The 288358-nt window shown below is 43.9% G+C and overlaps 1 protein-coding gene and 1 pseudogene across 6 annotated transcripts; one reads left to right on the top strand and one right to left on the bottom strand.

Moving 5' to 3' along the window:
- The first annotated feature begins 68336 nt into the window (after positions 1-68336).
- Positions 68337-181419, top strand: LOC311135556 (G protein-activated inward rectifier potassium channel 2-like; annotated as a pseudogene). The gene is made up of 3 exons: positions 68337-68364; positions 151142-152069; positions 181064-181419. The product of its transcript is annotated as a G protein-activated inward rectifier potassium channel 2-like (transcript).
- Positions 181420-198455: 17036 nt separating this feature from the next.
- Positions 198456-257771, bottom strand: LOC311136402 (dual specificity tyrosine-phosphorylation-regulated kinase 1A-like). 5 transcript variants are annotated; one of them, XM_084170511.1, is made up of 12 exons: positions 257187-257771; positions 231184-231253; positions 205951-206147; positions 205091-205210; positions 204551-204739; positions 203862-204009; positions 202107-202393; positions 201550-201696; positions 201069-201209; positions 200658-200961; positions 200220-200344; positions 198456-199993 (listed from the first exon to the last, which is right to left on the bottom strand). In XM_084170511.1, the coding sequence occupies exons 2-12, from the start codon at positions 231191-231193 to the stop codon at positions 199391-199393; spliced, it is 2271 nt and encodes a 756-aa protein (XP_084026637.1). In that variant the 5' UTR covers positions 231194-231253; positions 257187-257771; the 3' UTR covers positions 198456-199390. The 5 variants fall into 5 exon arrangements, with proteins under 5 accessions (XP_084026637.1, XP_084026638.1, XP_084026639.1 ...); XM_084170512.1 differs by having other exon boundaries at positions 257404-257440; XM_084170513.1 differs by lacking the exon at positions 231184-231253.
- Between the last annotated feature and the right edge of the window lie 30587 nt (positions 257772-288358).

Genomic DNA, 288358 nt, shown 5'->3' with positions numbered 1-288358 from the left:
GGAATGGGAGAAGGTAATGTGGTCTGATGAGACCAAAATAGTGCTTTTTGGTCTAAACTCCACTCGCCGTGTTTGGAGGAAGAAGAAGAATGAGTACAACCCCAAGAACACCATCCCAACCGTGAAGCATGGAGGTGGAAACATCATTCTTTGGGGATGCTTTTCTGCAAAGGGGACAGGACGACTGCACCGTATTGAGGGGAGGATGGATGGGGCCATGTATCGTGAGATCTTGGCCAACAACCTCCTTCCCTCAGTAAGAGCATTGAAGATGGGTCGTGGCTGGGTCTTCCAGCATGACAACGACCCGAAACACACAGCCAGGGCAACTAAGGAGTGGCTCCGTAAGAAACATCTCAAGGTCTTGGAGTGGCCTAGCCAGTCTCCAGACCTGAACCCAATAGAAAATCTTTGTTGGGAGCTGAAAGTCCGTATTGCCCAGCGACAGCCCCGAAACCTGAAGGATCTGGAGAAGGTCTGTATGGAGGAGTGGGCCAAAATCCCTGCTGCAGTGTGTGCAAACCTGGTCAAGACCTACAGGAAACGTATGATCTCTGTAATTGCAAACAAAGGTTTCTGTACCAAATATTAAGTTCTGCTTTTCTGATGTATCAAATACTTATGTCATGCAATAAAATGCAAATTAATTACTTAAAAATCATACAATGTGATTTTCTGGATTTTTGTTTTAGATTCAGTCTCTCACAGTTGAAGTGTACCTATGATAAAAATTACAGACCTCTACATGCTTTGTAAGTAGGAAAACCTGCAAAATCGGCAGTGTATCAAATACTTGTTCTCCCCACTGTATATATATATATACATATGAATATATATATATATATATATATATATATATATATATATATATATATATATATATATACATATTAATATATAAATATAAATATATAAACATGTTTTCACTTTGTCATTATGGGGTATTGTGTGTAAATGGGTGAGAGATAAAAAACAACAACGTTTTAAACCATTTTGAATTCAGGCTTTAACACAACAAAGTGTGGAATAAGTCAAGGGGTATAAATACTTTTTGAAGGCACTGTATCTACCTCAACTACTCCAGTATCCCTGCACACTATATAGTGTACACTCTCCTGTAATTATACTTTTTTCATCCTTTCTCGTGTTTTATTTTTTGTAGTTATACTATTTTGATATTGAATACTGCATTGTTGGGGAGGGCGCACAAGTTAAGCATTTCACTGTACTTGTGCATGTGACAAATAAAACTTGAAACAAAGTAGTAGCTCCGGGGTGCCAATAATTTTTGTCCATGCCATTTGTCTTTATTTTCTACGTCAAAACTGCAAATGTAAGTTTACAAAAAAAAAGTGTAGTTACCAAAAGTTACTTTTTAATGTCAACTTATTTAGAAGAAACAGGGAATTATGCAGCCGTTTTTATCTTAATATCAAATCATTTCTTGGTAACAATTAAATATCTTAATGTGATTGTTTTCAATTAAAAAGGTTAAAAAAATTAACAAAATAGCTTCTTAGCAAAGAGCAATTTCTCAAGCAAGAATTTTGCTAGGACTGTCTGGAAGTGGTCTGAGTGGGGAGGGGAAAACTGAAAACTAGCTGTTATTGGCAGAGATGTTTGGAACTCTCTTTCTTATTGGTCTATTAACTACACTGAACAAAAATATAAACACAACATCCAACAATTTCATCGATTTTACTGAGTTACAATTCAAGGAAATCAGTCATTTGAAATTAGTTCATTACATGCTGACCACACTGCTCGCATCGCGTGTGCGAGCGTTGCAAAAGAAATGTACACATACTGTACATGTTATTCAATTATTGCACCCACACTGCTTGCGCGCGTCAACGAGCGTCGGTGTCGCCAGGCGCTAAATTAGAACTTTGTGAAGCTTGACGCACTGCAAGTCCCATCTCCTCATTGGTTTTTAGGAGCATATACCCACGTGGGTGATTGAAAGATGAACTGAGGTCCACACTCCAGTCCAGTTGGTGGTGGTAATGCACCTTAAAGTTGGTTGCCAACCGCCATATAAAGTCCAAAGAAGAAGAAGAAGCATGAAGGAGGTGAGATTACTAGAAACGAACTCGGTTTACCCTTTTATCTGTGGATTAATTGTCGCTGTAGAGGACCTCGTGCATTTCAGATAAAAAAACAACCCAATGTTTATATCCCAGGACAAATGAGCTAGCAACAGCAAGCTAGCTAGCTAAATTGCCATAAATGTTTAATGCTTTTCGACCTGTCCCCAAATTAATATAGTTAATTTTGTTTTGATATTTCAACCTGCGTGTCCTGATCGCGTCTGGTGTGGGTGGACAAAATCAACATGCGTGCGATGGCGGAATGCGGACACACGCGCGAGAGGTCTGGTCAGCATGTTAGGCCCTATTCTATGGATTTCACATGACTGGACAGGTTTGAAGCCATGGGTGGGCCTGGGAGGGCATAGAACCACCTACTTGGGAGACTGGCACACCCACTGGTGAGCAAGGCCCAGCCAATCAGAATGAGTTTTCTCCCACAAAAGGTCTTTATTACAGACAGAAATACTCAGTTTCATCAGCTGTCCGAGTGGCTGGTCTCAGACAATCCCGCAGGTGAAGAAGCTGGCGTGGTTACACATGGTCTGCGGCTGTGAGACCGGTTGGACGTACTGCCAAATTCTCTAAAACGACGTTGGAAGCGGATTATGGTAGAGAAATGAACATTACATTAGCTCTGGTGGACATTTCTGCAGTCAGCATGCTAATTGCACGCTCCCTCAAAACTTGAGACATCTGTGGCATTATGTTGTGTGACAAAACGGCACATTTTAGAGTGGCTTTTTATTGTCCCCAGCACAAGGTGCACCTGTGTAATGATCATGCTGTTTAATCAGCTTCTTGAAATGCCACACCTGTCAGGTGGATTGATTTTATTGGCAAATTCAAAATGCTCACTAACAGGGATATAAAACACATAATCCAGTATAACTAATGTATAGAATTTATTACACAAGAGACAAAAACAAATTATACAGCACAACGGCAGAGTCATGTCTTAAGTGTAAAACTAACAATGACTCAATAATCCATGCTTTCTGGGAATGTTGTAAAGTCCAAAAGTTATGGGCGGGGTTAGAAAGTTAGCTGTCAGAAGTATTACAATGTAAATGTACTTTTAATCCATCTGTCTGCATATTTCAAGATATGGCATATGAGGGTGCAGTGAGATACCCGATGGATTGGACGATGGGTTGAACAATACTTTTCTCGTCAACCTTTAAAATTGCACTATGTAGAAATTGCTCTGCCATTTCCTGGTTGCTAAAACTGTATTAGTTCGCATAATTTCAGTTTCTGTGAAAAAATAAGATAGTATAGTGTAGAGAATCATTGTACCATCTAAACCGCTGTGAAATATATTTTCCATAAACAAAAATATTGTTGTTTCAGATGTTTGAAGCTGGTGTACAAAACCGACACAAAAACAAAACTTAAGAACTGGAAACATAGAAATAGCGCACATAGAACAGATCTACCGGTTCTTAGACTTGCTTTCAAGTAGAATGATAGATCTATAACTCACATTTCTATGCAAATTTGGTTGGGTCGCCCCCAAAAAAGTTTCATATTGCCACTTTAAGAAAAGTGTGAGCGTGCCAATATATTTGGCTGCAACTGTAAATATCCTTCTACTACAGCGTTAGCACCACATCAATCATGTAATTGAGACAGGATATGTGAGAGTGATACACAGTGATGTTACCACAGACAGACTGGGGGGACATCTGAAAGCCCCTCATATGAGTCTCTGTTTTAGCAATACACTGGGATCAATTTTTTCCTGGGCGGCAGTGGCGGCGGCAGGATCTGCTGGCTGGTTATTTGAGATGGGATGTTGTTGACTGTGTTGCTTGCCTTGCCAATGTCCCATGTTTTTCTCTCTCTCTTTCTCTACGTCTCTCAGTTTAGATGCTAGTGGTTTGAAGTCACTGTCATTTAATTTAATTTAGATTGAACAATGTCTGTATTGAATACTGTCTGCTTTCTGGTAAATAGGTTTAGAGGTGAGTCATATTAATGTCTTTCCCAGTTTATGGATTTGTACTGAACGTGAAGCCACCATCCACACGAATACTTACTAAAGGACCCTTACATAGAGCATGAACCCTGATGAAAGTTGTCAGAGCAGATATAATTGCCTTTACTGGCATTTGTTTTGTGTCACTGGTAAACAATAGTGAAACTCTTCCTGTAAAGTCTCAGCAGAGGGCACTACTGAGTAGGATAAAAAAATATATTTTCTTCTGTAGCAGCTCAATGGGCTGTACCAGTGCATTTACTGAAACCCTTCACCTGAATTCAGATTGTACAAACAGGAGGAGTGATTGAATATTTTCTGCAAACATTTGGGATCCAATGGTGGTGGTGGTGGTGTGTGTCTGTGTGTGTGCACTGTGCAGACGCTAGCGAGGAACATCGTAAGGTGCAGCTGAACAGCAGATGGTGAGGATGATCCTACCACGGCTGGCATGCAGGGTTCAGCCTCTTCCAGAGCCATACTCCTTTCTGTGCTTTTTCCATTACACTCTAAGTATTCTCCTGCTGCTGTGGAGATAGGCGAGGCACAGGCCAGGCTGGTGGTAGTAGTGTATTTGCTAAGTGTGTGTGTCCACGTGTGTGTGTGTGTGTGCATGTGCGCATGCCTGCCTGCCTGCGTGCATGTGTTTGTGTCTGCGTGTGTGCTGTAGTAGACGAGACAATAGCTGTCAGGAATGTCTGGGCTAAGCCATAATGGACTGAGCTGAACTGAACTGTGCCATGTAGCCCTCAGACCCAGCAGTTTAGTTCAGCCTGTATCTTTGATTGGTCCAATCAACCTTGATGCTTTTCCAGAGAGCCCATTACCGGAGCCTGGCAGAGCTCTCTCTCGCTCTCTATTGGCAGCTGCTCCACTGTATTGACATCCAGGCTTGGGAAGAAGAGCCTCTCTCTACTCTTTTCCCAGCTACAGTATGTATAGTCAGCCAAGGTCAGGAGCAGCCAGGAGGATATGATGGAGGGAATTCAACCAGCACTTACTGTAGATTAATCCTAATGAGTATTTTCTTGGTCCTACAATGTATGTCTGTTGATATTGTAACCTTCCTCTGAGTGCATATTGTGTCCACAATGCCACGTTGTTCGGCAGTACTGTACGTATTGTACATATTGGCCCTTCATGGTGCACTCCATTTGGCACTCAATTGGTGTTACCACTGTGATGTTGGAGAGAATAAGAACCAATGGGGGATGCCGACAGTGTGAAATCTGCCATGCCTAGATGACCGTGCCAGCTATCTATAGTGCCTAGAATCTATAGTAGATAACTCTGCCAGCCATCTATGGTGCCCTGCTGGCAGCTTCAGCATCACAGACTGCTCAATTGGTGTCATAATCAAAATGTGGTTCTGGAAACTGTTGATGCCTCCAGAGGAAGAGTGCCCCATTGAACTTCCTGCTTTCAGCAGTTGTGCGCGTCACCCTCTCAGACTCCCCGCTCCCTCCTCAGATGGCGTCACAGGGTTCCTCTGAGCCTCTATTTTTTCCCCTCTGCCACAGGTAACATGCTCCCATTTTTCCAGTGAGGAGGCTGTGGCTTCCTTCAATCTGCCTGGAGGAAAGGTGAGAGTCTCATTCAAGAGGCCTTACGTGTCTCTGGGTGCATCTCAATAGTCTGTGGTTTCCTCTCTGCGTTTCCTCTCCTTCATCTTGTCTAATTATGAAAAAAACCAGAAACTTTCTTTCGACTGTCCAATTTATTTCTCATCAGTGCAGAAGAAGGAAAGGAGAAGAGGAAGCCACTATAGTAAGGAGTTGGGGATTGGTCATCTCTTCATACATTTTATATTAACATTCTATTAGCCAATATTGTGCATTTTTTAATCACTGAACATTAATATTTCCCTGACCCCATGTATTGAGTAGACAAGGGATTGTTCTGGTCCCAACACAATATATTATGGAGGTACCTGCTCTTGAGGTGCACTATTGCACTTGCTGTTGAGGTGGAGGGAGGCCTGGAGGGACATGTCATAAAGCATTTAAATTGATCTCTTATGGGTACCTATGTAGTATATACACTATGAAAAACATACATCACATATAATGTATATCTAGTATCATAGGGGTTGTACAAAGAAGGGCCCTTGGCTCTATCTGTGATAGTATTATAGATAGACTATACTATCAAAAGAGCAATGGATGATGTGTTGTGTAATGCACGTGTGTCAAGATTAATTTATCCTACCAGGATACCAATGAGGACACAGGGGAATGACGCTACATGGAAAAATATGATCTGGGCAGGAGAAACCATTAACACTGGGTCTGTGCTGCTGTCACTGTTCCACAGCATCGCTGTGACAAAGCAAGTAAGGATTCGTAGGACGGGAAAGGGCGATGGAGGAAGGGTGTGAGGACTCAAATCCAGCAGGGAGCTTTAGAGCAGTGCATTATGGGTTTAAATACCTTACACTACCTCGGGGACTCCCCAAGGACTTTCCATCCCAATCCAAGAACCAGAGAGTGTTCTGGTGAATCTGTGAAAATGATGGCGTGTCTGAGCAAGAAGTAATGTAAGAGCTGTGCTGCTCATTCCTAACTTCAGACAAACTGAAAAACTGTCAGGACTACAGATAGAGTAGTCAGCTGAATGAGAAGGTGTGTGTGTGTGTGTGGTTTTGTCTTAGGGTCTTTAGTTCAATTCTCATGTGTTGTTTCACACATTTCAAGACAAAATGCAGTCTTTGCACGTACTTATTAATAATTCATGTTCATTAGCTTTTTCCCATACTGCACTCCATATGCTAACGAGTGCATGCATGACCCAACCTACATTTCACATATGAACACTATCTATGCTGGCTGTGTCTGTTTTTTCACCGTAAAGATCTGTAGATATCCTACAGAAGTATATGCAGATACTGTAAAGGATCCACACCAGTGACCTCTTGTCACCTGTTTATCTTCCCAAACATCCACCCACAAAGTAGAATTAAGTTACCACTACAAGTTGATCTAAGGTCACTATTGTGTTTTTCCCTTGAAATGGTTGAGGTTAGGTTTGGGGGTAAGCTGATCCTAGATCGGTGTCTACGGACAACCACTATATGGAAAATATAACTCATTCTGAAAATCTTTGCACTTTAAGACAGAGGGACAAGAGCATTAAGTCTAAGGTTGTGGTTATTTTCTGCCATGTCACAACATAAGACGTTTCACAAGTCAAAGGATCACTACAGGGACCAAATTCAGCCCTGACCCAAATCACATAGATACTAGAGCCAAAAGAAAAACTGAAAAACTCATAAAAAAGCCAATAGAAAATGGCTGTCTGAGGGATTAGACTTGGTCACTCAGTCTGGGTCCAGTTTATTTGTGTAAGGCACTCTGGGGCATTGGTAGGGCAGTAGGGCCGCTAATTTTAGAGGGAACATTGATCCGAGGAAGCTGAGTGTTCCAGGATCTGATCTCCGTGGTCGTCCCTGCTAGATGATCAGGGTCGGATGGACGGACGGACAGACAGACAGGGGTACGGACAGGCAGACAGACAGGCAGACAGACAGAAAGATACACGCAAACACATGCACACTTAATCACTGAGCACTTAGTTAAGCATCTCCACCCAGTGACATTGTCTGTCGACAGCTGAAGACAAAATGAGCCAACTGTTGAATGTGCGGACAAGTGTTGAAGAGTGATGGATTTGTGAACAGATAGGTATTGACATTTCTGCAGATCTCACGTTATCAGTTCCCACTCCTGGTGAGCCCTCCTGATCTATATAGACGGGATAGGAGAGTCTGTAATCTCACTCTGACAAACAAAAATGACTTCTTGCATTCTCCTGGATGGTAAGACTGTGTCAACTTAGAAATTACTACATCAGTATCACTTTCTCAATGCTTGTTTACAGTCCATCCAAATCATTACAATGCGTAGAGCGCACGTCAATTTACATCTACAGTAGTGATTCAATCATTTAAAAGCCTATGATATATTCGATATTAGATATTGAGCTTTTCAATATCAATATTATCAAAAAACTCACCTCTACTGCAAAACAGTGAAATACACTCTTTCCACTGAAAATGTAGAAAGTGAAAAGTTTGGCTTTCGCTGTTTGGCAGTAGATGTGAATTTCTGGATGCCTCGGCTCTTGACTTGTCAGAGGCTTGAGTTGAGAGTAATCCCAGACACAGCCAGGCTTTTGACTTGGCGCCGACGAGGATGGCGGCCTCGCGACTAGCTCTGTTTTTTTATGTATTATTTTTTACACTATTAGCTCAGAAAGTGTTTTGTATCATTACATACAGCCGGGAAAAACTATTGGATATCAGAGTGGTGGTAACTCACCAGCATTACGACCAGGAATACAACTTTCCCGAAGCAGATCCTTTGTTTGCTCTCCCCAGGGCAATTTAACTGATTCCAGCGGCTGACCCAAAACATCAACAGCGGAGGAGAGGCACTAGGAGCGGCCTACTGGTTCGTCTTAGGAGGCGTGCACACCACCCACCGCTTCCAAGTATACTACTCGCTAATGTTCAGTCTCTGGTTAACAAGGCCGACGAGCTTCGGAATGTCTTTCTTTCCAGAGAGACATCAAGGCCTGTAACATACTTTCTTTCACGGAAACATGGCTCTCTGGGGATATTCTGTAAAAATCGGTCCAGCCAGATGGGTTCTCAGTTCATCGCGCAGACAGGAATAAATATCTCTCCGGGAAGCAGAAGGGCGGAGGTGTATGTTTCATGATTAACGACTCATGGTGTAATTATAGTAACATACAGGAACTCAAGTCCTTCTGTTCACCCGATCTAGAATACCTCACAATCAAATGCCGACCGTATTATCTCCCAAGATAATTTTCTTCGGTTATAGTCACGGCCGTGTATATCCCCCCTCAAGCCGATACCACGACAGCCCTCAAAGAACTTCACTGGACTTGGAAACCACATATCCTGAGGCTGCATTTATTGTAGCCGGGGATTTTAACAAAGAACATTTGAGGACTAGGCTGCCGAAGTTCTATCAACATATATCGACTGTTGTACTTGCGCTGCTAAAATCCTCGACCATTGCTATTCGAACTTCCGGGATGGTTATAAGGCCCTCCCCTGCCCTCCTTTCGGCAAATATGACCACGACTCCATTTTGCTACTCCCTTCCTATAGGCAGAAACTCAAACAGCAAGTACCCGTGCTAAGGACTATTCAACGCTGGTCTGACCAATTGGAATCCACACTTCAAGGTTGTTTTGATCACGCGGACTGGGATATGTTCCGGGTAGCTTGCGAAGATAATTTAGATGAATACACTGAAACGGTGACTGAGTTTATCAGGAAGTGTATAGGTGATGTTGTGCCAACTGTGACTACTAAAACCTACCCTAACCAGAAACCATGGATAGATGGCAGCATTCGCGCAAAACTGAAAGCGCGAAACACCGCATTTAACCATTGCAAGGTGACTGGGAATATGGCAGAATACAAACAGTGTAGCTACTCACTCCTTAAGGCAATTAAACTGGCAAAACATCAGTATAGAGACAAAGTGGAGTCGTAATTCAATGGCTCAGTCACGAGACGTATGTGGCAGGGTCTACAGACAATCACAGACTACAAAAGGAAAACCAGCCACGTCGCTTCCAGACAAGCTAAACACCTTCTTCGTCCACTTTGAGGATAACACAGTGCCACCGACGAGGCCCACTACCAAGTACTGTGGCCTCTCCTTCTCCGTGGCCGACGTGAGTAAGAAATGTAAGCATGTTAACCCCTGCAAGGCTGCTGGCCCAGACGGCATCCCTAGCCGCGTCCTCAGAGCATGCACAGACCTGCTGGCTGGTGTGTTTACGGACATATTCAATCTCTCCCTTTCCCAGTCTGCTGTTCCCACATGCTTCAAGATGGCCACCATTGTTCCTGTACCCAAGAAAGCAAAGGTAACTGAACTAAATGACTATCGCCCCGAAGCACTCACCTCTGTCGTCATGAAGTGCTTTGAGAGACTAGTCAAGGATCATATCACTTCTACCTTACCTGTCACCCTAGACCCACTTCAATTTGCTTACTACCCCAATAGATCAACAGACGATGCAATCGCCATCACACTGCACACTGCCCTATCCCATCTGGACAAGAGGAATACCTATGTAAGAATGCTGTTCATTGACTATAGCTCAGCATTCAGGGGAGGGAATGGCCGGCAGGGATGTAGCTCAGTTGGTAGAGCATGGCGTTTGCAACACCAGGGTTGTGGGTTCGATTCCCACGGGGGGCCAGTATGAAAAAAAAAAAAAAAAAAAAATTATGCACTCACTAACTGTAAGTCACTCTGGATAAGAGCGTCTGCTAAATGACTAAAATGTAAAATGTATTAAATAGCTAGCACATCACAAGAAATGGAACACTAGTCACTTTAATAATGTTTACATATCTTGCACTACTCATCTCATATGTATATACTGTATTCTATAATATTCTACTGTATCTTAGTCCATGCCGCTCTGTCATTGCTTGTCCATATATGTATATATTCTTAAATTCCATTCCTTACTAGATTTGTGTTTATAGGGTATATGTTGTGAAATTGTTAGATATTACTGCACTGTCGGAGCTAGAAGCACAAGCATTTCGCTACTCCCGCAATAACATCTGCTAAACACGTGTATGTGACAAATATAATTTGATTTGATTTGATTTGAGTGCTTCTGAGGGAGGCCATTTTGGATTGACAGGCGTACCTGGGATGGAGATTGCTGTTGGTGAGCCTGAGACTCAGGCAAACGCTAGCTTTCATCTTCCCTCCACTTTGTTGTTTTCCCTCTCTTCAGTGACAATGACATAGTGCAACAAAGCCAGAAGCACTATGTTTAGATGAGTGGTGTATCTTCTCATAGGGGTACTATAGCTTTTCACTGTAATTGCACCTACAGTACTGTGCCCTCGTGGAAAAAGTACTACTGAATTACTACTCTACTACACAAGATCTACACAAAACCTACTGGTTTTATTACTTGATTGCTATTGAGGTGTGTAGTACACCAGTACTACACTATATAAAAAAAATGTATGCACAAACTGTAAAGTCGCTCTGGATAAGAGCGTCTGCTAAATGTAAAATGTAAATGTAAATGTAGTGATTTATGTAGTCATTTATGTAGTAATTAGTGATAAATTGGGTAGTTTCACTACTGGTGAACAACACATATTTCCTATTCAAATCAATACATAATTTTCCCTTAATGACTACTGTGTAACTACTGAGCTTTTGGGTATCTAATACTTAAAACTTACACATACCTACATGTTCACTATTGAATTACTACGTAATGCCTACACATTACTGCTGTATGCCTACTCAATCCCTATTGAATTACTAGGGGAGAACCGGGACAAAAGTAACACTTTTAGTTTTTTTCATAATTACTAATTAGATCGATAAAATGTAATGTTGAAATTAAATAGACTTAGAACAGAACTACCGCAACGTTACTTTTGTACCTGCCAGCGGGCGGGAGTAACACAGCCTTGGGACAAAATTAACAGCTGGCAAGAAGTGCACAGTATCTGTCTTATCTCCATGTTTCTGGTTTGTAATGCTCGTTACTTTGAACAAATGTACTATCAGAAATAATTTCATGTTTGTGTCGATTTGAATAATTAACGCGTCAACAACGCAGTGTTGCGCAACCACAATATTTTGCCAAGCAATATTAATCGGACTAAAATGGATTACATAATAGTTATTTATAGCATAATTTTCTCATCTCAATTTAATGGGAATGTAGTGGGAGATGTTTTTCACCATTTTCAATGACTATTCATGCTTAGATCTACCAATCAGGTGCGCTAAAGCTGTCCTTGTCATGCACTCTCCTAGTGTCTTGATAGAATAAACATTTTTTCTCTTCACAAACAGCAAACTCATCATGCTTATCTCATTTCCATGGCTTGACACAAGGTAATTGACTCCCAGAATCATAAAGATATTTCTAATCACTAACCTGTCGATAAAAGCTTATGTGAGAAGCTGATCCATCAAGTCAATTGATTAAGGCATAATTCTAATGATTTCATATATAATATTCAAACATTCAGTCACTTGTTGATATTTTTTGGGAAATTCGTGTCATCAGTGTCACGGTTTCGGCCGAGGCTGCTCCTCCTCCTGGTTCGGGCAGGCTTCGGCGTTCGCCGTCCCCGGAGTACTAGCTGCCACCGCTCTATGTTTCTGTGTTCCATTGCTTTTGTCTGTCTGTCACACCTGTGTTTGTTTTAGAGTTGATTACTTGTCTTATAAGTTCCATGCATTATTCTAGGGTAGTTGTGTGTGGTTGTCCGTTGCTCCGTGGTTTTGATACGTGTTTGTGTTTCCGTGTCATTTTTCCCTTTTGGAGTGTTTTACGCGTGTGCGTATTGTTCCTCACCTCTCCGTGTTTTCGAGGTCGGGGCTTGTACTCTTGTTTTGGGACATTATTAAAGTCTTGTTGGACTACCTCTGCTTCCTGCGCTTGACTCCTCCACCACATCCACGACAGATATGACAGAACCACACACCATCATGGAGTCAGCAGGATCAGCGGCATCTCCCGAATCGCTGCTGGAACGGCTAAATTTCCAGGACGCCATGATCCAGCAAATCGGGACCGCTATGGACAAGGTGTCCAACACCCTGCGCCGTTTGGTGAACACTGAGGACTTTTACAACATCACATCACCAACGGCCAGTCCTCCTCTCTCAGTACCGGAACCCAGTGGCATTCGGCTCTCACTCCCGAGGGCATATGACGGTTCTGCAGCCGGGTGTCAGGGATTTCTCCTGCAGGTAGAACTGTACCTTGCCACTATACACCCGGCGCCCTCGGGATACGAGAGCGTCTCCGCCCTCATCTCCTGTCTCTCCGGCAAAGCGTTGGAATGGGCCAACGCTGAATGGAGGGGAATAGACGCCGCTACCATCACCTACGCGGAGTTCTCTCGCCGCTTCCGGACTGTTTTCGATCATCCTCCTGAGGGGAAAGCGGCGGGAGAGCGTCTATTCCACCTCCGACAGGGGAAGAGGAGCGCACAGGAGTTCTCACTGGAGTTCCGGACACTAGCAGCGGATGCGGGGTGGAATGAGAGGGCCCTCATCGACCAGTACCGATGTAGTCTACGCGAGGACGTTCGTAGGGAGCTGGCCTGCAGGGACACCAACCTAAACTTCGACCAGTTGGTGGACGTTTCCATCCGTCTGGATACCCTGCTGGCTACCCGCGGACGTCCCGAGTGGGGGTCGTCCAGTCCACCCTCCAGCGCCCCCGAGCCGATTCCCATGGAGCTAGGGGGTGCTGGCGCTAGAGAGAGGAGGAGGGGGAACCCGAGGGGGGCCATCCACTGCACCACCTGCGGTCGTGGAGGACACACTGCGGCCAGGTGCTGGGGAGGGTCTCCTAGGGGAGGTGACAACAGGCAACGCACTGGGGAGTCATTTCAGGTGAGTAGACGCCCCACTCACCCAGAGCTCTCTGTTGGTCACATGAGTATTCCTGTGAGGTTTCCACAGGTGGCACCTCATTCCCAGCATAAGGCGCTAGTAGATTCAGGCGCAGCTGGGAATTTTATTGATCGGGCATTTTGTAATAGGTTAAGGATTCCCCTTCTGCCGGTTGACAATCCATTTCCTGTCCACGCACTAGACAGCCGGCCGTTGGGGTCGGGTCTGATCAGGGAGGTCACAGCACCACTGACTATGACGACGCAGGGGGGTCATGAGGAGAGCATTCAGTTTTATCTGATTGACTCTCCTGCGTATCCCGTGGTGTTGGGACTTCCCTGGTTAAGCACCCATGATCCTACTATAGCGTGGCAACAGAGGGCTCTTATGGAGTGGTCTGCTCAGTGTGTAGGGAGATGTCTAGGTGTTTCCGTAGGGGCGACCTCGGTAGAGAGTCCGAACCAAGTGCCCGCACTGCGCATTCCCCCCGAGTATGAGGATTTAGCACTCGTGTTTAGCAAATCGAGGGCAGCACGGCTACCTCCTCATAGACAGGGGGACTGTGCGATAAATCTCCAAACAGGAGCGGCTCTTCCTCGGAGTCATGTGTATCCCCTGTCTCAAGAGGAGACAGCGACTATGGAGACATACATAGCCGAGTCCTTGGCACAGGGATACATACGGCCCTCTACTTCCCCAGTCTCCTCGAGTTTCTTCTTTGTGAAGAAGAAGGACGGGGGATTGCGCCCGTGTATTGATTATCGTAGTCTCAATCAGATTACAGTTAAATACAGCTACCCACTGCCACTGATTGCGACGATGACGGAGTCATTACGCGGAGCGCGATTCTTCACAAAGTTGGATCTCAGGAGCGCGTACAATCTGGTGCGCATTAGGGAGGGGGATGAATGGAAGACAGCATTTAGCACCACCTCGGGTCATTACGAGTATCTCGTCATGCCATACGGGTTAATGAATGCTCCGTCAGTCTTCCAATCCTTTGTTGACGAGATTTTCCGGGACATGCATGGGCAGGGTGTAGTAGTGTACATCGACGACATCCTGGTGTACTCTTCTACACGAGCCGAGCATGTAGCCCAGGTGCGCCGAGTATTGAGACGACTGTTGGAGCATGACCTGTATGTCAAGGCAGAGAAATGCCTGTTCTTCCAGGAGTCCGTCTCCTTTTTGGGTTATCGGTTGTCTTCAGCTGGTGTGGAGATAGAGGTAGACCGGGTATCGGCCGTGCGTAATTGGCAAACTCCAACCACTGTAAAAGAGGTGCAGCAGTTCTTGGGTTTTGCTAATTACTACCGGAGGTTTATTCGGGGTTTTGGACAGGTTGCAGCTCCCATTACGTCCCTGCTAAAGGGGGGTCCGGTTCGCTTGCGGTGGTCGGCTGAGGCGGACAGGGCATTTATCAAGCTTAAGAACCTGTTCACCTCGGCTCCGGTGCTGGCGCATCCGGATCCCTCTTTACCATTCCAGGTTGAGGTAGACGCGTCCGAGACCGGTATTGGGGCAGTCCTCTCACAGCGGTCCGGCGCGCCACCTAAACTCCGCCCCTGTGCTTTCTACTCGAAGAAGCTCAGCTCGGCGGAGCGTAACTATGATGTCGGGGACAGGGAGTTGTTAGCCATAGTCCAAGCCCTAAAGGTGTGGAGGCATTGGCTTGAGGGGGCTCAACACCCTTTTCTCATTCTGACTGATCACCGTAACCTGGAATACATCCGGGCAGCTAGGAGATTGAACCCTCGTCAGGCTAGGTGGAATATGTTCCTAACCAGGTTTGTCTTTAAAATCACATACATCCCAGGGTCCCAGAATGTTAAGGCAGACGCACTGTCCCGGCGGTATGACACGGAGGAGAGGTCCAACGAGCCTACTTCCATATTGCCGGAATCTTGTTTGGTGGCTCCGGTAGTATGGGAGGTCGATACGGAAATCGAGCGGGCACTGCGTACCGACCCTACTCCCCCCGAGTGTCCTGTGGGGCGGACGTACGTTCCGCTCGAGGTCCGCGATCGTCTTATTTATTGGGCTCATACATCACCCTCCTCTGGACATCCAGGTATTGGCCGGACCGTGCACTGTCTTAGCATGAAATACTGGTGGCCAACGTTAGCTAGGGATGTGAGGGTTTATGTCTCCTCCTGCTCTGTGTGTGCCCAGTATAAGGCGCCTAGACATTTGCCCAGGGGTAAGCTACATCCCCTGCCCGTTCCACAACGACCATGGTCCCACCTCTCGGTAGATTTCGTAACTGACCTACCTCCCTCCCAGGGGAGTACCACCATATTGGTCGTTGTGGATCGGTTTTCTAAAGCCTGTCGTCTCCTTCCCATGCCGGGTCTCCCTACTGCCCTACAAACCGCTGAGGCTCTCTTTACCCATGTGTTCCGGCACTATGGGGTCCCCGAGGATATTGTGTCTGACCGAGGTCCCCAGTTCACCTCCAGAGTCTGGGGGGCTTTCATGGAACGCCTGGGGGTCTCGGTTAGCCTTACCTCGGGGTACCACCCAGAGAGCAATGGGCAGGTTGAACGTGTGAACCAGGATGTGGGTAGGTTTTTGAGGTCCTACTGCCGGGACCGGCCGGAGGAGTGGTCGAGGTATATCCCCTGGGCAGAGATGGCCCAGAACTCTCTCCGCCACTCCTCCACCGGATTAACACCTTTCCAGTGTATTTTAGGGTATCAGCCGGTCCTGGCACCGTGGCACGAGAGCCAGACCGAGGCCCCTGCGGTGGACGAGTGGATTCGGCGCTCGGAGGAGACGTGGGACGCTGCCCATGTCCATCTGCAGCGTGCCATCCGTCACCAAAAGGCGAGCGCCGACCGTCACCGCAGTGAGGCACCGGTGTACGCACCGGGAGATCGAGTCTGGCTCTCGACTCGAAACCTGCCCCTCCGCCTGCCCTGCCGGAAGCTGGGTCGGCGGTTTGTGGGGCCCTTCAAAGTCCTGAGAAGATTGAACGAGGTGTGTTACAGATTACAACTGCCTATAGAGTATAAAAATATTAACCCCTCGTTCCATGTGTCTCTTCTCAGGCCGGTGGTAGCTGGCCCACTCCAAGAGGAGGAGATAGGAGAGACCCCTCCGCCCCCTTTGGACATCGAGGGGGTCCCGGCGTACAGAGTCCGGACCATCTTGGACTCGAGACGCCGGAGGAGTGGTCTCCAGTATCTCGTGGAGTGGGAGGGGTACGGTCCGGAGGAACGGTGCTGGGTGCCCAGGAGGGACATACTAGATCCATCCCTCCTGACGGAGTTTCACCATGGGCATCCCACGCGCCCGGGTCCGTGTCCTCCTGGCCGTCCCCGAGGCCGGGGTCGGCGCGCGGCTGGAGCCGCGCGTCAAGGGGGGGGTACTGTCACGGTTTCGGCCGAGGCTGCTCCTCCTCCTGGTTCGGGCAGGCTTCGGCGTTCGCCGTCCCCGGAGTACTAGCTGCCACCGCTCTATGTTTCTGTGTTCCATTGCTTTTGTCTGTCTGTCACACCTGTGTTTGTTTTAGAGTTGATTACTTGTCTTATAAGTTCCATGCATTATTCTAGGGTAGTTGTGTGTGGTTGTCCGTTGCTCCGTGGTTTTGATACGTGTTTGTGTTTCCGTGTCATTTTTCCCTTTTGGAGTGTTTTACGCGTGTGCGTATTGTTCCTCACCTCTCCGTGTTTTCGAGGTCGGGGCTTGTACTCTTGTTTTGGGACATTATTAAAGTCTTGTTGGACTACCTCTGCTTCCTGCGCTTGACTCCTCCACCACATCCACGACAGATATGACAATCAGTTTAGGAAACAATGTAAAAGAAAAAATCCTTGAGTTAGTAAAGCAGCATACAAACTTGGTCTCTGTCTTTAAGGCAGCTCCAAAATGCAGCTGTTTCAGCCTAGTTTAGTGCTCTCTGTGGTGGAGGAGCAGCCAGCAAAAGCACAGAGAGTAGGCATTGTTAATCTTCTCTGGTTGCGCCGTGATTAGCTTAGGATTCTGTCACTCATGGGGACACTACGTCACCGCAGAGCTAGGCTGTTCAATCCCCCTTGGGTGCTGCCATAGATTTACAGTAGAAGTGCCCGTCCAAGAAGGCTCAAGGTCATTGGCCACAGATAAAATTACATCAAATCACGTTATATCTCCCGTAGCTTTGATTGGGCTGATCATGTCATAATTTCAAAATCTTAGCTAGCTAGCTAGATAAGCAGTCATCATCATGAATCACGTCGACAATCTACTGGCAAATCCTTTTCAATCCTTGTCATATGAAGAGAAATTAGAGCTAAAACGTATCGGTGCTCATCGACCATTGGACATAAACATTACACAACAAGTCAGAAATCGCAAATTCAACAATGAGTGGTTTGGAACTAAGCAGTGTCTAACTACGAGCGTCGCAAAGCAATCACTATTTTACTTCCCCTGCCTGCTATTCAGTGGAGAGGGTGTGTGGTCCAATTCTGGGTTTAAGGATTTAAAACATCTGTCTAAAAGGGTCTCAAAACATGAGAATTGTGCATCACATGTAGACAACGCTGTTAAACTGGGATTACTTGGGAAATCAAATCAAACATTGTGGCTCAGCTAGACACCGCATATAGACGAGCCATGACCTTCATAACCAATAAACGGAGGAGAAAAGGTATGTGCTTGCCAGAATTATAGCATGCATTAAATTGTGTGGCAATTGTGAGACAGCACTGAGGGGTCATGACAAGTCGGCCGACTCCTTGAACCCAGGCGTTTTCAGGTGTATTTTTGAGACCATGCATGAAGGAGATTACAGGCTACAAAGGCATTATGACGACCAACCCCTTTTTAAGGGTACATCAAGCACGATCCAAAACGAACTTTTGGATTGTATGTATGAAGTGTACAGAGAAGCTATAGCTAAGGAGGTGTCTGAGACTCCTTTTGCGTCTGTACAGGCAGACGAGACCACAGACGTCTCCTTTAAATCACAGATGGTAATAGTGCTGCGCGACATGTTACCAGACAACAGTGTGTGTGAGAGGTTTTTGGAGTGGTGTGAGCCTATCCAACACCATCAAACAAGTCCTAGCGCCACTGAACGTGAAGGAGAAGCTGGCTGTACAAACCTACGACGGGGCAGAGGTGATAAGTGGTAATGTACGTGGTGTCCAAGCACCTGGGCGGACTGTTGGATGGGCCGGGGTGCAGGCTCGTTGGGTCGACTTGTGGTAGAGAATCCTCCGCTTGTTGGAGGTGACGCCCCTCTGGGAATGTCGAGACGTTGAAGAACGCGGAGGACCTCATCCATAGCCATCCCCAGTTGTGCCAGCTGGTCGAGGTGTTGGCGAAGTAGGCGTCCCTGTTCGCTGACTATCTGGGAGATGTCCTGATTAACTGCTGCATCCATTTGGCGAGGCAGTATTCTCTAACGGGAGTCAGGAAGCAGGTGCAGTTAGTGAGTTTAATATAAACTAACATAGAACGATACAAAACAAGAGAAACGTCTGACAAGGAAACATAACCAATACTGCCTGATAACTGATAACAAAAGAGTGCTATATAAAGGGTAAGTAATCAGGGAGTAATGAAGTCCAGGTGTAACGGATGATGAGACGCAGGTGTGCGTAAAGATGGGTTGCCAGGACCGGAGGTCAGTAGACCGGCGACGTCAAGCGCCGAAGAGGGGGAGCGGGAGTAGACGTGACACTGTCCATTTCGAAAGTGCTGAACGAATAGGCCTACCTATTTGGGAGGCGCACGGCAATGTGGTACGGAGTTCAATTTGGCCTCTGCATGCCTCCGGAGGCTCCGCCATTGCGTCACACGCTCCATACGGAGCCTCCAACCACATTTTTGGATCAAGCTTACATTGGCTTTCAGAGCTGTTCTTAGGCACGATGCAACACCATATACCACAAACCCCCGGAACAATTCTATGTTGGTGGTTCGGGTTACGGAGTACAATCTGTCCTGATGTTGGGTATAGGGTGGGGCTCGGAATTGATGTGGCTGGCGTGGGGCGGGTGCGGCTCCAAAAAATGGACCCGAGCAGCACAATTTCCACTAGACTCTATTATAGCCACAAAGTCAAAATCCCTCCTTGGAATCGGCTCTACTTCCAAACCCCTATCCAAACAATTGTAATATCTTGAATTTGGTGTGTTTTTTTCCTGGTAGTTTGAATAGCTGTGCTAGGCTAATGTAAGCAGGCTGTATGCATATGTTATTAACAGCCATATGTCCAAGCTAGCCTTGCCTAGCACAGTTCTGCACACAGGGTCATGGTTCACTGAATATGTTCTCAGCATTCTCCACTTCAAACAGCTACAGAGAGCTATTTAAGGGCCACAGACAATGGGAGGTATTCTGTTTTGTCTCACTGCAATTGAAAGCATTTTTGGCTGAGCTTAGTCTACTGCACTGAGCTGTGTATGTGTGTTTGTACACATACAGACGTGTGTTTGTGTGTGCACATGTGTTTGTGTGTGTGTGTGTTTGTGTGCATGTGTTTGCGTGTGTGTGTGTGTTTGCATGTATTTTTCAGCAGCTGTATCTCTCTGTATCTGTGACAGTAACAGTAATTTCTTTCTGCATGTTGTGAAAAGCAGGTCACATACAGAACAGTGACATGGGCCAGATCAGGATGGCTTGTGCCCGCACTGTGGTGTGGGGTTCTGAGCTACAGTGCCTTCATAACGTATTCACACCCCTTGACTTTCTTTTCTTCACATCTTGTTGTGTTACAGCCTGAATTTAAAATTGATTAAATTGAGATGTCTTTGTCATTGGCCTACACACAATACCCCATAATGTCATAGTGGAATTTTTACAAATTCATAAAAAATGTAAAGCTGAAATGTCTTCAGTGAATAAGTATTCAACCCCTTTGTTTGAGTAAAAATGTGCTTAACAAGTCACATAATAAGTTGCATGGATTTACTCTGTGTGCAATAATAGTGTTTAACATGATTTTTGAATGACTATCTCATCTCTGTACCCCACACACACAATTATCTGAAATTAACTTTATGTCCAACACAACGCATCACTGAGTACCACTCTTCATATTTTCAAGCATAGTGCTGGCTGCATCATGTTATGTGTATGCTTGTCATCAGCAAGGTCTAGGGAGTTTTTTAGGATACAAATAAACAGAATAGGGGAAAACCTGCTTCAGTCTAGTTTACAACAGACACTGGGAGACGGATTCACCTTTCAGCAGGACAATAACCTAAAACACAAGGCCAAAGTATTCGGAAAGTATTCAGACTTCTTCCCTTTTTCACATTTTGTTATGTTACAGCCTTATTCTAGAACAGATTAAATACACTTTTTTCCTGATCAATCTACACACAATACCACCTAATGACAAAGCGAAAACAGGTTTTTAGACTAAATTTTCCGTAGAGCTCAGAGACAGGATTGTGTCGAGGCACAAATCTGGGGAAGGGTACCAAAACATTTCTGCAGCATTGAAGGTCGCCAAGAACACAGTGGCCTCCATCATTCTTAAATGGAATAAGTTTGGAATAACCAAGACTCTTCCTAGAGTTGGCCGATCGACCAAACTGAGCAATCGGGGGAGAAGGGCCTTGGTCAGGGAGGTGACCAAGAACCCAATGGTCACTCTGACAGAGCTCCAGAGTTTCTCTGTGGAGATGGGAGAATCTTCCAGAAAGACAACCATCTCTGCAGCACTCCGCCAATCAGGCCTTTATGGTAGAGTGGCCAGACGGAAGCCACTCCTCAGTAAAAGGCACATGACAACCCGCTTGGAGTTTGCCAAAAGACACCTAAAGGACTCTCAGACCATGAGAAACAAGATTCTCTGGTCTCTGGACTTAATACTTATGTAAATGTGATATTTACATTTTTAAAAAATTATACATTTGCAAAAATGTCTAAAAACCTGTTTTTTCTTTGTCATTATGAGGTATTGTGTGTACATTGATGAGGGAACAAAACAATTTAATCAATTTTAGAATAAGGCTGTAACGTAACAAAATGTAGAAAAGTCAAAGGGTCTGAATACTTTATGAATGCACTGGTGTTGCTTACCAAGACGACATTGAATGTTCCTGAGTGGCCAAGTTACAGTTTTGACTTAAATCGGCTTAAAAATCTATGGCAAGACTTGAAAATGGCTGTCTAGCAATGATCAACAATCAACTTGACAGAGCTTGATGAATTTAAAAAGAATAATGTGCAAATATTGTACAATCCAGGTGTGCAAAGCTGTTAGAGATTTACCCAGAACAACTCACAGCTGTAATTGCTACCAAAGGTGATTCTAACATGTATTGACTCAGGGGGTTGAATACTTATTTAATCAAGATATATTAGTATTTTTTTTTTCATATTTTTTTCAATGGTTAGAATTTTTCTTCCACTTTGACATTAGAGTATTTTGTGTAGATCGTTGACAAAAAAATGACAATTAATCCCACTTTGTAACACAACAAATGTGGGAAAATTAAAGGGGTGTGAATACCTTCTGAAGGCACTGTATCTGACTGACTAACAGTGTGTGTGTGGAGCAGGGTATAGTATTTCTGGGGATATGTGACTGGGGGAGAGAGATACAGTAGCAGTCCTCATTTTATTCAATGGCAACGCCCCTATCTGAAAATAGCTCTGTAACTAGAACATGAAATTGTCATTTACAGTATCTCACAAAAGTGAGTACACCCCTAAGTGAAAATGTCCAAATTGGGCCCAATTAGCCATTTTCCCTCCCCGGTGTCATGTGACTCCTTAGTGTTACAAGGTCTCAGGTGTGAATGGGGAGCAGGTGTGTTAAATGTGGTGTCATCGCTCTCACACTCCCTCATACTGGTCACTGGAAGTTCAACATGGCACCTCATGGCAAAGAACTCTCTGAGGATCTGAAAAAAGAATTGTTGCTCTACATAAAGATGGCCTGGGCTATAAGAAGATTGCCAAGACCCTGAAACTGAGCTGCAGCACGGTGGCCAAGACCATACAGCGGTTTAACAGGACAGGTTCCACTCAGAACAGGCCTTGCCATGGTCGACCAAAGAAGTTGAGTGCACGTGCTCAGCGTCATATCCAGAGGTTGTCTTTGGGAAATAGACGTATGAGTGCTGCCAGCATTGCTGCAGAGGTTGAAGGGGTGGGGGGTCAGCCTGTCAGTGCTCAGACCATACGCCACACACTGCATCAAATTGGTCTGCATGGCTGTCGTCCCAGAAGGAAGCCTCTTCTAAAGATGATGCACAAGAAAGCCCGCAAACAGTTTGCTGAAGACAAGCAGACTAAGGACATGGATTACTGGAACCATGTCCTGTGGTCTGATGAGACCAAGATAAACTTATTTGGTTCAGATGGTGTCAAGCGTGTGTGGCAGCAACCAGGTGAGGAGTACAAAGACAAGTGTGTCTTGCCTACAGTCAAGCATGGTGGTGGGAGTGTCATGGTCTGGGGCTGCATGAGTGCTGCCGGCACTGGGGAGCTACAGTTCATTGAGGGAACCATGAATGCCAACATGTACTGTGACATACTGAAGCAGAGCATGATCCCCTCCCTTCGGAGACTGGGCCGCAGGGCAGTATTCCAACATGATAATGACCCCAAACACACCTCCAAGACGACCACTGCCTTGCTAAAGAAGCTGAGGGTAAAGGTGATGGACTGGCCAAGCATGTCTCCAGACCTAAACCCTATTGAGCATCTGTGGGGCATCCTCAAACGGAAGGTGGAGGAGTGCAAGGACTCTAACATCCACCAGCTCCGTGATGTCGTCATGGAGGAGTGGAAGAGGACTCCAGTGGCAACCTGTGAAGCTCTGGTGAACTCCATGCCCAAGAGGGTTAAGGCAGTGCTGGAAAATGATGGTGGCCACCCAAAATATTGACACTTTTGGCCCAATTTGGACATTTTCACTTAGGGCTGTACTCACTTTTGTTGCCAGCGGTTTAGACATTAATAGCTGTGTGTTGTGTTATTTTGAGGGGACAGCAAATGTACACTGTTTTACAAGCTGTACACTCACTACTTTACATTGTAGCAAAGTGTCATTTCTTCAGTGTTGTCACATGAAAAGATATACTCAAATATTTACAAAAATGTGAGGGGTGTACTCACTTTTGTGAGATACTGTATCTGACTCACACACACAAATGCGGCTTATCGAGTTGTTTTGAATAATGCGCATGTGAATAAAGCCACAGTTTTGTAGAGTACAGTGTTGGCTCCAGCCCTATCGACCATCCTATTGTCCCTGTGGATAATAATACATATGGTAAACACTGTCTACCTGCCGATGGTAAACAGTGTCTACCTGTCTAGGGGGAAAACCCTCCACACAAGGCTGAGGCTGACAATGCAAGGTGAAGGTACCATAAGGTCAGATGGTCAAGAGATTAAAGCACTGGGTGGTTCGGGAACACCTGAGCTAATGCCTCTGAGTCAGAACCCTCTCTCCCAGGTCAATACTGAAGTGCGTTAAGATTTGTTAACATTCAGACTTGTTTGGCAGGTAAGGTGAGGTGAGAGCGAAAGAGCAGGTCCTTGGTGAATACTGAGATGTGCCATCAGGCAGAGAAAGCAGGCAAAACAGCCAGTTGTTTTTCCTCCTGCAACCCCTCGTATCGGCATTTCTTCACAAAAGTTTGGATTCGCTGAAACCCCCCTTGACGGTAGCAGAAATGCCACAGACCGAAGTTATTACATTTACTTAGACTCAACCACAAGTCTTGTAATTCTTGCAAGAATGTTCGCTGGACTTTTTCAAATGTTTCTAATTTTCCAGACACTTTCTTTCCTGTCAAGAACATCACTCTCTTTTGAGACAGGATATTGAGTGCACTGTATTATGCTGGTGTTCTTGGGCAGGGTGATTAAGTAACCTGGCCTTAGCAAGAAGTAGGTGTAATGCAAACTCTTCATCCGAACACAACCCTTGGACTCCAGCCAAGCCTCCGAGCTCCAGACAAGCCGTGAAGAAGGCACCCTAGGCTGGCTGTGGTTCTGCAGGCAACAGTGAATTGTCCTGCTCTAACTAACTCCACAGTAATAATCCTCCCAATCCCTCTGCATGAATAGTATCTGATTGACAGTCCCACTCCTTGACAATTAAACTCTCTCTGGGCCCAATGAGATCGGAATGATTAGCTTCTCCTGTAGCTGGAGTAGGAGATGGGAACTGGCAGCCCCACCATCGTTGGATAGGCAGGCCTGCGTGACTAAGGAGTTTGAGGAGATCTACATTTTATTTCTTTCCACAGGGAGAAAACCTAGTCTGTTCTCCTAATGCTTATGTGGAAATATGTGTGACTATTCTTTGCATTGTTAACTCAGAACAGGTATAATTAAACAATATGTTTTCAGATTTTAAAAGATTGCTCTGGAAGTGTTATGTGCGTGTGTGTCTGCGTTTGGAATTGCATTATACAGATGTAGGATCTTCATTTGAGCCAATTTGCTACAGCAGGAAAATAACCCTGCAGCAACAAACTTCAGAAGCCTTTTTAAACCTCAAATACACTACACATATTTCATTTCCTGCATTGAAGGAAAGTTTTCCTGCAACCGGGTGATCAAATTAAGATCCTACATCTGTATTTTCATGAGATCGTCGAACAATGGAGGGTCAAAGAGGAGGCCATATTATCTGTAAATTGCCAAAATAACATAACTAGCTTTTGCAAAGTCAAACATGATCAATGACCTTTACTAAAAGATTGTGCAACATATCACAGAGCTAACTCCCTAACCTTACCCACAAAATGTTTATTGATACACAAACTAATAGAATGTTTTCACACAACATGAAAAGCATACTTATCTCTATCCAGCCAAGCATCATAAAACGAATTGTTGATCTCTCCTCTATTATGGAAAATATCTCAATCCCCAAACAGATTAAGCCACGCATACTCACTGCCCAGGCCTCTCCCTGACTCCATAGCCTCAATCAAGCTGCTGCTAAATTCTGCCACCCCATGGGAAGGATATGGAAATGGTCTCCCACAACAAGCTGCAGCTTTCAAAGACTTTCTCTCCACGTTCCTGCTCCAGCTCCAAACAACTTCATAATATGGGAGACGGTTAGTGTTAGCCTCCCTCTCTCTCCATCTCTCTATCTCACCCAGTTTGTACCATTCGTCCTCTTATCTGATTTATAATTTTGTTGACATTGATTTCTCTATGAATTTAAAACATAGTGTTAGAGTCACAATACATTATATTTTACCCTTTTATATTGAGTTCTAACAACCACACTATGGGTAATGGCCTGTTCTGATCAAATTCTTTATCAAATGAGGGTTTGGATCATCTTTAAAAAAAAGGAGCCCTGCAAACACAGTGGAGGTGTCAGAGTGCTGTGTGTGGATGAGTGAAGGGAATCAAGCGCAGGAACAAGGATGACTTCAACAGACTTTAGTAATATCCAAACACAGGAATGAGTCGCCAACCCAACCGGGCGGCGCGAACAATTACGCACAACACACAGTGCGGAAAACAAGAAAAAGCGCACGCAGTGCGAACTCTCGAAAATACAACAAACGAGAGAGACAAACTCCTCGGAGGCAAGCTGACAAATACAATCACACATAACACCTGACCCAAACAAACGAAACTAAATAGGGAACACAATCAAACACAAACAAGGGACAGGTGTTACAAAGAGACAAAACCAAACGAACATGAAACATAGAACGGTGGCAGCTAGTACTCCGGAGACGACGACCGCCGAAGCCTGCCCGAACAAGGAGGAGGAGCAGCCTCGGCCGAAACCGTGACAGTACCCCCCCCTTGACGCGCGGCTCCAGCCGTGCGCCGACCCGGGGCTCGGGGACGACCCGGACGACGCGGAGCAGGGCGCGCAGGATGACCCTGATGGAACTCGGTCAGCAGGGACTGGTCCAATATGTCCCTCCTTGGCACCCAGCACCGCTCCTCCGGGCCGTACCCCTCCCACTCCACGAGATATTGAAGACCCCCCATCCGGCGTCTCGAATCAAGGATGGACCTCACAGTGTACGCCGGAGCCCCCTCGATGTCCAACGGGGGCGGAGGAGTCTCCTCTATCTCATACTCCTGGAGTGGACCAGCTACCACCGGCCTGAGGAGAGACACATGGAACGAGGGGTTAATATTCCTATAGTCAATAGGCAGTTCTAACCTGTAACACACCTCGTTCAACCTCCTCAGGACTTTGAATGGCCCCACAAACCGCCGACCCAGCTTCCGGCAGGGCAGGCGGAGGGGCAGGTTTCTGGTCGAGAGCCAGACTCGATCTCCAGGTGCGTACACAGGCCCCTCACTGCGGTGGAGATCGGCGCTCGTTTTCTGCCGACGGATGGCCCGCTGCAGATGTACGTGGGCAGCGTTCCATGTTTCCTCCGAGCGCCGTACCCATTCATCCACCGCAGGGGCCTCGATCTGGCTCTCGTGCCAAGGTGCCAGAACCGGCTGGTACCCTAACACACACTGGAAAGGGGTTAGTTGGGTGGAGGAGTGGCGGAGAGAGTTCTGTGCCATTTCGGCCCACGGAACGTATCTCGCCCACTCCTCCGGCCGGCCCTGGCAATAAGACCTCAGAAACCTACCCACCTCCTGGTTAACACGTTCAACCTGCCCATTACTCTCCGGGTGGTAACCCGAGGTAAGGCTTACCAAAACCCCCAACCGTTCCATAAACGCTCTCCACACTCTGGAGGTGAACTGGGGGCCTCGGTCAGACACTATATCCTCGGGTACCCCGTAATGCCGGAAGACATGGGTAAACAGAGCCTCAGCGGTCTGTAGGGCAGTGGGTAGACCCGGCATGGGAAGGAGACGACAGGCCTTCGAGAACCGATCCACAACGACCAGGATGGTAGTATTCCCCTGTGAGGGGGGAAGGTCGGTAACAAAATCCACCGAGAGGTGGGACCAGGGTCGTTGTGGAATAGGCAGGGGTTGTAGCTTACCCCTGGGCAAATGTCTGGGCGCCTTACACTGGGCACACACCGAACAGGAGGAGACATAAATCCTCACATCCCTAGCTAACGTTGGCCACCAGTACTTCGTGCTAAGGCAGTGCACTGTCCGGCCGATACCCGGATGGCCAGAGGAGGGGGACGTATGAGCCCAACAAATGAGGCGATCGCGTACCTCGAGCGGAACGTACGTCCGACCCACTGGAGGACTTGGGTCGGTGCGTAACGCCCGCTCGATCTCGGCATCAACCTCCCACACCACCGGTGCAACCAGACAAGACTCTGGTAGTATGGGCGTGGGCTCAACGGACCTCTCCTCCGCGTCATACCGCCGAGACAGAGCATCTGCCTTCCCGTTCTGGGACCCAGGGATGTAAGTGATTTTAAACACAAACCGGGCTAAAAACATAGTCCAGCGGGCCTGGCGAGGATTCAGTCTCCTAGCTGCCCGGATGTATTCCAGGTTACGATGGTCAGTTAGAATGAGGAAAGGGTGTTGAGCCCCCTCGAGCCAATGCCGCCACACCTTTAGGGCCTGTACCACGGCTAACAGCTCCCTGTCTCCTACGTCATAATTCCGCTCCGCCGGACTGAGCTTTTTAGAATAAAACGCACAGGGACGGAGTTTAGGTGGTGTGCCAGAACGTTGGGAAAGAACGGCCCCTATACCGGCCTCTGACGCGTCCACCTCTACCTGGAAAGGTAAAGAGGGATCCGGATGCGCCAACACCGGCGCCGAGGTAAACAGGTCCTTCAGTTTCCCAAAAGCCCTGTCCGCCTCAGCTGACCACCGCAAGCGCACCGGACCCCCCTTCAACAGAGACGTTATGGGAGCTGCCACCTGTCCAAAACCCCGGATAAACCTCCGGTAATAATTTGCAAAACCCAAGAACTGTTGCACCTCCTTCACAGTGGTTGGGGTCTGCCAATTACGCACAGCTGACACCCGGTCTACCTCCATCTTCACCCCTGACGCAGACAACTGATAACCCAGAAAGGAGACCGACTTCTGAAAAAACAGACATTTCTCTGCCTTGACATATAGGTCATGCTCCAACAGCCTCCTCAATACTCGGCGCACCAGGGCTACATGCTCTGCTCGGGTAGGACTGTACACCAGAATATCGTCGATGTACACGACTACTCCCTGTCCCTGCATGTCCCGGAAAATCTCATCGACGAAGGATTGGAAGACTGAGGGAGCATTCATTAACCCATATGGCATTAGATACTCGTAGTGTCCGGAAGTCGTGCTAAACGCTGTCTTCCATTCATCGCCCTCTCTAATGCGCTCCAAGTTATATGCGCTCCTGAGATCCAATTTTGTAAAGAACTGCGCACCGTGCAGTGACTCCGTCATAGTCGCAATCAGAGGAAGTGGATAGCTGTACTTCACCGTAATCTGATTGAGACCGCGGTAATCAATACACGGGCGCAGACCTCCATCCTTTTTCTTCACAAAAAAGAAACTTGAGGAAGCGGGTGAAGTGGAGGCCCGTATGTATCCCTGTCTCAGAGACTCAGCGATGTACGTCTCCATTGCCTTCCTCTCCTCTTGAGACAAGGGATACACATGGCTCCGCGGGAGAGCTGCTCCTGACTGGAGATCTATCGCACAATCCCCCCGTCTATGAGGCGGCAGCTGCGCCGCCCTAGTTTTACTAAACACCAGTTTCAAATCCTCATACTCGGGGGGAATATGCAGTGCTGTCATTAGATTCGGACTTTCCACCGAGGTCGCCCCTATGGAAACACCCAGACACCGCCCCTCACACTGGGCAGACCACCCTTTAAGAGCTTTCTCTCGCCACATAATAGTAGGGTCATGGGTCATCAACCAGGGAAGGCCCAGCACTACCGGATACGCAGGAGAGTCAATCAGATAGAGCTGAATCGTCTCCTCATGACCCTCCTGCGCCATCATTTGAAGGGGTGCTGTGACCTCCCTAATCAACCCAGACCCTAACGGACGGCTATCTAGGGCATGAACAGGGAAAGGCTTATCGACTGGAAGGAGGGGAATCCCTAACTCTATACAAAACTGGCGATCTACAAAATTCCCAGCTGCGCCTGAATCTACCAGCGCCTTATGCTGGGAACGAGGTGCAACCTGTGGAAAACAAACAGGCAAGGTTAGGTGAACGACAGAAAGCTCTGGGTAAGTAGGGCGCCTACTCACCTGGGGGGACCCCCCAATGCGTGACCTGCCTTCTCCTCCACCGGGGGACCCTCCCCAACACCTAGCCGCGGTGTGCCCTCCACGGCCACAGTTAGTGCAGGGAACGGCCCCCCTCGGGTTCCTACTCCTCCGTTCTCTAGCGCCAGCACCCCCGAGCTCCATAGGGCTCGGCTCGGAGGTGCTGGAGAGTGGAATGGGCGAACCCCACCCGGGACGTCCATGGGTGGCGAGCAGGGTATCCAGCCGAATGGCCATGTCGACAAGTTGGTCAAAGGTCAACGAGGTGTCCCTGCACGCCAACTCTCGCTGGACGTCCTCCCGGAGGCTGCAACGGAAGTGGTCTATAAGGGCCCGCTCATTCCACCCTGCATCGGCCGCTAGAGTCCGGAATTCCAAGGCAAAGTCCTGGGCGCTCCTCATCCCCTGTCGGAGGTAGAACAGACGCTCCCCCGCCGCCTTCCCCTCTGGTGGATGGTCAAACACAGCACGGAAGCGGCGGGAGAACTCCGCATAGGTAGTAAGCGGCGTCCATTCTCCTCCATTCGGCGTTGGCCCACTCCAACGCCTTGCCGGTGAGACAGGAGATGAGGGCTGAGACGCTCTCGTGTCCCGAGGGCGCCGGGTGTACGGTGGCGAGGCAGAGCTCCACTTGCAGCAGGAACCCTTGACACCCGGCAGCGGAGCCGTCGTACGCCCTCGGGAGCGAGAGCCGAATCCCACTGGGTTCCGGAGATGGGACAGGAGGACTGACCGATGGGGATGGTTCGGTAGGTGGGGTCGTGGGTACCCCGCTGGTTTCCCATCGGTGGAGAGTGTTCATCACCCCCTCCAGGGCATGACAGACCTGGTTAATCCGGTCCTCCTGCCCACGAAGACGTTCCTCCATACTTGCTGTTGGCGCGGTCGCTCCTGCTGATTCCATGGTCGATGTGTGATTCTGTCAGAGTGCTGTGTGTGGATGAGTGAAGGGAATCAAGCGCAGGAACAAGGATGACTTCAACAGACTTTAGTAATATCCAAACACAGGAATGAGTCGCCAACCCAACCGGGCGGCGCGAACAATTACGCACAACACACAGTGCGGAAAACAAGAAAAAGCGCACGCAGTGCGAACTCTCGAAAATACAACAAACGAGAGAGACAAACTCCTCGGAGGCAAGCTGACAAATACAATCACACATAACACCTGACCCAAACAAACAAAACTAAATAGGGAACACAATCAAACACAAACAAGGGACAGGTGTTACAAAGAGACAAAACCAAACGAACATGAAACATAGAACGGTGGCAGCTAGTACTCCGGAGACGACGACCGCCGAAGCCTGCCCGAACAAGGAGGAGGAGCAGCCTCGGCCGAAACCGTGACAGGAGGGAGGTGATGACAGTACATTTCATTCAGTGGTGTAAAGTCTACTGAACAAAAATATAAACGCAACATGCAACTATTTCAAAGATTTTACTGAGTTACAGTTCATATAAGCCCCCCGTGTACCTCAGTTGGTAGAGCATGGCGCTTGTAACGCCAGGGTTGTGGGTTCGATTCCCACGGGGCCAGTATGAAAATGTATGCACTCACTAACTGTAAGTCGCTCTGGATAAGAGCGTCTGCTAAATGACTAAAATGTAAAAAATATAATGAAATCAGTCAATTGAAATCAATTCATTAGGCCCTAATCTACGGATTTCATGACCTGTTGGTCACAGATACCTTAAAAAAAGTAGGGTCATAGATCAGAAAACCAGTCAGTATCTGTTGTGACCACCATTTGCCTCATGCAGCACGACACATCTCCTTCGCATAGTGTTGATCAGGCTGTTGATTGTGGTATGTGGAATGTTGTCCCACTCCTCTTCAACGGCTGCGTGAAGTTGCTGGATATTGGCGGAAACTGGAACACGCTGTAGTACACGTCTATCTAGAGCATCCCAAAAATGCTCAATGGGTGACATGTATGGTAAGTATGCAGGCCATGGAAGAACTGGGACATTTTCAGCTTCCAGGAATTGAGTACAGATCCTTGCAACATCGTGCATTGTCATGCTGAAACATGAGGTGATGGCGGCGGATGAATGGCACGACAATGGGCCTCAGGATCTCGTCACGGTATCTCTGTGCTTTCAAATTGACATTGGTAAAATGCAATTATGTCCGTTGTCATTAAAAATGAGTATAGCCTTATTTCTATTACAGCCTATTGGATGACTGTCATTCATATTCCATTCTTTTTTTTTTTTTTTTTTTTTTTTTTTAGTCATTTAGCAGACGCTCTTATCCAGAGCGACTTACAATTCATGTTACTACATGATACTAAAATGTTCCCTATACCTATCATGAGGTTGCTACAACCTAGCCTATGAATTAAAGTTTATAACATTTACATTTACGTCATTTAGCAGACGCTCTTATCCAGAGCGACTTACAGGAGCAATTAGGGTTAAGTGCCTTGCTTAAGGGCACATCGACAGATTTTTCACCTAGTCGGCTCGGGGATTAGAACCAGCGACCTTTCGGTTACTGGCACAACGCTCTTACCCACTAAGCTACCTGCCGCCCCATGTGATCACGTAGGTGCACAGGTCGAGAGAACAATTAAGAGTAATCAAGGTGACAGACAGTGACACATTCAATACCACCTTGCACACTCTTGCCTGCATCTAGCTGATCTACGGTGTAATCATTAGTCCAACAGTTGCAAACAAGAGTTTCTATTGGACAAATTCAGGTATGTTTATCCCTGTTTCGTTCAGTTTTCTTCATTTAAGAAAAGTTTTTCAACAGAATCGGCGGAATGAATACACCCCTGATCACATTCAAACACAGTTCACTTTCATAGCAGCCACATACAAACAGCATGATCATTTTGCTCATTGTAGAATTCCTTATCTCATCTACGCGCTCTCCTCCTCTCACCTTTTCCCTTCGCTTGTGCACAACATATCAGCTGTCTGTGACCAGGCAAAAAAACCTTTCCAAGCCAAACCTTCACATCATCACTGCTAACCACTACATACAGCCTACATCATTAACGTCACCACATTAGCTAACGTCATAACTAGTCAACATAGCTACTAGAACTAACGCGTTAGTAAACCCGCTACAATCATGAAGTACAGTTACACCGGTGAGCCCCTTTGGCAATACATTTATGAAACCAAAAGCTTACCTTGACTTGGAAGCGTTCCAGTGTTCGATAGCTATAGCCAGCTAGCAAACATAGCATCCCTCTCTGTTTAAGCCAGGTGTTTGAGTAGGCTAAATCATCTAGCTGCATTAGCTAGCTAAGTAAGTGAAAGTGATTTAAAAATATATTCATATATAGCTAGCTCTCTCTTTTTCTCTCTGCTGCTTCTCCTTACATTTTGAAGAAATTAATTTGTTAAAAACAGTTCAATTATTGTCTTTCTCTCTCTTAGAGTCAATTACTCACCACGTTTTATGCACTGCGGTGCTAGCTAGCTGTAGCTGATGCTTTCTGTACTATATTCATTCTCTGATCCTTTCATTGGGTGGACAACATGTCAGTTCATGCTGCAAGAGCTCTGATAGGTTGGAGGATGTCCTCCGGAAGTCGTCATAATGACTGTGTAAGTCTATGGAAGGGGTTGTGAACCATGAGCCTCCTAGGTTTTGTATAGAAGTCAATGTACCCAGAGGACGACGGGAAATAGCTGTCCTCCAGCTACACCATGGTGCTACCCCAGAGAGTGCTGTTGAGGCTACTGTAAACCTTCATTACAAAACAGTTATTTGGTCACGTGAATATATTTAGTATAGTTTAATTTAAAATGATTATTATTATTTTGTACTTTTACCCCTTTTCTTCTCCCCAATTGGTAGTTACAGTATTTTACCATCGCTGCAACTCCCCTACGGACTTGGGAGAGGAGAAGGTCAAGAGCCATGCGTCCTCCGAAACACGACCCTGCCAAGCCGCACTGCTTCTTGACACACTGCTCGCTTAACCCGGAAGCCAGCCGCACCAATGTGTCAGAGGAAACACCATCCAGCTGGCGACCGAAGTCAGCTTGCAGGCGCCTGGCCCGCCACATTGAGTCGCTAGAGAGCGATGGGACAAGGAAATCCCGGCCGGCCAAACCCTCCCCTAACCCGGACGATGCTGGGCCAATTGTGAGCTGCCTCATGGGTCTCCCGGTCACAGCCGGCTGTGACACAGCCTGGGATCGAACCCAGGGCCTGTAGTGAAGCCTCAAGCAGTGCGATGCAGTGCCTTAGACCGCTGCTCCACAAGGGAGAAAGGATAACTTTTTTAATGTTTCACTATTTTTTTTCTCTCCTGAAATTCACTGAGTAGGATGGTCCTCCTCTTCCTCCTCTGAGGAGCCTCCACTGCTCGACACACAGAAACGCATGCAAATCTCTCCCTCGCCTTCCATTTGGCAAATCTGACCATCACTCTATCCTCCTCATTCCTGCTTACAAGCAAAAACTTAGGAAGTACCAGTGAAGCACTCAATGCGGAAGTGGTCCGATGGAGCAGATGTTAAGCTACAGGACTGTTTTGTTAGCACAGACTGGAATATGTTCTGGGATTCATCCGATGGCATTGAGGAGTTTACCACATCAGTCACCGGCTTCATTAATAAGTGCATCGACGATGTCATCCCCACAGTGACCATTAGTACATATCCCATACAGAAGCCATGGTTTACAGGCAACATCCGCACTGAGCTAAAAGCTAGAGCTGCTGCTTTCAAGGAGTGGGACGCTAATCCGGACACTTATAAGAAATCCCACTATGACCTCAGACGAGCCATCAAACAGTCAAAGTGTCAATACAGGACTAAGATCGAATCCGCTCTGACGCTTGTCAGATGTGGCAGGGCTTGTAAACTATCACGGATTACAAAAGTAAACCCAGCCGCTAGCTGCCCAGTGACGCAAGCCTACTAGACAAGCTAAATGCCTTCTATGCTCGCTTCGAGGCAAGCAACACTGAACCATGCGGAATGCGTGTTCCGGACGACTGTGTGATCATGCTCTTCAACCTTTCTCTGACCCAGTCTCTAATACCTACATGTTTAAAGCAGACCACCATATTCCCTGTGCCCAAGAACGGCAAGGTAACCTGTCTAATTCATTATCACCCCGTAGCACTCACATCTGTAGCCATGAAATGTTTTGAAAGGCTGGTCATGGCTCACATCAACACCATCATTCCAGACACCCTGCACCCACACAATTCGCATACCACTGATAGATTAATTTGTATTTTAAGAATAATGACTAAAGGATTTCACCCCAAATACAGTATAAATGTGTGAGGTGTTAGAGTTATAATGTAGTGTGAACCCACTAACAGAGGGGGGGAGTTAGAAACTGTTGAAAGAATTCCAGGGTGAAGGGGACTAAGAAACGGTTTATAGGTGGGCGGAGCAAAGTGCCTTTGTGTGTCAAGGGATATAAAAGCTGTATGTATGTTTTTTGGCGCCAGAGCTCTCCATGATTAAAAATACAGACCATTCTTGCTGGTTGCGGACCTTTGTTTAATTCATGATTAAACCAGAGAATGTACACCCTCTGGGAATTATTCAGAGCATTAAGTTTGATTAATTAGAGATAGAAATTCTTGTGACAAATGGTCCTTCGGGCAGAGCTCAAAATACGTCTTTATCGTTCTGAGGACACCGAAAACCGTGCACGGGCGGATGATAGCATCCGTATAGAATAGACCTGGCCTTCGACGTTAAGGTTATAAACAGGACGGTGATGAATCTTATGAACGATAAAGATGTTAACGAGATTGAAAAAGCATTTAAATCCGAACTGCAAGGAGAAGGTCAATAATTTTTATTCATGGATTTTGGTGTGATTATTTGAACTTGTATGAGAATAATAATTATTGTGAAGGGCAGAGAATAGTTACCAAAATCTCATAAGAGAATTATAAAGGAAGGAAGAAGGGTCCGGAATTGACTCTGGGTAGATAGCTATTACCAAAATAAACTAGTTAATATTGAGATTATACGAGATACAGTCTTTACAATATAAACAGGAAGGGAGATAATTATCATCGTGTGAGATGGATACATTAAACAAGTCAAGAGTCATAAACAACTGGGGATTTGCTCGAACTCTGTCTATTTCATGAAACTGGAGCAGTTACGACCTCTAGGTTACGGATAGTGTTAGCAAAAAATCGTATAAGGTTGTATACGTGTGAGACCTAATAATCCATCGAAATACGTGATAATTGTTTCAAGGAAGGGACTAAAATAGGTCGCGTGAGAAAAAAATTATGGTTGTCCCATCCCTTTCATGAAACTGGGGTTTAAAAAAACTCTGGGTTACGGGTTAGATAATTTAAATGGTTAATTACAAAAGCAGATCATAAACATTGGCTCAAGAGTCGCACCAGATAATAAGTCCCAAGGAAAATAATTCTGGATTGAATTATTACTAAACGGGGGGATTTCTTATTTTTCTACCATGGGAAATAAATATGATTAGGTAGATGCATGTAAATTGCGGAACGGATTTGAAGAAACAGCGAGGGGAGGGGCTAGACACAGCGAGAGTATGGCTTTTGGAGAGTCAGGAAAGACTAAATTAGATAGCTACAATAAATCAGGGAGGCAGAATAGGGGAGGAGGTAAGAGGAAGTGCTTTAACTGTAACAAGGAGGGTCATTTGGCCAGGGAGTGTAAGGCCCTGTGTAAATACTGTAACAAAACAGGTCATAACCATCGCGACTGCAGAAATAAAGGAAAGGGCAGTGTCCGGGAAATGACAGTCTATTTTTTGGTTCCACGGGTAAAATGTTTGAAGAAGTGATTTGTGTCGATTAAGAATTGGCTAAAAACACCACGAAGCGATTATTTGAGAGGTACCTATACATTTCTAACAATATATACGTATGAACTTTCTCACCCAAACGTAGACGTACGTAATGGGTGAGAATGTAGAGAATATTTACATTTGCGGTCATTTAGCAGACGCTCTTGTCCAGAGCGACTTGCAGGAACAATTGGGGTTAGGTGCCTTGCTCGGGGGCACATCGGCAGATTTTTCGTCTGGTCGGCTCGGGGATTGGAACCGGCGACCTCTCGGTTGCTGACACGGTGCTCTTGGTTACTGGGCTACCTGCCGCCCCATATGAGTTTAAGGTTGTGCCGTTGTGTGATTATGTGATAAGGTTATGTGATAAGGTTTAATGGGTAATCGGACCATAACTAATGTGGTTATAGAAGGAAGGTATAAATAGTAGAGAGCCAATAGAGGGTTCCATTGAACTATTATGTTTTGTTGGGCATTTCAATGGCATAAGGTGAAATCTGTGTGTATGAGTGAATTCAACGGCTGGTATGAATGGTAACCGGATACTACTGAGTATTTGGTTTGTTGATGTTGAATGGAAGATTTGTAGCGTGGTTGGGGTTAAATAGAAATACTCACTTATTCAATAGGGAATGGGTGTAGGGAGAGATAGTTTTTACGTGTATTAAAAGTTGAATTAGATAGCTTTAGAAGTATTCTAGATAGGTCTATGAAAATATGTTACAAGTACGAATTACATTATTTCCTAAGAAGGAAGATGATTAGGGCAGGTCCCCGCGCCTCCCCCGTTGTGTAGGAAGGAGCAGGGGGGGAGGGGTGAGAGACAGTACATAGTTCAGATGATAGGAATATCATTAAATGTATGCTTATCAACGATATCAAGTATTTGTTTTATTAATTAGGGCCGAATCAGAGAGAACAGTTAAAGAAATTGAATAGCGAACTGAAATGGCGATAGAGCTGTGAAAATTGAGTTGAGGACAAAGGAGAATAATTTATGGCTCTGGTTAGCGGGAAAAAATAGAGGGTCCAGTGAGTTAGATTGAGCTGTAAGATTTCAAGTAGAGGTCTAAATACTTGACTGGAAGGAAGTGCTTTGATAAATTCAAATGGTTATTACTTTATTGTATAGGTTGGGTAACACCAATGGTGTATGAAAATAAGTGGTGAATTCTAAAACGATAATTTGGTTTCGTTACGTGAACAATGGGATATCGTTTTTACTATTAGGATGATGGATTGAATAAACATTGGTTATAAGTATGAAGTTATTAAACAATAGGTTTATATTTTAAAAACATCAATGCAACAGGTTGCAATGATTAAAGTAATAGTAAATTGGGAATATTAAGGTAAAAATAATGAATAACGAGTATGACTAAACTGAAACGTTTGAACTGATATAACTGAACTGTAACGTTTGATGTTTGACATAGCATAATACTGGTTAAATAATTAGACTGAAATAATTTGGTTTATCGTTGAAATATAAATATGCACCGACTTTAACTAATTAGGTGGGAATAATTTGATTTAAATAAATATACTAACGTACTTTAAATAACGGAAGAATATTACGTTAAAACAAAAAACAGACAAAACCTGTTCCGAGTGGATACAGGAGGAAGAACCGCGTAGGGGTAAATTTAGAGGAGGAAAGAAAGAAAAGAGAGAGAAGCCTAACAGACGTCTATTTACCAGCTTTGAGCGTGAGGAAGAGAAAGATAAGGCGTAACTAGTCCTTGAGGGAGAAAGAGTAGAACCCTTTGATCCAAATTGTGAGGTGTTTGAATTGGCTACTATTGACTTAGCACTTCAACAGGAACAATAGAAGGGGAGAAAGATTTTCCTAGGGGGTTGATCAAATAATTGATAGTGGATCATTTGAGATGAGATCACATGTAGCAGATTTAGGGTAATCAATTAAATAATCATTGTATACTTGAGGAATTTTGAGTGGTTTTATGGATTAGTTATGAGGAATTAGATTGATACAAACAATTATTAATGGGTTACGACTGGGGATATCTGTATCATGTTTTGTGTGTACTACCATCTTTCGATTACTGATGGTAATTGAAGGTTAACAAAATGTATAACCAGGAGAAAGAGATTAGCTTATCCCATTGGAATGTTGCCAAGGGCTAGGGGGAGCAGTAGTGAAGTTAGGCAGTATTTAGGTCATAAAAGTGAGCTACCAAATTAAGTGGGGCCTGGCTATTTTTGGTTGTTGTTTTTCAAATTGGGTTTTTCAAATAAAAAACAACACACCTAGTATGATGGTTATAAGGGGTTGTTATGTTGAATTTAGGGGATTTTCAACAGTTCATAGGTGGTGTTTACTATGCTGTGGGATAGAACGGTTTGTTGGGTGATTTCAATGGCCTCTGGGCTCTGTTTTGAATTTCTGGTGTTGATTGGTCATCCACACTGGTGGTTCTGGGGGCATGAGAGGAGGACTTTGGGATGGTTTATTTTATCAAATTGAGGGTAATTTATAGTGCTGTGAAAAGTGTGAAGAAGATTATAATTTGGTAATAATAGGATTTGAAACATTAAAATAACAGAAGAGGGAGAGAGCTTTCCCTGAATGAAAGATACCTGTTGCTAGTCAATTGTACTAATCTTGGATTACTTTTACGGGATAGAAGTAAGTTGAGATATTATCAAATGTTGTCATTTACATTTCATTTTTATTATGCTTTAATAAACAACAAGTTGGTATTTGAAACGAAATTAAATGCAATGAGCTGCAGTAATCAGAGGAAGGCACAATCTAATGCGAAACAGCTATTGCCTAGATCATTGATTTAGTAATAAGATCAGGAAGATAGTAGTAATAGGAAACTGGATAGGATCATTTAAGATAGGGACTAGCTGTCCAGAAATAGATGAAGAATGATGAGCTTTTGGGGAATGATAGACTGCTGTAAAGCTTGGGTACTCCATTATGTACTGCATACTGGTAAATTAAGTGATCTTATCTATGGGAAGGCAATGGCAGCCCATGGTAAAATCCTTTGGAACTCTGAGGAGGAAGAACAATTTATGAATAGGAAAAAGTTGCTCACTTCCCAAACAGTCTTAGCTTTTCCTACATATAACAGGGATTTTACCCAAATGGTAGAGAGTAAAGAGGGATATGACATTGGTCGTGATTTAAAGATGGTGATGAGGGAGTTTTTTTTTGGTGGGCTATTAGATATAACTGGGTTAATCATGAACATAGAGTTTTTTTATTCTTTGTTGCTAGGCAGAAGACTTAGGTGACCTAGGGTAGAAGTGCTTGCTCTTACTTCAATCAATGGCTGTCTTTTGTCTCTCTTCAAACATTGTGAAGGGAGCGGCACCAGGGTTGAGCAGAGTTCAGGCTAAAACCTGTCTCTCCTTTGCTATCTTCTTGATTGGTTACAGCATGAAGGGGGGTTTGTGTTAGGTTTGAAAGATTTAAGTATGGACCTGTCATGTCCAACCATCAGTCTTCAGGTCAAGCCCGGGAGAGCCGGGGTAGAACAGAGTTTGAACTAAACATGAGTGTTTTACAAGATAAGAGATTGATTGATTGGATTACTATTGATTCTGAACTGAATAAAAGTCGAATTTAGCCGCCATAAAAGACAAAGGAAGTGGGAGGAGCAATAAAGAAGCAAGGGTCAGTCTCAAAAATAAATAAGGGATGGCAATTGGATGATAAATTACCAATATTAACAATAAGTGATTGTTTAGGTAGGTGGTAATGTTGACACATGAGCAGAACCATGTGTCAAGAGGGGGGAAGAGGGTAGTGGTAGGATTAAATAATATATGAAGGAGAGGACAAAATACTTTTTTTTTTAAAAACATTTTTTTAGATACAGTCTAGAAAGAGAATATTGATGTGAGCGGTATGTCAGAGGCTTTGTGCCCCACAGGTGAACTAAAGGAGAAGGAGACCCACTCTATCTAACCAGGTGACTGGTGAGCATCCAGTCCCTAAAGAAGAAAGACTGGAAGCAGGCCTGTTGGGAAGGGCCCTATCAGGTTATATTGGTCACTGCCTTTGCCATTAGAATAGCAGAAAGAGCAACCTGGGTCCACGTTACCCACTGCAAAAAGGTAAGAACACATACAAGCACCACTGAACACACGCAGAGTTAGAGAGAAGAACTGACCCAATAGGGTCTGGGGATCACCTCTGTTAACGAAGATCTCCTACCCCGACCTATCATCACTGTAGTGTGTTCTCAGGGTGTATGGGGTGATACCAAGCAGAAAGACTGAGGACAGGAGAGGGTTGGCGGTTTTTGGGAATAGGGGTAACTTGAGCTGCATCATAGTCTCGGCAATGGTCTTGATATGTCAAGATCCACCACCAATTACGCTATGCCCTTACCATTGTTAAGAAGTAAAAGAGAAGAGAGGCGACCCGACATACTAACCGTCAAGGACGAGTGGCCTACAAAATGGGAGTCAGAGAAGGGCAGACTGTCGGATTCAAAATAAGGGTTAGGGACGTAGCCAATGGGTGGGGTACATGTCAATAAGCAAGCAACGTGGGATTATATAATCCCATTGTATTTATGTTCAGCTCCCTCGGCGGATTGTTCCTGGGCTCAGGTGTTTAGACATACTGGGGGATGGAGATATGAGATGGGGGGGGGGGGGGGCTGGACGTCCAGATGGAGGATAAGAAGGTATAACGACATCCCCACGGAGATGGTGGTAACAATAGTAAAGGTCACTAAAGAGGACATGAAAAGAACTTACTGGGCTTGCGCGGACGAATACGGACGCGATACCTGTCTACGACTACATTTAGTGGAGTCGAAAGAGATGGAGGATCCAGGTCCTGTCAATAATCCATTAATAGCGATTGACCGAGTAAATCAGTCAAGGGATGACAGAGTCAATTCAACTAACCCGTCCACTATGAAAGATTTCCTCCTCCAAGAATGGAACCAAGGGGAAGTAGAGGGAGTCCCGGATGAAAATCTCTGGTTAAAGTGGATGAAGTACACTGCTAGGGCCTTGGGGGAGACCAATTGTTATGCATGCTCCATTGGGCGACCGACAATGTTGACCGCCCCAATGCCAAAGGCAATGTTTCCCTGTGTATTAGACCTGGGGTCCAATCAGAAAGAGCACAATTGCACAGGAATTGGGCTAGCAAAGTTGACTTACTCGGCTAGCCCACCTAGGTTCACTTTAACTCCTGGCGAATACCAGTGTTACAGACATAGAAATGGCACCCGTAACTTGGGTGATTTTGATGGCTGTAAGGAGATAATTAATGTGACTGATTTAGATAGGGGAGGGGGAAAAAAATGATGAACCTTACCATCCCTCTGACTGATGTGTGGTGGGCATGTACTAACAAAGGGAGCATTCGACAGACATTACCAGAAGGATGGGTGGGTACTTGTGCCCCAGTATTGTTGGTCCAACCTGTAAGAATTAGTAATCAAAGACCAGTGACAGGAAGAATAATCAGGAGGAGAAGAAATATAGGTCAGGAAGGAAATAACCCAATTTGGATAGATGGTATAGGCATCCCCAGGGGTGTTCCAGACGAATACAAATCTATGAATCAAATATGGGAGGGTTTTACCACAAAACGTTTCTGGTGGGTGACAATAAACAAGAATGTGGATTGGATTAATTATATCTATTACAACCAACAACGATTTATTAACCAGACTAGAGATGCAGTAAAGGGGATCTCCGAACAATTATCCGCCATGCCACTCATGACTTAGTAAAAGAGGTTGGCTCTAGATCAGGCAGAAAGGGCCAATGTCTATAGAATGATAAGCCATTGTTGCACATTTATCCCTAACAACACCACACTGGATGGGACAGTCACCAGAGCTCTTGCAGAATTAACTGCACTAAGTGAAGAATGAACTGAGAACTCAGAAGTTAGTACATCGTGGATAGGGTGGTTTGATGAAATGTTTGGTAAATGGAAAACCATAGCAGCCACCATCTTAGGGGCGGTCAGTGTTTGTATGGGTATTCTTGTATTATGTGGTTGTTGTCTTGTTCCCTGTGTCCGAGGATTGGTGAGTAAGGCGTTGGTGAAATGCAGTATCTCAACAATGATGAGAGATGGACCGACTCCGGACTCTGACCAGGGGAATGTGAAAAACGATCCTCCAGGCTTGGTGGATGACGAGGATTTTGACCCTGAAAGACCGCCATTGGATGAAATGTTCATTAGTTCTGACGTAATCTCTGAGATTAATCATGCTTGTAAAATACATTTATCCTGAATGTGAAAACATTTAGTCAAAGGGGTGGATTGATAGATTAATTTGTATTTTAAGAATAATGACTAAAGGATTTCACCCCAAATACAGTATAAATGTGTGAGGTGTTAGAGTTATAATGTAGTGTGAACCCACTAACAGAGGGGGGGGGAGTTAGAAACTGTTGAAAGCATTCCAGGGTGAAGGGGACTAAGAAACGGTTTATAGGTGGGCGGAGCAAAGTGCCTTTGTGTGTCAAGGGATATAAAAGCTGTATGTATGTTTTTTGGCGCCAGAGCTCTCCATGATTAAAAATACAGACCATTCTTGCTGGTTGCGGACCTTTGTTTAATTCATGATTAAACCAGATAATTTACACCCTCTGGGAATTATTCAGAGCATTAAGTTTGATTAATTAGAGATAGAAATTCTCGTGACAACCACCCCAACAGATAGATAGATGACGCAATCTCTATTGCACTCCACACTGCCCTGTCCCACCTGGACAAGAGAAACACCTATGTGAGAATGCTGTTCATTGAGTACAGCTCAGAGTTCAACACCATAGTGCCCTCCAAGCTCATCACTAAGCTAAGGACCCTGGGACTGAACACCTCCCTCTGCAACTGGATCCTGGACTTCCTAACGGGCATCCCCCAGGTGGTGAGGGTAGGCAACAACACATCTGCCACGCTGACCCTCAACATGGGGGCCCCTCAGTGCGTTCTTAGTCCCCTCCTGTACTCCCTGTTCACCAAGTTATTGTTACTCATTGTGTATTTATTATTACTTTTATTATTACGTGCTATTACTTTTCTATTATTTCTCTATTTTCTTTCTCTCTGCATGGTGGGGAAGGGCCTGTAAGTAAGCATTTCACTGTTAGTCTACATCTGTTGTTTACGAAGCATGTGACAAATAAAATAATAAAAGTCTTATTTTTTTTTGCTGTGATATGGCTCTGAGGAGCTTCTCTCTAAGGGTCCATAACCTTCCAATGCTTTATCTATCTCTGCCTCTCTCTTCTCCTCTAAACCGGCAGCAGCTCTCTCCACAGTGGCCTTGGCCCTCATCCTCTGGAGCTGGTCTGGTGGAGCCTGGCCCTTCCCTGGTTCACCCCGCTGCCTTGGCCTGGACTAGTGGTGGATAAAGAGCAGATGCAAAGAGGAGCTCATGGATCGCATAACTGGGCCACGGCATGTTGACCCAGGGCTAAACTATGTCCAGTCTGTGTGCATGCCTGCGTGCGAGTGCTTGTGAGAGTTTCTCTGTGTATATGTATTAGCAAGTGTACGATAGGTAAACATGTATGTATGTGTGGGATTTTTTTTTTATCTGAGAAATAGCCCAAATAGCTCAACTTATTTCTGCATAAGGAGCGGCCATCCTGAGACTGTAGCAGCATGAGGAGGAGGGACCACAGTTTGATATCCTGTCTGAAGTTCCGCTCCCCAATAGACAGGAACACAGCAACGACGTTGGCTGACTGGCACCATATGGTCTCTTTGTTCTACCAGCTGGGCTCAGTTCTGTGTGGCTGCATTTCAACGCTTAGTCCTATGACAACCCAAACATGGAGCCACTCAACTGCAGCTAGGATGACAATGCATTATTGGGAGAGAGAACGTTTGTAGAGTATAATAGTACAATATACTCTTTCTGTTCGCATCAGATTTGCCTTACAGTATGTTTAATTGAGTGGTCTGGTTCTCAAATAAACGTTTCACCCATTTCTAATTGGTATGATAACTGCTACAGCACTGCTATAAATGAGCACATTGCTCTAGACATATTTTACAGTACAGTGCTCCTATCCATTCTGTCTTAGTGTGCTGTTTCTCAGCAGTAACACCTGTCCAGTTCTCCTCCTCCCATTATTTAATTTCCAATCACCCGGGCTTCTCCTGGCAGTGACAATCATTAGATCAGTAAATGTCAGTGTTAGATTCATATCCTGGCCCAGGCTGTCGCTCTGCTCTGCTCAGGAAGAACAGCCGGCTGGCCTTTGGCGACAGAACCAGTCATTTCCTCCACTCTGAGTGTCTGATTAAGGGATATATTTCAGCAGAGAGGTTCAGTGCTGCTCAGTTAGACCCATATGCAGGGAGTGGTACTTTGTGGCATAGATGTGTATGCATGCAACAGGAGGCTGCTGAGGGGAAGATAGCTCATAATATTGCTTGAACGGAGTGAATTGAATGGCATCAAAAACATGGAAACCATGTGTTTGATGTATTTGATGCCATTCCACTTATTCCGCTTCAGCCATTACCACGAGCCCGTCCTCCCCAATTAAGGTGCCACCAAACCTCCTGTGGTATGTGCGTGCTAACATACAGATGTAGGATCTTAATTTGATCACTCTTTTGTTGCTGAGAAATGCAAAGTATTTGAGTTTTTAAAAGGCTTCTAAGGTTTGTAATTTCCACATTGAATTTCATACTTGATTTGCCTTAACGAAAAATGTGTCAACCGCTACAAAAATGTCCATTAATTAAAATCCACATAATAATTAACATTTCCTGTTGCTATAGGATTTTTTTCCAGCTGCAGCAAACTGGCTCAAATTAAGATCCTACATCTGTAGTGTGAGTGTATGAGTGTATAAAGCTAAATGTGTGCAGGCCAACACTGCCTGGTGTGTTTATGTGTTTTGCGAACATGGATGCATGTACGCACATTATCATGTGTGTGTGTTTACCGACACAGATGGGTGTTAATCGTGTGTAGGGGACAGAAATAATGGCTCAGGTTAATGCTTCTGATTAAGTGCCAACTTGACAGATGATGCCTGGCTTTGTTGAGCAGTGTTGAGTCAAGGCCATTCTTACCAGGCGGATTTTGCCAGGGAAGGATGCACATTGACATATCTGTTACGAATATCAATATGTGACAGCAATTTTAGTTTGACAGTATTTAAGCCATTTTAAAATACTGATTTGCTTTCATTCAGTGGTTTCATACAATTAATCACCTATCAATGATGAGGACAGCAGTCCCATTGGAGAGCATGTGCCCCAGTTATGCCTGAGGGTGGCACAGATGGAGCACCACAGAAATGGAGCTAATAGGATGGGCGGGAGGATGAGGTAATACTCCAAGTATGGGTCATAAGGGCCAGTTAACGAAATACTGTCAAATGTGACAATACATGGTACTACTTATTAGTCATTATCAGCCGGGAGTGTTCAGGCGGAACAATTATGACATACAGCAGGTAACTGCCAAAATAAAGGAAACACCCATATAAAGTGTCTTAATAGGGTGTTGGGCCACCACGAGCCGCCAGAACAGCTTCAATGCGCCTTGGCATAGATTCTATAAGTGTCTGGAACTCTATTGGAGGGTTGTGACACCATTCTTCCATGAGAAATTTCCACACATCTCAGGAGGGATTTTGTCTCACTCCTCTTTGCAGATCTTCTCCAAGTCATTAAGGTTTTGAGGCTGACGTTTGGCAACTCGAACCTTCAGCTCCCTCCACAGATTTTCTATGGGATTAAGGTCTGGAGACTGGCTAGGCCATTCCAGGACCGTAATGTGCTTCTTCTTGAGCCACTCCTTTGTTGCCTTGGCCGTGTGTTTTGGGTCATTGTCATGCTGGAATACCTACCACGACCCATTTTCAATGCCCTGGCTGAGGGAAGGAGGTTCTCACCCAAGATTTGACGGTAGTTGTCAAATCTTGGGTGAGAACCTCCTTCCCTCAGCCAGGGCATTGAAAATGGGTTGTGGATGGGAAGTTGTCCTGTCCCCTTAGCAGAAAAACACCTCCAAAGCATAATGTTTCCACCTCCATGTTTGACGGTGGGGGTGGTGTTCTTGGGGTCATAGGCAGCATTCCTCCTCCTCCAAACACGGCGAGTTGAGTTGATGCCAAAGAGCTCGATTTTGGTCTCATCTGACCACAACACTTTCACCCAGTTCTCCTCTGAATCATTCAGATGTTCATTGGCAAACTTCAGACGGGCCTGTATATGTGCTTTCTTGAGCAGGGGGACCTTGCGGGCGCTGCATGATTTCAGTCCTTCACAGCGTAGTGTGTTACCAATTGTTTTCTTGGTGACTATGGTCCCAGCTGCCTTGAGATCATTGACAAGATCCTCCCGTGTAGTTCTGGGCTGATTCCTCACCGTTCTCATGATCATTGCAACTCCACGAGGTGATATCTTGCATGGAGCCCCAGGCCGAGGGAGATTGACAGTTATTTTGTGTTTCTTCCATTTGCGAATAATCGCACCAACTGTTGTCACCTTCTCACCAAGCTGCTTGGCAATGGTCTTGTAGCCCATTCCAGCCTTGTGTAGGTCTACAATCTTGTCCCTGACATCTTTGGAGAGCTCTTTGGTCTTGGCCATTGTGGAGAGTTTGGAATCTGATTGATTGATTGCTTCTGTGGACAGGTGTCTTTTATACAGGTAACAAGCTGAGATTAGGAGCACTCCCTTTAAGAGTGTGCTCCTAATCTCAGCTCGTTACCTGTATAAAAGACACCTGGGAGACAGAAATCTTTCCGATTGAGAGGGGGTCAAATACTTATTTCCCTCATTAAAATACAATTCAATTTATAACATTTTTGACATGCGTTTTTCTGGATTTCTTTGTTGTTATTCTGTCTCTCACTGTTCAAATAAACCTACCATTAAAATTATAGACTGATCATTTCTTTGTCAGTGGGCAAACGTACAAAATCAGCAGGGGTCTAGCTCCCCTTGAGGTTCTTGAGAGAGCAACCAAGGAAGTGAAAGAAGGGAAGAAGTATATTTGAGCAGCAGCAAGGGATGAAAAAATAAACTTTGAAGAGGTATATTGACAAAAAATGTACCTAATATAGCTCAGTATTTGAATTATTTATTTTACAGTTGTTTTTTCTTTATCAAGGGTAGCAATAATTTCGGACCACACTGTATATATACACTGAGTCTACAAAACATTAGGAACACCTTCCTAATATTGAGTTGCACCTCCCCCCCTCCCTTTGCCCTCAAAACAGGCTCAATTCCTCAAGGCATGGACTCTACAAGGTGTCAAACGCATTCCACAGGGATGCTGGCTCATGTTGACTCCAATGCTTCCCACAGTTGTGTCAAGATGGCTGGATGCCCTTTGGGTGGTGGACCATTCTTGATACACGCGGGAAACAGTTGAGCATGAAAAACCCAGCAGCGTTGCAGTTCTTTACACACTCAAACCGGTGCACCTGGCACCTACTATCATACCCCGTTCAAAGGTACTTAAATCTTTGTCTTGCCCATTCACCCTCTGAATGGCACACATACACTATCCATGTGTAAGTTGTCTCAAGGCTTAAAAATCAATATTTAACCTGTCTCCTCCCCTTCATCTACACTAATTGAAGTGGATTTAACAAGTGACATCAATAAGGGATCATAGCTTTCACCTGGATTCACCTGGTCAGTCTATGTCATGGAAAGAGCATGTTTTGTTTTTTAAATGTTTTGTACACTCAGTGTATAGGCACCGTGTAGCTCAGTTTGTAGAGCATGGCGTTTGCAACGCCAGTGTTGTGGGTTCGATTCCCACGGGGGGCCAGTATAAAAAATGCATGCACTCACTAACTGTAAGTCGCTCTGGATAAGAGCGTCTGCTAAATGACTAAAAACTTTTTTTTAAATGTATATTGCATCATAAAGTAGATCCAGGTTTGATTCCCTGACCGGGACTCGAACCCAGATCCAGCAACTGTCAAACCAACACCTTAACCGTTACGCCAAAAGGTTTGGCCAAAGTTTCTACAATACACGTCCATGGTTGGTTTCATTGACTCTCCCCTTTTACTGTCGCTAATTTACCAATTTTTTTACGACAACGCCCGAGTTCGTTGGAGAGGATAAGCTTGAGCAAAGTGAGGTGTAGAATCACCGATCTACAAATAGTATTCCCCGCCAAATAATAGGTTTTGTGCGATTAAGATTCACAGAGCTACGCCTCGCATGGCTCAGGCAAAACACACACGCACAACCAGACGTTGATTGATTAATTGCTTGGAGTGTGTGTGTGTCGCAGCAGAGATCACTCTGCGTGTCCTCTTGTCTCCTCTGTGGGTTCAAGAGCCGCTCTCTGATGTGGATCACACACCCCCGACACACCACCCAGAGGAGAAAGAGCGAGAGAGCGAGGGAGAGAGAGTGAGAGTAAGAGATTATTACATTAAATCAGTTGGATGTCCTTCATGTTTGAAACAAGTGCATCACAAGCTAGTGTAAATAACACAGACTGATGTCTCCCTGCTTACCAAGAGATATGCAGCCAGCACCTGAGGGAGATTGAGTGAGGCTAACTGTATAGCTTCATGAACTAGAATGATCTGTGTGCATGTACCCTAGTATACAGAGAGAGAGAGAGAGAGAGAGAGAGAGAGAGAGAGAGAGAGAAGAGAGAGAGAGAGAGAGAGAGAGAGAGAGAGAGAGAGCGAGAGAGAGGGGGGGGGGGGGGAGAGAGAGAGAGAAAGAGAAATAGAGAGCGAGAGACAAAGAGAAAGAGGGAGAGAGAGAAATAGAGAGAGAGAGTGAGAGAGAGAAAGAGAAAGAGAGAGAGAAAGAGAAATAGAGCGAGAGAGAGAAAGAGAGAGAGAGAGAGAGAGAGAGAGAGAGAGCGAGAGAGAGGGGGGGAGAGAGAGAGAGAGAGAGAAAGAGAAATAGAGAGCGAGAGACAAAGAGAAAGAGGGAGAGAGAGAAATAGAGAGAGAGAGCGAGAGAGAGAAAGAGAAAGAGAGAGAGAAAGAGAAATAGAGCGAGAGAGAGAAAGAGAGAGAGAGAGAGAGAGAGAGAGAGAGAGAGAGAGAGAGAGAGAGAGAGAGAGAGAAAGAGAGAAATAGAGAGAAAGAGAGAGAGAAAGAGAAAGAGAAATAGAAAGAAAGGGACAGAGAGAAAGAGAATAAAAAGAAAGAGACAGAGAGAAAGAGAAAGAGAAAGAGAAAGAGAAAGAGAAAGAGAAAAGAGAAATAGAGAAAGAGAAATAGAGAGAGAAAGAGAGAGAGAGAGAGAGAGAGAGAGAGAGAGAGAGAGAGAGAGAGAGAGAGAGAGAGAGAGAGAGAGTTTGAAATAATCTGTATTGGGTCTGGGAGCCCACCACACAAATACTCATACAAAACCGTATTTACACATCAATTAAAAACACAACTCCAATTCCTCCTCCACAGTAACTGAACACAACAGCCTCTGAATACCCCATATACTCATAAACAGATCAATATTGTTGACAAGTTTATAATAGGCAAACTCAACCCTTAGTCTTGCTGCCAACATTCCTCCAGCATTCCCACCACATCCACAGACCCCTGTCCCCGAATACTGTTCTTTCGGGTCTTCCATATGGCTAATTTTGCTGCCCCTAACACAAAATTAAGCAACACAACTACACCTTTCTGACTAAACCTGTACTTTGGCCCAAATATATACAGTTGGGAAGAGAAAACCTCTCCCAGAGCTGAGAACCAATTAGTGATCAGGTCAATCATCCCGACCAACCTGGGACACTGTAAAAACAGATGTGCCAGAGTTTCAGACTGAGCACAGAATGGACACCCTCCCCAACAGTAGGATCCAGGTGTACCAGATACATGTTGGTGGCTATGGCTCCATGTATTATCCTCCATTGGAGGTCAGCTGTCCTCTTATCAATAGGCAGTTTGTATAATGTTCGCCAACAGCCTTTTGGGGAGGCACCTGGACCAAGCACACCCGCCCACCTCGTCGATTTTACCCCTTCCAGGGAAGAGGCATGGGACACCTTTACACATATTCTGTACATGGCCTTCTTTCCCACCTCCTTGAACTCCCCCAGCTCCGGGGTATCGAAGGAAAGCAGCATCCCCACGTCCTCCTCGAATGCCCCCGCCGCAGCACTAACAATCAGTGCAGGGAACACATAATCCAGACCCTCCTTCCACCGATCAGAATTGGAAGTGTCAGTCACATACTGCAGATGAAGTACTGGCAAGGAATCACAGACCTCAGCGACGACCTTCCTCAGTAGGCGAGACGATCGGATCCCCGCTCTTTCTCCCAGCTCCTCCAACGACCTATTCCTGTTCCACATCAGATGACCCAGCTTAGTACACCCCACGCCTAACAGGCATGAACGTAGGCTAGCTGAACCCAGAACACGGGACTGGATGGCAGTGTTGTGAAAAAGAGGCTCTTCAAAAAGCCACATCCCTGGTGGCGTGCAGGCCTTACGGGACTTGACCAGAACTCTCCAAGCCTGCATAACAGACTCATAAAATGGAGTCAGGCCAGGCAACTCACCCCCCTCCAGCTTTAAGAGGAAAAGGTGCTTGTCTAAGCCCAAACAGCCCGCTCTCCTCATCAATGCGTAGGCTGTGTCAACCCAGCTAGAACCGTCACTGTACAACAGTCTCTGGGCTGCTTGAAGCCGGAAAGCCATGATCCTGGAAGAAATGTCCACCAGGCCTTGCCCACCGTCGTGCAGTGGCAGGTACAGGGCTGAAGCTTTAATCCAATGTTGTCCAGACCAGAAGAAGTTGACAAGGGTCCTCTGAAGCTCTTGTATCAGACCCTTTGGTGGCTGTAAAATCATTAGTCTGTGCCACAGGGTAGAGGCAGCTAGGTTATTGGCTACCAGTACCCTTCCCCTGTAAGACAGCTGGGGCAGCACCCATTTCCATCTTGACAGTCTGGCACACACTTTCTCCACTACACCCTCCCAGTTCTTTTTCTGAAAGACATCGGAGCCTAGAAAAACCCCCAAAGTCTTCATCCCATCTCTGCCCCACTGAAGCCCCCCTGGTAACCGTGGAGCGGACCCCATCTGAAGCTGGCCTGCCCACAGCGCTTCACTCTTTCCCCAATTGACTCTAGCTGAGGAGGCCCCCTCATACACCTTTAAGGCGTCTGAGAGAACCTTAACATCCTCACCCCCTGTAATAAAAACTGTCACGTCATCTGCATACGCAGACAGTGCTATCGTGGGACCCTTCATTACACCTGGCACAGAGAAACCAGTAAGCTTCGCTCTTAAAAAACAAAGCATTGGTTCAATCGCCAGACTGTATAACTGCCCTGAAATTGGGCATCCCTGCCTGATGCCCCTTTGGACAGGGATGGGGCAACTCAAACCACCCCCCACCTTCACCATACACGAGGCCCCAGCATACAGTAAATTCATCCAAGACAAAAAAACATCCCCAAACCCAAAGGCTTTCATTGTTTTAAACAAGTACTGGTGGTCCACACGATCAAAAGCCTTCTCCTGATCCAAAGAAAGTAAACCCACATTTACATCAGACAGTTTACAAATGTCCAAAACATCTCTTATTAGAAACAAGTTGTCAACAATAGAGCGATCAGGTACACAGTAGGACTGGTCCTTGTGGACCAACAATCCCAGATACTCTTTCAACCTGTTTGAGAGACATTTGGAAACAATTTTATATTCTGCACACAGCAAAGCAACAGGTCTCCAATTTTTTATGAGAGCCAAATCCCCCTTTTTTGGCAACAGTGAAAGTACCGCACGTTGACAAGATACAGGAAGAGAGCCCTCATGAAAAGATTCACACACCACTTCATAGAAATCCTCCCCAATAGACCCCCAAAAGTGCTTATAAAACTCAGATGGTAAACCATCAATGCCAGGGGCTCGGCCTGTTGAGAGCTGCATAACTGCTGTGGACAGCTCTTGCAGTGTAATGTCAGAGTCCAATGCGACTCTTTGCTCAGGTCCCAATTGAGGAAGACCGTGTAACAACTGTTCAGTACACAGAGAGTCACAATCCTCCGCCTTATAGAGGGCAGAATAGAAATCCACGGCATGTTGACGCATTTCACTGTCATCCGTGGTCACCTTCCCATCAGGGAGACGAAGGCAGACCATCTGTTTACGTTGCAATGTCGACTGTCCTAGGTTTAAAAAAAAAAGCACTAGGAGCATCCATATCCTTGAGGGAAGCGAAACGAGACCTAATCAAGGCACCCTTCACTCTTTCATGCAGAAACGACCTCAATTCATGTTTCTTGTCCTGTAAGTTCATGACTAGTCCGGGGTAATTCTGAGTGAGCAACTTCAATTCAATAGATTTAATGTTCTGTTCAAGGGCCCTGATAGTCTCTTTAACTTCAATTCGAGACAGAGCAGTATACTGTTGACAAAATAATCGTATTTGGGCCTTCCCAACCTCCCACCATTGTCTCAAGGACTCAAAATTCCCTTTTGTAACCCTCCATTTTTCCCAAAACAACAAAAACCTTTCACAAAACATGACATCATGTAACAATTTAACATTAAAATACCAATAAGATGATGACCTTCGTGGACAGGACAAGTGAATATCAACAGTGACAATATGGTGATCAGAGAAACCCACAGGAGTAATGTCACACCTTCCAACCCTACTACAGTATTGCTCAGATACATACAACCTGTCTAACCTTGCTGCACTGACATGACCTTCATTAACTTTTAGCCATGTGTACTGCCTAACTTTTGCATTCCTTACTCTCCACACATCAGAAAGCTCAAACTCAGTTAATAGACCAGACAGACAAATTGCTGACCTCAGGTGAGGTTCTTCAGCGGTGCGATCAACAGTAAAATCCACTGTACAGTTCCAGTCCCCCCCTAAAACCATACACCCCTCTTGGTCACACTGTCTTAAGGTTTCCTTTATTTTATCAAAACCAACAATACGCTCTGTACCCTCATTAGGAGCATAAACATTCAAAAAAACAAACAAAAACCCCATAACATCCACCTTGACCAATAAAACCCGACCCTTGACAATCTCTGTTGTAGATACCACAGTCACCCCTAAGCCTGAAGAAAACAAGATTGCCACCCCAGCACTGAAATTAGTACCATGACTGAGTACATGCTGCCCCTCCCACCACATACCCCAGTCAGCCTCATTTCCCTCATCACTATGTGTCTCCTGTAGGAAAACTACATTAAGCCTTTTCTGTTTTATTACTTCTAATACCCAAGCCCTCTTATTCCTGTCCCTTCCTCCATTAATATTAAGAGAACCTACCCTTAGTACCTCCATATAGAAAAGAAAAAGGAAAAGCAGAAGATACCACAGAGAAACCAGACAAAGAGAATAGAACACCCTATGAGGCATAATCATCATCATTATTTAAATTTTCTCTTAACCTGACCACGTTTCCCACCACCTTTTGCTGCTGCAACAGCAGTAACAAATTTCCTCAAGCGAAACCGCTTCTTCTCACTCAACTGGTCTAACCCCACCGTCTTCTGTAACATCACAGCTGACCTCACAAACTTATCAACATCAAAATAATCTGCCAATTTGACGGATTTCCCAAAAGTCTGATCCAGAAACCCATTTACCTCCTCTAGATCGTAAATTGAGTCCTCACCAGCTGATATCGTATCAAGAGAGATATCCATATCCTTCTCCTGATCCTCCTCAACTGAGGCCACAGACCACTGACTCCCCTCTACCACATCCCTTTCAACACTCCCCACTTGCACCCCATCACTCGTACCAGGCATCTCCTCCACTACCTGGGAGACTAGCCCCACCTGAACCCCATTACTCGTAGTGGGCATCTCCTCCACTACCTGGGAGACTAGCCCCACCTGAACCCCATTACTCGTAGTGGGCATCTCCTCCACTACCTGGGAGACTAGCCCCACCCGAACCCCATTACTCGTAGTGGGCATCTCCTCCACTACCTGGGAGACTAGCCCCCCCTGTACCCCAGCACTCATAGTGGGCATCTCCTCCACTACCTGGGAGACTAGCCCCCCCTGTACCCCAGCACTCATAGTGGGCATCTCCTCCACTACCTGGGAGACTAGCCCCCCCTGTACCCCAGCACTCATAGTGGGCATCTCCTCCACTACCTGGGAGATGAGCTCCACATGAACCCTCTCCTGTAACCCATTACTTGTAGTGGGCATCTCCTCCACCACCTGGGAGATTAGCTCCACATGTACCCCCTCCTGTACCACAGCACTCGTACTGGGCACCTCCTCACCAGTCTGAGGAAATGGCCCTTCAGATCCATCCTTACCTTCTACAACAATTTTTTCCTGCTGCATAACATTACCCTCTGGTACAAGTTGCACCTCTGTGCCCTCAACACGGACAACTTGTTCCTCAGCAACAGATGCGTGTGGCTGCTCTACCACTGTCAGCCCACCTCTTCCTACATCAGTGGGCCCAGGCGTTACGAGGACCACCTGCGCCCCTCCCTCTGCCTTCTCCCTTTTCGGGCAAGCATGTCGCTTATGACCAACATCCCCACACTCAAAACACCGTTGACTACCCATACTAGCATAAGCCATATACAGTCTATTGTCATACTTGACTTTAAACGATAACTCCAAAGTCTGCTCCGGTGAGTCCAAAAACATAAACACCTGTCGCCGAAACGACATAACCTGTTTCAACGCCGGGTGTTTGCAACCCAATGGGACAACCTTAATTGAACTTGCAAACTTCCCAAAGCGCAATAACTCGTGCTCCAATAGCTCATTTGGAATGAACGGCGGTACATTTGAAATCGTTACCCTTGTTGACGGAGAAAAAAGCGGCGTAACTTGAATAAACATTCCTTTAAGAAGTATGCCATGCTCAACCATACGATCAACAAGGCGCTCTTCTTTAAGAAATACCACCACCGCTTTATTCATCCGTGACGCATAAGCAACATTCTCATATCCTACCTTCTCTCCTACGGCGACCAGAACCTCTTCCACCGTGACAGTAGCTTCAGTAACACACCTAAAGCCGTGCCGAAGTGACAGGGACGGCGTCCCGATTCGGGCCGCCATCCCCACCAAAATCAGGGTAGTTTCGACACGAAAAACAATATACTTAATTCTACCACAACAAAAAAATAGAAATAATAACCTTAATTATGCATAGAAGAAAAAAGGATATCACCAAGAAAAGGAAAAACCAGGATATCTAACTCTACACAACACTCGCACTTAGCACTCACTCAAACAATTCCCAGCACGCACCAAACACTCCCAGCATGCAGAGAGAGAGAGAGAGAGAGAGAGAGAGAGAGGAGAGGCAGGAGAGGAGATGAGATAGAGAGCGGGAGAAAGAGAGTGCAGGAAAATTATACAGTGAGAAAGAGAAGGAGAGTGCAGGAGGAGAAGAGAGAGAAAGAGATTTGCGCTGGATTTGAGCTACTTTGCATATAGGATTTCTCTCATCACTGGAAGACTCCTACACAGCTGGAGTGAGAGAGTGATGAGAGGGCGTTCCTCGTGTGAACAACGAAACACAGACATCACTGGAGAGAAAATAAATGCATGCTACAGCACAGCAAGTGAAATGGAAGCATAAAACAACAATGATTTATAAAATTTTTATAACCCCCATATTTGACTGACACATCCTACAAAAATGCATCTCATAAAGGGGTGCCACCAAGTTGACTCACAATGCAAAGCATCATTGAACTCTCTCTGACTAGTTAGTAAAACCTTAATAATACATCAAAATACAGAATTACATATACCACAACCTATATACCTTTAACCCTAATCCTAGAAGGAACCTATAGCCACTTTACTCATACAGAGAAGTTAATCTGCCTGTAATCAGCAATTCATCATCAGAAGTGATAGGAAAGATAAACAAGAAGCCAAACAAGCCATCGCTCCTTTACTTAGATGTTAATCTGTCTGCAAGGAGCTAACCTCGTCCACAGGCTCGAATTACTGGTACATAGTCAGCTCGGACGAGATTAGCAAGGAGCAAACCTGCATATCCAAAGAAAAGTGCTAGGGAAGATACATTAACAAACACATAAAACACACATCTAGAGTAAAGTGAACAGGTCTTGGCTCCCAGAAAAGTTGTCCAAGGCAAAGACATCAAGCTATATTCCCATCTCCCTCTGTGTTTATAGTAGGACTCTTTTCTAGGCCCCAACACTGCAGGCAATGCCAAACCACCACGCTTGAACCAGCTCTCTCAATTCTCTCTCAAAGAACCACACATATAAAAACTGAAACAGATACTACACCAACTCTCTGATTGAGATTAAGTGTTCATTTCAGGGGCAACTTTCCAAAATTATGTTTTTCAGTTCTGTAAGATGACAGGGGTTGTTTATGTATACTGTGCATAAGAGGCCATTATGGTTACAAATCACTTGGGGAGTAGGACTCGTTCCCAGTGAGCAGAGAGCGTTGAATCAATGATCTGTCTTTGCTGTAATCAATTTCCATAATGGCCCTTAAAGGCCATCAAATCCAAATTCTAATTAAATATCCAATAAGATTTCAAGAGACAAAATTATTAGAGAAAAAGGGGGTGGGAGTAGGATTAAGTGGAATATAGTGTGTCTGTTTTTCTCAATGTACTCTTTCACAAAACAGATCTAAGTGAACACAGTAGTCTGTACCTTGGACAGCTCCCAAGAAAGCAATGAGAAGCCTTCCATTGAAAGCTTTTTGGACACCATTCAGCTTTTGTCCAATGGGAGCAAATAACCCAACAGGACTCATAAACAAATGTGCGGCTCCAGAAGGTGTGAATTAGCCCAGTAGTGTCCCCGTCCGCCCTCCCTCACACCCCTAAACCCACCACCACAACACATCTGCTCTGGAAAACTCTGCAACCGTAGAGCGTGCTAGATCAGCTGCCCTCAGTGAGAGAGAGACACTTAAAGGTAAGACAGGGGCCACAGTGCAGATTGGCTGTGTTAAAACGCTTCTTGCAGGACACCGTCTGGATGATTAGGCTTTAGCCCTGTTGCTGCTGAGTGACAGATGTTTATCTTTTCCAGCAGAAATCCTTTGGCTCCCTGAGGTGGGCCTCTTGGATATCACACTTCTGTTCAGTCTTGGTCCACCTTATACATACCCCTCCTGTCAGATGGGGGGATCATGGTGAGTGAATTGTGTGCTCTAGTTAAAGTGACAGTCATCCACTCCCTAATATGACCAAGAATAGACATTGATGAGGGAAAGACTTCACACAAAAAAGGCTTGCCACAGAGGATTGCAGTGAAGACTTGGTTTGTTATTGAGACGGGGCTCTATGATGGGTTGAGTGCCCACATTTAATGAAGAATGACAGTGAAGTAGATATGACTAGAATATAATGTCTGGGGAAATAGAAAACATTTAGTTAGGCATATAAGGATTACAGCTACAGATAATATTTTACTATGGCCGTAAGACAAACCATTATGTTGCAGTAACAGTAAAGTTTAAGATGAGGTAGTCTTGTGTAGCCTACCAGCTATGAAATATCTGTTTTTTAAATCTGATTTTACTGCTCGCTTGAGTTAATTGATGTGGAAGAAAGTTCCATGTAGTGATGGCTCTATGTAGTACTGTGCATTTCCTAGAGTCTGTTCTGGACTTGGGGACTGTGACGAGACCCCTGGTGGCATGTCTTGTGGGGTAATGTATGTATGGGTGTCTGAGTTGTGTGTTAGCTTTCAACACGTCAATACCTCTCACAAAGACAAGAAATCTCTCCTCTACTTTGAGCCAGGAGAGACTGACATACATGTTATTGATATTAGCCCTCTGTGTACATTTAAGGGCCAGCCGTGCTGCTCTTTTCTGTGCCAACTGTAATTTGCCTATGTCCTTCTTTGTTGCACTTGACCATATAACTGGGCAGTAGTCCAGGTAGGTGTGATAAAACTAGAGCCTGTAGGACTTGTTTTGTTGATTGTGATGTTAAGAAAGCAGAGCAGAGCGTTATCACGGACAGACCTCTCCCCATCTTAGCTACCGTTGCATCAATATGTTTTGACCATGTCAGTTTACAATCTAGGGTTACACCAATCAGTTTAGTCTCCTCAACTTGGTCAATTGCCACATTATTCATTACAATATTTAGATTAGTTTTAGGGTTTAGTGAATGATTTGTCCCAAATACAATGCTTTTAGTTTTTGATATATTTAGGACTAGCTTATTACTAGCCAGCCTTTCTAAAACTGACTGCAAACTGCAGCCCTTTGTTAAGTGATGCAGTGATTTAACTTCTGTGGTAGCTGATGTGTGTAATGTTGAGTCATCAGCGTACATAGACACACAGGCTTTACTGAAGGCTAGCGGTAGGTCATTAGTAAAGATTGAAAAAAAGTAAGGGGCCAAGGCAAGACCCTTGAAGTATGCCAAACTCTACCTGGTTTAGGTTAGAGAGGCTTCCATTAAAGAACACCCTCTGTGTTCTGTTAGATGCAGTTGAAGTCGGAAGTTTACATACACCTTAGCCAAATACATTTAAACTCTGTTTTTCACAATTCCTGACATTTAATCCTAGTAAAAATTCCCTGTTTTAGGTCAGTTAGGATCACCACTTTATTTTAAGAATGTGAAATGTCAGAATAATAGTCGAGAGAATGATTTATTTCAGCTTTTATTTCTTTCATCACATTCCCAGTGGGTCAGAAGTTTACATACACTCAATTAGTATTTGGTAGCATTGCCTTTAAATGGTTTAACATGGGTCAAACGTTTTGGATAGCCTTCCACAAGCTTCCCACAATAAGTTGGGTGGATTTTGGCCCATTCCTCGTGACAGAGCTGGTGTAACTGAGTCAGATTTGTAGGCCTCCGTGCTCGCACACGCTTTTTCAGTTCTGCCCACAAATGTTCTATAGGATTGAGGTCAAGGCTTTGTGGCTTTGCGGCGGCAGGTAGCTTAGTGGTTAAGAGCGTTGTGCCAGTAACCGAAAGGTCGCTGGTTCTAATCCCCGAGCCGACTAGGTGAAAAATCTGTCTGTGCCCTTGAGCAAGGCACTTAACCCTAATTGCTCCTGTAAGTCGCTCTGGATAAGAGCGTCTGCTAAATGACAAAAATGTAAATGTATATACCTCCAATACCTTGACTTTGTTGTCCTTAAGCCATTTTGCCACAACTTTGGAAGTACAGTGAGGGAAAAAAGTATTTGATCCCCTGCTGATTTTGTACATTTGCCCACTGACAAAGAAATGATCAGTCTATAATTTTAATGGTAGGTTTATTTGAACAGTGAGAGACAGAATAACAACAAAAAAATCCAGAAAAACGCATGTAAAAAATGTTATCAATTGATTTGCATTTTAATGAGGGAAATAAGTATTTGACCCTCTGCAAAACATGACTTAGTACTTGGTGGCAAAACCCTTGTTGGCAATCACAGAGGTCAGACGTTTCTTGTAGTTCGCCACCAGGTTTGCACACATCTCAGGAGGGATTTTGTCTTTGCAGATCTTCTCCAAGTCATTAAGGTTTCGAGGCTGACGTTTGGCAACTCGAACCTTCAGCTCCCTCCACAGATTTTCTATGGGATTAAGGTCTGGAGACTGGCTAGGCCACTCCAGGACCTTAATGTCCTTCTTCTTGAGCCACTCCTTTGTTGCCTTGGCCGTGTGTTTTGGGTCATTGTCATGCTGGAATACCCATCCACGACCCATTTTCAATGCCCTAGCTGAGGGAAGGAGGTTCTCACCCAAGATTTGACGGTACATGGCCCCGTCCATCGTCCCTTTGATGCGGTGAAGTTGTCCTGTCCCCTTAGCAGAAAAACACCCCAAAGCATAATGTTTCCACCTCCATGTTTGACGGTGGGGATGGTGTTCTTGGGGTCATAGGCAGCATTCCTCCTCCTCCAAACACGGCGAGTTGAGTTGATGCCAAAGAGCTCGATTTTGGTCTCATCTGACCACAACACTTTCACCCAGTTCTCCTCTGAATCATTCAGATGTTCATTGGCAAACTTCAGACGGGCCTGTATATGTTTTTTTCGTGAGCAGGGGGACCTTGCAGGCGCTGCAGGATTTCAGTCCTTCACGGCGTAGTGTGTTACCAATTGTTTTCTTGGTGACTATGGTCCCAGCTGCCTTGAGATCATTGACAAGATCCTCCCGTGTAGTTCTGGGCTGATTCCTCGCTGTTCTCATGATCATTGCAACTCCACGAGGTGAGATCTTGCATGGAGCTCCAGGCCGAGGGAGATTGACAGTTATTTTGTGTTTCTTCCATTTGTGAATAATCGCACCAACTGTTGTCACCTTCTCACCAAGCAGCTTGGCGATGGTCTTGTAGCCCATTCCAGCCTTGTGTAGGTCTACAATCTTGTCCCTGACATCCTTGGAGAGCTCTTTGGTCTTGACCATGGTGGAGAGTTTGGAATCTGATTGATTGATTGCTTCTGTGGACAGGTGTCTTTTATACAGGTAACAAACTGAGATTAGGAGCACTCCCTTTAAGAGTGTGCTCCTAATCTCAGCTCATTACCTGTCTAAAAGACACCTGGGAGCCAGAAATGTTCTGATTGAGAGGGGGTCAAATACTTATTTCCCTCATTAAAATGCAAATCAATTTATAACATTTTTGACATGCGTTTTTCTGGATTCTTTTGTTGTTATTCTGTCTCTCACTGTTCAAATAAACCTACTATTAAGATTATAGACTGATCATTTCTTTGTCAGTGGGCAAACGTACAAAATCAGCAGGGGATCAAATACTTTTTTCCCTCACTGTATGCTTGGGGTCATTGTCCATTTGGAAGTCCCATTTGCGACCAAGCTTTACATTTACATTTTACATTTTAGTCATTTTAGCAGACGCTCTTATCCAGAGCGACTTACAGTTAGTGAATACATTTATATATTTTTTTGTAATTTTCTTTTTTTTCAAACTGGTCCCCCGTGGGAATCGAAACCACAACCCTGGCGTTGCAAACGCCATGCTCTATCAACTGAGCTACATCCCTACCGGCCATTCCCTCCCCTACCCTGGACAACGCTAGGCCAATTGTGCGCCGCCCATGAGTCTCCCAGTCGCGGCCGGCTGCGACAGAGCCTGGATTCGAACCAGGATCTCTAGTGGCACAGCTAGCACTGCGATGTAGTGCCTTAGACCACTCTTCCTGACTGTCTTGAGATGTTGCTTCAATATATCCACATAATTTTCCTTCCTCATGATGACATCTATTTTGTGAAGTGCATCAGTCCCTCCTGCAGCAAAGCACCCCCATAGCATGATGCTGCCACCCTGATATTACGTCTTTTATATAGGATTAGTTCATGTTTGAAATATTGTGAGCTGCATAAGGATTCGGAGGATTCCATGTATTTATTTCTGTCACTGGTGGGTGCTAGAAGGTATGCGGGCCAAGATAGCTGGGGGGCCACTGGTGCTAATCTTAGGAGGAGTACGTGATGGAATATCCTGACTAGGGTGCAACACAATACCATATAGGGTGATCCTATTCTGGTGAGGAGTGACACTCAATAATGGTTGGCAACTGTTGGATAGAATTAGCTTGCAAACAAGTATATAAGCGAAGAGATTTCCTTTGTTCAGTGAGTTCAGATAACAATGGGCCACCCACGTGCCATTTGCTATGTGAACCCGGTACCGCAATATTAAATACTTTGAATCAACTCTCCATGTAAGTGTTTAAATATCTTCTTGCATACTGAATTACTTGATGCCAGAGAAACTCATCATAACACACCCCTGTGCTTCACGGTTGGGATGGTGTTCTTCGGCTTGCAAGGCACCACCTTTTTCCTCCAAACATAACGATGGTCATTATGGCCAAACAGTTCTATTTTTGTTTCATCAGACCAGAGGACATTTCTCCAGGAAGTACGATCTTTGTCCCCATGTGCAGTTGCAAACCGTAGTCTGGCTTTTTTATGGCGGTTTTGGAGCAGTGGCTTCTTCCTTGCTGAGCGGCCTTTCAGGTTATGTCGATATAGGACTCGTTTTACTGTGGATATATATACTTTTGTAGCTGTTGCCTCCAGCATCTTCACAAGGTCCTTTGCTGTTGTTCTGGGATTGATTTGCACTTTTCGCACCAAAGTACGTTCATCTCTAGGAGACAGAATGCGTCTCCTTCCTGAGCGGTATGACGGCTGCGTGGTCCCATGGTGTTTATACTTGCGTACTATTGTTTGTACAGATGAACGTGGTACCTTCAGGTGTTTGGAAATTGCTCCCAAGGATGAACCAGACTTGTGGAGGTCTACAATTTTGAAGGTAGGCCTTGAAATACATCCACAGGTACACCTCCAATAGACTCAAATGAAGCTTCTAAAGCCATTACATCATTTTCTGGAATTTTCCAAGCTGTTTAAAGGCACAATCAACTTAGTGTATGTAAACTTCTGACCCACTGGAATTGTGATACAGTGAATTATACGTGAAATAATCTGTCTGTAAACAATTGTTGGAAAGATTACTTGTGTCATGCACAAAGTAGATGTCCTAACTGACTTGCCAAAACTATAGTTTGTTAACAAGAAATGTGTGGAGTGGATGAAAAACGAGTTTTAATGACTCCAACCTGAGTGTATGTAAACTTCCGACTTCAACTGTAGGTAACTCTTTATCCACGATATGGCAGAGGATGTAAAGCCATCAATCAATCAATCAAATGTATATACTGTATAAAACCCTTTTTACATCAGCAGATGTCACAAAGTGCTAAACAGAAGCCCAGCCTAAAACCCCAAACAGCAAGCAATGCAGATGTAGAAGCACGGTGGCTAGGAAAAACTCCCTAGAAAGGCAGGAACCTAGGAAGAAACCTAGAGAGGAACCAGGCCCTGAGGGGTGGTCAGTCCTCCTCTGGCTGTGCCGGGTGGAGATTATAAGAATACATGGTCATTAAGGCCAGATTGTTCTTTAAGATGTTCAAACATTCATAGATGACCAGCAGGGTCAAATAATAATCACAGTGGTTGTAGAGGGTGCAACAGGTCCGTACCTCAGGAGTAAATGTCAGTTGGCTTTACATAGCCAAGCATTCAGAGGTCGAGACAGTAGGTGCGGTAGAGAGAGAGAGAGTTGAAAACAGCAGGTCTGGGACAAGGTAGCACGTCCGGTGAACAGGTCAGGGTTCCTTAGCGCAGGCAGAACAGTTGAAACTGGAGCAGCAGCATGACCAGGTGGACTGGGGACAGCCAGGAGTCATCAGGCCAGGTAGTCTTGAAGCATGATCCTAGGGCCCAGGTCCTCCAGGAGGGGAGGGAGAGAGGGCGGGAGAGATAATTAGAGGGAGCATACTTAAATTCACACAGGACACCAGATAAGACAGGAGAATTACACCATATATAACAGACTGACCGTAGCCCCCCGGCACATAGACTATTGCAGCATAGATACTGGAGGCTGAGACAGGGGTGGGTCGGGGGACACTGTGGCCCTGTCCGACGATACCCCCGGACTTGGCCAACCAGGCAGGATATAATCCCACCCACTTTGTCAAAGCACAGCCCCCACACCACTTGAGGGATATCAACAGACCACCAACCAAGGCTGAGTATAGCCCACGTAGATCTCCTCCACCGCACGAGCCCAAGGGGGCGCAAAACCGGACAGGAAGATCACGTCTGTGACTCAACCCACTCAAGTGACGCACCCCTCCTAGGGACGGCATGGAAGAGCACTAGTAAGCCAGTGACTCAGCCCCCGTAATAGGGTCAGAGGCAGAGAATACCAGTGGAGAGACTGGAGCCGGCCAGGTAGAGACAGCAAGGGCGGTTCGTCGCTCCAGTGCCTCGCCGTTCACCTTCGCACCCCTGGGCTAGACTACACTCAATCACAGGACCTACTGAAGAGATGAGTCTTCAGTAAAGACTTAAAGGTCGAGACGAGTCTGCGTCTCTCACATGGATAGGCAGATCATTCCATAAAACTTGAGCTCTATAGGAGAAAGCCCTGCCTCCAGCTATTTGCTTAGAAATTCTAGGGACAATAAGGAGGCATGCGTCTTGTGACCGTAGCGTACGTGTAGGTATGTACGGCAGGACCAAATCGGAGAGATAGGTAGGAGCAAGCCCATGTAATGCTTTGTAGGTTAGCAGTAAAATCTTGAAATCAGCCCTAGTCTTAACAGGAAGCCAGAGGCTAGCACTGGAGTTATATGAGCAAATTTTTTGGTTCTAGTCACATAATTTTTTCAGCAGCAGACTATGATTGATAATGTCAAAAGCTGTACTGAAGTCTATCAAAACAGCTCCCACTATCTTCTTATTATCAATTTATTTCAGCCAATCATCAGTCATTTGTGTCAGTGCTGTGCAGGTTGAGTGACCTTCCCTATAAGCATGCTGAGTGTCAGTTGTTAATTTGTTTACTGTGAATTAGCATTGTATCTGGTCAAACAGCAGGCTGATGGCTCGGCTGTTTGAACCAGTAAAGGGTGCTTTGCTATTCTTGGGTAACGAAATGACACACAGGGCACACACTTTGGATAGGGTACAGAAAAGGGCAAGCAAGATAACAACAAAAACCAGAGACACCCCACTGACCCTTCCACCACTACAGTCGCGGAGAGAGCAAGCAGCAGTAAGATTGATCTCCTACCACAGAGGGGAGACAGTACTTGCAGAGTCCTCCGAAACCAAAACCAACTGTCCAGCATCAACACAAGGACAAATAGGCTGAACAATTCTACCATAGCCACTGCCATCAGACTTTTTAATAACCAAATGTGACTTTTTAAACTGTAATTTCTTGTAAGATAGCACCTTTTTAATTTAATGTAATATCTTGCGTTTTTTAAACTATTTTTTAAATGTAACTGTGCATTCTGCAGTCTTCTCGACTGCAAGCATGAAGGAAATAAATCAAATCAAATTATCTGTGTCTTCTGCATTTGAATTACTTATTGATGAGTTCCCCTTGTCTGATCTTGTTTTTTGCCTTCTGGTTCAGTCTGGTCTCATAGTCTAGACATAACATAGTAAAAGTAAATCCGGGACATCCAAATTAGTATGATATGTTACGTTTGGTATGGTTACATAAGACAGATGGTTACTTAAGGCAAAAACAAAAGTAGGGTTGTTGGTCAGGGTGGATGGGTGGGCGTATAACCAACCTGGTCTAGTATTATTCTGAACTAAATCAGAGACACTCTATTTAGTATGATATGTTACTTTTCGTATGGTATTTATTAATTTGTGATGTCCATCACCAATTTTGTATGATATGTTACAAATTACAATTTGTATTATATGTTACAAATTTGCAAAGCGTACAATATGTTACGAATTTGCAAAACTGACAATGTTATGAATTTGCTAAACATATGATATGTTACGAATTCTAGCTAGGTGGCTAACATTAGCTAGCTTACTAACATTAGCTAGGCTAGGGGTTAGGGGTTAGGGTTAAGGTTAGGGTTAAGTTTAGGAGTTAGGTTAAAGGGTTAAGGTTAGGGTTAATGGAAGGGTTAGCTAAAAAGGTTAAGGTTAGGGGAAGGGTTAGCTAAAAGGGTTAAGGTTAGGGTTAGGGTTAGCTAACATGCTAAGTAATTGCTAAGTAGTTGCAAAGTCATTCAACTGAGACTGCTCTTCTCTGTGTCACGGAGGCTCTCCGCACTGCTAAAGCTAACTCTCTCTCCTCTGCTCTTGTCCTTCTAGACCTGTCTGCTGCCTTTGATACTGTGAACCATCAGATCCTCCTCTCCACACTCTCCGAGCTGGGCATCTCCGGCGCGGCTCACTCTTGGATTGCGTCCTACCTGACCGGTCGCTCCTACCAAGTGGCGTGGCGAGAAGCTGTCTCCGCACCACGTGCTCTCACCACTGGTGTCCCCCAGGGCTCAGTTCTAGGCCCTCTCCTATTCTCGCTATACACCAAGTCACTTGGCTCTGTCATATCCTCACATGGCCTCTCCTATCATTGCTACGCTGACGACACACAACTAATCTTCTCCTTTCCCCCTTCTGATAACCAGGTGGCGAATCGCATCTCTGCATGTCTGGGAGACATATCAGTATGGATGACGGATCACCACCTCAAGCTGAACCTTGGCAAGACGGAGCTGCTCTTCCTCCCGGGGAAGGACTGCCTGTTCCATGATCTCGCCATCACGGTTGACAACTCCGTTGTGTCCTCCTCCCAGAGTGTGAAGAGCCTTGGCGTGACCCTGGACAACACCCTGTCGTTCTCCGCTAACATCAAGGCGGTGACCCGATCCTGTAGGTTCATGCTCTACAACATTCGGAGAGTACGACCCTGCCTTCCACAGGAAGCGGCACAGGTCCTAATCCAGGCACTTGTCATCTCCCGTCTGGATTACTGCAACTCGCTGTTGGCTGGGCTCCCTGCCTGTGCCATTAAACCCCTACAACTCATCCAGAATGCCGCAGCCCGTCTGGTGTTCAACCTTCCCAAGTTCTCTCACGTCACCCTGCTCCTCCGCACACTCCACTGGCTTCCAGTTGAAGCTCGCATCTGCTACAAGACCATGGTGCTTGCCTACGGAGCTGTGAGGGGAACGGCACCTCCGTACCTTCAGGCTCTGATCAGTCCCTACACCCAAACGAGGGCATTGCGTTCATCCACCTCTGGCCTGCTGGCTCCCCTACCTCTGCGGAAGCATAGTTCCCGCTCAGCCCAGTCAAAACTGTTCGCTGCTCTGGCACCCCAATGGTGGAACAAGCTCCCTCACGACGCCAGGACAGTGGAGTCACTCACCACCTTCCGGAGACATTTGAAACCCCACCTCTTTAAGGAATACCTGGGATAGGATAAAGTAATCCTTCTACCCCCCACTTACCCCAACCCCCCCCCCCCCCACACACAATTTTTTTAAATAATAATAATAATTGTAAAGTGGTTATCCCACTGGCTATAAGGTGAATGCACCTATTTGTAAGTCGCTCTGGATAAGAGCGTCTGCTAAATGACGTAAATGTAAATGTAGCTAAAAAGTAGTAGAAAAGTAGCTAATTTGATAAAATGCTAAAGTTGTCTGGGATGAGATTCGGACTCGCAACCTTTGGGTTGCTAGACATTCGCATTATACGCCCACCCATCCACCCCGAGCAACCACTCTAGTTTTGTTTTTGCCTTAAGTAATCATCTGTCTTATATAACCATACCAAACGTAGCATATCATACTAATTTTAGTGTGCCCGGATTTACATTTACTATGTTACGTCTAGTCTATGAGATCAGGCTGGTATAACACTAACATCTAGCAACCCAAAGGTTGGAGTTCGAATCTCATCATGGACAACTTGAGCATTTTAGCTAATTAGAAACTTTTCAACTACTTACTACTTTTTAGCTACTTTGCACCTACTTAGAATGTTAACTAAACCTTGCCCTAACCCTGGCCTTAACCTTTTAAGCTAACTCTTCCCCTAACTCTAACCTTAACCCTTTTAGCTAACCCTTCCCCTAACATTAGCCATCTAGCTAGAATTCGTAACATATCATATGTTTGTAAATTCGTAACATATGTACTTTTTTGCAAATTCAGAACATATAATACGAATTGTAATTCATAACATATCATACAAAACGGGTGATGGACATGCACAAATTAATACATACCATACGAAACATGCCATATCATACTAAATGGAGTGTCTCGGATTTACTTAAAGAATAATACTAAATGCTCTGAGACCCGGTTGCCTGGTTGGGTTGCTTCCACAGACCCTCTGTGATTTCCTCAATACTCATACTCTTCCTCATGACAGCTCTGTCCATACACAACAACCTGGATCTCAGCTATTTGAAGTCCCCCCTCTCTCTCTTTACACACAAATAGCCTACTCTCTCCCTCACTCAGACTTTCACTCGCCCATTCTCTCTCTCTCTCTCTTCATACTTGGCGGAGCTCAAAAGAAGGGGACATAACAGAATGACAGGAGATGGATTTTTCAACGAGATGTGGGGGGAAAGGTGAAATTAGCAACTCTTAGCCAATGTTGCCCCTATGTGAAACGACAACCTTAATTGTTCAACAGAATGAATGAATAAGAGCGGCGTCTATCAACAAGGTAGGTTATGTATACTGTCTTCTTTTTCCTCTGGACGTTAGACTGGTTTTGTGGTGACTGAGAAATTACGGATAATATAAGTGGGTGATGTTACATAACACATTGCACCGTTCTCCCTTTTTATTTTTCGTACATATTCAAGTGAACGAGAGTATCCAGTTATCCATGCAATGAAAAAGCAACAAGCTTTGAGTGTGAAGTCGCGTTTATAACATGCACTAGCGGCACGTGAATAAGGAACACTGGAACCTTATACAGAGGGTTTCCACATGCTCTGTTATCTGTCCTTGCATTGTCATTTGTCAGACATTATTAACAGTAATTGAATAACGTGTGTGCTTCATCAGAAAAATCTGCCAAATAAGTATTTCCATAGATCTGTGTAGGCTACTTAGCCTATAGGCCTATGTTCCACAGAATATTAATTAAGCACTTTGTTTCCTTGAGGTCTCTGTGTTAATTGTGTTTTCAACATTTCTAATAATGTTAGTATACCATAAAACAAAAACATTTAACTGTCAGTTATTACATTTTCCATGAAATTGCGTCTTGTTCTTTCAAACACAGGCCTGGCATTTTTTTAAGGTTCTATAATATAATCTTATTCTAGAACCACCGTGACTAGAGAATCATTTGTCATTAAATTCGTGATCATGACAATAGAGCATTTTTGTGGTCAAATAAAATGCTGAAGGGGCTGGCTTGGTGAAGCATTGTTGCTAATGATGCGATACCTATTATTTTCTGGATAAGAGCTCCCTCCATCTCCATGGCGACGTGGAGATCTTACATTCAAAACCATGGAGTGTGCGCAGCTTTCTCGCTTGAAGGGGGATCGGTTCGATGGCAGGACAAAGCGAAAGGTAGAGCCCTCTCGCACCATGTTGAAGAAAAAAAAACTAACTATAGGATCTGTTTTGGGGACAGAAAGGGGAACAATTCTGAGACACAAGTCATCTTTGTAGAAAGAAGCCGGGTGAGTGAACTGAGTAACGTTAGGCTATTGATTGCTTGCTATAGGCTATCCTACCCTGAGAAAAGCCCGTTTTGTAGGCTATAGGCCTAGCCTCCAGACTGTTGCCTTTCTGCAACAGCGCAGCCAAGTGGGCATACAATGTGATAGACATATTTTACTGGTTGAAATATGGTCGGGAGGTTTTATAACCATATCACAACCAGATTAAGACATATTTTTCATGACATCTTTTTGACATCTTGAAAAATACATAATATTTTGGTTGATATCTGTTTTTTGGTTGAAATCTGATTGAACTACTGACCAGTTATCTAAATGCTACTCAATTAAAAGACACCAATCTATATAAACATGTGCGTAGTGTGTGTAAGCCATGCACACATTGCATATAAGACACTAGAACCATTACAATTATTACAATTGGAGTAATGTTCTTTTTCAGAAGTGTTTGCATGATTCATCTTAGCACACTTTGCAAACAACAGCTGGCAGAGCGCACCAAAGCAGGTTAGGGCTTCATTTATTACTCTGGGCTCCTGTTAATGGTACTCGGGCCGAGTCCACTTCAGTTTATCCGGCCCAATTAACTTTTTCAGGAGTAGGGCCATTTGTGGTTTTTATTCGGCAGGTGATGAAATACCAATTAAAAAAAACTAAGAATTGTGATATTTCACCTCCAAGTCATCGAATTTGATAGGTCATTAAAAGCTAAAATTAGTGACAGTCTCTGCGGTCTTATAGCTATCAGAGATGGTCCCTAATTTAGAGAACCTCCGATGCTATAAATGCTTTTGCTACAGGCTATGGCTGTGTTTTTTGTGGTTGCAGTCCACCCAATTGAAAAGTGCTATGGCAGTGTTTTTTGTGGTTGCAGTCCACCCAATTGAAAAGTGCACATTCACTTCCATAACATTTGTTCTAGGCTACCAGCATGTAAAAAAAACATGCACAGTAATACAGGATACCCTTACAAAAAATGCACTGCAGTTAAAATGCAGTAAAACTGCAGTACAATGAAATAATGGTGGTTTAATGAATGGTATCTGGTAGCTTGCTGTGTGTGTTGGCTTCTAATGATCATTTTTTGTTGATGTTAATTGCATTGTTTATTGTGTTGCACATGTTCTTCTGTTCCACTGAATGCAATTTTGATGTTCTATTATGACTAACTACATTTGTTTTCAGAATTTAACAAATAACACATAGGCTTATGTCTTTTATTTCAATATCCTACTACAATCCACCAGGATTTACAAAACCCTATTGTTATCCCATTTAGTTCCATCAATAATTTAAAAAAACATTATTGCGCCTGAATTGGACCCTGAGAATATGACAATTATATTTTCCCTTAAAGCTTTTAAGCAATTAACATAATGTGTGCAGTAATTTTATTTTAATTTCAGTAACTAAATAAGGAGGTAGGCAAATCAGTTCCAGCAATAGATCTGTGCACGCAGGCAGCCTGCTTGCACAGATTCCATACGGCACGCTGGGAAACAACGAAATGTGCACAAAAACTTCAAAAAGATTTGACTGCTAAGTGGTAGTCCCTGTTCTCCTGCATTCTTGTTTTATTTTAAAGCGGCGGTTTGTTGGGGAGAAGAACGTCAAGGAAAGTTTTGCTAGCTGGCTAATTTTAGCTAGCTAATGTTAGCTCTCTGGCTAATCCTCCATGGAAATGGTAAGTTTTAATTTTTACCTGTTGTAGCTAGCTAGCTAACATTTTGAGATCTGTTTAGTTAAAGTGAAACTGACAGCGTTCATAACAAACAGACAATCATAATATCAGCCAAAAATAGAAAATTCCCAGTTTATAAGACGTTTTAAAAATATGTTTATATTTGCCTTAACAAATGACTTACACTAAGGCATTGTTGGCAGAATAGATGGATGCAGTTCAATGTATGATTCATATAATTCACCAATACATTTCTTGGTACATTGTGCGCTGCCTCCATTTGGGATGCACTGTTTCAGTTTCAATGGCTCAATATTTTGAACAAAAACAGACGAATGTAACTAAGGCTGGTAATGTCAATACAATCAAACTAGCAAGGGCAATGATCACAAGTCAGTCATAACGTGGCTAATAGGCTAGCGTATCTATTTATGTAGCAAGCTAAAAACACGTAGCCTAACGTTAGCTAGATAGCTAGCTTGCTAGATGCTAGGAGGATGTCATGTCATGTCATTTACGAAGCGCAACACCCACTGAATATGACTGACCGGTGTCAGTAAACATAGGCAAAGAAAGTAATAGATAGTCATGAACACTCTAGGTACTTGTTTGGGACAAGCATGTATTGTTGGCGGGCAAGCTGCAGAAGGACGAGTAGGCTATAATTCCCCATCGTTTTTCAGTGCAATTTTGACGGCCAACTAACTGAAAAAGTTTGAGAGGGTTTATCTAATGTTCCTTCGTTAGATTTTAGCTAATCTTTCTCTGGCTAGCATTAGTTGTTGGTCTGTTTGTTGTTGATGTGCATAACTGAGGGAGAGAGAGCCTACCTTTTCATGGTTGTTTGATCAGTAGGACTGTAAAGTTCCCAAATGTAAGAGGACTCCCAAGTGGTATTGAAATATTTGCAGAAATCCATTCAGGTGTATTTTGTGATTTTTGGCGAATGCCTTCGAATGATCTAAAGTCGCGCTGTTGCAACTGCCTGTAAACAAACAGTCCAGTTCAAAGTCAATGATGGTAGGCCTGTGTGTCAAATAAAGGCCTACTGTAGCTCTGACTGGCTATGACGCACCGGTCTGCGTAGACTCTGGTCCTGGACGAGACACATGTTTTATTAGGTTTTATTTACTGCAGTTAATTGTCCAAACGCACGACCGCTTGCCCACTCTATATTGCTATAGAATTTTCACAAATGCCTTAGTATATGTAATTCACAAACATTCTAAGAATGCATGAAAACATGAAAATGACCATATCTAACTGCTCGCTTGTCAGAAAATTTATTCTTCCTGGGGGTCTAGAACAGATTCTAAAATGCTGTCAGTTCCACTTTAATCTGGAGGCGAAAGAAATCACACCTGTTTAGGCGAGGTGCTAACAAGGGCCTTGCTCCCTTAGGTCTCAACGTAGACTTTGATCTGAAGCCATTCTTGTGATTTTTGTGATTTAGCTATTAATTGTAAATGTTTGTAGGCCTATGTAGCCAAATTGTATCTATGATCATATGTTATCCATTCAGGCTTTTTATATGTTCTATTTATAACTGTAAATTAGCCAATGATATCATGCCACACCCGGCCATGGTTACAGACACCTGTGTGTCCTTTGAAACTATATAAACTAGTGACCCGCAGTGTTTGTCATTATACCCTGATGAAGACAGCTTGTCTGTCGAAACATTGGTTATAAAATTATTGCATCTGAGCTCCTAGAGTGTGCGGCTCTCCTTTTCTTTTTCAAGTTCCACTTTAATGACAGTACATTTGTGTATATGTGTGTGTTCTCTCTCTCTCTCTCTCTCTCTCTCTCTCTCTCTCTCTCTCTGTGAGAGCGGGAGAGAGAGAGATGATGATCGCAATAACTGTAGAAAACATTGTCATGTCAACGTTGTCATGCTAGCTGTGTGTGTGTGTTCTGTGCAGAGTTTCCGTTAGCCTGTATTACCCGGCTTTTGGCCGATAACAAATTTGAAAAGCAGATATATAAAATTGGCACCGGCCAATTGTCCGGGAGAAGAAGAAGAAATCCCATTGCGAAATAATGCTTTTTAGCCTATTCATTGATATAAATAGTAGTCGATGTAAATACATTTGACCAGTCATGCTTATCGGTCTATAGGTTAATAGCATACAGATACAGAGCCTTTGAGCAGAAAATCTGTCAGACAGCGCGAGAGCTGCTGCTACAGTATCTCAAACCACTTTGTAATGAGCTGGAGGCAGTATGCATTTTGTAAACATATACTTAATTGTTGGAAACCTGAACGTTTTATTACATATTATGAGGCATGTCTTACCTTGCTTCAAAGTAACCTAGCCAAAATCAGACAATATCCGTGGAGGCAAATCTTTTATATAAACTTTCTTTCATTGTCCAGTAGCCAAATGCACAATCCTAGCACCCCATTTTAGTTGTTGTATATTAGATCTCCCCTCTTTCTAAATTTAGAACAGATATTTTCATCTCAGTCACATGAAACCACTGGCTTTTGACGACTGTGTTTTCCCGCTAATTGCATTATGGAACGAACATTCATAATAATAATATGCCATTTAGCAGACGCTTTTATCCAAAGCGACTTACAGTCATGTGTGCATTTTTACGTATGGGTGGTCCTGGGGATCGAACCCACTACCCTGGCGTTACAAGCGCCATGCTCTACCAATTGAGCTACAGAGGACCACATGCATATCCTACTGCCTTGTGCACATTTTTGCGCTTATAATGTGAATAAATAATAGATGATCAACATTTTAAGCGAAACGTTCTGATATGTTGCATCAGACTCATTACTTATTTGTTAATTTTTGTGTGTATTTTTACCCCTTTTTCTCCCCAATTGGTAGTTAGTCTTGTCCCATCGCTGCAACTCCCATACGGACTCGGGAAAGGCGAAGGTCGAGAGCCATGCGTCCTCCGAAACACAACCCTGTCAAGCCACACAGCTTCTTGACACACTGCTCGCTTAACCCGGAAGCCAGCCTCACCAATGTGTTAGAGGAAACACTGTACAACTGGCGACCAAAGTCAGTGTGCATGCGCCCGGCCTGCCACAAGGAGTCGCTAGAGCACGATGGGACAAGGACATCCCGACCTGCCAAACACTCGGGAGGCCCTCATTACTTCTTAATGTTTTTTTTTTTTTTATGTAGCCTAGGCCTACTGGTTGTATGAATGTTGGACCTATCGTCCCACAACTGTCCCAGAGTCTGTTTGGAATAGGCTATTTCTTTCTCGACATGCTGACCAATAGAATAGGTAAACTTTTCAACTATGGCTAGTGATTGTGCTGTTCGTTACTCGTCTTGGTGGCATCGGAATTCGGTAAGAAGGACCACACATCATTGCATCCTCGACTTGCATGTTCTATTAAGATGAATTACGATAATCTAAATGTGATTTCTGTCATTCTGAGCACCGTGGGTGGACGCCCTAATCAGTTTACGCACCCAATACATATAGATATGGTACATTTCTAAAAAGTCTGGGAAATGAAAACGCTGCAGGTCAAATGTCCAGTGCCACATTTTCCTAACGGAAACCCTGGTTCTGTTTGAGAGAGACTATCTTCTCTCTCTCTCTCACACACACACACACACACACACTTCCTATATGTGTATTCATCAACCATCGCTCTCTCTCTCTCTCTCTCTCTCTCTCTCTCTCACACAAACACTACAGTGGGGGAAAAAAGTATTTAGTCAGCCACCAATTGTGCATGTTCTCCCACTTAAAAAGATGAGAGAGGCTTGTAATTTTCATCATAGGTACACGTCAACTATGACAGACAAATTGAGAGAAAAAATATCCAGAAAATCACATTGTAGGATTTTTAATGAATTTATTTGCAAATTATGGTGGAAAATAAGTATTTGGTCACCTACAAACAAGCAAGATTTCTGGCTCTCACAGACCTGTAACTACTTCTTTAAGAGGCTCCTCTGTTCTCCACTCGTTACCTGTATTAATGGCACCTGTTTGAACTTGTTATCAGTATAAAAGACACCTGTCCACAACCTCAAACAGTCATACTCCAAACTCCACTATGGCCAAGACCAAAGAGCTGTCAAAGGACACCAGAAACAAAATTGTAGACCTGCACCAGGCTGGGAAGACTGAATCTGCAATAGGTAAGCAGCTTGGTTTGAAGAAATCAACTGTGGGAGCAATTATTAGGAAATGGAAGACATACAAGACCACTGATAATCTCCCTCGATCTGGGGCTTCACGCAAGATCTCACCCCGTGGGGTCAAAATGATCACAAGAACGGTGAGCAAAAATCCCAGAACCACACGGGGGGACCTAGTGAATGACCTGCAGAGAGCTGGGACCAAAGTAACAAAGCCTACCATCAGTAACACACTACGCCGCCAGGGACTCAAATCCTGCAGTGCCAGACGTGTCCCCCTGCTTAAGCCAGTACATGTCCAGGCCCGTCTGAAGTTTGCTAGAGTGCATTTGGATGATCCAGAAGAGGATTGGGAGAATGTCATATGGTCAGATGAAACCAAAATATAACTTTTTGGTAAAAACTCAACTCGTTGTGTTTGGAGGACAAAGAATGCTGAGTTGCATCCAAAGAACACCATACCTACTGTGAATCATGGGGGTGGAAACATCATGCTTTGGGGCTGTTTTTCTGCAAAGGGACCAGGACGACTGATCCGTGTAAAGGAAAGAATGAATGGGGCCATGTATCGTGAGATTTTGAGTGAAAACCTCCTTCCATCAGCAAGGGCATTGAAGATGAAACGTGGCTGGGTCTTTCAGCATGACAATGATCCCAAACACACCGCCCGGGCAACGAAGGAGTGGCTTCGTAAGAAGCATTTCAAGGTCCTGGAGTGGCCTAGCCAGTCTCCAGATCTCAACCCCATAGAAAATCTTTGGAGGGAGTTGAAAGTCCGTGTTGCCCAGCGACAGCCCCAAAACATCACTGCTCTAGAGGAGATCTGCATGGAGGAATGGGCCAAAATACCAGCAACAGTGTGTGAAAACATTGTGAAGACTTACAGAAAACGTTTGACCTGTGTCATTGCCAACAAAGGGTATATAACAAAGTATTGAGAAACTTTTGTTATTGACCAAATACTTATTTTCCACCATAATTTGCAAATAAATTCATTAAAAGTCCTACAATGTGATTTTCAGGATTTTTTTTTCTCATTTTGTCTGTCATAGTTGACGTGCACCTATGATGAAAATTATTTTTAAGTGGGAGAACATGCACAATTGGTGGCTGACTAAATACTTTTTTCTCCCACTGTAGTGTTTGTGTGAGAGAGAGAGAGAGAGAGAGAGAGAGAGAGAGAGCGATGGTTGATGAATACACATATAGGAAGTGTGTGTGTGTGTGTGTGTGAGAGAGAGAACGAGAGAGATAGTGTTTGTGTGTGAGAGAGAGAGCGATGGTTGATGAATACACATATAGGAAGTGTGTGTGTGTGTGTGTGAGAGAGAGAGAGAGAGAGCGATGGTTGATGAATACACATAGGAATTGTGTTTGTGTTTGTGTGTGTGAGAGAGAGAGAAATACATTTTAAGCTAGCCTAATTCTTGAAACGTGTACCCCCGATATGGATGTAAAGTTTTTCTTGATTCATCAGGGATACTTATATTTTGTATTTGACAATACATTTAGCCTTCCCCTCAACAGTCATTCTAACGTTACAACTCTCAACTGCCTTTTTCAATTCTTGATTCTCTTTTTTGCAGGAATCTTCTAGATTGGATGGAAGGATGGAGGAGGGAACAAAAGGAAGGAGTACAGAAGTTATCCAGCCGGCTGACTAAGAAATGTAAATAGCCTGTGTTTTGCTCTCTATTGCTCTTTCTATCTCTCCGTATGTCTGCCTGACTGCCAGATGGCTGAGGGGCAACGTAGTCAATGTACTTTCAAGGCTAAGTCTAACTTAGTGAAGACCTTAGGTAATGGTTAATCATGATTCGTCTCTGTCTTTACAGTTCCTGAAACATGTCAATGACCTGATGAATGGCCTCTACAGCAGTGCTTGGCCACCCACTCAGTTACCGGTGACCTATTCTGCCACATCCCAGGGAAAGGAGAGAGCAGCACCACCACTCCTTAAATCCATAGTTAAGTTTTTTTTACCTTCTGTTTGATTCTATGATCTTCAATGTGTATTGATTCCTACTAGCCAGCTTTGTAAGAGCTAGGTTTTTACTAGCTATGCTGATGATAATTAACATTTTTTCTCTGCATCAGGAGAGAAACTGGATTCCCCAAGAGAAAAAAAGGTGCCATCTAGAACCTAAAAGGTTCATAGGCTGTCCCCATAGGAGAACCCTTTGAAGAACTGATTTTTGTTCCATGTAAAATCTGTTTGGTTCCAGGTAGAACTCTTTTGGGTTCCATGTAGAACCCTTTCCAAAGAGGGTTCTACATGGAACCAAAAAGGGTTCTCCTATGGGGACAGCCGAAGAAACCTTTTGGAACCCTTTTTTTAAAGAGTGTAGTGTAAGTAGATCCAATTGAAATAGCACTGCTTCTAATAACATAAGTTTGTAAAGCAAATAAAATCCTATTGTAACTCTCCTTTTTTTTCAGGTGCAAAACGTGATTCAACAGACATCTCCCTTGGTGAGTTATGTAAAGTTGATCCTATTTCTCTCTAGCTCTTTCTTCCTGTCGCTCACTCAAACTCACACATGTGCGCAGTTGCAGAGAAGAGGAAGAGATTTGCCAATTACACCCATTTCTAACAATGTTTGTTGCACCAATGATATGACAGACATCATTTTTGGAAAATGTAATATTTTATTGTATCTTTAATTTCTCTTTATACATATTTTTTGCATTTACCTTTCTTGGGGGAACCTCTGTCCGGGAAAATGTCTTCAGGATTATGGAGCGGTGTGTTTATAAAAAGTTGTTTGAATATTACAACATGTATTAGGATTAAGCAAAAGTTTACCATTTAGAGATTAGTTAAAACATTTCATTATCCAACTACTGTCTAATTTTGATATCCTTTTTAAATGTTTCAGATTGATGACCAATGAATGAATGTCCCACTTCAAGATGAATCGACAGAGGATCAAACATGCCTTTGCTACCACTAGTGTGTGCTCCATTGTAGTTAGTAAGTCAATTTGAGCAGTTGAGACATTTGAGATAGACAATGAGACATTTTTTGTAGATTCGCACAGTTAAAGATATTTTACTGTGCATTACTGTTCAGTCGTGTCCTGCATATCCAATTTATGCCAACCGTTCATTTATTTTCTTCTCTTTTTATGCTTACAGTAAGTGTCATAAAAAGCTCAAAAACTCAGGAGGTTGATGTGACCGCCATGGTGGAGGAGGACGCAAAGTATGTATATGAGCAAGTTGGTATTTTTTGAAGACATTTCTAAGCTATAACTGCCAAAAACGTATTCAACTAGTACCATGGAAATACTTTGAGCCAGCTGAGTCCACAAAGTTTCTTCAGGAATGTCATTTTCTTTTAAAATCTCAAATTCATAAAGTTGTAATGTGCAGACTGTCTTCACTGCAGATCTGACCCATCACACCACTCTTATTAATAATTTATAAAATAAAACATTAATACAATACAACAGTCTGCCTTTATATACTCTGTGTCTCAGTCTTTCTATGCATGTAATATCTGTGGGTGAATTATGTAACAATTACTGTATGTAGATGTGCAAAAAGTTATGATGTAGATTTGTTTTTGCCATTGCTTGATCTATTTTAAATGTAAGAATATGTTGCAGATATAAAATTGAATTGGTGACTATGGAAACAAATAGAAATGTAATGAACAATGTTTTCAATATCCAACTTTTTCCTCTGCAATACTTTTTACAGTGGTAATAAGCTGTAGTCAGGTGGCCATTACCAGGTTATAATGAGGTCTTAACTATATCTATCTGACTAGTAGGCTGCATAATATAGCACATAATATAGTGGTCACAATTATGACCAACTGGTCGTATGGTGGTCAGAAAAATACCTAATATTCTGGTCAGTAAAAATAAAAAATAAAAAAAATAAAAAATCAACTAGTCATACTCATGTCTTTTCAAACAGGTTTTACCCACTGGGAGTTTACCAAAACATTTCCAATAGCCCTCTCCCAGTGAGAAAAACCTAGTTGAAAAGATGTCAGTATGATACAGTGAGGGAAAAAAGTATTTGATCCCCTGCTGATTTTGTACGTTTGCCCACTGACAAAGAAATGATCAGTCTATAATTTTAATGGTAGGTTTATTTGAACAGTGAGAGACAGAATAACAACAACAAAATCCAGAACAGCGCATGTCAGAAATGTTATAAATTGATTTGCATTTTAATGGGGGAAATAACTATTTGACCCCCTCTCAATCAGAAAGATTTCTGGCTCCCAGGTGTCTTTTATTATAATAATAATAATAATAATAATAATAATAATATGCCATTTAGCAGACGCTTTTATCCAAAGCGACTTACAGTCATGCGTGCATACATTTTTGTGTATGGGTGGTCCCGGGGATCGAACCCACTACCCTGGTGTTTACAAGCGCCGTGCTCTACCAGCTGAGCTACAGATACAGGTAACGAGCTGAGATTAGGAGCACACTATTAAAGAGAGTGCTCCTAATCTCAGTTTACCTGTATAAAAGACACCTGTCCACAGAAGCAATCAATCAATCAGATTCCAAACTCTCTTTCCCTCAGCCAGGGCATTGAAAATGGGTCGTGGATGGGTATTCCAGCATGACAATGACCCAAAACACACGGCCAAGGCAACAAAGGAGTGGCTCAAGAAGAAGCACATAAAGGTCCTGGAGTGGCCTAGCCAGTCTCCAGACCTTAATCCCATAGAAAATCTGTGGAGGGAGTTGAAGGTTCGAGAGTTGCCAAACGTCAGCCTCGAAACCTTAATGACTTGGAGAAGATATGCAAAGAGGAGTGGAACAAAATCCTGCCTGAGATGTGTGCAAACCTGGTGGCCAACTACAAGAAACGTCTGACCTCTGTGATTGCCAACAAGGGTTTTGCCACCAAGTACTAAGTAATGTTTTGCAGAGGGGTCAAATACTTATTTCCCTCATTAAAATGCAAATCAATTTATAACATTTTTTACATTAAAATTATAGACTGATCATGTCTTTGTCAGTGGGCAAATGTACAAAATCAGCAGGGGATCAAATACTTTTTATCCCTCACTGTATAGCATCAGAGTTTCTCTAAATAAGGACCATCTCTGATAGCTATAGGACCGCAGACACTGTCAAAATGTTTTGCTTTTAATGACCTAGCAAATTCGATGACTTGAAGGTGAAATATATCCGAGTCCATGCAGAGTCCCCCGAGTCTTACACAGTACAGAATGCCATGAGACCCTAACCCGCTTTGGTGTGCTCTGCCAGCTGTTGTTTGCCAAGTGTGCTAAGCTGAATCATGCAAACCCTATCGAAAAACAACATTACTCCAATTGTAATAATTGTAATGGTTGAAGTGTCTTACATCCAATGGGTGCATGGCCCACAAACACTATGCACATGTTTATATAGATTGGTGTCTATTAATTAATTAACATTTGGTCAGTAGTTCAATCAGATTTCAACCAAAAAACAGATATCAACCAAAATAAGATGTCAAAAAGACGTCATGGAAAATATGTCTTAATCTGGTTGTGATCTGGTTATAAGACGTCACGACCAGACTTCAACCAAAAAAATATGTCTTTATCACGTTGTATGCCCACTGGGCTGTGATTTCCTAACTAACTCACTCGGGTGCATTCTTTACACGTGAAAACATTCTAAAGTGATTCGCATACACTCAACATCGATAGTGATTGACAACATATGCTACTTAAATAGGCTAAAGTTTCAGAGATGGCGTAACATTGAGCCAAGTTGCCTAACTAAACCACACAGGTAGCCTGCAGGTCGTCATACTTGCAACATGGCTTAACCCAGAAAACAGGCATAGAGGATGATTGAAGTAGGCTGGTAGGGCCTATAACATCTAGGCTAAATTGACACTTTACGGCTTTGCTTACAATAAGAAAGCTATTTTAGAAGCCTAAAGAAATTAAGGCCATTGCATATTTTGCACCTGGCTGCTTCAAATTAGGCCAACTCTCCGTACTGAATTGGTGTTAATATGCATTTTCTACTTCTCACTTAGTATTGCAATTGCCTGACAAATTTAGGAAATGGACAATACTGCACACGTTAATTTACAGTACTTCTATGAGGCTGTCTTATGTCTAGGGTTAAATTATTTGCTGTTAGTCGGACTATCTGTTATTCTCTCGGTCTAGATAGAATACAGCTTTTGTCAAATTTACGTCAAAAGCGTATTAATTTTTTGCATTTTAGCTAACCCTAACTATTTTCCTAACCTTAACCTAATTATCCTAACCTGCTACGTTAAGTCTCCTAACCTGCTACGTAAATTCTCCTAAACCTGCTACGAAAAGTCGATTTTGACAAAAGCTGTAGCCCTTCTAGACAAAACCCATTCTCTCTCTTCCTTACTTCCTTCCTATGTCAGCAATAAATTATTTAAATCATAAAATGTCTTGACTATCCCCAGTTTAAAGCTCTATGGATAAGCTTACAAGCAGGCCTGGTAATGTATCCTGTGAATGCTGCTTGGCTTGGATAGGCTCCGCTATTATTAGAATATCAGGGTTTGACTTCTCAGGCTGACATATTGCTTTGTCAGGCACTGTTTTCTAAGGAAACATGTAGCCTAATGAAAATGAAAGTTACAGATGCTTCCCCCAAGGCTATAGGCCTATATGCATTCACATGTAACAGGAGAGATAGAATAATCGATCAATAATATAATAATACTTTTAGCAAAGATGTTTATTTTCAATTCACAAACTGTAGAAACAATGAGAATAGAAAGGTTCAGAACTTTTGTAAAACATCACAGTACAGATTAAAAATATATGGCAAATAGAAATCCAATATGGATGGTGTTAAGATATAGATGGGAGGTGTTGAATGGAGCAGAAGGATGGGACTAATAACAACAACTAATAACAACAAGATAACTAGTGTAAGACATGCTGTGTCCATAATAAGTATATAGGTTATATATTGTGAGCTTTTGTGAAAGAGCACAGTTAGAAAGATATGGCATATAGAAGTATACCAGATGGACATCATGAAAATGATCGGAGGAAGTCCATAAAATGTATATAGTATGTATAAGCATGAAGTAGAGTTCTAAGCATTGTTGTTCACTAGTTTACTCCAATTAGGGAGGGGATGGTGGGGTTGGAAGGTAATAAAGGGAAATATATATATTTTTAAAGGATATGTATGTATGTATGTATGTATATATGTATGTATGTATGTGTATATATATACAGTGGGGAGAACAAGTATTTGATACACTGCCGATTTTGCAGGTTTTCCTACTTACAAAGCATATAGAGCTCTGTAATTTTTATCATAGGTACACTTCAACTGTGAGAGACGGAATCTAAAACAAAAATCCAGAAAATCACATTGTATGATTTTTAAGTAATTAATTTGCATTTTATTGCATGACATAAGTATTTGATACACCAGAAAAGCAGAACTTAATATTTGGTACAGAAACCTTTATTTGCAATTACAGAGATCATACGTTTCCTGTAGGTCTTGACCAGGTTTGCACACACTGCAGCAGGGATTTTGGCCCACTCCTCCATACAGACCTTCTCCAGATCCTTCAGGTTTCGGGGCTGTCGCTGGGCAATACGGACTTTCAGCTCCCTCCAAAGATGTTCTATTGGGTTCAGGTCTGGAGACTGGCTAGGCCACTCCAGGACCTTGAGATGCTTCTTACGAAGCCACTCCTTAGTTGCCCTGGCTGTGTGTTTCGGGTCGTTGTCATGCTGGAAGACCCAGCCACGACCCATCTTCAATGCTCTTACTGAGGGAAGGAGGTTGTTGGCCAAGATCTCGCGATACATGGCCCCATCCATCCTCCCCTCAATACGGTGCAGTCGTCCTGTCCCCTTTGCAGAAAAGCATCCCCAAAGAATGATGTTTCCACCTCCATGCTTCACGGTTGGGATGGTGTTCTTGGGGTTGTACTCATCATTCTTCTTCCTCCAAACACGGCGAGTGGAGTTTAGACCAAAAAGCTCTATTTTTGTCTCATCAGACCACATGACCTTCTCCCATTCCTCCTCTGGATCATCCAGATGGTCATTGGCAAACTTCAAAGGGCCTGGACATGCGCTGGCTTGAGCAGGGGGACCTTGCGTGCGCTGCAGGATTTTAATCCATGACGGCGTAGTGTGTTACTAATGGTTTTCTTTGAGACTGTGGTCCCAGCTCTCTTCAGGTCATTGACCAGGTCCTGCCGTGTAGTTCTGGGCTGATCCCTCACCTTCCTCATGATCATTGATGCCCCACGAGGTGAGATATTGCATGGAGCCCCAGACCGAGGGTGATTGACCGTCATCTTGAACTTCTTCCATTTTCTAATAATTGTTGTTGCCTTCTCACCAAGCTGCTTGCCTATTGTCCTGTAGCCCATCCCAGCCTTGTGCAGGTCTACAATTTTATCCCTGATGTCCTTACACAGCTCTCTGGTCTTGGCCATTGTGGAGAGGTTGGAGTCTGTTTGATTGAGTGTGTGGACAGGTGTCTTTTATACAGGTAACGAGTTCAAACAGGTGCAGTTAATACAGGTAATGAGTGGAGAACAGGAGGGCTTCTTAAAGAAAAACTAACAGGTCTGTGAGAGCCGGAATTCTTACTGGTTGGTAGGTGATCAAATACTTATGTCATGCAATAAAATGCAAATTAATTACTTAAAAATCATACAATGTGATTTTCTGGATTTTTGTTTTAGATTCCGTCTCTCACAGTTGAAGTGATAAAAATTACAGACCTCTACATGCTTTGTAAGTAGGAAAACCTGCAAAATCGGCAGTGTATCAAATACTTGTTCTCCCCACTGTATATATATATATATGCGAGAGAAAAAAGAAAAAATAAACATATGGGGGATTGGAAGTGATGCAGACAACTAAATTGATGGAAGTTACGATATATCTGCAATATTAAAGCTGATCTACCCCCTAAAAAAAAAAACAGGAGAGATAGAATGCATTTGAAATGGATTATATGATTTTGTGGAATGGAGTACTAGCATGTATGTTGACTTAACTGAAAACCGGAAGATGAGGATAAATCAATCAACGTTACGGGAGACCCCCATCTAATGCTGCCACTTCATTCCATAGGCCTATTTCTGTTATTTCTATTCTTTTTTATTATTACTAGCAATTTTTATTATTTGTATTTTATTTAACCTTTATTTAACCAGGTAAGCCAGTTGAGAACAAGTTCTCATTTACAACTGCGACCTGGCCAAGATAAAGCAAAGCAGTGCGATAAAAACAACAACAACACAGAGTTACATATGGAATAAACAAAACGTACAGTCAATAACACAATAGAAAGTCTATATACAGTGTGTGCAAATGTAGTAAGTTATGGAGGTAAGGCAATAAATAGGCCATAGTGCAAAATAATTACAATTTAGTATTAACACTGGAGTGATAGATGTGCAGAAGAAGATGGGCAAATAGAGATACTGGGGTGCAAATGAGAAAAATAAATAACAATATGGGGATGAGGTAGTTGGGTGGGCTAATTACAGATGGGCTGTGTACAGGTGCAGTGATCGGTAAGCTGCTCTGACAACTGATGCTTAGAGTTAGTGAGGGAGATAAGTGTCTCCAGCATCAGAGATTTTTGCAGTTCGTTCCAGTCATTTGCAGCTGAGAACTGGAAGGAATGGCGGCCAAAGGAGGTGTTGGCTTTGGGGATGACCAGTGAGATATACCTGCTGGAACGCATACTACGGGTGGGTGTTGCTATGGTGACCAATGATCTAAGATAAGGCGGGGATTTGCCTAGAAGTGATTTACAGATGACCTGGAGCCAGTGGGTTTGGCGACGAATATGTAGTGAGGGCCAGCCAACGAGAGCGTGCAGGTCACAATGGTGGGTAGTATATGGGGCTTTGGTGACAAAACGGATGGCACTGTGATAGACTACATCCAATTTGCTGAGTAGAGTGTTGGAAGCTATTTTGTAAATGACATCGCCGAAGTCAAGGATCGGTAGGATAGTCCGTTTTACGAGGGCATGTTTAGCAGCATGAGTGAAGGAGGCTTTGTTTGCGAAATAGGAAGGCGATTCTAGATTTAACTTTGGATTGGAGATGCTTAATGTGAGTCTGGAAGGAGAGTTTACGGTCTAACCAGACACCTAGGTATTTGTAGTTGTCCACATATTCTAAGTCAGACCCGCCGAGAGTAGTGATTCTATTCGGGCGGGCAGGTGCAAGCACCGTTCGATTGAAGAGCATGCATTTAGTTTTACTAGCATTTAAGAGCAGTTGGAGGCCACGGAAGGAGTGTTGTATGGCATTGAAGCTCGTTTGGAGGTTTGTTAACACAGTGTCCAATGAAGGGCCAGATGTATACAAAATGGTGTTGTCTGCATAGAGGTGGATCTGAGAGTCACCAGCAGCAAGAGCGACATCATTGATATACACAGAGAACAGAGTCGGCCCGAGAATTGAACTCTGTGGCACCCCCATAGAGACTGCCAGAGGTCCAGACAACAGGCCCTCCGATTTGACACATTGAACTCTATCTGAGAAGTAGTTGGTGAACCAGGCGAGGCAGTCATTTGAGAAACCAAGGCTGCCAATAAGAATGCGGTGATTGACAGAGTCAAAAGCCTTGGCCAGGTCGATGAAGACGGCTGCACAGTCTTTTATCGATCACGGTTATTATATAGTTTAGGACCTTGCACCCATAACCAGCTCGGAAACCAGATTGCATAGCGGAGAAGGTACGGTGGGATTCGAAATGGTCGGTGATCTGTTTGTTAACTTTCAAATACTTTCGAAAGGCAGGGCAGGATGGATATAGCTCTGTAACAGTTTGGATCTAGAGTGTCACCCCCTTTGAAGAGGGGGATGACCGCAGCAGCTTTCCAACAGGCTAGTAATATGGGTTGCGACAATTTCGGCGGCTAATTTTAGAAAGAAAGGGTCCAGATTGTCTAGCCCAGCTGATTTGTAGGGGTCCAGATTCAGCAGCTCTTTCAGGACATCAGCTATCTGAATTTGGGTGAAGGAGAAGCGGGGTTGGGGGGGGGCATGGGCAAGTTGCAGCGGAGGGTGCGGACCGGTTGGCCGGGGTAGGGGTAGCCAGGTGGAAAGCATGGCCAGCCGTAGCAAAATGCTTATTGAAATTCTCGATTATCGTAGATTTATCGGTGTTGACAGTGTTTCCTAGCCTCAGTGCAGTGGGTAGCTGGGAGGAGGTGCTCTTATTCTCCATGGACTTTACAGTGTCCCAAAACTTTTTGGAGTTAGTGCTACAGGATGCACATTTCTGTTTGAAAAAGCTAGCCTTTGCTTTCCTAACTGATTGTGTATATTGGTTCCTGATTTCCCTGAAAAGTTGCATATCGCGGGGGCTGTTGGATGCTAATGCAGTACGCCACAGGATGTTTTTGTGCTGGTCAAGGGCAGTCAAGTCAGGGGTGAACCAGGGGCTATATCTGTTCTTAGTTCTGAATTTTTGGAATGGGGCATGCTTATTTAAGATGGAAAGGAAAGCACTTTTGAAGAACATCCAGGCATCCTCTACTGACGGAATGAGGTCAATATCCATCCAGGATACACAGGCCAGGTCAATTAGAAAGGCCTGCTCGCTGAAGTGTTTTATGGAGTGTTTGACAGTGATGAGGGGTGGTCGTTTGACCGCGGACCCATTACGGACGCAGGCAATGAGGCAGTGATCGTTGAGTTCCTGGTTGAAGACAGCGGAGGTGTATTTAGAGGGTAAATTAGTCAGGATGATATCTATGAGGGTGCCCATGTTTACGGATTTAGGGTTGTACCTGGTAGGTTCCTTGATAATTTGTGTGAGATTGAGGGCATCTAGTTTAGATTGTAGGACGGCTGGGGTGTTAAGCATATCCCAGTTTAGGTCACGAAGCAGTACAAACTCTGAGGATAGATGAGGGGCATGCAATTCACATATGGTGTCCAGGGCACAACTGGGGGCTGAGGGGGGGTCTGTATTGTATTACAATGTAGGCTATATGACTCAATGCAGTTGTAACATTGATATTTACTAATTGTTTGTCATGCTAATAAAGCAATTTGAATTTGACATCGCTGCATAGCCTATGCCAATATTGTGAGCAATTGATGGATTGAGCTGTGCGTTGCCATGGAGACCACCGCAGATCGAACTCATAATATTCTCCAGTGAAAGTGCAGGATTTTTTTGTCTGGGCACCCATCCGGATACCAGTCTTTTTAGCTAACATTCCATTCCTTGCCACTCCTGTAATTTGCCAAAGAGACTGGCCTTTCGGCAATTCAGTGAAGTTGCTCATGTACAATGCCTTCGGAAAGTATTCAGACCCCTTGACTTTTTCCACATTTTGTTACGTTACAGCCTTATTCTAAAATTGATTAAATAAATACAAATCCTCAGCAATCTACACACAAAACGTATCACGGTAACTGGTTTGATACATTCACCTCTGAAGGTAAATAATGTACTTCAGTAATCTTGCTCTGATTTGTCATCCTGAGGGTCCCAGAGATAAAATGTAGCATAGTTTTGTTTAATAAAATCAATTTTTATATTCAAATGTAGGAACTGGGTTCTACAGTTTGAACCCCTGCTGTCTCTGGCTTCACACCCACCCGCCCGGCCATCTAGATGTGTGAAAGTGATTATATAGCTAATGATCCATCATGTATGACATTCCTGGGAGTGTGTAAACTTACATTTTGTATTACCAAATCATTTTTGTATGTTCTCTATAGTTATGTACTTGAAAATGTATAAATTGACCAATTCGGCATATTTGGGCAGACTTATTGCAATGCTTCACTGGATCAATCTGAAATTTTGCACACACGCTGCTCCCGTCTAGTGGCCAAAATCTAAATTGTGCCTAAACTGCAATATTATATTGTGGCCTTTCTCTTGCATTTCAAAGATGGAACAAAAAAATAAATAGAAAACGCATGTTTTTTTGTTTGCATTATCTTTTACCAGATCTAATGTGTTATATTCTCCTACATTAATTTTACATTTCCACAAACTTCAAAGTGTTTCCTTTCAAATGGTATCAAGAATATGCATATCCTTGCTTCAGGTCCTGAGCTACCGGCAGTTAGATTTGGGTATGTCATTTTAGGCGAAAATTGAAAAAAAGTGTCCGATCCTTAAGAGGTTAAACCAGTCAGTCCATCATATTGCATACACTAAAAACATAGAGGACATTGATACATTCACTCACAACTGACCGCTGTCCCAACTGCACTGGATAGATATACCGTACATACAGTGCTATGAAAAAATATTTGCCCCTTTCTAATTTTCTCTACTTTTGCATATTTGTGATACTGAATGTTATCAGATCTTCAACCAAAACCTAATATTAGATAAAGGGAACATAAGTGAACAAATAACACAACAATTACATATTTATTTCATTTATTTCATAAACAAAGTTATGCAACACCCAATTCCCCTGTGTGAAAAAGTAATTGCCCCCTTACACTCAATAACTGATTGTGCCAAAACCTTTAGCTGACATTGTTGGGATCAAGGGCTTTCACACCTCTCATGTCACACCTCAGTGTCATTTGAAGTTGCAGCCGGATCTGTTCTTTCCTAGCAAGTTTAGCATTCAGTCTTCAGAAAGTAAAATATCTAGAGATTATTGTAATGTTCTTTTCCTTCTAGGCTTTATAAGTAGCTTCAGACTGAACATTACTTACTCAGTTCCTGGTTGGATGATATTTTCGGGTTTCTGTTGTGCTTCTTTTGCTGGTTGTTGGTTTGTCAGCAAGTTTGCTGGATAGTCCTTGGCAGTAAGAATCAATGTAGGTCATTTTGTACAAAATCAGGTTTTAGGTTTGGAGTTTTGATTTGGAGTAAAGGCTATGTTGTGGAGGGTAGTATCCTGTATATGTCATTGTAAAAAAAAAAAAAAAAGGTTTATCCAATTTTAAATATAGATTTTTCTATAAAAATCTCTCTCTCTCTCTCTCTCTCTCTCTCTCTCTCTCTCTCTCTCTCTCTCTCTCTCTCTCTCTCTCTCTCTCTCTCTCTCTCTCTCTCTCTCTCTCTCTCTCTCTCTCTCTCTCTCTCTCTCTCTCTCTCTCTCTCTCTCTCTCTCTCTCTCTCTCTCTCTCTCTCTCTCTCCAAAGCAATTAGTGTATTGTTTTGCCATTGTTAGAGGCAAAGAAAGATTTACATATTTAGCAGACACTCTTATCCAGAGCAACTTACAGTTTTTTAGTGAGTGCATACATTTTCATACTGCCCCCCCCCCCCCGTGGGAAACAAACCCACAACCCTGGCATTGCAAACACCATGCTCTACCAACTGAGCTACACGCGACTAGAGGCTTCTAAACAGCTTCTACCCCCAAGCCATAAGACTACTACTCTCTGTTTATTATCTATGCATAGTCACTTTAATAACTCTGCCTACATGTACATATTACCTCATTTACCTAAACTAACCGGTGCCCCCGCACATTGACTCTGTACCGGTACCCCCTGTATATAGCCTCCCTACTGTTATTTTACTGCTGCTCTTTAATTATTTGTTATTTTTAAGTTATATATTTTTTACTTAACACTTATTTTTTCTTAAAACTGCATTGTTGGTTAAGGGCTTGTAAGTAAGCATTTCACTGTAAAGTCTACACCTGTTGTATTCGGCACATGTGGCAAATAAAATTGGATTTGAAGTACAGAGATGAAATGTATTTTTTCCCCTGCCATGGTTTCGAGACAGGTGCATGATAATGGTCCATTCTAAATCAAAACATTTTTTTCCCACAGATGACAGACATACTGGTGTAGTCAAATCAAATCAAAATCAAATTTTATTGGTCGCATACACATATTTAGCAGATGTTATTGCGGGTGTAGCGAAATGCTTGTGTTCCTAGCTCCAGCAGTGTGGTAATATTTAACAATTCACAACAATACACACAGATCTAAAAGTAAAATAATGAAATTAAGAATTATATAAATATTAGGACGAGCAATGTCGGAGTCCGGAGTATAAATATATATATATATATATATATATATGTGTGTGATGGGATGTATAGACATTATGGACCGTATGTGGATGGAATATTTAGTATATCTGTAGAACACGTAGGATAGAATAGTATATATACAGCAATAATTGAATAGGATGGCATTGACAAGAATGTAAACATTATTAAAGTGACCAGTGTTCCATTATTAAAGTGACCAGTGATTCCATGTCTATGTACATAGGGCAGCAGCTTCTAAGGTGCAGTGTTGAGTAACTGGGTGGTAGCCGGCTAGTGACAGTGACTAAGTTCAGGGCAGGGTACTGGGTGGAGGCCAGCTAGTGCTGACTATTTAACAGTCTGATGGCCTTGAGATAGTAGCTGTTTTTCAGTCTCTCAGTACCAGCTTTGATGCAACTGTACTGACCTCACCTTCTAGATGATAGCGGGGTGAACAGGCCATGGCTCGGGTAGTTGATGTCGATGATGTTTTTGGCCTTCCTGTAACATCGGGTGCTGTAGGTGTCCTGGAGGGCAGGCAGTGTGCCCCCGGTGATGCGGTGACCGCACCACCCTCTGGAGAACCCTGTGGTTGCGGGCGGTGCAGTTGCCGTACCAGGCGGTGATACAGCCCAACAGGATGCTCTCAATGTTGCATCTGTAAAAGTTTGTGAGGGTCTTAGGGGCCAAGCCGAATTTCTTCAGCTTCCTGATGTTGAAGAGGCGCTGTTGTGCCTTCTTCACCACACTGTCTGTGTGGGTGGACCATGTCAGATTGTCAGTGATGTGTTTGCTGAGGAACTTGAAGCTTTTTACTTTCTCCACTGTGGCTCTGTTGATGTGGATGGGGGCGTGCTCCCTCTGCGGTCTCCTGAAGTCCACGATCAGCTCCTTCATTTAGTTGATGTTGAGGTATTTTCCTGGCAACACTCCGCCAGGGCCCTCACCTCCTCCCTGTAGGCAGTCTCGTCATTTTTGGAGGGCATAACTGCACTGTTTGTATTCTACCATATTCCCAGTCACCTTGCCGTGGTTAAATGCGGTGGTTCGCGCTTTAAGTTTTGCGCGAATGCTGCCATCTATCCACTGTTTTTGGTTTGGGTAGGTTTTAATAGTCACAGTGGGAACAACATCCCCTATACACTTCCTGAAGAACTCAGTCACCGTGTCAGTGTATATGTCAATGTTACTCTCAGAGGCAACCCGTAACATATCCCAGTCTGCGTGATCAAAACAATCTTGAAACATGGATTCCAAATCAGACCAGCGTTGAATAGACCTTAACACGGTACTTCCTGTTTGAGTTTCTGCCTATAGTAAGGGAGGAGCAGAATAGAGTCCTGATCTGATTTGCCAAAAGGGAGGGCGGGGGAGGGCCTTGTAGCCATCCCGGAATGGAAAGTAACAATGGTCAAGAGTTTTTGAAGTGTGAGTACTACAGGTATGTGTTGATAGAATTTCGGTAGTGTGGGTTTTTGCTTTGTTAAAGTCCCCGGCTACAATAAATGCGGCCTCAGTATATGTGTTTTCCAGTTTGCACATGTGACGAGTACTGAGGATACGAAGAGGCATGACGCAGGAATTAACAAGGTCAAGGTTTACTCAAACAATGACAAAGAGAATTAACGAAGCAAAACAATCACACACAACATCCTACAGAACAGTCCAGGGCTAAATAGGGGTAGTGATGAGATGATGAGGTGCAGGTGCGCTGGAGGTGATTAGGGTGTGTTGGGTTTCCATTCCGGTGTTGCTGAGGTGGTGCGCTCAGACCGGTGGCTCAGTAGACCGGCGAATCAGAGCACCGGAGGGGAGCAACGGAAGGAGACGTGAAAGCACAAAGTCCAGTGTAGTTCCTTGAGGGCTGTTGTGGTATCGGCTTGAGGGGGAATATACACGGCTGTGTCTATAACCGAAGATAATTCACTTGGGAGGTAATACGGTCGGCATTTGATTGTGAGGTGTTCTAGGTCGGGTGAACAAAAGGACTTGAATTCCTGTACGTTATCACAATCACACCATTAGTAGTTAATCATGAAACATAGATATCAAAAGGAAGGCAAATGGTGTTTGAGGGTAACTAAACATGTTGTTTTAACACATTGTCCACCATGAGGTTGAAGGGCCAAAGCTCAAACTGTCGCCTGACATCCGGCTTCATGGACTAAAGTCATCACTTGAGTTCATCGGCTTTGATGTGATTTCCTCACACTGCATTATGAACTGGGGATCAATGAAAAACGTCTCTCCGTCACTGGGCCATTAAATTGTCTTTTGTCTTCATGTCAAGTGGCAATAATTGAATTCAAGAGTGCCTGGCCTCTCAAGCAGTGTACATTCATGTCTTCCTTGCTATAGCAATATTCGACTCTCGCCTGCGTAGTGTGTGTAGTCCACCTTTTGTGTCTTCTTTCCTGTGTGTATGTGCATTAGTGATGCGTGGGTTGACTCATAATTCATATCTATAGGCTACATTGAGGTTTTTCATTCATTATTTTTATCTGCCATTAGTGCGTAAGCCTAAGCTTTAGGACCTAACTGTGTGCGCGCCAAATGCACGCCAATCACCAAATGCTTTTGGGACTTGGGCAGAAAAAGTTTACGTCGATCCACTGAGGCAAAAAGGATGTCGGCAAATGACCAGGGGGAAAAAGTTAGTGTTAGACTGTGCAAATGTCTGCATACTTGATCTGGGGAAACACTGGGGAAGTGCTTGGGCTCTCATCAAAAAGAGAAGTTTGTCCAGTTCAGTAAAGCCTCAAATATAAATTGTCCGCAACAGTGAAATGGGGTACTTCTATGTGAATTAATGAGGAGGCGGAACACACTTCAATTCAAACTGTTAGAAAATAAAACTTGTTATAAAATATAATTTCAAATTGATAAGTTGAAATATAGGCTATAGATAATTAGCAGGCAGCGTGTGTCTTGGTTTGAGGGCAGCGCAGGTTAACTGTCTTGTTGCGTAACAATCACATTTTGGAACAGTAAGTGCATTCTGACATCACACGCATAAAAAAACTCACGCTGGGTCAACCGTTAGAGATTTGGAACTGAAAAGGTTACGATTTTTAATTGATCATGTATATGTTTTTGCTGTTTGTTCTTTGTTATAGGACCAAACAGATTGGAGAAGTGGTTTATCCATACATCTCCATTTTTGATAGAAAGCTCTTCATGTTGTTGTTTCTTTAGTGTGTTCCAATTTTCCCAGAAGTGGTTAGATTCTATGGATTCTTCAATTACATTGAGCAAGAAGGGGCATAGGCCTGATCTTGGGGGGCTAGGGTTTGTTTGGGGGGAAGGTCAACTGGTTGGGGTGGGGGTGGGGATGTGCCTGTAGGTGCTGTGGTCTGGGTGTAGGTCCTCTTGGTGTGGATCCTCTTGGTGCAGGTCCTCCAGGAGGGGTCTCACAGTTCTGGGAGAGTGTCTAACTGGTCTGGGCGGGTTTCCGTTGCTCTGTTGCTCCTGTGTGAGATAGAATAAAACAGAATAGAATAAAACATTATTGTCCATCCAGGATGGACAATTTTAAGCAGAAACATATCTAAATTAGGCTTAAAAAATGAAATCCCACCCCCTGTCAAAAAAATATTATGCCGTCTCTGGCTGTACAGTGCATTTTCTATCGGCCTAATTGCGGGATTTTCACTTTATCACATATAATCTGGCGGTTGCGGATGGGTTATTACCAATTGCGGGCGGGTGCGTTGAACAAACAACTGACCCGCGCATCACTAATGTGCGTGTGTCTTTCCGTTATGTGTGCGTACGCATGCGTGCGTGCGCAAGTGCATGAGTTTGTGCTTGTGTGTGTGAGTCCTACATTTGTGAGAGCATGTGTGTGTGCACCTGTGCATGTACTGGTATAGGCCTACTGTGCAGTATGTACATAATAATGTATCTCAGTCTGGGCTGTGAGGAAATCCATTGGGACTCTGGCGCTGCGTCACAAGTAGCACCATCAGGCCCTGGATTTACCTGGCCAGAGGAAGAGGCTGCTTCACCACAGCTATATGATTGGTTCTGGGGCTCCTCGCCTGGTGGCCGCAGCTGATTAATGGCTTTGTGGCACACTATAGATTTAGTGAGGGACTGTGAAAATGAACTTAATGAAAAAAGAGAGCGAGTGGAAAGGAACGGCTTGGGTCAGAGACGACGGTTCTTAATTGGACAGCTATAACTGCCATCATGATTTAAAGCCATCATTTTTTGGGTAATTTGTTTTGCTCCCTTGGGAGTGAATCATGCAGCCTATGGCCCCAGTGTCAGCAGGTTATCAAAAAAGATGTGCAGTCACTAAAAGACACGACTCACACCATCAGCTGGCTTCTCACAGGGTGTCAACCCCAGGAAACAAGGACATTTCATTATGAAAGCCCACGATTTAAGAAGTGTTGCGAAGGAAAGGGGGTTAGGCCTAGGTGTTTCAGACATTGTGTCTCATCTCGGAGGAAGTGAGAAGTACATGCACTGTCTACCAGATGGCCCCTTATATTAGACTGCAGCCTGCCATCTCTCTAGCTGTCTCTGACACATTATGACTGGCAGGCTCATTTCCTCTCCAATGTGATATTACACTACCATCTCAAATCCTGACCCTTGTCAGCCACATAACAAGATCAGCCAGATTTCATTAATTAATTACGAAGGGTTTCCTAGTCATTGTTATGAAGGGGTATGATCCGCCCCTCATGTCTCTCTTCTTAAACATTCCTGCCCATTTAAAGTCCTCTCCAACACTATGCATTGGTTGGACATGAGTCATTCTCTTTTCATATGGATATCAGTCACTCTTTATTTCTCTTCATGCACTGCAGCCACAAATAGTACAACGCTCCCATTCTGATGAGACTGATATCAATCAGCTTGAAATGCCTCCACATCTGCAATCGAATTGCTAGCTTTTCGGTGGTGTAGCAGGTGTTGTCAAGAGGGCAGTCATATCTGTTTGCAAGACAGATGACTCAAGGTCAAGGACCGGTGAGGACTTATGAGCGAGGATGATGTACTGTTAAGCAAGCACAGTAACGTCCGTCAGACATGCAACAAATATGATTTAGCGCTAGTCCTAACAGTGTACTGTTAAGAACGCAGCTCGCTGAAATTAGAATCTATTTTGTGTATTTCTATGTGAAAAGGCTGTGTGATTATGTTCCCTTGTTGTAATTTTACAGATCTGCCTTTCCTTGCTATTGTGCTATGGTTTCATTCTGTGAAAATGCTGCTCTGGTTTTGTCGACTGAGCCAGCGAAGGAAGAATATTGAATCATTGCATGTGAGCTTTCTTTTGGCACCAGGTTTGGGGGAAGTCTATGTACACTGTTTTGCCAACTCTGTGTTGATTCGACTTGAATACTCCACTGAATAGTCCACAGTCTGTGGTTTGATAAAAAAATACTTTAAATGTGCAACATGCTGTGCCTTAGCTTTGTGCATCTCCCTCAGAAATGTATGCAAGATAAACCGTCCACATTGTTCAGTCAGATGATCCTTCCAACACTATTACTGGATTTATTCTGAGAACCCCTCGCTTGTGCTCTATTGGATCGAAGCCTCTGTTCTGAATGCGTGTTAATTAATTTATGTTGAGAAGACAGCTCAGCGCTTGCTCCTGCCATGTCTTTCCCATATACAGTATATACTGTATTGTCACAGGGACTAGCCTAATAAGAGCAACCTGTTGAGTAAGCCTAGAATTCCAGCCTCTAGATGGCCAAATTATTTCAAGCGCATGTTCCCTGCCAAAGTATGCAAAATCTAGGAACTGTCATCAAGCTGATAATCCAGGAACTGTCACCAAGCTGATACGCAGCACAGTGTGTCCCTGTGCTCTGAGTAATACTGCTTTCAGGGAATCTTCAGCATGCTCCACAATATGTCACCACAATATTATATCACCCTGCTAATATGAAAGAGTCAGAATACCAAGCCTAAATGAATGGCTGAATCATTCATGAATCAAAGGGGGTGAATCACTAATCTAATTCCTATTCCCCTCGGTACTGTACATCTTCTGCCTCAGTGTCACAGCGCCACAAACATTGTGTTTTTCTGTTCTCTCTGCCCCCGCTTATTGCTTTGGCTCTGGGCTTTTTTTTCTTCAGGACAGTGGTCTAAAAACAGCTGTCTACTGGAAGAGGATGATTCACTCCAAGCAGTGTCAGTCGCAAACCTACTTACCTCTGTCTGTGGGTCTCTCTCTGTGTGTCTGTGATTGTAGACGCAGCCACAGAGTTCTTTGGAACATGAAAATTAAACATTATCTCCCATCAGTGGCGGTCAGTGGCGTTTAAGATGAGGGAGGATTTAAAAAATGTAATGAGCATGGCCTTATTTCTGTTACTGCATATTGGATGACTCTCATTCATATTCCATTCACCCAGTTCAATGTAACCGCGATAGGTTTAGGCTACTACATGATACTCAAATTTTCCCTACACCCATCATGAGGTTGCTACAACCTAGCCTAAGAATGAAGGTTTACAACGTACAGTTGAAGTCAGAAGTTTACATACACCTTAGCCAAATACATTTAAACTCAGTTTTTCACAATTCCTGACATTTAATCCTAATAAAGATTCCCTGTCTTAGGTCAGTTAGGATCACCACTTTCTTTTAAGAATGTGAAATGTCAGAATAATAGTAGAGAGAATTATTTATTTCAGCTTTTATTTCTTTCATCACATTCCAAGTGGGTCAGAAGTTTACATACACTCAATTAGTATTTGGTAGCAATGCCTTTAAATTGTTTAACTTGGGTCAAACGTTTCAGGTTCACAAGCTTCCCACAATAAGTTGGGTGAATTTTTGCCCATTCCTCCTGACAGAGCTGTTGTAACTGAGTCAGGTTTGTAGGCCTCCTTGCTCGCACACGCTCTTTCAGTTCTGCCCACAAATTGAGGTCAGGGCTTTGTGATGGCCACTCCAATACCTTGACTTTGTTGTCCTTAAGCCATTTTGCCACAACTTTGGAAGTATGCTTGGGGTCATTGTCCATTTGGAAGACCCATTTGCGACCAAGCTTTAACTTCCTGACTGATGTCTTGAGATGTTGCTTCAATATATCCACATAATGTTCCTTCCTCATGATGCCATCTATTTTGTGAAGTGCACCAGTCCCTCCTGCAGCAAAGCACCCCCACAGCATGATGCTGCCACCCCCGTGCTTCACGGTTGGGATGGTGTTCTTCGGCTTGCAAGCATCCCCCTTTTTCCTCCAAACATAATGATGGTCATTATGGCCAAACAGTTCTATTTTTGTTTCATCAGACCAGAGGACATTCCTCCAAAAAGTACGAGCTTTGTCCCCATGTGCAGTTGCAAACCGTAGTCTAGCTTTTTTATGGCGGTTTTGGAGCAGTGGCTTCTTCCTTGCTGAGCGGCCTTTCAGGTTATGTCGATACAGGACACGTTTTACTGTGGATATAGATACTTTTGTACCTGTTTCCTCCAGCATCTTCACAAGGTCCTTTGCTGTTGTTCTGGGATTTATTTGCACTTTTCGCACCAAAGTACGTTCATCTCTAGGAGACAGAACGCGTCTCCTTCCTGAGCGGTATGATGGCTGCTTGGTCCCATGGTGTTTATACTTGCGTACTATTGTTTGTACAGATGAACGTGGTACTTTCAGGCATTTGGAAATTGCTCCCAAGGATGAACCAGACTTGTGGAGGTCTACAAATTTTTTTCTGAGGTCTTGGCTGATTTCTTTTGATTTTCCCATGATATCAAACAAAGAGGCACTGAGTTTGAAGGTAGGCCTTGAAATACATCCACAGGTACACCTCCAATTGACTCAAATTATGTCAATTAGCCTATCAGAAGCTTCTAAAGCCATGACATCATTTTCTGGAATTTTCCAAGCTGTTTAAAGGCACAGTAAACTTCTGACCCACTGGAATTGTGGTACAGTGAATTATAAGTGAAATAATCTGTCTGTAAACAATTGTTGGAAAAATTACTTGTGTTATGCTCAAAGTAGATGTCCTAACCGACTTGCCAAAACTATAGTTTGTTTACAAGAAAGGTGTGGAGTGGTTGAAAAACGAGTTTGAATGACTCCAATTTAAGTGTAAGTAAACTTTCGACTTCAACTGTACTTGTTACATTTTCACAGATTGAAAAAAGTAAGGGGCCTAGACAGCTGCCCTGGGGAATTCCTGATTCTACCTGGATTTTGTTGGAGAGGCTTCCATTAAAGAACACCCTCTGTGTTCTGTTAGACAGGTAACCCTTTATCCACAATATAGCAGGGGGTGTAAAGCCATAGCACATACATTTTTCCAGTAACAGACTATGATCGATAATGTCAAAAGCCGCACTGAAGTCTAACAAAACAGACCCCACAATATTTTGTTCATCAATTTCTCTCAGCCAACCATCAGCCATTTGTGTACAGTGAGGGAAAAAAGTATTTGATCCCCTGCTGATTTTGTATGTTTGCCCACTGAAAAAGACATGATGAGTCTATAATTTTAATGGTAGGTTTATTTGAACAGTGAGAGACAGAATAACAACAACAAAATCCAGAAAAATGCATGTCAAAGAGGTCAGACGTTTCTTGTAGTTGGCCACCAGGTTTGCACACATCTCAGGAGGGATTTTGTCCCACTCCTCTTTGCAGATCTTCTCCAAGTCATTAACGTTTCGAGGCTGACGTTTGGCAACTCAAACCTTCAGCTCCCTCCACAGATTTTCTATGGGATTAAGGTCTGGAGACTGGCTAGGCCACTCCAGGACCTTTATGTGCTTCTTCTTCAGACACTCCTTTGTTGCCTTGGCCGTGTGTTTTGGGTCATTGTCATGCTGGAATACCCATCCACGACCCATTTTCAATGCCCTGGCTGAGGGAAGGAGGTTCTCACCCAAGATTTGACGGTACATGGCCCATTCCATCGTCCCTTTGATGCGGTGAAGTTGTCCTGTCCCCTTAGCAGAAAAACACCCCCAAAGCATAATGTTTCCACCTCCATGTTTGACGGTGGGGATGGTGTTCTTGGGATCATAGGCAGCATTCCTCCTCCTCCAAACACGGCGAGTTGAGTTGACGGCAAAGAGCTCGATTTTGGTCTCATCTGACCACAACACTTTCACCCAGTTCTCCTCTGAATCATTCAGATGTTCATTGGCAAACTTCAGACGGGCCTGTATATGTGCTTTCTTGAGCAGGGGGACCTTGCGGGTGCTGCAGGATTTCAGTCCTTCACGGCGTAGTTTGTTACCAATTGTTTTCTTGGTGACTATGGTCCCAGCTGCCTTGAGATCATTGACAAGATCCTCCCGTGTAGTTCTGGGCTGATTCCTCACCATTCTCATGATCATTGCAACTCCACGAGGTGAGATCTTGCATGGAGCCCCAGGCCGAGGGAGACTGACAGTTATTTTGTGTTTCTTCCATTTGCGAATAATCGCACCAACTGTTGTCACCTTCTCACCAAGCTGCTTGGCGATGGTCTTGTAGCCCATTCCAGCCTTGTGTAGGTCTACAATCTTGTCCCTGACATCCTTGGAGAGCTCTTTGGTCTTGGCCATGGTGGAGAGTTTGGAATCTGATTGATTGATTGCTTCTGTGGACAGGTGTCTTTTATACAGGTAACAAGCTGAGATTAGGAGCACTCCCTTTTAAGAGTGTGCTCCTAATCTCAGCTTGTTACCTGTATAAAAGACACCTGGGAGCCAAAAATCTATCTGATTGCGAGGGGGTCAAATACTTATTTCCCTCATTAAAATTCAAATCAATTTATAACATTTTTGACATGCGTCTTTCTGGATTTTTTTGTTGTTATTCTGTCTCTCACTGTTCAAATAAACCTACCATTAAAATTATAGACTGATCATGTCTTTGTCAGTGGGCAAACGTACAAAATCAGCAGTGGATCAAATACTTTTTTCCCTCACTGTAAGTGCTGTGCTTGTTGATTGAAAGCTTGAAAGTCTGTTGTCAATTTGTTTACTGTAAAATAGCATTGTATCTGGTCAAACATTTTTTCCAAAAGTTTACTAAGGGTTGGTAACAGGCTGATTGGTCGGCTATTTGAGCCAGTAAAGGGGGTTTTACTATTCTTAGGTAGGGGAATAACTGTTGCTTCCCTCCAGGCCTGAGGGCACACACTTTCTAGTAGGCTTAAATTGAAGATATGGCAAATATGAGTGGCAATGTCGTCCCCTATTATCCTCAGTAATTTTCCATCCAAGTTCTCAGACTCTGGTGGCTTGTCGTTGTTGATAGACAACAATAATTTTTAACTTTCTTTACGGAATTCAAAATTACAATGCCTGTCTTTCATAATTTGGTCAGATATACTTGGATGTGTAGTGTCAGCATTTGTTGCTGTCATGCCTAAGTTTGCTAATCTTTCCAATGAAAAAATAATTAAAGTAGTTGGCAATATCAGTGGGTTTTGTGATTAGTGAGTCCGCAAGATCAGATGCAGTAGGGATGACCAGGAATTTTCTCTTTAAGTGCATGAATTGGACAATTTCCCTGTCCTGCTAAACATTCAAAATGTAACGAGTACTTTTGGGTGTAACGAGTAGTTTTATGGGGTATCTGTACATTACTTTACTATTAACATTTTGGACATCTTTCACTTTTTACTCCATACACTTTCCCCAAGACCCAGAAGTACTTGTTACATTTTGAATGCTTAGCAGGACACGAAAATGGTCAAATTCACACATATATCAAGAGAACATCCCTGGTCATCCCTACTGCTTCTGATCTGGCGGTCTCACTAAACACAAATGCTGAGTTTGTAAATGATGGAGTCTGGTTTGCTTAATATAAGGACTTTGAAATTATTTATACTTTTACTTTTGATACTTAAGTATATTTTAGCAATTACATTTATTTTTCATACTTAGGTATATTTAAACCCAAATACTTTTAGACTTTTACTCAAGTAGTATTTTACTGGGTGACTTTCACTTTTACTTGAGTCATTTTCTATTAAGGTATTTTTTACTTTTTCTCAATTATGACAATTAGATACCTTTTCCACCACTGAGTAGTACTTTAAAGTATTTTTACTTAAGTACTTTACACCACTGGTTCTGCCTCACTGGCCAATTCCTAGACAAAGGCTCTCTTACCCCTTCGAGCACTCTTTTTACTTCTTTGTCCTTGGTCCTATAGTCTTGCTGTGCTTGCTCAATCATTTTGCGGCCAGCAGTTTATCTTTGGCCAGACTTCTATCATCTATTTTCTTCCATGTATCTTGTGTTAAACACCTCTTGCCCTTTTTGTTTCTAAAGCCAATAACCTTCTTTGCAGTTTCTGTATACGCATTCTTAATGTTACTCCACGTGGTTTCAACTGTGCCCTGGTCTTCTTCCTCTGCATTGGCTAATGGACTGAAGTGATTTCTTCGCTAGACGGTAAAATCTTTCTTTATTTCAGGAGATGTGAGCTTGTTGATGTCAAAGACTTCCATTTGGGCCAGTAGATTTCAGTTGGCACTGGCCCGGTGTGCCACTGGTAAATTTACCTGAATGTCGAGCTCTGGCTTTTACACTCTTCAAAAAAAAAAGGTGCTATCTAGAACCTAAAATGGTTCTTCGGTTGTTCCCATAGGAGAACCCTTTGAAGAACCCTTTTTTGTTCCAGGTAGAACCCTTTTGGGTTCCATGTAGAACCTTCTACATGGAACCCAAAAGGGTTCTACCTGGAACCAAAAAGGTTTCTGCCTGGAACCAAAAAGGGTTCTCCTATGTGGACAGCCGAAGAACCCTTTTGGAACCCTTTTTTCTAAGTGTATCTTTTTTTGAAAGGATTTATCAATATTAGTTATTTTTGTGTTGTATTTTTCTATTTCTGTCTGTCACGGGAAATTGACACCCAGCCACATAGCATAAAAGAGGTTCATCCCCATAGGATTTATTGAATATCTAAAAGTTTGTACAGTGGTTTTGATTGGTTGAGCTCACACAATCTAACACAAAACAGCCCCATCACATGAAGACCAAAGATAAGAGGATGTTTCTTCAGCTTCATCTCCGTCTCTTGCAGTGCTGCAAAGCAGACGAGAACACAGACTCAATATGGTGGATTATTGCTCGTAATCCTCAGATTGACGATTGGAAAAGTGTACACCTGTTACAGGCTATATTGGGTTAATGAATTCTTCATATCTGAAGTCTTTGCTTTATTGGATTTAGCCAAGAAAGTTTTCTTAGTTAGTTGGCCTGCAGAACAGTGGCAGTCGGTGCCGTTTAAGATTAGGGAGTCTTTTTTTATTTTACGAGCATGGCCTTATTTCTATTACAACATTTGGGATGGCTGTCATTCATATTCCATCCACCCAGCTCAATGTAACATCGATAGGTTTAGGCTACTACATGATTCTGAAATTTTCCCTATACCCATCATGAGGTTGCTACAACCTAGCCTAGATAGGAAAGTGTATAACGTAAGTGCACAGTTCAAGAGACAAATTGGAGGATTCAAGGTGACACATTAGGGATTTTGGGAAAACCAGTGAATATATTGAAAGTTCCCGGAATTTTGCAACCCTACTCTTGCCTGCATCTAGCTGATCTGGGATGTAATCATTAGCCCAAACAGTTGCAAAACGTTCCGTTCTGCAACTAAAACAAGAGCTTCTATTGGACAAATTCAGGTAGGTCCCTTTCTACAGAGGGTTCTACATGAAACCCAAAAGGGTTCTACCTGGAACCAAAAAGGGTTCTGCCTGGAACCAAAAAGGGTTCTCCTATGTGGACAGCCGAAGAACCCTTTTGGAACCCTTTTTTCTAAGAGTGTATCTTTTTTTGAAAGGCTTTATGAATATTAGTTATTTTTGTGTTGTATTTTTCCATTTCTGTCTGTCACGGGAAATTGACACCCAGCCACATAGCATAAAAGAGGTTCGTCATTTGAGCATTTTAATAAACATGAGTGGGATGTGAAATGCTCATAACAAACCTTAAAAGGACAATGTCTGTTTATAAGAAGAGGAAGAGGAAATGCAGCTACAGAACAAGTGTTAAGCAGCAGATATTATACACACACATTAAATAACTCCCAATGCATGGCATGATGACATCATCCCTCTTCAGCTCCTCTTCAACGGAAGCCAATCAAGTCAGCATGTCCAAACTTCAATGGCCTCCTATTGATAGGAACATAGTTACAAAAGCCTTTCCGTAAGCCCCTCTTTAGAGAGATAGAGAGAGACGAAGACAGGAGGCTAACAGCGGAGTGATAGGAGCTAACAGATCAGATCTGAGCTGAGGAAAGACAAGCTGGTAGCAGGGAAGAAAGAGTAGAGGGTTGTGTCTCAGCATTCATTTCAATCTTCACAGAGAAAGAGGGTGAGAGACGAGGAGAGAGGGAAGAAGGAGGGAGTGAGAGAGTGATGACATGAATGTGTTGGACTCAGGTGATGGCCCGCTAAACAGCGATCGAGGAGGGAGAGAGAGAGGGAGCTAATTAATCACATCAACAAATGTTTACACATCTGCTGCTGTGCTGTGACCATATGCCCTCTATTCAATTAGGAGACTGAGACTTACTCCATAGCTCCACTACAGAGAATATAGGCCTATTTTGCTGGTTCATAATGAAACTAATCTACAGTCAATGCGGATACAAAATCAATATGACGATGTAGGTACTTAAGGTGAGAGCTTACCAACACTGGCATAGCTGGTAAATAGATAGAAGTAAATGTTGCATGATGTTATGTAAGGCTACATTTTCCAGCACTATCTACAGAATAAATGTTTTTCCTTGCCACTTGGGCCCACGATGCTGACTCTAGCATGCGTTAACCTTTGACGGCGTTGCTATTTTTGGTTCGGTCTCTGATGCTAGCTTTAGTGATTTTAGCACAGCTTTGATTACTGTTTTTAAATCATCTACTCTTTTGGCTCGTTGGAACATCACGATGTCATCCATTGTGGAAGACTAGGGAAACAATCTACAAAATAAACCCCCATAGGATTTATTGAAAATCTAAAAGTTTGTACAGTGGTTTTGATTGGTTGACCTCACACGATCTAACACAAAACAGCCCAAACACATAAGGACCGAAGATAAGAAGATGTTTCTTCAGCTTCATCTCCGTCTCTTGCAGTGCTGCAAAGCAGCCGAGAACACAGACTCAATATGGTGGATTATTGCTCGTAATCCTCAGATTTACGATTGAAAAAGTGTACACCTGATACAGGCTATATTGGGTTAATGAATTCTTCATATCTGAAGTCTTTGCTTTATTGGATTTAGCCAAGAAAGTTTTCTTAGTTAGTTGGCCTGCAGAACAGTGGCAGTCGGGCCGTTTTAGATTAGGGAGTCTTTTTTATTTTATGAGCATGGCCTTATTTCTATTACAACATTTGGGATGGCTGTCATTCATATTCCATCCACCCAGCTCAATGTAACACTGATAGGTTTAGGCTACTACATGATACTCAAATGTTCCCTATACCCATCATGAGGTTTCTACAACCTAGCCTAGATAGGAAAGTTTCTAACGTAAGTGCACAGTTCGAGAGACAAATTGGAGGATTCAAGGTGACACATTAGGGATTTTGGGAAAACCAGTGAATTTATTGAAAGTTCCCGGAATTTTGCAACCCTACTCTTGCCTGCATCTAGCTGATCTGGGATGTAATCATTAGTCCAAACAGTTGCAAAACGTTCCGTTCTGCAACTAAAACAAGAGCTTCTATTGGACAAATTCAGGTAGGTCCCTCCCCTTTTCGTTCCGATTAAGAAATGTATTAAAATCGGTAATGCCATTTTAGTGGAGAAAAAAAACACCTGGAATTAAAGCCTGTTCAGGTGGGATAGAGTTTTTGGCCCACAGCATGACATCACAATCTGATCTGAATATTCTGACCAATGACCAGTCATGTTTTATTTGCATATGTATCCTCCTACTTTGAAGGGGTAAGCGGGATAGGCTGTAGAGTCTAGATGATCCTATCTGCCAATCAGGGCTGTGTATGTAAATATATTTCAATTTGTATCAACACGCCCACATGATCAGATTGAGCATTTCAATGGCAATAGGTGGCTCGTGGAAATAAATTATAAAAAATATATTTTGAGTTATGTTCATGAAATAAACACACACAGGGATTTATTAGACATACAGTGATGATTTAAAATTAAAAAGACTGCATGGGGGCTTTAAAGGTTACTTAAATGTTGATTTCTACTTGATTCTGTGTTTATATATTCCATACAGTTTACTTTGAGTCAGAGTGAGCACTGCAAAGGGAGACCTGACCTGACTCAAACAGGTTCACACGATTAGATCTATCGCCTCATTTGCCTGTGTGCGGCTTAGCATGAATGGCATGACACCGATAAGGACTTATCTCTTTCTTTGCATGTCCCACCAAGCTTTCCCCACTAATCACAATTCATTTAATATACTATTTCCGCGTCCTTCAAACAGGATTATCTCTTGGCCTCACTCTCACAAGGGCTATAGGGAGGTTGAGAGAGGTCTCATGTTTGAGAAACAATGTGTTTTGCATAGTTTAAATGTGGACCAGGAGCTATGCTCTGTCCCCACTGTGAAATTAATAGCAGAATTAAATAAGGGTACTATTTCACGGATAATAGCGAACGTCATTGACCGGCGGTCCTGTGACCAATTCTGGTTCCCCACCTGCAGACCAGCAGTGAGGCTAATTAGGTTCAGTGCAGGGGATGCCCACTGAGACTATGTGTGGTGGTATAGGCCAGGCGGTCAGACTAATATGTGATATCTATATTTGCACCCTGTGGAAAGGGCTCTAGATGGAACCCAAAAGGGTTCTACCTGGAACCAAAAAGGGTTATCCTATGGGGACAGCCAAATAACACTTTTAGGTTCTAGATAGCAGCTTTTTTCTAAGAGTGTGCAAACAGTAATGGTTTGTCATTTTTCAATCCACTTTGTCAATGCACAGAAGCTAATTGATCCTTAACACTATTTGAAAATCAAAGCATGTCAATCAGAAATGACAAGGTATACTGTATAAGCACAATGTGCTAACTGGTAATGTTGTTAAAGGACAAGTTCACTTAATTTAAACAAATCTCTTTTTTTGATGTAAATGGCATGTTATAGAAGTGTCCAGACACTTTTTTTGCAATTTCGCTTAGTTTTGAGAAACTTAGGCCACCAGCGATAAAAATATAGATTTGGTTAAACTTGACCTTTAAGCTTTAGAACATTTTACTGAGTTACAGTTCATTTAAGGAAATCAGTCAATTGAAATAAATTCATTAGGCCGTAATCTATGGATTTCACATGACTGGGAATACAGATATGCATCCGTTGGTCACAGATACCTTTAAAAAAAGGTAGGGGCGTGGATCAGAAAACCAGTCAGTGTCTGGTGTGACCTCCATTTGCCTCATGCAGTGCGACACATCTCCTTCGCATAGTGTTGATCAGGCTGTTGATTGTGGCCTGTGGAATGTTGTCCCACTCCTCTTCAATGGCTGTGAGAAGCTGCTGGATAATGGTGGGAACTGGAACACGCTGTCATACACGTTGATCAAGAGCATCCCAAACATGCTCAATGGGTGACATGTCTAGTGAGTATGCAGGCCATGGAAGAACTAGGACATTTTCAGCTTCCAGGAATTGTGTACAGATCCTTGCAACATGGGTCCTGCATCATCATGCTGAAACATGAGGTGATGGCGGCGGATGAATGGCACCTCAAGATCTCGTCACGGTATCTCTGTGCATTCAAATTACCATTGATAAAATGCAATTGTGCTCGTTGTCCGTAGCTTATGCCTTCCCATATCATAACCCCACCGCCAACATGGGGCACTCTGTTCACAACGTTGCCATCAGCAAACCGCTCACCCACACGACACCATACACGCTGTCTGCCATCTGCGCGGTACAGTTGAAACCGGAATTGATCCGTGAAGAGCACACTTCTCTAGCGTGCCAGTGGCCATCGAAGGTGAGAATTTGCCCACTGAAGTCGGTTACGACGCCGATCTGCAGTCAGGTCAAGACCCTGGTAAAGAAGACGAGCACGCAGATCAGCTTCCCTGAGACGTTTTCTGACAGTTTGTGCAGAAATTCTTCAGTTGTGCAAACCCACAGGTTCATCAGCTGTCCGGGTGGCTGGTCTCAGACGATCCCGCAGGTGAAGAAGCCGGATGTGGAGGCCCTGGGCTGACGTGGTTACAAGTGGTCTGCGGTTGTGAGGCCGGTTGGAAGTACTGACAAATTCTCTAAAATGACATTGGAGGCAGCTTATGGTAGAGAAATTAACATTCAATTCTCTGGCAACAGCTCTGGTGGACATTCCTGCAGTCAGCATGCCAATTGCACGCTCCCTAACATCTGTGGCATTGTGTTGTGTGACAAAATTGTGGCCTTTTATTGTCTCCAGCACAAGGTGCACCTTTGTAATGATCATGCTGTTTACCCCCTAAGTTCAATGTCTGCGCCCCTGCGGAAATCAAATTAGCATAATAAAAGAACTCCCATAAAAATCAGTTTTTTTGCATTGGATGCATCTCAATCCACTGCATCCGCCTATGTCGCACATCCACATCTGCGGTGAAAGGTGACAGAGCTAGAGCGGTGTTTATCAGACCATGAAACATCACGAAATCGGTCTTCTCACAAAATCATCTGTAGCGTCCGAACGGTTTAGCTTACTCTCACGAACACGATGGTGTTCTCTGTTTTGCTCTACGGCCCCCACAAGTGTCTTGGAACTCATCTGAAGTTGGTACAGCTGATCTGCCAACTTTTGTCTGTAGCGTCCAAACAGTTTGGGCTACACACTAATATGACCCCTCTGTGGAAAGGTGAGACTCTGACGAACACGTACATGTCAGTTGTTTTGCCCACACGGCCTCAGAAGACTTGTCTGAAGGTCCCCTGGTACCAGTTGAAAAAATGCATGGAGACTGTTAAGTGGCAAAAATAATGGGTTAAATACATGTAAAAAAATCTACAAATGTTTCCTGATCTTCCTTATACCTCTCAGATATTGGACAGACACTTCAGAACAAACTTTCTTTAGATTTGTTTTTTTGGGGACTCTGTTGTTCCATGTAGTGAATCTGTTGTTCAATGCGTTTGTATGGGCTAATAGCAGTAAGGCCAAATACAGTTTTCATCAAATATTTTCTTGTTTGTTTTGTTTTTGATACTTCAAGGGGTCTTAAAATTCTAAATCAAATAGCAAAATGATCCTTGGTATGACCTTCTTAAAACAATTCCATATAGCTTAGTAGAACTTAGTAGAATTTCTGGGATCTTTTATTTCAGCTCATGAAACATGGGACCAACACTTTACATGTTGCGTTTATATTTTTGTTCAGTATATATATCCTTCTTTACTTAAAGGGGCAATCTGTGATTGCTACATTAATTTTTTAAACTTTTAAATTCATTATACAGTGGGGAGAACAAGTATTTGATACACTGCCGATTTTGCAGGTTTTCCTACTTACAAAGCATGAAGAGGTCTGTAATTTTTATCATAGGTACACTTCAACTGTGAGAGACGGAATCTAAAACAAAAATCCAGAAAATCACATTGTATGATTTTTAAGTAATTAATTTGCATTTTATTGCATGACATAAGTATTTGATACATCAGAAAAGCAGAACTTAATATTTGGTACAGAAACCTTTGTTTGCAATTACAGAGATCATAAGTTTCCTGTAGGTCTTGACCAGGTTTGCACACACTGCAGCAGGGATTTTGGCCCACTCCTCCATACAGACCTTCTCCAGATCCTTCAGGTTTCGGGGCTGTCGCTGGGCAATACGGACTTTCAGCTCCCTCCAAAGATGTTCTATTGGGTTCAGGTCTGGAGACTGGCTAGGCCACTCCAGGACCCTGAGATGCTTCTTACGGAGCCACTCCTTAGTTGCCCTGGCTGTGTGTTTCAGGTTGTTGTCATGCTGGAAGACCCAGCCACGACCCATCTTCAATGCTCTTACTGAGGGAAGGAGGTTGTTGGCCAAGATCTCGCGATACATGGCCCCATCCATCCTCCCCTCAATACGGTGCAGTCGTCCTGTCCCCTTTGCAGAAAAGCATCCCCAAAGAATGGTGTTTCCACCTCCATGCTTCACGGTTGGGATGGTGTTCTTGGGGTTGTACTCATCCTTCTTCTTCCTCCAAACACGGCGAGTGGAGTTTAGACCAAAAAGCTCTATTTTTGTCTCATCAGACCACATTACCTTCTCCCATTCCTCCTCTGGATCATCCAGATGGTCATTGGCAAACTTCAGACGGGCCTGGACATGCGCTGGCTTGAGCAGGGGGACCTTGCGTGCGCTGCAGGATTTTAATCCATGACGGCGTAGTGTGTTACTAATGGTTTTCTTTGAGACTGTGGTCCCAGCTCTCTTCAGGTCATTGACCAGGTCCTGCCGTGTAGTTCTGGGATGATCCCTCACCTTCCTCATGATCATTGATGCCCCACGAGGTGAGATCTTGCATGGAGCCCCAGACCGAGGATGATTGACCGTCATCTTGAACTTCTTCCATTTTCGAATAATTGCGCCAACAGTTGTTGCCTTCTCACCAAGCTGCTTGCCTATTGTCCTGTAGCCCAACCCAGCCTTGTGCAGGTCTACAATTTTATCCCTGATGTCCTTACACAGCTCTCTGGTCTTGGCCATTGTGGAGAGGTTGGAGTCTGTTTGATTGAGTGTGTGGACAGGTGTCTTTTATACAGGTAACGAGTTCAAACAGGTGCAGTTAATACAGGTAATGAGTGGAGAACAGGAGGGCTTCTTAAAGAAAACTAACAGGTCTGTGAGAGCCGGAATTCTTACTGGTTGGTAGATGATCAAATACTTATGTCATGCAATAAAATGCAAATTAATTACTTAAAAATCATACAATGTGATTTTCTGGATTTTTGTTTTAGATTCCGTCTCTCACAGTTGAAGTGTACCTATGATAAAAATTACAGACCTCTTCATGCTTTGTAAGTAGGAAAACCTGCAAAATCGGCAGTGTATCAAATACTTGTTCTCCCCACTGTATAATGAATTTAAAAGTTTAAAAAATTAATGTAGCAATCACAGATTGCCCCTTTAAGTAAAGAAGGATATATATACTGAACAAAAATATAAACGCAACATGTAAAGTGTTGGTCCCATGTTTCATGAGCTGAAATAAAAGATCCCAGAAATTCTACTAAGTTCTACTAAGCTATATGGAATTGTTTTAAGAAGGTCATACCAAGGATCATTTTGCTATTTGATTTAAAATTTTAAGACCCCTTGAAGTATCAAAAACAAAACAAACAAGAAAATATTTGATGAAAACTGTATTTGGCCTTACTGGTATTAGCCCATACAAACGCATTGAACAACAGATTCACTACATGGAACAACAGAGTCCCCAAAAAAACAAATCTAAAGAAAGTTTGTTCTGAAATGTCTGTCCAATATCTGAGAGGTATAAGGAAGATCAGGAAACATTTGTAGATTTTTTTACATGTATTTAACCCATTATTTTTGCCACTGAACAGTCTCCATGCATTTTTTCAGCTGGTACCAGGGGACCTTCAGACAAGTCTTCTGAGGCCGTGTGGGCAAAACAACTGACATGTACGTGTTCGTCAGAGTCTCACCTTTCCACAGAGGGGTCATATTAGTGTGTAGCCCAAACTGTTTGGACGCTACAGACAAAAGTTGGCAGATCAGCTGTACCAACTTCAGATGAGTTCCAAGACACTTGTGGGGGCCGTAGAGCAAAACAGAGAACACCATCGTGTTCGTGAGAGTAAGCTAAACCGATCGGACGCTACAGATGATTTTGTGAGAAGACCGATTTCGTGATGTTTCATGGTCTGAGTTGAAGTGTACCTATGATAAAAATTACAGACCTCTACATGCTTTGTAAGTAGGAAAACCTGCAAAATCGGCAGTGTATCAAATACTTTTTCTTCCTATTTTGTTCTTCCAAATGGCGTTTTTCCTATTTTGTTGCATTACAACCTGTAATTTCAATGGATTTTTATTTGGATTTCATGTAATGGACATACACAAAATAGTCCAAATTGGAGAAGTGAAAAAAATAACTTGTTTCAAAGATTTCTAAAAAATAAATAACGGAAAAGTGGTGCGTGCATATGTATTCACCCCCTTTGCTATGAAGCCCCTAAATAAGATCTGGTGCAACCAATTACCTTCAGAAGTCACATAATTAGTTAAATAAAGTCCACCTGTGTGAAATCTAAGTGTCACATGATCTGTCACATGAGATATATATATACACCTGTTCTGAAAGGTCTGCAACACCACTAAGCAAGGGGCACCACCAAGCAAGCGGCACCATGAAGACCAAAGATCTCTCCAAACAGGTCAGGGACAAAGTTGTGGAGAAGTACAGATCAGGGTTGGGTTATAAAAAAATATCAGAAACTTTGAACATCCCACGGAGCACCATTAAATCCATTATTAAAAAATTGAAAGAATATGGCACCACAACAAACCTGCCAAGACAGGGCCGCCCACCAAAACTCACAGACCAGGCAAGGAGGGCATTAATCAGAGAGGCAACAAAGAGACCAAAGATAACCCTGAAGGAGCTGCAAAGCTCCACAGCGGAGATTGGAGTATCTGTCCATAGGATCACTTTAAGCCGTACACTCCACAGAGCTGGGCTTATGGAAGAGTGGCCAGAAAAAAGCCATTGCTTATCGAAAAAAATAAGCAAACACGTTTGGTGTTTGCCAAAAGGCATGTGGGAGACTCCCCAAACATATGGAAGAAGGTACTCTGGTCAGATGAGACTAAAATTTAGCTTTTTGGCCATCAAGGAAAACGCTATGTCTGGCACAAACCCAACACCTCTCATCACCCCGAGAACACCATCCCCACAGTGAAGCATGGTGGTGGCAGCATCATGTTGTGGGGATGTTTTTCATCGGCAGGGACTGGGAAACTGGTCAGAATTGAACGAATGATGGATGGTGCTAAATACAGGGAAATTCTTGAGGGAAACCTGTTTCAGTCTTCCAGAGATTTGAGACTGGGACGGAGGTTCACCTTCCAGCAGGACAATGACCCTAAGCATACTGCTAAAGCAACACTTGAGTGGTTTAAGGGGAAACATTTAAATGTCTTGGAATGGCCTAGTCAAAGCCCAGACCTCAATCCAATTGAGAATCTGTGGTATGACTTAAAGATTGCTGTACATCAGCGGAACCCATCCAACTTGAAGGAGCTGGAGCAGTTTTGCTTTGATGGATGGGCAAAAATCCCAGTAGCTAGATGTGCCAAGCTTATAGAGACATACCCCAAGAGACTTGCAGCTGTAATTGCTGCAAAAGGTGGCTCTATAAAGTATTGACTTTGGGGGGGTGAATAGTTATGCACTCTTAAGTTTTCTGTTTTTTTGTCTTATTTCTTGTTTGTTTCACAATAAAAAATATTGTGCATCTTCAAAGTGGTAGGCATGTTGTGTAAATCAAATGAAACAAACCCCCAAAATAGGAAAAATGCCAATGGGGGGTGAATACTTTCGCAAGCCACTTTAGGCATCCACAGATATCCAAGGAGCAGGATAACTGAACCAACTCAGGGTACCTCTGGCCCAGACTCCAGCAGAAGTGTGATGGAGGGCCTGTCTTGGGAGCCAATAAGTGGTGCTGATTGCTGTTAGAATCTTACTTTCCCTGGATCATTTTATCTGGCAAATCAACCCAAGGCAATCTGACGCAAGCTTTTCCAAATGGCCCCCTCTTTCATCCCCAGGCAGATTAGATTTGAGATGTGATTGGTTGTAATTTCATGTGCACAAGTACAGTGCAAGCTCCAAACCCAACAATGCTGTAATCAATATCAATGTAGCACTTAAAATAACATGAGGTAGAACAAAAACACACGAGAAATAAAGATAAGAAAAAACACGAGAAAGTAAGAAGCTATATACAGGGTCAGTTCCAATACCATATTTACATTGTGCAGGGATACCAGAGTGATAGAGGTAGATATGTATAGTGTCAAAGTTGCGTCAATTCAAATCTGGCATTAGGAACAAAAGAGGTCAACACGACTTCTAAGATATACTAGTTATTTTAATTAATGCAAAAACCTTCAATGGTAAATATGATGTTTCGTATATACGGGCTCCTTGAAATACCTCGCAGGGCACTTCAGAGAACTAATCCATTGTTCCAGGTTCTTCCTCAAATACTCTGACAGAGAGAGAGTTTCCCACCTCTCTGCTGGCCAATCAGAGTAGAGACTTGAGCGTGGTTTAGACTTACTCAGCCTATCCGTTGGCGCACCGGCTGTTCCCCGCCTCTTCTGTTACCAGGCATACGTTTATCATAACAACCTGTCATAGTGAGAAGAGCCAGCTCCCCTAGACACCATTCCTACGTCCAAGGAAGGTTCACAGATCACAAAGAACCAGTATTGTCTAGTATTTGGAGACATAAATTATTATCTTATCTTATCCCCTAAAACAGCTCTTCACATCAATCACAGCTTGCCAGGTGACACAACCTACATTAGCACAGTCCAGAATGCATTCTTTCTAAGTTAGTCATCCCATCAATTAGGAGAATAATAAATCCCCCATAATAGGGGTAAGGTGACTACGCATCAGGATATACAGTGCCTTCAGAAAGTATTCACACCCCTTGACTTTTTCCACATTTTGTTGTGTTACAGCCTGAATTTAAAATTGATTAAATTGAGAGTTTTGTCACTGGCCTACACACAATACCCCATGTGAAAGTGGATAATTATTATTATATATATATATTTTTTAAACAAATTAATAAAAAATGACAAGCTGAAATGGCTTGGTTCAATAAGTACTCAACCTCTTTGTTATGGCAAGCCTAAATACGTTCAGGAGTAAAAATATGCTTAACAAGTCACATAATAAGTTGCAATAATAGTGTTTAACATGATTTTTGAATGACAACCTCATCTCTGCACCCCACATATACAATTATCTGTAAGGTCCCTCAGTCGAGCAATGAATTTCAAACAGATTCAACCACAAAGACCAGGGAGGTTTTCCAATGCCTTGCAAAGGAGGGCACTTATTGATAGAATAAGAGAAGAAGAAAAAAGCCGACATTGAATATCCGTTTGAGCATGGTGAAGTTATTACACTTTGGATGGCGTATCAATACACCGAGTCACTACACAGGCGTCCTTTCTAACTCAGGTGCCAGAGAGGAAGGAAACCGCTCAGGGATTTCACAATGAGGCCAATGGTGACCATAAAACAGTTACAGAGTTTAATGGCTGTGATAGGAGAAAACTAAGGGTGGATCAACAATATTGTAGTTACTCCACAATACAAACATAATTGACAGAGTGAAAAGAAGGAAGCCTGTACAGAATACAAGTATTTCAAAACATGCATCCTGTTTGCAATAAGGCACTAAATTAAAACTGCAAAGAATGTGGCAATGAAATTAACTTTATATCCTGAATAAAAACATTTACGTTTGGGGCAAATCCAACAAAACACATCACTGAGTACCACTCTTCACATTTTCAAGCATGGTGGTGGCTGCATCATGTTATGGGTATGCTTGTCATCGGCAAGGACTAGGGAGTTATTTTTTAAATAAAAAGAAACAGAAGAGCCAAATTCACCTTTCAGAAATATTACATTTATATAAGTATTCAGACCCTTTACTCAGTACTTTGTTGAAGCACCATTGGCAAGGATTACAGCCTCGAGTCTTCTTCGGTATGACGCTACAAGCTTGGCACACCTGTATTTGGGGAGTTTCTCCCATTCTTCTCTGCAGATCCTCTCAAGCTCTGTCAGATTGGATGGGGAGCGTTGCTGCACAGCTATTTTCAGGTCTCTCCAGAGATGTTTGATCGGGTTCAAGTCCAGGCTCTAGCTGGGCCACTCAAGGACATTCAGAGACTTGTCCCGAAGCCACTCCTGCATTGTCTTGGCTGTGGCCTTAGGTTCGTTGTCCTGTTGGAAGGTGAACCTTCGCCCCCAGTCTGAGGTCCTGAGCGCTCTGGAGCAGGTTTTCATCAAGGATCTCTCTGTACTTTTCTCTGTTAATCTTTGCCTTGATCCTGACTAGTCTCCCAGTCCCTGCCACTGAAAAACATCCCCACAGCATGATTCTGCCACCACCATGCTTCACCGTAGGGATGGTGCTAGGTTTCCTCCACACGTGACGCTTGGCATTCAGTCCAAAGAGTTCAATCTTGGTTTCATCAGACCAGAGAATATTTTTTCTCCATGCGGGGCTGTCATGTGCCTTTTACTGATGAGTGGCTTCCGTCTGGCCACTCTATCATAAAGGCCTGATTGATGGAGTGCTGCAGAGATGGTTGTCCTTCTGGAAGGTTTTCCCATCTCCACAGAGGACTCTAGAGCTCTGTTAGAGTGACCATCGGGTTCTTGGTCACCTCCCTGATCAAGGCCCTTCTCCCCCGATTGCTCAGTTTGGCCGGGCTGCCAGCTCTAGGAAGAGTCTTGATGGTTCCAAACTTCTTCCATTTAAGAATGATGGAGGCCACTATGTTCTTGGGGACCTTCAGTGCTGCATAAATGTTTTGGTACCCTTCCCCAGATCTGTGTGTCGACGCAATCCTGTCTCGGAGCTCTACGGACAATTCCTTCGACCTCATGGCTTGGTTTTTTCTATGACATGCACTGTCAACTGTGGGACCTTATATAGACAGGTGTGTGCCTTTCCAAATCATGTCCAATCAATTGAATTTACAACAGGTGGACTCCAATCAAGTTGTAGAATCATCTCAAGGATGATCAATGGAAACAGGATGCACCTGAGCTCAATTTTGAGTCTCATAGCAAAGGGTTTGAATGCTTATGTAAATATGGTGTCTGTTTTTTTATTTTTATGAATTAGCAAACATTTCTAAAAACCTGTTTTCACTTTGGTCATTATGGGGTATTGTATTTAGATTGATTAGGGGGAAAAGGCTGTAATGTAAAAAATGTGGGAAAAGGGAAGGGGTCTGAATACTTTCCGAATGCACTGTAAGTCAAGGTCAGCATACGGCGTATCTGTACACTGGAGTTGCTTACCAAGACGACATTGAATGTTCCTGGGTGGCCTAGTTACAGTTTTGACTTAAATCGGCTTGAAAATCTATGGCAGGACTTGAAAATGGCTGTCTAGCAATGATCAACAACCAACTTGACAGAGCTTGAAGAATCTTTTAAAGAATAATGTGCAAATATTGTACAATCCAGGTGTGCAAAGCTCTTAGAGACTTACCCAGAAAGACACACCTGTAATCGCTGCCAAACTTGATTCTAACATGTATTGACTCAGGCTGTTGAGGACTTATCTAATCAAGATATATTAGTGTTTTACTTTTCATATTTTTAAAAACATTTTTTAAAATGTTTTATTCCACTTTGACATGACTTTGCAGCAGCGTAAATGATGATTGTATGTGAGTGTGTGTGTGTGTAGAGTCAGTATAATTTTGTGTGCATGTTATGTGTGTGTTGGAGTGTCAGTGTGCGTAAGTGTGTAGAGTCCTGTGAGTGTGCATAGAGACAATGCAAAAATAGATAGTCGGTGTAGCAATTATGTTAGCTATTTAGCAGTCTTATGGCTTGGGGATAGAAGCTGTTCAGGAGCCTGTTGGTGCTCCCGAGTGGCGCAGCGGTCTAAGGCACTGCATCTCAGTGCTTGAGGCGTCACTACAGACTCTCTGGTTCGATTCCAGGCTGTATCACAACCGGCTGTGATTGGGAGTCCCATAGGGCGGTGCACAATTGGCCCAGCGTCGTCCGGGTTTAGCCGGTGTAGGCCGTCATTGTAAATAAGAATTTGTTCTTAACTGACTTGCCTAGTTAAATAAAGGTTAAATAAATAAAAATAATAATAAAAGACTTGATGGACCAGTACCGCTTGCCGTGCGGAAGCAGAGAGAACAGTCAATGGCTTGGATGGCTAGAGAACCCTAATGAGAGCCGTTATGCGCTCATTTCCACACCATGCTCTCAGTGGTGATTTTAACATCTAAATCTTGGTGGGGCAAACTCAACCAATTTTTTTTAGATGCATGCCAGCGAAGCCACTACACAAAACAACACTAAACAATACATTAAATAGACTATAACGGTGACAAACGGTGCCCACAAACTGTTAGAGCCTATATAAAGCTGTCCCGACAGCAGAGCTTTCCTTTCATTACCATGGAGTGAATCCTTACCACTGCTACACCTGGCTTTCAACGGAGCCTCGTCTGGCAGCGAAACAGTTCATTCAGCCTCATTTACTGCCTTTTTAAAAACCATAGCTGATATGGCTGACTTGCTAAAATAAATATGGTTTCTACTGACTCCTTGTGGATTTGTGTAACTCGATAAGAACCGTATTCTCCTTCAATAATAACGAATGCCGACATGAGTTTAGACTTTTGAACCATACAAACATTATTACATTTATGTTACGTAAATTCATAATGTTTGTTCTTATATCATTAACACTTAGCTCTAAGTACACTGAGTATACCAAACATTAGGAACAGCCTCCTAATATTGAGTTGCATCCCCTCCACACTTTTGCCCTCAGAACAGCCTCAATTTGTCAGGGCATGGACTCTACAAGGTGTCGAAAGTGTTCCACAGGCATGCTGACCCATATTGACTCCAATGCTCCCACAGTTGTGTCAAGTTGGCTGGATGTCCTTTGGGTGGTGGACCATTATTGATACACACAGGAAACTGTTGAGGGTGAAAAACCCAACAACATTGCAGTTCTTGACACAAACATATTTATATATGTATGTATGGATGGATGTACACTACTGTTCAAAAGTTTGGGGTCACTTACTATGGCACCTACTACCATACCCCGTTCAAAGGCACTTACATTTTTTGTCTAGTCCATTCACCCTCTGAATGGCACACATACACAATCCATGTCTCAACTGTCTCAAGGCTTAAAAATCCTTCTTTAACCTGTCTCCTCCCCTTCATCTACACTGATTGAAGTAGATTTAACAATTCAAATCAAATCAAATTGTATTTGTCACATCCGCCGAATACAACAGGTTAAAATGAAATGCTTACTTAACCAACAATGCAGTTTTAAGAAGAATAAGAGTTAAGAAAAATATTTACTAAATAAACTAAAGTAAAAAATATAAGAGCAATAATAAAATAACAATAACGAGGTACCAGTACCGAGTGAATGTGCAGGGGTACAGGTTAGTCGAGGTAATTGAGGTAATATGTACATGTAGGTAGGGGTAAAGTGACTATGCATAGATAATAAACAGCGAGTAGCAGCAGCGTAAAAAAAAGGGGGTGGGGGGTCAATGTGTTTGGACCATGATAGTTTGTTGATGATGTGGACACCAAGGAACTTGAAACTCTCAACCCACTCCACTACAGCCCCGTCGATGTGAATTAGGGCGTGTTAGGCCCTCCCTTTCCTGTAGGCCACGATCATCTCCTTTGTCTTGCTCACGTTGAGGGAGAGGTTGTTGTCCTGGCACCACACTGCCAGGTCTCTGACCTCCTCCCTATAGGCTGTCTCATCATTGTCATGATCAGGCCTACCACTGTTGTGTCGTCAGCCAACTTAATGATGGTGTTGGAGTTGTGCTTGGCCACGCAGTCGTGGGTAAACAGGGAGTACAGGAGGGGACTAAGCACGCACCTCTAAGGGGTCCCCATGTTGAGGATCAGTGTGGCAGATGTGTTGTTGCCTACCCTTACCACCTGGGGGCGGCCCGTCAGGAAGTCCAGGATTCAGTTGCAGAGGGAGGTATTTAGTCCCAGGGTCCTTAGCTTAGTGATGAGCTTTGATGGCACTATGGTGTTGAACGCTGAGCTGTAGTCAATGAACAGCATTCTCACATAAGTGTTCCTTTTGTCCAGGTGGGAAAGGGCAGTGTGGACTGCGTAATCTGTGGATCTGTTGGGGCGGTATGCAAATTGGAGTGGGTCTTGGGTTTTCCAGATGATGGTGTTCATGTGAGCCATGACCAGCCTTTCAAAGCACTTCATGGCTACCGACGTGAGTGCTACGGGGCATAGTCATTTGGTCAGGTTACCTTCGCTTTCTTGGGCACAGGGACTATGGTGGTCTCCTTGAAACATGTAGGTATTACACAGACTCGGTCAGGGAGAGGTTGAAAATGTCAGTGAAGACACTTGCCAGTTGGTCTACGCATGCTCTGAGTACACTTCCTGGTAATCCGTCTGGCACCGTGGCCTTGTGAATGTTGACCTGTTTAAAGGTCTTGCTCACATTGGCTACGGAGAGTGTGATCACACAGTCGTCCGGAACAGCTGGTGCTCTCATGCATGCTTCAGTGTTGCTTGCCTCGAAGCAAGCATAAAAGGCATTTAGCTCGTCTGGTAGGCCCATGTCACTGGGCAGCTCGTGGCTGATTTTCCTGTTGTAGTCGTAATAGTTTGCCAGCCCTGCCACATCCGACGAGCATCAGAGCCGGTGTAGTAGGATTCAATCTTAGTCCTGTATTGACACTTTGCCTGTTTGATGGTTCGTCTGAGGGCATAGCGGGATTTCTTATAAGCGTCCGGATTAGTGTCCCGCTCCTTGAAAGCGGCAGCTCTAGCCTTTAGCTTGGTGCGGATGTTGTCTGTAATCCATGGCTTCTGGCTGGGATGACTTCCTGCTTTAGTTTTTGCTTGTAAGCAGGAATCAGGAGGATATAATTATGGTCAGATTTGCCAAATGGAGGGCGAGGGAGAGCTTTGTATGCGTCTCTGTGTGTGGAGTAAAGGTGGTCTAGAGTTTTTTTCCCTCTGGTTGCACATGTGACATGCTGGTAGAAATTAGGTAAAACGGATGTAAGTTTGCCTGCATTAAAGTCCCCGGCCACTAGGAGCACCGCTTCTGGATGAGCATTTTCTTGTTTGCTTATGGCCTTATACAGCTCGTTGAGTGCGGTCTTAGTGCCAGCATCGGTTTGTGGTGGTAAATAGATGGCTACGAAAAATATAGATGAAAACTCTCTTGCTAGATAGTGTGGTATACAGTTTATCATGAGGTACTCTACCTCAGGCGAGCAATGCCTCGAGACCTCTTTAATATTAGACATCCCGCACCAGCTGTTATTGACAAATAGACACACACCACCACCCCTCATTTTACCAGACGTAGCTGTTCTGTCCTGCCGATGCACAGAAAACCCAGCCAACTGTATATAATCTGTGTCGTCGTTTAGCCACGACTCTGTGAAACATAAGATATTACAGTTTTTAATGTCCCGTTGGTAGGATAGTCTCAAGCGGAGATCATCCAGTTTATTTTCCAGTGATTGCACGTTGGCCAATAGAACGGATGGTAGAGGCGGCTTACCCACTCGCCGAAGAATTCTCACATGGCACCCCGATCTCCGCCCCCTGTATTCCTGTCTTTTCTTCACGCTAGTGACAGGGATTTGGGCCTGGACTTGGAGAAGCAGTATATCCTTCGCGTCGGACTCATTAAAGAAAACATATTTGTCCAGTTCAAGGTGAGTAATCGCTGTTCTGATATCCAGAAGCTATTTTTGGTCATAAGAGACAATAGCAGCAACATTATGTACAAAATAAGTTACAAACAATGCGAAAAAACACACAAAATAGCACAGTTGGTTAGGAGCCCGTAAAACGGCAGCCATCCCCTCCGGCGCTATGTTGCCAGGGAAAGTGCTTACCGGTCTGGCTGCCATTTTCATACCGAACATGTCAACTCATACCCTTTCTCTCTCTGTGAAAACATGACAGAGCTCTCAACTTTTTGACATTTGACAAGACTCAAATATGCCTTGTTCAGGATTTGCCTTGTGATATTACAATGGTTGAGAAGAGTTTGATCTCTTGGCTTGTCCTTCACTTCCGTGAAATAATTAATGGAGACTTAGCAGTTCCTTTTCTCTTATTACAATTCTCTTATCAAGCCATGGTGAAGATGTTTTGAACTGACTTCAATAACACAAGGGGTTATATTTTTGGTTTGGTGTCTGTCTGGAAGCGAATATGGATAAGAAAGACAGCTCAAAAAACAGAAAGTAAAAAAACTACAGAAATGTCACTCTGGGCAACTCAGTGCAATGCCAGCCATGTCTTCTCCACCTCTCCCAGAGTAAAGGCTTCCTGCAGTCTGTGTACAAAGGGGACTGTAGCAATGTGTCAGCCATGGTGACATGTGACAAGCCTTTAATTCTCCTTACATGACTCAGTTGCAGCCAGAGTGTGAACGAATGATTAATGCGAGAGCAGTTAGGTGACACCAGCCATGTTTTATGTCCGACGCTCTGCCATTTCTGTCATCTTAAATAACACACAATAGACTTTAATAATGGATTGAGGATTAATTACTGTAACCTCTAGATCTATGCTATTTTTCACACAAAAGTCACTGAAAAGAGGTCATATAAAAGCACTGCTTGGGTTTTGAATCAGTGGTGGTAACATGAGTAAAGACAGCTACCCATTACATGAAATCCAAATAAAAATCCATTTAAATTACAGGTTGTAATGCAACAAAATAGGAAAAACGCCAAGGGGGATGAATACTTATGCAAGGCACCATATATTTTCATCTATCCTAGCATTCAAACCTCTTGAGATGCAAGCAATATAAGAAATGTAAACGCTTATAGTGTCGTGTTGGATAGGTCCATCTTAGGAGATTGGCTGACGGATGAAGAACGAGAGAGAAAGAAAGAAGAGAATTTGTATGGCAGAGTTCTGGAGGAGTTCTTCCACAAGGGAGGCATGGTAACCCATCTGTCTCAGTCAGTGTGCTGTTACTGTGAAGGTAGACACTCTGGGGCCTTGGCAATAGAGTGGTCATATCTCCTAACTCGTGACTGCATTGGCAAAGAAAATTAAAGGAAGATGATTAGGTGGATGAGTGAAGCGCAAGCAGATCCGCAGGCAGGTGGGGTGCCCCGAGGTCGGGTCTATTTGACAGCTCGGCGGGTGCTAACAAATATGACGCGTGCTGTGACCTAAACCTTTGGCCATGCAGCTTTACAGATGTAGCACAAAGGAGCCTTCATAATGTCCCGCAACAGGAAACCCCACGCCGCTAATATTATTTGATCGCCACGTGAAATGGGATGACCTTTTGGAAGAGCGATTGTTTTCGGAGCGTTTCCCCCTCCTCTGAAACCGAGCTTGAACAAAGCCAGCCTCCACACTTGCTCTTTACATTTTTTTGGGGGGGGAAATAACCTTCACATTTTTGTAGAGTTTATTATTACAAAACCCACACACATTCACATACGCTACGTACGCACACATACACATAACACACACACACTTTTACACTCATCATTTGCTGCTGCTGCTCTGTTCTTTATTTTATATAAAGCAATCTGTGCATTTGAACAACAGCATAAATGCACCTATTTCACTTTTGCATGTCAAAAAGTGAATGACCGCTGCTGCACCTGCTGCCACTGTTTTGAACACATTAGATTATACTATTTAGAACGAGCAGTCAGCTCACAAACGAATAAGTGCACCAGGGAGAACGCTTAATCCCCTCCTGTACTCCCTGTTCACCCACGACTGCGTATCCAAGCACGACTCCAACACCATCATTAAGTTTGCTGACGACACAATAGTGGTAGGCCTGATCACAGACAACGATGAGACAGCCTATAGGGAGGAGGTCAGAGACCTGGCAGTGTGGTGCCAGGACAACAACCTCTCCCTCAATGTGAGCAAGACAAAGGAGCTGATCGTGGACTACAGGAAAAGGAAGGCCGAACAGGCCCCCATTAATATTGACGGGGCAGTAGTGGAGCTGGTCGAGAGTTTCAAGTTCCTTGGTGTCCACATCACCAACAAACTATCATGGTCCAAACACACCAAGACAGTCGTGAAGAGGGAACAACAACACCTTTTCCCCCTCAGGAGACAGAAAATATTTTGCATTGGTCCCCAGATCCTCAAAAAGTTATACAGCTGCACCATCGAGAGCATCCTGACGGGTTGCATCACCGCCTGGTATGGCAACTGCTCGGCATCCGACCGTAAGGTGCTACAGAGGGTAGTGCGTACGGCCCAGTACATCACTGGGGCCAAGCTTCCTGCCGTCCAGGACCTATATACTAGGCGGTGTCAGAGGAAGGCCCAAAAAATTGTCAAAGACTCCAGTCACCCAAGTCATAGACTGTTCTCTCTGCTACCGCAATGCAAGCGGTACCCGGAGCGCCAAGTCTAGGTCCAAAAGGCTCCTTAACAGCTTCTACCCCCAAGCTATAAAACTGCAATTAATCAAATGGTCATCACAATTAATCAAATGACTATTTACATTGACACTTTACCCCTACCTACATGTACAAATTACATTGACTAACCTGTACCACCGCACATTGCCTCGGTACCGGTACCCCCTGTATATAGCCTCGTTATTGTTATTTTATTGTGTTTCTTTTTGTTTTATTTTTTACTTTTTGTTTATTTAGTAAATATTTTCTTAACTCTATTTCTTGAACTGCATTGTTGGTTAAGGTCTTGTAAGTAAGCATTTCACGGTAAGGTCTACATGTGTTACACGGTTAGGCGCATGTGGCAAATAAATCTTGATTTGATTAGATTTGAACAAGCACACAGATGCAATAAGTGAAAACACATTATCTAACTGGGGACAGCTAGATAACATAATGTCACAAAGCATGATTAAAAGTATGTGGACACCCCTTCAAATTAGTGTATTTGGCTATTTCAGCCACACCCGTTGCTGACAGGTATATGAAATCGAGCGCACAGCCATGCAATCTCCATAGACAAACATTGGCATAAGAATGGCGGATACTGAAGAGCTAAATGACTTTTAACGTGGCACCATCATAGGATGCCACCTTTCCAACAAGTCAGTTCATCAAATTTCCCCGGTCAACTGTAAGTGCTGTTATTGTGAAGTGGAAACGTCTAGGAGCAACAACGGCTCAGCCGTGAAGTGGTAGGCAGCACAAGCTCACAGAACGGGACCGCCGAGTGCTGAACCGCATAGCGTGTAAAGATCGTCTGTCCTCGGTTGCAACACTCACTACCAAGTTCCAAACTGCCTCTGGAAGCAACTTCAGCACAATAACTGTTTGTCGGTAGCTTCATGAAATGGGTTTCCATGGCCGAGCAGCCGCACACAAGCCTAAGATCACCATGCGCAATGCCAAGCGTCAGCTGGAGTGTTGTAAAGTTCGCCGCCATTGGACTCTGGAGCAGTGGAAACACGTTCACTGGAGGGATGAATCACGCTTCACCATCTGGCAGTCCGACAGACGAATCTGGGTTTGGCTGATGCCAGGAGAACGCTACCTGCCCCAATGCATAGTGCAAACTGTAAAGTTTGGTGGAGGAGGAATAATGGTCTGGGGCTGTTTTTCATGGTTCGGGCTAGGCCCCTTAGTTCCAGTGATGGGAAATCTTAATGTTACAGCATACAATGACATTCTAGATGATTCTGTGCTTCCAACTTTGTGGCAACAGTTTGAGGAAGGCCCTTTCCTGTGTCAGAATGACAATGCCCCCGTGCACAAAGCGAGGTCCACACAGAAATGGTTTGTCGAGAGTATTTAGTCAGCCACCAATTGTGCATGTTCTCCCACTTAAAAAGATGAGGGAGGCCTGTAATTTTCATCATAGGTGCACGTCAACTATGACAGACAAAATGAGAAAAAAAATCCAGAAAATCACATTGTAGGACTTTTAATGAATTTATTTGCAAATTATGGTGGAAAATAAGTATTTGGTCAATAACAAAAGTTTCTCAATACTTTGTCATATACCCTTTGTTGGCAATGACACAGGTCAAACGTTTTCTGTAAGTTTTCACAAGGTTTTCATACACTGTTGCTGGTATTTTGGCCCATTCCTCCATGCAGATCTCCTCTAGAGCAGTGATGTTTTGGGGCTGTCGCTGGGCAACACGGACTTTCAACTCCCTCCAAAGATTTTCTATGGGGTTGAGATCTGGAGACTGGCTAGGCCACTCCAGGACCTTGAAATGCTTCTTACGAAGCCACTCCTTCGTTGCCCGGGCGGTGTGTTTGGGATCATTGTCATGCTGAAAGACCCAGCCACGTTTCATCTTCAATGCCCTTGCTGATGGAAGGAGGTTTTCACTCAAAATCTCATGATACATGGCCGCATTCATTCTTTCCTTTACACGGATCAGTCGTCCTGGTCCCTTTGCAGAAAAACAGCCCCAAAGCATGATGTTTCCACCCCCATGCTTCACAGTAGGTATGGTGTTCTTTGGATGCAACTCAGCATTCTTTGTCCACCAAACACGACGAGTTGAGTTTTTACCAAAAAGTTATATTTTGGTTTCATCTGACCATATGACATTCTCCCAATCCTCTTCTGGATCATCCAAATGCACTCTAGCAAACTTCAGATGGGCCTGGACATGTACTGGCTTAAGCAGGGGGACACGTCTGGCACTGCAGGATTTGAGTCCCTGGCGGCGTAGTGTGTTGCTGATGGTAGGCTTTGTTACTTTGGTCCCAGCTCTCTGCAGGTCATTCACTAGGTCCCCCCGTGTGGTTCTGGGATTTTTGCTCACCGTTCTTGTGATCATTTTGACCCCACGGGGTGAGATCTTGCATGGAGCCCCAGATCGAGGGAGATTATCAGTGGTCTTGTATGTCTTCCATTTCCTAATAATTGCTCCCACAGTTGATTTCTTCAAACCAAGCTGCTTACCTATTGCAGATTCAGTCTTCCCAGCCTGGTGCAGGTCTACAATTTTGTTTCTGGTGTCCTTTGACAGCTATTTGGTCTTGGCCATAGTGGAGTTTGGAGTGTGACTGTTTGAGGTTGTGGACAGGTGTCTTTTATACTGATAACAAGTTCAAACAGGTGCCATTAATACAGGTAACGAGTGGAGGACAGAGGAGCCTCTTAAAGAAGAAGTTACAGGTCTGTGAGAGCCAGAAATCTTGCTTGTTTGTAGGTGACCAAATACTTATTTTCCACCATAATTTGCAAATAAATTCATTAAAAATCCTACAATGTGATTTTCTGGAGAAAAAAAATTCCTCAATTTGTCTGTCATAGTTGACGTGTACCTATGATGAAAATTACAGGCCTCTCTCATCTTTTTAAGTGGGAGAACTTGCACAATTGGTGGCTGACTAAATACTTTTTTCCCCCACTGTATTTAGATGGCTTTTTCATTGATCCCTAATATTCTGAACCCGTTCTCTCAAAATATTCTAGTGAGTCTGTCAACAAAAGTCAAACTAAATTTTACACCGTATTTAAAGGAATGGCTTAAGATAAATGTACTGAAAAACTCCACGAGAATATCTGTTGGCCAGCAGCTGTTGAATGACATTTATTCAGAGCGTGCAAGGTAACCACACCTGCAGAGTGCTTTACGCAACTGAATAAGGTAAGTCTGAATACTAAATACATTGACGGGACCGCAGTGGAGAAGGTGAAAGCTTCAAGTTCCTTGGCGTACACATCACTGACAAACTGAAATGGTTCACCCACGCAGACAGTGTGGTGAAGAAGATGCAACAGAGCCTCTTCAACCTCAGGAGGCTGAAGATATTTGGCTTGGCACCTAAAATCCTCACAAACTTTTACAGATGCACAATTGAGAGCATCCTGTCAGGCTGTATCACCGCCTGGTACGGCAACTGCACCGCCCGCAACCGCAGGGCTCTCCAGAGGGTGGTGCGGTCTGCCGAACGCAATACCGGGAGCAAACTACCTGTCCTCCAGGACACCTACAGCACCCGATGTCACAGGAAGCCCAAAAAGATCTTCAAGGACATCAACCACTTGAGCCACTGCCTGTTCACCCCGCTATCATCCAGAAGGCGAGGTCAGTACAGGTGCATCAAAGCTGGGACCGAGAGAATGAAAAACAGCTTCTATCTCAAGGCCATCAGATTGTTAAATAGCCATCACTAGCACATTAGAGGCTGCTGCTGCCTATTGAAATCACTGGCCACTTTAATAATTGGAACACTAGTCAATTTAATCATGTTTATATGTCTTGCACTACTCATCTCATTTGTATATACTGTATTCTATAATATTTTACTGCATCTTAGTCTGTCATTGCTTGTTCATATATGTATATATTCTTAAATTCCATTCCTTACTTAGATTTGTGTGTATTGGGTATATGTTGTGAAATTGTTAGATATTACTTGTTAGATATTACTGCACTGTCGGAGCTAGAAGCACAAGCATTTAGCTACACCCGCAATAACATCTATTTGTCACGTGTATGTGACAAATACAATTTTATTTTATTTGAATGAATAAGTCTGAATCGGCCCCTAAGTGAGGCTTAAAAGTTTTTGAGAAAGTTCTCACTTGTATGGAGTGAGAAAACTAGTCTTATAAACTATAAACAGTTTCCTTTACCAAACATTACGGACCACAACATGGCTTCTTCCCTAACTGACACGGCCACTTCCTTTTTCTTCTCCTTCATTGGGGTTTCACAGCGGTTGGCATCCAATATTAATGTTTCATTACTGGCACCAACTGTACCTCTACTTCTTCTACTCAAAAATGTTAGCTAGAAATCATCCAAACCCATACAACTCACACCAAACTACATGCACTACACTACCCACCCCTAGCCCACTAGCCATACTACAGAGATCAGGTAAATGAATCCCTCCTCTGCCCACGGGCCAGGGAGGGTGGCACTTCTTCTTCCAACATCTTCTGTAGATCCTATAATAATGGCAATTTTAATAATTTGCACAATTCACAACCATCGTGATGAAGGCCAAGAACCTGGATTTGTCAACACACAGTTTATGCACCCACTTCCTAATTCACTCAAACCAGGAAGTGACTATGGGTGTGGCTAGGGATTGACCGGGGCTAAACCCACAGCCTATACACATCTCAAGGAACCATGGAACCTTGTAGGGTACATATGTGTGGGGAATAATGAACATAAAGGCTATATGAATGATCTTATCACTGTATCAAACCCATTTGTGTGATAAAATAGCCTAGATTAAGTGTGTTCAACATTGTCGTCTGGTCTTCTCTACTGACTATATATACGAAAGTAGGCGCTACAATAAAATAAGACACAATTGTAATCACGTGATGCTGGGTCAGTCAGTGCATTGCTGGGTGTTAAGAAATGTGTGTCACATTAGAGAACAGTCAGTGTAGGCCTTTTCATTGACCCATAAACTATTTCGGTGGACGGCTGTAAAAGACCATCATAAACGATCCTCGGTGTCCGAAACATGATGAGTGTTGTTCCACAAGGCCACATCCACTGGATCCCCTTATCTTTGGCGGTTTAAATCATTTCAACTGTCGCTGTGAAAAGGAGATTACTCAGTGAAGTTCTATTGATTTAGAGTGATGGCGTCCCAGAGACGGTCGCTTGAAATAGAAGACATGGCTACGAGCGGCAACAGACGCTGGCCAATCAAGATAAGGGCAGGAAAGAGCATACATACATTCTGTCTATGCAGCCTACTGACAATGAGGAATGAAAGAAAAATGGAGGGGAGAAGAAGCACTGTAAGGGGGTTGTAATTCAATTGGGTCCAGCCAATTAAAGCTAAATATAGCATACATTTCTAGGACAAAAAAAACCAAAGTTACAGCAACAAAAGTAAATCTGTCCATCAAGACAGTACCATTATGTTGAATGTGTTTGTGTCTTTTGAAGAAGAAAATGTAAGGACACACTCCATGTCGTGTATTGTACTCATCTCCACAAAGAACTGTTGCTCAACATTCATCTCCATTTTGCCCTAGCTGGAGCTCTGATGCAAATGACAAATCTGGGGGATGTGAGGGGGGCCTAGTGAAGCTGGAGTAATTGAATTACCTGCCTCTTTTCTGTATGGCTGCCGGCGGCCAGTGACACAGGGATTAGTCATGGGCAAAGAAGCCTCCCTGTCCCTCACTCTCTATGAGCCAGGGCCACAGCTTAGTTTGCCAAGGCATATCTGCATTTTGCTTTCTAGTCTTTCATCAGATCCATGACGCATGCCAAGCCTTTCCTGACCAAATCAGTTTGACAGTCATGGAGACTTTAGGACCCAGGGGCAGTAAAGGTGAATTGGAGTAAAGTGACTGCCCTAGTATACACTGAGTATACAAAACATTAAGGACACCTTCATAATATTGAGTTGCACCCCCCCCCCCCCCCCCCTTTTTGCCCTCAGAACAGCCTCAATTCGTCGGGGCATGAACTCTACAAGGTGTCAAAAGCGTTCTACAGGGATGCTGGCCAATGTTGACTCCAATGCTTCCCACAGTTGTGTCAAGTTGGCTGGATGTTCTTTGGGTGGTGGACCATTCTTAATACACAGGGGAAACTGTTGAGCATGAAAAACCCAGTAACGTTGCAGTTCTTGACACAAACCAGTGTGCCTGGCACCTACTACCATTCCCCGTTCTAAGGCACTTAAATATTTTGTCTTACCGATTCACACTCTGAATGGCACACATACACAATCCATGTTTCAAGACTTCAAAATCCTACTTTAACCTGTCTCCTCACCCTTCATCTACACTGATTGAAGTGGATTTAACAAGTGACATCAATAAGGGATCATATCTTTCACCTGAATTCATCTGGTCAGTCAATGTCATGGAAAGAGCAGGTGTCCTTAATGTTTTGTACACTCAGTTTATGTCTATATTGTCAACAAAACACTTGCTTAGAGACCTTTAATAAATACTTTGGAGAGAAAAAAAAATCATGCGATGACAGCATAAAGTAAGTGGAATTGAATAGATATCTCTTCAAAAGTATTGTGGAAAAGCAAATATTCCGAACAGTTCCATCATCTAGAAATTCCGATTTAACCTCTTACTACCAGTCGAGACTAAATGAAGTACAAGGGCCGAGACCCCCCTTGAATTCTTGACCCAGCTGACTAAGTGGAATGGAGTAGTTTAATTACAACAGGCTACGTGGATTGGAGTAGCTTTAATTTCAACATAGAGAGCATTTCTTTGCTTCTTGGCAGTTCTCTCAGAGACAGAATGGATTGTGACAGCTATCTAATCTGGTGGTACCCAGAAGCACACTAAGGAAGATGTGGTCATGGTTTAACTGGACGACCGTCCATCTGCCCAAGACCTCAAAGGACCCCATGTGGAGAAAGTTAGAGGGTTGGTGGGGGGTTGTGCAGAAGCCTCTCACTTCCATGGTTCTATTTTTAGCTCGTGAAAAATTCCATATAACACTCTCTTCAAAGTTGAAGCACAACAGAAACTGTTGTAAATTGAAGAGGATCTTCAAAAGTACATTGTCAGTATCCCCACCTGCTGTTACGAGCTTGTTCAAAGCATGGGAAATTGCTTTGATAAATATCATGGAATTTGGAGAGTAGCATTGGAGAGCCAGTATATTAATATTTTGACCTTGACAGATTACCTTTCTGTACTCAAGGCCCCTCATGATCAAAATCTGTCTGAGATTGTCAGCATATTAAGCAATAATAGTCAAATAGACATTCAATATACTGTATCATGTCTTGCACTGTATGAAGACTAGGAAGTTAGTGCGCAGATTTTCAAAGATAAATAAAAAGTCAGAATTGTATAAGATAAATCAAACTGTAGCAAGATCCTACAATCTGTCTACAGCACTTGAAGTGAGACATAGTAGGATCTAGGATGAAATTGCCATCACACGGTTTAAAGGTCCCACTGGTACACCACATCCTTTCAACATGGATAATTGGGAAATATTTGGTTGAGACGTTGATCAGTGAGATTGCAACTAATATTTACCCACTCAAAAAGACAGCCAAAAGTTAATTGAATTTCCAATGTGTTATCACTATGCTTTAATCATCTAAAAGCACAACCAAATTCCAATTGTCTGATTTTTGGTTCAGTGGTCATCCAAATGTCTATCATTGCGCTTTCAACCATTTAAAACCATACAATAGACTAATGTATTATCACTGTGCTTCAAATCAATCAATCAATCACATTTATTTATTTATAAAGCCCTTTTTACATCAGCAGATGTCACAAAGTGCTATACAGAAACCCAGCCTAAAACAAGCAATGCAGATGCAGAAGCACGGTGGCTAGGAAAAACTCCCTGGAAAGGCAGGAACCTAGGAAGAAACCTAGAGAGGAACCAGGCTCTGAGGGGTGGCCAGTCCTCTTCTGGCTGTGCCGGGTGGAGATTATAAGAGTATATGGCCATTAATGCCAGATTGTTCTTCAAGATGTTTAAACATTCATAGATGACCAGCATGGTCAAATAATAACCACAGTAGTTGTAGAGGGTGCAACAGGTCAGTACCTCAGGAGTAAAGGTCAGTTGGCTTTTCATAGCCGAGCATTCAGAGGTCGAGACAGCAGGTGCGGTAGAGAGAGAGAGAGAGTCGAAAACAGCAGGTCCGAGACAAGGTAGCACGTACGGTGAACCGTTCAGGGTTCCATAGCCGCAGGCAGAACAGTTGAAACTGGAGCAGCAGCACGACCAGGTGGACTGGGGACTGAGGAATGTTCTGGTAGTCCTGAGGCATGGTCCTAGGGCTCAGGTCCTCCAGGAGGGGAGGGAGAGATAATAGCAGAACCAAATGACCTGGGATTGCAGTTGAGATTACATTAAAGTGCATGGTGCAAGTGAGCAATGCCATTCGATATTCTGCATTTGTGATATGATTACGTAATAAGACATTTATAGTTTATAGTTATAGGCCATGGATGTGTTACTCATTTTAAGATTGAATTAATGTAGTTTGTAATATAGCCTTAACTTTAGACTATTTACTGTATTACAAAAGTAATATTGATTGGTTGACAATGCCACTGGCTTAATCCCATTTCTTTTTTTTCTTTTTTTTGGTTGAGTTGGAGACGTGAATCCAAAATATCATTTGTTAGACAAAACAGAAACAGAAAGTTAGTCTGTGTTTACAAAATCCCAGTAGATCAATACATTTTCTTTGCAGTCACTAAATAATGATGATCCAAATTGGAAGTACAACTATCCAAATATGCAGAATTATGGGCAATTACTCACCTTTTATGCATATTTCACAAAACAATATCATACACATCAAATTCAATATTATTCCTGATAAAAAATTATTATAAAAAATAAGCACATTGTGTGCAGGATTCATTCATCGGTATCCTCACATTCCAATTGTATGTGTTCAATACAAAGGTTGGTTTGCTAATAGTTTTGTCAATTTACCATTTGCGTAAAGAAACACAATCCACAATAGAAATAAGGAAAGGTGAATACAATCGAGGAACACAACATATATGAATATATTGGCCTAAATCCACACCAAAGCAAAGCTTTATAAGGGAAGGTCACAATGTTGGAGATGATGATTTAGGAGTAAGCCAAAGTAACCCAACTTAATTCTCTGCATGTTCGCAATACTGTAAAAAACAAAACAACAAAAAACATAACAATTAGACTGTCCCCATTGCCTACACCTTTCCATATGTTGTACAGTGAAGGAAAAAAGTTTTTAATCCCCTGCTGATTTTGTACGTCTGCACACTGACAAAGAAATTATCAGTCTATAATTTTAATGGTAGGTTTATTTGAACAGTGAGAGACAGAATAACAACAACAAAATCCAGAAAAACGCATGTGAAAAATGTTATAAATTGATTTGCATTTTAATGAGGGAAATAAGTATTTGACCCCTCTGCAAAACATGATTGTCAGTGTTTTGAGGTGGATGTGGTGTTGGAGTCAGGCGCAGGACACAGAAGCTTAGTCCAAACAGACTTTACTTGTCAGCTAATGACAATACAAATGAAAGGGCCTCAAATAACGGAGGCGAGCGATACGCAAAACAGTGCGTAAAACACTAAACATAAGCAATGCGCAAACAGTGCGTCAATACACTTAATAACAAGAATGCAAAATCCAAAACCTCAACGGACAGGCGTACAACAACACACAACTACAAACAAAACCAAAGGAAACTTATAGGTGACATAATCAGGACAGGATAAGACACAGGTGCACCAAACAGACAAAACCAAACAAACACAGAGAACATCAAACGGTAGCAGCTAGTATTCCGGGGACGACGAACGCCGAAGCCTGCCCGAACAAGGAGGAGGAGCAGCCTCGGCGGAATTCGTGACAGTACCCCCCCCCCTTGACGCGCGGCTCCAGCCGTGCGCCGACCCCGGCCTCGGGGACGGCCAGGAGGACGTGGAGCAGGGCGCGTAGGATGACTGCGATGGAACTCAGTCAGGAGGGATGGATCTAAAATGTCCCTCCGAGGCACCCAGCACCGTTCCTCCGGACCGTACCCCTCCCACTCCACGAGATATTGTAGACCCCCCATCCGACGTCTCGAATCCACGATGGACCGGACTGAGTACGCCGGAGCCCCCTCGATGTCCAGTGGGGGCGGAGGGGTCTCCCTTATCTCACTCTCCTGGAGTGGACCAGCTACCACCGGCCTGAGGAGAGACACATGGAATGAGGGGTTAATATGATAGTCATTGGGCAGTTGCAACCTGTAACACACCTCATTCAATCTCCTCAGGACTTTAAATGGCCCCACAAACCGCCGGCCAAGCTTCCGGCAGGGCAGGCGAAGGGGCAGGTTTCGAGTCGAGAGCCAGACTCGATCTCCAGGGGCGTAGACTGGACCCTCACTGCGGTGGAGGTCGGCGCTCGCCTTCTGCCTGCGGATGGCCCGCTGCAGATGGACATGGGTAGCGTTCCACGTCTCCTCCGAGCGCCGAAACCACTCATCCACCGCAGGAGCCTCGATCTGGCTCTGATGCCATGGTGCCAGAACCGGCTGATAACCTAACACACACTGAAAAGGGGTCAGGTTAGTAGAGGAGTGGCGGAGAGAGTTCTGAGCCATCTCTGCCCAGGGGATATACCCCGACCACTCCTCCGGCCGGCCCTGGCAATAGGATCTCAGAAACCTACCCACATCCTGGTTTACTCTCTCCACCTGCCCATTACTCTCCGGGTGGTAACCCGAGGTAAGGCTAACCGAGACCCCCAAGCGTTCCATGAACGCCCTCCAGACTCTAGAGGTGAACTGGGGACCCCGATCAGACACTATATCCTCGGGAACCCCGTAGTGCCGGAAGACGTGGGTGAACAAAGCCTCAGCGGTCTGTAGGGCAGTAGGGAGACCCGGCATATGAATGAGACGACAGGCCTTAGAGAACCGATCCACAACGACCAGAATAGTGGTATTCCCCTGGGAGGGGGGAAGGTCCGTGACAAAGTCCACCGAGAGGTGAGACCACGGCCGTTGTGGAACGGGCAGGGGTTGTAACTTCCCCCTGGGCAGGTGTCTAGGCGCCTTACACTGAGCGCACACCGAGCAGGAGGAGACATAAACCCTCACGTCCTTAGCCAATGTTGGCCACCAGTATTTAACACTAAGGCAGTGCGCTGTCTGGCCAATACCTGGATGTCCAGAGGAGGGTGACGTATGAGCCCAATAAATGAGCCGATCACGGACCTCGAGCGGCACGTACGTCCGACCCACTGGACACTCTGGGGGAGTAGGGTCGGTGCGTAACGCCCGCTCAATTTCCGCATCGACCTCCCATACCACCGGTGCCACCAGACAAGACTCCGGCAGTATGGGAGTGGGCTCAATGGACCTCTCCTCTGTGTCATACCGCCGGTACAGGGCATCTGCCTTACCGTTCTGGGACCCTGGGATGTACGTGATCTTAAAAACGAACCGGGTCAGGAACATGTTCCACCTAGCCTGACGAGGGTTTAATCTCCTAGCTGCCCGGATGTACTCCAGGTTACGATGGTCGGTCAGAATGAGAAAAGGGTGTTGAGCCCCCTCAAGCCAATGCCTCCACACCTTTAGGGCTTGAACCACGGCTAACAGCTCCCTGTCCCCTACGTCATAATTACGCTCCGCCGGGCTGAGCTTCTTAGAATAAAAAGCGCAGGGACGGAGCTTAGGTGGCGTGCCTGAGCGTTGCGACAGTACTGCCCCAATACCGGCCTCTGACGCGTCCACCTCTACCTGGAACGCTAAAGCGGGGTCCGGGTGCGCCAGCACCGGAGCCGAGGTGAACAGGTCCTTCAGTTTACAAAACGCCCTGTCCGCCTCAGCTGACCACTGCAAACGCACCGGGCCCCCCTTCAGCAGGGAAGTAATGGGAGCTGCTACCTGTCCAAAACCCCGGATAAACCTCCGGTAGTAATTGGCAAAACCCAAAAACTGCTGCACCTCTTTCACAGTGGTTGGGGTTTGCCAGTTACGCACGGCTGACACACGGTCAATCTCCATCTTCACCCCTGACGCGGACAACCGATGACCCAAGAAGGAGATGGACTCCTGGAAAAACAGACATTTCTCTGCCTTGACATACAAGTCATGCTCCAACAGTCTACCCAACACTCGGCGTACCAGGGCTACATGCTCGGCACGTGTAGCAGAGTACACTAAGATGTCGTCAATGTACACTACCACTCCCTGCCCATGCAGGTCTCGGAAGATCTCGTCCACAAATGATTGGAAGACTGAAGGAGCATTCATTAACCCGTATGGTATGACAAGATACTCATAATGACCTGAGGTGGTACTAAATGCTGTCTTCCATTCATCCCCCTCCCTAATGCGCACCAAGTTATAAGCGCTCCTGAGATCCAGTTTTGTGAAGAACCGCGCCCCGCGTAATGATTCAGTCATACTCGCAATCAGAGGAAGAGGGTAACTGTATTTCACAGTGATCTGATTGAGACTACGATAATCAATACACGGGCGCAAACCTCCATCTTTCTTCTTCACAAAAAAGAAACTCGAGGACGCAGGGGAAGTGGAGGGCCGTATGTATCCCTGTTTCAGGGACTCAGCTATGTATGTCTCCATAGCCGCCGTCTCCTCTTGAGACAGAGGATACACATGGCTCCGCGGAAGTGCCGCACCTGTCTGGAGGTTTATCGCACAATCTCCCTGCCTATGAGGTGGCAATCGTGTCGCCCTCGTCTTGCTGAACACGAGTGCCAAATCCTCATACTCAGGGGGAATGTGCATTGCGGGCACTTGGTTCGGACTCTCCACCGTAGTCGCCACCACGGAAACACCTAGACATCGCCCAACACACTGGCCAGACCATTCCTTGAGAGCCCTCTGTTGCCACGAAATGGTGGGGTCATGGGTGACTAACCAAGGAAGCCCCAGCACCACGGGATACGCAGGAGAGTCAATTAGGTACAACTGAATAATCTCCTCATGACCCCCCTGCGTCTTCATCTTTAGTGGCGCTGTGACTTCCCTAATCAACCCAGACCCCGACGGGCGGCTATCTAGGGCATGGACAGGAAAGGGTGTATCAACGGGCAGGAGGGGAATCCCTAACCTAGAACAAAATTTCCGATCAATAAAATTCCCAGCTGCGCCTGAATCGACTAGCGCCTTATGCTGGGAATGAGATGCAACCTGAGAAAATACTACAGGTATACAAAAGTGAACAACAGAGAGCTCTGGGTGAGTGGGGTGCCTACTCACCTGAAATGACTCTCCAGTGCGCGACCTGTTGTCCCGATTCCCTGGAGACCCTCCCCAGCACCTAGCCGCAGTGTGTCCTCCACGGCCACAGCTGGTGTAGGGGACGGCCCCCCTCAGATTCTCTCTCCTTCTCCCTCTAGCGCCAGCACCCCCGAGCTCCATTGGGATCGGCTCGGAGGTGCTGGGGGATGGAAAGGACGGCCCCATCTCGGGACGTCCGCGGGTGGCCAGCAGGGTATCCAGCCGGATGGACATGTCCACTAGCTGGTCAAAGGACAGATTGGTGTCCCTGCAGGCCAGCTCTCGACGAACGTCCTCTCGCAGGCTACACCTATAGTGGTCGATGAGGGCCTTCTCATTCCACCCCGCATCCACCGCTAGAGTCCGAAAATCCAGGGCGAAATCCTGTGCGCTCCTCTTCCCCTGTCGGAGGTGGAACAGACGCTCCCCCGCCGCTTTACCCTCAGGAGGGTGATCGAAAACAGCCCTGAAGCGGCGGGAGAACTCCGCGTAGCTGATGGTGGCGGCGTCTATTCCCCTCCATTCGGCGTTGGCCCACTCCAACGCCTTGCCGGAGAGACAGGAGATGAGGGCGGACACGCTCTCGTATCCCGAGGGCGCCGGGTGTATGGTGGCCAGGTAGAGTTCCACCTGCAGGAGGAACCCCTGACACCCGGCTGCTGTGCCATCATACGCCCTCGGGAGCGAGAGCCGAATCCCACTGGATTCCGGAACCGGTCTGGTGGGACTGGCCGATGGTGGTGGTACTGTAGGAGGAGGTGTGGGCACGCCTCCCCTTTCCCATCGGCGCAGGGTGTTCATGACTTCCTGCATGGCGGAGCCGAGTTGCTGGATCCTGGCGTCCTGGCAGCTGACCCGATCCTCCAGCGACTCGGTCGCCGCCGCTGCTCCTGCTGACTCCATGAAAGGTGTGTTGTTCTGTCAGTGTTTTGAGGTGGATGTGGTGTTGGAGTCAGGCGCAGGACACAGAAGCTTAGTCCAAACAGACTTTACTTGTCAGCTAATGACAATACAAATTAAAGGGCCTCAAATAACGGAGGCGAGCGATACGCAAAACAGTGCGTAAAACACTAAACATAAGCAATGCGCAAACAGTGCGTCAATACACTTAATAACAAGAATGCAAAATCCAAAACCTCAACGGACAGGCGTACAACAACACACAACTACAAACAAAACCAAAGGAAACTTATAGGTGACATAATCAGGACAGGATAAGACACAGGTGCACCAAACAGACAAAACCAAACAAACACAGAGAACATCAAACGGTAGCAGCTAGTACTCCGGAGACGACGAACGCCGAAGCCTGCCCGAACAAGGAGGAGGAGCAGCCTCGGCGGAATTCGTGACAATGATTTAGTACTTGGTGGCAAAACCCTTGTTGGCAATCACAGAGGTCAGACGTTTCTTGTAGTTGGCCACCAGATTTGCACACATCTCAGAAGGGATTTTGTCCCACTCCTCTTTGCAGATCTTCTCCAAGTCATTAAGGTTTCGAGGCTGACGTTTGGCAATTCGAACCTTCAGCTCCCTCCACAGATCTTCTATGGGATTAAGGTCTGGAGACTGGCTAGGCCACTCCAGGACCTTAATGTGCTTCTTCTTGAGCCACTCCTTTGTTGCCTTGGCCGTGTGTTTTGGGTCATTGTCATGCTGGAATACCCGTCCACGACCCATTTTCAATGCCCTGGCTGAGGGAAGGAGGTTCTCACCCAAGATTTGACGGTACATGGCCCCGTCCATCGTCCCTTTGATGCAGTGAAGTTCTCGTGTCCCCTTAGCAGAAAAACACCCCCAAAGCATAATGTTTCCACCTCCATGTTTGACGGTGGGGATGGTGTTCTTGGGGTCATAGGCAGCATTCCTCCTCCTCCAAACACGGCGAGTTGAGTTGATGCCAAAGAGCTCAATTTTGGTCTCATCTGACCACAACACTTTCATCCAGTTCTCCTCTGAATCATTCAGATGTTCATTGGCAAACTTCAGACGGGCATGTATATGTGCTTTCTTGAGCAGGGGGACCTTGCGGGCGCTGCAGGATTTCAGTCCTTCACGGCGTAGTGTGTTACCAATTGTTTTCTTGGTGACTATGGTCCCAGCTGCCTTGAGATCATTGACAAGATCCTCCCGTGTAGTTCTGGGCTGATTCCTCACCATTCTCATGATCATTGCAACTCCACGAGGGGAGATCTTGCATGGAGCCCCAGGCCGAGGGAGATTGACAGTTATTTTGCGTTTCTTCCATTTGCGAATAATCGCACCAACTGTTGTCACCTTCTCACCAAGCTGCTTGGCGATGGTCTTGTAGCTATTCCAGCCTTGTGTAGGTCTACAATCTTATCCCTGACATCCTTGGAGAGCTCTTTGGTCTTGGCCATGGTGGAGAGTTTGGAATCTGATTGATTGATTGCTTCTGTGGACAGGTGTCTTTTATACAGGTAACAAGCTGAGATTAGGAGCACTCCTTTTAAGAATGTGCTCCTAATCTCAGCTCGTTACCTGTATAAAAGACACCTGGGAGCCAAAAATCTATCTGATTGCGAGGGGGTCAAATACTTATTTCCCTCATTAAAATGAAAATCAATTTATAACATTTTTGACATGTGTTTTTCTAGATTTTTTTGTTGTTATTCTGTCTCTCACTGTTCAAATAAACCTACCATTAAAATTATAGACTGATCATTTCTTTGTCAGTGGGCAAACATACAAAATCAGCAGGGGATCAAATACTTTTTTCCTTCACTGTACATGGTATGACACTGATGAGATGATTTAGAATTTCTTGCAGTAGTGTTTACTGATTGCCGGAAACAGTGAACACAATTGCACACATTTCACTTCTGATGAAAACAATGTGTTAATATTCTGTGAACAAAACACTTAACAGTGAATTTTGTATTCACTGATGACATTTGTATTTCATGTTTTGCAAAAGGTGGTCTAAAATATGCAAGTCAGGTACTAAAGCAAGAAAATGATCAGAAGTTCTGTAAATGTATTTGAACATTTATCATTGCTGTTCTGCTATAGATGCGTTTCAACACAGATCAAAAAATTGCTGTACGCGATTGAGGAAAAACTGTAATAGGCTATTTTATTTATAAAATCAAAGTTAAATAAAATATTTTACCAGGGGAGTTGACTGAGTATACATTCTAATTTACAGCAACGACCTGGGGAAAAATACAAAACATAGTAAAAATACATACAGTGCCCTCAGAAAGTATTCATACCCCTTGACTTATTCCACATTTGTGACCGACCACCTTGATTCGGTCTTATGTTGCAACTTTTCAAATTGTGTTTTTTTACATTGGATAAAAGTAGAGACTCAGAGCTACAAAATGGTATATTATACACTGAAGTTGAGGAACAATGGGAAAGTCATTCTGCTTTGAAAGTTGATAAACTTGTAACCACAGTTTTGAGAAAATGGCCCTTGAATGTTTTGGTACACCTACTGGAGAGCTTTTCTTTGTCTACACCTATTCAGCATCGTTCACACCCTCTTAAGCCTTAGGCCCACCCATCTGTTTAAGCATTCACGTGAGGCCATGTGCTAAACAGAGTGAGTAAGGTAGTGTAGTAAACAACCAAAGATTTCAAGGCTAAAAGTGGTGAAGGTAGTAGCCTACAATAAGTTAAAACTCCAGGTAAAAATACACTTTATCTAGTCCTTGGCCTATATCCTAATCTGACTTTGGTGCAGGTCATGTTGTTCTTCACATTACTGTCTCTGGTAAACACACACTATATGAAATCAAATCAAAGTGTATTTGTCACATGGATAGAGAAGGCGCAAACGGTACAGTGAAATGGTTACTTGCATATTTGCATAGTAGCAATATCAAAAATAGAAAGTGTCCAGATATAAATATTTTATAAATATTTTATAATTATTAGATGATGCTTACCCAGACCCACTTGTCTAAATTGATGGGTCATGTGAAAGAAATGCTATAACCACCCCCTAGCCACATCTAGCTAAGAATGTGAAAGAAATTATATAACCACGCCCAGCCACATCTAGCTAAGTCAGGGGTCCCCAACTGGCGGCGGCCCCGCAGGCTGAATTTGGCCCGTGAGTAATCATTATAATTTTTTAATTGTTGGACATAAAAGATTGTAAAAACACCAGCAAATCAGCTCCAGGTCATTTTAATTTTGGATTTCCAAAGTATTCCCACGCATAATAGAGAGATACATGTGATCGTATATAAATGCAAGCAAGGTTTAAAATTATTATATTTTAGTAAAATATTGTATCTGTTCTTGCAGTCAATTTGCAGTCTACAAATTATTGGTCATTATTTTCAGCAACCTGACCATCCGCTCAAAAAAATTAAATAAAACGGCCCTCGGCTGAATCTAGTTGATGATCTCTGAGCTAAGTGGATGGGTCACTATTGTCTAGACATGTATACATGTTCATGAAATATAATAGATGGCTGCAATCACCCCCAGACACACCTGGCTAACTTGATGGGTCATGTAAACATCTGGCGAAGTGAAGTCTTTTGTTTAGACATGTAGCTAGCTAGCTATTAGGGTTCATGATGGTTCACTTTCTAACAATGAACCATAATCCCAACCCTACTAGCAATACAAACGGATTGTCATAGCTAGCCACCATGCATGAAATGTTGTAGTAAGAATCTGCAGGTAGCTAAAGCTAACCAACTAGGTTCAATACTAGCTAGCTAGCTAACATTAGGCTATAACTAGCAATGCAAATGGCTTTCTGAGATACTGATAATATTTCTACACAGATCACACACATAATGTTAGCTAGCGAGCCAGAAAGCTAACGTTTGCTAGCTAGCTAGCTAACAATACGCTTTAACTTGCAATGAAAATGACTTCTGACCAAATTTGAAACGTATAATATCTAATAATGTAGCTAGACTCTTACCTGTATACATGGATGAACACTTCATGGCAGTCTGGAACCCCTTTAACTCTGTTTTGTTTTTAGCTACAGCTTGTTTGACCCGCGTAAGTCAAGACACTCAGGTTCACACTGACCGTGTGCAGAAAGTAGTCCATCGCAACTTTTTCCCACTGATCTTTGTCGTAGCGCCTGCTAAATTCAGGGCAGCAATGTTCTCCATGGCTAACGCTACACACTATATATGCAAAAGTATGTGGCGATGCCTTCAAATTAGTGGATTTGGCTATTTCAGCCACACCCGTTGCTGACAGGTGTATAAAATCGAGCACACAGCCATGCAATCTCCATAGACAAACATTATCAGTAGAATGGCCTTACTGAAGAGCTCAGTGACATTCAATGTGGCACTGTCATAGGATGCCACCTTTTCAACAAGTCAGTTCGTCAAATTTCTGCCCTCCTACAGTCAACTGTAAATGCTGTAATTGTGAAGTGGAAATATAAGCAACAATGGCTCAGCTGCGAAGTGGTAGGCCACACAAGCTCACAGAATGGGACCGCCGAATGCTGAACCGCGTAGTGCGTAAAAATCGTCTGTCCTCACACAAGCCTAAGATCACCATGCACAATACCAAGCGTCGGCTGGAGTGTTGTAAAGCTTGCCACCATTGGACTCTGGAGAAGTGGAAACGCGTTCTCTGGATTGATGAATCACGCTTCACCATCTGGCAGTCCGACGGACAAATCTGGGTTTGGCGGATGCCAGGAGAAAGCTAACTGCCCCGATGGATAGTGCCAACTGTAAAGTTTGGTGGAGGAGGAATAATGGTCTGGGGCTGTTTTTTATGGTTCAGGCTAGGCCCCTTAGTCCAAGTGAAGGGAAATCTTAACGCTACAGCATACAATGACATTCTAGACGATTCTGTGCTTCCGTGACAATGCCCCCATGCACAAAGCAAGGTCCTTACAGAAATCATTTGTCAAGATCAGTGTGGAAGAACTTGACTGGCCTGCACTGAGCCCTGACCTCAACCCCATCGAACACCTTTGGGATGAATTGGAACGCAGACTGCCTAATCATGGAAGCAAGTCCCCGAAGTAATAATAATAATAATAATAATATGCCATTTAGCAGACGCTTTTATCCAAAGCGACTTACAGTCATGCGGGCATACATTTTTGTGTATGGGTGGTCCCGGGGATCGAACCCACTACCCTGGCGTTACAAGTGCTGTGCTCTACCAGCTGAGCTACAGAGGACCACAATGTTCCAACATCTAGTGGAAAGCCCTCCCAGAAGAGTGGAGGTTGTTGTAGAAGCAAAGGGGGGACCAACTCCATATTAATGCCCATGATTTTGGAATGAGATGTTTGACAAGCAGGTGTCCACATACTTTTGGTCATGTGGTGTATCTTTCAAAAAAGCCGTGGCTAAACAAACTAGGCTCCTAATTTAACAATTGTATTTGCATACAAGTTTGTTATTAAGGCACATGAAAGTTCACATGTTCCAGAAGGCATTTCTGCCAAAAAACACATTTTGAGTTAAAATGCCTATCCTGTGAAGTAGTGACGTGCGAAATACGCCTAGCTTCTGGAAATATGTCACATTTTGTTGTGATACAGCCTGAATTCAAAATTGATTAAATCCATGTTTTTCTCACCCATCTACACACAATACCCGATAATGACAAAATGAAAACATGATTTTCACAATTTTAGAAAATTTATTGAAAATTAAATACAGAAATATTTAATTTACATAAGTATTCACACCCCTTAGTCAATACCTTGTAGCTTTGAGTAGTCTTGCGTATGTCTGTATCAGCTTTGCACATCTCGATTTGGGGATTTTCTCCCGTTCTTCCTTGCAGATTTCCGCAAGCTCTGTTAATTTACACTGAACAAAAATATAAACGCAACATGCTACAATTTCTGAGATTTTACTGATTTACAGTTCATATAAGGAAATCAGTCAATTGAAATAAATTCATTAGGCCCTAATCTATGGATTTCACATGACTGGGAATACAGATATGAATCTGAAGATACCTTAAAATCAAAATGTAGGGGTGTGGATCAGAAAACCAGTCTGTATCTGGTGTGACCACCATTTGCCTCATGCAGCACGACACATCTCCTTCGCATAGAGTTGATCAGGCTGTTGATTGTGGCCAATGTTGTCCCACTCCTCTTCAATGGCTGTGCGAAGTTGCTGGATATTGGTGGGAACTGGAACATGCTGTCGTATGCGTCGATCCAGAGCATCCCAAACATGCTAAATGGGTGACATGTCTGGTGAGTGTGTAGGCCATGGAAGAACGGGGACATTTTCAGCTTCCAGGAATTGTGTACAGTTCCTTGCGACATGGGGCTGTGCATTATCATGCTGAAACATGAGGTGATGGCGGTGGATGAATGGCATGACAATGGGCCTCAGGATCTCATCCTGATATCTCTGTGCATTCAAATTGCATCAATAAAATGCAATTGTGTTCGTTGTGCATAGCTTATTCCTGCCCATACCATAAACCCACCACCACCATGGGGCATTCTGTTCACAATGTTGACATCAGCAAACCGTTCGCCCATACAAGGCCATACACGCAATCTGCCCGGTACAGTTGAAACAGGGATTAATCCGTAAACGGCACACTTCTCCAGCGTTCCAGTGGCCATCGAAGGTGAGCATTTGCCCACTGAAGTTGGTTACGACGCCGAACTGTAGTCAGGTCAAGACCCTGGTGAGGACAATGAGCATGCAGATGAGCTTCCCTGAGATGGTTTCTGACAGTTTCTGCAGAAATTCTTCAGTGGTGCTGGTCTCAGATGATCCCAAAAGTGAAGAAGCCGGATGTGGAGGTCCTGGGCTGGCGTGGTTACACGTGGTCTGCGGTTGTGAGGCCGGTTGGACGTACTGCCAAATACTCTAAAATGACGTTGGAGGCGGCTTATGGTAGAGAAATTAACATTCAATTCTCTGGCAACAGCTCTGGTGGACATTCCTGCTGTCAGCATGCCAATTGCAAGCTCCCTTAAAACTTGAGACATCTGTAGCATTGTGTTGTGTGACAAAACTGCACATTTTAGAGTGGTCTTTTATTGTCCCCAGCACCTGTGTAAAGATCATGCGGTTTAATCAGCTTCTTGCTATGCCACACCTGTCAGGTGGATGGATTATCTTGATGGAGAAATGCTCCCAAACAGGGATGTAAACAAATGAGCACAAATCTTTTGATAAATAATCTATTTGTGCGTATGTAACATTTCGGGATATTTTATTTCAGCTCATGAAACATGAAACATGGGACCAACGCTTTACATGTTGCGCTTATATTTTTATTCAGTGTAGATGGGGAGCGGGGGTGAACAGCAATGTTCAAGTCTTTCAACAGATTTTCAATGGGATTCAAGTCTGGGCTTTGGCTGGGCCACTCAAGAACTTTCACATTCCAGCATTGCTTTGGCTGTATGCTTATGGTCATTGTCCTGTTGGAACTTAAATCTTCGCCCCAGTCTAAGGTCGTTTGCTCTCTGAAGCAGGTTCTCATTAAGGATTTGCCTGTATTTGGCTTCATGCATTATTCCCTCTTATCTTTACCAGTCTCCCAGTCCCTGCCGCTGAAAAGCATCCCCATAGCATGATGCTGCCACCACCATGCTTTAGACGGGTGATGGATGAGCTGTGCCTGGTTTTCTCCAGACATAGCGCTTTGCATTCAGGCCAAAGAGTACACATTTTGTCTCATCAGACCACAGAATCTTTTGTCTTATGCTCTCAAAGTTATTCACAAACCTTTTTGCAAACTCCAGGTGTGCTGTCATGTGCCTTTTTCTCAGGAGTGGCTTCTGTCTGGCCCAGATTGGTGAAGTGCTGTAGAGACTGTTGTCCTTCTGGCAGGTTCTCCCATGGCCTCCCTGACCAAGGTCCTTCTTACCCTGTTGCTCAGTTTGGTCGGACGGCCAGCTCTAGTCAGAGTCTGGGTAGTTCCATATTTTTTTCAATTTCCCAATGATGGAGACCAATGTACTCTTGAAAACTTTCAAGACTCTATAAATTGTGTTATACCCTTCCCCAGATATATGCCTCATCACAATTATATCTTGGAGATCTACGGACAGTTCCTTGGACTTCATGGTATAGTTTCTGCTCTGACTTGCACTGTCAACTGTGGGACATTATATAGACGGGTGTGTTTCTTTCTAAATCATGTCCAAACAATTGAATTTTCCACAATTGTAGTGACATATCAAGGATGATCAAAGGAAATTGGATGCACCAGAGCTCAATTTGGAGTGTCATAGCGAAGGGGTGTGAATACTTCTGTAAATTAGATATTTCTGTATTTATTTTTCAATACATTTGCAAAAATGTCTAAAAACATGTTTTCCCTTTGTCATTATGGGGTATTGTGTGTATATGGGTGAGAAAAAATATATATTTAAAACATTTTGAACTCAGGCTGTAACACAACAAAATGTGGAATAAGTCAAGGGGTATGAATACTTTCTGAATGTCGTGATCAAAAGTTTTGAGAATGACACAAATACTAATTTTCACAAAGTCTGCTGCCTCAGTTTTGATGATGGCAATTTGCATATACTCCAGAATGTCATGAAGCGTGATCAGATGAATTGCAATTAATTGCAAAGTCCCTCTTTGCCATGAAAATGAACTTAATCCCCCCAAAACATTTTCACTGCATTTCAGCCCTGCCACAAAAGGACCAGCTGACATCATGTCAGTGATTCTCTCGTTAACATAGGTGAGAGTGTTGACGAAGACAAGGCTGGAGATCACTCTGTCATGCTGATTGAGTTAGAATAACAGACTGGAAGCTTTAAAAGGAGGGTGGTGCTTGAAATCATTGTTCTTCCTCTGTTAACCATGGTTACCTGCAAGGAAACAAGTGCCGTCATCATTGCTTTGCACAAAAAGGGCTTCCCAGGCAAGGATACTGCTGCTAGTAAGATTGCACCTAAATCAACCATTTATCGGATCATCAAGAACTTCAAGGAGAGAGGTTCAATTGTTGTGAAGAAGGCGTCAGGGCGCCCAAGAAAGTCCAGCAAGCGCCAGGACCGTCTCCTAAAGTTGATTCAGCTGTGGGATCGGGGCACCACCAGTGCAGAGCTTGCTCAGGATTGGCAGCAGGCAGGTGTGAGTGCATCTGCACGCACAGTGAGGCGAATACTTTTGGAGGATGGTCTGGTGTCAAGAAGGGCAGCAAAGAAGCCACTTCTCTCCAGGAAAAACATCAGGGACAGACTGATATTCTGCAAAGGTACAGGGATTGGACTGCTGAGGACTGGGGTAAAGTCATTTTCTCGGATGAATCCCCTTTCCGATTGTTTGGGGCATCTGGAAAACACCTTGTCCGGAGAAGACAAGGTGAGTGCTACCATCAGTCCTGTGTCATGCCAACAGTAAAGCATCCTGAGATCATTCATGTGTGGGGTAGCTTCTCAGCCAAGGGAGTGGGCTCACTCACAATTTTGCCTAAGAACACAGTTATGAATAAAGAATGGTACCAACACATCCTCCGAGAGCAACTTCTCCCAACCATCCAAGAACAGTTTGGTGACGACCAATGCCTTTTCCAGCATGATGGAGCACCTTGCCATAAGGCAAAAGTGATAACTAAGTGGCTCGGGGAACAAAACATCGAAATGTTGGGTCCATGGCCAGGAAACTCCCCAGACCTTAATCCCATTGAGAACTTGTGGTCGATCCTCAAGAGGCGGGTGGACAAACAAAAACCCACAAATTCTGACAAACTCCAAGCATTGATTATGCAAGAATGGGCTGCCATCAGTCAGGATGTGGCCCAGAAGTTAATTGACAGCATGCCAGGGCGGATTGCAGAGGTCTTGAAAAAGAAGGGTCAACACTGCAAATATTGACTCTTTGCATAAACTTAATGTAATTGTCAATAAAAGCCTTTGACACTTATGGAATGCTTGTAATTATACTTCAGTATACCATAGTAACATCTGACAAAAATATCTCATAACACTGAAGCAGCAAACTTTGTGAAGACCAATATTTGTGTCATTCTCAAAACCTTTGACCACGACTGTAGGTAGCCATTTCCTGCAGTCAAATGACCAAATCGCCCTCTAGTGGCCTCCAATCCAGTGTTTCTATGTCAAACGGTTTTGTTATATTTCAGTGATGTATATAAAGTGTAATATTGGGATGCAAACTCAAAATTGAATACATTTCCACTCTATATCTGACATGGTACAGGTGTCTTATTTTTTAAAGCCCATAGCCATGTTTGTGAGGTGTATACTTTTGTTTCAAAGTCGATTTGTTTACAGTTTTTCTCAATTGTTTACACACAAATACTGGTACTTGAGACACAATGACCACAACATGTAACTCATGCACCAACCCCCTGAACCAATTCTGCTAAACTACAAGCACAATTCCTGCTTTACACTCAAATTGCAGTTCTACAACACACTTTTTTCAAAACACTACACCCAAATCTTTGCATTTGGCACAATTTTCATGCAGAAAATCTCTTGTTTTCACAATGAACACACTGCCATTCAAATATGCACACTGACTCATCACATGGGCAAACACCCGTCACACAGTTTTACAATTAGCAATCAGAGCTTTAGCATAAAAGGGCAACAGGTGAGCTCTTCTGTTTTGGAGCAATGGATGCCAACATTGGAAACAGAGGCAGAGCCAGAGGAGTGAGAGTAAGAGGAGGAGGACGGGGAGGACGAGGACGAGGAAGGCCAAGGACCGTAATCTCTGATGAGATCCGAGCCACTTTGGTTGATCATGTGGTCAACCATGGTCTAACAATGAGGGAGGCTGGGCAAAGAGTACAGCCAAATTTGAGCAGGTACACTGTAGCATCCATCATCCGGACATTCCGAAATGAGAATAGGTAAGAAATCCACTCTCACTAGAAAATTGCAGTACTGCATATCAATACAGTACTCAATGAGTACAGTAGTACAGTATTGCCTGTGGACTGTTCTGTAGGACTGTAAAAATAAAGTATGTTTTAAGTATTTGGGAAATGTATTTCTACTTTGTATTTACAGCATTTTACTATTTGTTTGGCAGAACTGAAAGATTACCAACACAAGGTGGTCGGGAACGTGTTCTGTCTCCTGAACAGGAAACTGAAATCATGAACATGGTCCTAGAGAATAAGGCCATAACATTACGGCAAATACAAAGACAAATAATAGAAAACAATGAGATATTTCAATATATTGATAGGGTAAGCTTATCAACACTGGACCGTGTCTTGCGCAGAAATAATCTTAGGATGAAGCAGGTCTACAGGGTGCCATTTGAACGCAATTCAGAAAGAGTCAAAGAATTGCGATATAACTATGTGCAAGTGAGTCCTATACAATCCCACAATTGATGCATACTCTCAACATTGTATAAATTATACATATTTCAGTATTGTAATCATAATGATTGTGCTTCACAATAGTGACCACTCCATGTCTATTTCTGATATTGTCATGTGTGTTTCAGAGAGTCCTGGAGCTAGAGGTGGCTGCAGTGGAGCACCAGTTCATCTTCATTGATGAGGTTGGATTCAACCTCACAAAAAGACGAAAGAGGGGAAGGAATATCATCGGCCAGCGTGCCATTGTTCAAGTCCCTGGCCAGCGCGGAGGGAACATCACAATGTGTGCAGCGATTACCCACCACGGCGTCATCCATCACCATGCTACCCTTGGCCCCTACAACACCACCCAACACATTCCTGGACACCCTACACAACACACTCATTCCACCAGATCAGGTAGATGGCCCAGAGCAGCTCAGGTACGTTGTCATTTGGGACAACGTAAGTTTCCACAGGGCTGCTCTGGTTCGTAACTGGTTCACTGCCCACCCACGCTTTTTAGTTGTTTATCTCCCTCCATATTCTCCATTCCACAATCCTATTGAGGAATTTTTTTCTGCCTGGAGATGGAAAGTGTATGACCGAAATCCACAAATGCGTATACCTCTTCTCCAAGCTATGGAAGTGGAGTTATAGCAGCTGATGCTTTTCATGGCTGGAATCGCCATGCTAGGCGATATTTCCCCCGCTGCTTGGCCAGGGAAAACATTGCTTGTGATGTGGATGAGGTGCTGTGGCCAGACCGCAACAGAAGAGAGGATACAGCATAGTTTTTTTTATTTTTTTTTGTAAGTTTTTTTTCTGTAACTGTATACATTAAATTCTTCTGTTTTGTATGTAGACCACTGTATGTGCAACTTTGTGTTGGTTGGGAATGGGATGTACACTGTGTACATTGTTTTTGTGGGGAAAATGAAATATATTTGTTACCGTGTATTTGTGTGTTCTGAGTATAAAAACAATATTCTCAAATATTTTACAACACACTTATGTATGTACTGTCTGTAATAATGGCAACACTGAACCAAAAAAAGGCCTAAGTCATTATGATGAATGGAGAAGTGTTTTCCATTCATCATAGTGTTTTACATTGAGCACATCAGTGTTCAACTGGTTCTTATAAATGTCTATTCATATGATGGTTTGTGTGTGTCATTTGAAAACAAAATTCCATTTTGATACGAAATAACATTGTTTTGAATGTAAAGTTTCATTTTGCTGGAGAATTGAGGGGTTTTGCCCATTGTGTGTGTTTTTTGATTTGTGTGTAGAGTTCTGAGAATATGAGGCATGCTTTCAGAAAATGTGTGTAAACAATCGAGAAAAACTGTAAGACTACCAATAAACACTCTTTGTGACCCTGATTTATCCCACTGCAGTAAACGTTAACCTACAAAATATATAAGCAAGCAAAAAACACAGACACAATAAAAAACAAACAAGATCAAGCATAGAAGAAAAATAGGACTAAATCAAATCAAACTTTAAATGCACTTTAAATAAAGTTTGATTAGATTTAGTCGTATTCTTTACCTTCGATTTTTGGTTGAGATGGAGACGTTAATCCAACATATCAAGTATTAATTTGTAGACACACTGAAATTAAAGCCAGACTAAGTCAGTGGAACAGATGGAACTATATAAGCAGAAGATACATCTCCTTGTATATGTTTGTATTTGGTTGCGTTGGAATCAAACACAATTCAATATCACTAAATATCGTTATATTTTAAATCAACCAGCGCTTGAAACCCTGTTGCATTGTTTATGTTTAGTTGAATTCTGAGTTGAATTGAAAAAAATATCTGTTGATGACTTTGCAAATGCTATATAGGCCTAAATAGCATTATTTATAATATATGAGTGATAAAGTATAGTCACATTTCATTTGCTCTATTAAACCTACCCTTTGGAATGACTTTGATAGTAACAGTGAATCTATTTAGTTTTTTAAGTGGAGTTCTGTCAACAATCATTCTCCCGATAGCACATTGGTAATAGTCAGTGACAAATATCATAGTTAAACAGGGATGGGCTTTGTTAAAATCCTGGATGTGAATTTAGGTAAATCAATTCTCCAGTAGGTGCTGCCCAGCCTATAGTTTTCTTTTCTGATAGTGGATATAATGTTGAAGATCTGACATTGTTTTAAAGGTACAATTTCAACCACAGGATTATTTTTCACATAGACTCCGCGTCACAAGACGTTGACAAATTACGTTGAAACAACGTTGATTCAACCAGTTTGTGCCCAGTGGGGTTGTGCAGTTCATTAGTTGAACAGCAATCTTACCTGCCCTTTTTGTTTTGTTGTCTTCTCTCTCTCCCTGTAGGTTTGACTTCTTCTAAAAGCCCCAATGGAGCAGGATGTGGAGAGTCCGGCAGTCACCATCCGAAAGCCCAAGCTATCCAAGCCATCCCATGAGGACCTGCCCAAGCAGCTGGTGGATCAGGTGCGGGCAAAAAGGGAGATTCAGAGGTACGTCCGTAAGGACGGCAAGTGTAATGTCCACCATGGCAACGTCCAGGAGACCTATCGCTACCTGACAGATATCTTCACCACACTGGTGGACCTCAAGTGGAGGTTCAACCTCTTCATCTTCGTCTTGGTGTACACAGTGACATGGCTCTTATTCGGCTTTGCGTGGTGGCTCATCGCCTATGTCCGTGGCGACCTGGAACACATAGGGGACAACCAGTGGACTCCCTGTGTCAATAACCTCAACGGGTTTGTCTCAGCCTTTCTCTTCTCCATAGAGACGGAGACCACCATAGGGTATGGCTATAGGGTTATAACAGACCAATGCCCAGAGGGGATCCTTCTGCTGTTGATTCAGTCGGTGCTGGGGTCCATAGTTAATGCCTTCATGGTGGGCTGCATGTTTGTTAAGATCTCGCAGCCCAAGAAGCGGGCGGAGACGTTGGTGTTCTCCACCAATGCCGTCATTTCCGTGAGGGACGGCCGGCTGTGCCTGATGTTCAGGGTGGGGGACCTCCGGAACTCGCACATCGTGGAGGCCTCCATCAGAGCCAAGCTGATCAAGTCCAAGCAGACCAAGGAAGGGGAGTTCATACCCCTCAACCAGACAGACATGAACGTGGGTTATGACACTGGGGACGACAGGCTCTTCCTGGTGTCCCCGCTCATCATCTGCCATGAGATCAACCAGAACAGCCCCTTCTGGGAGATCTCCCAGGCCCACCTTGACAAAGAGGACCTGGAGATCGTGGTCATTCTGGAGGGCATGGTGGAGGCTACAGGTAAGCAGCGTCAAACATATCAATTACAGGTTTAATTCATTCACTTTTCCTTCTCTTTGTTTCCTAATTAGCAGATTTCATCAAGTTAAACTGAAACTTTTCTGCAGTTTGATAATACATATTTAATTTGTGTTTGGGTGTTGTATTAGCTATGACAATAACTCTAGTAATTTTATACAGTAGCAAAGACCATGCTCATCGTCCAGTTATATGTTACCACTGATTTGCATTAGTAGTTAATGGATTATGCAGAAGTGAACAAGGATGTTTCATCTCTTATTATAATAATGCATTCATGTGTGCTTATCTCCTCTCCTTTTCTTCTTACCTTGTTTTCCACTGAGGTTTGAGAGGGGGTCATTGAAAGGCATGAGGGAAACAGACAAGGTGATATAATTAAATTAATCAAGATTCAGCCTTAATGTGCACAGGGCCGGAGAACATTTGTTAGCAGGGTCTCCCCCCAAAAATTGCCTTTTAAAAACGCATTTCATGCAATTCTATGTCATTTACATGACAGAAGACATTAGCTGAATCTTTTGTAATACCACACAAATTACCAAAATTAGTGGCTACTCTGACAAACTGAGATCAATCTGGTCTTGAATTCAAACAAACAATAGACCAGGCCAATGAAGCGACACACAGCAGAAGCCATAGGCTACTACTCATGGTGATGGCCGATGCGCTCCTCTTGGCAATAGCCTATCTCAAGATGAGCTACTTTGAAAAACAGTGCTGTTGTTAGAAAAAAAATTGGAGTTGTTGAGAATTTGATTTCTATTGGTTCTACAAACAGATTAGTCTTCTCTTTTCAGCTGTAGGCATTTGCTTTCCAAACTGTATGTTCTTCCAGCTATTGTATTTTGACATTTGAAAAGGGCAAACAGACAGCCGCAACCAACCATAGAAATATAATCCATAGATGGCAGTTCCCATTCAAGTCAGGACTAGCAGCCATTGCTAGTCTACTCATGACTTTAACACCAGGGTAAGTGGTCCCAAAACCTTTGTATAGATTATATGTCCACAACGCAACAAGCTGTATATTTGGGGGATACAAAGTTTATGTTATTGTGTGTGGGATGCATTTTCCTGGCAATCGTTTAGGTCTACTTGTAGAATCTATGCCAAGGTGCATTGAAGCTGTTCTGGCAGCTCGTGGTGGCCCAACACCCTTTTAAGACACTTTATGTTGGTGTTTCCTTTATTCAAGCTGTATGCACTTGTGATAAAATTTCATCCACAGTTATTTTTGAGAAACTATTGATCTTCTGTGACAAAATGATATGGTCTTTTTTTAACATTGAGAGTGGGCTCCTATGGTTGGATAAAAAAATATATATAATACAAAATATATATATACAGCTCTGGAAAAAATTAAGAGACCACTGCACATTTTTCTTAAATCAGCATCTCTACATGTATGACAGCCATTCCATTCCAGTGTCTGTTGAATTCCAACACAGGCACACCTCATTCTACTGAATTAGGTACTGATTAGGTGATCACCAGAACCAAATCTTATTTAACGAGGAAAAGTATAAAACCACTGCTGTGGTCATCACTATCCTCTTGCAATAGGACCAGCTGGATGGCAAAAACAGTGCTAATAGTACCTCAAAAGTAATATTAATCAAAAAATAACAATTGACCATGCCAAAAGAGTTGAAAAGGAAAGTTTTGAGTGAGGAAAAGAAGGGTTCAATTCTGGCTTTACTGGCAGAGGGATACAGTGAGCATCAGGTTGCTTCCATCCTTAACATTTCAAAGACGGCGGTTCATAAGAACAAGGTCAAGCAGCAGACATTGGGGACAACAAAGCTACAGACCGGCAAAGGGCAAAAACGACTCTCTACTGACCGGGATGACCGACAACTCATTCGAATGTCACTCAACAACCGTAGGATGACATCAAGTGACCTACAAAAAGAATGGCAAACTGCAGCTGGGGTGAAGTGCACGGCGAGGACGGTTCAAAACAGGCTCCTAGGGGCAGGGCTGAAGTCATGCAAAGCTAGAAAAAAGCCCTTCATCAATGAGAAGCAAAGAAGAGCCAGGCTGAGGTTTGCAAAATACCATAAGGATTGGACGGTAGAGGACTGGAGTAAGGTCATCTTCTCTGATGAGTCCAATTTTCAGCTTTGCCCAACATCTGGTCGTCTAATGGTTAGACGGAGACCTGGAGAGGCCTACAAGCCACAGCGTCTCGCACCCACTGTGAAATTTGGTGGAGGATTGGTGAGGATATGGGGGTGCTTCAGCAAGGCTGGAATCGGGCAGATTTGTCTTTGTGAAGGACGCATGAATCAAGCCACGAACAAGGTTGTCCTGGAAGAAAACTTGCTTCCTTTTGCTCTGACATTGTTCCCCAACTTTGAGGATTGGTTTTTCCAACAGGACAATGCGCCATGCCACACAGCCAGGTCAATCAAGGTGTGGATGGAGGACCACCAGATCAAGACCCTGTCATGGCCAGCCCAATCTCCAGACCTGAACCCCATTGAAAACTTCTGGAATGTGGAATCAAGAGGAAGATGGATGGTCACAAGCCATCAAACAAAGCCGAGCTGCTTGAATGTTTGCGCCAGGAGTGGCATAAAGTCACCCAACATCAATGTGAAAGACTGGTGGAGAGCATGCCAAGACGCATGAAAGCTGTGATTGAAAATCAGGGTTATTCCACCAAATATTGATTTCTGAACTCTTCCTAAGTTAAAACATTAGTATTGTGTTGTTTAAAAATGAACATGAACTTATTTTCTTTGCATTATTCGAGGTCTGACAACACTGCATCTTTTTTGTTATTTTGACCAGTTGTCATTTTCTGCAAATAAATGCTCTAAATGACAATATTTTTATTTGGAATTTGGGAGAAATGTTGTCAGTAGTTTATAGAATAAAACAAAAATGTTAATTTCACCCAAACACACACCTATAAATAGTAAAACCAGAGAAACTTATATTTTTGCAGTGCTCTCTTAATTTTATCCAGAGCTGTATATATATATATATATATATATATATATATATATATATATATATATATATGGGCTTGGGCCCAGCCCCTAGCTCACACAATTCACCAGTCACATTTATTATGCAGTTTATTTTTTAATCAGTTACACAATCAAGGCAGGGCCCCCCGGTTACCCACGTGGGCCCCTACCTCCTCTCCACCCATCTATTAAAGCGACAGCAGGCAGCAGCAAGCTGTCTACACTCATTGAGGGCGGCCTCCTGAATCCTCCTGTAGTTGGCGGTTGCAGTAAAAATGAAAAATGTAGTGCCTTTGGAAAGTATTCAGACCCATTGACTTTTTCCACATTTTGTTACGTTACACCCATATTCTAAAATGGATTAAATAAATAAAAATCCAGACAAATCTACACACAATACCCCATAATAACAAAGTGAAAACAGGTTTTTAGAAATGTTTGCAAAAAAAAACAGAAATACCTTATTTACATAAGTATTCAGACCCTTTGCTATGAGACTCTAAATTGAACTCAGGTGCATGCTGTTTCCATTGATCATCCTTGAGATGTTTCTACAACTTGATTGGAGTCCACCTGTGGTAAATTCAATTTTTTGCTGTCTCTTGGGCCCCCCACAGGCCTGGGCCCAGGGACTCCAGTCCCGGTAAACCCCTGCATTAATCCGGCCCTGTATGTGCACCATGGTATTGCCCCACAGCCTTTTGTTAGGTTATCAGCTACACAATATGCTTATTGTGAGGGAGATGCAAATAAGATCAGATGTTATTACCAATAGGAAAAGGCAGGTGCATCCCTGGTTGTGTAACCACATGGACCATTGTAAACACTGTCTGCAGACACTTTTGCCTGATTATACAAGCAGTAAAGAGTCTTCAGTGTGGAATAAAACTAAGAGGCACAGTGCAGCCAGCCAGGTGTGCACACAGGTTACAGATAGCACAGATTACTTTCCTTTGGCATTGATATGAAAAAACAGACACTTGTTAAACACACAAACTATTTAACACAAACATACCCACAAGACAGGTACTCATTGTATCCATTGTGTGGTGAATATGTTTTCCTTGACTCAAATTGCTGTTTGTTGGTTGGTCTAGCTTTGCTGCATTTGATTTGGCTTGACCTCAGTGCATGTCCGTGTGTTACTGAAATCAAGTGCACTGCCTTTCCAGAATTCCAGACTAATTACTTCCAGTCCAGATACCAGATTTACTGTGCATCATGCTAGAAGACAATTTAATCCTGTTGTTGAGAGGAACACAAATTATTTATCTTTGAAGGTTGTTTACCTTGAGTCTCCTTGACTCCTACTCAGACCAAACAAAACCGTCCGAGACATCTTGGAAGCAAGACTTGGTTGTCAGAATAAAGGGATAAACACAAACACGCGTTTCATAAATTAAAACACTGTTACAAAGGAGCTGCAGTGAGGATTCGCTAAGGCTGAGTGACTTTGTATTTTCAGAGGCAGCAGAAAAGCAGCTAAGTGACTTGACGGGGTGAGAAGCAGGTCTCCACGCATGCTTCGGCCTGTACATTTTCATGTTGAGTTAGTGAGGTAACATTAATGTGAGTGAGTCACTCTCTATCAGGCACTGAGGGCCTTCCACAGCACAGCTCCAACGCAACACATCACTCCGGGACCTAACAGGGAAGCCCTGAAGTGGGAAAGACATGATTGAATTTGGCAGCTTGTCAGAGGCTGTGCACACACATTCAAAACACAAGGCCTTGTTTAACATTTTTGCCAACAAAATGCCAACACAAAGGACATTTGCATTCAGAATTTTTTCTGGAACAATATTTCTGTAGATGGCATCACTGAAAAGCGGTTCTAAAGGGACCTAAGCGTTCCACGAATGCAGGGTGTCGTACTGTATGGCGTGTGACTGCGCTTGTATGATTTGAGCTGAAGAGTAAGACAATTGAGCTGAAGAGTAAGGTCTGTTTGTTGCACATTATCATGCAAAGCAGGAAGTGTGCTTGTTTGTCTGTAAATCACATTTGGTTTTTGTATCATGTTCCAGGGAAGGTCTGACTGCAACTTTCTATTTTAAATCGCACAGGGTGTAGTGAGAGTTTGTCTGGCCTTGCTGTAATGTGAGAAATTATTGCACTGCAGTTTCTGGGCCGATACTGTTGTTTCTTTGAAAATCGTAAGAAAAAGGCCATTTGATAATGGGAACTTGAATGCATCCACTCAAAACAGGCCCATTAAAGGTTGGGTCAAAGAGTAAACTAGAAATGATCCTGCTATGAAACTGCTCTGAGAGTTATCTGTCCCCCGCTTCTTGACTCATCCTGTAGCTCTCTGGCTCTGCTCTGGAGTGCAGGCCAAACAACTCAATCCCTTTCCTCCGTCTTCCAATTTCCCCCTTTCTTGTCTTTGTGGCCAATATGAGCTGATACAGTGGCTTGCGAAAGTATTCACCCCCCTTGGCATTTTTCCTATTTTGTTGCCTTACAACCTGGAATAAAAATGGATTTTTCAGGGGTTTGTATCATTTGATTTACACAACATGCCTACCACTTTGAAGATGCAAAATATTTTTTATATACGCATGTCAAAAAAACAGAAACTTGAGCATGCATAACTATTCACCCCCCCCCCAAAGTCAATACTTTGTAGAGCCACCTTTTGCAGAAATTACAGCTGCAAGTCTCTTGGAGTATGTCTCTATAAGCTTGGCACATCTAGCCACTGGGATTTTTGCCCATTATTCAAGGCAAAACTGCTCCAGCTCCTTCAAGTTGGATGGGTTCCACTGGTGTACAGCAATCTTTAAGTCATACCACAGATTCTCAATTGGATTGAGGTCTGTGCTTTGACTAGGCCATTCCAAGACATGTAAATGTTTCGTCTTAAACCACTTGAGTGTTGCTTTAGCAGTATGCTTAGGGTCATTGTCCTGCTGGAAGGTGAACCTCCGTCCCAGTCTCAAATCTCTGGAAGACTGAAACAGGTTTCCCTCATGAATTTCCCTGTATTTAGCGCCATCCATCATTCCTTCAATTCTGACCAGTTTCCCGTCCCTGCCGATGAAAAACATCCCCAGAGCATGATGCTGCCACCACTTTCTCGGGGTGATGAGAGGTGTTGGGTTTGCGCCAGACATAGCATTTTCCTTGATAGCCAAAAAGCTCAATTTCAGTCTAATCTGACCAGAGTACCTTCTTCCATATGTTTGGGGAGTCCAATCTCTGCTGTGGAGCTTTGCAGCTCCTTCAGGGTTATCTTTGGTCTCTTTGTTGCCTCTCTGATTAATGCCCTCCTTGCCTGTTCTGTGAATTTTGGTGGGCGGCCCTCTCTTGGCAGGTTTGTTGTGGTGCCATATTCTTTCCATTTTTAAATAATGGATGTAATGGTGCTCCGTGGGATGTTCAAAGTTTCTGATATTTTTTTATAACCCAACCCTGATCTGTACTTCTCCACAACTTTGTCCCTGACCTGTTTGGAGAGCTCCTTGGTCTTCATGGTGCCACTTGCTTGGTGGTGCCCCTTGCTTAGTGGTGTTGCGGACTCTGGTGCCGTTCAGAACAGGTGTATATATATACTGAGATCATGTGACAGATCATGTGACACTTAGATTGCACACAGGTGGACTTTATTTAACTAATTATGTGACTTCTGAAGGTAATTGACTGCACCAGATCTTATTTAGGGGCTTCATAGCAAAAGGGGTGAATACATGCACGCACCACTTTTCCGTTATTAATTTTTTTGAATTTATTGAAACAAGTTATTTTTTTCATTTCACTTCACCAATTTGGACTATTTTGTGTATGTCCATTACATGAAATCCAAATAAAAATCTATTTAAATTACAGGTTGTAATGCAACAAAATAGGAAAAACGCCAAGGGGGCTGAATACTTTTGCAAGGCACTGTACATGTAAATGAGTCAAATGAGTGAAGCTGTTTTGAAAGCAGGTTGGCATTTATTGGGATAACTCATGTACTGGATGCAGCTCTGCAGGGTAGTCACCAGCTGGCACAGCCACAAAGTCATAAAATCTGATTTTAAACCTAACCCTTACCTTAACCCTAACCTTAACCACAATGCTAACCTTATGCCTAACCCTAACCTTATATTAAGACCAAAAATCACATTTTTGTGTTCATTGGGGCAGCAGGTGGGGAGGCAGGTAGCTTAGTGGTTAAGAGCACTGTGCCAGTAACCGAAAGGTCGCTGGTTCTAATCCCCGAGCCGACTAGGTGAAAAATCTGTCGATGTGCCCTTGAGCAAGGCACTTAACCCTAATTGCTCCTGTAAGTTGCTCTGGATAAGAGCGTCTGCTAAATGACAAAAAAATGTATGATATACTGTATAGCCAATTTTGACTTTACAGCTGTCCCATCTAGTGGAAATCGCTCAGCTCTGCCTCCAGGATAAAAAATAATGCCAATAAATGTGGACCTGCATTTTGAAAGGGGTTATTACTTTGTTCTTTTACAATTGAAATGTTCTACAGTGAGGGAAAAAAGTATTTGATCCCCTGCTGATTTTGTATGTTTGCCCACTGACAAAGACATGATCAGTCTATAATTTTAATGGTAGGTTTATTTGAACAGTGAGAGACAGAATAACAACAAAAAAATCAAGAAAAACGCATGTCAAAAATGTTATAAATTGATTTGCATTTTAATGAGGGAAATAAGTATTTGACCCCTCTGCAAAACATGACTTAGTACTTGGTGGCAAAACCCTTGTTGGCAACCACAGAGGTCAGACGTTTCTTGTAGTTGGCCACCAGGTTTGCACACATCTCAGGAGGGATTTTGTCCCACTCCTCTTTGCAGATCTTCTCCAAGTCATTAAGGTTTCGAGGCTGACGTTTGGCAACTCGAACCTTCAGCTCCCTCCACAGATTTTCTATGGGATTAAGGTCTGGAGACTGGCTAGGCCACTCCAGGACCTTAATGTGCTTCTTCTTGAGCCACTCCTTTTTTGCCTTGGCCGTGTGTTTTGGGTCTTTGTCATGCTGGAATACCCATCCACGACCCATTTTCAATGCCCTGGCTGAGGGAAGGAGGTTCTCCCCCAAGATTTGACGGTACATGGCCCCGTCCATCGTCCCTATGATGCGGTGAAGTTGTCCTGTCCCCTTAGCAGAAAAACACCCCCAAAGCATAATGTTTCCACCTCCGTGTTTGACGGTGTGGATGGTGTTCTTGGGGTCATAGGCAGCATTCCTCCTCCTCCAAACACGGCGAGTTGAGTTGATGCCAAAGAGCTCAATTTTGGTCTCATCTGACCACAACACTTTCACCCAGTTCTCCTCTGAATCATTCAGATGTTCATTGGCAAACTTCAGACGGGCCTGTATATGTGCTTTCTTGAGCAGGGGGACCTTGCGGGCGCTGCAGGATTTCAGTCCTTCACGGCGTAGTGTGTTACCAATTGTTTTCTTGGTGACTATGGTCCCAGCTGCCTTGAGATCATTGACAAGATCCTCCCGTGTAGTTCTGGGCTGATTCCTCACCGTTCTCATGATCATTGCAACTCCACAAGGTGAGATCTTGCATGGAGCCCCAGGCCGAGGGAGATTTACAGTTATTTTGTGTTTCTTCCCATTTGCGAATAATCGCACCAACTGTTGTCACCTTCTCACCAAGCTGCTTGGCGATGGTCTTGTAGCCCATTCCAGCCTTGTGTAGGTCTACAATCTTGTCCCTGATATCCTTGGAGAGCTCTTTGGTCTTGGCCATGGTGGAGAGTTTGGAATCTGATTGATTGATTGCTTCTGTGGACAGGTGTCTTTTATACAGGTAATGAGCTGAGATTAGGAGCACTCCCTTTAAGAGTGTGCTCCTAATCTCAGCTCGTTACCTGTATAAAAGACACCTGTGAGCCAGAAATCTTTCTGATTGAGAGGGGGTCAAATACTTATTTCCCTCATTAAAATGCAAATCAATTTATAACATTTTTGACATGCGTTTTTCTGGATTTTTGTTGTTGTTATTCTGTCTCTCACTGTACAAATAAACCTACCATTAAAATTATAGACTGATAATTTTTTTGTCCGTGGGCGAACGTACAAAATCAGCAGGGGATCAAATACTTTTTTTTCTTCCCTCACTGTATTTGAGTCAGCCAAGGTTGGTTTGAAGCATATCAGCACTTTGATGATAAAACGCCAATAAAATACCAATGTAATTATGTGGGTTGTAAAATGTGTATTATCTTCTCTCTTAAAAAAATATAACCTTTTCACAATGAACATTTTCCTCCTCTCAAGTCTGCGGGCGTTTACAACAAAAGGTTTCTAAGGAAATTATGAGAGAGGGGGATCATTTAGAAATGGAAGCAGCAGAAATTGCTTGATCATTCTAATCTTCCAATGGTCTTTATCAGCTGTTAATACATACATTTACACTCTTAATTTGAAGACCCACGGTGTTAAGGAGTTGACTGATTGGGTCTGGTGTTATCATCTAGCTCCCAATATATTGCAGTTCATTGTTTCTGAACTGTTTAAAATGTCCAAGAGAGGACGGCTATGCTGGCTGGCTGACTTTGGAGGGGGCAGTCGGCAGGCCCTAACACATCCCAGCTGATTTTTCGCTCTTATTCTTGATACTGTACCTAGCATACCGTATATCTGGCATACCACTAGAGTAAAGCGAAAGATGTATAGTTAAAATAAAGTCAGATTTGGTGTCATAATGAACCAGTCAGATATCAATTTTTTAAGCTTTGTGGCTTTCAGTGACAAGATACGTAGCTGCAGCACAGGCAGTGGAAGTCAGATGGTACGCCTGGCAGACATCAAGTGCTTAATCTGACAGGAGCCAGTGGTCACACTGTATACATGATGAAGTGGTGGTTAAACAATTTTTGAGTCGGTTCAATGAACATACATCTGTTACAGTCTATGTTTTTCTGAGAGATTACCACAGCAAGCAACATTGGCTGCATAATATATGTTTATTCATAACATAATGATGGATTATAGCAGTGAACAATTCAATGGAAGCTACTAAATCAATTTTTTCAGCTTTTACATCATGTTGATGTAGCTGTGAACATTATTCTGTCATTACTCTCCTTCTCAGCAAACATGGGAAGCACATGTATCGCCACAAGCACTGAGTTATAAGAATAGCAGACCTGATAGGTTGGTTGATGTTTCTGGTTAGATTTTCTTGTACCCATAGTATATACGTTACAGAAAGTTAGAATGGGATTGTGTGGCTTCAATGTCTCAGCGGTCATTCGGTCAAACAGTCAACTGTTTCGGTCAAACAGTCACATTAGTCTTCGGTAAGTGGATGGAGTGATGACGTGGAAATAAAGAGTGTAGAGATACAATAGAGAAGCAGGCTTCTGGTTTGCTGCATTTGGCCCTTTTCTTGACACTCAAATCAATACCTGTGGTTAATATCTCAGGTTTACTATACCTCGGGTACCAACACGACAGGCCGGTAGGCACTTTCTATTGAGCCATACTGATTGAGATATACACTCACCGGACAGTTTATTAGGTACACCCATTTAGTACCGGGTCGGACCCCCCTTTGCCTCCAGAACAGTCTGAATTCTTCGGGGCATTCTACAAGTTGTCTAAAACGTTCCACAGGGATGTTGGTTCATGCTGACGCGATGGCATCACGCAGTTGCTGCAGATTGGACAGCAGTACATTCATGTTGCGAACAGCCCGTTCAATCTCATCCCAAAGATGCTCTACTGGGTTGAGGTCTTGGGGCTGTGCGGGCCACTCAAGTAAACTGAACTCACTGTCATGTTTCAGGCGATGTGTTTCCACTCCTCAATTGTCCAGTGTTGGTGATCGCATGCCCACTGGAGCCGCTTCTTCTTGTTTTTAGTTGATAGGAGTAGAACCTGGTGTGGTCATCTGCTGCAATAGCCCATCCATGACAAGGATCGACGAGTTGTGAGTTCCGAGATGCATTTCTGCACACCACTGTTGTACCGCGCCGTTATTTGTCTGTTTGTGGCCCACCTGTTAGCTTGCACAATTCTTACCATTCACCTTCATCCTCTCTCATCAGCAAGCTGTTTTTGCCCACAGGACTACTGCTGACTGGATGATTTTTGTTTGTCGCACCATTCACAATAAACCCTAGACACTGTCATGCGTGAAAAAGCCCAAGAGGGCGGCCGTTTCTGAGATACTGGATCCGGCAGGCCTGGCACCGACCACGCTCAAAGTCGCTTAGGTCACTTGTTTTGCCATTCTAACATTAAATCGAACAGTAACAGAATGCCTCGATGCCTGTCTGCCTGCTTTATATAGCAAGCCACGGCCACTTGAGTCCCTTTCTGTAGGAGCAATCCATTTTCGCGAACGGGTGGTGTACCTAATAAACTGGCCAGTGAATGTACAGTACACTTACGCAATAGACATGTAACGTAATAATAGTAGACAACGCTACTGTAAATTAACACTTGCACTTACTTGTAAATGAAGTCCAACCGTCTATCCTTCTGGGTTAAGACATCGGTGACTGAACTGTAAAACTCCTCCCTGTTGGCCCTCAGTTTTAAAAGTTCCTCAGTCTCGATGTGATGGAGATGATGGCAAGGGATGAGAGTCGTCCTTGATCGGTCCGGTTTCGACTGTATGTCTTCATTCGTTTCAATGCAGAAAATGACCTCTCAACAGATGCTGTCGTGGCTGGTATAGTGAGGACCAGCTGTAGTAACTTTGTTGCCTTGGGGAGAGTCTGTGTCAGGTCATACTGGAACAAAAAGCTGAGGAGCTGTCCAATCGATTTGTCCCCCAAACAAATAACTGTACCATCCGACAAGATCAGACTTAAGTCTAACGAGATCTAAGTAGTTGGCATATTTTTACAGGCTCTCGTTTGCTGGTGTCGAACTTTTGTGACATTGTTTCACATTTTTTGCAGTCCACTAAGCCAAGGAAATAAAGTTCACCAAAGTGGTCAAACCTGGCTCTCATCTGAACATTGATATTGTCCAGTATGTTGTAGTAGATTCGACCTCTATCTACGCTAATCGGCTGTTTACTATGAGTTTCGCTTCCTGACAGGCCCAGTTCACTGCATTTCTGCTCGAAATGTGCTTTCATTGTGTCGCTGATACGGGTAAGGCAGAAACACATATCCATCACTTTGTCCTGCAGAACACGGAAGAGCGCGTCAGATTAATTGAAAATCCCATCATAGACCATGAGCAAAAATCAAACACAGTAGCAGTCTCTAAATGGGATGCTAAATGTTCACATGAAAGGCAGTGAAGCTCTCTGCCTGCTTTCTGGCGTCCGTTAGCAGGCAATATAAGGTAGAAACACGCATGCGCAAGTCATTTCAATACCTTGCATTGAGTTTGGAGTTTGAAGGGGGGGAGAAAGGCACAAGGTGAGGCCTTTCCTTTCCCTGGCCTCCTTACGCATTTTCTACCAGATCACTGCAAATTTGGGAAGTACTACAGTCGTGGTCAAACGTTTTGAGAATGACACAAGTATTGGTCTTCACAAAGTTCGCTGCTTCAGTGTTTTTAGATATTTTAGTCAGATGTTACTATGGTATACTGAAGTATAATTACAAGCATTCCATAAGTGTCAAAGGCTTTTATTGACAATTACATTAAGTTTATGCAAAGAGTCAATATTTGCAGTGTTGACCCTTCTTTTTCAAGACCTCTGCAATCCGCCCTGGCATGCTGTCAATTAACTTCTGGGCCACATCCTGACTGATGGCAGCCCATTCTTGCATAATCAATGCTTGGAGTTTGTCAGAATTTGTGGGTTTTTGTTTGTCCACCCGCCTCTTGAGGATTGACCATAAATTCTCAATGGGATTAAGGTCTGGGGAGTTTCCTGGCCATGGACCCAAAATGTCGATGTTTTGTTCCCCGAGCCACTTAGTTATCATTTTTGCCTTATGGCAAGGTGCTCCATCATGCTGGAAAAAGCATTGTTCGTCACCAAACTGTTCTTGGATGGTTGGGAGAAGTTGCTCTCGGAGGATGTGTTGGTACCATTATTTATTCATGAATGTGTTCTTAGGCAAAATTGTGAGTGAGCCCACTCCCTTGGCTGAGAAGCAACCCCACACATGAATGGTCTCAGGATGCTTTACTGTTGGCATGACACAGGACTGATGGTAGCACTCACCTTGTCTTCTCCGGACAAGCTTTTTTCCGGATGCCCCAAACAATCCGAAAGGGGATTAAGAGAAAATGACTTTACCCCAGTCCTCAGCAGTCCAATCCCTGTACCTTTTGCAGAATATCAGTCTGTCCCTGATGTTTTTCCTGGAGAGAAGTGGCTTCCTCGCTGCCCTTCTTGACACCAGGCCATCCTCCAAAAGTATTCACCTCACTGTGCGTGCAGATGCACTCACACCTGCCTGCTGCCATTCCTGAGCTAGCTCTGCACTGGTGGTGCCCCGATCCCGCAGCTGAATCAACTTTAGGAGACGGTCCTGGCGCTTGCTGGACTTTCTTGGGCGCCCTGAAGCCTTCTTCACAACAATTGAACCTCTCTCCTTGAAGTTCTTGATGATCCGATAAATGGTTGATTTAGGTGCAATCTTACTAGCAGCAATATCCTTGCCTGTGAAGCCCTTTTTGTGCAAAGCAATGATGACGGCACGTGTTTCCTTGCAGGTAACCATGGTTAACAGAGGAAGAACAATGATTTCAAGCACCACCCTCCTTTTAAAGCTTCCAGTCTGTTATTCTAACTCAATCAGCATGACAGAGTGATCTCCAGCCTTGTCCTCGTCAACACTCTCACCTGTGTTAACGAGAGAATCACTGACATGATCTCAGCTGGTCCTTTTGTGGCAGGGCTGAAATGCAGTGGAAATGTTTTTTGGGGATTTTCATGGCAAAGAGGGACTTTGCAATTCATCGCAATTCATCTGATCACTCTTCATAACATTCTGGAGTGTATGCAAATTGCCATCATAAAAACTGAGGCAGCAGACTTTGTGAAAATTTATATTTGTGTCATTCTCAAAACTTTTGACCACGACTGTAGTTCAGAAATCGATTTTATCATGCAGAAAAAACATGAAGATTACAAAATTATTTATTGATTCAATTTATATTTATACATTTTTCTTTAAAGTTCCTTTTTCATTTATTTTTACCTACCCTGCCTACTCTGACTGCACATCACTGGCAGCATGTAGCCTAGTGGTTAGAGCATTGGGCTAGTAACCGAAAGGTTGCTAGTTTGAATCACAGAGCCGACAAAGTGAAAAATCTGCCGATGTGCCTTTGAGCAAAGCACTTAACCCTAATTGCTCCAGGGTGTCTCAGGGAGAGTTTGAATATGCAAAAAAACAAATTTCCAATTCTGAAATGTGTATAATACACACTTGTGTGAAATAGGACAAATATAAGCACCCACCAAATTATTATACAGGTAATACTTTAGAGCAGTGCTCACTGTATCTGTGACTACAGTACAGTGAATATTTCAGTTAGACATGAACACAGAGCTGCAGACATGACTAATTCCCCATCTTGTTGTGGGAACATAAGGACAAGTCCTCCCTCCTCCTGCTATTATTGCTCTCTCTAAGCAACCATCAAATCATTGGCAGTGGTTTGTGAGGTTGCCATGGCAACTGCAGTGTGCGTGTGTGTGTGTAAGACAGACAGAGAGAGAGAGGGTGAAACTTGAATGATCTCTCTGCATTTTGCATCATCATGATGATGTGGCCGGTGACACTTTGGCTAGGAAAAAATCCCTAGAAAGGCAGGAACCTAAGAAGAAACCTAAAGAGGAACCAGGCTCTGAGGGGTGGCCAGTCCTCTTCTGGCTGTGCCGGGTGGAAATTATAAGAGTACATGGCCATTAAGGCCAGATGGTTCTTCAAGATGTTAAAACGTTCATAGATGACCAGCAGGGTCAAATAATAATCAGAGTGGTTGTAGAGGGTGCAACAGGTCAGCACCTCAGTGGTTGAGACAGCAGGTGAGGTAGAGAGAGAGACAGAGAGAGAGAGAGAGAGGGAGTTACTAGCTTTAGGAAACTTTGCGGTATTTTGTTTTTTTATGTATTATTTTTTACATTATTAGATCAGAAAGTGTTTTGTATCATTACATACTGCAGGGAAAAACTATTGGATATCAGAGCGGTGGTAACTCACTGTCACGCCCTGGCTCTGGGGACACTTATGTTGAGCCAGGGTGTGTAGATTTCTGTGTTGTAGTTCTAGGTGTTTCATTTCTATGTTGGCCAGTGTGGTTCTCAATCAGAGGCAACGAGTGTCAGCTGTGGCTGGTTGTCTCTGATTGGGAACCACATTTAAACAGGCTGTTTTCCCACAGTAGTTGTGGGATCTTGTTTCTAGTTGGTTTGTGTTAGACCGTGAACTGTCACGTTATCGTTTTGTTGTTTTGGTCGTGTATCGCTAAATAAAGAGTATGTTTGCCTGCAACGCTGCGCCTTGGTCCTCCTCTCTTACCGACGAACGTGACAGAAGATCCCACCATAACTGGACCAAGCAGCGGGTCCAGGAGCCATCGCCAGGGAAATCCCTAGCGGATATCCAGCGCCTCCTCGACTGGGTCAAGCCGGGTGAGGAAGAGAGGGGCTTGACGTGGAAGCAGAAGGGCGAAAGGCTGGCGAGAAGTATGGAGACCTGGTCCACGGGTAGGAGTGAAGCCCATAAAATTTTTAGGGGGGGGCTAACGCCGTGGACGACGGGCCAGCAGGAGACCGCGACAGAGCGGCCCAGCGGGTTGGCAGAGGAGGCCGCCAGGTTACGGGGGCCACTGGTCGAAGAGGGGATGGAAGGTGTAGAGGCACGGCGAGAGGTACTGGGGTGTGTTACCAGTCCGGTCCGGCCCGTTCCAGATCCCTGCGTAGGGCCAGTGGTGTGTGTCCCCAGTACGGTCCGGCCTGTTCCTGCTCCCCACACCAGGCCAATGGTGCGAGTCTCCAGCCCGGTCCGGCCCGCTCCTGCTCCCCGCACCAAGCCTATGGCGCGCGTCGACAGCCCGGCCCGGCCTGCTCCTGCACCCTGCACCAAGCCAATGGTGTGCGTCGTCAGCCCGGCCCGTCCTGTTCCTGCTCCCCGCACCAAGCCAATGGTGCGCGTTCCCAGCCCGGTCCGGCCCGTTCCTGCTCCCCGCACCAAGCCAATGGTGCGCATCGCCAGCCCGGTCCGGCCCGCTCCTGCTCCCCACACCAAGCCAGTGGTGTGCGTCGTCAGCCCGGCCCGTCCTGTTCCTGCTCCCCGCACCAAGCCAATGGTGCGCGTTGCCAGCCCGGTCCGGCCCGTTCCTGCTCCCCGCACAAAGCCAATGGTGCGCATCGCCAGCCCGGTCCGGCCCGCTCCTGCTCCCCACACCAAGCCAGTGGTGTGCGTCGTCAGCCCGGCACGGCCCGTGCCTGTTCCCCACACCAAGCCAGTGGTGTGCGTCGTCAGTCCGGCACGTCCCGTGCCTGTTCCACCGGTGCCTGGTCCGGCACCGGTCAGATGCTTCACGCCGGAGCTAGAGCAATCCGCTCCACCAGTGTGCAGTCCAGCTCCGGCCAGCGGGGCCAGACCGGACCAGGGATACTTTGGGGGGTTGGAGAGGGAGCGGGGATCAGGCCCGGAGCCGGATCCGCCGCCTAGGCGGAGTGCCCACCCGGTCCCTCCCCTGTGGTATTTGGTTGGCGCGGTCGGAGTCCGCGCCTTTAGGGGGGGGTACTGTCACGCCCTGGCTCTGGGGACACTTATGTTGAGCCAGGGTGTGTAGATTTCTGTGTTGTAGTTCTAGGTGTTTCATTTCTATGTTGGCCAGTGTGGTTCTCAATCAGAGGCAACGAGTGTCAGCTGTGGCTGGTTGTCTCTGATTGGGAACCACATTTAAACAGGCTGTTTTCCCACAGTAGTTGTGGGATCTTGTTTCTAGTTGGTTTGTGTTAGACCGTGAACTGTCACGTTATCGTTTTGTTGTTTTGGTCGTGTATCGCTAAATAAAGAGTATGTTTGCCTGCAACGCTGCGCCTTGGTCCTCCTCTCTTACCGACGAACGTGACACTCACCAGCATTACGACCAGGAATACGACTTTCCCGAAGCAGATCCTCCCCAGGGCAATTGAACTGATTCCAGCGGCTGACCCAAAACATCGCCGGCGGAGGAGAGGCACTCTGGTCCGACTTAGGAGGTGCGCACACCACCCACCGCTTCCAAGTATACTACTCGCTAATGTTCAGTCTCTGGTTAACAAGGTCAACGAGCTCCAGGCAAGGATTTTTTTCCAGAGAGACATCAAGGCCTGTAACATACTTTGTTTCACGGAAACATGGCTCTCTGGGGATATTCTGTTGAAATCAGTCCAGCCAGATGGGTTCTCAGTTCGTCGCACAGACAGGAATAAATATCTCTCCGGGAGGCAGAAGTGCGGAGGTGTGTGTTTCATGATTAACGACTCATGGTGTAATTGTAGTAACATACAGGAACTCAAGTCCTTTTGTTCAGCCGACCTAGAATACCTCACAATCAAATGCCGACCCTACTATCTCCCAAGATAATTTTCTTCGGTTATAGTCACAGCCGTGTATGTCCCCCCTCAAGCCGATACCACAACGGCCCTCAAAGAACTTCACTGGACTTTATGCAAACTGGAAACCACATATCCTGAGGCTGCATTTATTGTAGCCGGGGATTTTAACAAAGCAAATTTGAGGACTAGGCTGCCGAAGTTCTATCAACTGTTGTACTCACACTGCTAAAATCCTCGACCATTGCTATTCGAACTTCCGGGATGGTTATAAGGCCCTCCCCACCCTCCTTTTGGCAAATCTGACCACGACTCTATTTTGCTCCTCCCTTCCTATAGGCAGAAACTCAAACAGGAAGTACCCATGCTAAGGACTATTCAACGCTAGTCTGACCAATCGGAATCCACGCTTCAGGATTGTTTTGATCACGCAGACTGGGATATGTTCCGGGTTGCTTGTGAAAATAATTTAGACGAATAAACTGAAACGGTGACTGAGTTTATCAGGAAGTGTATAGGTGATGTTGTGCCCACTGTGACTATTAAAACCTACCCTAACCAGAAACCATGGATAGATGGCAGCATTCGCGCAAAACTGAAAGCGCGAACCACCGCATTTAACCACGGCAAGGTGACTGGGAATATGGCAGAATACAAACAGTGTAGCTACTCACTCCGCAAGGCAATTAAACTGGCAAAACATCAGTATAGAGACAAAGTGGAGTCGCAATTCAACGGCTCAGACACGAGACGTAAGTGGCAGGGTGTACAGACAATCACGGATTACAAAAAGAAAACCAGCCACGTCGCCGACACCGACGTCTCGCTTCCAGACAAGCTAAACATCTTCTTCGCCCGCTTTGAGGATAACACAGTGCCACCGATGAGGCCCACTACCATGGACTGTGGCCTCTCCTTCTCCGTGGCCGACGTGAGTAAGACATCTGGGTTGACAAGGCTGCCAACCCAGACAGCATCCCTAGCCGCGTCCTCAGAACATGCGCAGACCAGCTGGCTGGTGTGTTTACGGACATATTCAATCTCTCCCTTTCCCAGTCTGCTGTTCCCACATGCTTCAAGATGGCCACCATTGTTCCTGTACTCAAGAAAGCAAAGGTAACTGAACTAAATGACTATCGCCCTGTAGCACTCACCTCTGTCATCATGAAGTGCTTTGAGAGACTAGTCAAGGCTCATATCACCTCTACCTTACCTATCACCCTAGACCCACTTCAATTTGCTTACCGCCCCAATAGATCCACAGATGATGCAATCGCCATCACACTGCACACTGCCCTATCCCATCTGGACAAAAGGAATACCTATGTAAGAATGCTGTTCATTGACTATAGCTCAGCATTCAACACCATAGTACCCTCCAAGCTCATCATTAAGCTCGAGGTCCTGGGTCTGAACCCCGCCCTGTGCAACTGGGTGCTGGACTTCTTGACGGGCCGCCCCATGGTGGTGAAGATAGGAAACAACATCTCCACTTCGCTGATCCTCAACACTGGGGCCCCACAAGGGTGCATGCTCAGCCCGCTCCTGTACTCCCTGTTCACCCATGACTGTGTGGCCAAGCACGCCTCCAACTTAATCATCAAGTTTGCAGACGACACAACAGTAGTAGGCTTGATTACCAACAATGACGAGACCGCCTACAGGGAGGAGGTGAGGGCTCTGGGAGTGTGGTGCCAGGAAAATAACCTCTCACTCAACGTCAACAAAACAAAGGAGATGATCGTGGACTTCAGGAAACAGCAGAGGGTGCGCCCCCCTATACACATCGACTGGACCGCAGTGGAGAAGGTGGAAAGCTTCATGTTCCTTGGCGTACACATCACTGACAAACTGAAATGGTCCACCCACACAGACAGTGTGGTGAAGAAGGCACAACAGAGCCTCTTCAACCTCAGGAGGCTGAATAAATTTGGCTTGGCACCTAAAACCCTCACAAACTTTTACAGATGCACAATTGAGAGCATCCTGTCGGGCTGTATCACCGCCTGGTACGGCAACTGCACCACCCGCAACTGCTGGGCTCTCCACAGGGTGGTGCGGTCTGCCGAACGCATTACCGGGGGCAAACTACCCGCCCTCCAAAACACATACAGCACCCGATGTCACAGGAAAGCCAAAAAGATCATCAAGGACATCAACCACCCGAGCCACTGCCTGTTCACCCTGCTATCATCCAGAAGGCGAGGTCAGTAAAGGTTCATCAAAGCTGGGACCGAGAGAATGAAAAACAGCTTCTACCTCAAGGCCATCAGACTGTTAAAAGCCATCACTAGCACATTAGAGGCTGCTGCTGCCTATTGAAATCACTGGCCACTTTAAGAAATGGAACACTAGTCACTTTAATAATGTTTACATATCTTGCACTACTCATATCATATGTACAGTGAGGGAAAAAAGTATTTGATCCCCTGCTGATTTTGTACGTTTGCCCACTGACAAAGACATGATCAGTCTATAATTTTAATGGTAGGTTTATTTGAACAGTGAGAGACAGATTAACAACAAAAAAATCCTGAAAAACGCATGTCAAAAATGTTATAAATTGATTTGAATTTTAATGAGGGAAATAAGTATTTGACCCCTCTGCAAAACATGACTTAGTACTTGGTGGCAAAACCCTTGTTGGCAATCACAGAGGTCAGAAGTTTCTTGTAGTTGGCCACCAGGTTTGCACACATCTCAGAAGGGATTTTGTTCCACTCCTCTTTGCAGATCTTCTCCAGGTCATTAAGGTTTCGAGGCTGACGTTTGGCAACTCGAACCTTCAGCTTCCTCCACAGATTTTCTATGGGATTAAGGTCTGGAGACTGGCTAGGCCACTCCAGGACCTTAATGTGCTTCTTCTTGAGCCACTCCTTTGTTGCCTTGGCCGTGTGTTTTGGGTCATTGTCATGCTGGAATACCCATCCATGACCCATTTTCAATGCCCTGGCTGAGGGAAGGAGGTTCTCACCCAAGATTTGACGGTACATGGCCCCGTCCATCGTCCCTTTGATGTGGTGAAGTTGTCCTGTTCCCTTAGCAGAAAAACACCCCCAAAGCATAATGTTTCTACCTCCATGTTTGACGGTGGGGATGGTGTTCTTGGGGTCATAGGCAGCATTCCTCCTCCTCCAAACATGGCGAGTTGAGTTGATGCCAAAGAGCTCGATTTTGGTCTCATCTGACCACAACACTTTCACCCAGTTCTCCTCTGAATCATTCAGATGTTCATTGGCAAATTTCAGACGGGCCTGTATATGTGCTTTCTTGAGCAGGGGGACCTTGCAGGCGCTGCAGGATTTCAGTCCTTCACGGCGTAGTGTGTTACCAATTGTTTTCTTGGTGACTATGGTCCCAGCTGCCTTGAGATCATTGACAAGATCCTCCCGTGTAGTTCTGGGCTGATTCCTCACCGTTCTCATGATCATTGCAACTCCACGAGGTGAGATCTTGCATGGAGCCCCAGGCCGAGGGAGATTGACAGTTCTTTTGTGTTTCTTCCATTTGCGAATAATCGCACCAACTGTTGTCACCTTCTCACCAAGCTGCTTGGCGATGGTCTTGTAGCCCATTCCAGCCTTGTGTAGGTCTACAATCTTGTCCCTGACATCCTTGGAGAGCTCTTTGGTCTTGGCCATGGTGGAGAGTTTGGAATCTGATTGATTGATTGCTTCTGTGGACAGGTGTCTTTTATACAGGTAACAAGCTGAGATTAGGAGCACTCCCTTTAAGAGTGTGCTCCTAATCTCAGCTCGTTACCTGTATAAAAGACACCTGGGAGCCAGAAATCATTCTGATTGAGAGGGGGTCAAATACTTATTTCCCTCATTAAAATGCAAATCAATTTATAACATTTTTGACATGCGTTTTTCTGGATTTTTTTGTTGTTATTCTGTCTCTCACTGTTCAAATAAACCTACCATTCAAATTATAGACTGATCATTTCTTTGTCAGTGGGCAAACATACAAAATCAGCAGGAGATCAAATACTTTTTTTCCCTCACTGTATATACTGTATTCTATTCCATAATATTCTACTGTATCTTAGTCCATGCCGCTCTGTCATTGCTTGTCCATATATGTATATATTCTTAAATTCCATTCCTTACTAGATTTGTGTGTATTGGGTATATGTTGTGAAATTGTTGGATTTTACTTGTTAGATATTACTGCACTGTCGCAGCTAGAAGCACAAGCATATCGCTACATCCGCAATAACATCTGCTAAACACGTGTATGTGACAAATAAAATGTGATTTGATTTGATTTGATTTGAGAGGGGGAGAGGAAGGGAGAGGGTCAAAAACAGCAGGTCCGGGAAAAGGTAGTACGTCCAGTGAACAGGCCAGAGTTCCATAGCTGCAGGCAGAACAGTTGAAACTGGAGCAGCAGCACGACAAGGTAGCACGACTGGTGAACAGGTCAGGGTTCCATAGCCACAGGCAAAACAGCAGAAACTGGATCAGCAGCACGAACCGGTGGACTGGGGACGGGGACATCCAGGAGTCATCAGGCCAGGTAGTCCTGAGACCTGGTCCTAGCGCTCAGGTACTCCAGGAGGGGAGAGAGAGAGCATGAGAGAGAGAGCATGAGAGAGAGAGCATGAGAGAGAGAGAGAGAGAGAGAGAGAGAGATTGTAGAATTAGAGGGAGCATACTTAAGTTCACACAGGACACCAGATAAAGACAGGAGAATCTCACCAGATAGACTATTGCAGCATAAATTCTGGAACTGAGATGGGGGGGGGCAGGGGAGAGCGTGGCCCTGTCAGACGATACCCCCGGACAGGGACAACCAGGCAGGATATAGCCCCACCCACTTTGCCAAAGCACAGCCCCAACACCACTAGAGGGATCTCAACAGACCACCAACTTACTACCCTGAGACAAGGCTGACTATAGGCCACGAAGATCAGCTCCACCGCACGAGCACGAGGGGGGCGCAAAATCGGACAGAAAGGTCACGTCAGTGACTCAACCCACTCAAGTTGAGTATAGCAAAAAAAGCCAGGCACAACGTGCCACATCCCTCCTAGGGACGGCATGGAAGAGAACTAGTAAGCCAGTGACTCAGCCCCCGTAATAGGGTCAGAGGCAGAGAATCCCAGTGGAGAGAGCCAGCCAGGCAGCCGGCCAGGCAGCCGGCCAGGCAGCCGGCCAGGCCAGGCAGCCGGCCAGGCCAGGCAGAGCCGGCCAGGCAGAGACAGCAAGGGCGGTTCGTCACTCCAGTGTCTTGCCGTTCACCTTTGCACCCCTGGGCCAGACTACACTCAATCATAGGACCTACTGAAGAGATGAGTCTTCAGTAAAGACTTAAAGATTGAGACCGAGTCTGCGTCTCTCACATGGATAGGCAGTCCATTCCATAAAAATTGATCTCTAGAGGAGAAAGCCCTGCCTCCAGCTGTTTGTTTAGAAATTCTATTCACAATAAGGAGGCCTGCGTCTTGTGAACGTAGCGTACGTGTAGGTATGTACGGCAGGACAAAATCAGAAAGATACAGTGCCTTGTAAAAATATTCATCCCCCTTGCCGTTTTTCCTATTTGGTTGCATTACAACCTGTAATTTAAATGGATTTTTATTTGGATTTCAGGTAATGGACATACACAAAATAGTCCAAAGTGGTGAAGTGAAATGAAAAAAAGAACTTGTTTCAAAAAATTCAAAAAAATAAATAACGGAAAAGTGGTGCGTGCATATGTACAGTATTCACCCCCTTTGCTATGAAGCCCCTGAATAAGATCTGGTGCAACCAATTACCTTCAGAAATCACATAATTCGTTAAATAAAGTCCACCTGTGTGCAATCTAAGTGTCACATGATCTGTCACATGATCTCAGTATATATACACCTGTTTTGAAAGGCCCCAGAGTCTGCAACACCACTAAGCAAGGGGCACCACCAAGCAAGCGGCACCATGAAGACCAAGGAGTTCTCCAAACAGTTCAGGGACAAAGTTGTGGAGAAGTACAGATCAGGGTTGGGTTATAAAAAAATATCAGAAACTTTGAACATCCCACGGAGCACCATTAAATCCATTATAAAATTTTTTAAAGAATATGGCACCACAACAAACCTGCCAAGAGAGGGCTGCCCACCAAAACCCACGGACCAGGCAAGGAGGGCATTAATCAGAGAGGCAACAAAGAGACCAAAGATAACCCTGAAGGAGCTGCAAAGCTCCACAGTGGAGATTGGAGTATCTGTCCATAGGACCACTTTAAGCCGTACACTCCACAGAACTGGGCTTTACGGAAAAGTGGCCAGAAAAAAGCCATTGCTTATAGAAAAGAATAAGCTTGGTGTTCGCCAAAAGGCATGTGGGAGACTCACCAAACATAAGGAAGAAGGTACTCTGGTCAGATGAGACTAAAATTGAGCTTTTTGGCCATCAAGGAAAACGCTATGTCTGGCGCAAACCCAACACCACTCATCACCCCGAGAACACCATCCCCACAGTGAAGCATGGTGGTGGCAGCACCATGCTGTGGGGATGTTTTTCATCGGCAGGGACTGGGAAACTGGTCTAAATACAGGGAAATTCTTGAGGGAAACCTGTTTCAGTCTTCCAGAGATTTGAGACTGGGACGGAGGTTCACTTTCCAGCAGGACAATGACCCTAAGCATACTGCTAAAGCAACACTCGAGTGGTTTAAGGGGAAACATTTAAATGTCTTGGAATGGCCTAGTCAAAGCCCAGACCTCAATCCAATTGAGAATCTGTGGTATGACTTAAAGATTGCTGTACACCAGCGGAACCCATCCAACTTGACTGAGCTGGAGCAGTTTTGCCTTGAAGAATGGGCAAAATTCCCAGTGGCTAGATGTGCCAAGCTTATAGAGACATACCCCAAGAGACTTGCAGCTGTAATTGCTGCAAAAGGTGGCTCTACAAAGTATTAACTTTGGGGGGTTGAATAGTTATGCACGCTCAAGTTTTCATTTATTATTTTTTTTCTTGTTTGTTTAAAAAAAGTGGTAGGCATGTTGTGCAAATCAAATGATACAAACCCCCCAAAAATAATTCCAGGTTGTAAGGCAACAAAATAGGAAAAATGCCAAGGGGGGTGAATACTTTCTCAAGCCACTGTAGGTAGGAGCAAGTCCATGTGATGCTTTGTAGGTTAGCAATAAAACCTTGAAATCAGTCCTAGCCTTAATAGGAAGCAGGTATAGCGAGGCTAGCATTGGAGTAATATGGTACAATTTTGGGGTTCTAGTCAAGATTCTAGCAGCCGTATTTAGCACTAACTGAAGTTTATTTAGTGCTTTATCCGGGTAGCCAGAGCGTATTGCTTTGCGGTAGTCTAATCTACAAGTGACAAAAGCATGGATGAGCTTTTCTGCATAATTTCTTGAAAAAACATTTAGGATTTTTGCAATGTTACGAAGATGAAAAAAGCTGCCCTTGAAATATTCTATTGGGGCTTCACCATGTTTCACTGCATAGCAGTGAAAGTTGACATTGTTTTTCACATTTACATTTTAGTCATTTAGCAGACGCTCTTATCCAGAGAGACTTACAGTTAGTGAGTGCATACATTTTTTATTTTATTTTTCATACTGGCCCCCCGTGGGAATCGAACCCACAACCCTGGCGTTGCAAACTCCATGCTCTACCAACTGAGCTACATCCCTGCCGGCCATTCCCTCCCCTACCCTGGACGACGCTGGGCCAATTGTGCGCTGCCCTATTGTGTTTCCAAATGACATCACCAAGAGGTAGAATATATAGTAAAAACAATAGTGGTCCTAAAACGGAACCTTGAGGAACACCGAAACTTACCATTGATTTGTCAGAGGACAACCATCCACAGAGATGAACTGATATCTTTCGGACAGATAAGATCTAAACCAGGCAAGAACCTGTCCATGTAGACCAATTAGGGTTTCCAATCTCTCCAAAAGAATGTGGTGATCGATGGTGTCAAAAGCGGCACTAAGGACAGATGCACAGCCTTGGTCTGATGCCATTAAAAGGTAATTTACCACCTTCACGAGTGCAGTCTCAGTACTATGAAACCAGACTGGAGTGTTTCGTATACATTATTTGTCTTCAGGAAGGCAGTGAGTTGCTGCGCAACAGCTCTTTCTAAAATGTTTGAGAGGAATGGGAGATTCGAGGGCAGTCATTGTTTTAGGAAAGTTGAAGGCGAGTAGCTGATATTGTGTAGACTACATACAAGGCCCAATTTACCAACATGGACAGGTGGTACCACAGGTGACATTTGAAACCATCAATTCACTCCCTCCCCCCCTATTTCGAAGGTACTACTATACTATGCTATGGAAAAAGAGGTGAGATGTGAACTTTGTGAGGCCAGACTCAAAGTTTAATAGTTTTTCTAGTGTACAGTTCACTGTGTGTTATTGTGGCAGTGGCCTGTATAGCATGCCCGGCTGAAGTAATTGTAGACGGACAGTCGAAGCGGTGCCTTGTCATTCAACCCAGGGGCCTGTACAGGCCGGAGCAGCAGTGACGTAAAGGAGGACGTTCCGGGTGAGAGGGGAGGGGTCGCAAGGTTGTGGAAGGCAGCTTGTGGCCATTTTCACGGCTGTTAGTGTACAGTACGCAACACAAACACATACACACGTATCCACAGCAGGATGAGCAGTCTGTGTGGTTATGTGCCCGCCAGACATTCATGTTCCAGGTTTGTCATTCACCCGCATGCACAATAGCACATTGTGTTTCTGGGAATAACACTCTCCATATGGAAGCAGGCCAACTAGTTGTTTATGCGATGAGTTATACTTTTGAATAATCTGTCCATAGAACATTCTTCCAAGAGTCTTGATGATCATCCAGGTGCTTCCCGGTGCTTTTTGGCAAACTTGAGTCAACGTTTTGGAGGACATGGGTCCTATTATGCCTGGCGAAAACCAAACACTGCATTCCACAGTAAGAGCCTCATACCAACAGTCAAGCATGGTGGTGGTAGTGTGATGGTTTGGGGATGCTTTGCTGCCTCAGGACCTGGTCGACTTGTCTTAATAGAAGAAACCATGAATTCTGCTCTGTATCAGAGAATTCTACAGATGAATGTAAGGCCATCCGTCTGTGAGCTGAAGCTGAAGCGCAGCTGGGTCATGCAGCAAGACAATGATCCAAAACAAACAATCAAGTCTACATGAAAATGGCTAAAAAGCAAAACATTTGAAGTTTTGGATTTGCCTAGTCAAAGTCCAGACCTAATCCCAATTGAGATGTTGTGGCAGGACTTGAAACGAGCAGTTCATGCTTGAAAACCCACAAATGTCGCTGAGTTAAAGCAGTTATGCATGCAAGAGTGGGCCAAAATTCCTCCACAGCGATGTGAGAGGCTGATCAACAACTACAGGAAGCATTTGGTTGCTGTCATTGCAGCTAAAGGTTGCACAACCAGTTATTGAGTGTAAGGGGCAGTTACTTTTTCACACAGGGGAATTGGGTGTTGCATAACGTTGTTAATTAAATAAATAAAATAGGTATCCATTTTTTGGGTTATTTGTAAACTCAGGTTCCCTTTATTTAATATTAGGTTTTGGTTGAAGATCTGATAACATTCAGTATCCAAAATATGCAAAAATAGAGAAAATCAGAAAGGGGGCAAATACTTTTTCATGGCACTGTATGTGCTCGGCTAGGACTGTGTGTAGGTGTCTGCCTTCATTTCTCTCCACTTACCTTAGGGCTGTTGCTGTTGTTGAAATTATTGCGTTTGAGCATGTCAGTTTTTTTCTCCCATGTTTCGCTCAGGGGCCTCTCAGCTGTGAGAGAGTAATCAGCCACTGAGGTACCTATGGCCTGCACTGTGAGCCATCTTTATATTATGATGTCTCAGTTTTAGCCCCCCATCTCAAGGCTTCACATCCTCCGTAGCCCAATCCCCTGCCTGAACTAAACTAGGCAGGGGAAGTTGTGTAAAAACACAGTGATTGGTAGTGTCAGGATCAGGAGGGGGCTTTCTGAAGTTGAGTAATTGATGGGTCTGAGTACACAACAAATTGCTGTTCTCCATTGAATTTGTCTCTATATTGGGCGGTTGAGCATTCCCAACCAGTTTATATGTATATGCAATTCCACCCCTTGCATGTCTTCAATGAAAACATTATTAAACTGTTGTAGCCAGTGAAATGCCTATGTTGCACTGTGAGGAATGGAAGTAGAAGAAAAGCTCTAGCTGCTTGTGTCATTTAGGGTATGACATGAAAGAAAACAACAGTTTGTAATGGTTTCTTTCCAAGCAGGATAATTATATCACTTATTTTAAATTTTCTGTAAATTCACACTCTTTTTGGCTTGGTCATAGTTTTAGAGACCTATGTGTTAGACCTCATAGCAGCAGGTCTTCTTCAGCATCCATGGAGCTGCACATTTTCAGGAGTATCAGCCAAATGAAACTGCAGTACTAGATGTACCAGTCCTCCCTCCCCCACCATGAAACAGACACACACACACACACACACACCTTGATATAGTCCTTTATACCATCTCTTTGCTTTACTCAATATCCTGTTGATGGATTCGCTCCAAAGCACCAATTATTTTTTAATCACATGTTCATTACGAATCCCCTGTTGACCGCCCTCCACTTTTTAAATCTCAATAATTGTGCCATTTCAATGCCCTGCAGCATTGCATGTGTCAAAGGGGCTGATTAGCCATGACAACTGTCTTGGGACATTGCTTGTCATTCAGTGTCAGTTTAACGGTTTCTTATTAGGATGTCTTACGAAACCTGACGGATCAGAAAAAAGACAGCGCACAGCTGTAGGTAAAACGAGGTTAATGATTATAGGCTCTTCGTCTTGTGTAAGAATGACTGTTTAAAGTCTTTCGTCTATTGTTTTAGAAGTTCCCCTTCTAAAACAGTTCTCCTTCTAAAACACATGGAAAACTATTTTTAGCGGTCAACTTGAAATGTCTCTAATTCCCTTCTCTAAGAATTTAGATTTCTGTTGGAAAGAGGCAAGGAATTCAGACACTTTCTAGAGTAATTATTACCATGTCATTATATTTGACCCAACAAATTATTAATTTAAGTAGTGAGAAGGCTGTTTTCCTTGAGAAATATATTAGAGGATTGCTTCACTTAGCCTACACACAGAGCCTATTAGCACCATTCATTCCAATGTGACAATAAAATCCGAGCGAAGTGCTTGGGGTGCATTTACAGTGTACTGCTGCATCAAAAGTCAAATGGTTAGTGGCTATGTTCATAATTAAGAGTTATTAATAGTCTCTGTACAGTATGTTCAAAACATCAACCCTTCCTGAGTGTTAGGTGGACTGGATAGTGCTGGATATATTAATGAATGCTCAGTTTTCAACATTTAATAACTTACTCACTCTCAACACACACAGCCCTAGCCAGAGATCACCGATGCTAACACCTAACAATGACATGATAACATAATGTAACATTATTGCTCGTAAAGTGCTGGTACACCTGTGTCATTATGTTGTAATGACTCTGACATTGAATTAGTCATATCCACAACTAGACAGTGTTTTTTTGTCCACCTCTAGAGGAGGCTAAGTTCCCTCTACTCTCTGTCCCCACAGGGATGACTTGCCAGGCCAGGAGTTCGTATGTGACCAGCGAGATAAAGTGGGGCTATCGCTTCATGCCGGTGCTCACCCTGGAGGATGGCTTTTACGAGGTAGACTACAACAGCTTCCACGACATCCACGAGACCAACACCCCCAGCTGCAGCGCCAGAGAGCTGGCTGAGATGAATTGCCACGTCCGCCTGCCCTTCACCTGGTCCGTGGCCAGCAAGCTCAGCCAGCAGGGTGTACTGGAGCCCGAGGGCCGCGAGAAGAAGAGTACTACCCTGGTCACCCAGGAAGAGGGGCTGGAGGAGCAGACAGAGAAGAACGGTGACATTGCTAATATAGAGAGCGAGTCCAAAGTGTAGAGGGGAGAGAGAAAACCTAGGGCCAGAGGGGCTGTGTGAGGCTTACTGTGGTGTCTCTACTCCTCATGGCTGTCTGACCAGGTGAGCTGGTCCCAGGTCAAAGGTCAGGGGTCGGGGCCAAGGCAGAAAAGGGGAGAACCTGAGTACAAGGACGGTCTGGTACGAGGAGCCCTCCAACAAGGACAGCTTTGGCCCTAAACAGGTAATTTGCCCCCCAAGGATAGCTGGTAAATGACAATGGCTGGACTGGAAAGCTCTGCAATTGCATGTTTTGATAACATTGTTTTTTTCTTGAAGATATAAATTAATATTATTTAGTTTTTTTTTTCAAAGATTAAAACCTATACATATAAACATATATATTCTATGATATTTGTATTTGTATTTTTTGTATATACTATTTGTTATGTTGCCAAAGTGTGAATATTTGACAGGAAGATGTTTGATAATGATTAATTTAGACCAGGTCTGTACATATTATATGCCTTATGTACAAAGCTTTCATTACATTAGGGTTTTCAGAAATATATAAGCATGTACAAAAACTCACTGTAGTTAATTTATTCTATATTGTGTACATACGAGAATCATGGCGATTGTAATAGGCAAGACAAAATAACTCTTATTAATAATTCTGGATGCAAGCCCTATAGATTATTCAGCCTGGCCTAATGAGCTAGTTACTTTAAACAGAAACGAAAGTAGGGAGCTTGGTCGGGGTAGGCATAATCCGTGACCGTCTAGGAATCCAAAGGTTGCGTGTTCGAGTCGCGTCTGGGACAACTGTAGCATTTTATCTAAAACTTCCCCTAACCCTTATTCTAAACTTAACCCAATTCACCTGACCTGCTATGTAAATGTACCTAACCTTTGTTGTTTTAGTTCTAACCTTTTATGTAAATGTCCTAAGCTTGTTAGTTCCCCTAACTGCCAACATAAATTCTCCCCATAATTCTCCTATGTTGTTACTGGTGCAACAAGCAACCTGGTCTCAGAGAAAGACGTCATCCAAGATACGTTATCCAAGATACGTTATCCAAGATGTATAATAAATTACATAATCCAATTTGTATGCTAGACATGAGTGTAGGCTACTGTATGTCAGCTGAGGATATAGAGGTTGCCATGGGGATGAGGTGGTCTAGTTATGCCACAGGCCGCAGGCCAGAGTAAGTGTAGTGGATAGCCACCCAGTGGAAAGTTCCTTGTAGGCCCTCTAGTTACTGGCATGTTAGGGGTTTTATCATATAATGATGGTATTGCGTAGAGTCTCACTAAAAGTATAACTAAGGCAATGTAAACATACAGTCAGGTCCATAATTATTTTCACCCTTGATAAAGGTGAGCAAAATAAATCATTTTTATTAAAATAAATACAAATACTGAGATACAGTATAGTGTATGCTCCACAAAATTGGTAAATTATATTATTTTATACTAATACAGTTGCTCAGAGAAAGAGATTTTATTTAACATGTAATACAAAAATCTAAAAAAGATACGGGTAAAAATTATTGGCACGACACTGAGCGTTTTTCTAAAATGTTTTATGAAAATGTTGTGGTCAATTAACCATTTCCTTGTGGATTTTGATGTGTGCTTGAGGTAATTGTCTTGCTGGAAGATCCACGTACGGCCAAGTGTCAGCCTCCTGGCAGAGGCAACCAGGATTTGGGCTAAAATGTCCTGGTACATGGTAAAGTTCATGATGCCGTTGACCTTAACAAGGGCCACAGGACCTGTGGAAGCAAAATAGCCCCATAAGATGCACCACGCAAAGTACTTTATCGTAGGTATGAAGTACTTTTCTCCATATGCTTCTGTTTTTCGATGCCAAACCCACGACTGGTGTGCATGGCCAAAGAGCTCTATTTTCATGTCATCTGACCATAGCACTGCCTGGAGTTTGATAAACGGCATTGGCACTTGGATTGGAACCAGTGAGAAACATGCTCACTTTTCTAATTTGAAGGACAGGCTTCAATCTTTCAATGTGTCTCTGAAGTGAAGCCCACTGTCTGGCCCATAGCATTTTTACATATTTAGACCACTTTATTTCTGCTGCAGAACTACGTTTCTAAAAGCAATTTCTTTGTGTTTCTGGCAAAATGTTTGATTAGAAATAAAACAGTGTAATATAACCTTACAATTGTATTACTTTACAACATGGTTATTTTGCTTGTGCTGAAGAGCCATATACAAGGCTCAGACATCTACAGTGTGTAATTTATTTTGTGTAATTTCTTTACTGCAGAACATTTTAGCTCTGCTTGTCACTGATAGCACACCTGTATAACTTTGGGTTCTATGTGTCAATGAAAAACATTTGGGAAACACTTTACATTAAGTTGCCCGTATACAACGCAGTTAGTCTATAGCTATTTCAATTGTTTTTATTTGTGATCCATATTTGTTACAGGTGTAGTTACTGTACAGTTATTGGTAATTACTCTGATGTTATCAAAAGGGTAGATATTTCAGCTATGTGGTATTTCAGCAGCTTAATGTAAAGCGTTATCAACATGCAGGCGTCATTGTTGAATCTTACTTCTATCCAATCTCTGAACAAAGATTGAACAAACAGACATGTTTATTATATCGACTCCTTTACTTGACTGTATTTATTCATTTGTAATTATTAATACCACAATCATGGTTGTATTAGGTTGTAACTTGAACATTACACTGAATTCCAACATACTGGTTCATAAATCAACTTCAACAATACTTTAACTAATACTTATCTCACACTCTTTTATTGATACAAATCGTATTTTACCTTTTGTGTTGATTTAATGAAATTGAGACATACATTCATACTCTGTGGTCAATATTAGGAGAATGATTCATTAAAATTGACAATCATATTCAATCTAAAGGGCACTTTGTGAAACCATGTGGTGCAGGACCAAGAAATGGTGGTAGAGCTAGAGTTTGGGAGGACCCAATGTTTTGGGTTGGGGTGTCATACTCAAATCCTGAGGGTTGCCCAATGCACAGTACACCAAGCCATCTATGTGGATAGATGCCAGCATTCTGGCAAAAAAAAGAAAGCACAAACCACCACATTTAAACACGGCAAGGTGACTGGGAATATGGACGAGTACAAACAGTCCAGCTATGCCCTCCGTAAGGCAATCAAACAGGCAAAATGTCAGTACAGAGACAAAGTGGAGTCGCAATTCAATGGCTCAGACACGAGATGTACGTGGCAGGGACTCCAGACAATCACAGACTATAAAGGGAAAACCAGCCACATCGCGGACACCGACGCCTTGCTCCCGGACAAGCTAAACACCTTCTTCACCAGCTTTGAGGAAAACACAGTGCCGCTCACGAGGACTGTAAGCTATCGTTCTCCATGGCCGACGTGAATAAGACATTTAAGCGTGTTAACCCTCGCAAATGCTGCCGGCTCAGACGGCATCCCTAGCCGCGTCCTCAGTGCATGTGCAGACCAACTGGCTGGAGTGTTTACGGACATATTCAATGTCTCCCTACCCCAGTCTGTGTCCCCACTTGCTTCCACCATTGTTCCTGTACACAAGAAAGGAAAGGTACATGTAACTAAGCTAAATGACTATCGCCCCGTAGCACTCACTTCTGTCATCATGAAGTGCTTTGAGAGGCTAGTTAAGGATCATATCACCTCCACCTTACCCGACACGCTAGACCCACTACAATTTGCATACCGCCCCAACAGATCCCCGGATGACGCTTCGCCATCGCACTGCACACTGCCCTATCTCATCTGGACAAGAGGAATACCTATGTAAGAATGCTGTTCATCAACTACAGTTCAGCCTTCATCACTATGCTTGGGGCCCTGGGTCTGAACCATACCCTGTGCAACTGGGTCCTGGACTTCCTGACGGGCCGACCCCAGGTGGTGAAGGTAGGCAACAACACCTCCACTACACTGATCCTCAACACGGGGGCCCCACAAGGGTGCGTGCTCAGCCCCCTCCTGTACTCCCTGTTCACCCATGACTGCGTGGCCACGCACGCCTCCAACTCAATCATCATGTTTGCAGACGACACAACAGTGGCGGAGTGGAAATAACCTCTCCATCAACGTCAACAAAACGAAGGAGCTGATTGTGGACTTCATGACACAGCAGAGGGAGCACGCCCCCATCCACTTTGACGGAAGGGGGTTAAAAGCTTCAAGTTCCTCGGCGTACACATCACTGACAACCTGAAATGGTCCATCCACACAGACAGTATGGTGAAGAAGGCTTGGCCCCCTCACAAACTTCTACAGATGCAAGATTGAGAGCATCCTGTCGGGCTGAATCACCGCCTGGTACGGCAACGGTGATGCGTTGGGCTGACTGCACCACCCTCTGGAGAGCCCTGAAGTTGTGGACGGTGCAGTCAGCCCAACGCATCACCGGGGGCACACTGCCTGCCCTCCAGGATATCTATAGCACCCAGTGTCACAGGAAAACAAAGAAGATCATCAAGGACCTCAGCCACCCGAGCCACTGCTTGTTCACCACGCTACCATCTAGAGGTTGGGAGACAGCACATGTGCATCAAAGCTGGGACTGAGAGACTGAAAAACTGCTTCTATCAGACTGTTAAATAGTCACCAGCCGGCCTCCGCCCAGTATCCTGCACCTTAGAGACTGATGACCTATGTACATAGTCATTGAAAACTGGTCACTTTAATAATGTTTACATACTGTTTTACCCACTTCATATGTATATACTGTATTCTAGTCAAGGCTCATCCTATATAACTACAGCTGTACACACCTTTTCTATTAATATATTGTCCATAATGTCTATACACACCATCATATACATATACAGTGCCTTCAGAAAGTATTCACACCCCTTGCATGGACTCTGTGTACAATAATAGTGTTTAATATGATTTTGAATGACTACCTCAACTATTATCTGTAAGGTCCCTCAGTCGAGCAGTGAATTTCAAACACATATTCAACCACAAAGACTAGGGAGGTTTTCCAATGCCTCGCAAAGAAGAGCACATATTGGTAGACAATCTGGACCCTTTCTTTCTAAAACTAGCCGCCAAAATTGTCGCTACCCCTATTACTAGTCTGTTCAACCTCTCTTTCATAACGTCTGAGATCCCCAGAGATTGGAAAGCTGCCGCGGTCATCCCCCTCTTCAAAGGGGGTGACACTCTAGATCCAAATTGCTACAGACATATATCCATCCTGCCCTGCCTTTCGAAAGTATTCGAAAGCCAAGTTAACAAACAGATCATCGACCATTTCGAATACCACCGTACCTTCTCCGCTATGCAATCCGGTTTCCGAGCTGGTCACGGGTGCACTTCAGCCACGCTCAAGGTCCTAAACAATATTATAATCGCGATTGATAATAGACAGTACTGTGCAGCCGTCTTCATCGACCTGGCCAAGGCTTTTGACTCTGTCAACCACCGCATTCTTATTGGCAGACTAAATAGCCTTGGTTTCTCAAATGACTGCCTCGCCTGGTTCACCAACTACTTCTCAGATAGAGTTCAGTGTGTCAAATCGGAGGGCCTGTTGTCTGGACCTATGGCAGTCTCTATGGGGGTGCCACAGGGTTCAATTCTTGGGCCGACTCTTTTCTCCGTGTATATCAATGATGTCGCTCTTGCTGCTGGTGACTCTCAGATCCACCTCTACGCAGACGACACCATTTTGTATACATCTGGCCCTTCATTGGACACTGTGTTAACAAACCTCCAAACGAGCTTCAATGCCATACAACAATCCTTCAGTAGCCTCCAACCGCTCTTAAACACTAGTAAAACTAAATGCATGCTTTTCAATCGAACGCTGCTGGCACCCGCCCACCCGACTAGAATCACCACTCTCGACGGGTCTGACCTAGAGTATGTGGACAACTACAAATACCTAGGTGTCTGGTTAGACTGTAAACTCAACTTCCAGACTCACATAAAGAATCTCCAATCCAAAGTTAAATCTAGAATCGGCTTCCTATTTCGCAACAAAGCCTCCTTCACTCATGCTGCCAAACATGCCCTCGTAAAACTGACTATCCTACCGATCCTTGACTTCGGCGATGTCATTTACAAAATAGCCTCCAACACTCTACTCAGCAAATTGGATGTAGTCTATCACAGTGCCATCCGTTTTGTCTCCAAAGCCCCATACTCTACCCACCACTGTGACCTGTACGCTCTTGTTGGCTGGTCCTCACTACATGTTCGTCGTCAAACCCACTGGCTCCAGGCCATCTATAAATCACTGCTAGGCAAATCCCCACCTTATCTTAGCTCATTGGTCACCATAGCAGCACCCACCCGTAGTCTGCGCTCCAGCAGGTATATCTCACTGGTCATTCCCAAAGCCAACACCTCCTTTGGCCGCCATTCCTTCCAGTTCTCTGCTGCCAATGACTGGAACGAATTGCAAAAATCTCTGAAGCTGGAGACTCTTATCTCCCTCAATAACTTTAAGCATCAGTTGTCAGAGCACCTTACCGATCACTGCACCTGTACACAGCCCATCTGAAATTAGCCCACCCAACTACCTCATCCCTATATTGTTATTTATTTTGCTCTTTTGCACCCCAGTATCTCTATTTGCACATAATCTCTTGCACATCTAGCATTCCAGTGTTAATACTATTGTAATTATTCTGCACTATAGCCTATTTATTGCCTTACCTCCATAACTTGCTACATTTGCACACACTGTATATATATTTTCTGTTGTATTTCTGACTTTATGTTTTTTACCCCATATGTAACTCTGTGTTGTTTTTTTATTGCACTACTTTGCTTTATCTTGGCCAGGTCGCAGTTGTAAATGAGAACCTGTTCTCAACTGGCTTACCTGGTTAAATAAAGGTGAAATAAAATAAAAATAAAAAAATAGATGGGAAAAGTCAAAATAAAAAAAGCAGACATGGAATATCCCTTTATGTATTAATTACACTTTGGATGGTGTATCAATACACCCAGTCACTACAAAGATCCAGGCGTCCACTCTCTCTCTCTCTCCTTAGCAGCAAGCGCACATGAGGCGAGTGGCCGGAACTAGTTTTTGCTGGACATAGGCTATATGTTTTATTGACTTGCAATTGGCTGACACAGATAACGAGCTCAAGCAGTTCTCATCACTTCACACATTAAATTAACAGAGGATAGGTCCAATCGGTAAATCAATTTTAATTGCACATACCAGAGACAATTATATCAGACCCAACCCAAATCCGATGCAAAAGTCAGAATGTAGGACCCGGACCCACTCGGGTCACAGATCGGATCTGGGAATTTCAGTTCTGTTGGACCTGGGAATTTCGGGTCTGTTGGACCCATGAAGACCACTAGTTGGGTATGTTACTTTCTAAATGTAATCCGTTAGTTTCTAGTTACCTGTCAAAAATTGTAATCAGTAACGTAACTTTTGGATTACCCAAACTCAGTAACATAATCTGATTACTTTTAGATTACTTTCCCTTTAAGAGGCATTAGAAGAAGACAAAAATGTATATTACCAATTGAACGACATCTATTCCAGGATAAATCAATGTTAGTTTACATAGCTGGCCATAAATGGATGTTGCATTTTACTTTATGGGTTGGTGATGTAGGCTCCCTCTAACCCATTGCTTTTAATTACAGATAATAATATGATTAGGCCATATATTGACATTAAAAACCAAATTCTGTCAGATTTCCAGTCATTCCAATTAATTTAATACCCCTTGATCTTCAAGAATAGGACTTGGAAGTATGAAAATATAGATTAGCTAAATTATTTTACCTGAGCATAACCCAAAAACGAAGGATTTATTAGCCTACTCTGTTGTTTATGATTTTGTTGTCATGGAGGACAGATGGGCTCATTGCTTCGAGTTGAAAAAGAAATGATGCTCTCATGGAATGGCATGCATTGAGCACTACCGAAAAGAGCTATTTGCGTGTGAAAAACGTATGCCATATGCTGCATTTGCTATAGGCCTACTGTTTAAGTTTTTGTTGGTGACACTTTGAAATCTCGATCATTTGCAACTGTTTAAGTCTATCAAAAGTTTGTGTCCATTAGGCCTATGGATTTTTTTGTGGGTTGAATCAGCACAATCAGATTGAGCAATAAAAGACCCACGCATGGTCTTCTTAAATTAAACTAGTTTTTGACAGTATGGAGCACAATACCACGGAGGAGTTTAGAAGGGAACTCACTCAAACTTGTATTCCATAGGCTGGGATCCGCATGCAGCTGTTGCAAGAGCGCATTTTTCATTGGCTGTCCACTGGTCACAAAAACAATAATTGATAGGCAGTTGAAACTTCTTCAATTCAACCATTATTGTGTTAAATACACATATACATTTGTGAACAGCCATCCATAACAACCACAATCCGTAAGGCGCAAATAGCTAAATGAGAGAGCAGCAGCGTGATTCACATTAATGCGCTGTGTATATATCAATAATAAGTGATAGCCGTATCGCCCGTAGGCTACACCACTGCTGTCATCCTTACCTCCAAGAGTGACTGTGTGTGTGTCAGTGCCAGTCATTGCCGTTTAAGATGAGGGAGGATGATTTTATTTTTGATGAGCATGGCCTTATTTCTATTACAGCATATTGGATGACTGTCATTCATATTCCATTCACCCAGTTCAATGTAACAGCGATAGGTTTAGGCTACTACATGATTATATAATTTTCCTTATATACCCATCATGAGGTTGCTACAACCTAACCTATGAATGAAAGTTTACAACGTAGTTGCAGACAGGTGGAGATAAATTTGAGGTGACAGACAGTGAAACATGGACAGACAGTGACACATTTAATACCGCCTTGCACACTCTTGCCTGCATCATGCCTGCATCTAGCTGATCTAGGGTGTAATCATTAGTCCAACAGTTGCCAACGGGAGTTTCTATTATCCCCGGTTCGTTCCGTTTGCTTCCGTTTAAGAAACGTTTTTCAACAGAATCGGCGGAATGAATACACCCCTGATCATGTGTAAACACGATTCACTTTCATGGCAGCCACGTTGTATTCCTTCTCGCATCTATGCGCTCTCCTCCTCTCACCTTTTCTCTTTGCTTGTGGACTTCAATGCACAACACATCAGCTGTATGTTACCAGGCGAAAAAACCTTTCCAAGCCAAACCATATCATAACCGCTACACACAGCCTACATCGTTGTCACCATAGCTAAAGTAACATCATAGTCAACTAACGCGTTAGTAAACCCGCTCCAATCATGCAGTAACATTACAGTGTACAGTCAGTAAGCAGTTTAGCACTTACACCAGCGGGCCCCAGTGGCAATAAATTAGTAAAACTTGGAAGAGTTCCAGTGTTGTGTTGGATAGTCATAGCCAGCTAGCTAACATATCATCCCTCTGATGGAGCAGGATGTTTGAGTAGGCTAAACTGAAAGTGAAAAAAATATGACAAAATCTCTCTTTCTCTTGCTTCTCCTTAATTTTGGAAGAAATGTATTTGTTCAAAACTGCTCAACTATTGTGTTTCTCTCTCTTTGATTCAACAGCTCACCACATTTTATGCATTGCAGTACTAGCTAGCTGTAGCTTTCAGTATTAGATTCATTATCTGATCCTTTGATTGGGTGGACAACATGTCAGTTCATGCTGCAAGAGCTCTGATAGGTTGGAGGACGTCCTCCGGAAGTTGTCATAATCACTGTGTAAGTCTATGGAAGGAGGTGAGAACCATGCCTCCTAGGTTTTGTACTGAAGTCAATGTACCCAGAGGAGGACGGAAGCTAGCTGTCCTCCGGCTACACCACGGTGCTACCCTACAGAGTGCTGTTGAGGATACTGTAGACCTTCATTGCAAAACAATTTGTTTTCATCAATTATTTGGTGACGTGAATATAGTTAGTATAGTTTAATCTAAAAGGATAACTTTGGATACTTATTTTTTTATTCTATGAAATTCACTGAGGAGGATGGTCCTCCCCTTCCTCCTCTGAGGATTCTCCACTGGTGTGTGTGTGTGTCTGTTCCCCAGCTGTTCGCTTTGTACCTGGGGAAGTTTTCAATTTCCCAATGCTGAAGCTACCATATCTGTTATCACACACTCAAACGCATGCTCACAACCGCACACACACGAGGTCAACAAAATTAATGTAGCCTACTTTGTGGCTGAATTTCAAGACCTTCAGAGCAAGGGTTTTTATCGGATGTGCATTTGTTTAGTCAGCATTACTCTCCAACTCATATAGATTTAACATGTTTTAAATATCAAACACTCAAAATGTATGGGGACAAAACATTGTTAATTTTTGTTACAATAACCTGTCCTTTTTTATAAACAATTTCTGCCTATCCCTAACCCAGAGGACTCCAACCCTGTTCCTGGAGAGCTACAACACTCCTGTAGGTTTTCGCTCCAACACCAGTTGTAACTAACCTGGTTCAGTTTATCAACCAGCTAATTATTAGAATCAGGTGCTAGATTAGGATTGAAGTGAAAACCTACAGGACGGTAGCTCTCCAGGAACAGCTCTCCAGGAACCGGGTTGGAGAGCCCTGCCCTAACCTAACGTAGCAGGCGTAAAAGAAACGCCTGAAACTAGATCACCTACATACTGGCAAAGACAGTATCCTACAGTATGAAGATAGGCAGAAACTGCTTCTCCAATAGAAATCCCCGAATACACTTGTAGGCGATGTCATGGCGACGTTGGCTAGCTAAACTCATGTGCAGAAACACATCATCGGGTCTAATGGTAGCCTCGTTTCGAACTGCGCATGTGCAGGCCATCAACTCAAAGGCACTCCTTCGATATAAAATTATTTTTGCAAAAATGAAAACGTGTCAGTTTGTCACTTTCAGGAGGTTGGAGTAATAACATGTTCAACTACTTAAGACATTGGCTCGAATCTAGGTTGTGCCTTTAGATTTCCAGTAAATTAAAAATTAAATGCACTATGCAGAAATCACTCCGCCATTTTCTGGTTGCTAAAATTCTAATAGTTTGCCTAATTTCAGTTTATGTGACAAAACAAGCAAGCATACAGTGAGGGAGAAAGGTATTTGATCCCCTGCTGATTTTGTATGTTTGCCCACTGACAAAGAAATGATCAGTTTATAATTTTAATGGTAGGTTTATTTGAACAGTGAGAGACAGAATAACAACAAAAAAATCCAGAAAAACGCATGTCAAATTTTTTAAAATTGATTTGCATTTTAATGAGAGAAATGAGTATTTGACCCCCTCTCATTCAGAAAGATTTCTGGCTCCCAGGTGTCTTTTATACAGGTAACGAGCTGAGATTAGGAGCACACTCTTAAAGGGAGTGCTCCTAATCTCAGCTTGTTACCTGTATAAAAGACACCTGTCCACAGAAGCAATCAATCAATCCGATTCCAAACTCTCCACCATGGCCAAGACCAAAGAGCTCTCCAAGGATGTCAGGGACAAGATTGTAGACCTACACAAGGCTGGAATGGGCTACAAGACCATCGCCAAGCAGCTTGGTGAGAAGGTGACAACAGTTGATGCGATTATTCGCAAATGGAAGAAACACAAAATAAATGTCAATCTCCCTCGGCCTGGGGGGCTCCATGCAAGATCTCACCTCGTGGAGTTGCAATGATCATGAGAACGGTGAGGAATCAGCCCAGAACTACACGGGAGGATCTTGTCAATGATCTCAAGGCAGCTGGGACCATAGTCATCAAGAAAACAATTGGTAACACACTACGCCGTGAAGGACTGAAATCCTGCAGCGCCCGCAAGGTCCCCCTGCTCAAGAAAGCACATATACAGGCAGTCTGAAGTTTTCCAATGAACATCTGAATGATTCAGAGGAGAACTGGGTGAAAGTGTTGTGGTCAGATGAGACCAAAATGGAGCTCTTTGGCATCAACTCAACTCGCCGTGTTTGGAGGAGGAGGAATGCTGCCTATGACCCCAAGAACACCATCCCCACCGTCAAACATGGACGTGGAAACATTATGCTTTGGGGGTGTTTTTCTGCTAAGGGGACAGGACAACTTCACTGCATCAAAGGGATGATGGACGGGGCCATGTACCGTGAGAACCTCCTTCCCTCAGCCAGGGCATTGAAAATGGGTGGTGGATGGGTATTCCAGCATGACAATGACCCAAAACACACGGCCAAGGCAACAAATGAGTGGCTCAAGAAGAAGCACATTAAGTTCCTGGAGTGGCCTAGCCAGTCCCCAGACCTTAATCCCATAGAATATCTGTGGAGGGAGCTGAAGGTTCGAGTTGCCAAACGTCAGCCTCGAAACCTTAATGACTTGGCGAAGATCTGCAAAGAGGAGTGGGACAAAATCCCTCCTGAGATGTGTGCAAACCTGGTGGCCAACAACAAGAAACGTCTGACCTCTGTGATTGCCAACAAGGGTTTTGCCACCACTAAGTACTAAGTCATGTTTTGCAGAGGGGTCAAATACTTATTTCCCTCATTAAAATGCAAATCAATTTGTAATATTTTTTACATGCGTTTTTCTGGATTTTTTTGTTGATATTCTGTCTCTCATTGTTCAAATAAACCTACCATTAAAATTATAGACTGATCATGTCTTTGTCAGTGGGCAAACGTACAAAATCAGCAGGGGATCAAATACTTTTTTCCCTCACCGTACAATCAATTTAATTTACCACAGGTAGACGCCAATCAAGTAGAAACATCTCAAGGATGATCAATGGAAACAGGATGCACCTGAGCTCATAGCAAAGGGTCTGAATACTTAAGTACATAAGATATTTTTTATAAATTTGCCAAAATCTCTCAAATCGGTTTTCGCATTGTCATTATGGGGTATTGTGTGTATATTGATGAGGAAATGGTTTTATTTAATCTATTTTAGAATAAGGCTGTAATGTAACAAAATGTGAAAAAGTTAAGGGGTCTGAATAGTTTCCGAATGCACTGTAAGTGATATGGATCAGCATACATTTACATTTTCATTTTAGTCATTTAACAGACGCTCTTATCCAGAGCGACTTACAGTTAGTGAATACATATTTTTTTTATACTGGCCCCCCGTGGGAATCGAACCCACAACCCTGGCGTTGCAAATGCCATGCTCTATCAACTGAGCTACATCCCTGCCGGCCATTCCCTCCCCTACCCTGGACGACGCTGGGCCAATTGTGCGCTGCCCATGAGTCTCCCGGTCGCGACAGAGCCTGGATTCGAACCAGGATCTCTAGTGGCACAGTTAGCACTGCGATGCAGTGCCTTAGACCACTGCGCCACTCAGGAGTGCATACTTGTCATGGGGCTGTGGATTAGGTGTTGTTAGAAGTTGAGAAGCCATTAGACATATACGAGGAACATAAACATAGTTATTATCCATTAAACAAAAAACAAACAAGGAAATATGATTCCTCAACAGCATATCCATTTTACTGGCGGTACATTCTCCACATTTGTGTTAGAGTACCCTCTTCTGACTGAAATATGTACTGCGTTTTAAGGAATGGTTACAATACTACAGCCGATTGCTAATACTTTCAGGAGCATGATATTGTATTGGTCAATGTCATTAAGTTGTGACTGAATACTTTTAAATGCATAGGCACAAGAGAACGATGACAGTATCAGTTAAAGCTATGCAATTGGTGACACAGTACATTGTTTAGCTACTGTAGAGCAGAGTTCAGGGGGTAGACCAAACAAGTCTCTCTCAGTCCAACACTTTGACCAAGGTCTGAACCGGTTGATGAGGTCTGAACTGGTTGATGAGATCTCTGATGCTACACTACCCCTTTCCTTCCCACACCTAACTATCTCAAGTCGATCACACCTGGGCACACCTCTGATGGCCTTACAGTAGCGCTATCCCACTTCTAACACCAGTACAATCCTGCTATCTGCCACACCTTAGCCATTACACCAAATACATGAATTCACTGGTGTCACACGAAAGAGGATGCCGCTCTACAGTATATCAAGCGGCAAGAAAACAGCAGCTGCAAAATGTAATAAATGTTCATTTCACCAGACATCATACAATAGTTACCTGGCATGAAAGTCACACCAAGCAAGTATTAAAATGATTGCAAAGGTAAGGAGCTTGGATCTTTTGGTAATTTTGTCCCACTTTCTGCAGTGTCGGAACATTCTGTTTTACTTGGTTCTTCAGTGCCATTGTGGCTCTTCAGAATTAGACATTCATGACATTCCGTGGGAGTAAAAGCACTGATCTGTTTGCAAATTCTTTAGAAATGTTAAAGGATGGAAATCCCTTCATAACAATCAAAGTATCAAGTGTGGTGGAATGTTAACACCAATGATTTATATACACATCATTGGTTAACACACATTCAACCTCATTATGTGTCAAAAGGTTAAAGGGATAGTTCACCTAAATTACATATTGGTTTCCTTACCCTTTAAGCAGTCCATGGACAAGGTACGACAACAACCCCTGCTTCGATTTAGTTTCTGTATTGATGTGGTATATGTGTGGCAATTACAGAATATCATTAAAAACATGTTAACTATGGTTGATTGTGATGGTCGTATTTGCTCGCTGTAACCAACTAAGCAATACGGTCTCCATGGCACTGTTTCCACATGCTACTGTTTTAGCATTTGTGGCACATATCCCATTCAAGTCATGGGCCTGATATTAGCATTTTTCGCACATCATGTTCTAATCATCTAAAAGTGACTTTGTTGAGCTTCACAATAAAATGTTTATACTTTCAGATGATTTGAACATAAAATACTTGGATTGGCTACCACTAAGTACTGTGTGGGCTTTTTAGTATTGCATTTCTTACTGAAGCATAAAATGGTCACGATGGGAACTAGACTAGTTAAAATGCTTGGGTTGGCATTCTAGACAGGTCTACTGCGATTGAATGTTAGTCCTGTTACCCATCACCAAAGAAAGTGACAGTGAAAAGGAAACAAAAGAGACTCAGTACAAGTTAATGAACTTTTTTTATATCATACATAAGACCGCTTGAATATAATACAAAGGGCTTGTCCATTTTGTATCTTTTTGTAACATCATATACACAGTAAGTATTGACTAGATCTTACAATCTGTGGACACAGGTACTTTTCCCATGCCGTTTCATCTTAACAGTGCATGTCAAATGTCCTGTAACCAAACTATGTTGTCAATCACTCAAAACCAGACTGGGGGACAGAAAAGAAAGGGTGGCAAGGAGGACAACAAAGCCTTTATTCGAATGAAACAGGTAGCAGAGCAGAAAATATATTGAACACTTCGGAGTAAACGTTGGATGTTTGTTGACGATGCACTGGTTATATAGTGACGATCATGGCTTTCACACACATGTATCAGTAGCCTGACTTCAAATGGACCCACGGTTTAAGCTTATGCCAATTTTAATGCAACTTAAATTAGTTCCTGTAATACGTACATAATTTCTTATGTATTTGTTATATATTAAAACACAGCTGTCATTCAGGTTCGTAGACATACACCCACACACTATACCCTGTCTATAATATTTAAGGTATGCATATCTACTGTCCTGTTAAAATTTAAACCCTACAGGTTTTGCATTTGTACTGGCATTGTCAACTACTTTGGCCTGGAAGCACTGTTACCCATTGACTAATATCACAGAAGAACTTCCACTGCATGGTCTCCACATTGACTTAAATGTACTCAAAATACCATTAGGAAAAAAGTAGTGAGTTCTAAACTTCCTTTATTAAAAAAATATAAATATATACATAAATTCTATTTCAACTATTAAAATGGGGTTGAAAAGTAAACACCTGAAGCCTGTGTTTTCATGGACACCTTTCCTCTAGCTGTTGCCGCCCCTTTCCATTTGCAACTGGAACAAAACGTTAGCCAGTTCTCTCGTATCCTCCGGCATCACACGAGGAGACTGGAGTATGACGCTCCAGCAGACAGGGTTCACTTCTCACGCCATCCATCCCTACTAGTTTCCTTTTGGATTTAACACCCATGGTGAGAGCTTCAGTCAAACACGTGAATTTAAGCTAATTTAGAGCAGTACCCCATCTCCAAATCCATCTAAACATGTGGATGTGTACAGTGCCTCTGCTAGCTAGGTCAAATAGGGTTGCTTCAAAATTGAGGGGGGAAAAGCGGTACCATTTTAGCCACTGCCGTGAAGACTGCCGAAAGTCATTTTAAGGCAGCTTTACCCAGATAGATAGGCATGTTTGAAACGGCCTCTGAATCCCAGGTCACAAATTGAAGGATTAATGCACTGTTGTTCACATTTTTTCCTCTCGACTCATGAGTACGAGGACTTGCCTCGACTCATAGCCACCATACTGATACTCCGGAACCCGCAGAGTAGCAACCAGCGTTGGCATCTATTGTCCCTCAAGTCCTTGATAACGGAAAAAAAGTTATACCAATGAGAGATTTGTTTTTGTTTTTTGTCTTTTTTTGACAACCTTACAACCAATTCTGTCGAGGATACAGCTAACAGTAAATGTATTGAATTCAACAACAGTTCCAGTTTTGCTAAAGCAATAGATACAGCCATTTTTACTGACATTTAAAAAAGGTCTTGATACACCTTGTGTCAAAGTGCAGAACTGCTACATTATTTGTTACAGACATCTATGTGCTATAAAAAACAGCTTTGGTACAATAAATTATCAAAAGGGAAAATAAATTCTTGTAAAATTCACAGCATAATTGTGAGGCAAAAAAAACTGTCACATAAAATTCTGCATGTTTTCATTTTCAAGATGAACAGAAGACATTTGTGCAGAAGCTCTGTTGGAGGAACCACATGCTGAAGAAACAAAGCAAAGAAAAGCAAGTAAAAAGCAGGAAGGGACACAGTCGTAGCTAATTCCATCCATCTTGCAAAAACACTACTTCTGTGACCTTACAAGGCCCAGCAATCACTGGGCCTCGCAAGTCATACATTTTAGTTAAAGGCCTCTTAAATTAGCATTCTCAAAAACACATTTTCTTTCTATTTTTTCTTTTTAAGAATTTTGATTTTTTAAAATCCATACTTTAAAAGTACAGGAAAGATATTTTCTCATTTAAACAATAATGTCCAGCTTCTTTCCCCCACCCTCCCACCCCTCATTTCAGAGTTTAAAAAATCATAAGGCCAAAGGGTTATCTAAAAAAACTGCTACTGCCCGGACATCTGTACTTTAGGTTTGGGAAGGACCGGCCCTGGCTGCTGCTCCTCAGTAGATCTCTTCAGTGTGGCCCTGTTCCAGGGACCTGGTCAGGGCCCCCCTTTACTGCTCTGGGGCTACCCAGCTCTCTGCGGCCCACCTGCACACGTGCTGACCCCGGCTAGAGAGCGCCGGCCGGCCCACAGCTCGCATTGGCACCACTCTCAAACAGAGAAAGAGTGACACAGACAAACCCAGCGAGATGCACCCTCCCTGCATAATGCTTCATTCCTCTGCAACTCTACAGGTCTCACAACTCACAGGTGGAATTGCACAACAGAACAGAGAAATTCAAATGAGAACAAAAAGTACAAAAGAGAAAATTATTCTTGCCGAAGACAGGGGGAAAAAGGCTAATGTGTGGATAGGAGTTGCTGGAAGTGTTATGGTGCTGTAGCAATTTCTTTACTAAATAGCCGTTGGCAAAAGAAGGTCTACGTCATTTTCTAACCACATACTTCTAAGCTCTCAGCTGACAATAACAAGGAATAATGCAAACCATGCAATCAAGTGAGAGGTGAATGTGAAATGATTGGATGTTTCAGTACTGTTGTGAAGTATGCTATGCGAGACAGTTTGTAGTAAAAATCTGTAATTCCCTGTGAACACTGAAAATGCTAGATCGAAAAAATCCCATTTGAAAACCAAAGTGAATAGAGAAACCCAAGGGTGGCATTGGGAAGAGTAGTTGGAGAGATGGTGGGCTCTGCACTGTGGTAGCGGGTCAGTGATAATATCCCCTCTAATTTTAAGCAGCTTTTTGATCTCTATGCACTTTTTTGTTGAAAAAAACACCACCTTAAAAAATACAAATAGAAAAAAAAACATTCTCAGTTTAGTCATGAACTGGCGACAGAACTCTGCTGTACACAGACTCCTGCCATGGGTGACTCCTCCCTGTCTATGCCCTGTCTCATGCCCATGGGGTAGGTGGGGTGGGCCGCCATTCCAGTCTCTTGTCTGGGGTTGGAGAAGGCACCCAGTCCCATGGTCATGCTCCCATTCCTGCCAAAGTCCAAGGCTGCGTTGGCGGGGAGCGGGCGCAACTGGTAGGCCTGGTTGCCCTGGGCCCCGGTGGAGGAGGAAGATGTGGAGGAGGAGGAGGCGGAGGAAGACAGGGAGGTCATGGACAGGTGGCCGTGCACCACCTCCATGGAGTTCTCCGTGGAGGCGCTGTTGGTGGGGGAGCGATAGAGGCGGGGCCGGGGCCGTGCTGGCAGGCCCTGCTGTCCATGAGGGTGATGGTGTCCATGGTGATGGTGTCCGTGGTGATGGTGGTGGTGGGTGGAGGAGCTGTTGCCGGGGGCCAAAGGGTGGATGGCTTTGGGCGCCTGGGGAGGCACGTGGAAGGTGGTCTCCTGGACGGGGTGGGTCTCCACCGTCACTGTCTGCACCCCTTCGCCACCAGCCCAGCCCACGGGGGGAGGGAACGGCTGCCTCGCCTGACACACAACCGCAACACAGTTAGTTAGTAACTCAAACGACTGATAACAGGTCATTTAACTCGGTCTGAAGAACAACACCTACGTCTAGAGAACCCAAGACTTCCCCTGTGGCTATGAGAGGGCTCATCTAGCTCAAATGTGAGTTGAGGTAAAGGTTGTCAACCTGGGTTACAGACTAAGTTGGCCAGGAGCAATAGTGTGTGTGTTTGTGTGTGTGACTTGCCTGTGGGCAGAGATTTTCGCAGTCCATGACCTGCACAGAGGCGCTGAAGTGACCTCCACTGTGCCGGTGCTGATGCGTGGGGTCCGAGCGCGCCCGCCCACTGGTGCTTGTGCCAGACGATCCTCCTGCAGGAAAGAGACCACAGAAGCAGGTTGACATTAAATTTTAATGTTGAACTTTTGAGACAGTTCCATTCTGCCTGAAGGCTCTGCACTACTGTACCTGAGCTGTTAGTTCATTGCTATCATTTCATCATGTCTGATCCAGGGTTTGAAATCCATTCCTGGGGGATTCCCAGTGTGCTGAGCTAGAACAAACAAAGTGAACACCCTGGGGTTCCCCCAGGATTGGACAGAGACACGGGTCTAACATCATGCTAAAGCTTAAAGTGAACACCCACTTCTCCAAGCAGCGTCGCGGCTGCGGTGCTTTCCCTACCTGAGCTGGAGGAGGTGCTGGAGGTGGTTCCCGAGGACTGGGACTGCTCCAGCGCTGGGCTGGTGGACACACTGCTGCTCGTGTTGGTCCCCTCATCTGCTGTCTTCTTGAAGAAGCTGTGCTGCAGGGCGTAGTAGGGCTGGATGCGGCTCTTGGGGTCGTAGTCCAGCATCCGAAGGATCAGGTCCTTGAACTTCAAGTAGTCAGCTACAGTGTGGCCAGACTCGCCTGCCCGCCGCCCCCCAGGACCCCCCGCCTCAACACCCAGGATGCTGTGCAGCTTCCGAGTGCCCGGCGGCTTATACTGCACACACACAGAGCAGAGACTTTAGGAAGATACATACTCACTATTGCAAAGGAGCGTTATGACATCACAACATAATTGACATCAGAGCGATTTGTTGAACTTACCCTTTTGCCATCTTTGGTCTTCTTTGCACCCCACGTACTGTCAGACATCTTCTCAAAGAACTTCCTGGCCTTGGGCGCCTGGTCCAATATGTAATTGGGAGGGACGCCCAGCACTTCCACTATTTTGTTCATTTGATCAATCTGAAAAATCAGGAAGCCATAATTGAGAACATCATCTTATGCTCTTTGGCACTGTAACAGAGTTTTAAATTGCCTGTACCTCAGAGTTAAAAAATATAGATGAAACAGAAATAGCATAACATTTATCAACAATAAAACAACTAAACTACTAAAAAGTTCAAAAGCCCCACAGCTCCCTCTGTTGGTCATTATAAGGTTCTCACTCCCTATGCCTGCAATCTTCACGAAGGCAAAAACTGAACATCTCTCTCATGAGCACAATGATGTAGCAGGACAGCATAATCTGACAAGTTATATCATCCTAAATAATGACTGCATCTTTTCATTCCATGAGTCCTACCTCGTTGGCCCCACTAAAGAGGGGCTCTCCGGTGTGCATCTCCACCAGGATGCAGCCCAGGGACCACATGTCGATGGCCAGGTCGTAAGGCATGCCCAGCAACACCTCTGGGGAGCGGTAGAACCGACTCTGGATGTACTGGTAGATCTAAGGGGAGAGAAAGGGGTCACGGCTGTTAGGACATGGAATTTATGTTCTCCTTTTGTAGGAGGTCAACTATAAAGAAGACAGATGGCAGGTTTTCAGCAGAAATAAAGTTTGTTAGCTACAGTGGTTGTTCCCTCAAGGTTAGAAGAGGATAACTGGTTGCTACAGTTTGTGTAGGGTAGGCCATGTAATGTGCAACCTTTTCCACAAAAATCTGAATGAAAAACATTTGTTTAGTTTCTTTCCACATCATACTCTACCAATCCATCTATCCAATAATACATTAATCCATTAAATACAGAATCCATAGTGGGTCACAACAGTTTGGTGTAATACTTTATCTGTGGCCTGTCAGATCTAAAATTCACCACATGAACCAAGGAAAAACAACTTCATCCTCATTCACCCACCCTCTGTCCCAGCTGGCAGGAGCTGCCAAAGTCCACGATCTTGATGGCGCTCCTCTTGGGGTTGCACAATAGGATGTTCTCGGGCTTCAGGTCACAGTGGATGATGCTGAGCTCGGGTGTGGCCAGGAACAATAGAGCCGTGCACATCTGCTGGGCAAACTTGCGTGTGAGGTTGAGCGAGACGCCGCGGAAGTTGGTGTTCCGCAGCAGGTCGTACAGGTTGTAGGAGAGCATCTCAAACACCAAGCACAGGTGGCTCCGAAACATGAAGTGGCGCTTAAGGTGAACTGGGAAGAGAGAGAGGAGATATGAGAGAGAGAGAGAGAGAGAGACAGAGAGCGAGGGAGGAGGAGAGAAAAAAAATTATACTAATGAGCATGTGTTGAGTGAGGTGGGTTTTGCACGGTATACTAGTGATGTTAACATACATCGAGATGTCTTGGGGTCTTTCTGGTATTTCTATGGTAATGACTCCATCACAAAGTTGAACAGAGGTCAAGTGTATGTATATACACTACCGGTCAAAAGTTTTAGAACACCTACTCATTCAATTATTTTTTTAAAAACTCTTTTCTACATTGTAGAATAATAGTGAAGACATCAAAACTATGAAATAAAACATATGGAATCATGTAGTAAACAAAAAAAAGTGTTAAATCAAAATATATTTTATATTTGAGATTCTTCAAATAGCCACCCCTTGCCTTGATGACAGCTTTGCACACTCTTGGCGTTCTCTCAACCAGCTTCACCTGGAATGCTTTTCCAACAGTCTTGAAGGAGTTCCCACATATGCTGATCACTTGTTGGCTGCTTTTCCTTCACTCTGCCGTCCGACTCATCCCAAACCATCTCAATTGGGTTGAGGTCGGGGGATTGTGGAGGCCAGGTCATCTGATGCAGCACTCATCACTCCTTCTTGGTAAAATAACCCTTTTTTGGTTACTACATGATTCCATATGTGTTATTTCGTAGTTTTGATGTCTTTACTATTATTCTACAATGTAGAAAATAGTACAAATAAAGAAAAACCCTTGAATGTGTAGTTGTTCTAAAACTTTTGACCGGTAGTGTATGTACAGTGCATTCGGAAAGTATTACTACACTGAAAACTGCTTGCTTCTAACCCAAGCAGGTCAAAAGATCTGACCCATATTTGCGGAGCAGCATTTTTATCTTCCTATAGCAGATCACCGGGACCACATTTTGCATTCATAAACCATGCCATAGGCTGTTCTAAAACTACTCGCACATCGTTTAGACTTTGTTTAGTCACGTTACCTCATTGGTTAGCTAGCTAACAACCTGGTAACTTTACCAGTATATCCAAACATTTGGAGCACAGCTTCTTCAGGAGATCAATGATCAAAGCAATGAATGAATGAATGACAGATCTCTTTCATGTATTCATCACAACTATGATGTTTTTAAAGAGACAGTGTACAATTTTCAATGTAATGCATCTCAATAGGAAAAGTGCTTTTACACAATGTAGAAACCTAATATTCCACAAATGACTTATTTCAATGACAGGTATTCATATCAATATTTTAGCTTTTTATAATAAACAAATGTGTTTACAGTGTTACATATTAGTTTCTAGGGCACAACATGTGCTTCAAAAGTAGATAGAATAGAGCCCTGCTTATAGAGACCACCTAATGAATATGATTTCTTAGCTGGAGATAAATAATGCATGAAAGTGAGAAGAGCGAGAGAGAAAGGTGTATAGAAAGAAGGGGAATCCGGCCTTACCTATGTAGTACTTCATCTCCGTGTCATGTTTGTTCATGAGCTCGAGGAGCCGCACTTCAATCTGGGCTTGATTTAGAAAAGCCTTCTTGTTCTTGATGATCTTAATTGCCACCCACTCCTGCTCAACACGGTCATACGCTTTTACAACCTGGAGATAGAGGGAAGCCAAACACAAATCATCGTAAACACAATGAGCCGGACGGAAACGCGTGCACTGAACAAGGGGGATGGGGTTCTGATTTATCAAAGCCTCTTCAGTCACACACACACACTTCTGCTAACTCAGCAGATACCTCCACACTGTGTGAGCCTATGGTTAAACACTCACGTATCATTTTTTAAATCAAACATATGATTAAGGATTACACTGTTAGTGTACACCGGTTGTTCACGAAGCATGTGACAAATTACAGGCCTCCTGTAGCTCAGTTGGTAGAGCATGGCGCTTGCAACGCCAGGGTTGTGGGTTCGATTCCCACGGGGGCCAGTATGAAAAATGTATGCACTCACTAAACTGTAAGTTGCTCTGGATAAGAGCATCTGCTAAATGACTGAAATGTAAAAATATGTCAATCTTAATGACCATTAAAGACCTGGTGTGGTGGTGGGTGAAACAATACCAGGTGAGCTTCTGCAAAATGGTAACTGCTCCACTGGTGGTTGACAATACATTTCATCATGTGACTCACCTGTCCAAATGAGCCTTTGCCTATCAAGGAGTCGATCTCGTAGCGGTCCATCCATTTCTCCCCATTCTTGACGATGTAGTCGTAGTTGTCGTCATCGTAGCCATCGTTGAAGACCTTCCTCTCCTTTTTGTGACTGGAGTCGTCGCCCTGGCCCTGTTGGTGTCTCCGCTTCTTTTTTGCATAGTATACCTGCCGACAAAAGGTGTTGCTACCAGATTACCCATCAGGTAGGTGGCACACTGAGCCTGGAAGGTGGTTGCTAAAAGGTAGGCCCTGACCACCACTGTGCAGTATAAGTTGAGATTGCATGGGATCTTGTAACTATTCCATTCAAATATTTAAGTGGCTCAGTGCAGGCCTGATTCTACCCTCTTCAGGCCTGCCAGTTGTGTTGCCCACAAAAATTTGAATTTTATGAATCACAACATTTCTGAGTAGTGATCCATCCTTTTGTGTGTGCGCGCATGCCCCCTGGCCTTGAGCGATCAGAGTTCCAGGTACAGGTGCAGTGTGTGGCGGAGGGAGAGTGGTGGAACTTACCTCGTTGATACATTTGTAGGTTTTGATCAGGTCAATAGAGAGCTTCCTCAGGGGAGCCGAGGACGGGTCGCGAAAGCACTGGGGCATGCGCCTCTGTAACATGACAACATCAGGGGTCACCTTAAAACAGACGCACCAAACACAGAGAACATCACCTTTTCAGAAACAAACAGACACACTCACCTTTTCTATCTCATCAAAACGATTCATTAGATCACCCGTCTTCAGCTACCATCAAGTGCATCTGTTTTTATGTGGCAAATGTTGCTATTCATGATGTCATTTCTTCACCATACTCAAGTGGGAGGATTGACACGGGGGGCAATATACAGTAGGACAAAACTATCATGTAGGGAACTCAGTCGTGTGGACCTAAATTTGAGCTTTGATGAGGGCCTGATATCAGAGACCCACACACGTGGCCAGCAGCCACTGTACAGAGGTCATGGGCGTGTTTGACAGCACTCCGCAGCTTATTTTGGTAACTGTCGTCAGTAATAAAATCAAGTGGAAAATCACACTCTTTATTATTAGTCCACTGTCCTGGACACGCAGGTCGTGATGTTCCCTGTACAGTAAGAATAACCCCTGCGCTCACGCAGGGTCGGAATACATTTTGAGAAGTGCCCTCTACCAGGAACAGAAAGGCAGACCGCAAGCGGTGTCGTGTAAGGCAGGCACAGGCCACAGGGCTTGGGGTTAGCACCACTGTGTGCGAGTATGTGTGGGGATGTTTTGGTATAGGCTATGCGTAATGTTTTTGGTTTGTGTGTGTGTATTTATGTCAATGTGTGTGAGTATTACTGCATGCTTATGTGTGTGAATGAGCATGTGTTTGTGTCTAGCTGTAGCTAGCGTACCTGGCTGGCGATAGACTGCTGCGCCTGCTCGCTGTAGGGCAGAGCCGGCACAGACGGGTCAGTGGTCTGCTGGTGCCGCTCACTGTACTGCTGGTGCGAATGGGGCATGGGAGCAGCCATCTGAAGCCCAGCAGCGTGGAACGAAAACGAGGGGGCAAGCCGGACAGATGAAGGTTTGCATGCTGAAGTCTCTCCTCCTGAAAGAGAGGGACAGCTTCTGATCGACACACATTCAATAGGTTCTCACAAGGCCCCATTCTCAGTCATCTCAGTGTGAACCCTTGCAACGGTGTTCCTTTAAATAAATACTACAACATAAAAAATTATGTAATTGTGGTTGGAATAATCAGTGTTTGTATACTAGAGCAAGTATTTTACCATCAATCTTTTACCAGTGATTATTCCATAGGCTACCATCAACCGACTTCCCATTTCCCATCACCATAAACCTACCGACAAGAAAAAAACTACAAAAAGGACCATGGCAGGGACATGATGTAACGCCTGCACACTAATAGAATATTTCATCACATCCCTGCATGATGGCCAGAAATAAAAAAGCATGCCTTGTTCACCAGATTTTAAGTGAATAATTGATTGGGGAAACTATTACAAAAGCCCCAAAGCAATAGCTGCAACATTATTCATAGGGCAAAAGAGGAGCACAACAATGTCAAAGAAAAGAGTGCCGTTCGATAAGTTGAGACATGATGGGCTATGAAAATGGGTTGGAAAAGTAAGTTCTTCTTTAATCCCTCAAATAGCCCCTCTACACACCATCATATTCCCCCCCAAATCAGCAGTAGCCTATAGCCTAACTCAAGATTTTCTACAAATGATTAAAATAGACCTGTTTATAAACATTATGACGTACAGTAGGCCTTAAATGTAACTAAACTACAGAGAAAGCTGCTTAAAGAAATGCTGAAGCAAAGTGCTCCAGGGCAAAAAAGTACAAAGACAGTCCCAAATAGCTAGCTGACTATTGCATTTAAAATGTCAATGAAATGTGAATGAATAATGGCACAGTTTTAGTCTTTTACGGCATCCTGACTCTCGTCTGGACTCATGGCATATGAGACCTTCGAAGGAAACTATATATTCTAGGAAATATTCTAATGTGGTGTGCTCAGCAATACTCGAAGATAGCTTTTTTAATTAAATCCTAACATACCCAGATACCACACAAACTACAAATCACAGTAAATGGCCCTGAGTTGCTTTGTAAAGATAAACTGTGACATTCTCTGTCCTGTTGCACAGAGTTGCTCCTTGGCCAGTGGCATGCAGGATGAAATCAGATCACAAAAAAGCAGCAGCACATGATGATGACGACAGTCTAATGTGTCCTACAGCACCTCGCGGCTCGCTGGAGTTTTTGCTCCATCGCCCTCAGATCAGGTTTCATCCCAAACAGGAGGGACCCAGAGTACACAGCCCACACAGCCATGCTTTTGTCACAAGGTTGCTCTCGCTAACACTCCAGATGGTGTCTCAAACAGCTGGAGAGAAAAGTCAACGGAATGATTAGCAGTTACACGGCAAAATGAAACATAGCTAGGGCCCATGTGGAAAGGTCTGTGCATTCAGTTTTTTTAGTCAGGGTTACCAGAGGAGGAAGGGGTAATCTTTGATCATGCTTCGTTAAATCAAAGAAGAGGGATGAGGGGGAGGGGGGCTGTGGAGGCTCTCAGTGAGTGGACCCTCTCAGTCTGAGTCGTCTGCTGGCTAGTGACTCAGCATTATGACGGGAGCATCAGCCGAACTCAGGCCTGCCTGCCTTTTACCTACCCTTCCCCTCCACCACCTCATCACACTGAGGGCTGGAAAACCGCTGCGTCACCACACACAACTCATTCCCAAAAGCTGCTTTGACAGCGTAGCCGAGAGAGAGGCAACAAGCGAGCACAACGAGCTGCCGTCTGATGCTATAAACAGCAATCGGACATCACCTTTCCCTTAAATCCCTGGGTAACGTCATCTTTCAACGCATCACTCTGGATTATATTTTTCTAATCCCTGCTGCTGCTGCAATTACTGTTCAGTTTCCACGTTGCTGTAGTCAAGGAACTTAAAGAACTGCCAAAATACTCTAAATGAAAGATCGAAGCAGCGTTTCAAAAAGTGAAAGCAGATTTAAAGGTCATGCTTTTATCAAGTAGGCAATATGCTTTCTGACTAATGACTACACCTTACGCAATCAAGTAGCTTTCCAACAGAATAGTGCTTGGTGTGAACATTGCTTCATATAACCCCAACCACACCGTTAACTTTTTTGTGTGTAGAGGGACCTTAAAAATTATATAATTGAAGAGTACAATCAATGACTGTATTAGGGGTGGCCTAAAAACAGGCAGCTAGCGTCTTAAAATTTTTCTATTCAAGCGATTGCTTGCCTGCTTAATATGCACAGATATTCATGATAAGGTTAAAATCCTTATCATAGCACAGATCCATCACTGTAATATCGCAAAAATATTTAACTTTGTGTGACATGCACGGACACTAAAGCGCTGTAATACTCCCAAAACTTCCAGCGGATTGTCTCCAAATTTACCATGAGAAGGTGGCGAGTCATGCAGATATTATGTAGCCTAAACAGCACAAAACATTCGTACACATGGTAATCACGAACTTCAGTAATTCAAACTCATTTTTGAACTACTGCTGAATATGAACATAAAATCTGTCTGGATCAACAAACAACAGCATGTGAATGATTTGGAAACATTTAAATATTACATTAGTGAACTTTTTACAATTTCTTCCAGAAACCAACTAAGATTGAGTCCACTATACTTGTGGAGGGGCTGGCGCAATATGGTATGCCAGATGAATGATGGGCTGTGATTGAAGTGATAGGAGTTTGGTGGCTGTTATGATTAGTTAGAAATCTATAGATCTTAAACTATCCATAAAATCTAAAAACTCTTAGGTGTTTAGCCTTCAATTAACTAATTAGGCTACTCAAAAGGAAAATAAATGTATCCCAAAGAATTATTACATTTACATTTACATTTAAGTCATTTAGCAGACGCTCTTATCCAGAGCGACTTACAGTTAGTGAATACCTATTTTTCTTTATATATACTGGCCCCCCGTAGGAATCGAACCCACAACCCTGGCGTTGCAAACGCCATGCTCTATCAACTGAGCTACATCCCTGCCGGCCATTCCCTCCCCTACCCTGGACGACGCTGGGCCAATTGTGCGCCGCCCATGAGTCTCCCGGTCACGGCCGGCTGCGACAGAGCCTGGATTCGAACCAGGATCTCTAGTGGCACAGTTAGCACTGCGATGCAGTGCCTTAGACCACTGCGCCACTCAGGAGTACAAGGACAACAATTACATGGACAACTGGCTACCGATTCAATATGTAGCCTATACTTTTTTAGTTTCTAACCTCATCATATCCACAATGGAAATATCCTATAGTATTTTTTCCACCCCAATAATCCTTAATTAACCACATATGCAAAAATAAATGTCTATAGACGTTTCACTTAATAGTTCAGGTGGGCCTTCACGCTTCAGCAAACAAAGGAGAGGAAGGGTGCTCAACAACAACAAAAACCATGAGAAGGTCTTACCAAGAAAAAGTTCCAAAAGGACTAATTCGAGGCAAAAAGGAATGGGAGCACTCAACAAAAAAATAAACGTCAGTCACCTGTTCGCATCCTGTACAATGGATTAAAGTGAGCTAAAAGAAATCGATCTCTGCTTTTTTTGTTGAGTGCTCCAACTACTTTCTGCCTCGAATTAGTCCTTTTGGAAGTTTTTCTTGGTAAGCCCTTCTCACGTTACACTTAATGCGTACTTCACATCCAGGAAATGTGTGATTTTCCAAGTAGTGATATTTAGCAGTCACAATCTGGGATACTTTATTTTGTGTACTGGTCATTTAAATTAACGATATATGCCCCACGCCTCGACCTTAGCACAACTGTCTTACCCTATTATAACCCAAAATATAAAATTGCATTACTCCAATGTTTATGCAGTTGTTTGCATATGCCTATTGTAGATAGGTAGTGGTGTAATAATGTCATATGATGTACTGTTTTATATTTTGTTTTATATGTAATGTAAGTGCTTTAATATGTTTGGACCCCAGGAAGAGTAGCTGCTGCCTTGGCAGCAGCTAATGGGGATCCATAATAAATACAAATACATCAATAAGGGATCATTGCTTTCACCTGGATTCACCTGGTCAATCTGTCATGGAAAGAGCAGGTGTTCATAATGTTTTGTACACTCACTGTATATCACAAGACAACATTTTTAATATGATCAAAGCCACCTAAAAACATTTGGCCTATTTTGTCATTAATTCACAGGTCACTTTTATGGACTTCTGAGGTTTGGCAAGTTCTCCAAAATAATATTAGTGCTTTGACTGAACACTTTTCCAAATTATTTCTACTGAAAGCATTCTCATATAGTAAAATCTCAGGTCTGATAACATGTAAAAAATAATTATATGGCATGTACACATGTATCTGGCAATCAAAATTGTAATAGGAATAAGGTGAAAAATATGTAGTAGTTAAGATAGATGACATTAGCAAAGACATTCCAGTTGCATCAGTTATTTTATTTGACTGATTCAACTGAGCAGTGAAAGCAAGCCTATAGCCCAGTAATCGAATCTACTCAGTTCTATTTTGAAATCTCAGTCTGTCTGCAGTGAGTGGGAATTCTGCAGATCATTAAGTACTCATTTATCAACGTCTCTCACCAGGCAACACAATGCAGCAGAATCACACAGAGTAACCAGCCTTCTGAACCCCAGCAACAGTACCTAATTAGCATAGCCTACCACCAAGAAGAAACTGTGTGATTGGCTTGTGCTTTCTCCGGGTTGCCCAATCAGAAGAGAGTATGCAAATACCCTACTTTTGTTGCTAGGGCAAAGCTCCGCTCTATTGTCCAATAGGAAAACAAGTTATAAACAAGAAACTGAAAAATCACTGTCACATTTCCAAGCTTTTTTTTAACACATTATTTGCTGGATGAAATTAATGTAGCAGTTTAGAACCTGGAGCCAGTGTCTCAAATAACAGACCTCTAGCAAAAGTCTGACCTAAGGTAAGGGAGTGGAGACGAGTACCAAAACCGTGATGGGAAAGAGTGACATTCTGAATGCTTTTTTGCCTGATATTATGAATTTGGTAATCTGAATGAAATTATATTTAGAAAAACAAAATCTAGAGTTAAGTTTTTTATAATACCAGAACACAATGTATTTCCTTCAGACAATACATCATGAATAACAGCATAAAAAAATGTAATAATAAAAAAGACCGTCTCAATTTGATGAATACACATTTGAAATAATTTCCTCTTAACTTTTGGTCTAGGCTACTGTTCTTTTTAATAGAGAATCAATATACACTACTGTATTTCTGGAGGAGCATTTTTGACTGCTTCAATACAATCTCAGCAAAATACATTAATGCACAATTTAAAGCTTGCTTGGTTGATTCTACTAGACAGCATGAGTATGCTGTTGGGAAATCCAACCGGGCTGAGGCAGCACATTTACGATTGCTTTTACAGTAAACTGGCATTCCAATTTTTTCTTGACAGGCAGGTGTAATCTAGCAAAAAACACTCTGAAAAGAGGAAAAGGTGAGGCCATGTCTTCTTCTCCCTCAACACTGGGCCGAAGTTTAGTGGCAACTAAAGTGGAGTTGAGCTATAGTCCACCAGAGGTCAATTGAAACTATAGCTACATCAGTTTCAATTGATTCATCAAATCATGGGAGGAGTTTCATAATTACACAAACAAACTTGGCCTAAGAGTCAAACCTGGAGTCTGTTCATCAACTAATTTATGTATTTATTTGTACATCTTATTTACGCATTTCTGCCTTCAATATGATAATACACTTTTATCCTTTTTTGTAGATACTTAGGTAATTTTTTTGAGAATCTGAAACGTGTCTTCTGCCTAGAACAAGCCCCCTGCTTCCACCCCAAATACACACATATTGAAAGGCACAAAGCAGCGCCCCTGGATGGACAGCAGTTTAGGGGTAAAATGCCTTGAATGGCAACTACACCACTTTTCAACCTCCTTTTCAACAAATATGAAAACAGTGTATTTCTACATTTTGTAGAAAAATACAATGTTAAAACGTTCTACCCGATGACAACAGTGATTTTCAAACACTATGAGATTCGCGGTGACGTGGAGAGCAAGAAAGTAGTGTCCCTTGGGCTAGAAACTTCTTGCAGGTTTAGAAAATCAGTTTTTTACTTTTAATCCTAACCTGTGATGTCACAGAGAAGCATAATTCTTTCAATCTTATCTTTTTAACCACAGATCATAGAAACGCACTGTTTTCACATATGTAGACACTTGTTTGGTGCTGGAGATTATGAATGAGGTTGAAAAGTGGCGGAATTGCCCTTTAAGTGCCAGTTCAATTCCCACTTTTTACACCAGGCCTGGTGTTGGCGCTGGGACGATACTAGAATTTTGAATAACGATGAATTGTTATACAAATCGCACAGTTGTCATAATTGTCATTTTTACAAACAAAATAAATTGCGTTTAATGCATCTTTGAAAATTAGCTACGACATACGTCATGAATACAACACCGCTTTGTTGACACCCTCGTCGCAAAAACAAATGGTTTTGACCGCTTGGAACTTTTGGAAATTAAGCTTCTCCTCCCGACTGTGCCGTTCTGCTCGTAAAATGATTACTAATTTGACCCACTTCATTTCAAAATTAACTGCTATTGGGTAAACTATATATCTGCTTGAATATAAAGTTTAATTCTCCCTTCTCCTAAAATGAATGTATTAAAGCAATGATAATCTTTTGGGGTTCGCGATTATTGTCCTTAATTGTCAGATACACAATTACCCAATAATTGTTCCAGCCCTACCCGGGGTTTGAAACAGCAACTTTTCGGCTACTGGTCCACCTCTCTAACCGCTAAGCTACCTGCAGCCCCCAATATAATGATGAGCAGTGCTGTTCTGTCACACCATTGGCTAATCAATGTCAAGGAGTAGTAAACCTACTCAAACAATGTACCAGTTTAGAACCTGGAGCCAGTGTCTACTTATGTCGCTACTACTAGCTACAACAGACTTGAGTGCACTATTTTCGGCTAGTGTTAAGGCAGCGCTATTGTGAAATGCACGTTAGATGGCAATTTCGTACTGTAATACCTGCCGCTTTGGCATTTTCCAACCATTGCAGCAGGGTTGGCATTTACCTGTAACATCAGCTCGATTGCGCTGAGGTGGGAGGAGTGGCAGTATCTGAGGTGTGTCCTTAAAAACGTGTGCCAAAGTGCCAATTTTGTGTGCCAAAATGCCAGGCAGCGCAAGTGGGGATATTTAAGACCGACCAAAAGCTGTTCTTAGCGGTAAGGCAGTTGCGTGGCACACAGCACCCTAATCAGTAGCCTATCACCATTATTTTATTAAAATAAGACCGTTGGTTAACTCATCATCTGCTATGCCCATTGAATGAAATGTCAGTAACTGTAGGAAGCCTATTTAGAAACATCAAGCTGTTAAAAAAAACACTGCTTATTGTTTTTTGTTTATCTTTTTGTTAAAATGCGTCACCTACTGTCCTTAGTTGGACCTAAATGTAAAATTGCAGGAATTCAATGCTGTCCATGAGGCTGAATCCGCAATTGATATTTGCCTGTTTGTTTGATTACCTTTACAATTATTCACGTGTCAAAGTCACCATACAGTACATTCTGAAAATATTCAGACCCCTTCACTTTTTACACATTTTGTTACGTTACAGCCTTATTCTAAAATGGATTAAAACGTTTTTTCCCCCTCATCAATCTACACACAATACCCCATAATGACAAAGCAAAAACGGAAATTTCACCACCTTTTTTTAGGCAGCGATTACAGCCTAGAGTCTTCTTGGGTATGACGCTACAAGCTTGGCACACCAGTATTTGGGGAGTTTCTCCCATTCTTCTCTGCAGATCCTCTCAAGCTCTGTCAGGTTGGATAGGGAGCGTTGCTGCACAGCCATTTTCCAGGTCTCTCCAGAGATTTTCGATCGGGTTCAAGTCCAGGCTCTGGCTGGGCCACTCAAGGACATTCAGAGACTTATCCCGAAGCCACTCCTGCGTTGTCTTGGCTGTGTGCTTTGGGTCGTTGTCCTGTTGGAAGGTGAACCTTCGCCCCAAGTCTTAGGTCCTGAGCGCTCTGGAGCAGGTTTTCATCAAGGATCTCTGTACTTTGCTCCGTTCATCTTTCCCTCAATCCTGACTAGTCTCCCAGTCCCTGCCACCACCATGCTTCACCGTAGGGATGGTGCCTGGTTTCCTCCAGACATGACACTTGGCATTCAGGCCAAATAGTTCAATCTTGGTTTCATCAGACCAGAAAATCTTGTTTCTCATGGTCTGAGAGTCCTTTAGGTGCCTTTTGACAAACTCCAAGCGGGCTGTCATATGCCTTTTACTGAGGAGTGGCTTCCGTCTGGCCACTCTACCATAAAGGCCTGATTGGTGGAGTGCTGCAGAGATGGTTGTCCTTCTGGAAGGTTCTGCCATCTCCACAGAGGAACTCTGGTCACCACCCTGACCAAGGCCCTTCTCCCCCGATTGCTCAGTTTGGCCGGGCAGCCAGCTCTAGGAAGATTCTTGGTGGTTCCAAACTTCTTCCATTTAAGAATGATGGAGGCCATTGTGTTCTTGGGGACCTTCAATGCTGCAGAAATCTTTTGGTACCCTTCCCCAGATCTGTGCCTCGACACAATCCTGTCTCGGAGCTCTACGGACAATTCCTTCGACCTCATGGCTTGGTTTTGCTCTGACATGCACTGTCAACTGTGGGACCTTACTGTATATAGACAGTTGTGTGCCTTTCCCAATCATGTCCAATCAATTGAATTTACCACAGGTGGACTCCAATCAAGTTGTAGAAACATCTCAAAGATGATCAATGGAAACAGGATGCACCTGAGCTCAATTTCAAGTCTCATAGCAAAGGGTCTGAACACGAATGTAAATAAGGTATTGGTTTTCAAATTTTTATATAATTTGCAAACATTTCTAAAAACTGTTTTTACTTTGTCATTATGGGGTATTGTGTGTAGATTGATGAGGAAAATGTGTTATTTAATCCATTTTGGAATAAGGCTGTAACGAAACAAAATGTGGAAAAAGTGAAGGGGTCTGAATACTTTCCGAATGCACTGTACAAGCCATATCAATGGCAATGGTAGGCTAATCTTAAGGCTATAAGCCTAAGGCAATGTCCATGGCTTGGACATGCAATGCAATTAAGGCTACTGAAATATGAATGCAATGTGTAGGCCAGGGTTCTTCAATTCCGGTCCTGGAGGGCCGAAACACCTCTGTTTTTCATCCTCTCCTTCTTATCAGGGGCTAATTCAGACCTGGGACACCAGGTGAGTGCAATTTACTACCAGGTAGAAATAAAAAACGGAAGTGTTTCGGCCCTCCAGGACCGGAATTGAAGAACCCTGGTGTAGGCTATGCTAATATTTCCAGGTTAAAGCCAATTACTTTTTAAATGTGAAAAAAAAACTAATTGCACGTCCCTGATCACTCTATTGAAGCAAAAAGACAGTGTTGACGTTCAATATAAAATGCGACCCGTCAATACACAGCTGGACTCACCTGCTCCCGCTTTCTCCCGTTGTGCTGTTGACAAACAAGCACGTGACTGGCTCAACCGTTCTGGGGAACTACGGTAAGCTTCATAATGTAAAATAATGTGACAGGTGAAATGAAGAACGCGATGCACTTTATCTCCTAACGTATTGCACAAGTTGACTGCAGGCATTTACTTAAAAAGTAGCTACAAATAAGTATGTATTGATGGTATTGAAAAACCATCCCGTGGCTATTTCTAAATACCCCAGAATGCGGTATATATGGAATACCACCCAAGCCTACCCAGAATCAGGTTATGGAAAACCTCAACCTACTGACAAGTGAAGACTGATGGTGCACTGCCATTTCGATTGCACTTACCCCACCTTTGATTGACACTGCTCACAAAAATATTGAAAGAAGAAATACAGAAATAAAATACCTCTGAGCCATGCTCGTATCATGGCAAAAGTCAAGGTTGAACACTATGGAAGAGCATGCACGCATGTATGAATGCAGGTTCCAGTTTTGACTCCATCTCTTGCACTTACACAGCTCGCTTTTATCCAAACCAAACCAACTTAGTCATGTGGGCACACATTCTTTACACAGTGTTTACCCTATATTTTTTATTTATTTTTATTTCACCTTTATTTAACCAGGTAAGCCAGTTGAGAACAAGTTCTCATTTACAACTGCGACCTGGCCAAGATAAAGCAAAGCAGTGCGATAAAAACAACAACAACAGAGTTACATATGGGGTAAAAAAAACATAAAGTCAACAAAAAAATATATATACACAACAGAAAATATATATACAGTGTGTGCAAATGTAGCAAGTTATGGAGGTAAGGCAATAAATAGGCTATAGCGCAAAATAATTACAATTAGTATTAACACTGGAATGCTAGATGTGCAAGAGATTATGTGCAAATAGAGATACTGGGGTGCAAAAGAGCAAAATAAATAACAATATAGGGATGAGGTAGTTGGGTGGGCTAATTTCAGATGGGCTGTGTACAGGTGCAGTGATCGGTAAGCTGCTCTGACAACTGATGCTTAAAGTTAGTGAGGGAGATGAGTCTCCAGCTTCAGAGATTTTTGCAATTCATTCCAGTCATTGGCAGCAGAGAATTGGAAGGAATGGCAGCCAAAGGAGGTGTTGGCTTTGGGGATGACCAGTGAGATATACCTGCTGGAGCGCAGACTACGGGTGGGTGCTGCTATGGTGACCAATGAGCTAAGATAAGGAGGGGATTTGCCTAGCAGTGATTTATAGATGGCCTGGAGCCAGTGGGTTTGACGACGAACATGTAGTGAGGACCAGCCATTAAGAGCGTACAGGTCACAGTGGTGGGTAGTGTATGGGGCTTTGGAGACAAAACGGATGGCACTGTGATAGACTACATCCAATTTGCTGAGTAGAGTGTTGGAGGCTATTTTGAAAATGACATCGCCGAAGTCAAGGATCGGTAGGATAGTCAGTTTTACGAAGGCATGTTTGGCAGCATGAGTGAAGGAGGCTTTGTTGCGAAATAGGAAGCCGATTCTAGATTTAACTTTGGATTGGAGATTCTTAATGTGAGTCTGGAAGGATAGTTTACAGTCTAACCAGACACCTAGGTATTTGTAGTTGTCCACATACTCTAGGTCAGACCCGTCGAGAGTAGTGATTCTAGTCGGGTGGGCGGGTGCCAGCAGCGTTCGATTGAAGAGCATACATTTAGTTTTACTAGTGTTTAAGAGCAGTTGGAGGCTACTGAAGGAGTGTTGTATGGCATTGAAGCTCGTTTGGAGGTTTGTTAACACAGTGTCCAATGAAGGGCCAGATGTATACAAAATGGTGTCGTCTGCGTAGAGGTGGATCTGAGAGTCACCAGTAGCAAGAGCGACATCATTGATATACACGGAGAAAAGAGTCGGCCCAAGAATTGAACCCTGTGGCACCCCCATAGAGACTGCCATAGGTCCAGCATGGGCAAGTTGCAGCGGAGGGTGCAGAGTTGGTGGCCGGGGTAGTGGTAGCCAACTGGAAAGCATGGCCAGCCGTAGCAAAATGCTTGTTGAAATTCTCGATTATTGTAGATTTATCGGTGGTGATAATGTTTCCTAGCCTCAGTCCAGTGGGCAGCTGGGAGGAAGTGCTCTTATTCTCCATGGACATTACAGTGTCCCAAAACTTTTTGGAGTTAGTGCTACAGGATGCAAATTTCTGTTTGAAAAAGTTAGCCTTTGCTTTCCTGACTGCTTGTGTATATTGGTTCCTAACTTCCCTGAAAAGTTGCATATCGCGGGGGCTATTTGATGCTAATGCAGTACGCCACAGGATGTTTTTGTGCTGGTCAAGGGCAGTAAAGTCTGAGGAGAACCAGGTGCTATATCTGTTCTTAGCTCTGTATTTTTTTGAATGGGGCATGTTTATTTAAGATTGAGAGGAAATTACTTTTAAAGAACAACCAGGCATCCTCTACTGACGGAATGAGATCTATATCCATCCAGGATACCTGGGCCAGGTCAATTAGGAAGGTCTGCTCGCTAAAGTGTTTTAGGGAGCGTTTGACAGTGATGAGGGGTGGTCGTTTGACCGCGGACCCGTTACGGACGCAGGCAATAAGGCAGTGATCGCTGAGACAGCGGAGGTGTATTTAGAGGGTAAGTTAGTCAGGATGATATCTATGAGGGTACCCATGTTTACGGATTTAGGGTTGTACCTGGTAGGTTCGTTGATAATTTGTGTGAGATTGAGGGCATCTAGTTTGGATTGTAGGATGGCCGGGGTGTTTAGCATATCCCAATTTAGGTCACCAAGCAGTACGAACTCTGAGGATAAATGGGGGGCAATCAATTCACATATGGTGTCCAGGGCATAGCTGGGGGCTGAGGGGGGTCTGTAACAAGCGGCAACAGTGAGAGACTTATTTCTGGAAAGGTGGATTTTTAGAAGTAGAAGCTCAAACTGTTTGGGCACAGACCTGGATAGTATGATACAGCTCTGCAGGCACTCTCTACAGTAGATTGCAACTCCACCCCCTTTGGCAGTTCTATCTAGACGGAAATGTTATAGTTGGGGATAAGACATTTCAGAATTTTTGGTGGCCTTCCTAAGCCAGGATTCAGACACTGCTAGAACATCAGGGTCGGCGGAGTGTGCTAACGCAGGGAATAACTCAAACTTAGGATGTAGACTTCTGATATTAACATGCAAGAAACCAAGGCTTTTGCGATTACAGAAGTCAACAAATGATAGCGCCTGGGGAGTAGGAGTGATAATGAGGGCTGCAGGTCCTGGGTTAGCCTCTACATCACCAGAGGAACAGAGGAGGACTAGAATAAGGATACGGCTAAAGGCTTTAAGAACTGGTCTTCCAGTGCGTTGGGTACATAGAATAAAGGGGGCAGATTTCCGGGCGTTGTAGAATAGATTCAGGGCATTATGTACAGACAAGGATATGGAAGGATATGAGTAAAGTGGAGGTAAACCTAAGCGTTGGGTAACAATGAAAGAGATAGCATCACTGGAGGCACCGATTGAGTCGGTCTCCGCGTGTATGGGTGGTGGGACAAAGGAGCTATCTAAGGCAGGTTTAGCTGGGCTGGGGGATCTACAGTGAAATAGTACAATTAGAAATAACCGAAAAAGCAATAAGCAAACCATATTGACATGGGAGAGAGGCATAAAGCAATCACAGGTGTAATTTGAGAGAGCTAAGACAACAGCTGGCAATGACGACACAGTTTGGGCTGAGGCTAAACTGTTCCTTGGGAACCTCTGTACCAAATTCCGAGACTCTAGGTCAAACGAGGAGGCAGGGCTGACCTTTTGAAGTCAAATGTTCTTTATAGCGCCACCATTTGGCCGAGTTGCACCACGTGTAACCAGATGTACTCGGCCACCAACTTACACCATCCCACCAAGTTTGGTCTCTGTAGATCTTACCATTTCAGAGCTATAGCTCTCCAAAAATAAAATAATCATCCAAAGAATTACAGTGCCTTGCAAAAGTATTCATCCCCCTTAACCTTTTTCCTATTTTGTTGCATTACAACCTGTAATTTAAATGGATTTTTATTTGGATTTCATGTAATGGACATAGGGTAAACGTCCCTATTAAGCCCACTTGCAACTTCTGAGTCAAATAATAAAAAATAAAAAACATTTTTCACTGTGTAATGTTTCTTCCAATGAAGCTGCTTGTTACATAAATGACACTTATTATTGTAAGCCAATCAGATTTGTCAATATTGAGTTATCAAAGCATGTGTGTGACATGTGCCTGCTAATCCCAGAAGAAGTTGCAAAAAAACTTTGGTGATTTTGGTACCCTCAGAAGATAACATGTTTTGCATATTTCTACTCCGGTTTTTGGTAAGTACTCATTTGTTATCAAAATTGACTAGTGTTTTGAATAAGACATGTTAGAATATTACTTGAATTAGAAATATGTATTCTTTTGAAATCAAAATATGAGTTTTAGCATGCTAGCAAACAGACCACATGCTGCATCAATAAAGTAGCTGCATAGTATGGTTCATTGCAATGACATAAAGCATGATAAGCAGGTATAGTCTACATTTTTGTATGCAGTTTATATTATTACACTGTTAAATAGACAATAAATGTGTATGTTTATCTTTATTTAAAAAAAAAATTTTACCTGGTGGGCTTAAAAAAATATCAAAAATATCACACTGTCTGGGGTGGATGTAAATGAGTATAGCTAATTACTTCTTGCATGAAAATGAAGGAGCAGCTGAGCATTGATGCACAACAGGGACATGTGATCTACCGGAGTCCAGCGGTAAAGCAGGAGATTTCAGAGTGTCTTCAGGTAGGGTTATACTGTAGTGACTGATAGGCTAAGAAAAAGATAACATGAAACAGTGGGTAGCCTAATATGAGGTCATGAAAAATGTGATTTTGCCTAATCCAGTGGTTATCAATGTGTGACCTGTGGGTATGTGTGTGTGCCTGTGTACGTGTTTGTGTGCGCGTGCAGAAGTGTGTGTGTGTGCTCACACGTGCGTCCAGGACTAATACTTTGTCATTCTCCATCTCTTCAGGTCCTTTGCCGGTGGGGTTGGGGCTTTACCCGGACGGATCTTCTCGATCTCGTTCAAGAGGTTGTGATAGCAAAGGAACTTCAAACCCCCGGCAGAAAATGGTTTGAACGCTTCATGCGGGACCATCCGGAACTGACCATAAGGAAGTCGGAACCCCAGCCATCAACATCTGCATACTCTGCAACTTCAAGCCCTTCACCCTCATCAGGCATTGGCATCAAAGATTTCTTCCTGCAACGCATCATGCCAACCAAGAAGAGCAATCCAGCCAAAAGACAGAGAATCAACACTCTAAAATATGGAGAGTCTAACATCTGAACAAGCCTTGATGCGTCTAGGGGAAAGTGAGAAAAAGAAGGCAGCAAAAAAGAAACAACCAAAGGATGGCAAGACCAAGAAGGCTCCTCTGGAGAAGGCAAATGCATCGGAGGCAGTGGGCAATGAGGCAAGAGGCAAATGAGAATACAGAAACCTGTACCACAACCTTCACAGCGGAGAGAGATGTGTACTATGCTGTCATGTTCATGAAACCAGTGGCATATTACATCGCACGATCACTTAACGAGTCAGCACCACCAGAGGGTGGCACGGTATGCGATGAAGTTCCTAGACAGAGGGCCAAACAACACATTCTTCCTCCCATCCAGGGACAAGATTGAGGATGTAGAGCTCAAGTTCATCCTCTGCAAAGCAGAGCTGGAGGGACCTGGATCATTCTATTTGCACAATCATGAAGTCATTGAAAATCTGTACAAAAACAAGATGAAAGTCATCAAAGACTTGTTAGTGTAAGACTGGCAAGCACAGACAACCACAATGTGGGCAAAAGATTGAAACAAACAAACAAAATAAAGCTTAGACCACCCTATAACCTGTTATGTTACACTACTAAGATAACTAAAACGATAAAATCACATCAAAGAGCATAGGTCTACGTTTAGAAATTGCAGAAATGTTTGTTTATTTTGCTTAAGTTTAGGCTAATGATACATTAGCTTCAAGATGTTATGACTGATATCTCCTCACAATGAACTGTATGTAAATAATAATAATAATAATAATATGCCATTTAGCAGACGCTTTTATCCAAAGCGACTTACAGTCATGCGTGCATACATATTTATTTTTTTGTGTATGGGTGGTCCCGGGGATCGAACCCACTACCTTAGCGTTACAAGCGCCGTGCTCTACCAGCTGAGCTACAGAGGACCACTATGTTTTAATGTTATTCCACAATGAACTGAATGGTTTTAAAATGTGTTTTTACAACTACTAGCCTAAATGTGATTAACATTTGAAAATCAATTAAAGTTCTTTTTTAAATGTAAATCCTGAAATTGACTCATTTACTATCCTTAGAACATTAGTATTGAACCTGCAAGCGGTTTTTCTTTTAGTCAGTCGGTCTTCAGAAATCTTCATAAAAACATCTGCACTTTCAACCAGTTGGCTGGACCAGACATTTTGGCCAAATTCAAATGCCAACAGCACATATTGAAAGATGAAGTACTGAAGAGTAATTCAACCATTGTTCTGATTTTGTTAGAAAATAGTTTTTTGGCTAAATTCCAAAGGAGACATGTTGTAAGTTTAGCTTTTTCTGCGTTGACAACACAGCAAAAAGGCTGGTCAAGCCTATTTCAAATGCCATTTACCGGCAATAGGATAGGAGTGGAGACAAAATGAAAATATCTATTGACAGTTAAGAGATTACAGATTTGAATAGAACAAGTTTGTATTGTTAAGATTGTTAAAATATATATATTTATTTATCAACAAATCTGAAGTGGGCTTATTTGGAACACCCATGGCCTTAAAGGGTACATTAGGTACCCATTAAGCCCATGCCAGACTTTCATTTTTTGACAAATTAAACAATAAAAACATTAGAAATTGGTATAAATGAATTATTGACACATCAAATGAGAGATTAGACTTTAATTTTAACTAAAATGTTCTCCCTTAAATTGGGGCAGTATATATAAAAAAATTCTGAAAAGCGGATTTGGTGGGCTTAATAGGGACGTTTACCCTACACAAAATAGACCAAATTGGTGAAGTGAAATTTAAAAAATAACTTGTTTCAAATAATTATAAAAAATAAATAACGGAAAAGTGGTGCGTGCATATGTATTCACCCCCTTTGCTATGAAGCCCCTAAATAAGATCTGGTGCAACCAATTACCTTCAGAAGTCACATAATTAGTTAAATAAAGTCCACCTGTGTGCAATCTAAGTGTCACATGATCTGTGACAAAGTATTGACTTTGGGAGGGGGGGTGAATAGTTATGCACGGTTAAGTTCTGTTTTTTTTTGTCTTATTTCTTGTTTGTTCCACCAAAAAAATTATTTTGCATCTTCAAAGTGGAAGGCATGTTCTGTAAATCAAATGATACAAACCCCCAAAAAAGCCATTTTAATTCCAGGTTGTAAGGCAACAAAATAGGAGAGATGCCAAGGGGGGTGAATACTTTCGCAAGCCACTGTATAATAGGGTTCCAGCTCGTTCCGGGCATAGACCCCTAATAATAACTGAAAATACAGATTAGGTCAATATACTGAACAAATATATAAACACAACATGTAACGTGTTGGTCCCATGTTTCATGAGGTGAAATAAAAGATCCCAGAAATTTTCCATATGCACAAAAAGCTTATTTCTCTCAAAGTTTGTGCACAAATGTGTTTACATCCCTGTTAGTTAGCATTTCTCCTTTGCCAAGATAATCCATCCACCTGACAGGCGTGGCATATCAAGAAGCTGATTATCCAGCATGATCATTACACAGGTGCCCCTTGTGTTGGGGACAATAAAAGGCCACTCGAAAATGTGCAGTTTTGTCACACAACACAATGCCACAGATGTCTCAAGTGTTGAGGGAGCGTGCAATTAGCATGCTGACTGCAGGAATGTCCACCAGAGCTGTTACCAGATAATTTTATGTTCATTTCCCTACCATAAGCCGCCTCCAACGTCGTTTTAGAGAATTTGGCAGTACGTCCAACCGGCTTCACAACCGCAGACCACATGTAACCACGCCAGCCCAGAACCTCCACATCCGGCTTCTTCACCTGCGGGCTTGTCTGAGACCAGCCACCCTGACAGCTGATGAAACTGTAGGTTGGCACAACTGAAGAATTTCTGCACGTACTGTCAGAAACCGTCTCAGGGAAGCTCATCTGCGTGCTAGTCGTCCTCACCAGGGCTTGAGCTGACTGCAGTTCGGTGTCGTAACCGACTGCAGTTGGCAAATGCTCACCTTCGATGGCCATTGGCACGCTGGAGAAGTGTGCTCTTCACGGATTGATGCCGGTTTCAACTGTACCGGGCAGATGGCACACAGCGTGTATGACGTCATGTGGGCGAGCGGTTTGCTGATGTCAACGTTGTGAATGGTGGTGGTGGGGTTATGGTATGGGCATGCATAAGCTACAGACAACACAACTGCATTATATCAATGGCAATTTGAATGCACATAGATACCGTGACGAGATCCTGAGGCCCATTGTCGCGCCATTCATCCGCTGCCATCACCTCATGTTTCAGCATGATAATGCACGGCCCCATGTCGCAAGGATCTGTACACAATTCCTGGAAGCTGAAAATTTCCCAGTTCTTTCATGGCATGCATACTCACCAGACATGTCACCCACTGAGCATGTTTGGGATGCTCTGGATCTACATGTACGACTGCGTGTTCCAGTTACCGCCAATATCCAGCAACTTCACACAGCCATTGAAGATGAGTGGGACAACATTCCACAGGCCACAATCAACAGCCTGATCAACTCTATGTGAAGGAGATGGGTTGCGCAGCATGAGGCAAATGTTCGTCACACCAGATACTGACTGGTTTTCTGATCGACGCCCCTACCTTTAAAAAAAAAAGTATCTGTGACCAACAGATGCATATCTGTACTCCTAGTCATGTGAAATCCATAGATTTGGGCCTAATTTATTTATTTCAAATGACTGATTTCCTTACATGAACTGTAACTCAAACTGAAATAGTTGCATGTTGATTTATATTTTTGTTCAGTGTAGCTTACTGTAGGCTACTTAGAATATGAAACAACTGAAATAACTACGAATTAACAGACTTCATTTCAAATAAATTGTCAACATAACACCATATTAAGGTTCACTGTATTACAAAGAACAATAGCAGGTCTATTTCGCGCCAGCAGCTGGCATATTTTGTCCGTTCACAATTCACCTGTGGGAACATGGCCGCTCTCAACACCCGACAACAGAAAGAGTTGGCCATTTCTATCCGACAGATTGTTCGTGAGGAAATAACTTCTGCAATCTCCTTGCAATTAAAACCGTTAAAATGTTGTTGTGTTGTTTGATGCAAGAAACCACAATACAAAATAAAATGCATTATTATTCCCATACATTATGAGACAAATTATGCTACCCTCTGCCTATTGGCTACTTAATTTATCCAAGCTTGTCTCAAAATACAACATTGTCCCTTTAAGACAAAAAAAAGCTCTTTACCTGACTGGCTTTTCAAAGATGTCTAGAAATGTAAACATTTTGTGGACTTGTAGGAAGCAATCACTACCCTATTGCTGACTACAAATTATCTATAACTGGGCTAATAACTCACTAACTAGCAATGGATATGAACAAAATGTGCACACGTCGCTACATGCAGCTCTTGCGTTGATCTCAAGACAAACGCATCTGCTCACGACCACAGCTGTAAACACAGTCCAGTTCAAAGTAAATGGCACAGATCCATATAAAATGGCACAGACAGGCCGCCCCCAGGTGGTGAAGGTAGGAAACAACATCTCCACTTGGCTGATCCTCAACACAGGGGCCCCACAAGGTTGTGTGCTCAGCCCCCTCCTGTACTCCCTGTTCACCCATGACTGCGTGGCCACGCACGCCTCCAACTCAATTATCAAGTTTGCAGACGGCACAACAGTAGTAGGCCTGATTACGACGAGACAGCCTACAGGGAGGAGGTGAAGGCCCTGGCCGAGTGGGGCCAGGAAAATAACCTCTCCCTCAACGTCAACAAATCGAAGGAGCTGATCGTGGACTTCAGGAAACAGCAGAGGGAGCACCCTATCCACATCGACTGGACTGCAGTGGAGTAGGTGAGAAGCTTCAAGTTCCTCGGCGTACACATCACTGACAATCTGAAATGGTCCACCCACACAGACAGTGTGGTGAAGAAGGCGCAACAGCGCCTCTTCAACCACAGGAGGCTGAAGAAATTTGGCTTGGCCCCTAAGACCGTCAAAACTTTTACAGATGCACAATTGAGAGCATCCTGTCGGGCTGTATCACCGCCTGGTACGGCAAATGCACCGCCCGCAACCTCAGGGCTCTCCAGAGGTTGGTGCAGTCTGCCCTCCAGGATACCTACAGCACCCGATGTCACAGGAAGGCCAAAAAGATCATCAAGGACATCAACCACCCGAGCCACGGCCTGTTCACCCCGCAATCATTCAGAAGGCAAGGTCAGTACAGGTGCATCAAAGCTGGGACCGAGAGACTGAAAAACAGCTTCTATCTCAAGGCCATCAGAATGTTAAATAGCCATCACAAGCCAGCTACCACCCGGTTACTCAACCCTGCACCTTAGAGGCTGCTGCCCTATATACATAGAATCACTGGTCACTTTAATAATGTTTACATACTGCTTTATTCATTTCATATGTAAACTCAGAAAAAAAAGAAATGTCCCTTTTTCAGGAACCTGTCTTTCAAAGATAATTCGTAAAAATCCAAAATAACTTCACAGATCTTCATTGTAAAGGGTTTAAACACTGTTTCCCATGCTTGTTCAATGAACCATAAACAATTAATGAACATGCACCTGTGGAACGGTCATTAAGACACTAACAGCTTATAGACGGTAGGCAATTAAGGTCACAGTTATGAAAACTTAGGACACTAAAGAGGTCTTTCTACTGACTCTGAAAAACACCAAAAGAAAGATGCCCAGGGTCCCTGCTCATCTGCGTGAACGTGCCTTAGGTATGCTGCAAGGAGGCATGAGGACTGCAGATGTGGCCAGGGCAATAAATTGCAATGTCCGTACTGTGAGATGCCTAAGACAGCGCTACAGGGAGACAGGACGGACAGCTGATCATCCTCGCAGTGGCAGACCATGTGTAACAACACCTGCACAGGATCGGTACATCCAAACATCACACCTGCGGGACAGGTATTGGATGACAACAACAACTGCCCGAGTTACACCAGGAACGCACAATCCCTCCATCAGTGCTCAGACTGTCCGCAACAGGCTGAGAGAGGATGGACTGAGGGCTTGTAGGCCTGTTGTAAGGCAGGTCCTCACCAGACATCACCGGCAACAACGTCGCCTATGGGCACAAACCCACCGTCGCTGGACCAGACAGGACTGGCAAAAAGTGCTCTTCACTGACGAGTCGCGGTTTTGTCTCACCAGGGGTGATGGTCGGATTCGCGCTTATCGTCGAAGGAATGAACGTTACACCGAGGGCTGTACTCTGCAGCGGGATCGATTTGGAGGTGAAGGGTCCGTCATGGTCTGGGGCGGTGTGTCACAGCATCATCGGACTGAGCTTGTTGTCATTGCAGGCAATCTCAATGCTGTGCGTTACAGGGAAGACATCCTCCTCCCTCATGTGGTACTCTTCCTGCAGGCTCATCCTGACATGACCCTCCAGCATGACAATGCCACCAGCCATACTGCTCGTTCTGTGCATGATTTCCTGCAAGACAGGAATGTCAGTGTTCTGCCATGGCCAGAGAAGAGCCCGGATCTCAATCCCATTGAGCATGTCTGGGACATGTTGGATTGGAGGGTGAGGGCTAGGGCCATTCCCCCCAGAAATGTCAGGGAACTTGCAGGTGCCTTGGTGGAAGAGTGGGGTAACATCTCACAGCAAGAAATGGCAAATCTGGTGCAGTCCATGAGGAGGAGATGCACACAGATACTGACTGTTAGTTTTGATTTTGATCCCCCCTTTGTTCAGGGATACATTATTCAATTTCTGTTAGTCACATGTCTGTGGAACTTGTTCAGTTTATGTCTCAGTTGTTGAATCTTGTTATGTTCATACAAATATTGACATGTTAAGTTTGCTGAAAATAAACGCAGTTGACAGTGAGAGTATGTTTCTTTTTTTTTTTAACAAATCTATATAGTGTATTCTATTCTACTGTATTTTAGTCAATGCCACTCCAACGTTGGTCGTCCTAATATTTATATATTTCTTAATTTCATTCTTTTACATGTGTGTATTGTTGTGAATTGTTAGATACTACTGCACTGTTGGAGCTAGGAACATAAGCATTTCGCTACACCCGCAATAACATCTGCTAAATATGTGTATGTGACCAATACAATTTGATTTGATATGGCAATGGTCTATTTGCATATAGGCCTACTGCAGCTCTGATTGGTTATGCATCATGGGTCTGTGTAGAGTATGGGCTGAGTCACGCACAATAGAATCCTACTCTGATACGTTCTGCCTAGAACAAAATCTCTTGCATGATATGTTTTGTTTCGGTATGTTGCATTGAGAGTGGCTAATTTTGCATTGATTAGATCACAATTGCCACAGTAAAGGGAAACGTTGATAGTGTTAACTAACAGGGAAAACTCTAGAAAGTTGAGTGAAGTTCAATCTCATGCTTCTCTCTGTGGGCTGATATTTATTTGGCGCTCCGCACGGTAGTCACGTCTCTGGGCTACTGCGCGTCCCCGCGTAGCTTAGAGGGAACATTGGTCCTCTCCGCACACCCATAACATGATGCAGCCAACACTATGCTTGAAAATATGGAGAGTGGTAATCAGTAATGTGTTGTTTTGGATTTGTCCCAAACATAACACTTTGTATTCAGGACAAAAAGTTCATTGCTTTGCCACATTTTCTCTATGACTTTACTGTGATTTTTGAATGACTACGTCATCTCTGTACCCAACACATACAGATAACTGTAAGGTCCCTCAGTTGAGCAGTGAATTTCATATAAAGATTACACCACAAAGACAAGGGAGGTTTTCCAATGCCTCGCAAAGAAGGGCACCTAATTGGTAGATGGGTAAAAAAGGCCAACATTGAATATCCCTTTGAGCATGGTGAAGTTATTAATTACACTTTAGATTGTGTATCAATACACCAATTCACTACAAAGATACAGGTGTCCTTCCTAGGAAGGAAACCGCTCAGGGATTTCAAAATGAGGCCAATGGTGACTTTAAAACAGTTACAGAGTTTAATAGGAGGAAACTGAGGATGGATCAACAACATTGTAGTTACTCCACAATACAAACGGTGAAAAGAAGGAAGCCTGTACAGAATAAAAAATATTCCAAAACATGCATCCTGTTTTCAATAAGGCACTAAAAGTAAAACTGCAAAAAAATGTGGCAAAGAAATTAACTTTGACCTGAAAACAAAGCGGTATGTTTGAGGCAAATGTAACACATCACTGAGTACCACTTGTCATTGGCAAGGACTAAGGAGTTTTTTATTAATAAAAATAAACTGTATTGAGCTAAGAACAAGCAAAATCCTAGAGGAAAATCTGGTTCAGTGTGCTTTCCATCAGACACAGAGATACAAATTCACCTTTCAGCAGGACAATAACATAAAACTAAATATACAGTGCATTCGAAAAGTATTCAGACCCCTTGACTTTTTCCACATTTTGTTACGTTACAGCCTTATTCTAAAATGGATTAAATTGTTTTTTTCCTTTATCAATCAACACACATTAGCCCATAATGACGAAGCAAAAACTGGTTTTTAGAAATGTTTGCAAATGTATTAAAAAAACAAGTATAATAATAATAATAATAGGACATTTACATAAGTATTCAGACCCTTTACTCAGTACGTTGTTGAAGCACCTTTGGCAGCGATTACAGCCTCAAGTCTTCTTGGGTAGGACGCTACAAGCTTCTCCCATTCTTCTCTGCAGATCCTCTCAAGCTCTGTCAGGTTGGATGGGGAGCGTCCTGCACAGCAATTTTCAGGTCTCTCCAGAGATGTTCAATCGGGTTCAAGTCCGGCTGTGGCTGGGCCACTCAAGGACATTCAGAGATTTGTCCCGAAGCCACTCCTGCATCGTCTTGGCTGTGTGCTGAGGGTCGTTGTCCTGTTGGAAGTTGAACCTTCGCCCCAGTCTGAGGTCCTGAGCGCTCTGGAGCAGGTTTTCATCAAGGATCTCTCTGTACTGTGCTCTATTCATCTTTCCCTCAATTCTGACTAGTCTCCCAGTCCCTGCCGCTGAAAAACATACCCACAGCGTGATGCTGCCACCACCATGCTTCACCGTAGGGATGGTGCCAGGTTTCCTTCAGACATGACACTTGGCATTCAGGCCAAAGAGTTCAATCATGCTTTCATCAGACCAGAGAATCTTGTTTCTCATGGTCTGAGAGTCATTTAGGTGCCTTTTGGAAACTCCAAGCGGGCTGTCATGTTCCTTTTACTGAGGAGTGGCTTCCGTCTGGCCACTACCATAAAGGCCTGATTGGTGGAGTGCTGCAGAGATGGTTGTCCTTCTGTAAAGTTCTACCATCTCCACAGATGACCTCTGGACCTCTTTCAGAGTGACCATCGGGTTCTTGGTCACCTCCCTGACCAAGGCCCTTCTCCCCCGATTGCTCAGTTTGGGTGGGCGGCCAGCTCTAGGAAGAGTCTTGGTGGTTCCAAACTTCTTCCATTTAAGAATGATGGAGGCCACTGTGTTCTTGGGGACCTGCAATGCTGCAGACATTTTTTGTACCCATCCCCAGATCTGTGCCTTAACACAATCCTGTCTCAGATCTCTACGGACAATTCCTTTGACCTCATAGCTTGGTTTTTGCTCTGACATGCACTGTCAACTGTGGGACCTTATATAGACAGGTGTGTCCAATCAATTGAATTTACCACAGGTGGACTCCAATCAGGTTATAGAAACATCTCAAGGATGATCAATGGAAACAGGATGCACCGGAGCTTAATTTCAAGTCCCTTATGAAAATACGGTATTTCTGTTTTTTATTTTTAATAAATATGCAAAACTTTCTAAAAATCTGTTTTCGCTTTGTCATTATGGGGTATTGTGTGTAGATTGAGGAGGAATTTTTAATTATTTAATCTATTTTAGAATAAGGCTGTAATGTAACAAAATGTGCACTGGAGTTGCTTACCAAGATGACATTGAATGTTCTTGAGTGGCCTAGTTACAGTTTTGACTTAAAATTGGCTTGAAAATCTATGGCAAGATATTCACTCCCGCCAGAATGTTCCCGTCAGTCCTGGGATTCAAACTGGCAACCCTCTATGTACTGGCCTGCCTCTCTAACTCCGTGGCTACCGCCGCCCCCATATGCATCCCAGGTAAGGATTTATCTGAGGCATGTAAGTCTATTCATGAAATCAGTTTTAACCTACTATGATATTTTTAGGGTACTGCACACCAGTGATGTAAAGAAGGCATGAAACATATGTCCATAAGTCACGGTCACTATTTTCCCCAACATTAAACAAAAAAAAGTGAGAGAAAGGAAGGGAAAGCGAGAGATCAGCAGCTAACCTGTATGCATCGTCTCCTGGTAACTCTCATATCATCCTGGCAGGAGAGTCCAGCAGCAAACCACAGCCCACTGGAGAAAGACAAACAATCAACTATATTAGCCTTAGTGTATTTGTGCTTGGAAGGCTATTTCCTGTTAGACTATGTTGTAACCTTGATTATTACCTATATCTAATTATGTGGAAGTCCTGGGCTGGTGTGGTTACACGTGGTCTGTGGTTGTGAGGCCGGTTGGACGTACTGCTAAATTCTCTAAGACAACGTTGGAGGCGGCTTATGGTAGAGAAATGAACATACAAATATATTTGCTGGTAAAGAAATCTGAGTGGCTGATAGATTTTCTAATCTACCTGCCACAGTGGCACAAAGTAAAATGTTATGCCCTGAGCACAATCATTGGTGTGGATCTGCAAGTACGACAAACCAGATACTGTAGTCAATTGATCGTAATTTACAGCCAATTGGCCCAGCTCAGATTTTGCCCAACTTTTCCAACATTTTATTCATGTGACTTTTTCCTGCATCTACCATTTTAACTTAAAACTTTCATCCCCCATCTTGGCTTTCCTCAATGGCCGCTAATAACGACATAATCCATCGCTAACTGTTTCCACATTTAAAAAAAGCTATGCTAGCCAGGAGGTTCTGGATGCTGCTAAATGGGCTAAGCAGAATAAACCAAGACAAGAAAAAAAAGGAAAACTTCTGAGAAATCGGAGACTTCTTGTTTATATAAGATACCCGTCCCAGGCGCCGTTAGAACGGGGGGCCAGCATAAAAAAAAAAAATGTATGCACTAACTGTAAAGTCGCTCTGGATAAGAGCGTCTGCTAAATGACTAAAATGTAATGTAAATGTAGTGCAGAGATTAATTCAAAACATTAAGCTTCATAGAAATGGACTTGGTTTTGTGTTCAGAGATTCTAACACTTCTGCTTGTCTGAAGGTTATAGTAATTTGACCTCAAATGTAAAGCTTTAGGCCTACAAGTGTGGCATAAATGGAACAGCCTCACTTCAATATAGATACCAGGGACTCTGTTACGGATAATTTAGTCATGATCATATAGGCCAGATATATTTTTGCCAAATTCAGTAGTTCAAATAAAATAAAATTACATGTTATTAGCCACATGCCCGGAAACAACAGGTGTAGACATTAGTGAAATGCTTACTTACAGCCCTTAACCAACAATGCATTTATTTTTTAATAAAAAAGTAAAATAAAACAAAACAACAACAAAAAAAGTGTTGAGAAAAAAAGAGCAGAAGTCAAATAAAATAACAGTAGGGAGGCTATATATACAGGGGGGTACCGGTGCAGAGTCAATGTGCGGGGGAACCGGCTAGTTGAGGTAGTTGAGGAAATATGTACATGTAGGTAGAGTTAAAATGACTTATGCATCAATAATTAACAGAGTAGCAGCAGCATAAGAATATGGGGTGGGGGGGTGGGGGGGGGCAGTGCAAATAGTCTGGATAGCCATGATTAGCTGTTCAGGAGTCTTATGGCTTGGGGTAAGAAGCTGTTGAGAAGTCTTTTGGACCTAGACTTGGCACTCCGGTACCGCTTGCCGTGCGGTAGCAGAGAGAACAGTCTATGACTAGGGTGGCTGGAGTCTTTGACAATTTTGAGGGCCTTCCTCTGACACCGCCTGGTATAGACGTCCTGGATGGCAGGAAGCTTGGCCCCAGTGATGTACTGGGCCATACGCACTACCCTCTGTAGTGCCTTGCGGTCGGAGACCGAGCAGTTGCCATAACAGGCAGTGATGCAACCAGTCAGGATGCTCTCGATGGTGCAGCTGTAGAATTTTTTGAGGATATGAGGACCCATGCCAAATATTTTTAGTCTCCTGAGGGGGAATAGGCTTTGTCGTGCCCTCTTCACGACTGTCTTGTTGTGTTTGGAGCATGATAGTTCGTTGGTGATGTGGACACCAAGGAACTTGAAGCTCTCAACCTGTTCCACTACATCCCTGTCGATGAGAATGGGGGCGTGCTCAGTTCTCTTCTTTCCTGTAATCCACAATCATCTCCTTTGTCATGGTCACTTTGAGGGAGAGGTTGTTATACTGGCACCACACGGCCAGGTCTCTGACCTCCTCCCTATAGGCTGTCTCATCGTTGTCGACTGTTGTGACGTCGGCAAACTTAATGATGGTGTTGGAGTCGTGCCTGGCCATGCAGTCATGGGTGAACAGGGAGTACAGAAGGGGACTGAGCACGCACCCCTGAGGGGCCCCCGTGTTGAGGATCAGTGTGGCAGATGTGTTGTTACCTACCCTTACCACCTGGGGGCGGCCCGTCAGGAAGTCCAGGATCCAGTTGCAGAGGGAGGTATTTAGTCCCAGGATCCTTAGCATAGTGATGAGCTTTGAGGGCACTATGGTGTTGAATGCTGAGCTGTAGTCAATGAATAGCATTCTCACGTAGGTGTTCCTCTTGTCCAGGTGGGAAAGTGCAGTGTGGAGTGCAATAGAGATTGCATCATCTGTGGATCTGTTGGGGCGGTATGCAAATTGGAGTGGGTCTAGGGTTTCTGGGATAATGGTGTTGATGTGAGCCATGACCAGCCTTTCAAAGCACTTCATGGCTACAGACGTCAGTGCTACGGGTCGGTAGTCATTTAGGCAGGTTATCTTAGTGTCCTTGGGCACGGGGATTATGGTGGTCTGCTTGAAACATGTTGGTATTACAGACTCAGTCAGGGACATGTTGAAAATGTCAGTGAAGACACTTGCCAGTTGGTCAGCACATGCTCGGAGTACACGTCCTGGTAATCCGTCTGGCCCTGTGGCCTTGTGAATGTTGCTTAAAAGTCTTACTCACATTGGCTACGGAGAGCGTGATCACATTGTCATCCGGAACAGCTGGTGCTCTCATGCATTCTTCAGTTTTGCTTGCCTCGAAGCGAGCATTGAAGTGGTTTAGCTCGTCTGTAAGTCTTGTGTCACTGGGCAGCTTGCGGCTGTGCTTCCCTTTGTAGTCTGTAATAGTTTTCAAGCCCTGCCACATCCGACGAGCGTCAGAGCCGGTGTAGTACGATTCAATCTTAGTCCTGTATTGACTCTTTGCCTGTTTGATGGTTCGTCGGAGGGCATAGCGGGATTTCTTATAAGCGTCCGGGTTAGCGTCCCGCTCCTTGAAAGCGGCAGCTCTACCCTTTAGCTCAGTGCGGATGTTGCATTAAGTTAGCTGTTTTGTTTTTCCAGGTTTCAGATTTTTGTCCTGTTGTTCATGTTTTCCCTCCGAAAATCACTTTAAAAAAATAGAAAAATCTAACAAAATTGGATGTTCTAAGTCCACAACAATGCTTACACCACATCATCGGACAACTTTTGAGTTCTGGGAAAAATCGAAAAAGTTTTCATTTTTGGGTGTAGATACCCTTAAATTCAAGTGTGCAGTCTGCTCACCAGCAAGAAACTTGCTTGGTTAGCACGTTTCTGTAGCACCCTTTATTGCAGAGTTCACTAAACAAATCACCACTGGATTGATACAAATAATCATGATATCATTCTTCCAGGTAGGCATAGACTTTTATGGTTAACATTTAATTGAGGTTTTTGGGAAAGCCTTTCCACCTACCAGAAGATGGTTGTCATTAGCACCATCGCTAACGGCTACACAAAGTAGTAGACAAACACACACAGACAGGGGCATTCCCGCGCCATTGCCTCTTCAGAAAGTTGGGAGGAAAATACAAATCGCTTATGCATTTCTTCATGTCTTATCATAATCTTGGCCAAAATTAAATCATTTTCTAATAAATTCAATACATTTAGTTGATTTCCTACTAATAAGTTCAATACATTTTTGAATATTGTTGAATTCCGTTTTAAGGTCTGGATTCCGTGATTCCGGATTTTATAGGGCCCTAGGCATTGGATGAAAAAATTATATGCGAATTAACCAGCTAAACATATTCTGACAAAAATCTTTATCCTCTTCATATATCACATTAGCTGTGGATGGAGGTTGGTTCACGTTGCTTTTCAATCGTATTATCTTTCTACTCTGACCGTCTGTCTTGGGCTCGGTCTCGCTACCAAACACGTCATCTCTCGTGGACAGACAACTGGAATACAGTGGCTTGCGAAAGTATTCACCCCCCTTGGCATTTTTCCTATTTTGTTGCCTTACAACCTGGAATTAAAATTGATTTTTGGGGGGTTTGTATCATTTGATTTACACAACATGCCTACCACTTTGAAGATGCAAAATATTTTTGGGTGTGAAACAAACAAGAAATAAGACAAAAAAACAGAAAACTTGAGCGTGCATAACTATTAACCCCCCCAAAGTCAATACTTTGTAGAGCCACCTTTTGCAGCAATTACAACTGCAAGTCACTTGGGGTATGTCTCTATAAGCTTGGCACATCTAGCCACTGGGATTTTTGCCCATTCTTCAAGGCAAAACTGCTCCAGCTCCTTCAAGTTGGATGGGTTCCGCTGGTGTACAGCAATCTTTAAGTCATACCACAGATTCTCAATTGGATTGAGGTCTGGGCTTTGACTAGGCCATTCCAAGACATTTAAATGTTTCCCCTTAAAGCACTCGAGTGTTGCTTTAGCAGTATGCTTAGGGTCATTGTCCTGCTGGAAGGTGAACCTCCGTCCCAGTCTCAAATCTCTGGAAGACTGAAACAGGTTTTCCGCAACAATTTCCCTATATTTAGCCACATCCATCATTCCTTCAAGTTTCCCAGTCCCCGCCGATGAAAAACATCCCCACAGCATGATGCTGCCACCACCATGCTTCACTGTGGGGATGGTGTTCTCGGGGTGATGAGGTGTTGGGTTTGCACCAGATATAGCCTTGCCTTGGTGGCCAAAAAGCTCAATTTTAGTCTCATCTGACCAGAGTACCTTCTTCCATATGTTTGGGGAGTCTCCCACATGCATTTTGGCGAACACCAAACGTGTTTGCTTATTTTTTAAATTAAGCAATGGCTTTTTTCTGGCCACTCTTCCGTAAAGCCCAGCTCTGTGGAGTGTACGAATTAAAGTGGTCATATGGACAGATACTCCAATCTCCACTGTGGAGCTTTGCAGCTCCTTCAGGGTTATCTTTGGTCTCTTTGTTGCCTCTGATTACTGCCCTCCTTGCCTGGTCCGTGAGTTTTGGTGGGCGGCCCTCTCTTGGCAGGTTGTTGTGGTGACATATTCTTTCCATTTTTTTATAATGGATTTAATGGTGCTCTGTGGGATGTTCAAAGTTTCTGATATTTTTTTATAACCCAACCCTGATCTGTACTTCTCCACAACTTTGTCCCTGACCTGTTTGGAGAGCTCCTTGGTCTTCATGGTGCCACTTGCTTGGTGGTGCCCCTTGCTTAGTGGTGTTGCAGACTCTGGGGCCTTTCAGAACAGGTGGACTTTATTTAACTAATTATGTGACTTCTGAAGGTAATTGGTTGCCCAAGAGGTTATTTAGGGGCTTCATAGCAAAGGAGGTGAATATATATGCACGCACCACTTTTCCATTGTTAATCTTTCAGAATTTTTTGAAACAAGTTATTTTTTTCATTTCACTTCACCACTTTGGACTATTTTGTGTATGTCCATTACATGAAATCCAAATAAAAATCAATTTAAATTACAGGTTGTAATGCAACAAAATAGGAAAAACGCCAAGGGGGATGAATTCTTTTGCAAGGCACTGTATGTTCAAAATCCCCACTTGCTCCTCCATTATTGATAATAATGGGCATACCACATATAGCATTTGAAGGTCATTGCTCTGGGTATACCTCAGACAGCAAAGTACACAAACCTGGCCACACTTGACATATCAAACTTTTGCTATAGGCAGTTGACAGGCATGCTATAACATATCTTTTGCCAGTCAACATTTTTAAACAACTGTTGCAGTGGCTTAAACGAAGGGATGAAATGGACACTGCTAAGATTCGAAATAGCAGTGTCGCAAACATGCCACATCCTCATGAGCATTAAAACAGAATTCAACAATATTCAAAAATTTGCCCAAGTTTATCATAAGACATGAACAGAATGAATCAGTGATTCGTATTTCCTTCAACTTTCTGAAGAGGCAACGAGAATGCCTGTCTGTGTGTGCGGTACGTGCGTCTACCACTGTGTAGCCATTCGCGATGATGCTAATGAAAACAGTCTTCTGATAGGGTTCCCAAAAACCTTCTCAATTAAATGTTAACTACAAAGTAGCCTATGCTTACCTGGCAGAATGATATCATGAATATTTTCACCAATCCAGTGGGTATTTATTTTGAAAAACTCTACCATCATGTGTGCTACAGAAACACAGCTAAACAAGCACCTCTTGCTAGGTGCACACTTGAATTAAAAGGGTAACTACACCCCAAAATCTAAATTTCTCAGATTTTTCCCAGACCTCAAAAGTGGTTTCCTGATGTGGTTTAAGCATTGTTGTGGACTAAGAACATCAAATGTTTTTTGTTTTTTGTTTTTTTTACTGGGTGAAAAGGAAACCTGGAAAACAAAACAGAGAAAATGGAATTTGGCAAAATATCTAACTGATTTTATAGGGCCCTACCTAATAATTTTAAATACATTGAAGGCTATGTAAAACAACAAATACATTACCCTTAACACTGATTTAACCCTTTTCTTTTTTAATTGAACCTTTCATTTATTTTTCAAGATGTGGGCTATTTACTTAATTTGAAAAACAAACATCACAGTTGGAATTCATATATAACTGTAAATAAGACTAATCTCAGGAGAAGACTGGTTAAAATGTTAAAAAGGGATCAATGTTCTTTTACTAAGAAAATAGAGGTAAGCACAGGCAAAATCCTAGCGGAAAACCTGGTTGTCTGCTTTCCAATAGACACTGGAAGATTAATTCACCTTTCAGCAAGACAATAACCTAAAACACAGGGCCAAATCTACACTGGAGTTGCTTACCAAGAAGACAGTGAATGTTCCTGAGTGGCCAAGTTACAGTTTTGACTTAATTCTACTTGAATATCTATGTCAAGACATGAAAATTGTTGTCTAGCAATGATCAACAACCAATTTGACAGCTCTTGAAGAATTTTGAAAAGAATAATGGGCAAATGTTGCACAAACCTGGTGTGGAAAGCTCTTAGGGACTTACCTAGAAAACTCACAGCTGTAATGGCTGCCAAAGGTGCTTCTACAAAGTATGAATACCTACAGTACCAGTCAAAAGTTTGGACACACCTACTGATTCCAGGGGTTCTCTTTATTTTTACTGTTTTCTACACTGTAGGATAATAGTGAAGACATCAAAACTATGAAATAACACATATGGAATCATGTAGTAACCAAAAAAGTGTTAAACAAATCAAAATATTATGTTATATTTGAGATTCATGAGGTAGTCACCTGGAATGCATTTCCATTAACAAGTGTGCCTTCTTAAAAGTTAATTTGTGGAATTTATTTCCTTCTTAATGCCTTTGAGACAATCAGTTGTGTTGTGACAAGGTGGGGGGTATACAGAAGATAGCCCTATCTGGTAAAAGACCAAGTCCAAGAACAGCTCAAATAAGCAAAGAGAAACAACAGACCATCATTACTTTAAGACATGAAGGTCAGTCAATACGGAACATTTCAATAACTTTGAAAGTTTCTGCAAGTGTAGTTGTAAAAACAATCAAGCGCTATGATGAAACTGGCTCTCATGAGGACCGCCACAGGAATGGAAGACCCAGAGTTACCTCTGCTTCAGAGGATAAGTTCATTAGAGTTACCAGCCTTAGAAATTGCAGCCCAAATAAATTATTCACAGAGTTCAAGTAACAGACACATCAACATCAACTGTTCCGAGGGGACTGTGTGAATCAGGCCTTCATGGTCGAATTGCTGCAAAGAAACCACTACTAAAGGACACCAATAAGAAGAAGAGACCTGCTTGGGCCAAGAAACACGAGTAATGGACATTAGACCCGTGGAAATGTGTCCTTTGGTCTGGAGTCCAAATTGGAGATTTTCGGTTCAAACCGCTGTGTCTTTGTGAGAAGTGGTGTGGGTGAACTGATGATCTCGGCATGTGTATTTCCCACCATAAAGCATGGAGGAGGTGGTGTTATGGTGTGGGGGTGCTTTGCTGGTGACACTGTTTGTGATTTATTTAGAATTCAAGGCACACTAACCAGCATGGCTACCACAGCATTCTGCAGCAATATGCCATCCCATCTGGTTTGGGCTTAGTGGGACTATAAATTTGTTTTTCAACAGGACAATGACCCAACATCTGAAATTAGCCCGCCCAACTACCTCATCCCTATATTGTTATTTATTTTGCTCATTTGTACCCCAGTATCTCTATTTGCACATCATCTCTTGCACATCTATCATTCCAGTGTTAATACTAATTGTAATTATTTTGCACTATAGCCTATTTTATTGCCTTACCTCCATAACTTGCTAAATTTGCACACACTGTATATTATATGTATTTCTGTTGTATTTTTGACTTTGTTTTGTTTTACCCCATATGTAACTCTGTGTTGTTGTTTTTATCGCACTGCTTTGCTTTATCTTGGCCAGGTCGCAGTTGTAAATGAGAACTTGTTCTCAACTGGTTTACCTGGTTAAATAAAGGTGGAAAAAAAAACAAAAAAATTAAAATAAAAAAACATACCTCCAGGCTGTGTAAGGGCTATTTTACCAAGAAGGAGAGTGATGGAGTGCTGCATCAGATGACCTGGCCTCAATAATCCCCCGACCTCAACCCAATTCAGATGTTTTGGGATGAGTCGGACGGCAGAGTGAAGGAAAAGCAGCCAACAAGTGCTCAGCATATGTGGGAACTCCTTCAAGACTGTTGGAAAAGCATTCCAGGTGAAGCTGGTTGAGAGAATGCCAAGAGTGTGCAAAGCTGTCATCAAGTCAAAGGGTGGCTATTTGAAGAATCTCAAATATAAAATATATTTTGATTTGTTTAAAACTTTTTTGGTTACTACATGATTCCATTTGTGTTATTTCATAGTTTTGATGTCTTCACTATTATTCTACAATGTAGAAAGTAGTAAAAAATTAAGAAAAACCCTTGAATGAGTAGGTGTTTCCAAACTTTTGACTGGTACTGTATGTAAATTACATTTCTGTATTTCATTTTCAATAAATTAGCAAACATTTCTAAAAACATGTATTCACTTTCATTATGGGGTATTTTGTGTAAATGGGTGAGAAAAAAATACATTGAATCCATTTTGAATATTTTATATCATTTAGCAGACACTCTTATCCAGAGCGACTTACATGAGCAATTAGGGTTAAGTGCCTTGCTCAAGGGCACATCGACAGATTTTTCACCTAGTCAGCTCTGGGATTAGAACCAGTAACCGAAAGGTCGCTGGTTCTAATCCCAGAGCTGACTAGGTGAAAAATCTGTCGAGCACAACGCTCTTAACCACTTAAGCTACCTGCCGCCGAATTCAGGCTGTAACAAAAAATGTGGAATAAGTCAAGGGGTATGAATACTTTCTGAAGGCACTGTAAATCTTATGGAAAATACGTTTGTTTCTGAGCAATCCATGCTGCTGCCTTGTTGACAATGACCCAGTGGAGCATATTACTGTTCGATTTGGGCAGGGCGTCCCACCCTTGCCCGGTCACATGAATTGCCACAGCCCTGTACACCTTGGTTCAGTTTAATCAAAGTCTTCTATTATAAACAAAAACACCTACAAACCCCATGTAGTAAACAAGGAAGAAAATATTTTAGGGTATCTCAGATTGTTCTGGCAATTATCACATATAAACTTTATTGGGAGCAGAGGATGGGAGTGGAGGGTAGCTGGAGTGGCGCGAGGAGTAGAGCTTGGCTGGAGTGTGGAGCGTTTCACTCCAATTTCACTCTGGTACCGCTCAGCCACTAGCTCTGGGCATGCTCTGCCAGCATTTTTCATTTCCTTCATCACTGTTCTTTTAATTAGGCCTATTCTGTTGCATTTATTTAGCCAACCCTACCACTAATGCGCAGAGAAATAGGTCACACAGCCTGTTTAATTGATAGCAAAACAACGAATTCGCCCATGCAGCAGCACCAGAGACCTTTTGATTTCTATATAGGCTATTGTTAACAAAAGAGGAGTCTAAGCGTGAGAGCGCAACAGAGCCATCTGATCATCAATATATAAAAGAAAAATGTATTTGTTTTTTAACACAGCGGCAGCATATCTTCAGGTAGGTCCTTGTTTAATAGCCTACGACATATTGAAATGTTGAAGCTTCTTAGGATAGCCTACTTCAAAACCAAAAGGTATATAGTCAAAAGTAGATGGGGTGTTTGTTAAATGATATTTTTAAACAAAAAATGAATGGAGCAGCAGTTTTTTTTCCCTGTGAGCGCTGGAGCGGGGAAAGGTAATTGAGCGACGGAGCATGCGCAAAGACCACACCATGTGGGATGAGTGGGATTTCCGACTGCTCAACCGCTCACATACTCTGACTGGTAGGAAGGATGTTTGACTGCTTTTCACATTTGTATCACAAACCATTGATTTTTTTATCATGCTAAAAAGTTAGCCTGGCTGACGCAACCCACGTGACTCTCAGCGCAGGGAGAGCTGTGACCACACTAGTCTGGAAAGGAGGCCGTATGTTAATGCAATATTCGCTCAGAAATTGTGCGACAGGTTTGATTTGTTCCCATTTTTTTAAGTTAAAAAAAATAAATCTGAGCGGTAGATCTCAGCTTGCTTTTTGACTGCAAAAGTGATCTTGACTCAGAAAAGGTTGGTGACCACTGTCTTAGACTATTCATGGCACCGGTATTACCGGGATACAGAGGACTCTTCGGGCCAGTCTTGCGAGCACAGGGTACTCTTCGTGGGTGGGGGTATTTTTGTCTCATAATATGAAATTACAGTAGGGTACCGGTAGCCTGTATCGATTACCCTTTTCAGACATAATGGAATGTGGCCCCTTGAAAGCACCTTTGCTATGTCATGTTTGTCTGTTAGGGTAGGCTACAGTACAGCTTTTTAAATGCAGACACAAAACCTTCTCTGGAGATTTAACGGGCATTTTACTTGTCTGTAAAGGAATGCAGCTTCTGAAGCTGGCACTTTAAATGTTAAGCTACATTGCCCATTTGTCACATCCCTAATATCTAGTAGAGATGGCCATTTTTAATTATTTAATTATTCAAATAATATGACATTTTTACAGATATCCGGATAGTCTAAATAAAATAATTGCTCTTGGATCTCTTGACCAATCAGAATGACGCAAATACCGGTACCACAACAGCTGACAGTGCGTGGTTGTTTTTTCACTACTATTCTCCAGTAGTTTTTGGCTAACAGTCAGCAACAGTGAAAGAGAAGTCTGAGGATCACCATGATAGAAATTATTCTGTTTCAAACACGTTTTCTGGTGAGTATTTTGCATTGATCTGTGTTATAAAAGTGTTATCACTAGGCTATTTGTAGTGGGAAAAATACCATAGGCTACCATTGTCAGGACTAACTGAAGGGCTAAATGTACTATGAAAATAAAATGCCTTCATTTAAAACGCAACTTGAATGAGAGAAAAACTGTTTTTCACCATAACTACACCAAAAACAGATGAGCATGCTTTGTAATGTTTATAAAACAAGAAATGTATTACTAGTAAGAAGTAATGTGGTAAATTGCTCAATTCAATTTAATTTTTGTGCCAGATTCTTTTAACCAAGAGCCAGAAAGTAAGAAAATATTCACACCCCTTGACTTTTTCCCCTTTTTGTTTTGTTACAAAGTGGGATTCAAATGGATGTAATAGTCATTTTTGGTCAACGATCTACACAAAATACTCTAATGTCAAAGTGGAAGAAAAATTCTTAAAAACAGATGAAGTTCTACAACTGAACATCAAGAAACAACAAAGCACCTGCCCTGTCACAAAATGCTGAGTGATACGGCATATTTATTATTATAGTTCATGGCTCTACGCTGACATTTTTTACAAGGAGTTTGATTGTATTTTATGTTTTTGAATAATACAAATTCTAAATTTGCTTTATGAGTAGTGAGTGACCCTAGGGTTTCCACACATACATTCTAAGTGATTTCAATGGAGTTTTCTCCATTCTGATTGTTTTACACTGTTCATCCCTTTCTGTACTCATTTGAGATAATTTCTACACTGCCACGTAGGGTTGCATGATATTGGCCAAAATAATAATAATACAATAAAATAGAGAGATCTTATTTTTACCCACATTTTGCAATTGCGATTTGATTTGCGATTTAGATCAAAACACTTGGGTGAACTGTTGGAATAATTGAGTCAGGGCACATAAGCTATTTACTGTGCTTTGATTGATGACCGAACAGCAAGCAGGGGTCACGTTAAGGCAGGATTCTGCATTTTTCACGCATAAAAGGAAAGATATGTTTTGTGTTTTGTAAACGCAGATCTAAAATACTTCTTATTGTAAATTCTGCTCGACTTCAGTCAGGGTTCTCTCCAAATCATTAATGTAAATGGAGTAATTTCGTGCTTCAGTTGCACTTCTCCACCCGGATGAAATATATTTGCTCTCATCATTGGATCACCAGACAGTGGCAGACTGATGTGTAGGCTATTCTCCTTTCTTTCCTTCTTTTTTGAGGGGGGGGGGGGGGGTGTAGTTTTTCTCCAGTAGAAGGTTAAAATGCAAGATTAACTTCAAGCAAAACAATAGGAAATGTAGTTGCTACATTCTTGCTATGATAAACATTAGAAATATGATGGCCATGCATCAATTTAGCAAAATAAAAACTTTATTTTCCATTGTAAGCTAATTTACTTTTGTGTGGCTGCTAGCCAAATAGCGTTGCACTTCTGTCTGTTGTCATCTAATGAAAACATTTCTGTGTCTCGTGTGCCATAAAAAAACGATTTGTTACAGCTCCACAAAAAATAAAATAAAAGTAAAATAAATCGACCAACCATTCGCCTAAATGGGGTCAGCCCTAGGAAATATCTTTTTTTTTTATATATACAGGAAAAACAAGTTAACTGCACTGCTCTTTTAACCAGGCAAATCTAAATAGTAGGCTGGTGACTGGTGGTTACAGGGACTGGTGGTTACAGGGACTGGTGGTTACAGGGACTGGTGGTTACAGGGACTGGTGGTTACAGGGACTGGTGGTTACAGGGACTGGTGGTTACAGGGACTGGTGGTTACAGTCGCTTGCGCGATGTATAGCCTATGTTTGGAACTGGAGCCGGAGCGGAGCCTGCCTGTCTGTCTGCCCACACACTCATCGCTTGCTGTGTGGAGGGCTGGGCGATATAACCTTCAAATCATATCTCAATGTTTTCAAACTGATGGGCGATTCACAATATATATCTCGATTTGTTTATGTTTTTTTATGTTTCTCTTTTTTTCAGGTCAAATTAAAGGTCAAATACACTGCATTTCAAACAGTCAGCAATAATCTTGTGAAGTTATACCTAGGCTAAATACAGTTCAAGTCGGAAGTTTACATACACTTGGGTTGGAGTCATTAAAACTTGTTTTTCAACCACTCCACACATTTCTTGTTAACAAACTATAGTTTAGGGAAGTCGGTTAGGACATCTACTTTGTGCATGACAAGTAATTTTTCCAACAATTGTTTACAGACAGATTATTTCACTTATAATTCACTGTATCACAATTCCAGTGGGTCAGAAGTTTACATACACTAAGTTGACTGTGCCTTTAAACAGCTTGGAAAATTCCAGAAAATTATATCATGGCTTTAGAAGCTTCTGACATAATTTGAGTCAATTGGAGGTGTACCTGTGGATGTATTTTAAGGCCTACCTTCAAACTCAGTGCCTCTTTGCTTGACATGATGCGAAAATCAAATGAAAATCAGCCAAGACCTCAGAAAAAAGTCTGGTTCATCCTTGGGAGCAATTTTCAGAAGAACACCATCCCAACCGTGAAGCACGGGGGTGGCAGCATTATGCTATGGGGGTGCTTTGCTGCAGGAGGGACTGGTGCACTTCACAAAATAGATGACATCATGAGGAAGGAAAATGATGTGGATATATTGAAGCAACATCTCAAGACATCAGTCAGGAAGTTAAAGCTTGGTCGCAAACGGGTCATCCAAATGGACAATGACCCCAGTGTGGCGCATCCTTCCCACTGCTAGAGAACAAAACCCTTGCTGCTCTGTGCACCCAGTGCGGCTAATATTCTGATTATCATAGTAGCCTATACAGTCCAAGTGCAAATACAACTCACAGGAAGGCGAGTCTGAGTCCAAGTCACTAATGGTCGAGAAGGCGAGTCCGAGTCACCAATGGTCGAGTCCAAGGCGAGTCACAGGTCATGAAAAATCGGGACTCGAGTCTGAGTCCTGGACTCGAGTACTACAACACTTGCAATGATACATTGCAGCTTTGACGTCAAGAAAGGAACGGCCTGGTGGTAGTGTCAGCTCACTGTTTAGCGGCATGCATGTTTGGTCGAAATTCGAGAAGCTGGGAAGAAAGTCGTACCGCTTCGGGCAGACTGGGTCAGGGGGAACCCCTGGCACTTCAGTAATATGCAGGCCTCACTTTGTCCCCAACGACTGCGATGGCTACCAACAGTGGAAGAAGCGGAGGCTAAAAACTGGTTCTGTGCCCACAGTCAGTCAAGGTAGGCTCAAACTCCACTGACACCACCGGCGTTACAGCACCACTGCGGGCGGCTTTGATAATGGATGTGAATCTAGTAAGTAGGTAATACAGTGCCCAAAGAGTTATGTTAAAAAAACAAAGATAGCTATCTAAGTGCACTGGGCCATGCAAAACAAAAAATGGCCCACTCACACAGATCTAGCAAGCTAACTACAACAACTCCATCAACAGAATACTGCACATCTTGCAGAAATGAATGGTCAAATACCAATTGGATTAATGTCATTGTTTATTTCAAGGGGTCTTTATTTTTGCGTTATTGGCCGATATAACTTGCAGGATATCATGGCAGCCAATGTTTGTGTTAGCCATTATACCTAGATTTAGTGCTGCTAGTAGTAGCACTCAGGTTAGCATGTGTCTAGCTATAGCTACCATCGGACAACAACAACGTTTTAGCCAGTTTGAAACTCTATAAACAATGTTTACTATGATGGTAAAAGGTTTATCTTGATTTTGTGTAACAGTAAAAGAATTGCAGATATGCTGAACTGCTAATAAATTATGTTTCAAGGCTGCTAGTGGTTAGCTAGTAGGGGTAAGCCAGGAAGGGTGTAAAAGGCTATGCTAAAAACATGTTTACATTTTAGTCATTTAGCAGACGCTCTTATCCAGAGCGACTTAAAGTTAGTGAGTGCATACATTTTCCATACTGGCCCCCCGTGGGAAACGAACCCACAACCCTGGCGTTGCAAGCGCCATGCTCTACCAACTGAGCTACAGGAGTGATTTTTTTTTTTGCTGATAGAGACTAAAGAAATCTCAGCATATGGTCAGATGATAAGTTGGCTTTATTCAGGGTGCCAAAATATTTGTTCAAAAACAATAGAAGGACTCGATCTTACCTTCTTAAGGCGCTTAGAGAAGTGCCGAAGGTCTCAGACTTCAGTGGGAGCAGGGCGGCGGGCGCCAAAAACGCAAGCGGCGCAGTTCGTGGCACTCACTCCTGTGAGATGAAGTCTTGAGTGGCCGCCCCGAATGACAATGAGCATCTTTCATCTTGTCAACAAACCAATTTTTTTGTTTTAGAACAACATTCAAGCTGACATCAATCGGGACCGCTGGTCTCTAAACACGATAGGCAGATTGTCTTGCGCTTCAATTGCCGTTTACCGCGGCCCTTAGTCAGATGAACTCGAGGATATCATTTTTTATGTCTCTGTGTGCAGTTTGAAGGAAGTTGCTAACTAGTGCAATTTCTAACAAGCGTAAGCGCAATGACTGGAAGTCTAGCATGCTAGTAGATACCCACAGACTTCCAGTCATTGCCCTAACGCTAGTTAGCATTGGCTCACGAAACTACCTCTAACTTCCTTCATACTGGACACAGACACATAAAATGGTATCGACAAGTTCATCTGACTCTGGGGAAGTAAATAAAGGGAATTGCCAAAATCCCAAAGTATCCCTTTAATTGAAAACAATCACAATAAGGTACTTCATTGATGACCCAGAAATGATTTCATAGAAATAAAATGGCTGCATTGGACCTTTAAGTTGTTTTTGCCCATTGAAGACAATTCAAGAAGCCTACAAAAGTTCAAAAACTACAAGGCTACTTGCCATGTCACTTTCATAGCGTATTCTACGGTAAATATAGACATTCCATTACAGAGATAGTCATGGAATCTCAACCGATTATGATATGGGGAAAATACTGTTTGAAAATCATTCCAAAGTTGCTGCAGCAACATTTCCATCAACATCCGTGTACGTGCACACACTGATCTCATTAACATTGAATATAGGCCTAATGTTTATTAGACACGTGTTGAAAATTGCTATTTTTACTTTCAGTTTCTTTTTCCATGGCTATTACCCATACACAGCCAAAAACAGAGTCAAATATGAACCAGCATAGAAATTACTGGCAGGAATCTTAAGACCATATAATCACTTGTTGAGGAGTTTGCCACTGTGATTAAAGTAAAAGACAGGGAGAACGCAAATGCTTATTGTAAAGTACACTCAGCATGGAAGTTTTCTATAAGTAGCCTAGATAAAGAATGTGTCCCTGAGGTAATTCTGTTTCCAAGGAACCAACCATGTCATGACTAAACCAGAAGCCCCTTTCAATACAATTAGGCCTAGCCTAAAGCTTTACAAGACAACTCTGATTGACCCACCAGTTAAACTTCAAACTAAGGCCAACCTGAGATCTATGCATACCATTTGCAAACTTTACTATAAAAGAAAGGTGCTTTGCTATTGCTGTGAATGACTCTTGTAGCTGTTATATTAGGCCTAAGTTACCAACTCACTGATTTAACCATGAGGTTGATATGATATAATGTACTAAAAGAGACCAAGAGAGTGACTACGAACTGAAAACTTCTCCTGTTGAGCATGTGCTACTACATAGCAATGATCAGTTGACTGTTCATCCTGGCCTAGCCTCCATTTAAAATATGGACCTTCTCCAAGACCTTTGAAGAGGTGGAATTTACACAAGTTATATTGTCCTAAAACCGTTCAATTTCTGAATTGATCAACAAAAAAAGCCATCAAGCTCTCTCCAAAAACTCTGTTATTTGACCATCAAAAATATACTAGTGCCTGCTTTGTATAAATTTCATTCACAAAGTCATGGGTACTTGCATGACAGCAGAGGTGGTCTACCTCTCGTGCGAGTTCTCAAATTAGTTGGTTTGTTTAGTTTCCCCCACTGAACTTGATGCTTCAGTCAGTGAATACTTTTGTCAACAAGTGTATCACATACTGTGATGTGGAACTTAAATTCAACTGTTCGTGTCAGCTGCAAAATTCCTCATTCAAATTCAATTATTAAATAACCAAGTCAGTGGCTACCATCAGCCCAACTGAACCATGACCATTACACTTGGGTCAACATGTTGGCTAGCCAACTCCATCACCAGACACACTAGGTCAACATAAGCATATTAGCATTCAACTGTGCTTATGAACACACCCAACTCTAACCAGTACTGACCTAGTTACTGTTAGTTAAAAAAAAAGTAAAGTGTACTTACATACGCGCTCATCTAGTTAGCTAGCTTTAGAAGGCTCCAAGCTATCGGATGCCAAGGATGCAAACTTAAGCTATCGAGGGGCAGGGTGATGAACATTCACTCTCTTGCTAGCATTACAGGCCAAGTTAATTTAGTTAGCTAGTTGATAACACAGTATCAATAATGAATGTGTTGAAGTGGATAAGCTCCCCATCCTAATGGCTAGCTGTTAGCTGGATATCAATCCATGCCCTCATCTCTTTGGCAACAGACAACTTGTCAAGTCAGGTAATGTTAGTATGTTTGCTAGCTGGAAGGCAACATCAAATCAATTCAAATTTTATTTGCCACATGCGCCGAATACAACAGGTGTAGACATTACAGTGAAATGCTTACTTACAAGCCCATAACCAACTATGCAGTTTTTTAAATAAAAAATAAATTTTAAAAAAGTGTTAAGTAAAAAATAAAAGCAAATTACTAAAGAGCAGAAATAAAATAAAATAACAGTACGGAGGCTATATACAGGGGGGTACCCGTACAGAGTCAATGTGCGGGGGCACCGGCAAGTCGAGGTAATTGAGGTAATACAGTGGGGAAAAAAAGTATTTAGTCAGCCACCAATTGTGCAAGTTCTCCCACTTAAAAAGATGGGAGAGGCCTCTAATTTTCATCATAGGTACACGTCAACTATGACAGACAAAATGAGGGAAAAAAATCCAGAAAATCACATTGTAGGATTTTTAATGAATTTATTTGCAAATTATGGTGGAAAATAAGTATTTGGTCAATAACAAAAGTTTCTCAATACTTTGTTATATACCCTTTGTTGGCAATGAGACAGGTCAAACGTTTTCTGTAAGTCTTCACAAGGTTTTCACACACTGTTGCTGGTATTTTGGCCCATTCCTCCATGCAGATCTCCTCTAGAGCAGTGATGTTTTGGGGCTGACGCTGGGCAACACGGACTTTCAACTCCCTCCAAAGATTTTCTATGGGGTTGAGATCTGGAGACTGGCTAGGCCACTCCAGAACCTTGAAATGCTTCTTAGGAAACCACTCCTTCGTTGCCCGGGCGGTGTGTTTGGGATCATTGTCATGCTGAAAGACCCAGCCACGTTTCATCTTCAATGCCCTTGCTGATGGAAGGAGGTTTTCACTCAAAATCTCACGATACATGGCCCCATTCATTCTTTCCTTTACACGGATCAGTCGTCCAGGTCCCTTTGCAGAAAAACAGCCCCAAAGCATGATGTTTCCACCCCCATGCTTCACAGTAGGTTTGGTGTTCTTTGGATGCAACTCAGCATTCTTTGTCCTCCAAACACGACGAGTTTAGTTTGAACAAAAAAGTTCTATTTTGGTTTCATCTGACCATATGACATTCTCCCAATCCTCTTCTGGATCATCCAAATGCACTCTAGCAAACTTCAGACGGGCCTGGACATGTACTGGCTTAAACAGGGGGACACGTCTGGCACTGCATGATTTGAGTCCCTGGCGGCGTTGTGTGTTACTGATGGTAGGCTTTGTTACTTTGGTCCCAGCTCTCTGCAGGTCATTCCCTAGGTCCCCCCGTGTGGTTCTGGGATTTTTGCTCACCGTTCTTGTGATCATTTTGACCCCACGGGGTGAGATCTTGCGTGGAGCCCCAGATCGAGGGAGATTATCAGTGGTCTTGTATGTCTTCCATTTCCTAATAATTGCTCCCACAGTTGATTTCTTCAAACCAAGCTGCTTACCTATTGCAGATTCAGTCTTCCCAGCCTGGTGCAGGTCTACAATTGTGTTTCTGGTGTCCTTTGACAGCTCTTTGGTCTTGGCCATAGTGGAGTTTGGAGTGTGACTGTTTGAGGTTGTGGACAGGTGTCTTTTATACTGATAACAAGTTCAAACAGGTGCCATTAATACAGGTAACGAGTGGAGGACACAAGAGCCTCTTAAAGAAGAAGTTACAGGTCTGTGAGAGCCAGAAATCTTGCTTGTTTGTAGGTGACCAAATACTTATTTTCCACCATAATTTGCAAATAAATTCATTAAAAATCCTACAATGTGATTTTCTGGATTTTTTTTCCTCAATTTGTCTGTCATAGTTGACGTGTACCTATGATGAAAATTACAGGCCTCTCTCATCTTTTTAAGTGGGAGAACTTGCACAATTGGTGGCTGACTAAATACTTTTTTTCCCCCACTGTATGTACATGTGGGTAGAGTTAAAGCGACTATGAATAAATAATAAACAGAGTAGCAGCGGCGTAAAAGAGGGGGATGGGGTGGAGTGGGGGGGGCAGTGCAAATAGTCTGGGTAGCCATGATTAGCTGTTCAGGAGTCTTATGGCTTGGGGGTAGAAGCCTTTTGGACCTAGACTTGGCGCTCCGGTACCGCTTGCCGTGCGGTAGCAGAGAGAACAGTCTATGACTAGGGTGGCTGGAGTCTTTTTGAGGGCCTTCCTCTGACACCGCCTGGTATAAGCGTCCTGGATGGCAGGAAGCTTGGCCCCAGTGATGTACTGGGCCGTACACACTACCCTCTGTAGTGCCTTGCGGTCAGAGGCCGAGCAGTTGCCATACCTGGAGGTGATGCAACAAGTCAGGATGCTTTCGATGGTGCAGCTGTAGAACTTTTTGAGGATCTGAGGACCCATGCCAAATCTTTTCAGTCTCCTGAGGGGGTTATAGGCTTTGTCATGCCCTCTTCACGACTGTATTGGTGTGTTTGGACCATGATAGTTTGTTGGTGATGTGAACACCAAGGAACTTGAAGCTCTCAACCTGTTCCACTACAGACCCGTTTTTTTTTTTTTCCTCTAGTCAACAATCATCTCCTTTGTCTTGATCACGTTGAGGGAGAGGTTGTTATCCTGGCACCACACGGCCAGGTCTCTGACCTCCTCCCTATAGGCTGTCTCATCGTTGTCGGTGATCAAGCCTACCGCTATTGTGTCGTCGGCAAACTTAATGATAGTGTTGGAGTCGTGCCTGGTCATGCAGTCATGGGTGAACAGGGAGTACAGGAGGGGACTGAGCACGCACCCCTGAGGGGCCCCCGTGTTGAGGATCAGCGTGGCAGATGTGTTGTTACCTACCCTTACCACCTGGGGGCGGCCCGTCAGGAATTCCAGGATCCAGTTGCAGAGGGAGGTGTTTAGTCCCAGGGTCCTTAGCTTAGTGATGAGCTTTGAGGGCACCATGGTGTTGAACACTGAGCTGTAGTCAATAAATAGCATTCTCACGTAGGTGTTCCTCTTGTCCAGGTGGGAAAGTGCAGTGTGGAGTGCAATAGAGATTGCATCATCTGTGGATCTGTTGGGGCGGTATGCAAATTGGAGTGGGTCTAGGGTTTCTGGGATAATGGTGTTGATGTGAGCTATGACCAGCCTTTCAAAGCACTTCATGGCTACAGACGTGAGTGCTACGGGTCGGTAGTCATTTAGGCTGGTTATCTTAGTGTCCTTGGGCACAGGGACTATGGTGGTCTCCTTGAAACATGTTGGTATTACAGACTCAGTCAGGGACATGTTGAAAATGTCAGTGAAGACACTTGCCAGTTGGTCAGCACATGCTCGGAGTACACATCCTGGTAATCCGTCTGGCCTTGCGGCCTTGTGAATGTTGACCTGCGTAAAAGTCTTACTCACATCGGCTACGGAGAGTGTGATCACAGTCATCCAGAACAGTTGATGCTCTCATGCATGCTTCAGTGTTGCTTGCCTCGAAGCAATTTAGCTCGTCTGGGTGGCTTATGTCACTAGGGAGCTCGCGGCTGCACTTCCCTTTGTAGTCTGTAATAGTTTTCAAGCCCTGCCACATCCGACGAGCGTCAGAGCCGGTGTAGTACGGTTCAATCTTAGTCCTGTATTGACTCTTTGCCTGTTTGATGGTTCGTCGGAGGGCATAGCGGGATTTCTTATAAGCATACGGGTTAGAGTCCCACTCCTTGAAAGCAGCAGCTCTACCCTTTAGCTCAGTGCGGATGTTGCCTGTAATCCATGGCTTCTGGTTGGGGTAGGTACGTACGGTCACTGTGGGGACGACGTCATCGATGCACTTATTGATGAAGCCAGTGACTGATGTGGTGTTCTCCTCAATGCTATCAAAGAATCCTGTAACATATTCCAGTCTGTGCTAGCAAAACAGTCCTGTAGCTTAGCGTCTGCGTCATCTGACCACTTTTTTTATTAACTGAGTCACTGGTGCTTCCTGCTTTAGTTTTTGCTTATAAGCAGGAATCGGGAGGATAGAGTAATGGTCAGATTTGCCAAATGGAGGGCAAGGGAGAGCTTTGTACGCGTCTCTGTGTGTGGAGTAAAGGTGGTCTAGAGTTTTTTTTCCCCTCTGGTTGCACATGTAGCATGCTGGTAGAAATTAGGTAGAACGGATTTAAGTTTCCATGCATTAATGTCCCCGGCCACTAGGAGCGCTGCCTCTAGATGAGCGTTATCCTGTTTACTTATGGCCTTATACAGCTCATTGAGTGCAATCTTAGTGCCAGCATCGGTTTGTGGTGGTAAATAGACAGCTACGAAAAATATAGATGAATTATCATGAGATACTCCACCTCCGGCGAGCAAAACCTCGAGACTTCCTTAGTATTAGATTTTATGCACCAGCTGTTGTTTACAAATATACACAGACCGCCACCCCTTGTCTTACCGGAGTCAGACGTTCTATCCTGCCGATGTAGCGTATATCTCACCAGCTGTATGTTATCCATGTCGTCGTTCAGCCACGGCTCGGTGAAACATAAGATATTACATTTTTTAATGTCCCGTTGGTAGGATAACCTTAATCTTAGGTCTTCCAATTTGTTTTCAAATGATTGAACATTGGCTAATAGGATTGATGGAAGAGGCAGTTCACTCGCTCGCCGTTGGATCCTTACAAGGCACCCCGACCTATGTCCACCATATCTCTTGTCTCTTTCTGATGCGAATGACAGGGATTTGGGCCTTGTCGGGTGTCTGTAGGATATCCTTCGCGTCCGACTTGTTTAAGAAAAAATATTTGTCCAATTCGAGGTGAGTAATCGCTTTCCTGATACCCAGAAGCTCTTTTTGGTCATAAGAGACGGTGGCAGAAACATTATGTACATAATAAACTACAAATAATGCGAAGAAACACACATGATAGTACAATTGGTTAGAGGGCTGTAAAACGGCAGCCATCTTCTCCGGCGCCATTTCGGTATACTCTCTATTGAACCCAGCTGCCTGAGGTGGAGTTTCTCTTTGTAGCTAGCTTACCCCATCAATCATGTTACTAAAGCTACAAGATCATCAACACAAATTGGACCTGCTAATGTTAGCTAGCTAACGTTAAATAAGTTAGAATGACGTGCTAACAAACAGTACAGTAGCTATCTAGTAGCCTTTGCCAAGTCCCCAACAACCTGATGATCCAGTTTTCAGGGGAAATGGATAGAGAGCCTGTGATGCGACTTCTTCGTCAGTGGGGTTTATCGCCGGTTGGCATCCAACGTTATGGTGCATTACCGCCACCTACTGTACTGGAGTGTGGGCCTGAGACAGGGAGAAACTAAATCCTACCTGCCTGCCCCATTGCTCTTAAAAAAGATAACAAAATATTTGAGACTATATCTAATGACGTTCTACTCAATATACTCTTTAAACTAATTTCCTGTATCCCCTTCTCCCTCATACTAGATCTCATCCTCTCTCTTTCCCTCTGATACTGCCCACACTGTAGCAATACATGCTCCACGTCTCTGTTTCCTGACAATAATCACACTTTCCTGTTGGATGCTTTCCTATCACATTTAATATCTTATTCAACTGGCTGTGTCCCACCCTTAATCTTGTAAAAATATCCTCCTCTCTTCTGTCCCTTCCTGCCGTCCTCCCCTCCCCGACTTTCTTCTGAACTTGAAATAAATGCCTTCCCTTATTATCTCTATTCCACTGCTCCTGCCATCTCTGCACCATCACTGTATATATCAGTATTTTTGCCTCTGCCCTGCTCATTGAAACTTCAACATCAACAGCCCCACTACTAAGTGCTTGTTTAGCCTGTTCATCTACTGTCTCGTTCCCCTCCACCCCCACATGGGCTGGGACCCAAGTAAATCTTATCTGAATACCCATCTGTTTAATCCTGCCATGGGTTTGTAGCACCTCATAAAGCAGGTCTTGTCTGCTACGTGAGCTAAAGGACTGGAGACTCATTAACACTGCACATGAATCAGAGCAAATAACTACTCTGTCTTGTTTGACTTCCTCCACCCACTGCAAGGCCAACAGTATGGACATCAGCTCCGCCGTATATACAGCCAGATGATCTGTAATACGTTTCCTGACTTCCACCCCACATTCCCACATTCCTGCACTACAAATGCTGACCCAGTACGTCCTGTCCTTGGATCTTTTGAACCATCTATGTAAATGGCCACAAAATCCTGATACACAGTTTCCAGACGTCTCAAAGACATCAGATGGATCAACACCCTCCCTATCTTTCTGTAGTCTCTCCAACACTTCTAGATCAACTACTGGAGGCGGGAGTAGCCATGGTGGATTTACAGGAATAACTACCGTTGGACTAAACTCCCTTCCATACAGTCCCATCTCCTTCGCCTGGGTATTACCCACCCAAAGCGTGTGTTCTGTCTTCGCTCATGTTCCCAGCATGCCTGTAAAATCCCTTTCGCAGGATGAGACACCCCATGTCCTCTTAAGTTGACACAATAATTCATTGCCAGCTGCTGTCTCCTAATCTGCAATGGCATATCCCCGATCTCCACCTGTAATGCAGCCACTGGGGACGTCCGAAGCGCCCCACTACATATTCTGAGTCCTTGCCCCTGTATGACATCTAGCCTTTCCAGTGAGGTCCGGGCTGCCGAACCATATTCTATACTGCCATAGTCTATTACAGATCGGATCAATGCAACATACATGGTCTTCAATGAGGAACGCCCAGCCCCCCACTCCTTCCCTGTCAGACAGTGCATCACATTTAGCACCTTTTTACACTTTCCCACCACTCTCTCAATGTGTTCTGCCCAGGTCAGTCTAGTGTCAAAGTATAGCCCAAGGAACCTGAAGGCCCCCACCCTCTCCAAGTTTCTTTACCTCCTGGTAAATAACACTTTGAGTTCTCTACAGAGAACCTGAATCCCCACATTAATGCCCACCGCTCTACCTCATCAATTGTTTCCTGTACCTTCCTGACTATGTATGGCACATTTCTTCCCCTCTTCCATAAGGCCCCATCATCTGCAAATAACGACCTCCCTATATCCAACCTGAGAGTAAACACCATTGATCATGATTGAGAACAACAGAGGACTAATCACGCTCCCCTGTGGTGTACCGTTATCCACCAAGTAGCTGCCTGATAAAGACTTCCCCACCCTCACCTGGATAGACCTCCAAACAGGAAACCCTTTATGCAGTTGTACGTTCTCTGTGACACGGCTTCTGCTTTTGGAAGTTTTAAAGGCCACACTCCATTCTAACTCATCAACATTTACTGGATTGGTTGAACAGTGCATAAGAGAACCTCCCCCGACAGTTTTTCCCCCTCCAAGACCAGTATGTAGGGGATCTAGTTTCAGGCGTTTATTTTACGCCTGCTACGTTAGGTTAGCTATTTAGTAACGTTAGCTAGCTATGAAAAATCTATGCACTCACTAACTGTAAGTCGCTCTGGATAAGAGCGTCTGCTAAAATGACTAAAATGTAAATGTAAAATGTATGTTTTCAGACGCTACTGCTAGCTATGTAGCTAACTAGCAACGTTACTATGTTTTTACACGCTACTATCTATGTAGCTAACGTTAGCTAGGGAACTAGCAAACTAAAGTTAGTTACCCAACTATGACGTAACTAGTTAATGTTACTGTAGCTTGCTAAAACAGCAAAGGTCCAGCTAGCAAGCAAGACTGCCTTCCACGGAATTACATTTTCAAGGCAAGATGCTACTGTAGCTAGTTAGCTAAGTTTTCATATCTAGCCATGTTAGCCAGCTGCATTGAATAAACGTTAGCTAGATTGTTAGCTAACCTAACGTTACTGGAATGGAGTCAGACTAGGTTTCTAGCTTTACGTTAACTATGGCAAGGGAAAGTTAGCTAACAACTACATCAACATGGCCTAAGCAGTTACATTAGCGAGTTAACATTAACTTAGAAATTTTATTAACGATTCATATAGCTAACTAGGCCTAATGTTACTCGTTACTGTCTGTCATCGTATTGTCACATGTGGGTGCACGTTTTCCCACCAAAAGAGGCAACATTATAGAACGTTGAATGGTCAGGCCATTTACCAGCTAACATTAGTTGGCTAGCTAGTTTGTGTGTGTGAGCCCATTACAATGGTAACGTTAGCGTTGTGACTGGCTAGTATGGCTAGCTACAGTTAGAGCGACAGTACAAACTTACCTTTGTCGCTGCCTGTCAGTCTTCCTATTCCAGAAAAATATCCTCATTTACAATCCCCAATGCCTTACGGCGAATTACTGAATCCAGTCTCTTCTCCATGGAGCCCCCAGATTTCCCAACGTACAACCCTCACTCCTCTGAGTAGATGTCAATTCTGTTTCCAAATCAACAGCGCCTCTCCGTCAACTCGCCACCACCGTCAACAGCAGAAACTTACTGTATTCGATCTGACCATAGAGAAACCAACATTTCGATGTAGGCATGTACACCATTAGCTGGTCGATACTTCCATTTCAGCGAGAGTAGCATTGCTTCCAAAGCATGTTTAAAAAAAAAAAAATACGGCTAAAAACTTGAAGACCCTGTTTTGTTGAAGAAAGCTTTTTTTGTAAATGTCACAAAATGGCGCGCGTTGTAAACCTGCGCAGCGAACCGGCCCGGCGGAAGACCATATAAACTACAGTAAACCAATGTACTCAGTTAGCGCAGTTGTAGCACATCCACCCCCTTTCATTATAATAACATATTTTTGTCTGGGCATAGGTTTCAATGTAAATGTCATTGCTATGATTAGTGAATTTACTATTCCAGCAGGAAGATACATTTGGGGGGGGAAATGAAAGTGGCTAACAAAATGGAGGCTGAATAAGAACGTTACCATGACGACTGTCAATCAAACGAAGAAGTTCCGGTATGGACCAATGACGCAGTTAAAGACCGCGCAGTTGTCATAGAAACTGCCAATCAAAATTTCGTTTGAAAGGGGGCGGGTCATAGGAGTGATTGTGGGAGATAAACCAGAGATACTCCTTTCGCTAATATCTCTGGCTAAAGTCCTTGACGCGAAAATGTGTTCGGTTGGGTCACCACCGGACAGGTGAAACAACACCTGGGCCATCATTTATTACCTTACCACCAATGCTGAATATACAAAAACTATAACTTATTTTAACAGTCTATGGTCTGACACTATGGGGAGTCACTCAATAGGGGAGCAGCTGCAGCCTGGTCTCAGAGCATTTCGTATTATTCTGTCAGTAAATCCGAGACACTCCATTAAAGGGGAATGGAAACACTATGATTTAGAACGCCAGCTAACTGTACTGTAAATCGCCATATTGGCATTGTTGCGTCACTGGCAGGAGAGAAAATGTTTGAACTCCCAAAAATGGCTGAATTTACAGAGTGGCTCTGAGTCTGAGATTGAGTTTATTACAGAGAATGAAATAATGTTAGTTAGGGAGCCAATAAACCTACTGAAGCCATTCATGTTTGAGCGGATTGTTGACCCAGATCAAAGAGTTCGTTTTCGTAGTAGTAACAACACAGATATGCTGCCTGAAATACCTCTGTTAGAGGGTCGGCATAGCGGTGACACAAACTAGTGTGAGTCCAGATGCTGCCAGATAATGGCTAGAGTATGAACGTGTGTGTTGTAGGGAGATGGTGGCGATACAGCACAAAATTCCAGTGGATGGTGGCTGTATTATATCCAGTCAGAGGTTCCTGTAGTCTGTCTGGATGGCGATGTATTTATTGGACGTGTCACTAATCCTTATGAAGGACTTCCTGGCAGAAGAGGTTACTCGACCAGTCAGCAGCCGATATGCCAGTGAAATAATTGCTGAAATGTTGCTTGATTATAAATTGTTTAAAGTTAATATCAGTAGTGGGTAGGTGCTCAATATACAGTGGGGGAAAAAGTATTTAGTCAGCCACCAATTGTGCAAGTTCTCCCACTTAAAAAGATGAGAGAGGCCTGTAATTTTCATCATAGGTACACGTCAACCATGACAGACAAATTGAGGAAAAAAAATCCAGAAAATCACATTGTAGGATTTTTAATGAATTTATTTGCAAATTATGGTGGAAAATAAGTATTTGGTCACCTACAAACAAGCAAGATTTCTGTCTCTCACAGACCTGTAACTTCTTCTTTAAGAGGCTCCTCTGTCCTCCACTCGTTACCTGTATTAATGGCACCTGTTTGAACTTGTTATCAGTATAAAAGACACCTGTCCACAACCTCAAACAGTCACACTCCAAACTCCACTATGGCCAAGACCAAAGAGCTGTCAAAGGACACCATAAACAAAATTGTAGACCTGCACCAGGCTGGGAAGACTGAATCTGCAATAGGTAAGCAGCTTGGTTTGAAGAAATCAACTGTGGGAGCAATTATTAGGAAATGGAAGACATACAAGACCACTGATAATCTCCCTCGATCTGGGGCTCCACGCAAGATCTCACCCCGTGGGGTCAAAATGATCACAAGAACGGTGAGCAAAAATCCCAGAACCACACAGGGGGACCTAGTGAATGACCTGCAGAGAGCTGGGACCAAAGTCTACCATCAGTAACACACTACGCCGCCAGGGACTCAAATCCTGCAGTGCCAGACGTGTCCCCCTGCTTAAGCCAGTACATGTCCAGGCCCGTCTGAAGTTTGCTAGAGTGCATTTGGATGATCCTGAAGAGGATTGGGAGAATGTCATATGGTCAGATGAAACCAAAATATAACTTTTTGGTAAAAACTCAACTCGTCGTGTTTGGAGGACAAAGAATGCTGAGTTGCATCCAAAGAACACCATACCTACTGTGAAGCATGGGGGTGGAAACATCATGCTTTGGGGCTGTTTTTCTGCAAAGGGACCAGGACAACTGATCCGTGTAAAGGAAAGAATGAATGGGGCCATGTATCGTGAGATTTTGAGTGAAAACCTCCTTCCATCAGCAAGGGCATTGAAGATGAAACGTGGCTGGGTCTTTTAGCATGACAATGATCCCAAACACACCGCCCGGGCAACGAAAGAGTGGCTTCGTAAGAAGCATTTCAAGGTCCTGGAGTGGCCTAGCCAGTCTCCAGATCTCAACCCCATAGAAAATCTTTGGAGGGAGTTGAAAGTCCGTGTTGCCCAGCGACAGCCCCAAAACATCACTGCTCTAGAGGAGATCTGCATGGAGGAATGGGCCAAAATACCAGCAACAGTGTGTGAAAACCTTGTGAAGACTTACAGAAAACGTTTGACCTGTGTCATTGCCAACAAAGGGTATATAACAAAGTATTGAGAAACTTTTGTTATTGACCAAATACTTATTTTCCACCATAATTTGCAAATAAATTCATTAAAAATCCTACAATGTGATTTTCTGGATTTTTTTCTCATTTTGTCTGTCATAGTTGACGTGTACCTATGATGAAAATTACAGGCCTCTCTCATCTTTTTAAGTGGGAGAACTTGCACAATTGGTGGCTGACTAAATACTTTTTTCCCCCACTGTATATCATCAGTATATTTTTTTTCACCTTTATTGAACCAGGCCAAGATAAAGCAAAGCAGTGCGATAAAAAACAACAACACAGAGTTACATATGGGGTAAACAAAACATAAAGTCAAAAATACACCAGAAAATAAATATACAGTGTGTGCAAATGTAGCAAGTTATGGAAGTAAGGCAATAAATAGGCCATCGCCAGTTCACCCTATGGGCACAAGGGAGAATTGGACGAGGTGTACGCCGTCTCATCCCTGTGTGTGTCGTTTCTTCCATAAGGAGCGCATACCCAGAAGCAAAGGCATTTACGTAGGGTTTGAGTTTGAATAGAACCAGTTCATTTAGTAAATCTAGCCTGCTGTAATTTTTTTAAAGACATAGATCTAATGCCTGCGTCTTATGTAAAAATAGTATTAGTTAGCTTGTCCACTATAACAACAGGTTCAAGCGTAACCAGATAAACTTGCTTTGAAGATAAAACTACTTTCAACGCGCACTAACCCAGTGCCCCTGTCGCTAGAGTAGTGACTACAACTAGCTTCGGCTGCCATCTATTGGAAAGAAATGGTAACTACACTGGGCAGCTAGATGATGATGGTCAGTCGGTAACCCCTACACACCATAACCCTCGAAATTTAAAATGGAGGGACAAGCAGAGGGCTTCAATGTAAGCCTATGACTCCTTTCCATTCGGAAACTCCCGGTTGCCGCATCGAAAGTGCCCATTGCGAAGTCTGCCTCCGTGAAGTGCTGTCTGCAGATCCTGCTAGCTCGAGCTGGCACGTCCTTCCTCTTCAGGACATGGAGCCACTTCTTCAAAAATGGTGGGTCCTTGGGCTGCCGGTGGTAGCTTACCAAGGGATTTTTTGGGAGCCAATTCATACAGCCTGGCTCTACACAATTCATGTTTGAATTACTACTTGTTGCCATCTTCGTTGTCCACACCTAACCTCACTGTCTTCGATTCACTCTCCACACGAAAACTCAATACCACAGACAATTTGATGATTCCTGCCAGTGAAGCACTGGCGTCAGTCGTTACTATGGCAATTTAAAATGGCGCTGACCATAGCTCAAATAAACCTTGTCGACGATCAAAATACTAAATATAGAGATGTTAAATGCACGTTTAGTATTAGTGGATTGAATACATCTCTTTGCTTAGAATTACTTCCTAAAGTGTTTCCATTCCCCTTTAAGTATGATACAGTATGTTATGTTTCCTCAGTAGAGGTGCGTGGGTAAAATCACCAGGGAAGCCAAGCCATTAAAAAAATAAACCATATTACAACCTATGTGTTGTGATAATTGCGTTGTTTGCTGTATAATCCTGTTAGTTCATGTGCCTTGACACCTTGTTATATAGGCCTAAGGCCGAGACAATAAGAAGACACAGTGGCAGAATAAATTCAACCACACATTTGTTTCATTACAAAACCGGGGATCAACATCTGTCTGGTGAAGTCCACAAAACATAATGCATGTAACAAACAGTTACATGACCTACAGCATGCTCAAGCAAGGTAATGTTTCCGTCATTTTCTGACTCTCCAAGTCCGGGCTCTGGCTGGGCCACTCAAGGACATTCAGAGACTTGTCCCGAAGCCACTCCTGCGTTGTCTTAGCTGTGTGCTTAGGGTCGTTGTCATGTTGGAAGGTGAACCTTCATCCCAGTCTAAGGTCCTGAGCGCTGCAGAGATGGTTGTCCATCTGGAAGGTTCTCCCATCTCCACAGAGGAACTCTGGAGCTCTAATACAGTGACATCAGGTTCTTGGTCACCTCCCTGACCAAGGCCCTTCTCCTCCAATTGCTCAGTTTGGCAGGGCGGACAGCTCTAGGAAGAGTCTTGGTGGTTCCAAACTTCTTCAATTTAAGAATGATGGAGGCCACTGTGTTCTTGGGGACCTGCAATGCTGCAGACATTTTTTGGTACCCTTTCTCCAGATCTGTGCCTCGACACAATCCTGTTTCGGAGCTCTACGGACAATTCCTTCGACCTCATGGCTTGGTTTTTGCTCTGACATGCACTGTCAACTGTGGGACCTTATATAGACAGGTGTGTGCCTTTCCAAATCATGTCCAATCAATTTAATTTACCATAGGTGGACTCCAATCAAGTTGTAGAAACATCTCAAGGATGATCAATGGAAACAGGATGCACCTGAGCTTAATTTCGAGTTTCATAGCAAAGGGTCTGAATACTTATGTAAATAAGGTATTTCTGTTTTTAATTTTTAACAAATTTGCAAAGATTTCTAAAAACCTTTGTCATTATGGGGTATTGTGTGTAGATTGATGAGGAAAATGTTTTATTTAATACATTTTAGAATAAGGTTGTAATGTAACAAAATGTGGAAAAAGAGAAGTGGTCTGAATACTTTCCGAATGCACTGTACATTCAGCCTTTTGTGAATTGAAGGAAATGTATTAAACACAGAGTGACGAAAGATACATTATTTTGTATGGTTTTTTCCCAATTTTTTCTAGGTACTCTTTTTGTAGATGCCTGCTTCCCCTTAGCATCCATGAATACACGATAGCTAATGTTAGCTAGGCTAGGGCTTAGGATTAAGGTTAGAGTTAAGTTTAGAAGTTAGATTAAAGGGTTAAGGTGAGGGGAAGGATTAGCTAAAACGGTTAGGGGAAGGGTTAGCTAACATGCTAAGTAGTTGCAAAGTAGCTAAAAAGGTAGTCGAAAAGTTGCTAAATTAGCTAAAATGCTTAAGTTGTCTTTGATCAGATTTGAACTTTTTTAAAAAATTTTATTTAACCTTTATTTAACCAGGTAAGCCAGTTGAGAACAAGTTCTCATTTACAACTGCGACCTGGCCAAGATAAAGCAAAGCAGTGCGATAAAAACAACAACACAGAGTTACATATGGGGTAAACAAAACATAAAGTCAAAAATACAACAGAAAATATATATACAGTGTGTGCAAATGTAGTAAGTTATGGAGGTGAGGTAATAAATAGGCCATAGTGCAAAATAGTTACAATTTCGTATAATACTGGAATGATAGATGTGCAAAAGATGATGTGCAAATAGAGATACTGGGGTGCAAATTAGCAAAATAAATAACAATATGGGGATGAGGTAGTTGGTTGGGCTAATTTCAGAAAGGCTGTGTACAGGTGCAGTGATCGGTAAGCTGCTCTGACAACTGACGCTTAAAGTTAGTGATGGAGATAAGAGTCTCCAGCTTCAGAGATTTTTGCAGTTCGTTCCAGTCATTGGCAGCAGAGAACTGGAAGGAATGGCGGCCAAAGGAGGTGTTGGCTTTGGGGATGACCAGTGAGATATACCTGCTGGAGCGCAGACTACGGGTGGGTGTTGCTATGGTGACCAATGAGCTAAGATAAGATGGGGATTTGCCTAGCAGTGATTTATAGATGACCTGGAGCCAGTGGGTTTGGCGACGAATTTGTAGTGAGGGCCAGCCAACAAGACCGTACAGGTCACAATGGTGGGTAGTATATGGGGCTTTGGTGACAAAACGGATGGCACTGTGATAGACTACATCCAATTTGCTGATAAGGGTGTTGGAGGCTATTTTGTAAATGACATCGCCAAAGTCAAGGATCGGTAGGATAGTCAGTTTTACGAGAGCATGTTTGGCAGCATGAGTGAAGGAGGCTTTGTTGCGAAATAGGAAGCCGATTCTAGATCTAACTTTTGATTGGAGATGCTTAATGTGAGTCTGGAAGGAGAGTTTACAGTCTAACCAGACACCTAGGTATTTGTAGTTGTCCACATACTCTAGGTCAGACCCGCCAAGAGTAGTGATTCTAGTCGGGTGGGCGGGTGCAAGCAGTGTTCGGTTGAAGAGCATGCATTTAGTTTTACTAGTGTTTAAGAGCAGTTGGAGGCTACGGAAGGAATGTTGTATGGCATTGAAGCTCGTTTGGAGGTTTGTTAACACAGTGTCCAATGAAGGGCCAGATGTATACAAAATGGTGTCGTCCGCATAGAGGTGGATCCGAGCGTCACCAGCAGCAAGAGCGACATCATTGATATACACAGAGAATAGAGTCGGCCCGAGAATTGAACCCTGTGGCACGCCCATAGAGACGGCCAGAGGTCCAGACAACAGGCCCTCCGATTTGACACATTGAACTCTATCTGAGAAGTAGTTGGTGAACCAGGCGAGGCAGTCATTAGAGAAACCAAGGCTATTTAGTCTGCCAATAAGAATGCGGTAGTTGACAGAGTCGAAAGCCTTGGCCAGGTTGATGAAGACGGCTGCGCAGTACTGTCTTTTATCGATCGCGTTTATAATATCGTTTATAATATCTTGCAACCTTTGGGTTGCTAGATATCCATGTTATATGCCCGACCAACCACCCTACATTTTCATTTTTGCCTTCAGTAACCATGTGTCTTATGTAACCATACCAAACTTAACATAAACAATATATACAAAAGTATGTGGACAGAATTGGAACCATTTCCCTGTTTGACCGCTAGGTTTTATGGGTATTATGACTCATACTGTGGTACTCTATTCTCATTCACGATTGGCAGTGATGATGGCCTATTTTGACATTAGGTATGCCTAATTTGGTGTGTGAGGGTATCAAAAATAGAGACAACATGTGTGGGCATAGGCAGACATTGCAGTTGGAGGATGCATTTTATGCATATTTTATAATAATATTGATTAGGCTACATCTGGCAGTACAAAACTTTGATCAAGAAATGATGTAATAAATAAATTGTGCTCCTGCACCTAAAAAAAAAATAGCACTACACTACTGGATAAGATTGTTGCTCATGAGGCATTTCTAAGTTACATTCTTGAAGTATCAATGGATAATAATTTAAAAGTAAAAAAAATTGGTGTACCCTCTCCCCCTCTCTCTCCCTCCCTCTCACTCTTCTATCCCTCTCTTTCTCGCCCTCTCTCTCTCTCGCTCTCTTTATTCTCTAATCCTCTTTATATTACAGAGGATGGAACACAGTGTATTTGTGTAACTGCAGGGAGAACATTAAGGACCATGTTGAGGATTAATTAAGCCACTCCCTGTTGCCAAACGAAGTTGAACCTCAACACAGGGCATCCCTATAAGGTCACGATGGGTTGTGTGCAAGGACGGTTAGCTAGCTCAATCGCAGTCCACGGGGGCATCATGGTTGTGTAAGGATCGTAGGTAATGCTTTTCTATGGAAGAAAGGCCTTGTTCTTTGTGGGACGAAGTTTTCACTGTGAAGAGTTAATGTCACATGGTCAGGTGTAGGCTTGCGTTCATCGGGAGCGTCTGCTAAATGATCCCATATCTGAATTGTGTTTCTAGCCTCAACCGTTCTACCAATGTCACTCAAAAGCACCTTAACTATAGGTTAGGCTTCAAGTGAGGCCTACCTTTCTGCCATGTAGTGGGGGAGGGGCAAATTCATTAATTGTTAATTGGATTAGGGTTAGGGTTATGTCTAGGGTTGAGGCCCTAACCCTATCTTCAACTCCATTCCCAGCTCAACCCTAACCCTAACCTGACAGACAAACAGACAGACAGGCAGGCAGACATTCAGACTCTAGGGTTAGGGTAATGGTTAGGGTTGAGGTTGGAGTTAGGGTTGAGACAGGATATGGGCAAGATGTTAGGGTTAGGTTAACGGCTAGGATTAGGGTTGAGCCAAGATGTGGAGATGAAGCGAGAGTTAGGGTTAGTGTTAGGGGCCTCCCGAGTGGCACTGTGCCACTAGAGATCCTGGTTCGAGTCCAGGCTCTGTTGCAGCCGGCCCGCGACCGGGAGACCAATGGGGCGGCACAAAATTGGCCCAGCGTCGTCCAGGTTAGGGGAGGGTTTGGCCGGCAGGGATGTTCTTGTCCCATCGCACGCTAGCGACTCCTGTGGCGGGCCGGGCGCAGTGCACGCTGACACCAGGTGTACGGTGTTTCCTCCAACACATTGGTGCGGCTGGCTTCCGGGTTAAGCGGGCATTGTGTCAAGAAGCAGTGCGGCTTGGTTGGGTTGTGTTTCAGAGGACGCACGGCTCTCGACCTTCGCCTCTCCCGTTGCAGCGATGGGACAAGACTGTAACTACCAATTGGATACCACGAAATTGGGGAGAAAAAGGGGTACAAATAAAAATAAATAAAGGGTTAGGTGAGGGTTGAGCCGAAATATGGACTTGAAGCTAGAGTTAGGGTTAGGGCCTCAACCCTAGACCAGTGGCCATTGGTGCCGTTCAAGATTAGGGAGGACAAATTATTTTAATGAGCATGGCCTTATTTCTATTACAGCATATTGGATGACTGTCATTCCTATTCCATTCACCCAGCTCAATGTAACATCGATAGATTTAAGCTACTACATGATACTCGAATTTACCCTATACCCATCATAAGGTTGCTACAACCTAGCCTACAAATGAAAGTTTAGAATGTAGGTGCACAGGTTGAGATACAAATTGGAGTAATCAAGGTGACAAACAGTGACACATTCAATACTGCCTTGCACACTTTTGCCTGCATCTAGCTGATCTGGGGTGTAATCATTAGTCCAAAAAGTTGTAAAATGTTCAGTTTTGCAACTATAACGGGAGTTTCTATTGGACAAATTCAGGTAGGTCCCCCCCCGTTTCATTCCATTTGCTTCCATTTAAGAAAGGTTTTGCAACAGAATCGGTGGAATGAATACACCTTTGATCACCCGCACACACAGTTCACTTTCATAGCAGCCATATACAGCACAATCACTTGCTCGTTGTATAATTCCTTCTTGCATCTACGCGCTCTCCTCCTCTCATCTTTTCCATTTGCTTGTGGACTTCAGTGCTATTGCTATTACAGCGGATGACGGAGCAGAAAGAGCGTGGAAAGTGGAAATGGACAGTGAGGAAGAAGAAAATAAGATGAGTGTAGACGGAAGGGGTGTGGTGAGGAAGATTGGCGTGAAATACAAAACGAAAACAAAACGTACTCCGGTAGCTCAAAACTTGAACCTGATGAGAGTGAGAATGAATTTCTTGCTGTGGCAGGTGCGGTGAAGACTGCAGAGTTCGGGCCTCCTCCCGAAAATGACAAGCGGGAGTGAGATATTTGGAGAGAGTGGATCTTTGCCTTCTGGCTGATCCATATGTGGTGTCAGGATAGGTGGAGAAAAGGTTGGGGACAGTTGAATCGGTGAAAGTAACTTGAAGTGGACTCCTGATTATTTTATGTGTGTCTTCTGTCCAGAGGGAGCGGGTGCTCCGCACCACGCGCCTCCGGACAAGACCTGTGACGCTGTTGAAAGGAGTGGCAATAAGTGTTAAGGACCAACTAAAATTCCCGGTGTCTGTGAAGCCCACCTTTGGTGCGACGCAGACCCGGTGGAGAGTGTGGTGAAACAGAAGACACTGTCTGGCCTGCTGAGTTTTGATACGACAAAATCAAATTAGGATGTGTCAGTTATCCTGTGATAACTTTGTCCCGAACCCATTATGGTGTTTTAGGTGCCAAGCTTATGGTCATGTTGCAGCAGTGTGTATAAGGGAGATTCCTAGATGTTAGAAGTGTGCAGGACAGCATGAGACAAAGGAATGTGTAGTATCGATAGAAACAAATCTGTGCGTTAACTGAAGGGGTACCCATTGTGCTGGAGATCAGAAGTGTCCGGTGAGAGAAAGGCAGGTCGAGGTTGCCAGTATCAGAGTAGTACAGAAGGCTGAGTACTGCTGAGGCAGTGAAGAGAGTAGTAGAGGAAGATGGGTCCAGGGAAAGGGATCCTAAGAGGCTCCCTGTGAGTATGCCGAGGCCAATAGAGAGTGATAGGAATAACATGTGTTTCAGTAAGGTTGGCTTCTTAGCGTTCATAGCCATGGTTATCAACTGTACCACAGAAATGGAACGTAAATCACAGAAAATAAATATTAGGGTGGCAACTGCAGATAAGTACTTGGGTGTACGAGAGTTTACTGCAGAGGAGTTACAAGGTGTGTTCAACGATATAGTCCCGTCCTCCCAGGCTGCCGGCCTGGTGTAGGATCAGATAGGGCCAAATAGTGGAATAGTGGTGAGGTTTTAATGGGTGTTAGATTTTTCTTCCCTATTCCCCTGTCCTTTTCCCTTCCCTTTTGTGTAATGAATTCACACTCCAAAACAGTAGGCGGAAACACAGGGCTAGATAAGAAAAATAGATTAATAGGGAGGCTGTGACCGGCTTCACACTCCAGTACAGTAGGTGGCGGTGTATGCACCTTTCAGTTGGTTGTGATCCGCCAATACAAATTTGAAGAAGAAGAAGAGACCAGAGGGGGTGGAGGAAATGGCGACTGTGCTTGAATCTGAAAGTGCGGCAAGTGAAGTGTGTGACAATGAATGGAAAATAGTGAAATCAGAGAATGGAACAAAACAAGCAAAAGCTGTAGTAGAAGACAAGGACCGGTCTAATGATGCATTTCTTATTGGACTGCGGTTTTTGAACAAGTAGATTCATTTGTGAAATCCATTTGTAATATCGAGGACCGTGAAGAAAGCAGTTAGAAAGGTAGATTCAATCAAGGTGACTAGAAGCAGCCTTGTTCTGGTTAATTGTGTTGATGAAGAACAGAAGAAGAGTGCACTGGATCTGGCAAAATTGTCCACGTCAGAAGGAACACGTATTGTATCTTGAGAGCATGGAGCCTGCCAAAGGAGTTATAGCTGGAGTCTTGTTGGATATACACTACCAGTCACAAGTTTGGACACACCTACTCATTCAAGGGTTTTTCTTTATTTTTACTATTTTCTACGTTGTAGAATAATAGTGAAGGCATCAAAACTATGAAATAACACATATGGAATCATGTAGTAAACAAAAAAGTGTTAAACACATCAAAATATATTTTATATTTGAGATTCTTCAAATAGCCACTCTTTGCCTGTCACGGTTTCGGCCGAGGCTGCTCCTCCTCCTTGTTCGGGCAGGCTTCGGCGGTCGTCGTCTCCGGAGTACTAGCTGCCACCGTTCTATGTTTCATGTTCGTTTGGTTTTGTCTGTTTGTAACACCTGTCCCTTGTTTGTGTTTGATTGTGTTCCCTATTTAGTTTCGTTTATTTGGGTCAGGTGTTATGTGTGATTGTTATTGTCAGCTTGCCTCCGAGGAGTTTTCTCTCTCGTTTGTTGTATTTTTCGAGAGTTCGCACTGCGTGCGCTTTTTTCTTGTTTTCCGCACTGTGTGTTGTGCGTAATTGTTCGCGCCGCCCGGTTGGGTTGGCGACTCATTCCTGTGTTGGATATTACTAAAGTCTGTTGAAGTACATCCTTGTTCCTGCGCTTGATTCCCTTCACTACATCCACACACAGCACTCTGACAGAATCACACATCATCCATGGAATCAGCAGGAGCGACCGCGCCAACAGCAAGTATGGAGGAACGTCTTCGTGGGCAGGAGGACCGGATTAACCAGGTCTGTCACGCCCTGGAGGGGGTGATGAACACTCTCCACCGATGGGAAACCAGCGGGGTACCCACGACCCCACCTACCGAACCATCCCCATCGGTCAGTCCTCCTGTCCCATCTCCGGAACCCAGTGGGATTCGGCTCTCGCTCCCGAGGGCGTACGACGGCTCCGCTGCCGGGTGTCAAGGGTTCCTGCTGCAAGTGGAGCTCTACCTCGCCACCGTACACCCGGCGCCCTCGGGACACGAGAGCGTCTCAGCCCTCATCTCCTGTCGCACCGGCAAGGCGTTGGAGTGGGCCAACGCCGAATGGAGGAGAATGGACGCCGCTACCACTACCTATGCGGAGTTCTCCCGCCGCTTCCGTGCTGTGTTTGACCATCCACCAGAGGGGAAGGCGGCGGGGGAGCGTCTGTTCTACCTCCGACAGGGGATGAGGAGCGCCCAGGACTTTGCCTTGGAATTCCGGACTCTAGCGGCCGATGCAGGGTGGAATGAGCGGGCCCTTATAGACCACTTCCGTTGCAGCCTCCGGGAGGACGTCCAGCGAGAGTTGGCGTGCAGGGACACCTCTTTGACCTTTGACCAACTTGTCGACATGGCCATTCGGCTGGATACCCTGCTCGCCACCCGTGGACGTCCCGGGTGGGGTTCGCCCATTCCACTCTCCAGCACCTCCGAGCCGAGCCCTATGGAGCTCGGGGGTGCTGGCGCTAGAGAACGGAGGAGTAGGAACCCGAGGGGGGCCGTTCCCTGCACTAACTGTGGCCGTGGAGGGCACACCGCGGCTAGGTGTTGGGGAGGGTCCCCCGGTGGAGGAGAAGGCAGGTCACGCATTGGGGGGTCCCCCCCGGTGAGTAGGCGCCCTACTTACCCAGAGCTTTCTGTCGTTCACCTAACCTTGCCTGTTTGTTTTCCACAGGTTGCACCTCGTTCCCAGCATAAGGCGCTGGTAGATTCAGGCGCAGCTGGGAATTTTGTAGATCGCCAGTTTTGTATAGAGTTAGGGATTCCCCTCCTTCCAGTTGATAAGCCTTTCCCTGTTCATGCCCTAGATAGCCGTCCGTTAGGGTCTGGGTTGATTAGGGAGGTCACAGCACCCCTTCAAATGATGGCGCAGGAGGGTCATGAGGAGACGATTCAGCTCTATCTGATTGACTCTCCTGCGTATCCGGTAGTGCTGGGCCTTCCCTGGTTGATGACCCATGACCCTACTATTATGTGGCGAGAGAAAGCTCTTAAAGGGTGGTCTGCCCAGTGTGAGGGGCGGTGTCTGGGTGTTTCCATAGGGGCGACCTCGGTGGAAAGTCCGAATCTAATGACAGCACTGCATATTCCCCCCGAGTATGAGGATTTGAAACTGGTGTTTAGTAAAACTAGGGCGGCGCAGCTGCCGCCTCATAGACGGGGGGATTGTGCGATAGATCTCCAGTCAGGAGCAGCTCTCCCGCGGAGCCATGTGTATCCCTTGTCTCAAGAGGAGAGGAAGGCAATGGAGACGTACATCGCTGAGTCTCTGAGACAGGGATACATACGGGCCTCCACTTCACCCGCTTCCTCGAGTTTCTTTTTTGTGAAGAAAAAGGATGGAGGTCTGCGCCCGTGTATTGATTACCGCGGTCTCAATCAGATTACGGTGAAGTACAGCTATCCACTTCCTCTGATTGCGACTATGACGGAGTCATTGCACGGTGCGCAGTCCAAAATTGGATCTCAGGAGCGCATATAACTTGGTGCGCATTAGAGAGGGCGATGAATGGAAGACAGCGTTTAGCACGACTTCTGGACACTACGAGTATCTAGTCATGCCATATGGGTTAATGAATGCTCCCTCAGTCTTCCAATCCTTCGTCGATGAGATTTTCCGGGACATGCAGGGACAGGGAGTAGTCGTGTACATCGACGATATTCTGGTGTACAGTCCTACCCGAGCAGAGCATGTAGCCCTGGTGCGCCGAGTATTGAGGAGGCTGTTGGAGCATGACCTATATGTCAAGGCAGAGAAATGTCTGTTTTTTCAGAAGTCGGTCTCCTTTCTGGGTTATCAGTTGTCTGCGTCAGGGGTGAAGATGGAGGTAGACCGGGTGTCAGCTGTGCGTAATTGGCAGACCCCAACCACTGTGAAGGAGGTGCAACAGTTCTTGGGTTTTGCAAATTATTACCGGAGGTTTATCCGGGGTTTTGGACAGGTGGCAGCTCCCATAACGTCTCTGTTGAAGGGGGGTCCGGTGCGCTTACGGTGGTCAGCTGAGGCGGACAGGGCTTTTGGGAAACTGAAGGACCTGTTTACCTCGGCGCCGGTGTTGGCGCATCCGGATCCCTCTTTACCTTTCCAGGTAGAGGTGGACGCGTCAGAGGCCGGTATAGGGGCCGTTCTTTCCCAACGTTCTGGCACACCACCTAAACTCCGTCCCTGTGCGTTTTATTCTAAAAAGCTCAGTCCGGCGGAGCGGAATTATGACGTAGGAGACAGGGAGCTGTTAGCCGTGGTACAGGCGCTAAAGGTGTGGCGGCATTGGCTCGAGGGGGCTCAACACCCTTTCCTCATTCTAACTGACCATCGTAACCTGGAATACATCCGGGCAGCTAGGAGACTGAATCCTCGCCAGGCCCGCTGGACTATGTTTCTAGCCCGGTTTGTGTTTAAAATCACTTACATCCCTGGGTCCCAGAACGGGAAGGCAGATGCTCTGTCTCGGCGGTATGACGCGGAGGAGAGGTCCGTTGAGCCCACGCCCATACTACCAGAGTCTTGTCTGGTTGCACCGGTGGTGTGGGAGGTTGATGCCGAGATCGAGCGGGCGTTACGCACCGACCCAAGTCCTCCACAGTGTCCAGTGGGTCGGACGTACGTTCCGCTCGAGGTACGCGATCGCCTCATTTGTTGGGCTCATACGTCCCCCTCCTCTGGACATCCGGGTATCGGCCGGACAGTGCACTGCCTTAGCACGAAGTACTGGTGGCCAACGTTAGCTAGGGATGTGAGGATTTATGTCTCCTCCTGTTCGGTGTGTGCCCAGTGTAAGGCGCCCAGACATTTGCCCAGGGGTAAGCTACAACCCCTGCCTATTCCACAACGACCCTGGTCCCACCTCTCGGTGGATTTTGTTACCGACCTTCCCCCCTCACAGGGGAATACTACCATCCTGGTCGTTGTGGATCGGTTCTCGAAGGCCTGTCGTCTCCTTCCCATGCCGGGTCTACCCACTGCCCTACAGACCGCTGAGGCTCTGTTTACCCATGTCTTCCGGCATTACGGGGTACCCGAGGATATAGTGTCTGACCGAGGCCCCCAGTTCACCTCCAGAGTGTGGAGAGCGTTTATGGAACGGTTGGGGGTTTCGGTAAGCCTTACCTCGGGTTACCATCCGGAGAGTAATGGGCAGGTTGAACGTGTTAACCAGGAGGTGGGTAGGTTTCTGAGGTCTTATTGCCAGGGCCGGCCGGAGGAGTGGGCGAGATACGTTCCCTGGGCCGAAATGGCACAGAACTCTCTCCGCCACTCCTCCACCCAACTAACCCCTTTCCAGTGTGTGTTAGGGTACCAGCCGGTTCTGGCACCTTGGCACGAGAGCCAGATCGAGGCCCCTGCGGTGGATGAATGGGTACAGCGCTCGGAGGAAACATGGAACGCTGCCCACGTACATCTGCAGCGGGCCATCCGTCGGCAGAAAACGAGCGCCGATCTCCACCGCAGTGAGGGGCCTGTGTACGCACCTGGAGATCGAGTCTGGCTCTCGACCAGAAACCTGCCCCTCCGCCTGCCCTGCCGGAAGCTGGGTCGGCGGTTTGTGGGGCCATTCAAAGTCCTGAGGAGGTTGAACGAGGTGTGTTACAGGTTAGAACTGCCTATTGACTATAGGAATATTAACCCCTCGTTCCATGTGTCTCTCCTCAGGCCGGTGGTAGCTGGTCCACTACAGGAGTATGAGATAGAGGAGACTCCTCCGCCCCCGTTGGACATCGAGGGGGCTCCGGCGTACACTGTGAGGTCCATCCTTGATTCGAGACGCCGGATGGGGGGTCTTCAATATCTCGTGGAGTGGGAGGGGTACGGCCCGGAGGAGCGGTGCTGGGTGCCAAGGAGGGACATATTGGACCAGTCCCTGCTGACCGAGTTCCATCGGGGTCATCCTGCGCGCCCTGCTCCGCGTCGTCCGGGTCGTCCCCGAGCTCCGGGTCGGCGCACGGCTGGAGCCGCGCGTCAAGGGGGGGGTACTGTCACGGTTTCGGCCGAGGCTGCTCCTCCTCCTTGTTCGGGCAGGCTTCGGCGGTCGTCGTCTCCGGAGTACTAGCTGCCACCGTTCTATGTTTCATGTTCGTTTGGTTTTGTCTGTTTGTAACACCTGTCCCTTGTTTGTGTTTGATTGTGTTCCCTATTTAGTTTCGTTTATTTGGGTCAGGTGTTATGTGTGATTGTTATTGTCAGCTTGCCTCCGAGGAGTTTTCTCTCTCGTTTGTTGTATTTTTCGAGAGTTCGCACTGCGTGCGCTTTTTTCTTGTTTTCCGCACTGTGTGTTGTGCGTAATTGTTCGCGCCGCCCGGTTGGGTTGGCGACTCATTCCTGTGTTGGATATTACTAAAGTCTGTTGAAGTACATCCTTGTTCCTGCGCTTGATTCCCTTCACTACATCCACACACAGCACTCTGACATTGCCTTGATGACAGCTTTGCACACTCTTGGCATTCTCTCAACCAGCTTCACCTGAATGCTTTTCCAACAGTCTTGAAGGAGTTCCCACATATGCTGAGCACTTGTTGGCTGCTTTTCCTTCACTCTACCATCCGACTCATCCCAAACCATCTCAATTAGGTTGAGGTCGGGGGATTGTGGAGGCCAGGTGATAGATTAATTTGTATTTTAAGAATAATGACTAAAGGATTTCACCCCAAATACAGTATAAATGTGTGATCGGTGTTAGAGTTATAATGTAGTGTCAACCCACTAACAGAGGGGGAGGAGTTAGAAACTGCTGAGAAAGCATTCCAGGGTGAAGGGGACTGAGAAGCTGTGTAAAGGTGGGCGGAGCAAAGTGCCTTTGTGTGTCAGGGGGTATACATTCACATTACATTTTAGTCATTTAGCAGACGCTCTTATCCAGAGCGACTTACAGGAGCAATTAGGGTTAAGTGCCTTGCTTAAGGGCACAGACAGATTTTTCACCTAGTCGGCTCGGGGATTAGAACCAGCGACCTTTCGGTTACTGGCACAACGCTCTTACCCACTAAGCTAGGTATAAAGGCTGTGTATGTATTTTTTGGCGCCAGAGCTCCCCATGAATAAAAATACAGATCATTCTTGCTGGTTACTGACCTTTGTTTAATTCATGATTAAACCAGAGAATTTACACCCTCTGGGAATTACTCAGAGCATTAGGTTTGATTAATTAGAGATATAAATTCTCGTGACAAATGGTCCTTCGGGCGGAGCTCAAACTACGTCTTTATCGTTCTGAGGACACCGAAAACCGTGCACGGGCGGATGATAGCATCCGTATAGAATAGACCTGGCCTTCGACGTTAAGGTTATAAATAGGCCGGTGATGAATCTTATGAACGATAAAGACGTTAATGAGATTGAAAAAGCATTTAAATCCGAACTGCAAGGAGAAGGTCAGTAATTTTTATTCATGGATTTTGGTGTGATTATTTGAACTTGTATGAGAATAATAATTATTGTGAAGGGCAGAGAATAGTTACCAAAATCTCATAAGAGAATTATAAAGGAAGGAAGAAGGGTCCGGAATTGACTCTGGGTAGATAGCTATTACCAAAATAAACTAGTTAATATTGAGATTGTACGAGATACAGTCTTTACAATATAAACAGGAAGGGAGATAATTATCGTCGTGTGAGATAGATACATTAAACAAGTCGAGAGTAATAAACAGCTGGGGATTTGCTCTAACTCTGTCTATTTCATAAAACTGGAGCAGTTACGACCTCTTGGTTACGGATAGTGTTAGTAAAAATCGTATAAGGTTGTATAAATGTGAGACCTAATGATCCATCGAAATACGTGATAATTGTTTCAAGGGAGGGACTAAAATAGGTCGCGTGAGAAAAAATGGTTGTCCCATCCGTTTCATGAAACTGGTGTCTTAAAAACTCTGGGTTACGGGTTGAATAATTTAAATGGTTTATTACAAAAGCAGATCATAACATTTTTCATAAGTCGCACCATTAATAAGTCCCAAAGGAAATAATTCTTGATTGAATTATTACTAAAACGGGGGGATTTCTTATTTTGCTACCATGGGAAATAAATATTCTAAATAGGTCAGAGATTTAACGGGGGATGAAAGATATATGATAGGAAGAGATCGAAGGAATATGTTTTATGAATCCATTTGGGAGAAGAGGTATGGATTTATTGGGCATCTCGATGTGGAGAAATTAGAGGCTAAACTGTGGAACGGATTTGAAGAAACAGCGAGGGGAGGGGCTAGACACAGCGAGAGTATGGCTTTTGGAGAGTCAGGAAAGACTAGAGAATTTTGCTAGAGAGTGTAAGGCCCCGTGTAAATACTGTAACAAAACAGGTCATAACCATCGCGACTGCAGAGCTAAGGGAAAGGGCAATGTCCGGGAAATGATAGTCTATTTTTTGGTTCCACGGGTAAAATGTTTGAAGAAGTAATTTGTGTCGATTAAGAATTGGCTAAAAACACCACGAAGCGATTATTTGAGAGGTACCTATACATTTCTAACGATATATACGTATGAACTTTGAAAGTAGAGAATATTTACATTTGCATTTTTTGGTCATTTAGCGGACGCTCTTGTCCAGAGCGACTTGCAGGAGCAATTGGGGTTGGGTGCCTTGCTCGGGAGCACATCGGCAGATTTTTCACCTGGTCGGCTCGGGGATTGGAACCGGCGACCTCTCGGTTGCTGACACGGTGCTCTTGGTTACTGGGCTACCTGCCGGCCCATATGAGTTTAAGGTTGTGCCGTTGTTTGATTATGTGATAAGGTTATGTGATAAGGTTTAATGGGTAATCAGACCATAACTAATGTGGTTGTAGAAGTAATGTATAAATAGTAGAGAGCCAATAGAGGGTTCCATTGAACTATTATGTTTTGTTGGGCATTTGAATGGCATAAGGTGAAATCTGTGTGTATGAGTGAATTCAACGGCTGGTATGAATGGTAACCGGATACTACTGAGTATTTGGTTTGTTGATGTTGAATGGAAGATTTGAAGCGTGGTTGGGGTTAAATAGAAAGACTCACTTATTCAATAGGGAATGGGTGTAGGGAGAGAGAGTTTTTATGTGTATTAAAAGTTGAATTAGATAGCTTTAGAAGTATTCTAGATAGGTCTATGAAAATATGTTACAAGTACGAATTACATTATTTCCTAAGAAGGAAGATGATTAGGGCAGGTCCCCGCGCCTCCCCCGTTGTGTAGGAAGGAGCAGGGGGGGGAGGGGTGAGAGACAGTACATAGTTCAGATGATAGGAATATCATTAAATGTATGCTTATCAACGATATCAAGTATTTGTTTTATTAATTAGGGCCGAATCAGAGAGAACAGTTAAAGAAATTGAATAGCGAACTGAAATGGCGATAGAGCTGTGAAAATTGAGTTGAGGACAAAGGAGAATAATTTATTGCTCTGGTTAGCGGGAAAAAATAGAGACAGTCCAGCGAGTTAGATTGAGCTGTAAGATTTCAAGTAGAGGTCTAAATACTTGACTGGAAGGAAGTGCTTTGATGAATTCAAATGGTTATTACTTTATTGTATAGGTTGGGTAACACCAGTGGTGTATGAAAATAAGTGGTGAATTCTAAAACGATAATTTGGTTTCGTTACGTGAACAATGGGATATCGTTTTTACTATTAGGATGATGGATTGAATATGTCAAGATCGTCAGGGAGAGACCAATGCGCAGCGTGTTGAGCGAACATGTTTACTTTATTAAATTAAAGCACGAACAAAACAACAAACGACTCGTGAAGTCCACGGTGACAATGACCGAACACGGAACAAGAACCCACAAACACAAAAGGAAAACAGACAGTATAAATATGGCTCCCAATCAGAGACAACCAGCCAACAGCTGACACTCGTTGCCTCTGATTGGGAGTCACTCAGGCCAACATAGAAATACAGAACCTAGAACCCCCAACATAGAAATAGAACACATAGAATGAACACACCCTGGCTCAACATATAGAGTCCCAGAGCCAGGGTGTGACAGTACCCCCCCCTAAAGGCGCGGACTGCGACCGCGCCTCAATAAGAGCAAAACAGGGGAGGGCTGGGTGGGCATACCTCCTCGGCGGCGGTTCTGGCTCCGGCCTTGCCCACCACCCTCCAATAAACCCCCCATAGCGCCCCTGGTCCGGTCTGGCCCCGCTGGCTGGAGCTGACCTGGACGTAGCAGGAGCGGCTAGCTTCAGCTCCGTTGTGGAGCAGTTGAGCGGTACCTGATTTGGCACCGATGACCCAGGCACGGGTTGTGCCGGACTGACGATGCGCACCCCTGGCTTGGTGCGTGAGGCAGCAACGGGCCGGACCGGGTTGACGATGTGCACCCCTAGCTTGGTGCGTGGAGCCGGAACGGGCCTCACCGGACTGACGACTCGCACCCCTGGCTTGGTGCGTGGAGCCGGAACGGGCCTCACCGGACTGACGACTCGCACCCCTGGCTTGGTGCGTGGAGCCGGAACGGGCCTCACCGGACTGACGACTCGCACCCCTGGCTTGGTGCGTGGAGCCGGAACGGGCCTCACCGGACTGACGACTCGCACCCCTGGCTTGGTGCGTGGAGCCGGAACGGGCCTCACCGGACTGACGACTCGCACCCCTGGCTTGGTGCGAGTAGCAGGAACGGGCCTCACCGGTTTTGACGACTCGCACCCCTGGCTTGGTGCGAGTAGCAGGAACGGGCCGGACCGGGCTGACGATGCGCACCCCTAGCTTGGTGCGTGGAGCCGGAACGGGCCTCACCGGACTGACGACTCGCACCCCTGGCTTGGTGCGTGGAGCCGGAACGGGCCTCACCGGACTGACGACTCGCACCCCTGGCTTGGTGCGTGGAGCCGGAACGGGCCTCACCGGACTGACGACTCGCACCCCTGGCTTGGTGCGTGGAGCCGGAACGGGCCTCACCGGACTGACGACTCGCACCCCTGGCTTGGTGCATGGAGCCGGAACGGGCCTCACCGGACTGACGACTCGCACCCCTGGCTTGGTGCGAGTAGCAGGAACGGGCCTCACCGGACTGACGACTCGCACCCCTGGCTTGGTGCGAGTAGCAGGAACGGGCTGGACCAGGCTGACGACTCGCACCCCTGGCTTGGTGCGAGTAGCAGGAACGTTCTGGACCAGGCTGACGACTCGCACCCCTGGCTTGGTGCGAGTGGCAGGAACAGGCCGGGCCGGGCTGGCGACTCGCACCCCTGGCTTGGTGCGAGTGGCAGGAACAGGCCGGGCCGGGCTGGCGACGCGCACCGTAGGCTTGGTGCGAGTGGCAGGAACAGGCCGGGCCGGGCTGGCGACGCGCACCGTATACTTGGTGCGAGTGGCAGGAACGGAACAGGCCGGGCCGGGCTGGCGACGCGCACCGTATACTTGGTGCGAGTGGCAGGAACAGGCCGGGCCGGGCTGGCGACGCGCACCGTAGACTTGGTGCGAGTGGCAGGAACAGGCCGGGCCGGGCTGGCGACGCACCCCGTAGGCTTGGTGCGTGGAGCAGGGACAGGCCGGGCTGGGCTGGCGACGCACCCCGTAGGCTTGGTGCGTGGAGCAGGGACAGGCCGGGCTGGGCTGGCGACGCACCCCGTAGGCTTGGTGCGTGGAGCAGGGACAGGCCGGGCTGGGCTGGCGACACACCCCGTAGGCTTGGTGCGTGGAGCAGGGACAGGCCGGGCTGGGCTGGCGACGCACACCGTAGGCTTGGTGCGTGGAGCAGGGACAGGCCGGGCTGGCGACGCACACCGTAGGCTTGGTGCGTGGAGCAGGGACAGGCCGAACCGGGCTGGCGACGCACACCGTAGGCTTGGTGCGTGAAGCAGGAACAGGCCGGACCGGGCTGGCGACACATACCGTAGGCTTGGTGCGAGGAGCAGGAACAGGCCGGACCGGGCTGGCGACGCGCACCGTACACTTGGTGCGAGGGGCTGGAACAGGCCGGACCGTACTGGGGACACACACCACTGGCTCTACCTCGGGATCTGGAACGGGCCGGACCGGACTGGTAACACACCCCAGTACCTCTCGCCGTGCCTCTACACCTTCCCTCCCTGCTTTGACCAGTGGCCCCCGTAACCTGGTGGCCTTCTGAATCCGCCCCTTTTCTGCCTCCGTCAGCCCCGTCGTCCATGCCGTGTGCCCCCCCCTAAAAATGTTCTGGGGTTGCCTCTCGCCTGTCCGACGTTGACCCGTTTGGCGCCGCTGCTCCTCTCTACGGCGCGCCTCCACCGTCTCTTCTCCCGGCGCTTCCTCCCATGTCCAGCCCAAGAGCTGCCCCTGGACACGCTGCTTGGTCGTTGCATGGTGGGTTCTTCTGTCAAGATCGTCAGGGAGAGACCAATGCGCAGCGTGTTGAGCGAACATGTTTACTTTATTAAATTAAAGCACGAACAAAACAACAAACGACTCGTGAAGTCCACGGTGACAATGACCGAACACGGAACAAGAACCCAGACAAGGAAAACAGACAGTATAAATATGGCTCCCAATCAGAGACAACCAGCCAACAGCTGACACTCGTTGCCTCTGATTGGGAGTCACTCAGGCCAACATAGAAATACACAACCTAGAACCCCCAACATAGAAATAGAACACATAGAATGAACACACCCTGGCTCAACATATAGAGTCCCAGAGCCAGGGTGTGACAGAATAAACATTGGTTATAAGTATGAAGTTATTAAACAATAGGTTTATATTTTAAAAACATCAATGCAACAGGTTGCAATGATTAAATTAATAGAAAGGGGTTATAGGGTTATATTAGAAGGTGTAGTGAACTTAATGAAACGTGGTATTATATAGTGTCTTCCAGGATTGATGGAAGTCTCCTATAGCATTATGTTAAGGGAATGCCTGGGATAAAATATAATGTCTTACTTACACGGAGTATGTGATTGTATTGGCTAATGAATGAAATATTACATTTACAGGGGCGAAAGGAACAATAGAAGGGGAGACAGATTTTCCTATGGTGTTGGTAAAATAATTGATAATGGATCATTTGAGATGAGATCACATGGAGCAGATTTAGGGGTTCAATAATCATTGTGAGATTAGTTATGAGGAATTCGATTGATACAAACGATTATTGATGAGTTAGGACTGGGGATATCTGTATCATGTTTTGTTTGTGCTTACCATCTTTAGATTACTGAGGGTAATTGAAGGTTAAAATGTATAACCAGGAGAAAGAGATGAGCTTATCTCATTGGAATGTTGCCCAGGGCTAGGGGGAGCAGTATTGAAGTTAGGCAGTATTTAGGTCATAAAAGTGAGCTACCAAATTAAGTGGGGCCTAGCTATCTTTGATTGTTGTTTTTCAATTGGGTTTTTCAAATAAAAAACAACACACCCAGTATGATGTTTATAAAGGGTTGTTATGTTGAATGTAGGGGATTTTCAACAGTTCATAGGTGGTGTTTACTATGCTGTGGGATTGAACGGTTTGTTGGGTGATATTTGAAACATTAAAATAACAGAAGAGGGAGAGAGCTTTCCCTGAATGAAAGATACCTGTTGCTAGTAAATTGTACTAATCTTGGATTACTTTTACGGGATAGAAGTAAGTTGAGATATTATCAAATGTTGTCATTTACATTTCATTTTTATTATGCTTTAATAAACAACAAGTTGGTATTTGAAACTAAATTAATGCAATGAGCTGCAGTAATCAGAGGAAGGCACAATCTAATGCGAAACAGCTATTGCCTAGATCATTGATTTAGTAATAAGATCAGGAAGATAGTAGTAATAGGAAGCTGGATAGGATAATTTAAGATAGGGACTAGCTGTCCAGAAATAGATGAAGAATGATGAGCTTTTTGGGAATGGTAGACTGCTGTAAAGCTTGGGTACTCCATTATGTACTGCATACTGGTAAATTAAGTGATCTTATCTATGGGAAGGCAATGGCAGCCCATGGTAAAATCATTTGGAACTCTGAGGAGGAAGAACAATTTATGAATAGGAAAAAGTTGCTCACTTCCCAAACAGTCTTAGCTTTTCCTACATATAACAGGGATTTTACCCAAATGGTAGAGAGTAAAGAGGGATATGACATTGGTCGTGATTTAAAGATGGTGATGAGGGAGTTTGTTTTTGGTGGGCTATTAGATATAACTGGGTTAATCACAAACATAGAGTTTTTATTCTTTGTTGCTAGGCAGAGGACTTAGGTGACCTAGGGTAGAAGTGCTTGCTCTTACATCAATCCATGGCTGTCTTTTGTCTCTCTTCAAACATTGTGAAGGGAGCGGCACCAGGGTTGAGCAGAGTACAGGCTAAAACCTGTCTCTCCTTTGCTATCTTCTTGATTGATTACAGCATGAAGGGGGGTTTTGTGTTAGGTTTTAAAGATTTAAGTATGGACCTGTCATGTCCAACCATCAGTCTTCAGGTCAAGCCCGGGAGAGCCAGGGTAGAACAGAGTTTGAACTAAACATGAGTGTTTTTACAAGATAAGAGATTGATTGATTGGATTACTATTGATTCTGAACTGAATGAAAGTCGAATTTAGCCACCATAAAAGACAAAGGAAGTGGGAGGAGCAATAAAGAAGCAAGGGACAGTCTCAAAAATAAATAAGGGATGGAAATTGGATGATAAATTACCAATATTACCTAAGTGATTGTTTAGGTAGGTGGTAATATTGACACATGAGCAGAACTATGTGTCAAGAGGGGGGAAGAGGCTAGTGGTAGGATTAAATAATATACGAAGGAGAGGACAAAATACTTTTTAAAAAAAACATTTTTTTTTAGATACAGTCTAGAAAGAGAATACTGATGTGAGCGGAATGTCAGAGGTTTTGTGTCCCACAGGTGAACTTAAGGAGAAGGTGACCCACTCTATCTAACCAGGTGACTGGTGAGCATCCAGTCCCTAAAGAAGAAAGACTGGAAGCAGGCCTGTTGGAAAGGGCCCTATCAGGTGATATTGGTCACTGCCTTTGCCATTAGAATAGCAGAAAGAGCAACCTGGGTCCACGTTACCCACTGCAAAAGGTAAGAACACATACAAGCACCACTGAACACACGCAGAGTTAGAGAGAATAACTGGACCAATAGGGTCTGGGGATCACCTCTGTTAACGAAGATCTCCTACCCCGACCTATCATCACTGTAGTGTGTTCTCAGGGTGTGAGTATGGGGTGATATCAAGCAGAAAGACTGAAGACAGGAGAGGGTTGGCGGTTTTTGGGAATAGGGGTAACTTGAGCTGCATCATAGTCTCGGCAATGGTCTTGATATGTCAAGATCCACCACCAATTACGCTATGCCCTTACCATTGTTAAGAAGTAAAAGAGAAGAGAAGCGACCCGACATACTGACCGTCAAGGACGAGTGGCCTACAAAATGGGAGTCAGAGAAGGGCAGACTGTCGGATTCAGAATAAGGGTTAGGGACGTAGCCAATGGGTGGGGTACATGTCAATAAGCAAGCAACGTGGGATTATAGAATCCAATTGTATTTATGTTCAGCTCCCTCTGCGGATTGTTCCTGGGCTCAGGTGTTTAGACATACTGGGGGATGGAGATATGAGATGGGGGGGGGGGCTGGACGTCCAGATGGAGGATAAGAAGGTATAACGACATCCCCACGGAGATGGTAGTAACAATAGTAAAGGTCACTAAAGAGGACATGAAAAGAACTTACTGGGCTTGCGCGGACGAATACGGACGCGATACCTGTCTACGATTACATTTGGTGGAGTCGAAAGAGATGGAGGGCCCAGGTCCTGTCATTGATCCATTAATAGCGATTGACCGAGTAAATTAGTCAAAGGATGACGGAGTCAATTCAACTAACCCGTCCACGATGAAAGATTTTCTCCTCCAAGAATGGAACCAAGGGGAAGTAGAGGGAGTCCCGGATGAAAATCTCTGGTTAAAGTGGATGAAGTACACTGCTAGGGCCTTGGGGGAGACCAATTGTTATGCATGCTTCATTGGGCGACCGACAATGTTGACCGCCCCAATGCCAAAGGAAATTTTTACCTATGTATTAGACCTGGGGTCCAATCAAAAAGAGCACAATTGCACAGGAATTGGGCTAGTAAAGTTGACTTACTCGGCTAGTCCACCTAGGTTCACTTTAACTCCTGGCGAATACCAGTGTTACAGACATAGAAATGGAACCTTACTATCCCTCTGACTGATGTGTGGTGGGCATGTACTAACAAAGGGAGCATTCAACAGACATTACCAGAAGGATGGGTGGGTACTTGTGCCCCAGTATTGTTGGTCCAAACCTGTAAGAATTAGTCATCAAAGACCAGTGACAGGAAGAATAATCAGGAGGAGAATAAATATAGGTCAGGAAGGAAATAACCCAATTTGGATAGATGGTATAGGCAAACCCAGGGGTGTTCCAGACTAATACAAAGCTATGAATCAAATATGGGAGGGTTTTACCACAACATTTTTCTGGTGGGTGACAATAAACAAGAATGTGGATTGGATAAATTATATCTATTACAACCAACAACGATTTATTAACCAGACTAGAGATGCAGTAAAGGGGATCTCCGAGCAATTATCCGCCATCCCACTCATGACTTAGTAAAAGAGGTTGGCTCTAAATCAGGCAGAAAGGGCCAATGTCTATAGAATGATAAGCCATTGTTGCACATTTATCCCTAACAACACCACACTGGATGGGACAGTCACCAGAGCTCTTGCAGAATTAACTGCACTAAGTGAAGAATGAACTGAGAACTCAGAAGTTAGTACATCGTGGATAGGGTGGTTTAATGAAATGTTTGGTAAATGGAAAACCATAGCAGCCACCATCTTAGGGGCGGTCAGTGTTTGTATGGATATTCTTGTATTATGTGGTTGTTGTCTTGTTCCCTGTGTCCGAGGATTGGTGAGTAAGGCGTTGGTGAAATGCAGTATCTGATGGATGACGAGGATTTTGACCCTGAAAGACCGCCATTGGATGAAATGTTTATTAGTTCTGACGTAATCTCTGAGATTAATCATGCTTGTAAAATACATTTATCCTGAATGTGAAAACATTTAGTCAAAGGGGTGGATTGATAGATTAATTTGTATTTTAAGAATAATGACTAAAGGATTTCACCTCAAATACAGTATAAATGTGTGAACGGTGTTAGAGTTATAATGTAGTGTCAACCCACTAACAGAGGGGGAGGAGTTAGAAACTGCTGAGAAAGCATTCCAGGGTGAAGGGGACTGAGAAGCTGTGTAAAGGTGGGCGGAGCAAAGTGCCTTTGTGTGTCAGGGGGTATAAAGGCTGTGTATGTATTTTTTGGCGCCAGAGCTCTCCATGAATAAAAATACAGATCATTCTTGCTGGTTACGGACCTTTGTTTAATTCATGATTAAACCAGAGAATTTACACCCTCTGGGAATTATTCAGAGCATTAAGTTTGATTAATTAGAGATAGAAATTCTTGTGACACCAGGTCATCTGATGCAGCACTACATCACTCTCCTTCATGGTAAAATAGCCCTTACACAGCCTGGAGGTGTGTTGGGTCATTGTCCTGTTGAAAAACAAATGATAGTCTCACTAAGCCCAAACCAGATGTGATGGCGTATCGCTGTAGAATGCTGTGGTAGCCATGCTGGTTAAGTGTGCCTTGAATTCTAAATAAATCACAGACAGTGTCACCAGCAAAGCACCCCCACACCATAACACCTCCTCCTCCATGCTTTACAGTGGGAAATACACATGCCGAGATCATCCGTTCACCCACACCGCGTCTCACAAAGAGACAGAGGTTAGAACCAAAAATCTCCAATTTGGACTCCAGACCAAAGGACAAATTTCCACCGGTCTAATGTCCATTGCTCGTGTTTCTTGGCCCAAGCAGCTCTCTTCTTATTATTGGTGACCTTTAGTAGTGGTTTCTTTGCAGCAATTCGACCATGAAGGCCTGATTCACACAGTCTCCTCTGAACAGTTGATGTTGAGATGTGTCTGTTACTTGAACTCTGTGAAGCATTTATTTATGCTGCAATTTCTGAGGCTGGTAACTCTAATGAACTTATCCTCTGCAGCAGAGGTAACTCTGGGTCTTCCTTTCCTGTGGCGGTCTCATGAGAGCCAGTTTCATCATAGCGCTTGATGGTTTTTGCGACTGCATTTGAAGAAACTTTCAAAGTTCTTGACATTTTCCGGATGTCTTAAAGTAATGATGGACTGTCGTTTCTCTTTGCTTATTTGATCTGTTCTTGCCATAATATGGACTTGGTCTTTTACCAAATAGGGCTATCTTCTGTATACCACCCATACCTTGTCACAACACAACTGATTGGCTCAAACGCATTAAGAAGGAAATAAATTCCACAAATGATATTTTAACAAGGCACACCTGTTAATTAAATGCATTCCAGGTGACTACCTCATGAATCTGGTTGAGAGAATGGGCTAAGCTGTCATCAAGGCAAAGGGTGGCTATTTGAAGAATCTCAAATATAAAATATATTTTGATTTGTTTAACACTTTTTTGGTTACTACATGATTGCACATGTGTTATTTCATAGTTGTGATGTCTTCACAATTATTCTACAATGTAGAAAATAGTAAAAATAAAGAAAAACCCTGGAATGAGTAGGTGTGTCCAAACTTTTGACTGTTACTGTAGATGTTGCAGCAGTTTGTAGAATGGGAGATTCTAAGATGTGGGAAGTGTGCAGGAGGACATGGGATAGAGGATTGTGTAATTTTGGTGGATAAAGGTGTGTGTGTCAACTGTAGGGGTGCCCATGTTGCTGGGGACTGGAAGTGTCTGGTGCAAGAGAGGCAGGTTGAGGTGGCTAAAGTCAGAGTAGTGCAGAAGGTGTCATATGCTGAGGCAGTGAAGAAAGTAGAGGAGGATGGGTCAAGGGTGAGGGATCCTGAGAGGATCCCTGTGAGTAGTAGATTTGTGCAAGCACAGAGGGATCAGCCAACGAGTGATATATGCTTCAGTAAGGTTGACGTCTTAGCGTTCATAGCAATGGTTATCAACTGTACCACAGAAATGGAACGTAAATCACAGAAAATAGATATTGTGGTGGCAGCTGCAGAAAAGTATTTGGGTATACGAGATTTGACTTCAGAAGAGTTACAGGGTGTGTTGAGTGGTGGTGTCCCGTCCTCCCAGGCCGTTGGCATGGTGCAGGAGCAGATAGGGTCAAAGTAGTGGAATGGAGTAGTGGGTTTTTAATGAGTGAAGGGTTAGTTGGAAGGGTATTTTCTTGGTATGGTTTTTGTTTAGTTATTGTCTTGTTAAAAACATTTTTTATGTTTTATTTTCTTTTTGTTTCATTTTGCATCACAAAGTATAATGGTTTTATATTATTGTCCAGTTGGGGGTGGTAATGCAACATATTGGATGCCAACCACCGTTAAACTCCAAAGAAGAAGAAACCCCACAATTCAATCCATGTGTACAATCACACAGTACAGTGTAAAGCAAGCAGTTTAGCAGTTACACCGGCGAGCCCCGATGGCAATAAATTAATAAAACCGAAAGCTTACCTTGACTTGGAAGAGTTGCAGTGTTGGAAAGCCAGCTAGCTAAAATAAGTACCATTCCTCTCTGTTTGAGTCAGGTTGTTGAGTACGCTAAATTAGCTGCATTAGCTAAGTAAGTGAAAGGTAAACTAAGGCCGGGTGTACACTACACGATTTTGGAATGGATTTTGCTGTCCCAGACAAGTTTTTGAGATCAGAGACAAACTCCCCATGTTGTTTCCTACTTGGGGCGCGCGACCGCCACCGACGCTCGTTTAATGTGAGCGGGTCAGAGACGCAATCAAAGGGCTACCGATCCTGTTTTTTAGCTTTCCCAGATGTCCCGATATTTTCAAGCATGTCTGATTTTATCATCACTAAATCAGCAATGCTCTTGTAGTATGAAATGTGCAACAACAAGTTTTGAGAATGGTGAGGGCTCTCCAGAGAAGAAGCCAGTGAGATTATGTTGTTTCGAATCACCCAGAATGTGTACAGTCGTGGTCAAAAGTTTTGAGAATGACACAAGTATTGGTCTTCACAAAGTTCGCTGCTTCAGTGTTATGAGATATTTTTGTCAGATGTTACTATGGTATACTGAAGTATAATTACAAGCATTCCATAAGTGTCAAAGGCTTTTATTGAAAATTACATTAAGTTTATGCAAAGAGTCAATATTTGCAGTGTTGACCCTTCTTTTTCAAGACCTCTGCAATCCGCCCTGGCATGCTGTCAATTAACTTCTGGGCCACATCCTGACTGATGGCAGCCCATTCTTGCATAATCAATGCTTGGAGTTTGTCAGAATTTGTGGGTTTTTGTTTGTCCACCCGCCTCTTGAGGATTGACCACAAGT

Source organism: Coregonus lavaretus (genome assembly GCF_964263955.1).
Source record: "Coregonus lavaretus genome assembly, chromosome: 10".
In the NCBI taxonomy this organism is placed as follows: domain Eukaryota; kingdom Metazoa; phylum Chordata; class Actinopteri; order Salmoniformes; family Salmonidae; genus Coregonus; species Coregonus lavaretus.
Note: the sequence above shows the minus strand (reverse complement) of the source record. Positions and strands in the feature narration are given on the sequence as shown.

Coding starts and splice junctions, on each gene's coding strand:
- LOC311136402 (XM_084170509.1), bottom strand. CDS start 257,458: ATGGTGTACATGCCTACATCGAAATGTTGGTTTCTCTATGGTCAGATC. Junction 201,210..201,549: donor TCTTTAGTGGGGCCAACGAG/GTAGGACTCATG, acceptor CTGATTTTTCAG/ATTGATCAAATGAACAAAAT. Junction 200,345..200,657: donor CAGCACCTCCTCCAGCTCAG/GTAGGGAAAGCA, acceptor TCTTTCCTGCAG/GAGGATCGTCTGGCACAAGC.